The sequence below is a fragment of the Apodemus sylvaticus genome, chromosome 22 (genome assembly GCF_947179515.1).
Source record: "Apodemus sylvaticus chromosome 22, mApoSyl1.1, whole genome shotgun sequence".
In the NCBI taxonomy this organism is placed as follows: Eukaryota; Metazoa; Chordata; class Mammalia; order Rodentia; family Muridae; genus Apodemus; species Apodemus sylvaticus.
The window spans coordinates 21,758,606-22,044,772 of NC_067493.1; the positions used below are offsets into that span (position 1 = coordinate 21,758,606).

General features: G+C 48.8%; 4 protein-coding genes and 1 non-coding gene across 18 annotated transcripts; 3 read left to right on the forward strand and 2 right to left on the reverse strand.

The window, feature by feature from the left end:
- Positions 1-5,883: 5,883 nt before the first annotated feature.
- Positions 5,884-57,953, forward strand: Kpna7 (karyopherin subunit alpha 7). Its single transcript, XM_052167612.1, has 10 exons — positions 5,884-5,952; positions 6,672-6,800; positions 16,565-16,647; positions 17,921-18,189; positions 22,111-22,193; positions 26,077-26,340; positions 29,543-29,776; positions 31,130-31,312; positions 34,786-34,929; positions 57,660-57,953. The coding sequence occupies exons 1-10, from the start codon at positions 5,884-5,886 to the stop codon at positions 57,951-57,953; spliced, it is 1,752 nt and encodes a 583-aa protein (XP_052023572.1).
- Positions 57,717-145,885, forward strand: Smurf1 (SMAD specific E3 ubiquitin protein ligase 1). Of its 2 annotated transcripts, none has more exons than XM_052167813.1 (18): positions 57,717-58,091; positions 119,810-119,848; positions 121,182-121,290; positions 122,934-123,067; positions 123,218-123,283; positions 124,790-124,865; positions 126,316-126,557; positions 129,627-129,711; positions 131,238-131,384; positions 132,941-133,139; positions 134,546-134,649; positions 136,079-136,193; positions 137,572-137,750; positions 138,727-138,864; positions 139,812-139,932; positions 140,560-140,761; positions 141,568-141,652; positions 142,861-145,885. In XM_052167813.1, the coding sequence occupies exons 1-18, from the start codon at positions 58,037-58,039 to the stop codon at positions 142,958-142,960; spliced, it is 2,196 nt and encodes a 731-aa protein (XP_052023773.1). In that variant the 5' UTR covers positions 57,717-58,036; the 3' UTR covers positions 142,961-145,885. The 2 variants fall into 2 exon arrangements, with proteins under 2 accessions (XP_052023773.1, XP_052023775.1); XM_052167815.1 differs by having other exon boundaries at positions 141,577-141,652.
- A 10,884-nt stretch (positions 145,886-156,769) lies between these two features.
- Trrap (transformation/transcription domain associated protein) lies at positions 156,770-255,144 on the reverse strand. Of its 13 annotated transcripts, none has more exons than XM_052168762.1 (73): positions 255,035-255,144; positions 252,037-252,197; positions 251,626-251,675; positions 246,362-246,472; positions 245,737-245,841; positions 243,750-243,833; positions 241,296-241,352; positions 241,003-241,128; positions 239,022-239,099; positions 238,762-238,850; positions 237,599-237,695; positions 236,070-236,208; positions 235,510-235,588; positions 234,143-234,377; positions 232,890-233,256; positions 232,708-232,802; positions 232,019-232,213; positions 231,054-231,245; positions 230,369-230,534; positions 229,576-229,832; positions 227,242-227,442; positions 226,011-226,162; positions 223,670-223,869; positions 221,162-221,379; positions 220,884-221,081; positions 219,921-220,181; positions 214,035-214,196; positions 212,691-212,787; positions 211,990-212,111; positions 211,604-211,774; positions 210,427-210,495; positions 207,678-207,731; positions 205,918-206,037; positions 204,548-204,667; positions 203,555-203,719; positions 203,262-203,443; positions 202,363-202,561; positions 201,893-202,021; positions 201,300-201,566; positions 200,070-200,276; positions 199,806-199,964; positions 199,579-199,707; positions 198,152-198,262; positions 196,526-196,672; positions 195,112-195,325; positions 194,465-194,590; positions 192,811-192,957; positions 191,754-191,956; positions 191,055-191,176; positions 190,331-190,544; positions 188,646-188,825; positions 186,096-186,242; positions 184,523-184,642; positions 183,859-184,146; positions 183,605-183,742; positions 182,657-182,769; positions 181,345-181,480; positions 180,188-180,379; positions 177,716-177,944; positions 176,662-176,927; positions 176,186-176,286; positions 174,487-174,688; positions 173,557-173,721; positions 172,644-172,737; positions 171,429-171,628; positions 170,459-170,720; positions 166,198-166,423; positions 165,100-165,317; positions 162,875-163,059; positions 162,386-162,463; positions 159,495-159,698; positions 159,214-159,408; positions 156,770-157,822 (listed from the first exon to the last, which is right to left on the reverse strand). In XM_052168762.1, the coding sequence occupies exons 2-73, from the start codon at positions 252,134-252,136 to the stop codon at positions 157,538-157,540; spliced, it is 11,712 nt and encodes a 3,903-aa protein (XP_052024722.1). In that variant the 5' UTR covers positions 252,137-252,197; positions 255,035-255,144; the 3' UTR covers positions 156,770-157,537. The 13 variants fall into 13 exon arrangements, with proteins under 13 accessions (XP_052024722.1, XP_052024723.1, XP_052024721.1 ...); XM_052168763.1 differs by having other exon boundaries at positions 177,749-177,944; positions 232,708-232,805; XM_052168761.1 differs by having other exon boundaries at positions 172,644-172,734; positions 232,708-232,805.
- Positions 251,758-251,964, reverse strand: LOC127673425 (small nucleolar RNA ZL1). Its single transcript, XR_007975161.1, has one exon. It is a non-coding gene; the product is annotated as a small nucleolar RNA ZL1 (small nucleolar RNA).
- A 7,242-nt stretch (positions 255,145-262,386) lies between the features above and the next one.
- Tmem130 (transmembrane protein 130) lies at positions 262,387-282,487 on the forward strand. Its single transcript, XM_052168611.1, has 8 exons — positions 262,387-262,546; positions 268,133-268,438; positions 271,234-271,393; positions 272,723-272,889; positions 274,478-274,562; positions 278,517-278,719; positions 280,473-280,585; positions 280,879-282,487. The coding sequence occupies exons 1-8, from the start codon at positions 262,456-262,458 to the stop codon at positions 281,026-281,028; spliced, it is 1,275 nt and encodes a 424-aa protein (XP_052024571.1). The 5' UTR covers positions 262,387-262,455; the 3' UTR covers positions 281,029-282,487.
- Positions 282,488-286,167: the final 3,680 nt, after the last annotated feature.

The window sequence follows — 286,167 nt, forward strand, 5'->3', positions numbered from 1 at the left end:
TCTCTCCTGAGGGCATTTAAGGCTGACGCCGGGGCTCTGTGTAAGCAGCTTTCTAGGTGAGTACAGGCTGAGGGTGCCTGACCCTGTGCGTGTTGGGGTAGGGGAGCTACCCCGAGGATGCGTAGGCTGCTGTGTCTTCTGGTTGAAGCTAGCTCTGGCTTATAACTGACTCTAAGAATGTCCTTACCGTAGCCAAATAGGAAGCCAGAACTGCTGGATATCTGTTTACTCTATCAGATGTAAACTATCATATGCAGACAAGTTTATTCACTTTAGAATAAAATAGGCTTTTTTGTGTTAGGCAGGTTTGCCCGACGACTCCGAGCTAATATGTTTAGGACATGCTGACGTTGGCTGGGGCTAACATCCAACAGGTTAGCTCATCTGGGGGCCGTTTTTCCCTTTTGAGGCCATGTCTCCCTAGGTAGGCCAGGCTAGCCTTACAGTCCCAATCTTTCTGCTTCAATTTCTAAAGTTCTGAGATTTGAGGCCTGGGCCACCAGGCCCGACTTCCAGTGCATTTCGTTGTACTTGTTGTAAGTAAAATTTTTCTTACTTTGAATTTTCTGGTGGCTTTATTTGAGTAGAGTCGTCCAGACAGCAGCCTAGAGCTCTGGTGTCCTGCATCTTACCTGTTCCCCGGGCTCCCAGCAAGATTACCTGTGGTCTTGTCAGCCTGACCAGTTCCTTCCCAAATAGTATTCCTTCGCCTCAGGAGGTTTGATCACCTAAGTAAAGGGCCCACTGCCTGTCCACTTGTGCTTTACTGGACAGCCATGGGCAGCTTTGCTGTGGTTTTTCTCAGTGATGAACTTGGTGCCCGGAACTCCTGGGGCATTGTGCCTGAACGGGAGAATCCACTTACGAGAGCCAGGAAACAGGGCGGAGCTCCGCGGTACATCTCCCAACGCTCCGATTGCCCTGTACTGCCTTTGATCCAGGTGACCTCAGAAAGTAGACTGGGATTCCTTAAGGAAAAGGTCACTGGCACCTTCACAGGGAATAAGCCTTGCTCCGTCCTATCCAGTTCGTGGTTTTAGTGTATATGCTACTATGTCAGTGGTGCAGAGGAAACTTCTGGCGTCAGGATTCCAGGTACAGCTAAAGAGGAAAACCATGGCACAGATCAATGTGTCTCCCCAAGATTTACTCTGTGTGTGTGTGTGTGTGTATGTGAGAGAGAGAGAGAGAGAGAGAGAGAGAGAGAGAGAGAGAGAATGAGTGTGTGTGAGAGAGTGTATGAATGTGTATGAGTGTCTGTGTGAGTGTATGAGTGTGTGTGAGTAGGTGTGAGTGTGTGCATGAGTCTTGGGAGTGGGAGTTTCTGTGTGAGAGTGTGTGTGAGAGTGGGAGTGTGTGTATGAGTGTGTGTATGAGTGTGTGTGTGAGAGAGTGTGAGTGAGTGAGTGTGTGTATATGTGTGTATGAGTGTGTGAGTGAGTGAGTGTGAGTGTGTGTGTATGAGTGTGTGTACGAGAGTGTGTATGAGAGAATGTGAGTGTGTGTGAGAGAGTATGAGAGTGTGAGTGTGTGTATGAGTGTGTGTATGAGTGTGTGTATGAGAGAGTGTGAGTGTGTGTATGAGTGTGTGTATGTGTGAGAGTATGAGTGTGAGAGTGTGTATGAGTGTGTGTGAGAGAGTGTGAGTATGTGTGTGAGAGTGTGTGAGAGTGTGTGTATGAGTGTGTGTGTGAGAGTGTGTGTGTGTGTGTGAATGTGTGAGAGAGGGAGTAAGTGTGTAAGAGTGTGTGTATGAGTGTGTGTGAGTGTGTGAGAGTGTGTGAGTGTAAGTGAGTGTGAGTGTAAGTGAGTGTGTGTGAGTGAGAGTGTGTGTGTGAGTGAGTGTGTGTGTGTGTGTGTGTGAGAGAGAGAGAGAGAGAGAGAGAGATGCGCACAGCAGATGATCTGCTGAAGTTGGTTCTCATCTTCTCCCTTGTGTGTCTTGGGGATCAAACTCAGGTGGTGAGCTTTGACTTGGTGACAACTGCCCTTCGCTCCCAGGGTTTTGTACAAGGGAGCTCTCATATAGCTTATTCTGTCCTAGAGCTTCCGAGTGTGAGGGTGACCTTGAACTCCTGGTTCTTCTGCTCTAGTGCTGGGATTTTAGATGTGTGCCACCGTGCCTGCTTTGAGATCTGCATCTTTTATGAAATAGCTTATGTTATTTTATATCCTGTAGTACGTGGGGGGGGGTGTGTGGGTGTGAGTGCTGGTACCTGCAGAGCTGAGAGCTGCACTTGTGTCTCCCGGCGCTGGTGTGGTAGGTTGTTGGGAGCCACCATGTGGGTATCGGTGTCCTGTCCTGGACACGATCAGGACAGCACACCCTCTTAACTGCTGAGCCATCTCCAAGTAATTATTACCTTTACTTGTGTGCATGTGAACGTGTGTGGAAGTCAGAGGACAGTTGCAGGCCTCAGTCGTCTCCTTCTGTCACATGGCTTCTGGTGAGTTAAGGCCTCTCCCCACTGGGCCACTCGCTGGCTCAGGGTCTGCTCTTAAGGGAGCATCGGGGCAGGGCTGGGAACCCACTGAGTATGGCTTTAAAGGTAAACCTGGGGTGTGTGGGAAGGTGAAGCTTTTCTTTTTCTCTTTAGGTGTGTGTGTGTGTGTGTGTGTGTGTCTTGCCTGCTTGAATGCTTATGCCTGGTACCTGAGGAAACTTTAAAAAAAAAAAAAGGAGTTATATTCCCTGAAGCTAGAGTTGCTATCATGTTGACGCTGGGGATCAAACCCAGGTCCTCTGCAAGTCTCCGAGCCTGTCTGCACTGCAGCCATTGCCTGCCTTTGGGGTTTCCACCTCTTGTGTCTTTTATGCTTTTTACAGGGACTCGGGAGCATCACAAATCCAGGACAAACTGCTCTTCTAATTTTGATCTTTAAATTATCAGCATTTGATACAGTGCTCTTTTGAAAAATTAATTTTAGTGTGCGTGCGCGTGCGCGCGCGTGTGTGTGTGTGTGTGTGTGTGTGTGTGTGTGTGTGTGTGTGAGGTGTGTGTGTGTGTGTGTGTGTGTGAGGTGTGTGGGTTGGAGGGGAAGTACACATGCCATAGTGGGGCTGCAGAGGTCAGAGGTCAGCTTTATGGCGTTGGTTCTCTGCTTTTACCTTGACCAGGTTCTTGGAACGGTGCTCAGGTCAGCGACTTTACATGGTATGCACCCTTAACCTGCTGAGGGGTCACACTGCCAATATTTAATTCTTTATGCAAAATAAACAAGACCATCAATCTCTCCAGTAGGCTAACTTGCTTCTGTCTTTCATGAATTATAGTGATCTAGGTACACAGTATTTTTGTCCTTTTTGTTTGTTTAAAACACATAGTCCCTGCATAGCAATGGCTGGCCTGAAGCTCTCTATAGATCAGTGGGTCTCAACCTCTGGATTGAGTTTGGGGGACACAAATGACCCTTTCACAGAGGTCGCCTAAGACTACAGAAAACACAGAGATTTATATTAACAATTCATAATGGAATGAAAAATATACTTATGTAGTAGCAATAAAAATAATTTTACAGATGGGGGTCAACACAGCATGAGGACCTTTATTAAAGGGTCACAGCATTAGGAAGGTTGAGAACCACTACTCTTTAGAGACCAAGCTGATCTCACATTGAAGGGATCTCTCTGTCTCTGCCTCTCAATTGCTGGGATTACAGGTGTGCATTGCTATGTCTGACTTAGAGAATTGCTTTAAAGTAAATTGCTTAGGCAAGTGTTTAGCAGTTATGCATCCCTTGGGTCTCTGAAGGCTGAGGCAGGAGGATTGCTACTAGCTGGAGGCCAGCCTACTATACAGTGTCTCAAAAAGGCTTAAAATAGGGGCTGGAGAGATGGTTCATCGGTTAAGAGCACTGACTGCTCTTCTGGAGGTCCCGAGTTCAATTCTCAGCAACCACATGGTGGCTTGCAACCATCTGTAATGAGATCTGACGCCCTCTTCTGGTGTGTCTGAAGCTAGCTACAGTGTATTCTTTTTTTTTTTTTTTTTTTTAAATTTGGTATTTTGAGACAGGGTTTCTCTGTGGAGTCCTGGCTGTCCTGAAACTCACTCTGTAGACCAGGCTGGCCTCGAACTCATAAATCTGCTTCTGCCTCCCAAGTGCTGGGACTACAGGCATGCACCACCATGCCCGGCTCATGTTTTTTAAAGATTTATTTATTATTTATTTTATACACATGGGTACACTGTAGATGTCTTCAGACACACCAGAAGAGGGCATCAGACCCCATTATGGATGGTTGTGAGCCACCATGTGGTTGCTGGGATTTGAACTCAGGACCTCTGGAAGAGCAGTCAGTGCTCTTAACCATTGAGGCATTTCTCCAGCCCCTACAGTGTATTCATAAACTAAAAGAAATAAATCTTTTTTTAAAAAGGCTTAAAATAAGTTTATGATTTGTTGCCAGCAATATTTGATTTAAATCATTCTTTTTTAGATGAGGAGAGGGAGATGGGGGGCTGGAGAGAGAGAGAGAGAGAGAGAGAGAGCCTATGTACACATAGAAGGTCAGAGGACCACATTCGGGTGGGATCTCTGTTTGCCCTTTGCGCCCTGTGGATGGAACTTGGGTCACTAGTCTTGCCCTCACCAAACAAGCACTTTAGCTACAGAATCACCTCGCTGCCCCAAGTTGTGTGTCTTGTACACCTATTTTATAAAACAATAGAGCGAAGGTCACAGGAAATTTCTTGGTGAGCCCAGCATGGTGGTGGTGAGCTGTGTGTTGGTGGTTCACACCTGTAATCCCAGCACTTGGGAGGTGAAAGAGAATGAGGAACTCAAGCTCACCTTAGCTGCGTTGAGACCCAAGACCAGCCCGGAGAGGAAGAGAATCCTATCTTAAAACCCACCGGTCAAACACAAACATAACAGAAGTCGTCCGTGAGGGCGGTCAAAAGTGGAAAGAGGTTTTGATGACCTGTGCTAGACCAGGTAGAAAAAATTGACTAAAGCTTAGCTGTGGCAGGACTGGAGGTGGTTCTGACCCAGTAAGTGTGGGGGTTGGGTAAAGGGCAGTTTCCTATTGGGTCCAACTGGCCCCCCTCCTGTGACATACAGATACCCTTGCACCCTGCCTATTAAGGACATCTGTGTTTTCTGCCCAGCTCACTTTGGCCATAAGTGGGTACACTGAAGCTGTGTGTTTGAATTTTGTATGAGACCTTCTCGCATAGTCTATGCTGGCCTTAAATTCCCTGGGTAGCCAAGAATAGTCTTGAAAAACTTTTTTTTAATTTTTTTGGATATATTTTATTTCCATGTGTAAGAATGCTTCACCTGCGTGCATGTGTGTACCAGGAGCATGCTTGGTGCCTAAGGAAACCAAAAGAGGGTTCTGGATTCCATGGAACTGGAGTTGTGGATGGTTGCGAACCACCACTTGGATGCTGGGAATTGAGGCTGGAGAGGCTTCCTCTATAGAAAAAACAAAAAAACAAACAAAAAAAACAAAACAGCGCTCTTAAGCTCGGAGCCATCTTTCCAGCCCCGAGCCCTGGAATTCTTGATCCTCCTGCCTCCGCCCTGAGTGCTGGGATTGCAGGCATGCGCGGCCACATTCGGCTTGTGTGGCAGTAGGAATGGAACAGGCTCTGTGTGCTAGGTAAGCTCAACTGACTGAGCTGCACCCCAGCGATGCTGCCCTCGAAGGGTTTTCTGTATTGAGTCCAGGACTGGTTCCCGCCGTTCCCACAGTGACCACAGCCTGTTGAGAGAGGACATGCCCTACAGGGATCGTGTGGGGATGCGCTGCCAACCCTGATTCTGTTCTCACCCTGTGGTGCCTGATGACTTTAACATGCTAACGTGAACAGTGGGCAAGGAAGATCTTTTTGGTGATTTTTCCTATCTACAGGTGGTGTCTTTTCTCCAGTCGACATGGCTACCTCCTCAAAGGCTCCCAAAGACAGGCTGAAGAAATTTAAGTACCAAGGCAAAGAAATGTCTGTGAGTATATACTGGGGGGCCATGGCTGAAGTGCTCATGGGTGGGGTGTAAGCTGGGTGTGGTGGCGCACAATTGTGATCTCAACACTACAGAAACAGAGATAGGAGGAGAAAAGGTTTGAGGCTAGCCTGGGCTACAGAATAGAAGGGAAAGCCCATTAGAAAGCAAAAACATAAACAAAATGAGCCATGGTCCGGGAGGCGGCTTGGCTCACAGATCAGATGGCCCGAGCTCTGTCCCAGGAAGCCACAGTGCGGCAGGAGAGACCTAACTCCTAAGAGTTGTCCTCTGACCTCCACACACATGCTGCACATACTCAGGATGCTGAGTACAATTAGACTTAGAAAACATGGGGCCTGGAGAGATGGCTCAGTAGTTAGGAGCTCTGCATGTATGCTCTTCGACAGGACCCAGGTTCAATTCCCAGCACTCACATGATGTCACAATGGTCTCTAACTCCAGTTTGAGGAGGTCTGGGAATCTGATACCATCTTCTGGTCTCTGTGTGAAACACACACGCACACGCACACGCACACACACACACACACACACACACACACGCACACAGAGAGAGAGAGAGAGAGAGAGAGAGAGAGAGAGAGAGATGCATGCAAGCAAAACATCCCTAAAAATTAAAAAATATACTAATAAATGGGGTAATGTCCTGAGTCTCCAGCAACCTGGCTCTAACAGCTCCAACCACTTGTTTTCCTTGTTAGTTGCAGCGACAACAGAGGATTGCTTCCAGCCTACAACTCCGGAAGTCCAGGAAAGACAAGCAGGCACTCAAGAGAAGAAATATCAATCTATCCTCCAGTGATGTGGCTTCTCAGGCACCAGTCAAAGAGGTGTGGAAGGGAAGTCCTGTGCTGGGTATAGCCTTAGGTAGTAGCTGCAGCATGAGAAGTCTTAACGTAGTCAGAGCTTCCTATTTAATTCAGTTTACAGAAAGAAAGAGTTGGGCTGAGAGTGTGACTTAGCAGTAGATCACTGGCTCTGAATCCCCCAGTAAGGGGCTGGGGGCATGGCTCAGTGGTAGAGCCCCTACCTAGAATCCCCCAGTGAGGGGCTTGGGGCGTGGCTCAGTGGTAGAGCCCCTGCCTAGAATCCCCCAGTGAGGGGCTGGGGGCATGGCTCAGTGGTAGAGCCCCTGCCTAGAATCCCCCAGTGAGGGGCTGGGGGCGTGGCTCAGTGGTCCAGTACCTGCCTAGAGCCCCCCCCCCAGTAATGTGTGTAGGTAGAGAGATCTGTACTCAAGTTCTTGTGTTTGCTTTGCAAGTGCTTTACTGCCTGAGCCTCAGCCCGAGGTTTCTCTCCTGTCATTTTTGATGGTATATTGCTAGAACTTACCTATTTTACCTGCATTATTTAACTCACTGGCCTCTGGTTTGTTTGTCTGTTTTTTTCTTTTTCTTCTTTCTGTTTCTTCTTTTCCCTCTTTGTTGCTTTATTTTATTTTTAGTTTACATTTTTTACTAATTACCTTATTTACTTCATAACCCGATTGCAGATTCCCTCCCTGCTCCCCTCACATTCTGTCACCCTCACCTCTCTCCTCTCTATAGCCCTCTCCTCTCTCCTCAGGGAAGGGGATGCCTTCCATGGATTTCAGCCCTCCTTGGCACATCAAGTTGCAGTACGATTGGGCACATCTCCCACTGAGGCCAGACAAGGCAGTCCCTGCTCCAGTTGTTAGGAGTCCCCCATGAGAACCAAGTTGTGTGTGTATTACAAACGCATAGGTGGCCTACATCCATCCTGTGCGTGCTCTTTGGTTGTTGGTTCCATTTCTGTGAGCCCCTATGGACCCAGGTTAGTTGATTCTGAAGGTTTTCTTGTGGTGCCCTTGACTCCTCTGTTTCCCTCAGTTCTTCCTCCCCCTCTTCCACAGGATTCCTCTGATACTGCCTAATGGTTGGCTGTGGGTCTCTGGTTCTGTTTCCATCCGCTGCTATGCTAGCTTCCTGTCTGCAAGCACAACAGAGTATCACTAATATTGTCGGGGAAGTGCTCTCTCGCATAGCCTGGGTCTCAAGTTGGTCTAGTCATTGGTTGGTGATTCATTTCTGCTTCATCTTTAAGCCTGCACATCTTGCAGGCAGGACAAATTGTGGGTTGAAGGTCTTGTGGGTCGGTTGGTGTTCCCATCCCTCCAACGGAAGTCTTGCATGGTTACAGGAAGTAGCCATTTCAGGTTCCATTTTCCCAATTGTTAGGAGTCTTAAGCTAGGTCACATAGATTCCTGACAGTTTCCATTGTCCTAGGTTTCTCGTTTGTCCCAGTGATGCTTCCCACCTACACCAATCCCAGGTCTCTCTCCCTACTGTTTCCCTTCTACAGTTCTCTCTCCCACCCTCATTCACTCCCTCCCCAGTGTCTATTTTATCCCTCCTTCTCAGTGAGATTCAAGCATCCTTCTTTGGCCCTTCCTTGTTACTTAGCTTCTTTGGATGTGTGGATTGTGGCATTGTTATCCTGTACTTTATGGTATATAAGTGATTTCATACCATGTATGTCTTTTGGGGTCTGGGTTAACTCACTCTGGATGATACTTTCTAGTTCTGTCCATTTGCCTGCAAATGTCATGATGTTTTTGTTGGTTTTTTTGTTGTTGTTGTTGGTGGTGGTGGTGGTTTTTTTGGATTTGGTTTTTTTGAGACAGGGTTTCTCTGTGTAGCCCTGGCTGTCCTGGAACTCACTCTGTAGACCAGGCTGGCCTCAAACTCAGAAATCTGCCTGCCTCTGCCTCCCAGAGTGCTGGGATTACAGGCGTGCGCCACCACCGCCACCCGCCACCCGGCTGATGTTTTTGTTTTTAATAGCTGAGTAGTATTCCATTGTGTAAATGAAGCATATTTTCTTTATCCACTTTTCAATTGAGGGACATCCAGGTTGTTTCCAGTTTCAGGCTATTGTAAATAAAGCTGCTGTTAACATAGTTAAGCAAATGTCCTTGTGGTATGGTGGAACGTCTTTTGGGTATGTTCCCAGGAGCGGTATAGCTGGGTCTTGAGGTAGAACTATTCCTAGTTTTCTGAGAAACCAACCAAATTGATTTCCAAATTTGTACTCCCAACAGTAATGGAGGAGTGTGCCCCTTGCTCTGTATCCTCACCAGCATGAGGTGAATTTTTGATCTTAGCCATTCTAATGGGTGTAAGATGCAATCTCAGAGTTGATTTGAGTTTCCCCAATGACTAAGGATGTTGAACATTTCTTTAACTGCTCCTCTGTCATTAGAGGTTCCTCTGTTGAGAATTCACTTTAGCTCTGTACCCCATTTTTAATTGGGTTATTTGGTTTGTTAGTTGTAATTTCTTGATTTCTTTATATTTTAGATATCAGCTGTGTCTTAGGGTTCTACTGCTTGAGCAGACACCATGACCAAGGCAAGGCAACTCTTGTAAGGACAACATTATTTATTTATTTGTTTGTTTGTTTGTTTATTTATTTATTTATTGGTTTTTTGGATTTGGTTTTTTTGAGACAGGGTTTCTCTGTATAGCCCTGGCTGTCCTGGAACTCACTTGGTAGACCAGGCTGGCCTCGAACTCAGAAATCCGCTTGCCTCTGCCTCCCAGAGTGCTGGGATTACAGGCGTGCGCCACCACCTCCCGGCCAAAGATTTTTATTTTATTTTATTTTATTTTATTTTATTTTATTTTATTTTTATGTATGTGAGTACAGTGTTGCTTTCAGAAATACCAGAAGAGGGCATCGGAGCCACCATATGGTTGCTGGAGTTTGAACTCAGGACCTCTGGAAGAACAGTCAGTGCTTTTAACCGCTGAGCCATCTCCCCAGCCCCCTAAGGACAACATTTAATTGGGGCTGGTTTACAGGCCCAGAGGTTCAGTCCAGTATCATCAAGGTGGGACCATGTCAGCATCCAGGTGGGCATGGTGCAGGTGGAGCTGAGAGTTCAACAACTTCATCTGAAGGCTGCTAGGACAAGACTGGCTTCTAGGTAGCTAGGGTGAGGGTCTTAGAGCCCTCGCCATAGTGACACAACTTCTCCAACAGGGCCACACTTTTTAAAAGGGCCACTCCCTGGGCCAAGCATATACAAACCATCACAAGCTGGACGTTGGATGTACAGTTGTTGAAGAGCTTTTCCCATTCTGTAGGTTGCTATTTTGTCCTATTGACAGTCTCCTTTGCCTAACAGAAACTTTTCAGTTTCATGAGGTCCCATTAATTGTCCCCCCCCCCCCCAGACAGGGTGTCTCTGTATAGCCCTGGCTGTCCTGGAACTCACTCTGTAGACCAGGCTGGCCTCAAACTCAGAAATCCGCCTGCCTCTGCCTCCCTAGTGCTGGGATTACAGGCATGCGCCACCACACCTGGCTGGTCCCATTAATTGTTGATCTTAATGTGTGAGCCATTGGTTTTCTGTTCAGGAAGTTGTCTCCTGTGCTAGTGCATTCAGGGATGTTCCCCAGTTTCTCTTCTATTAGATTTAGTGTTACTGGTTTTACATTGAGTTCTTTGATCCACTTGGACTTGAGTTTTGTGCAGGGTGATAAATATGGATCTATTTGCATTTTTCTACATGCAGACATGCAGTTAGACCAGCACTAGTGGTTGAAGATGCTTTCTTTTTTGTTCCATTGTATATAGTTTTGGCTTCTTTGTCAAAAATCAAGTGTCTGTAGGTATTTGTTTACTTCCGGATTTTCAATTCAATTCCATTGATCAATCTGTCTGCTTTATGCTAATATCATAGAATTTTTTATTACTCTTGCTCTGTAGAACAGATTAAAGTCAGGGAGCGTGATACCTCCAGAAGTTCTTTTATTGTTTTGGCTTTCCTGGGCTTTTTTTGTTGTTGTTGTTTTGTTTGGTTTTGTTTTTTCGTATGAAGTTGAGTATCATTCTTTCAAGGTCTGTCAAGAAATGTGTTGGTATTTTGATGGGAATTGTGGTGAATCTGTAGATTGTTTGGTAAGATTCCTATTTTCACTATCTTAATCCTACTGTTCCGCGATCATGGGAAATCTTTCTATCTTCTGATATCTTCCTCAGTTTCTTTCTTCAAAGACGTGAAGTTCTTATCGTACAGGTCTTTCACTTGCTTGGTTAGAGTTACACCAAGATATTTTATATTATTTGTGGCTATTGCAAAGGGTGTTGTTTCTCGATTTCTTTCTCAGCCTGTTCATCATTTTTATAATGTAAGGAGGGCTACTGATTTCTTTTTGAGTTAATTTTGTGTCCAGCCACTTTGCTGAAGGCATTTATCAGCTGTGAGAGTTCTCTGGGAGAATTCTGGGGGTCACTTATATATTCTATCATATCATCTGTGAATAACGACACCTTGACTTCTTCCTTTCCTATTTGTACCCCCTGAATCTCCTTTTTTTGTCCTATTGCTCTAGCTGAAAATTAACATACTATATTGAACAAATAGAGTAGGCAACCTTGTCCTTGATTTTAATGGAATTACTTTAAGTTTTTCTCCATTTAATTTGATGATGGCTATCACCTTCCAATATATTGCCTTTATTGTATTTAGGTATGGGCCTTGCATCCCCAATCTCTCCAGGACTTTTATCATGAGGGGATCTTGGATTTTGTCAAAGCCTTTTCAGCATCTATTGAGATGATCATGTGATTTTTTCTTTCCATTTGTTTATATGGTGGATTACATTATGAATTTTCATGAGTTGGGTCAACCCTGTGTCCTTGGGTAGAAGCCTATTTAATCAAGGCAGATGATGTTTTAGATGTGTTTTGGATTTGGTTTGGAAGTATTTTGTTGAGTATTTTTGCATCAATGTTTATAAGAAAAACTGGTCTGGAATTCTCTCTCTGTTATTGAGCCTTTGTGTGGTTTAGGTATCAGGGTGACTGTGGCAATATTCCTTCTGTTTCTATTTTGCGGAAGACTTTGAGGAATATTAGCACTAGCTCATCTTTGAATGTCTCATAGAATTCTGCACTAAAACTGTCTGGTCCTGAGTGGTTTTGTTGTTGTTGTTGTTGTTGTTGTTGTTGTGAGACTTTTAATGGGTTTTTCTATTTCCTCAGGGGTTGTAGGTCTATTTAAACTGTTTACCTGGTCTTGATTTTATTACAGTAAGTAATATCTTTGGAGAAAACTGTCACTTCATTTAGATTTTCCAATGTTGTGGAATACAAGGTTTGGAAGTAAGACCTAATGATTCTTTGAAGTTCTTCAGTGTTTGTTATATCTCTCTTTTAATTTCTGATTTTGTTAATTTGGATTCTGTCTCTCTGCCTTTTAGTTAGTTTGTCTAAGGGTTTGTCTATCTTGTTGATTTTCTGAAAGAACCAGCTCTTGGTTTGGTTGATACTTTGTATTGTTCTTTGTTTATAATTGATTGATTTCAGCCCTGAGGGATTTTTTTCTTCTATCTACTCCTCCTGGGTATGTTTGCTGCAGCTTCTTCTTCTTCTTCTCCTCCTCCTCCTCCTCCTCCTCCTCCTCCTCCTCCTCCTCCTCCTCCTCTTCCTCCTCCTCCTCCTCGTCCTCCTCCTCCTCCTTCTGTCTTCCTTCTGTCTTCCTTCTGTCTTCCTTCTGTCTTCCTTCTGTCTTCCTTCTGTCTTCCTTCTTTCTTCCTTCTACTTTCTTCTTCTTTTTCTTCTTCTTCTTTCTTCTTCTGCTCCTGCTCCTGCTTTTCTATGGCTTTCAGCTGCTATTAGTGCTATGAATTTTGCTGTTAGCACTGCTTCATTATGTCCCATAAATATGTTGTCTGTGCATTTAAATTTAATTCTAGAAAGTCTTTAATTAATTAATTAATTACTTCCCTAACTTAAGTGGTCATTGAGCCTAGAGTTGTTCAGTTTCCATGATCTTGTAGATTTTCTGTTGTTGACTTCCATCTTTAGTCCACGGTGATCTGATAAGATGCATGGGGAAACTTCAGTTTTCTTATATCTCTTGAGGCTTGCTTGTGAGCATATGGTTAATTTTGAAACTGTTCCCTGAGATTCTGAGAAGGTATGTTGTTCTGTAGGTATTTGCCAGGTCCATTTGAATCATAATGTTTGTTAGTTTCATTATTTCTCTACTTAGTTTCTGTCTTGATGACCAGCTGATGTGTTGAAATCTCCTGCTATTAACATTTGGGGTTTGGTGTGTGATTTAAGATTTAGTAATGTTTCTTTTATGAATGTGGGTACCCTGGCATTTGGGGCATAAATGTTCAGAATTGAGAGGTCATCTTGGTGGTTTTTTTCCCTTTGAGTGTGAAGTGTCTTTCCCCATCTCTTTTGATTAATTTTGATTTGAAATATAATTTGTTTGATATTAAAAAGGCTATAGAAGTCTGCTTCTTGGGTCTATTTGCTTAGCAAACCCTTTTTGTGCCCTTTTCTCTGAGGTCATATGTATCTTTGTTGCTGAGGTGTGTTCTGGTGTGCAGAAGAATGATGGATCCTGTTTTCCCATGCATTGTGTTAGCCTGTGTCTTTCCATTGGAGAATCAAGTCCATTGATGTTTAGAGATATTAATGTTCAATGATTGTTAATTCCTGATAATTTGATGTTGGTGATGATGTTAGAGTGTGTGTGTGTGTGTGTGTATGTGTGTGCACACGTGTGAGTACACATGCACACACATGCACACATATATGTGTATGCACAAGTGTGCTTCCCTTCCTTTGACTTTGTTGGTGTGAAGTTATTTATTATAATAATATATTTATTTATTTTGTTTTATCCGTGTGTTTTTCTTAGGTGTAGTTAACTTCTTTGTGTTGGAGTTTTCTTCTAGTGCCTTCTGTAGGGCTGCATTTGTAGATAGAAATTGTTTATTTGGTTTTGTCATGGAGTTTCTTCATCCATGGTGATTGAAAGTTTTGCTGGGTATAGTAATCTGAGCTGGTATCTGTGGTCTCTTAGAGACTCTAAGGCAGACATCTATCTGCCCAGACCCTCCTGGCTTTTAGAGTCTCTGTTGAAAAGTCTGGTGTAATTCTGATAAAGTCTGCCTTTGTATGTTATGTGGCCTCTTTCCCTTGCAGCTTTTAATATTATTTCTCTGTTCTGTACATTTAGTGGTTTGTTTATTATGTGGTGGGAGGATTTTCTTTTCTGGTCCAATCTATTTGGTTTTCTGTAAGCTTCTTGTATGTTTATAGGCATCTCTTTCTTTAGATTGGGGACTTTTATCCTATGATGTTTGTTAAAATATATCTGGGCCTTAGAGCTGGGAATCTTCTCCTACTATTCTTAGTAAGATTTGCTTTTTTTTAGTGTCCCAGATTTCTTGGATGTTTTATGTCAGCAACTTTTAACATTTTCTTCAATATATCGATTATTTGTATCTTCTGCACCTGTTCTCTTTCCAAGGTTTTCCATCTTCAGGAGTCCCTCAGTTTGTGTTTAATGCCTCTATTTCCATTTTCAGGTCTTGAAGTTTTATTCATTCCTTTTACCGGTTTGATTGTATTTTCCAATTTTTTTAAGGGATTTATTCATTTCCTCTTTAAAGGCCTTTATCATCTTCATAAGATTCGATTTAAGGTCATTTTCTTGGTTTCAGCTGTGTTAGGATATCCAGAGCTTGCTGTAGCAGGATACTTGACCTCTGGTGGTGTCATATTACCCTGACTTTCTTTCTTTCTTTCTTCCTTCCTTCCTTCCTTCCTTCCTTCCTTCCTTCCTTCCTTCCTTCCTTCCTTTCCTTCTTTCTTTCTTTCTTTTTTTTGGATTTGGTTTTTTTGAGACAGGGTTTCTCTATATAGCCCTGGCTGTCCTGGAACTCACTTTGTAGACCAGGCCAGCCTTGAACTCAGAAATCTGCCTGCCTCTGCCTCCCAAAGTTCTGGGATTATAGGCATGTGCCCGGCAATGATTGCTTTCTCACACAGGCCTATAGCCATCTGGTTGTCCTTGGTGCAGGCAGGCCACTGGGAATGCAGGCGGAGTTGTGGGCCAGAAATAGAGTGCAGGAGACTATGCTGTTTGCTGCTGCTGTGTATGCTTAGGGAGACACCGTGGGGTCTGGAGCAGAGTACTACCTGGTTATCCCAGATGTTGGCAGGCCTGGTTGTCCCAGATGGTGGCAGCTCTAGTTGTCCCTGATGCCAGCAGGCCTCTGGGAATGAAGACAGAGGTGGATATCCTTGCTACTAGCAGGCCTCCAGGGAATGCAAGAAGAGTTGTAGCCAGCAAGGGTGTGCAGGTAACAGGGTGGAGTTCACCGCTGCTGGGGGTGCCCAAGGGGACCCAGGCTTCGTTTTATTTATTTAAGCACAGGGCCTGTCTCCTCAACCACCTCTCTGACTTAGTGGCCTGAGGTCTTCTCTCTCTAGGTCTGCCTGGCTTTCACGGGCTTGTCACTGGCTGCCCCCTCTGTTCTCTCAGCCTGCTGTTTGTTCACAGTTTCCTTTCTCCTGGTGCTTTGCTCCTGGTCGGTCTCTCTTCCGCTTTGTGGATGACGGAGGTTTTAGACATCCTATGTGCCTTTCCTTCTAAGACCCCCGATTCTGCCTGTGTGTCTTCCCGGCTTCCCTCCTATCTCTTTCTCTTCCCCCTTGCTTCCCTCCCTTCCCCTTGTCTCCTCCCTTTCTCTTCTCCTCCATCTGTCTTTCCTTTCCTCCCCTCCCCCCTTTTCACTTTTTCTTTTTTTTCCCCTCTTTTCCTACTTTGCCCCTCCCCATTTCTGTCTTCTGGAAACTGAACCCCGGGCCCTGTGTATCCTGGGCAAGCACTTGATCATGGTGTTATACACCAGCCCTACCCTGGTATCTTCTTACGACAACTGATACAAAGACACTAAGTGGGGCTGGAGAGACCACTCAGCAGTTAAGAGCACTGGCTGCTCCTTCAGAGGACCCAGGTTCAATTTCACCTCCTGACGTGGTAATTCATAACCATCTGTAACTCCAGACCCAAGGAGGATTCATAAGTCCCTTTCTGGTTTTCAAGGCACACAGTACCCTGATATACATGCAGGAAACCACCACTAATAAAATGTTAACAAAGCAGGTGCTAGGCACAGAAGTGACAAGCATTTGCTCGTTTTACAAAAGACCCAAATTCGGTTCTCAGTACTGTGTCAGGCAGCTCCATCAGTAATAACAGCTTCGGGGAGCTCGGAACATCTAGTCTTGGTGTGCACCTGCTATCACGCATGTATACACGCACCATAGACACACATTTAAAAGTAAGAAAAATGATTTGTTTTTAGATTTTTGTTTTGCTTTGTTTTTAAAGAAAGGTACTCAGGGCACCAGGATCACCCTACTCCAAGCATGGAGAGTATCATACTTGAACTTATGGCCGGCAAATATCCCTTAGTATAGAGGCCTTATTATAGATCAACTTAGTATAGAGGTGGGTGCATCACGGGCATCTGTTCACGTCGGGTGAATGGCTAAGCTAAGTAATGTTTATCCATGCCTTAAGTTTGCTTATTACGATTGTAAGCTGTTTGTGGTGTTTATTTACTGTGGGTAAGTGGGTAGCCATGTCCAGTGTCAGGACCATTGGCAAGGGTCAGTCTCTTCACTGCGGGTATCAAACCCAGGTCGTCAGACTTGGCAGCAAGTGCCTTCGCCCTCCGAGTCACCTCCTTGGTCCTATCCTTTCTTCTGACAAAGGCTGAATGACTAACCTGAATGTGGTTTTCCTGGCAGGCCAACTTCACTCTGGACGACATCATCAAAGGGATGAATAGTTCAGATCCAATGCTGCATTTACTGGCCACCCAGTCCGCCAGGTACCACCGTGCAGACTCTGGTATTTATAGTGTTATAGCCAAAAGGGAGCTCCAGGAGCCTGTTGGAGTTCCTGGCATTGGCAAAATGCCCATACGGTGCAGAAAAGTCTGGTTCATACAAAAGCAGGAGGCAACTACCATGCTCCATTGTCCTTGAGGGCAACTTAAGAATGCAGTGTGCTGTCAGAGACGAATTGCTCTATTTGCATCAGCTTCTGCAGGGATTTCAGGCCATAGATAATACCTGAAGGGCAAAAAGTTGCTTTAGGACTACTGCAAAGACTTACAGAAGTAACAAAAGCTCTAGCTAACGCTCTTATCTGGTAGTTAAGAAGTGGGGGGTTTAGCATAGGGATAGAGCACCTGCCTAGTATCCCCCAGTGAGGGGCTGGGGTGTGGTTCAGTGGTAGAGCCCCTGCCTAGAATCCCCCAGTGAGGGGCTGGGGGAGGTGCTCAGTGGTAGAACCTCTGCCTAGAATCCCCCAGTGAGGGGCTGGGGGAGTTGCTCAGTGGTAGAGCACCTGCCTAGAATCCCCCAGTGAGTGGCTGGGGGAGTTGCTCAGTGGTAGAGCCCCTTCCTAGAATCCCCCAGTGAGGGGCTGGGGGCGTGGCTCAGTGGTAGAGCCCTTTCCTAGAATCCCTCAGTGAGGGGCTGGGGTGTGGCTCAGTGGTAGAGCACCTACCTAGAATCCCCCAGTGAGGGGCTGTGGGTGTGGCTCAGTGGTAGAACACCTGCCTAGAATCCCCCAGTGAGGGGCTATGGGTGTGGTTCAGTGGTAGAGCCCCTGCCTAGAGTCCCCCAGTGAGGGACTGGGGTATGGCTCAGTGGTAGAGCCTCTGCCTAGAATCCCCCAGTGAGGGGCTGTGGGTGTGGCTCAGTAGTAGAGCCCCTGCCTAGAGTCCCCCAGTGAGGGGCTGTGGGCGTGGCTCATCTAAGAGCACTTTCCCAGGGCTGGAGAGATGATGGCTCAGCAGTTAAGAGCATTGGCTGCTCTTCCAGAGGTCCAGAGTTCAATTCTCAGCAACCACATGGTGGTTCACAACCATCCATCTATAATGGGATCCGATGCCCTCTTCTGGTGTACCTGAAGACAGCTACAGTGTACTCATGTAAATAAATTAAATAAAATAAATTTAAAAGAAGAGCACCTGCCTGGCATATATGAGGCCCTGGGTTCAACTTGCAACATTAGAAAAAAGCAGATACGAATGCGGAGAGCATGTTTTCCCACACATTGTGACTCTCCTCTACTCTTTCTGTCTCACTGCACAGGAAAATGGTATCTCAGAAAAATAACCCTCCTCTAAATTTGATTATTGAGGCAGGGCTTATTCCCAACCTGGTGGCCTTCCTGAAGGTGACATCTCTCCCTGACCTGCAGTTGGAAGCAGCCTGGGCACTCACCAATATTGCCTCAGGGACTTCAGAGCAGACCCGAGCTGTTGTGGAAGGCCATGCCGTCCAGCCCCTGATTGAACTCCTCTGTTCCCCACACCTGACCGTGTCTGAGCAGGCGGTGTGGGCCCTGGGAAATATAGCTGGTAAGACGCCATGCTCTGTGTGCTAAGGCTTGGGTGCGTGGGTGGGAGGGCATGCAGTGTGCTGGGGGGGGGGGTACTTCTCTGTTACACTTGATTTCCCAGCACCCACATCAACCCCATTGTAAACACCTAGTGTTGGGGAGGGAGCTGCTTCACAGCCCAAAACCAGGGTCGGAGACTGAGAATGGCGGCTAGACCTTTAGCGGCGTATGCAAAAGCCGGAAGCTGCACCGGAGCATCAGATGCTCCTTCCAGGTCTTACAGCCACCGGCTTTAATGGCTTCCGGAATAAAGATAAGCCCTGATTATTTGGGAGGTGGAGGCTGGAGGAGCAGGAATTCAAGGTTATATTTGAGGCCAGCCTGGGGTCCCTGAGAACCCATAACAAGGTTTGGGGGTAAAATAATAGGACCAATTTTGATCCTTGGGCGGTATGGCATTGCACGCTTATAATCTCACCGTTTAGGGGACAGAGATGAGAGGGTCATCTTGAGTTCTAGGCCAGCCAAGGATGCATAGCATGCCCTTGTCTCAAAAAATGGAAAATGAGAGCACAGTAGTCTGGGTTAAGTAGCATGTGAGAGGCTTCAGGTTCCCCTTACAACATCTTATAAGCCAGGAGCAGGGGTACTGTCTAAAGACCCAGCACTGAGGAGGCAGGGGCAGGAGGATCAGAAGATCAAGGTCACTCTTTGCAGCGAATATGAAGCCAACCTGGGCTACATGAGGAGAACGTGACTGAAAATGAAACAAAAATAAGTTTGCGTCTATTATTTATTTTCTGCATGTGAATACGCTGTTCCTCTCTTCAGATACACACCAGAGGAGGGCATCAGAGCCCATTACAGATGGCTGTGAGCCACCTTGTGGTTGCTGGGAATCGAACTCAGGACCTCTGGAAGAACAGCAGTGCTCTTAACCGCTGAGCCATTTCTCTACCCCTTGTGTTTAACCTTAACTAATCCAGGATCCTAGAAGCCTGTGTCTCCTGGGGAAAATCAGAGAGAGAGGGAGGGAAGGAGGGAGAGGGAGAAGGAGAAGATATATAATAGTATAGTTGTAGATAGATGGAGAGATCGAGACAGAGACAGTTTTCTGAGATTGGAATGAGATGTTTTCTCTGAAAAGCCCAGTGCAGTCTGGGAGGTAAATGCTTTCCGCACCCCCGTGTGGCATGGGAAAATCTAAGGCAGAGATTTAGTGCTGAAGAGTTGGAAGCCCCAGATTCCAGGCTGAAATTAACTCAGTATTGGGGTGGGGCTCATTGAGCCCCTTGGGATTTGGACAGTTAAAGCTAACTGAGTGCTTGTAGTTTTCAAGTTCAGAGATGCCACAGTCCCCTGATCTCCAGGGACTTCAGGCCTGAGCTAGCCAAGAGAATACAGAAAAACCACGCAGATGTGCTTCTTTGTTTGTTTTTGAGACGAAGTATTTTTGTCTGTGTCGTCCTGGCTGTCCTGGAGCTTGCGCTGTAGATCAGCTAGTCTCAACCTCAAGAGTTCTGTCTGCCTCCGCCTCCCGAGTGCTAAGATTAAAGGCACTGCCATCACTGTACAGCAAAACAACCATTTTGTTTTGCATGTGTCAGGAGGCCTGCCTCTTTGACAGAGGTTGGAGTTTGTACTGTTTAGGTCAATAGGAAGCGAAGAAGAGCTAGGTGTGACTTAGGCGTTGTCTTGGTAGCTAATGGTGTAAACCAAGACTTCTCGAGTGTCATATTCGAGTATATACACATATATACACTGGGGTTGGAGTTATGTAGCTTGGCTGGTAGTGTGTTTGCTTGGCATGCAGGAGGCCTGGGGGGTTTGTCCCAGGACAATATAAACTTGGGCACCAGCGTGCACACCTCTGATCCCAGTACTTGGGAGTTAGAGGCAGAAGGCAGGAGGAGTTAGTTCAAGGACACCCTTGGTTACAGACTGAATTTGAGGCCAGCCTGACCTACGTAGCAAGTTCCAGGCCAGCTAGCACTACACGATGAAACTCTGTGCCTCAGAACAGTAAGGGGCTGGAGAGATGGTTTTGTAATCAAGAACAAAGGCTGCTCTAGCAAAAGATCTGAGGTGGGTTCCCAGCACCCACACGGTGGAGGTGGGGGTGGGGGTGGGGGGCTCACGCTCACCTGTAACTGGCATTCCAGGGATCTGATGCCCTCTTCTGGCCTCCTCGGATACCAGCCCCACATGTGATATATATGCCAGCCCCACATGTGATATATATGCCAGCCCCACATGTGATATATATGCATACATGCAAGCAAAACACACCCACAAAATAAAAGCAAATTTGGTACAGAGAAGGTTGGTTATATTAAGGATCAGTAAGATGACTTGGTGGGCAAAAGGCACTTGTCACCAAGCCTGATGACCTAGGCTCTAGCTCAGCCCACATAATGGGAAGAGAGAACTGACCCCCACAAGTGCACACTATGACACGTGTGCACACATGCATGAACTTACACATAGGCACACATAAATGTTTTATGACAAGCTGGTGTATTAAAGATTAGGTGAGGTTGAGGCAGGAGGGCCATGCGTAGGCTACAGAGTGAGTTTGAGGCCAGTGTCTCATATGTAGCAAGACCCTCTCTTACAAACAAACAGATGCTAGACACGCAGGTGCAGATCTTTACTCCCAGCACACTTGGGAGGCAAAGGCAAGTGGGACTCTGTGAGTTTGAGGTCAACATGGTCTACGTAATGAATTCTAGGACAACTGGGGCTACACAGTGAAACCATGTTTAAAAATAAAAAAATAAAAATGGACAGGCAGGGCAACATATAAGATGTATATGTGTGTGTGTGTGTGTGTGTGTACATATACATATATGTATACATACTCATATACACATATGTGTATGTATATATGTATACACACATATATACGTGTGTATATGTATGTATGTGTATATATATATATATGTATGTATGTAGCCATTGCTAATGGCCAATCCATCCCCCCCACCCCCGCCTCTGTGAACCCAGAGATTGTTCTGAGTTGCCTATGGAAGTGAATGACTCCTACCAACATTCTTTGGGGGAGATAAAGTGTTCTCTACCAAATTCCATCTTTGGGGAACCATGGTATGAACTGCAGTTAGTGTTTAGGATCAACTCACCACCTAGGCGAAGCTAGCTATCCTCTTCCTGTGCCAGTGACCTCTGCTCAGAACAGCTGCAACTGTGCAGTGCCCGCTTGTGGCATTGGCCATGTGCACCCACAGGCCACCTAGGAATACCAGGATCTAGTATATTCTAACTATGTGCCAGATGCCCCAAACTGAGTTTTAGTCTGTCATCCTTCGTATAAACTTTTAAAAAGTATATGTATTTATTTGAGGTGGGGTGGGGACTGTCCACATGCCATAGTTCACATGTCTCTGAAGAACAGCCTTCAGGAACTGGTTCTCCCTGCCATCATGTGGGTCCCAGGAATCAAACTCAGGTCATTGAGATTAGCTGCAAGTGCCTTTATCCACTAAGGTGTCTAACTGGGTCGTGCATGAACTTTTATCAAGTTTTCTTGCATGTATCTATGTGTCTTGTATTGGTATGTGAATACAGGTGTCCACTGAAGCCATAAAAGAAAGTCAGAACTCCCTAAGGTGGGATTATAGGCAATTGTGAGCTGACATGGGTGCTGGGAACCCAACTTAAATACATTACAAGAGCAGTATGTACCCTTAACCACTGAGCCATCTCTCTAGACCACTAACTTTAAAAGTTAGGCACCCAATTTGAGTTTCTCCTTGCCCAGTTTTTGAGGAGAGTGGACTGAGATGTAGCCCTGGCTGGCTTGTGACTCACTATGTGGATCGGGCTGGCCTTGAACTCATAGCGATGAACTTGCCTGCTTCCTGAATGCTGGCTCAACGGTGTGTGCCTGTGTCTTTGTTCTCATGTTCTCATCCATTCATAGGTGACTGTGCAGAATTCAGAGACAATGTCATTTCCAATAATGCCATTCCGCACCTGACCAACCTTATTTCAAAAGACATACCAGTGAGTGTATTTTATTTATTCATTTACTTATTGCATTTCATTTGCTTTATATGTGTGTGTGTGTGTGTGTGTGTATGTGTACGTACATGTGCACAGTAGTATTCCACCAAGAGATTGAACTCAGGTTGTCACAGTTAGGTTGTCACAGTTGGTAACAAGTGTCTTTGTTTTTTTAAGATTTATTTATTTTATGTATATGAGTATACTGTAGCTGTACAGATGGTTGTGAGCCATCATGTGGTTGCTAGGAATTGAACTCAGTCATCATATGGTTGCTGGGATTTGAACTCATGACTTCTGTTCCCTCTGGCCAAAGATTTATTTAATATTATATGTTAAGTACACTATAGCTGTCTTCAGACACACCAGAAGAGGGCGTCAGATCTCATTATGGATGGTTGTGAGCCACCATGTGGTTGCTGGGATTTGAACTCAGGACCTTTGGAAGAGCAGTCGGTGCTCTTAACCCCTGAGCCATCTCTGCAGTCCAACAAGTGTCTTTACCTGTTGAGCCATCTTGCTGCTCCTTTATTATTATTATTATTCCTCATCTTCCTCTTCCTCTTCTTCTTTCTCATCTTCCTCCTCTTCTTCTTCCTCCTCCTCCTCTTCCTCTTCCTCCTCTTCCTCCTCCTCTTCCTCCTCCTCTTCTTCCTCCTCCTCTTCCTCCTCCTCTTCTTCCTCTTCCTCCTCCTCTTCTTCCTCCTCCTCTTCTTCCTCTTCTTCCTCCTCCTCCTCTTCCTCCACCTCCTCTTCCTCCTCCTCCTCTTCTTCCTCCTCCTCCTCTTCTTCTTCCTCCTCCTCTTCCTCCTCCTTTTCTTCCTCTTCCCTTTTTACTTCCTCTTTATTTTCTTCCTCTTCTTCCTCTTCCTCTCTTCCTTTTCTTCTTCCTCTTCTTTTTCTCTTCTTCTCTTTCTCCTCCTCCTTTTCTTTGGCAGATTCTCATAAATTCATGTCAAGGCTTCAACTCACCACATGCTCCAGGATCACCTTGAACTTCTGATCTCCCTGCCGCTATCTCATCTTATCAGTGGTAGGACTGTAGGTGCACAGCACCACAACCATGCTCGTGTGGTAGTAGGGATGGGGCCTAGGGGTCTCTTCAAGCTAGGCAAGCACTGTCCCAACTAAGCCACTTGTCTAGCCCAAGAGAACACTTGAATACTCACAAAAGAACTGTGTGAGACAAGAGGCTAAGAGCTGTCATGAGGCGACTGGGAAAAGCATTGCCAACCCCTGACCTGCAGTGGGAAGATGGCCTGGGTCAGGCCCTTGAGCCTCCAGTGTTCCACATCAGGTAGGAAGCTCGCCATGGTGGTATTCACACATGATCCCAGCACTCAAGAAACTTCAGCAGAAGGTTGGCAACTTCGCGGTCAGCCTGCAGCTGCCTAGGGAATCGTGCCTCATCTACTCTGAAGAGCAGGTGGGGGGGGGTTGTGGCTAAAGAGTTGTCAAGGGAAGATGGGATGGGTGGGATCGGAGGTCACTGATCACAGGGATCCCTAGAGCACAATATTTGGGAGAGAAGGTGGAGAGGCCCACAGGCAGAGAATTTTTTTTAAAGAGAGGGGGTGTAGGTTCCTGTATAATCTGGTCCATCCTGGAACTCACTTTGTTGACCAGGCTGGCCTCAACTCCCAAGTGCTGAGATTAAAGATATGCGCCATCATCTCCTGGCCTGAAGAATGACCTTGAAAGATCAGAGCGATGGCTGAGCATGGGGTGTAGGCTGAGGCAGGAGGACTGTCAAGAGTTTGAGGCCTGGGATGCCAAAGTGGATCAGAGGGTGGAGGTGCTTGCCGACAAGCCCAAGGACCTGAGTTCAAACCTTAGAATTCACACGGCAGGAGAAGAGAGCAGCCAGGCGGTGGTGGCACACAGTTTAATCCCAGTACTTGGGAGGCAGAGGCAGGCGGATTTCTGAGTTCGAGGCCAGCCTGGTCTACAGAGTGAGTTCCAGGACAACCAGGGCTACACAGAGAAACCCTGTCTCGAAGAAAAAAAAAAAAAGAAAGAAAGAAGGAAAGAGGAGAAAGCAGACTCCGGCAGGACTCCATGGCACAAACACACTCGCATACATAAATATAACTTTTTTTAAAAAATGAAACTCCCTGAGCTGTATGGTAAAAAGCCTTTTCTCAAAAGAAATGGAACAAAAAAAGAAAGGAAGGAAGTAAAGAATGGAAGGAAGGAAAAAGCCAGGAAAGAAGTCAGGTGTGGCTAGACTTACTAGAGGAGGTCTGCAGTCTCTGCTACTTGGGAGGCTGAGGCAGGAGATCTCAAGTTAAGGCTTGTTTGGTCAATTAAGCAGCACCATGTCTCAAAACAAAAAATATAAAGGACTAGAGGTGAAACTAGACAGGTGGCTCAGGGGCCAACAGCACCTGCTGCTCTTCCGGAGGACCTGAATTCAGTCCCCAGCAGTCCCTCTAGGTGGCTCATGACAGTCTGTGACTCCAGCTCCAGGGAATCTGATGCCCTCTCCTAGCCCCCACAGGTAGTACATGGCATACATACACACATACATACATACATACACAAATAAAAATATTTTTTAAATAGAAGAGATGTAGGTCAGTGGTAGCATGCTTGATTAACATACATAAGACCCTGGGCTCAATTGTTATCTACCTATCTATATCTATCTATATCTATCTATCTATATCTATCTATCTATTTATCTACTCATATATCATATATGGTATATCAGATATATATATATATAGCAAGTATATATAGCAAATATATCTATAGCAAATATATATAATGTATACATACATATGTACACCTACATATATACATACATACACACAGTATATATATGTATGTGTGTGTGTATATATATATATATAGAGAGAGAGAGAGAAAGAGAAATATACATGAATGAATGATTATGTCAAACCAGTAGAGTTACAGATGGCAATAATTCCAAGTAATTCCTGAGGTTGTTTGTCAGTCTTCTTGCATCCCGGGCTAGCTTTGAACTCACGGTGCAGCCTGTCAGCCTCATACTTATGCTCTCTCAGTTTCCACCATGACCGAGATTATAGACCCGTGCATCTGCCTTCAGCTGCTTGATTGGTTTTTTTCATCGATGGGTTTATTGTACTCTGGTGCAAGTGCAAGGACCTTAAGTTCAAATCCCAAGAACCCCCATAGCGCCAGGTTCCGTAGTAGTCACCCATAACCACAGTGTTCAGATAGAGAAGTAGGAGGTGGATTCAGAATGCTGGACGCTTGCTGGCTCACAAGCCTGGTATACACACAAAGCCAGGAACTCAGAGACACTGTCTCTAGCAAAGTGGGCCTGGGAAATGAGGACTGACACCTCAAGGTGTCCTCATGACCACCACATGTGTGTCATGACACAGGCACAACATGTGTACTCGCACACACATGTGGTGTAACATTTTAAAACCACCAGACTAAGGAACTGGAGAGACAGCTCAGCAGGCAAAACACTTGCTCTCACGTAGGACCTGAGTTCCATCCCAGCACCCGAGTCAGGTGGATGGCAAATGCCTGTAACTTCAGCTCCAGGGACAAGGGATCTACTCCATCTCTTGCCCTCGATGAGCATGTGTACACACACACACACCCATACCCAAGCACAGACATGCGACTGTATACATAAATAAAAATAAAATCTTAATTAAGTCATCTTTCGAGTGGGAAAAGGCGTCTGAAGCATACGAAGCACACATCATATGACATTTACATATTTAAATATAAAGCTCGTTATATTTGTCCTTGACACATATCACTGCCTCGAAGGGTTCTTTTGATGCTCAACAGCTTTGGTCTGCACTGATCAATAAATAGTATGGATGGGAAGGGTTGGCCACCATTTACATTCTGTCACCTTTGCACCCGGTCACAGATCACGTTTCTTCGGAACATCACATGGACTTTGTCCAACTTGTGCCGAAACAAAGATCCGTACCCTTGTGAGGACGCCGTGAGACAGATGCTCCCTACCCTGTGTCAGCTCCTGCTACATCGTGATAATGAGGTCCTCTCAGATACCTGCTGGGCCCTGTCCTACCTGACTGAGGACGGCAAAGAGTACATCCATCACGTGGTGACCGCCGGCATCCTGCCCAGGCTTGCAGAGCTTATCACCAGCTCGGAACTCGATGTCTTGGTAAATGTCATCCTGTCCCACATGCCTTTGCGAGAGGCTTCGGGTTAGAGCGCATGTGTGCTGGAGCTGCTGCTCAGTTAGGAGTGTGCTTTCCTCGCTGTCACGAAGCCCTGCTTCCATCCCCGTACCATGTAAACTATGCACAGTGGATCATGCCTATAATCGCAGCACCAGGGAGATGGAGACAGGGAGATTATAATTCAAGGTCATGCTTGGCTGCAAAATGAATCGAAGGCTTTTCTGGACTATGTGACATCATGTCTCAGAAAACAAAACAGATCTACTGAATCAGCTTCTCATCTCTACCTCCCTCCCCCTCCCCTATCCCCCCACTCCCCTCATTCCCCCATCCCCCACTCCCCTATCCCCCGCTCCCCAGGTCTTCCTGCCAGCTCTAATCCTCCATTGGATTCCCAGTTTGTCTGCTGTAAGTCTCAGCTCTCTGAGACTCTAGCCAAGCCCCTAGATCTGCTTCCCTAGTGGGAGGTCCAGGCTTAGGTTTTCTCCATCTGATAGCCAGAAAGGCAGCCAGCTTAAGATCCTACCACCCAGGAACCTTTCTAGTGCTTTCCTACTGTTCTATGGATTTTAGTTTCAACTAGCTAGTTTATTTCCTTTCCCTCCTCCTCTTCCTCTGCCCTGTGCATGTATGTGATTGTCTGTGCCTTGTCTGTTTGCCTGACTGTCTCTCTGTGTCTATGTGGGTCTGTGTTTATATGAGAGACAGAGAGATCGAGAAGGACAGAGATGGAGACACAGAGAGAGATGAAGGAGACATGGAGAGAGATGGAGGAGACACACAGAGAGATGGAGGAGACACAGAGAGAGATGGAGGAGACACGGAGAGAGATGGAGGAGACACACAGAGAGATGGAGGAGACATGGAGAGAGATGGAGGAGACACGGAGAGAGATGGAGGAGACACAGAGAGAGATGGAGGAGACACAGAGAGACACTAGGGAGAGACAGTCAGACAAATACAGAAACAGAGACAGATTATGTGTGTGTGTGTGTGTGTGTGTGTGTGTGTGTGAGAGAGAGAGAGAGAGAGAGAGAGAGAGAGAGGAAAGAGAGAAAGAAAGAAACAGAGACAGAGAAACAAAGACAGAGAAATTAACACAGAGAAAGAGAGACAGACGCACAGAGACAGAGAAACAGATAGACAAACAGGGCTAGACAGACAAAGGCAGATAGACAGTGAGACAGTGAAACAGAGATGGATCCATGTTGACAGACAGACAGACAGACACACACACACACACACACACATACACTGATAGAGAAAGATAAAACAAAAAAAAAAAAACAGAGATCAGCAAGAGACAGAGAGGCTGTCACACACAGAGAGAGACAGACATATGCACAGACAGACATATACTCAGATAGACACAGAAGCACAGAGAGAGGAAGACACAAAAGCAGACACACAGACAAAATCACAGCCAAAGGCACACAGACAAGAGGTCACTGTATAGTCCTGGCTGACCTGGACTTTATATGTAGACTTGACATCAAACACACAGAGATCTACCATCTTCTACTTCTTGAGTATGGGAATAAAGGCATCCACCACTGTGCCTGGCATATATATATACTATATACCATATATCATATACTATATAGTAAAACATATATTAAAAAATAAAATAAGCCGGGCATGGTGGCACATGCCTGTAATCCCAGCACTTGGGAGGCAGAGACAGGCAGATTTCTGTGTTCGAGGCCAGCCTGATCTACAGAGTGAGTTCCAGGACAGCCAGGGCTACACAGAGAAACCCTGTCTCAAAAAACCAAAAAATAAATAAATAAAAAAAATAAAAATATATTAAATACATAAATTATATATTTATATGTTAATATATGTTTATTTATTGTATGTATGTACTTTATCTGCATATATACCTACATTCCAGAAGAGATCAACAGATCCCATTACAGATGGTTGTGAGCCACCATGTGGTTGCTGGGACTTGAACTCAGAACCTCTGAAAGAGAAGCCAGTGCTCTTAACTGTTAAGTTACCTCTCCAGTCCCTGGAATCAACTTTTAATAGAAGTGCTGAGGCCCAATTGGTATTATCCTGGACAAGGCTGCAGTGACACACCCACCTGTCACATTAGTAGGAAGTACTCAGTGTGATAATCTAGGAAAAGCTAGCGCTCTTGGTAACCTAAACTGGGGGCTGCCACTTCAGGACAAAGAAATCCAAATAAATCGACATTCAGATCTCCTGGGAGGCCGGTTCCTTTAAGTTCTATCACAGGCCCACCCTCGGGACCCACAGAGCTACTGTAAGGGGCTCTTAACATGTCAAGAGAAGCAGCCACTGGTGATCCTAGGCTCCAATTAAATATCTGGCAGAAGCCCGGAGCCAGCGTGAATATAAATAGAAAACAACTCCATAATCAGCTTCACATTTCCCCAGTTGGGGATTTATTGTGGTGGACATGTAGTGTACATGATCGTAGCAGAGGTTAACAAAGGATCGTAAGTTCAAGGCCAGGCTAAGGATGTTGCTCATTGATAAGAAAGCTCCCCTAGGATTTAGGAAGCCCCGTGTTCCATCCCCTGTACTGTGTAAACAACTCAGGTGGAGCACACCTGTTGTCTCTGCACTTGAGGACCAGGAAGTTCGAGGTTATCCTCAGCTACATAGACCAGTGTGCGTTGAGACCTTGTCTCAAAAACACTTTTTTGGGAGGATCAAAAGCTCAATGTCCTTGGCTATGTAGTGAATTCAAGACCAGCTTGGGCTCTATGAGAAGAAAATCCCCAAACCAAAACAGGACAGCAGAATGTTTTCTTGTTTTAGACAGTCTCATGTAGTCCAGGCTAGCCTTAAATTCATTATGTAGCCAAGAAGGATCTTCAGGACCACCTGCTACCACATCCCACCTACAGGGATTGCAGGTGCGGGGCACCTGGCATTCGAGGTTTATACATAGAATTTTACACACGGTAAACGCCACGTGCCTGGCCCCTAGTGTACTATCATTTTCAAATAAAAGGGTCCCTTGTCTCCCCTCCTTGGCCACGAACAGCCAGGAAGTAAGTACCCGAAACCCTAAAAGCAGCTATGGGTATGCCAACCAAATAAAACACTACAAACTTGCAGACCTCTCTCCACATGGCACTCAGTGTTATGACTCAACTACAGGGTGACAGATTTGCAATCCTTAGACACCTCTCTTTGTCCTTCTAGACCCCTTGTCTCCACACTCTGGGCAACATTGTGACTGGAACAGATGAACAGACCCAAATGGCCATTGATGCTGGTATGCTGAAGGTTTTGGGCCAGGTCCTGAAGCACCCAAAGTCCTCCATCCAGAGGCTCGCTGTCTGGACCCTGAGCAACGTGGCCGCTGGGCCCAGACACCACGTGGAGCAGATGATTTTGTGTAACTTGCTGCCTGCCTTGGTAGACCTACTAAGGAATGTAAGCAGCAGGGCCGGGAAAAGTCTGTAAAGTTTCTGTTGTACAAGGGTGAGGCCTTGAGTTCGATCCCCGGCCTCTACAGGAAACAAGGGAAGCAGGATAGTCAGGAGTGGAAGGCCAGCCTTGGCTACAAAGTGCGTGTAAAGCCAATCTGAGCTATATAAGACCCGGTCTAAGAAATAAAAAAGACAAACCTCAGATGGGAGTCAGGCAGCCGACTTTGTGGCTCCTCTCCAAGGCTGTATTCTGATCAAGAACTGAAGGCAGTGTGATAGGACACTAGACATACATTTCACATGTAATCTCAGGTCTTACCAGTTGATCAAGACCAGGTCTGCTAACACACACCTGGAATCTCAACACAGGAGGCTATTACAACAGGACATTGAGGGCCTGCCTAGGCTAACACTGAGTCCCAGGGTAGCCTGGGCTATAGAGTAAAACCCTATTTTTTTGTTGTTGTTGTTTTTGGTTTTTTTTCCGATTTGGTTTTTTTCAAGACAGGGTTTCTCTGTATAGCCCTGGCTGTCCTGGAACTCACTCTGTAGACCAGGCTGGCCTCGAACTCAGAAATCTGCCTGCCTCTGCCTCTCAGAGTGCTGGGATTACAGGCGTGTGCCACCACCGCCCGGCATAAAACCCTATTTTTAAGAATTATTTTATTTTATATATAGGAGTACACTGTAGCTGCCTTCAGAAGAGGGTGTCAATTCCCATTACAGATGGTTGTGAGCCACCATGTGATTGCTGGGATTTGAACTCAGGACCTCTGGAAGAGCAAGCAGTCAGTGCTCTTAACCGTTGAGCCATCTCTCCAGCCCCTAAAACCCTATTTTTAAAAGCCAAAACAGGAGGCAGAGGCAGGTGGATTTCTGAGTTCGAGGCTAGCCTGGTCTACAGAGTCAGTTTCAGGATAGCCAGGGCTATACAGAGAAACCCTGTCTCGGGGGAAAAAATCCAAATAAATAAATAAATAAATAAATAAATAAATAAAATAAAATAAAAGCCAAAACAAAAAAGACTGAGGAAGTCTGGCTTCCTCAGAGTACTTAGTTGCCACACACAAAGCCCTGGGACTGATTACCAGCACTACCTAGCCCAGGCACTGTGGTCGCATCCATAAGGTGTTTGGGGAGTCGAGGTGGGAGGGTCAGAAGTTCAAGGCCCTCCTCATCTCTATAGCAAGTTGGGGGCCAGCCTGTCTCGAAAAAAAAATATATGTATATATATATATATATATATATATATATATATATATATACACCCAACAGCATGCAAATCAGGTCAGCATCCCTCCCTCTGTGGTGGTCCTTGGGCTCTGGAAGGAAAGTGCGTGACCCTCTGTCTTTGCAGGCAGAATTAAAAGTCCAGAGGGAGGTGGTGTTCACCGTGGCTAACATGGAGACAGGGGCCTCTCAGGACCTGCTGAGCCTGCTTGCCCGCTCAGGGATCTTGGAGCCAATGCTGAGCCTGCTCACTGCCCTGGACACGGAACTAATCATGGTCATTCTTGACATCATTTCTTATCTCTTCCGGGTAAGCCGTTCCACCAGACAGTCTCCAACCTAAGACAGAGAGCGCACTCCCTCGCAACGGGGTGGGGTTGGGGGCGGGGCACTAGAGAGCCTGAGGGCTCAGTGAGGAAGGGCCAAGCTGACCACCTGTGTTCAGTCCCCAGGGTCCACGTGGCAGTGAGAGAGAACCGATTCCCACAAGTTGTCTGACATCCACACACGTGCCATGGTACATATGTGGATGCACACACATGGTGTGAGAGAGAAAATTCATGTTAAAAAAAAGTAACCCTGGCTGGAGAGATGGCTCAGTGGTTAAGAGCACCGACTGCTCTTCCAGAGGTCCTGAGTTCAAATCCCAGCAACCACATGGTGGCTCACAACCATCTGTAAAAGAGACCTGACGCCCTCCTCTGGTGTGTCTGAAGACAGCTACTACTAATAAATAAATCTTTAAACTGGAGCAAGCAGGGTTGACCAGAGCAAGCAGAGTTCTTGAATTCAAATTCCCAGCAACCACATGATGGCTCACAACCATCTGTACAGCTACAGTGTATTCATATATACATTAAATAAATATATAAATAAATTTTTAAGTCTTTATTTTAAAACATGTATTTATTATTATGTCTAAGTACACTGTAGCTGTCTTCAGATGCACCAGGAGAGGGCGTCAGATCTCTTTATGGATGGTTGGGAGCCACCATGTGGTTGTTGGGATTTGAACTCAGGACCTTTGGAGAAGTTGGTGCTCTTACCCACTAAGCCATCTCCCCAACCCTTAATAAATCTTTAAAATGTAAAAATAAAAAATTAAATAAATAATGTAACCCAAGTAGGTTGGGCTGGGGTGTAACACATGTGGCAGTAACTGTCCCCAGCATGTGTGTCGCTCTGGGTTCCATCCCCAGCCCCACATAATGAAGGAATGCAAAGACATGCCCATAATCCCAGAACTCAGGAGTTAGAAGGAGAAGGGTCAGGAATTCAAGGTCTTCCTCAGCCATATAGCAGGTGGCTAGCCTGGGTCACGTGAGACTCTGAATGAATGAATGAATGAGTGAATGAATGAATGAATCCTGAGGATTCTTGTGTCATTCTTCCTACACTTCCCTACATCCTGTGGGTAACACAAAGCACTCACGAATAGGACTCCACGACAGGTTGGGCAGTGAATACCTGTCATCCTAGCACCCAAGAGAAGAGACAGGAGGTCATGGGTTTGAAGGCAGCCTGGGCTAAGTAGTATGTCTGAGGCCAGCCTGGGCTACACAATCTATGAAGAAATTGTGCATTGGTGTGTCAACATTTTGTCACACAAGCGCCTTGGTGACAAGGGCTCAGAGCATACCTATTAGAATCCTTGTTCCAGGGAGCTTGTGTGAGAGTCACACAGGGGACATCAGAGGCGTTCCTTGTGAAGGAAGTCGGACTGAGGAGGCGCTGCTCACTCAGATGAGGAGTGGATGCTGTCCCCCAGGACTGCTCAGGGAAGGGAGCATCTCTGAGAGGAAGGAGGGAGCAAGTGTGGGAATGAGTCTGGAGGACACTTGCGTGCGGGGAGTGGGGGGAAACGGGGAACATTGTAGACAAAGGAATAACCAGGAGAGCGAGTGGTGGGGAGACGGAGAGGAGTGGAAGGCCTGAGGTCTGAGCAGGTGAGAGCAGCACTGAAGATGTGGACCCCTCACCTCGGGCTGAGAAACCCACAGAAGCTAAAAACTGAACAAGGGGAAGAGCTGAGTTGCTAGAGGTTTGTTTGTTTCAATTGTGTGGATATGTGCACATGAGTACAGGTACCAATAGAGGCCAGAAGCATCCGATTCCCCTGGACTGGAGGGGCAGGTGTGCATGTGGGAATCTACCTCAAGTCCTCCGTGGGAGTAGTTTGTGTTCTCTCTCTCTCTCCCTCTCCCTCTCCCTCTCCCTCTCTCTCTCTCTCTCTCTCTCTCTCTCTCTCTCTCTCTCTCTTTCTCTCTTTCTCTCTCTCCCTCCCCCACCTTCTCTAAGATTTATTTATTATATGTAAGTACACTGTAGTTGTCTTCAGACACCAGAAGAGGGCATCAGATCTCTTTCCAGATGGTTGTGAGCAACCATGTGGGTGCTGGGATTTGAACTCAGGACCTTTGGAAGAGCAGTCAGTGCTCTTACCCGCTGAGCCATCTCTCCAGGCACATTTTTGTTTTTGATGTTTTTGCTTTTGAGATTTGACACACGGCCTTCCTATATGACTTACATGGAACACATGTTAATCCTTGTGCTTCCTGAGACCTCTGACACGTTGAGATTGCAGTCATGCCCCGCCATGCCCACTTCTGCATCAGATTTATTTTAAAAGACTGATTTACTTGTATTTTATCCGAATAGGTATTTTGCCTGCATGTATGTCTGGACACCACATGAATGCAGGGCCACAGAGGCCAGAAAAGGTCATGGGATACTCTGGCACCGGAGTTAGAGATAGCTGTGGGCTACCTTGTGGGAGCTGGGAACTGAACCTGTGTCCTTTGGAAAAATAGTCAATGCCCTTAGCCACTGATACATTTCTCCAGCCCCACTGTATCAATCATTAAAGATCTAGTGAACCACCAGGGGATAAATTCATAGAAGAAAGACAGGCCGGGATTGGAAAGTACCATAAATCGTTCCTGAGTGGGTCTGTGCCTGGACAAGATAATGTCATCCCCCAAGGACAGACAGTAAGGTCAAAGGTGAAGAGAGAAATGTTATGCACGGATACCATGGATTCCTTTAATGACTGAGCTGGATGGACTTGTCAAACCAACACTTGGGGAGGTGGAGGTAGGAGGACCAGGGGAAGTCGCTGTGCTCAGCCATGCAGCTGAGCTCAAGGCTGGCCTGGGCTGCAGAAGACCCTGTCTTCGTAGTTCCTGGTGTCTGGGCTTTGATTCTTATTAAATCCTTTTTTGCTTTGAATTCTTTGGTGCTTTGGACAAATGCCTTTTTGTGTTTATTACATTAGTATTTTATGATGTTGGATACATTTTGAGTAAAAAAGTCAAAGTCTGTGTGAACAAGTAAACTCACTGGTGAATTGCTGAATGTGTTTGTGAGTGAACGAATTCATGGCCGATCACTGTGAATGAATGGATTGGCCGATGCATTCGTGGACGGATGAATTCCTGGGTGATTTTGTGAATGAGTGAATGAGTTCATGGGTGACTGTTGTGAATGAAAGGATTTGTGGGTGATTTCATGAATGAGTAAATGCAGGGGTGGATTTTGTGAATAAATGCAGGCAAGTATGATGGAGGAAATGAATTAGTGAACGGAGAGGAGGAAGATCTTGGCGTTTTCCATGGGTCTGCAGCCACTCTTCCTAGGTCAAGAGTGCCTCCAGCCAAAACAGCCCCCTTAAGGCTGGCCAGCTGAAGTGCGCGCGCACACACACACACACACACACACACACACTCTGCCGGAAGCACACTCTGGGTCTCACTGTGTCTTTGCGGGTTTCTCATCCATCCTCAGGAGATAGACGATCGACAGGAGAAGAAAAGACTGTGTTTTCAGATAGAAGTTGGCGGCTTTGAAAAAATTGAATCCTTACAGTTCCACCGCAACCCTTACATCAGCAAAAGTGCCCTGGACATCATTGAGAAGTATTTATGTGAGGTGAGTAAGGAGGGCCCCATGTTCTGGGGCTGGCTCTTGGTGGCCGTGGGCTGGCTCTTGGTGGCCGTGCTTCCGTTGCTATCCTGTGAACTTGGTTGTCAGACAGGCTGACTCTGTCCACGCCCTCCTGTGATTTTAGCTGGCTGCCTCCCTGGTCCCTGTTCTGCTGATGGCCTTTGAATATCAGGAAGCTTGTCTGGGAACTGGGGGGAGGGGTGGCTCAGATGATTCAGTGCTTGCTATGCAACTGTGAGGACCTGAGTCCTATGCTATGCAACTGTGAGCCCCTGTGAGAAACCCAGGCATGTCGAGTCATGTTGTACTCCCAGTTCTGGGTGAGTGTAGACATTCGATCTGTGGGGCTCAGTGATTAGCCAGTCCAGCTAAATAGATCCCAATCCAGGGAGAGATACTGCCTCCGAGAGTAAAATAAAACACGATGCAGAGGAGTTGGCAAGATGGATCAGTAGTGACTTAGTTAAGGTTTCTATTGCTGCGATGAAACCCAGTGACCAAAAAAAAAAGCAAGTTGGGGAGGAAAGGGTTAATTAGGCTTGCATTTCCACATCACTGTTTACTACTGAAGGAAGGCAGCACAGGAATTCAACCTTGGAAGGAACCTGGAGGCAGGAGCTGATGCAGAGGCCATGGAGGGGTGCTGCCTCCTGACTTGATCCTCGGGGCTTCCTCAGCCTCAGAGAACCCAGAACCTCCATCCTGGGACGGCACCGCCCACTGTGGGCTGGGCCCTCCCCCATCAATCATCAGTTAAGAACAAGTCAGACAGGATTGCTTTCCAGTCTTTCTTTCTTTCTTTCTTTCTTTCTTTCTTTCTTTCTTTCTTTCTTTCTTTCTTTCTTTCTTTCCTTCCTTCCTTCCTTCCTTCCTTCCTTCCTTCCTTCCTTCCTTCCTTCTCTCTCTCTCTCTCTCTCTCTCTCTCTCTCTCTCTCTCTCTCTTTCTTTCCTTTCTTTTTTCTTTTCTATTGTTTGCGTGCTTGCTTGCTTGTGAGTGCTCTGACTGCATGTACACCTGCAGGCCAGGAGAGGGCATCAGATCCCTGCATAGATGGTCATGAGCCACCATGTGGTTTCTGGGAATTGAACTCAGGACCTGTGGAAAACCAACAGCCAGCGCTCTTAGCTGCTGAGCCCCCTCACCAGCCCCTGGAGGCATTTTCTTAATTAAGGTTCCCTCCTCTCAAATGATCCTAGCCTGGGTCGGGTTGACATACGACTATCCTGCACATCTGTATGAAGGTACTTGCTGTCGAGGAAGAGGGCTCTGATCAATCCCGGGGACCCCCTGGTGGAGGAAGAGTGATGACTTCCTGCGGGTTGTCGTTGTCTCTAACTTCACTCACAGTGAGCACAGACACCCCTCATGTCTCAAAAGCACACACGTGTGGACAAGTGTACATACAACACACACACACACACGCACACACGCACACATACACACATACTGTTTAAACACGAACAGCTTCTGTGGAATGACAACTGAGGTTTTGTTTTGTTTTGATTTGGTTTTTTGCTTTTCAAGACAGGCTTTCTCTGTGTAGCCCTGGCTGTCCTGGAACTCACTCTGTAGACCAGGCTGGCCTCGAACTCAGAAATCCGCCTGCCTCTGCCTCCCAAGTGCTGTCCAGTGGTAGGATATAAATAACATAAAGTGTACCAGGTGACAACTTGGCTGGGGAGATGACAGAGGACTGTAACCCCAGCACTTAGGAAGTAAAACCTGAGGGTCAGGAGTTCAAGGACACCCTCAAGTGCACAGGGAATTCAAGGCATTGGAGACAGTGAAGTCATACTTCGTTGGTGAAGTGTTTGCCAGACGAGCATGAGGACCCAGGCTTGTAATCCAACATCTGTGGGGAAATCTGGGTATGGGGGCTGGAATCCCATTGCTTGGAAGGCAGAGACAGGGGCTTGATGACCGACCAGTCTATCCAAACTGGACAGCTCCAGATTTAGTGAGAGACCCTCCCCCCCTTCCCCCCACCCCGTCTCAAAAAACTAAGGAGGAGCGTGATTTGGGAAGACTCCAGAAGTCAGCCTCTGGCCCCTGCAAACATGAATGCGCATGACCCTGCGCACGCACGCACGCAGCACGCACGCAGGTGCACATACTGTGCATGCGCACAGATTTCATCTGCTTCCTCTTCCCTGAGGACCTGAGACCGAGCAAACTCAAAGCAACAGACAGGAGAGAACAGGGGCTGGGCGGAGCGGGAGATAGGCGTTAGTGTGAGTGAGGACAGAGTTTCAGTTTGGGAAGAAGAGAGAGATGGAAAGCGGTGATGCGGTCACAGAGGCTCACATGTTCCCAATAGAGTCTGCTTAAAAACCCACAAAATGGAACTGGTGAAATGGCTCAGGGTATAGAGATGCTTGCGGCTTAACCTAAGGATCTGAGTTCAATTCCCAGGACCCAATTAGTGCACACCTGTAATCCCAGCACTTGAGGCAGAGGCAAGTGGATTTCTGAGTTCGAGACCAGCCTGGTCTAGAGTGAGTTCCAGGACAGCCAGGGCTACACAGAGAAACCCTGTCTCAAAAAAACAAAAAAACAAAACAAAAAAAAAAACCAAAAAACAAACAAACAAACAAAAAAAACAAAACCAAAAAAAAAAGAGAGCCAACTGCCAAAAGTTGTCCTCTAACCCCTCCACACATTCCATGTGTACATGTGCGTGTCCTCTCTCTCTTACACACATACACACACAAACACCCATGCCTGTGCACAAATATAATATTTTTAATTGTTAGACTAAAGCTAAGCACAGTGGTGAGGTGCACCACTGTAATCCCAGCACGTGGGAGGCAGAGAGAGGTGGAGCTCTGTGAGTTCGAGGCCAGCCTGGTCTACAAAGGGAGTTCCAGGACAGCCAGGAACCCTGTCAAGATGGTCAGACATGGTGGTGTTCATCTGTAATCCCAGACTGAGGAAGGCTGGAAGTCAGAGGTTCGTTTGTATTTTACCACAAACATAGCTATCTTCAGAGCCCATTTTTAAAAATATTTATTCTATGTAAATACACTGTAGCTGTCTTCAGACACTTCAGAAGAGGGAGTCAGGTCTCATTATGGATGGTTGTAGGCCACCATGTGGTTGCTGGGATTTGAACTCAGGACCTCTGGAAGAGTAGTCGGTGCTCTTAACCACTGAGCCATCTCTCCAGTCCCAGAGCCCACTTTTAAAATAAATTAATCTATTTAATTTACATCCATACGGTAGCGGCTCCCCCTTCTCCTCCTCTTCCCACATTGGTGCTCCCCCTCCCATCACGTCCTCCATCCACTCCTCCTCCTGGTCTCTTTAGAAAAGGGGAAGCCTCCTGTGGAGATCGACCTGCCTTGGCACAGCAAGTTGCGGTAGGACCAGGCGCACGCGTCTTCTCCTATCAAGGCCAGACAAAGCAGCCCAGTAGGGGGAAAGGGATCTAGAGGCAGGCTGCAGAGTTGGAGCCGCCTCTGCTCCTACTGTCAGGAGTCACACATGGCAGCCAAGCTGCACAACTGTAACATGTGCAGGAGGCCTTCGTCAGTCCCATGCAGCCCCTGCTTGGCAGTTCAGTCTCTAGGGACATGTGCCACGCCCAGATTTTTCCATCTATAGAAATATTTCAGTCATACACTGCCTACTTTGTAAGCATGAGGACTTGGGTTCAGTCCCGGCACTCACATAAAAGCTCTTCTCCTCCCAGAGCTGTGAAAGGGATAGGAGTGTGTCTGCGCCTTGATGGCCGGCCAGCCTAGTGTAATGAGTGAGCCCGGGGCCAGTGAGAGAACCACTCCCGACCAAGGTGGGGGCTGGAGAGGTGGCTCAAGTTGTACTGCTCTTTCAGAAGACTCGAGTTCACCCCACAGCGTCCTCATTTGGGGGTCCACAGATGCCTGTAATTACTCCACATAGCTCCTTCCCATCCTAAGAAGTATTTGGATGATTTATGCCTCTGTGGGACCTCAAGGTTACTTGAAACAAGTTCTAGAATTCACTGGAACAAATTCTAGCCCAGCTGGGACATAAGAGTCAATGGGGCCGTGATGGCACACCGGTGACCTGGGGTTATAACCTGTGACCTGGGGCTATAACCTGTGACCTGGGGCTATAACCTGTGACCCTGGGGCTATAACCTGTGACTTGGGGCTATAACCTGTGACCTGGAGCTATAACCTGTGACCTGGGGCTATAACCTGTGACCTGGGGCTATAACCTTATCTGTTCTTCCTAGAAGGAAGACAACAGCTTGCTCAGGCTGGCGCTGAGTATGTGACTACGTGGAGAACTAAGACATTTCACACACTGTATTATATATGCATATGATATCACACATACATCCAGGAAGCACTGACTAAAGAAGCACAATCTTTCGTCTTTCTGAGACCAACTTCCTTGGCTTAATGCGATCATTTCCGGTTACGTCCGTCTTCCTGAGGACGGACAGGACTTTGTTCTGCTTTCTTGGCTGAACGACTCCCATTGTGTATGGAAAGCACAACTTAGCTTTTGTGAAGGGGGAGCTGAGATCAATACTGCTGTGCGGGGATCTCTATTCTGTTTTGAATCAGAGCACCTCTCTGCTCCCACCCCCACCCCCACCCCCACCCCCACCCCACCGTGTGGCATAGCTGGGTTGTGGGGTAGATCTGCGTTTAGGTTTTTGAGACATCTCCATGATCATTTCCGGAGTGAAGGACTTGCTCATTCCCACAGCAGAGGATAAGGTTTCCCTCTGTCCATGCTATCCCCAGCATTCCGCCTTCTTTGCTATTGCTTCTGTTGATGTATCTGAATAGATGCCATGTGGGTGCAGTTGCCCAAAAATGCCAGAAGAGGGCGCCAAATCGCCTGAAGTTGGAGTTAACACTTGGCTGTGAGCTGCCAAGTGTGGGTGCTAGGCACTGAAGCAGGGTCCTCTGAAGAGCACTGTACATCTAACCCACTGGGCATCTTTGAACCCCAAGTTTTCTTGAGAATTCCCATGTCTCTGTTCACCGGGGAGCCTGCCTGTCATTTTCTTTTTTGTTGTCGGTATAGCTGAATGGTTTTAGTGTCACGGTTAATGCTGGCCATTGTAAAAAACTGGGAATGTCTTCATTTTCTCTTTTATCGAATAATTTGATAAGCATTGGTACTCTTTCTCTAAAGGTCTTGTAGAATTCAGCAGCTAATGTATCTGCACCTGGGCTTTTATAGTTAGATTTCCTTTAACATAATACTTTTATCAATTATCTCGGGGTTTCACATCATGAACCCAAACCTTGCTCACTTCTCAGCCCTTCCATGATTGCCCCTCACCCTTGCGACCTCCCCGCCCCGCCCCCCCCCCCAAAAAGAAGAGGGTAGAAGGAAGTTCAATTTGTGTTGCCCACATACTCAAGGGAACATGGTCAAACTCCCAGTGGCTAGCCCCTTAAAGAAAATCGTGTCCTTTCTGACGTGCACCCTGGCCGGAAGCCATCCGTTGTGGAGAGTCACACTTCAACATTCTTCTGACAATTGTTAAGAGGTTTCTTCAACGGCTTTCTGTCTAGGCTGTGACTTTGGCTGAGGCGGGTAGGGGATAGGGGTTGTCACTGAAGCCTTCTCTGTCCCTCTTTGTCCACTGAGACTCTGCATACCACGGCAAAAGTAGCTTCCAGTCAGCCAGAGGCCCGATCAAACACGGACTTCCACGTGGCTTCTGCCGACAGCATGCGGACATCCACGTGGTCTCTGGTGGCAGTACAGACTTGGACATCAGCTGGGCCCTCTGCCTCAGCAAGAACCATGGACAGCATCCTAGCCCTCAGCAGCAACGCAGGCCAGTGATGTCAGCATGGCTTCGGGGGACAGCACAGACCAGACACAATGGCATGACCTTCAGTGGTAACACAGGCCACCGACGTTAATACAAGCGGCAGGACCGTGGACGCAAGCATATAGTCAAATATACATGGCAAGTGTTTTACCAGCTGAGGAATCTATCTGGCTAGGGACCATTTTATTTTTGTTTTTGTTGCCATTGCTAATCTTTTTTGTTAGTCTGTTTCTCTTGATTGGGGAATTGAGATTACTAATATACAGTTATTGAAAAGCATGTATTATTTTCTGTCATTACGTTGAGTTTTAGTGGTTGGTGTTTTCATGTTCTGAAACAGGGTCTCAGGTGGTCCTAGCTGGCCTCAAATTCCCTACGTAGGCAAGGAGGGCTTTGAACTGATCCTCTTGCCTCTGTCTTTCCCAGTGCTAAGATTCTGGGGTATACCACCATATCTAGCTCTAGTTCATACATTTGTAACAATAAATGCTTATGATTTTAGCTTTAAAAGTTTTTAAACTTATTTGTTGTGTATATGACTGTCTGCATGTGTGTAAATGCACCATGGGCATGCAGTACCCAGAGAGGCCGTAAGAGGGTGACAGATCCCCTGGAACTGGAGCTACAGATGGTCGTGAGGCACCACGTGGGTGATGGAAACTGAACCCAGGTCCTCTGCAAGAGCAGCCAGTGCCCTTAACCACTGAGCCATCTCTCTAGGCTCTGCCTCCCATTTTGAAGGAGGAGCTCAGGTATTACAGATACACATTGCTGTGTCCAGCTGTGTGCTGGATTTGGAGTTTTGAACTCAAGGCTTCTTACTGTGATCGCAAGTGGTCTGCCCACTGAGCCACGTTCCCAGTCCTTTAATTTTATTGCATCTGTCTGTCATCTGTCTGTCTGTCCATTTGTGATTGTGTGTAGGTGTGTGTGTCTTGTACAGTGTATGATGTGTATGTGTCTGTTTGGTATATGCACATGAGTGTCCAGCTATGTCCAACTCTGTGAGTGTGTCCATGAGGAGCTCAGAGCAGGACATCAGGTGTTACCCTTGCTGCCTTGAGACAAGAGTTCTCAGTGAGTCAGAACTTGTCATCTCAGCTAAGCTTCTGGACTCTTGGGACTGCCTGTCTTTGTACCACAATGCTAGGGTTTCAGGCATCAACAGCATAAAGACCTTTCCACGGGGATGTTGGGGATTTGAACTTGTGTCTCCATGTTTGTGAAGCAGGCACTCTTACCCACTTAAGCTGTCTCCCCAGCCCCTTCTCTGCAGTGTTTTTAAGTGAGTGGTGGAGCTTGTGTAGAAAACTAACACCTGTATATCCAAGAACCAATTCCGAAGCCTAGGATAATTTTAAAAATGGAGCTGGGCAGTGGTGGCACACACCTTTAACCCAGAATCTAGGAATGGCAGAGGCAGGCAGATCTCTGAATTTGATGCCAGCCTGGTCTACAGACTGAGTTTCAGGATGGCCAGAGCTACACAGAGAAGATTTTTAAACAAGCAAGAACAGAAGTCTGGGGGAGGGCCTTTCTGGTTTTCCTATTTGCTGTTACTGAGTCGCTGTGTTCTCTGCGCTGAGCTGATTTTCCACTTTCCATCCTTCTTTCTCCCAGAAGGCCTTTCTTTTCTGCAGCCACTTTATTTGAGACATTGGTTTATATGGATTTCTCTCTCATTAATCCAAAACCCTCTCTCCACAGTCGTGGAATCAGCTTCCTCCTTTGGAGGGGAGGCCCGTGTCCATTTTTAATTTGATGCGCTCAAGCACAAGGGTTCCACAGAACATCTGTTGGCTCTGCCTTCTCTGCTCATATTTGAAAGGTCCTAAGGGTGCTGGGGTGTGGCTAAGCAGTAGAGCACTTGACTAGATCCCCCTATCAGGGACTGGGGTCAGGATCCAACAGTAGACAACCTGCACAGCTCCTCCCCAGTAAGGGCCTGATTCCATCCAAAGTACTGTCTAAGAAAAAAAAAACTAGGGGCTGGAGAGATGGCTCAGCGGTTAAGAGCACTGAGTGTTCTTCCAGAGGTCCTGAGTTCAATTCCCAGCAACCACAACTATCTGTAATGGGATCTGGTATGTCCGAAGACAGCAACAGTGTACTCATATACATAAAATAAATCTAGAAGAAGAAGAAGAAGAAGAAGAAGAAGAAGAAGAAGAAGAAGAAGAAGAAGAAGAAGAAGAAGAAGAAGAAGAAGAATTAATAAAAAGCCTCCATGCCGATTGGAGATGTGGGAAGGACCACAGGATCCCGGGCCATTCAAGAAGATGTCCCAACTATACAAGCTGCAAATGTTGGCCTGGTGTATAGTTCAAGGGTAGAGGGTGCTTAGCAAACATGAGGAGGTGACCATTTTTTGTTGGTTTTTCAACACTGAGTTTCTCTGAGTTTCTGGCTGTCCTGGAACTCACTCTACAGACCAGGCTGGCCTCAAACTCTGAGATCGGCCTGCCTCTGCCTCCCAAGTGCTAGGATTAAAGGCATGTGCCATCACTGCCCGGGCAAGTTGTTTATTTTCAGGGAGATTTCCTTCATTTTCAGTGTCCAAACTGTGGAGATCACCAAGTCCAGGCATTATAGCTCACACTACTAGGATGTCCATGGGCCACACATTCAATATCATTCAGGATGGGTGTGGTGGTACCTCAGGACTTGGAAGCAAGGAGAAGACAATTGTGAATTCCAGGCCAGACTGGGCTACACAGTGTCTTGAGATAAAATAAAACAAAGCTGGCCAGTGGTAGCAGACACTTTTAATCCCAGCACTCGGAAGACAGAGGCAAGTGGATCTCTGTGAGTTCGAGGCCAGCCAGGTCTACATACTGGACAGCCAGAGACACAGAGAGAGATCCTGTTTTGAAAAAACAAGCAAGCAAGTAAACACAATCACCTTTCCTCACTACTGAAGTTGAGAGAGGGTAGATGGTTTGTAAATATCTTGACAATACTGGGAGGCAAACTCGGGCGGTTCTCTGAGTTTGGGGCAGGCCTGGTGTGCAAAGCAAGTTTCAGGAGAGCCAGAGACACACAGAAAAACCCGGTTTTGAAACCCCTCTCCCCCCAAACAAAACAACAGTACGTTGCTAGCCAGACATACCTTTAATCCCAGCACTTTAGGAAGTAGGCACAGTGAGGGCTAACCAATAAGACCTTCTCAAAAATAACAAAACCCATCTGTAAAAAACTGGCATGACTCTGAACACCTTTAATCCCAGCACACAAAGTGTGGAGACAGGAGGATCAGAAGTTCAGGTTTGGGCTGGGGATGTGGCTCAGTCAGCAGAGTACCTTGCTTAGCATGTCACCAAGGCCTGGATTCTATCGACTGCACTCTGTAAACCAGGAGTTGTGGTGCTATACAATCCCAGTCAAACAGTACAGGCAGGGGGACTGCAAGTTCTAAGTCATCCTTGGCTACAGAGTTGGGGGCCAGCCTGGGCTATGTGAGGACCGACCTGAAAACAAATGCTAGAGACCTTGCTAGGGTTGTTCCCTCTGCCCTAAGGGTCTAGCCCAGGGTTCAGCTCTCTTTTCCTTCTTCCATTCATTCTGTGCTTAGATTACAAGACAAAGAAGCATTTGTGGTCAAGAGTTGCAGATGCAAACTGGTTTAGCAGGGTCCTTTAAAAGGGAGTCATTCACCTTTCCTACTTGGTCTGGGTACCCGCGTTAGTCACCATCTGGCTGAGCGCCCCATGCAGTTGGACTCAACCCGCCTTGGTGACTGGCAGGCTAAGAAAGGCAGGAAGGGGGAGGAGCCTTCCAGTGTGGAAAGTGAACTGGGAAAACTCTGACCTGGCGCTTGCCCCCCAAACTTGTCACAGCACATAGAAGAAATGTCGTTCTCATGGTGTGCCATGGGTGATAACGGCTGGCTCTCTGTGGTGGTTCGTGACATTCCAGGTGCTCTAGGAGAAGCAACCTGACTTGAAGCCCTGCGTTTCTCCTCCAGCATCTCAAACCCAGCGGAATCCTGGTGTTCCTGTGTTCATGAGTTACTGGTCAGCTCTTCCTGTCATTCCATTTCGGCGTGTGATTCTCTTCTGTAGAGGAAGGGGCTCAAATGTTAAACTCAAAAGTATTTATTCTTGCGCTGGGCATGTCTGATCCAAGAACCTGGAGAGACTGAAGCAGGTGGATAACCCATTTGAAAACCAGGCAACTACATCATAAGAGTTATCTCAAACCAACTAAAAACTAGTAAAATTTACGAACAAAATAAATCAAGACATCAGAATCTGAACAGCAAGGTTGGTGGTCGCCATAATCCCCGCCCTTCAGGAGGTGGAAGCAGGAGGATGGGGTCAGGTTCAGCCACAGTCTTGGAGACAAAGTGAGTTTGAGGTACTGTCTCAAAAAAAGAAAAAAAAAGAAAGAAAGAAAACAGGTTAATCCTTAGTGTCATGTTACGGTAACAAAATCCTCAAAGCTGAATAACTTTATAAAGATAGAGGACTTACTTAGCCTACGAGTCTGAAGGTTCATGGACCCACACTTGGTGAAGGCCTTCTTGTTGGTGAAATCCCAATGTGACAGAGGGTGTCATATGACAAGAGACATGTGCGTTAGTCCCAGCTGCCCTACAGAGCCACCAGGATCCAACCAGGGGTGTTCCACCCAGGTGATCTCATCTTACCTGAGTCACTTTCTCCAAAGTCCCACCTCTAACAGTTTGGTGTAACTTTCCACTCTGAATACTTTACAGTGGGTAGTAAGCTTCAGCACAGGAAACCTTGGCAGACCCACACCGACCACAGCCACTACCTACCTTTCCTGCATCTTGTCATAACTGGTGCTGGGGAAGAAGCCCTGGATTTGATCCCCAGGACTTTGTGAACTTGGCATGGTGGTGCATGCTGTAATCCAAGCATCAATCCATGGGGATGATGGAACTGTGAGAATCAGGAGTTCAAGGCCATCCTCACCTACACAAGGAGTTCCAGGCTGCCTAGGGTAGAGGCTCTGGCTCAAAAAAAATTACAAAACCAGGGATGGAGGTGATGAATAAATACTTAAAGTACTGACCAGGCAAGCATGAGCCAAGCTCAGATCCTTTGAAATCCACATAAATGCCTGGAGAATGTGGTGGCCAATATAATCCCAAGCTTGGAAGGATGAGAAAGGAGATACTAGTGAGACCAGCTCCATCGATGAGCTCTGGGCTTGATTGGGAGACACTGCCTCAATGAATAAAGTAGAAACATTATTAAGAATGAGTCTAGGCATCAACATTGGACCTCCACATGAATGTATACATGCGCATATGTGCACACACGCACCTACATACATGCAAACATGCATATACATAACACATAAGAAATGGAAAGGAAAAACCCCAAACCATCCCACATGGAGCCAAATTCAAGGATCAGTAGTCATCAATTGTGTACTCAAGGCTTCAAGATAAGACACTGAAAGGCTGGGAATGGAGGTCAAGGGTGAAATGTCTGTCTGCATGTGTCATGCCCTGGTTGGACCTCCAAAACAAGCAAGGAAAGGAAATGACTTTTGGGAAGCAAAAAATGTCCAGTGGCTGGTAATCTCAGCTGGTTATGTGGAACCGGGTACATTCTGGGGGCTGGTTGGCCAGCCTAGTTGAAGAGGTCACAGGAGACCCTGTCTCATTGGTCAGTAGGTTTTAAAAGCCTAACCAAGAGGCTGGAGAGATGGAGAGGTGGCTCAGCAGTTAAGATAACTGACTGCTCTTCCAGAGGACCCGGGTTCAATTCCCAGCACCCACACGGCAGCCCACAACTGTAAGCCCAAGGTCTGAAGGCCCTCACACTGACATACATGCAGGCAAAACCCCAGCACACATAAAATAAAACAAATGAATTATTAAAAAATTATTTCAAAAGTAGGATATAATGAGATGTTCCTATAACCTCAGCTCAAGAAACCAAGGCAGGACTATTGTAGAATTATTTCTTTATTGGGGCGGGGGGCGGCTTACTATACCTCCTTTAGCTCCTAAATGTCTTCAGGGTGTTTCTGCCCCACTATAACCCATTTAGCTCCTGGGTAAGTGGCACAGAGATGCCAGGTTTTATTAACTAGCTGCTGGCACTATGCTGGGCAGATTATGGGCTAGTCTAATCCGAGTAGGCTGTTAATATCAGATAAATGCCCTGCTACTTGCCGGTTTGTCCTGCCTGGGCTGTCTCTGTGGTATCTGTCTGTCCTCAGAGCGGCCTTCCCTTGACCTCATGCTCATGGTCCATCCTGCCTACTGGTGACCTCTTTCTTCCTTCTCTTTCCCTCATGGTCTCTCTCACTCCATGGCCAGTCCCGCCTTCCTATCCTCTCTGCCCAGTCACAGGCTCCAGCCTTTTATTGACCAATCAGAGACCTTTGGGGAGCACATTCTTTACCGCACATTGGTCAATACAATGCCCAAGCCACACTGCATCCTGATCTTGGGGCACAGAACTCAGCATCTGAATACACAGTGCATAAGAGCAACCCCAACACAGGAGGATTCTTGAGAATTTGAGTCCAGCCTGAGCTACATAGTGAATTCTAGCCTAGCCTGGGCTATGGAGTGACAGACCCTGTCTCCAGAATAAAAGAAGGAAGAAGAGGAGAAAGAAGAGAAAGGAGGAAGGAGAAGTAGAAGAAGAAGCTAGAAGGACACTGGGGAACCTAAGGTTCTAGATGTGAAGCAACCCAAGAGAGTATGATATTGATCTTGATTCTAAAATGATGAACTTGGAGAACCAAGAGACAAACCGAGGAAGTTGATGATGACATCGATGACGGCTATATGAGCAAATGAACACCTTCCTGGTGTTGCTATAGCTCAGCTGACAATCAATGAGGCTGTGACCCCAGGGATGAGGAGCAGAGGGCGAGACCCGGTCTCAGTCAGTCAGGAAGGAACGGGGAATGGCAAAGTGGAAGCAGAGGGAGCAAGGAGTGAAAGCCTGCAAGAATGGAGGCAGGAGGATGGATGTCTTCATTGCCTGATGCATCATTTTTCACAGTGAGGACATGATAGTCTTAAACTGGTGAATCAAAACAGAAGAAAAGAGGGCTGGAGAGATGGCTCAGTGGTTAAGAGCACTGGCTGCTCGCAGCCATCTGCAATGGGATCTGACGCCCTCTTCTGATGTGTCTGAAGACAGCGACAGTGAACTCACATAAATAACATAAATAAATCTTTAAAAAATAAAAGGCATTAGAAAGGAGGGGCTGGAGAGACGACCCGAGGGTAAGGTGCTTGCTGCACAAGCAAGAGAACCTGAGTTTAAATCCCTGGTACCCGTGTAATAAGTGGGGCATAACATTGCATGTAGGTAGCCCCAGCACTGGAGAGTCCACACAGACAGGCCTGTGTCTGTAGTAGACCCACGACAGTGGGTTCCTGGGCTCAGCAAGTTCATGGAAATCCTTTAACGGAAGTCCTGTAAACATCCATGCCTGTGGACTCGTGGGTCAGGAGGTGTGTTCTGCTTGCTGCCCCTGAGATCACAGATGATTCCCTCAGACTCTGTCATCCAAACAGGGACAACAAGAGCACACTCAAGGCAGCACTCCATCTGGAAGTGGTGCCACACACCTGTCTTCCCAGCACTACAGAGGCGGAGACAGGATGAGCTAGAGCTCTAGTCTAGCCTGGGCTATCTAGTGAGCTTGAGGCCAGGTACATAACTAGTACCTGGTAGCTCAAGGGTATAGCCCTAAGCTAAAATGCATGATGCTGATCTTACTTGATAGCACTGCAAAGTCCCATTTAGCCCAGGCTAGCCTAAGCATTATTATTATAAAATTGAGGGTGGCCTTGAGTTCTGATTCTACCTTCCCAGTGCTAGGATTCCGGATATGAATCTCTGTGTCTGGCTTTCTGTTTCTCTGCTCATCTGTATGTAACATATGCATGTATGCACTTGCATGTATGTGGGTGCAGTGTCTTGTACGTGTGTGTGTGTGTGTGTGTGTGTGTGTGTGTAGGTCAGAGGTCAATGTCAGAATTGTCCGCTCTCACTGTCTACCTTTTTTTTTTGGGACAGAAACTCTGTGAACCTGGAGCTTAGTGATCCGGCTTCTCCCTGGCCATCCAGCCTTGGGGCCCTACAAGATGCTTGCCTGGAGTGCATAAAGCCCTTGGTCCTTTCCCCAGCACCACATATGCCAAGCTAAATAGCGCCCTACTAACCACACAGCATTCGCAGTTCTCCAGCTACCGCTTACTTTTTGGTCCATCTGTTGTGAACCCAGCAATGAGCTATTGATTCACATATGAGGGGCTGAGCCTTCACACTCTGCATCCGGAACTTCGCTGGAAAAGGAGGCCAAGGCAGGAGAATCGGTCCAGACCATTGATTCGGTGACTTTTCTAGTGTTCAGATAAACCTCATGACCAAGGCAACTTAAAGAGGAAAGAGTTGAGTCTGTTTGGCTTATGGTTCCAGAGGGGTGCATGCCCATCACGGTGGGCGGTGGCAGGCACAGTGGCTGTGGCGGTTTGATAATGCTTGCTCCGTGGGAATTGGCACTATTAGGAGGTGTGGCCTTGTTGAAGGAAGTGTGCTGCTGTGTAGGCGGGCTTTGAGGTTCCCTAATGCCCAAGCTCCGCCCAGTGCAGAAGGGACAGTCAGTCTCCTGGCTGTCTTTACATCAAGATGCAGAACTCTCTCGGTTCTTTCTCCAGCACCACGTCTGCCCAGATGTGGCCATGTTTCCTTCTATGATGATAATGGACTGGACCTCTGAACTGTAAGCCAGCCCCAGTGAAATGTTGTCCTGTATAAGAGTTGCCTTGGTCACGGTGTCTCTTCCCAGCAATGGAAACCCCAACTAAGACACTGGCTAAAATAGATGATGAAAGCTTCTACCATGAATCACATGCACAGAACAGAGAGCAAACTGGAAGAGGCTCAAGTCTTAAATTCTCTCATCCCACCCCCAAGCCCACACTTCCTTCAGCAAGGCCACACCTCGGAAACCTTCCAAACAGCACTACCAACTGGGATCCAAGCACTCAAATGCCTCAGATGGTGGGGGAACATCTTCTTCAAACCACCACAGCAGTTCTGGGCTTAAATAATGAGTTCCAAGACAACCTGGGCTATACAGATGAGACTCTCTCAACACACACACATACACACATTTACACACACACATTCACACACACATATACACATACACATTTACACACACATTCACATACACACACTCACACACACATTCACACACACATATATACATACACATTTACACAAACACACTCACACACACATTCACACATACACACACATATACACATACATTCACACTCACATACACACATTCACACGCACACACACACACACACACACACACTTCCAGACCATTCTGAGTTTCAAACGGAGCAAAACTGCTTCCTATTAGAAGAGGCAGAGACTGGGACTAAGTACCTTTAATGCCAGGACTCAGGGGGGTGGGTCTCTGTGAGTTTAAAGCCAGCCTGGTCTACATATGGAGTCAGCTGAGGCTACACAGTAAGACCCTATTAAAAAAAAAACAGAGGGAGGGCACCATGACCCTGGTCTTATGCTGTGGTTTAGGGCCTCTCAGACTCTGCCCCCAAACAGACTGCAGTGTCTAAGTGTCTACGATTTGATCTCTTTCCTCCTCTCCTCCTCCTCTTCCCTCCCTCCCTCCCTCTCTCTCCCTCTCTTTCATTTTTGTTTTTTCAAAACAGGATTTCTCTGTGTGGCCCTGGCTGTCCTGGAACTCACACTGAACTAAGGGTATGCGACGCCCCTTCCCCTCCCTCCCCCCCCCATGATGGTTAGATTCCTTGTAGACTCAGACAGGTGAGCAAACCTTTCAAAGCCAAGCGTGGCCAGAAGTCATGCTGGACCTCATCACCCACCACTCAGGAGGTGAAGGCAGGAGGACCAGAAGTTCAAGGCCATCCTGGGCTACTTAGAGAGTTTGAGGCTAGCCTGGGCTACATGAGCTCTATCTCTTGGAGCAGACTGAGGTGGTACATGCCTGTGAGTACGACCACCTAGGAGGCTGAGGTAGGTGGATGGTGAACTGGAGGCCAGTCTGGACTATAAAGCAAGACTCTGATCTGGAAAAGAAAAACAAAATAAAGTCATGTGCTGCCAGATCTGATCACCCGAGTTCAGCCTTCCATGGAGGAAGGAGAGGACCAGCCCTCACAAGTTGTCCTCTGACACACACGTCATAGGGTTTCCTATTGCCGTGAGGAAACACAGTAGCCAAAAGCGACTGGAGAAGGAAAGGGTTTGTGTCCTCTTAGAGCTTGTAGTCCATCAACTAAGAAAGTCAGGGCAGGAACTCAAGACAGGAACCCAGCGGCGGCGGCGGCAGGAAGGTCATGAAGCAGAAGTGTTGTTTTATAAAACAAAACCCCACTCATTTGGATTTGTGCTGAAAATCCGCTAGCTCAGAGAGGCAGAGAAAGCTCCCAGCTGATCTTCCCACTCCACCTACGTCCCAGAAGGAAAAGCCCCTCCTCCTCCTCCTCCTTCTCCTCCACCTTTCTCCACCACACTATCTTAAATACCCTTCAATTCAAAGATCCTCCTTTCTCTTTCCCAGGTTTTCTTTTTCTTTTAAGATTTATGTATTTATTATATATACAACGTTCTGCCTGCATGTTTGCCTACACACCAGAAGAGGCCGTCAGATCCCATTACAGATGGTTGCGAGCCACCATGTGCTTGCTGGGAATTGAACTCAGGACCTCTGGAAGAGCAGCCGGTGTTCTTAACCGCTGAGCCATCTCTCCAGCCCTCTTGGGCTTTCTCATGCTCACTCCCTGTCCGCTGCTTGCTTGCTCTGCCTCTTGACCCCTCCTCGACTTTATTTACCTCTCCTTTCGAGAAGGCTCTCAGGGTTAAAGGTGTGCGTCAGGGCTGAGCTACACCACAACGGGAAACAGGTCTTTCTGGTGCACAATCTCAGAGCTCGCAGTGGGATCAAATATCCGGCAACACGAGACTGTGGAGGAACGACGATGCTTATTGGCTTGTTCCTCACGACCTGTTCAGCCCGCCTTCCTATAGCCAGGACAACCAGGGGTGGCACCTAGGGAGCTGGGCCCTCCCACATCAGTCAATCAACATCTCACAGGCCAATCTGCTGACACAACCTAGGTTGTATCAAATTGCTATAAAACTAGCCAGTACAACATGCATGCAGTAACAATAAATGAAACATTTAAAAAATTTGAGACAGATTCTCTCTACGCAGCCCATGAAGACCCATGTTTGATCACTGGCATACATGTAAAAAGCTGGGCGCCACACGGCTGGAGAGATGGCTCGGTGGTTAAGAGTACACACTGCTCTTACCGAAGATTTGAGTTAGGTTCCTAGCACCCGAGTTGAGAGGCTCACAACTGCCTGTAACGCCAGCTCCAGAGGAATCTAACTTGTCTGACTTCTGCCAGCACATGTGCACACACACACACACACACACACACACACACGTAATTAAAAATAAAATGTGGTAAGGCATGCCTTTAGTCCCAGCACACGGGAGGCTGAAGCAGGCAGCTCTCTGAGTTCAAGGTCAGCCTGGCCTACAAAGTGAGTTCCTGGGCAGCCAAGGCTACACAGAGAGAGACCTTGTCTGGGTGAGGGAAATAAAAGGAAAACAAAACAAAATAAAACCAACCAACTAACCAACCAAATAGTGTTGTGGTTGTATGTCAAGTTGACAAGAGGTGGACTTGTAAAGGCTAATATTGGTAGTCAATTTGACTATCTGGAATCACTAAAACCCAATCAGCTGGGTACACCTGTGAGGGATTTTTCTATTTCAAGACAGAACCGGTTTGTCTGTGTAGCCCTGGGTATCCTGGAACTCACTTTGTAGTGAGCTCTTACAGAGATCTGCCTGCCTCTGCCTCCTGAGTGCTGGGATTAAGGTCTTTTGCTAACACCACTTGGCTCAGGAGGAATTTTCTTTTAAAAAGATTTATTTATTTATTATATGTAAGTGCACTGTTGCTGTGTTCAGACACTCCAGAAGAGGGCATCAGATTTCATTACGCATGACTATGAGCCACCATGTGGTTGCTGGGATTTGAACTCAGGACCTCTAGGAAGAGCAGTCAATGCTCTTACCCGCTGAGCCATCTCTCCAGCCCCAGGAATTTTCTTGATTGGATTATTTGAGGAGAGGAGGCCAACCCTAAAGCTAGCATTCAAGGCATGTGGTACCACAACCCAGCAGGTATGGTAAAACTCCCTGGGAAGCGGCGCCTTGCCCACACACTGGGGATTGCTGTGACCATTGGCCAACGGCCTATAGAATAAGGAAGAGGAACAAGGAAGCCACGTTACTAATAGCTGCATATAAAAACAATACAATTGCATTTCCTAAGATATAGTCGATGGGAAGAAAAAAAACACTGTGATTATATTTATCTTTCTGTGCATATACAAGTGTGGGTAGGCGAGTGCCCAGGCCTGTGTGTGGAGGTCAGAGGACAGCTTTAAGGAGGTGGTCTTTCCTTCCACCACGTGGGTCTTGAGGATTGAACTTAGGTCATCTTAGTGAACGTGGTGGCATCAAGCACTTTGACCTGTGTGACTATCTCATGGGGTCCCAAACTGAAACCTTAAAACCACGTTGGCGATGAAGAGCCATTCGCTTTGGGCGGTGCTTCTCCACCTTCCTAACGCTGCAACCCTTTAATGCAGTCCCTCACGCTGTGGTGACCCCCAGCCATAACGTTATTTTCCTTGCTACTTCATTACCGTGATTTTGTTACTGTTACGAATCGTCATGCAGATATCTGTGTTTCCCGAGGGTCTTAGGTGACCCCTGACTTAGGGAGATCTTAGGTTGGTTTGAGATTAGAGGGATAGAGAGAGGGCCAGAGTCAGTCCTCACACTTTGTCGCTGTGATGTGCACCAGGCCAAGAGGATGAAACTAGATCAGACATATCTACCTTTCAAATAGATCTCGCTCCCTAGGTGGAAAGAGCGGCGGTGATTAGATCGCATCCTGCCCTTGCACAAACTAGATGCTACTAAACCCCAAATTAACCTAATTTGTTTATATTCATGCCTTTAGGTAAGGAGGCGCAGGCCCCAGACCTACTAGGGACTGAGGACTCTGTCATGTTAGTCTGTACTTGTTTCTACTTTTGCACAATTGGGGTAGTTAAGATTAGAGTTTCAGATCTTAGCAGGAACATGGATTGGTGGGGCTAGGCAGTGCATTCCTGACATCCTGGAGGCAGGAGGATCAAAGTTTGAGGTCATCCTTGGCTACAGAGCAAATTCAGGGTCAGCCTGTGTTACTTGAGGCTGTCTCTAAGCAGACAACCACATTCAGTGAGAGCTCACGTATTGATGATGGTTAGTTTAAGGGGTAGTTTAGAAAGAGGTTCCAAAGGCCTCTTAGAAAGAGCAGGACAAATGAATGAAGGGTTGAGGGGATTAGCCCCACAGGAGTGGAGCTCACGAGCTCACAGACAGCTTATGGGAGCCAGTTGTCTTTCTACAGTGTGGGTCCCAGGGATCAAACTCGGATGTCAGGATCTTTTACCCACATGGATTCGCACACAGGATCTTTCGCCCAATGAGCCATCTTGCACCTTGTATTTTGGGGCAGGGCCTTTCATTGAACTGGACCTCCCTGACTGCATTAGACTGGCTGGGGAGCAGACCCCAGGGATCCTCCCTTCTGTCTGCTTCCTGGGTGCTGCTGTATCTGGCTCTCAGTCCTTGCGTGTTCTGTGGCAAGCACCTCACCAAGTGAGCCAGCTCCCAAACCTTATTTGTTTGTTTCCAATGGGGACTCATGTAGCCTAGGCTGACCTCGAACTGTCACCTCTGTTAACCAGATGAATAGCTGATAATGTGGTGGGAGTTTAGAATATAGATTTTAGAGCTACTTTGCTTAAGAAAGAAATGCCTAAGCTGGGTGGTGGTGGCACACGCCAGTAATCCCAGCACTCAGGGAGGCAGAGGCAGGCGGATTTCTGAGTTTGAGGCCAGCCTGGTCTACAGAGTGAGTTCCAGGACAGCCAGGGCTACACAGAGAAACCCTGTCTCGAAAACACCAAATCCCTCCCCCCCCACCCAAAAAAAGAAATGCCTAGCTGGGTGGTGGTGGCACACGCCTGTAATCCCAGCACTCTGGGAGGCAGAGGCAGGCAGATTTCTGAGTTCGAGGCCAGCCTGGTCTACAAAGTGAGTTCCAGGACAGCCAGGACTATACAGAGAAACCCTGTCTTGAAAAAAGCAAATCCAAAAAACCAAAAAAAGAAAAAAAGAAAAAGAAAGAAAGAAAGAAATGCCTAAGAAAGAAAATGCTTAAGAAAGAAAAGGAATTTAGAGTCATAGAAGACCTTGGTATGGGGATGAAAGTCATATTCAGTTTGGTAGTCAAAAGGTGGGAAAGGGGCTGAGGATGTGGCTCAGTGGAGAGAGGTCTGCCTGGCATGCAGGAACTCAAGGGTTCCATTCCCAGTAGGTGCACAAAATCATGCCTCATGATATATACTTGTATTTCACACACTCAAGAAGTGGAGGCAGGAGGATTAATAGTTTAAGGTCATCCTTAGCTACATACTGTGTCCTAGGCCAGTCCGGGCTATATGAGATCTTGTCCTAAAGACAAATGGGCTGGGGAGGGTCAATAAAGTGTTTGCCTTGCAAGGATGAGGCTCTGAGCTGGATTCCAGGCATCCATAGTCAACGCTGGGTGTGGTATCGCACATCTGTAATCCTGGTGTTGGGAGGGGGAGATAAGGATGGTTGGGGCTTGCTGGCCAGCCGCTTCAGGTGAGTCACTAAGTTTCAGGTTCAGTGAGAAATCGTCTCAGAATTGAGGTGGGGAGTGATTGTGAAAGACACCCGACAAAGTCTGACTGTATCTTCCAGATGTGTGAACACAGGAGCAGGCCGCGGCACACAGGGATGCACACCTGGCCAACAAAGTGTGGACTCGGCCTTGTCTTTGAAGCAGGGTATGGCAGTACACTGTTAGGACTCTCCAATTAGCAGCCGGCGGCGGCGGCAGCGTGGGCTCCCAGTTAATGGGCAGAGAAAATGACTTTCAGTAGCCTCCAAGGCGCACTTGTGACTCAGGGGTTGGGATAATCAGGCAAAGGAAGGTCCAGACTTCTAGGCAGGTAAGAAAACAAGGAGGTGGAGCCATCCAAGACTCCTGGGAGAGGAAGGCTGGGGAGCGGACCCAGGAGGAAGGCAAAGCCCCTGGGAGCTGAGGCAGGAGAGAGGAGGTATGGGAGAGAGGAGAGACTGAGACAGGAGGGACAGATACAGGGGGAGGGGTGCTAGAGTGGGTAAGGGCAGAGGGAAGAGGAAAGAGAAAGAAGGGAGGTATGGTTGAGGAGAGAGAGAGAGAGAGAGACAGACAGACAGACAGAGACAGAGAGAGCAAGGTTAACCTTAGTTTTGCTCACCAGTGTACAGCCCCTTTTTTCTTGAGGCAGAGTCTCTGGTTGGTATAGGGGTCCCCAGTTCATGGAGGCTCACTGGCCAGTAAGCCCCAGGGATCCGTCTGTCTTTGCCTCCCTGGGGGCTGGGATCACTCAAACTCACCAGCACACCTGGACCTTGGGGCGGGAGAGATGCTGAACAGTTAAGAGCACATGTTGCTCTTCCACAGGATCTAAGTTCAGTTCCCAGCACCCACATAGTGGTTCACAGCCACCTGTTCCAGATCCAGCACTTCTAATGCACACATACAGACACGCACACAAAACACTCATCTGTAGATAATAGAAATATCTAAAAGGCCTCACAAAACTTAGCATCTTCTGCTTGCACAACGAACATCCTACCAATGTTGCTACGTCACCAATCAAAACCTCTTAGATGGATTTATTCCAACCTAGGGGTCTCCCTCTCAGTGACAACTACTTAGAAATGGAAGCAGAGTTAGAGTCTGGATTAGTCGTTGCACATACATGATTCTAATCTTAGGATATTTTCCCTCCATTATTCAAAAGTCTGCGCTGCACAGGCTCATAAAACCAAACTGCTTAGGACAGGGACAGGTACAAGCCTGTAATCCCTGCACTCAGTAGGGGGAATCACAGTTTTGAGGTCAGCCTCAGTTACAGATGAGCTCCTGTCTCTAAAGAGGGTGGTCAAATGTTGTGGGTAGCCGGTTCTAAGGAAGCCACATAAAGCTACCACAAAAATTTGCCCATGAAATGAATTAAGTTCAGGTCAGATGTGAGTTTGGTAAATATACGCGGCCTTTTCAAGAACATTTTATTTCCTCTCTAGAATGCGTTACCATAGAGATTGGTTTGCTTGCTGGGCAAAGCAAGGCTTTTACTTTTTACCTGCCTGACACTCTGGGGGATTGGGGGTGGGTTCACCGGAAGGCAGGGAATCGCAAACCCGACTGCTTACTTTTCTGGGTTAGTTCAATTTCATGCAGGTCCCTAACCGCAAACCACCACCTCTCCATTTACATCCTTCATCTTGTTTAGCTGGTCCACATGCCGCACTTCCTGCGAGTCTAGCCACTTTGTCAATCGAATACACCAGTTGCACAGGGCACATCCGACTCTCGATCACTGCGGGAAGTCTTCCCTCGGAACCTGCAGGATCTAAACGCTATTTCCTCATGAACGATTTCGTGTGCTTATGCGCGTACGCGCGCACGGTTCATGGGGTTTCACGCAACAACACCCTGGCTTCCATCAGGAGCCTTGAAAAGTCCGACACTGAAGAAACAATTGGTTCCCCAAATCTCGCCGCAAAGGCAAATCAGCTGGTTCTGAGATTGTGACTAAGAACCAGCTCCGACTGCGCCGCTTGTGCGTGTGCGTGTGTGTGCTGGTGGTGGTGGTGGTAGTGGGGTGGTGGTGGTGTCTGTTTCAAGGCTCCCCGCCGGCTGCAGGAACCTTGCAGCTCCCCAGACCCCCTTGCGCGCGCCCAAGACAAGCGCGGTCGGCGTAGCGCCGTGCTCGGGAGCGCGCACGCACGCACGCACGCAAGCTCGAGGCCGCGCAGGGCCGGGCCGGCACGGCGGCGGGCGCGCGCGGCTCGGGAGGCGGCGGCGGAAGCAGCGAGGGCGGCGGGCGTCCGGCTGCGAGCGCGGCGGCTCCGGGCTGGGCCAGCCAGGGGCGGCTCCTGGCGGCGGCGCGACTGAGTGCTCGTTTCTACGGTTCCAGCCCGTGGTCTCCGTCCCAACGCCTGCGCCGCGCACTCGGCGTCCCGGCTCGGACCCCGGCGCCCAGCCCGTGGCCGTAACCTTGAGGCGGCGGCGGGGCCGGGCCGGGCCGGGCTGGGGGGCGGCGGCACTGGATCCGAGGCCGGCCGGCCGCTGGCGGGAGATGTCGAACCCCGGGACCCGTAGGAACGGCTCCAGCATCAAGATCCGTCTGACAGGTAGGCACGGCAGGGCCGCGGCCCTCGCGCCCCTAGGCGGTCCCAGGGACCCTGCGGACTCCCGCCCCGCCCCCCCTGCACCGGCCGTTGTCCCGGGACCGCTGCACCCCCTACGGCGTGCGCCCCTCGCTCGCGCTCCCAGCCCCGCCCCCCGGGTGCTCTGCAGGCACCGCCCCCGCCGCCCCGTCCCCTCCCTCTGCATCAGGCCCCGCCCCCAGACACATCAGGGCACGCCCCGCTGCGGCAGCTCCGCCCTCCCTCTGCATCAAGCCACGCCTCGCTGATCTGCAGACTCGCCCCCTTCCTTAACTAGGCTCAGCCCTCGACTCTTCTGCAGAGACCCCCCCTCCCCCTCACAGGCTCCACCCCTTGACTACTTTGTAGCTTTGGTGCCCCGCCCTATGGCGGCTCCTCCCTCTGCCTCATTCCTCGCCTCCTGCTCGCTCTGCAGGCCCAGGCAGCTGCCTTTTTCTGCATTAAACCTGGCTCGCTGTTCATCCCTCTATCATAGATTCCACCCCTCTGGCTGATACTCTTGGCCCCGCCTCTGGCTCCTCCCTCTTCAGGCTCTCTCCTACCCTCCAATCTCTGCCCACACCTACCATCAGTTGCATATGGGCCACGCCCCCTAGCTGCCTCCCTCTGCCCCTACCCTTACCCTTCTGGATCAGGTCCCGCCCCCTAGCTCCTCCTCTACAGGACCATCTCTCTGGCTCTCCTTTCTGCCCCACACCTACCCTCAGTTGCATAAAGGTACCGCCCCTCCCCTCGGGGCCCTCCACCGGCCCCCCTAGTGCTCGTCTCTCGACACCGCCCCCAGCACCCTCTAATCCACACCTACCTCCTCCCTGCTTTTCTCTAGGCCTGTACACAGCCACACACCTACTCTCAACTTGATGTAGATCCCGCCCCCTCGCGGCACCTCCACTGCTCTTTCCATCCCCACCTCACATTTTTATCATCCATCTCTTCTCCCTCACCATCCTACCTGCTGTCCCCCTCTAGTCCTACTCCTCACTACCCTCCCACCTGTCCCCTCCCTCTTTCCCTTGCGGCTTCTCATCACTTCCTCTCCTTCCTTTCTTCCTACCCTCTCCCATGACCTGTTGTCTGCCTTCTCCCTTCTCCCTCCGGGTACCTTCGAATCACCCCACCCCTACTCATCTGCTTTGCTTCTCTTTGCTCTCCTACCTCCTCACCCCCTCCTCCATCCCTCTAGCTGCTCGGCTCCCCTCTTGGCTCCGCCCCTCTACTGCCCTCCGCCCCTGGCCCTGCCTTTCAGTCCCGCCCACTTGCTTCTGTCTTACACCCTCCACCCTTCAGTTGCAAATTCCTCAGTCCTGTCTGGGACCAAGCGTCGGTCTTGTTCTCACTTCCCCCACCTCATCAATGGTCCAGACCTCTCCAGTCTAGTCCACTTCCGTCCTCCCTGAGGCCAGGCCACTTAGTACTCAGAGTCAGTCTTTGGTTCCTACCTCCTCTGCAGTGCCTTCACCCCCTTGCCACATCCTTGAGTTCCCACTCCCACACAGGCTGAGCTGTGTCAGCTGCTCTAGAGCAGGCTCCTTGCTCCCCTCAGTCTTCTGAGGAACGAGCGGGTTTCTGAGGTGCTCTGGAGTGCCACCTTCAAAGGTGGGCACAAAGCTTGTTCCCGGTCTGACAGCAGCAGGGTAGTTTGCATGCAGGCAAGAGACAACCCTGGGCTCCCTCTTCCTTTCTCTCCTCCTTTCCCTGCAGCGCTTCCCAGTTTGAGTCCATCCCCAAGGTTGCATGGCAGGGCTGGTGTCGGGCTTTCCAGTTCGGGGGAGGCCTTGCAGGGGGTAGGTTCCCTGGATGTTTCTGTTCCAAGGCAGTGTGGTGGGGACTAAGGCTTCTGCTTGTCCTTCCAGGCTGAGCCTCAGGGGAAGGCCCGTGATCATGGTGGAAATTCTTGGAAAGTTTGTTTTGTTTCAGAAAAGATTGATACCTTTTCTCTGAGGATGTCCAAGCAGATAGCAGTGTTTGAACTAGAACCCAGTCCCAGGTCATATGGGACATCTTTGCCTCTGGACAGAGGCTGGAGGAGACTTGCTCAGTGGATGCCTTCCAGTGTCTCTCTGTGTTAGTTAGGAAGTCAGGTTCTTTGACAGTCATCCTTGGGAACGTTGGCTCATTGTCACCAGGCTCTGATTTCAGTTATAATCTGGATTGGTTTTAGCCTTCCTGTTAAAGTGACTGACTTGGGGAGTTTCAGTAGAAATGAGATCTTAGTTGTGGGGTTTGTGGCAGGTTTCTATCTACAGATTCTCGTCAGCTGCTGAAGGCAGGCTTTCATGGGTTAAGTTTGGTTTTGCAGACTTGGAAAGCATCAGAGTTTTGGGTGGCTTTTGATGGGGAAGGACTAGGGATGGGAGTTATTACCTCATGGTGGGAGAACATCTGAGAGCGTGACCGTAGGATGGGGGTTGTTGGATGATGTGCTTATATGATGACAGTCATGAAAATCTTGGAAGCAGCCATTTTATTGAAGATGAGGTAGGCTTGCCTTCATCTGTCTGCTGTTACAGAAGTGAGGATGGTTGGGTAGCAGTCTCTTCAGAGATAAATACTGCTGTGGAGTCTCAGTATTTACTCATGAATTTGTATTTGGGGAAAGATGACTTTTTAAGAATGAGAACTAATGGAGCTGGGGAGATAGCTCAGTCAGGAATGCCTTTGCCCTGCAAGCATGAGATCTGAGTTGGAACCCAGCACCCACTTAAAGACTGGACATGGCTGGCTGGGAGCCTCACCTGACCAGTGAGCCCCAGGTCCTGGTAAGAGACCGCAGCTGAAGGAAAGCCAAGGTGATGGCTTCTGAGGTTGACCCCCTGGCTTGTGTGCACACGTAGACAGGTGTACTGCACACACACCAACCCGATTACATAGACAATAACAAAACAGGAGGGCTGTTTGTAACCTTGCTGTCAAGAACCACACAGCACAAAGACATTGAGTGGAACCCGTGTTGAGAACTTTGGGGTTTACAGTTGATGGCCTTTGGGGAGCAGAATCTGTCAGATCAGGGCACCCTGGTCAGGCTAGCAGGTGCATGATGTACAGCCAGGGCGCCCTGACTCTTAGTTTCCTCATTTGAATGAGGTTTCAGCCCCACCATAAGGATCTTTGCTCTACGCTCCATCAGCCTGATTACCTACTTCACGTTACTATTGGCCTGTGTGTATGCTTTCTGTTCTCAACCCTGAGACTCAGAAATTTGTGTTAAAGGGTAGCACTTTTGTTTAATGTGTGTCAAGCCTTAATTTGGTGCATTAGTGTTACATTTATGCTTTCTTTTTCTTCCCATGGTTCCCCTCCCCCCTTTTTAGTTGTTGAGTAATATGCCAAAGTGCTTTGGAAAGCTGCTCTGTACAGTAGGAAAGAATGTTTGAGTTTCTGATTTGAATTATATAATTTTAATGACTGTCTTTGTGGTATTTCATAGGAACTGTTTCATGAGGTTTAGAGTCAATATGTGCAAAATCTAGTAGTCTTGTTAGAGAGCAAAATATTGTAGATTTCTTATGAGTTCACTGGAGAGTGCAATCTTTTTGGAAATTTGATACCAAATTTGGAAATTTGAATATCAAATATCAAATTCAGCAGGAGTCGTGGTCCACAGATGAACCCTAGGTTCTGAGGTTCACGCTGCTCTTCAGAAAACTTAGATTTGTCTCTGCAACCCAGCACTTAGCTGAGGTTCTAAATGCCCCCTTTTGGGGGGGGAAATCTGTTTTTTTTCTTTTTAAATATTTTAAATATTTAACTTGTTCAGTTTTTCTTAAATATTTATTTTATTTATATGAGTACACTGTATCTGTTTTCAGACACACCAGAGGGATATCGGATTCCATTACAGATGGTTGTGAACCACCATGTGGTTGCTGGGAATTGAACTCAGGACCTCTAGAAGAGCAGTCAGTGCTCTTATCCACTGAGCCAAAATATCCTTTTTTTTTCCTTTTTAGATTTAGTTGTTTTATGTGTGAATATTTTGCCTGCATGTATGTGTGTGCATCGTATTCATACCTGGATAGTCAGACTAGGATAGCAGTTCCTCTGGGCCTGGAGTGTCGGGCTACTCTGTAGGTTCTGGGAATCCATCCTGGAGCCTTTGCCAAGAGTAACAATTGCCTGGAACCACTGAGCGTAACCATCTCCCCAGTCCTGCTTTTATACCTGGAGTTCAGTTGGACCTTCTTGTGTTTTCTTGCCTTTTGGAGCCAGGACTGTGTCCCATGAAGAGCAATTGTGATTGCAAGTAGAGGGAGGAAAGAGACCTGGCTTACAAGCTGGCGTGCTGTGCTTGCACTGAACCATCTGAAGGATGGGAACCAGAGTGAGTTAGTTGTAGTCGTGGTTGCTAGTCCTTTCAATTTAGCCAGTCACAAGCCAGGCATAGTGGGCCTAATTGATTCTAAGTAGTTCTTTGAAAGATTCAAAGTGGCTCTTAAGAAAGACTCCAGAGTGCTGACTGATTGTCAGTTTGCTCCAGCAGAGAACCTGAGACCAGCAGAACTTTAATTTGACCACTGTATTATGGTGAGAGATGATCTGGTAGCTTGAAAGACCATATGCCAGCGTCTAGCCACTCTCTCCTCGCTTCCGAGTACACTTCCTTAGGGCTCTCCTCAAACCCAGGGAGGCCCAGGGAAAGCTGCATGCAGGAAGCCGTTCATGTACTTTATTCCTGTCTGTACTTTTGAGTAGTTGTGAATCTACATCAAACTAGACGCTCCTCCTCCCTTGGGGTGTGTGCACACACGTTTACATGTGTGTGGAGGGCAGGAGCAGCAGCTGGTGTTTTCTTCAGTGTTCATTCTGTTTTTTAAGACTGGATCTCACTGAGCCCAGAGCTGGCTGACTCCACTAGACTTGCTGGCCAGCTCAGGAGCCCTGGTCTCTGCTCACCTGTCTCCTTCTGGGCCTAGCACTGGGCTAGCAGAGCCCTCACTTAAGTAGAATTTTTAAGTTCATATGTGTGTGCTCACTCGTGTGTATGTGTGAGAGACAGACCGACGTATCTCTGGGATGTTACGTCTCCCCATGTGAATTTCCCTGGTCTGCTCTCAGTGGGGCCCTGGAGGCTGTTACTTGTTGAGTATTTTCTTAAGGACTGGCAAGGGCCACCACTGTATGGCTTCAGCGTTAGCACAGATTGCTAGTTAACTGTCAGCTAACCAGACTGACTTGTGTCATAGACTTGTGACACTGGTTAAAAGTTAAAATAGCCAAATCATGGCCCAGTTCCCACCCCAACAAAACAATCTTATCTTTACAATGCTCTTGGTTTCCTGGCTTAGGATTCTTACTTGGGTAGGGTGTTTTTGTAATTTTAAAACAATGTTGGAAGTTAAAGTTTTGTTTTGCTGATTGGTAAACATGGAAAATAATATTCACACACAAACACTTGATTCATTTTCTGTGTATTCAGAAAGTTTGCTGGCACAATACTGTTGATGAATCCAAATGAGCAGCTCTGTGTGTGTGTGTGTGTGTGTGTGTGTGTGTGTTATGAGAGTGTTGTGTCCTGTTCTATCACTGTCCATTTTACGGTCCAATGCCTGTGGTCCTGTGGTCCTCCGGCCCCACCCTCCACAGTCCTGGGCTGCCGCTGCTTGTGTGGCCATGCCTAGCCTTTTTTGTCTGGATTCTCACGTGTGCACACTTGGTGTATTCCCCCCAGCCCCCAGCATCATCTCTGGTGGTGAGGCCGTGGACATATGATCAGGGACAGTTAGTTCAGTGGTGGATTGGTCATGATTGTTAGCTGGAGAAGGGTGTGGGAGAGTGGGATATGAGGTAGCTGTTACTTGTAAATTGAGGGTACGTTGTGTTTGCAGACAGGTTTCCTGTAGCCAAGGATGACCTTGAACTCTTGATGGGGAGCCCCATCTTCCACTGCTGGGATTTTACAAGGGTGGTGGATTTATGTTTTTTAAAAAAAATCTAAAAGATCAGCTAAAACTCAATTACAGGTAGTGCAGACTGTTAGTAAAGTAGCTGGTGGACAGCGCCTCTCTGGTAAACTGCAAGGTGAATGTGCAGGTGGGAAAGCCCCTGTGACCTGTGAGGCTTTGTTCGTGTGTGCGGTGCATTCAGAGTCAGCGAGGGAAGGGACAGGAATGGGGCACACGGGGACAAACCACAGGAGAGAGAAGAGTGTGGATCACAGACCCGGAAGCCACACTGCTGTTGCTCCTACAGCACCTTCTCTCTTCTCATTGTCCCCGCTTCTTCACCTAACTCCATCCTCCCCTCTCCACACAGCAACCTCACTTCTTCTTTGAGACAGGGTCTCACTGTGTAGCCCTGGCTGTCACAGAACTCACTCTTAGACCAGGTTGGCTTTGAACTCAGAGATCCCCTCCATGATCTGTCTCCCACGTGCTGGGGTTAAAGGTGTGGGTCATCATGCCTGGCCAAATGTACTTTACAGACTGCAGTAGCATCCCAGCGTGTGCCTATATTTTGGGATGTTTCCTCACAAAGCAGTATCCTGGAAACTGCGCAGAACAGGGCATTTGGAGCACCCGTCTTCTGCTTGGGAGAAACTTCTCTTTCTGACTGTTTATTCTGACGCTGGGCAGGTTCCCTCCGACCTTGCTCTGTCTCGCTACAACGTATTTCAGTGTTTGCTCCGGACTCAGCATCAGCTCGCTCACATAGCTCACACGCGATGTGAGAACCTAGGACGGATCTTTATTCTCCACTCTCCTCTTGTTTGTACCATTTACTTATCCAGGGACATCTCTGACTTATTTCTGTGAAATACTCTGTATTCCCGTCTGAGGCGCTAGGCGTGAAGTGTTAGCAGTATTTTTAAATCAGTGTCAGTGTATGCCTGTGCTGAACCTGAAGAGTTTGTTTTACATTTAGTGTGCGTGTGGGGGGCTGTGAGGTTGTGGGATTGGACACACACATGGAGATCAGAGGACACCTTGGGGAGTCAGTTCTCTCCTTGTACCTGTGGTCCCAGGGATTGAACTCATAGCCTTGGGCTTGACATAGGTGTCATTACCCACTGCACTGGCTTGCTGGCCAGGAGGTTTTGTTTATTTGAATTTTTGAGGAGCCTAAGAATATTTTAATATTGAGTCCATAAAAGCAGAGGAAGTGGCAGCTCCTGTGGATACCATTTTTACTTCTTAGATCTTTGGGATAAAAACTGAAGCTGCACTTGTTTCCACTTCTGCATCTGCAATGGTTTTGTCACAGGAAAACAAGATGGCACTTGCTGGTGACACTCTGCGTCAGGTCCAGGCAACCATTTCACAGTGTCTCATGGTTTTCAGGGAGCTGCAGACAGCACCACACTGGGGCCTAGCTTACACAGAGCTTTTTTCTATATGCACTTTTATTTCTAGGTTAAAAAATAGCATGTGATTTATTTTATTCCCTGGAAACACATTGTACCAGAGAGAAAACGGATGTTCTCTCGTCCTAAGTGAGGAGTGGCCTCCTGTGAGGATGCAGGATACAAGGAGATACACTTAACTGCAGTGCACGGCTCTAATCAGAGTACTTAGTGGTCATGTATAGAAAAGGGCTGTATTTAATCAGTGCAACTCCTCTTAGGTCTTAGAGAAAATAACTTTCATTTAGAAATGCATTGCATGGAAGTCACAGGACACTTGGGGTTGTCAGGTCGTTATTCCCACCATGTGTGCTCTGGTTTGAACTCAGGTTGTCAGCTTTGGAGACAAGCACCTTTACTGACTGAGTATCTTATAGCCAGTGCAATACTTAGAAACCGAAACAGTCTTCAGGATATTGTAGACGGCTTTTGTTCTCCCTGCAGTTGTGCAAGATTGGAAATTTAATGTAGATGCTTGTTATTTCTTTCTTTCTTTGGTTTTGTAATGAGTTTTGCTATTTAGTCTAGACTGGTCTTGAACTTAAAACCCTCTTGTTTCAACTACCTGAGTGCTTGGATTATAGGTGTGTGCCATCATGCTTGATTCTTATTGGATGTTTTAGGCATAACATGGCTTGAAGGTATTGATTTGTTTTTCCATTTATTTTGTGCTTGGAATCCAACCTAGAGCCTTGAGCATGCTAGACAAGTGCTTTACCACTGAGCCATGCCCCCCAGCCCCTTACTGGAGGATTCTAGGCAGGGGCTCTACCACTGAGCCAGGCCCCCAGCCCCTTCCTGGGGGATTCTAGGCAGGGGCTCTACCACTGAGCCACACCCCCAGACCCTCACTGGGGGATTCTAGGCAGGGGCTCTTCCACAAAGCCACTCTCCAACCCCTCACTGGTGGATTCTAGGCAGGGACTTTCCCACTGAGCCACGCCCCCAGCCCCTTACTGGAGCATTCTAGGCAAGCACTCTGCTATTAAGCTATATCCCTAGCCCTTAAAGAGTCTGATTCTCTTTTGCTCACAAAGTGAATCAAACCTCCTTCTGCATTCTTTATCTCATTACATTTCCCAGTTGCCCTCATCCTGATCATCCCTCATCCCTGATTTATCCCCGGGGCCTCTGTCTCTGGTGCTGATGTTTATCTGTGCTCTATCTTCTCCTTGCACCCCCATCCTGGTTGAAGTTGGATCATCTTTTGCTTGCACAGCTGCACTGTTCCCTGTCTAATATAGATGCTCTCCAGTCACTGAAACCATCAGCTACCGTGTAACTTACCTTCGCTGTGTCAAAGATGCTGGAGAACCACCGATTTCAGACCGGTTAAGCTACATAGTAAGACATTTTAAAACAAAACAAAGCTCAGGAAAAGGGGGTGTGGGGGAAGGCAGTTGTAAACATCCTTGCTTCCGCTGGTTTATAGAAGAGCTGGATGGAGACTGGCTGCTGACTCCGCCTGTTCTCCTGCCTCAGCCTTGGCCCTTGGTGCTCTGTCCCTCCTATAACAGGTCTGCTGAGGCTGGTCAGTGTCTGTGTCTGTGTCACTGTGAGGTGGAACTCTCCATAGGCTGATGACGTAGCCGTGGCCAGAAACAAGCTGAATCACATCCAGGGCAGCCACACAGGACAGGACGTCCCAGGAAGCCAGACTGAAGACTTTCACTTGAGACTTGATAGGGCCAAGCAGGCGCTGGATGCAGAAGGCTCCTGAGCTGGCTCTGCTTCTGTGTGTTGAGCTGGCCCTTCCTAAAGAAGAGAGCAGCTCTTGTGTGTTTACGTGTTGATGTAGGTACTTTATTTATTTAGAGCGTTTGGTTTAGTGTTTATGTATATCTGTGTGTGCATGTACATGTGAGTATGTGTGGAGGTCTTGACAGAGTTCCTCACAAACCCAGAGCTCACCATCAGTTAGCCAGCTTGCCCCGGGGTCCTGTCTCAGCCGCCCAAGCACCTGGATTTCAGGCAGCAGCTACTCCTGCCCACCTCTGTAGGTGGGTTCTCATGCTCGGGGGAAACCCTGTGCTGCTGTGTTTGAATCTGCGCGTGGCTGTGTAACAAGCGAGCATCTGCGGGCTCTCCAGCAAGGGCGAGTGCCTTCTCAAGAGCCCCCTGAGGAGCTGCTTGCACACATTTCCATCTCGTGACTGTGCATGCTGTTGGTGTGTAGTGGGTGAGAGCAGCTGCTCAGTGGCCCCTTTGCAGACCCCACAGGGGAAATTCCGTTCATTGTGAGCAGTGACGGAGGGAGAAACCTGGGTGTCTGTTGAGAAACACGGTTGTGTGTAATGTGGAGACCTGTCACTGTAAATCCTTGTCTTCAAGCACAGACATAATAGAAAATTACTTTGTGGTTGGATATATTAAACAAGAACAGGCAGCGGAAGGAAGCAGTGGGGTACTCCCTGCTGCAGTGGCCCCAGCTTGTGCTTTTCAGCTTCTGTCTCCTCAGCCTCTAGATTGTCACCATCTGGAGGAGCAGCCTGGCTTTGAACTCCATATTGACAGACTCGCACTGAGTCTTCTTGTCACCTGCTTCTTCAGGTCAGGGTCATGTTTATGAGATTTGTGCACATGCTGTGCTTGTGGATTACCCATCCACTTAGCTGCTCAGTACCTGTGATATCACTGTATCATAAGGGAGGGCAATTCTGTGTGCACACACGTGTACACATGTTCATGTGTGTGCGCGTGAGCGTGCTTGCATATCTGTGTGCTTGCATGTGTGTGCATAGGCCAGAGAACCATCTTGTGTTGTGTTGTGTTGTGTTGTGTTGTGTTGTGGTGTACTTTGAGCCAGGGTCTCTGGATCGTTCTGTGCCCTTCTTCACTCTCAGCTCCCGGCCTGCTCTGCTGCATGAGGGTCTGTCTCTTCCAGCAAAGATCCACTTCCTCCCTCTCTCCTAGTTCATCCTCACTGCTGTGGGAAGTGGCACACTTCCACCAGGATACTGCCTCCCTCTGCATCCCATAATACTCCTGTTGACATTGGTGGCTGCAGGGCCAAGTCTGGTTGGTTCTCAGTTAAATCCTCTGGCAGGGCTAGGGGCCACTCACCTTGCTTCCCTTCTCCAGCCAGGGCTTGCTTTTGTTCTGGTTTTCATTTATAAGGTACGAGTTTTTTCCAGTTATTTTTTCAAAAGCAGGGTACTTTCAGATTTAAGTAGCAGAAAACCTAGCTTAAATTGGCTCAATAGAGAGACTTTTGGTCTGTTCATTAAAACACCCTGAAGCAGTTGCAGCAGCTTGGGAGCGCCTGGCTCCTCTCCATTTCTTCTTGTGCTCTAAGGTGGCAGTCAGGGGCAAACATCTGACTCAGTTGGTGGCGTGCTTGCCTGCATGGCCAACTCTGTCCCCAGCACCATGTAAAGGAGGTGTGGTGGGCTTGCCTGTAATCCCAGCACTTGGGAGGTGGAGGCAGAAGTTTAAGGTTGTATTTGCTTACTTAAAGAACTTGAAATAAGCTTGGGCTGCATGATCCTGTTTCAAAACAAAAACCCTTCTCCTTGTGAGCCCTAAACAGAGAAAGGTGGATGCTGGGAATTGGTTTCTAGCTTTAGAGCCAACAAAGACTTAACAGTCAGCTTTGTGACGGCTGGGCCTTGGGGTCGAATGCTCTGAAGTAGTGTCTTTGTGATACTGGCTTTGTGTATGCTGGGTCTAAGGACAGCCAAGACACCATTTAGTGCTGGTTTGAAGAAGCAACAGGCTTCTTTGTACTGGTGTGAATGGAGCCAAAGATGTGTGTTTGTAGAAGTGCCAAAGAATCTTTGCTAGGGTTAGGAATGGTCTGTGTGAGTCTACCTCAGTGAGCTTTGTGTCATGACTATAACTTGTTTCTGGATTAAGCCAGGTGTGTTGGTACACGACTGTAATCCCAGATGTTGAGGCCATCATAGGTAACATAGGAGACCCCATCTGAAAGCAGCCTGTGCTTGTGTGGTGCTTTATTTGGAACTACCCAGGAATCAGGTGAAGACAGTGGGAATGCCTTTCGATGTCTCTTCAGAGACAGCTGGGCATTTCTGGGGAAGAACAACAGATCAGCACATGATCATTGTTCTAAGCTGAATTTAGCATGGGTTGAAAAAGGTAATTTAGATTTTATGCAAAAATATAGGTTTTTGGTTTTGTTTTGTTTTTGTTTTTGGGTAAATGATTGTAACCCTGCTTGATAACCTGAGTTCACTCAGGCCCACGTAGGAGAGAACTGACTTCTGTGAGTTGCTGTCAGTTCTCCACATAAATGCTGTGGCACTGGCACACACAAATGCTAGAATCGCTTGGTGTGATGGCACACACTTTTAATCCTGCAAAGGCAGATGGATCTCTGTGATTTCGAGGTCAGCCTGAAACTTTCTACATAGAGAGTTCCAGGACACTCAGAGACAGACGCATAGTGAGACAGTCTCAAAATAGCAACAAAACAAAATAAAAAAATGAAAGACCTAGAGTTACTGTCTTTCTTTTGATAGGGTGTCATTCTGTAGGTCTAGCCTTGAATTTGGGGCAGAGTTAATGTCTTCCTTTTGACAGGGTCTCATTCTATTGGTCTATCCTTGAATTTAGGGCAGCCTTGCTACCCAGCCTCTTAGGCGCTGAAAACCAGGAAGGCTGGCTTGTTCTTGGTGTGTGTGTGTGAGCATTTATTTACTGATGTGTGTGTGTGTGTATGTGTGTGTGTGTGCCTGTGCCTGTGCCACAGCATCTGTGTGGATATCACAGGGCAACTTTAGAAGTCAGTTCTCTCTTTCTACACTGGTCTGAGATTGAACTCAGGCGGGCATGGCCTGGTAGAACAATTTTGAGCCTTTAGAGCAGGCACAAAGGTTAATATGCCAGTATTCCCATAGTTAGACACATTCATCCCTCTTAATCTCTGGGTCATGTGACCTCTTTGGGTGCTAGATGACCTTTCCACAGAAGTTACCAAAAGGCCATTGGAAAACACAGATTTATATTACGATTCATAACACTAGCAAGATTATAGTATGAAGTAGCAACAAAAAAAATAATTTTATGAATGGTGGTCACCACCACTGTACAAAAGTTAGCAGCATTAGCTGAGAATCTCTGGTTTAGACAGACAGTCTCTCTCATCCTTACTGCCTTGGCCATGTCTGTCTGTCTGTCTAATCAATCAATCTATCTATCTTCTATCTATCTATCTATCTATCTATCTATCTATCTATCTATCTATCTATCTACAAGAGTCTTGCTATGTAACTCTGGCCTGGCACTCTGCCTCTCTCTAGGATCAAGGGCTTCCACCTTCATGCCCAGCAGCCTTGGCTACATTACAAACAAAACAAAAACAGAAACAGGAGATGTGCGTGAGGGATAATTAGAAGCATCTGAGAGTTTCGGGGTGAAGGAGACATCTGCTCAGGCTGCTGGTACCGAGACAATTCTCCATAGGTGTTGGGTGCCGTTCCTATTACCTGTTTTCAGGGAATCCAGTGTGACTTTGCCTGAGAGTCACACCACCACCTTGTGTGCCACTAAAAAAGAAACTCTAGTAATGACAATCCACCATTCATTGGAAGACATCAGGCATGCCAAGCTATGAGTTGGAGATAGATGGTGTGTGGCTCCTCTGACTTAAGTCCTGACAGTTGTCTGCATGTCACACACTAATGCCATCTGTCCTCAGTGTAAACACAGCACAGGGGAGTGAGCTTTCTTTTCTTTCTTTTCTTTTTTAGTACTAGGTTCAGTCTTGTGAGTTGCAGTATTAGAAATGAACATGTTGAATTTATCTTAGGTTTAGGTGAACGGGTCGGATGACACTCCAAATAGGCATGGGAACATCATTTGCCTTTCTTTAGTTTAGGGAAAAAAATATGTGTATGAGCCATGTTTTCAGAAATCTTGTAAGGATTGTTGATAGACCTGTTTGGAAGCTGAAGGCGGGGGAGGGGGTGGTGCTGCCCGTCACCTTTTTAATGATTCAGGGTTCTTGGCAGAAAACCTGCTCTGGAAAACACCTTAGCTACCTCCAAACAATTGCAGCTTTGGAGAACAATGTTGGTGTTTGAAAGCAATGTGTTGTAGTTGGGTTTCCACTGTGAATTAAATTAAGCATGGGCTGTCTGCTGCAGGGGCTGAGTGGGTCACAGGCCGCTCGGTGTGCTGGAGTTGCTATAGGACATATTAAATGGTAAATGTAGGCTGTCTCGGTGTGCTGGAGTTGCTATAGGACATATTAAATGGTAAATGTAGGCTGTCTCGGTGTGCTGGAGTTGCTATAGGACATATTAAATGGTAAATGTAGGCTGTCCTGGAACTCACTCTATAGACCAGGCTGGCCTCAAACTCAGAGATCCGCCTGCCTCTGCCTCCCGAGTGCTGGGATTAAAGGAGTGCGCCCTCAGTGCCTGGCTGGCACCGTTTCTGTTAAGAGCCTTGTGTGTTGAGTGAGTACTGTGGATGGTTCCCATGTAAAACTAGCTTTTTTTTAGTCAGTGTCTCATTGTGTAGTTCTGGCTGGCCTAGAATTTACAGAGTTCCACTTGTCTGCCAGAGCAATGGAATTAAAGGTGTGTCCACTATCTTAAAATCCATTTCTTAGTGTTGGTATCGAATAATTCACAGAAGTTGTTTGGGGGCCTGACCTACTCATTTCCTGAATTATTTGTGGCTTACTCCATGGGTTCCGAATTGCCAGATTCTCCTTTTAAAGACAACCACAGATTGGCACATACCTTGTTGGGTTACTTTGTCTTGAGTACATTTGGCATATAAAGTATTTGAATTCTTAAAATCTTTTTTTTTTTTAAGACAGAATATTACTATGTAGCCTAGGCTAGCCTTGAAGTCTTGATAATCCAGCCTCAGGGTCCTAAGTTTGGGGTTAACAGGAATGTGACACCATGCTCAGCCTCTACTGCAGTATTATTTGAAGGTGATGATTATAATTTTATAAAAGGTGATTCCAGCTCATGTGGTGGTTTATGTCAGTAGGTGGCCCTAGCACTTAAATGTGGACACAGAGGGATCAAGGCCATCTTCAACTTGAGGCCAGCCTGGGCAATATAAGACCTGTCCAAAACCAAAGCAAACCAACCAACCAACCACCAGCAGCAACAAACCCCAAACCAGTTTGTTTTATGTTTCAAAGCAACCTGTACTAGATGGGCCACCTTCGCAAATAAAGTGCCCAGTAGTGTTTACTTGCAGAATTTTGTATAGGGCTCACCATAGCAGTACCAAAAATAGACTTTAGAAAAGGAAGAGAAAACGACGCCTAATTTGAAATAAAAGGACAACTACTCTCTGTGGGGAGAGGTAAGCAGCTGGGACCCTTTCCTGGTCACCTGGGGGTCAATGTGCCTTAGACTGAAGCTTCCCAGCAGGTTTTTCAGGAAGCAGGTTTTTGCTGGTGCTGCCCCATGGGTTCAGCTCCAGCAGGACTGAGTCAGGGGTCAGTAGTTCTTACACTAGCCTAGCATAGGCTTCGCTTTACCTAGAAAAGAATATCTCATTAATTGGAAGTGCACGCCTCAGAGCCTGGGATTTCTTTTAGTGTTTTTAAATGGATAGCACCTGCCCATGATGAAGAAGGCTAGCCTGTGATGAAGGTGGCTACTGAGGGCCGCTTTGACTCACGCTCCCTGGCTTCAGTCCCCAGGGTCTTGCAGACAGGTGGCACATACCCGTCACACCAACCCTTGCCTTTGCAGGTAAGCCAGGCCAAGGGGTAAAGCACGCTTCCCTGCTTCAGGGTGAGCCTGGATGGCTCAGCCAGACCCAGGTGTCCTTTCCCATTTCCTGGTCATCTTGCTGCTCGTGACTAGCTTTTGAGGGGTGGGGGCTGAGATGTTACATGATCCTACTCTGCCATGAATACCCTGAAGCTGTATCACAGCTGACGCTCCCTCAGCCTAGGTCCCTTCTTGGTCATCTGGAGCCAAGGTCTGCTTTCCCATCCTCCCCTAGCCTGCTGGTCCTGGGCACTGTAAGGCGGTGTCAGCCAGGGAGACAGCCCTTGTTGTATTCGTTTCTGTCATCTCAGCCCCTCCCAGTTGATCCAGCCTGTTCCTTTTTGGCAGCTGTGAAATGCATGATACTTTGAATGAACCCAGTTCAGATGATCTGATAGTTTGTTAAAGAACAAAGACATCTAATTGAAGAGTAACAATTTTAAAGTCTTTTCCCCAAATCAATATACACCAGTGGATGCTTTGTAAAACAAACAAACAAACAAACCCCCAAAAGAAAAACCCTACCTACTTGTTAAAAAACATAAAGAAGAATCCTGAAGTTACAGATAGCTGTGAGCTGCCACGTGGGTGCTGAGGACTGAACCTGGGTCCTCTGGAAGAACAGCCAGTGCCCTTAACCACTGAGCCATCTCTTCAGACCCCTTGGACATAATTTTTATATTAGACTATGGAGTTGTCAAGTTATTTCTAAGGGAAAATAAGCGCGGAAGCCCTGTCTGCGGCTGGTTCCTTGCAAGCTAGACTCACGGCACAAAGGGAATTGGGAAGAGCTCCCGTGTGGTCCCAGTCCCGTCCCCATCCTCTGAGGTGAGAGATGCTGACCAAGCTGAGAGGCATTGAAAAGTGTTGGGTCAGAAGGGAGCTCTTGGTGGCCCTAGCTCTCTGGCTGCTCGGAAAGTGACTCTCAGTGGGCAGTGGAAGGACCCAGATGGGCAGAGGGATTGCATACAAAGTGGGAAGGGGTGGCAGCGTAGGATTGGAGCAGGAGCAGGAAGGGGATTGGAAAGAAGGGGTTCAATTTTTTTTTTTAACAAATGGAGTGGCTGAGAGGTATGTCCCAGCCCCGGGGGGGGGGGGGGAGGGGGGCTGGGTCCTAACCCTGGCCTGACTGCCAGCCAGCTAGCTATGGGGAGTGGTAGGAAGGGTGCAGAGTCCTCATTCTGGAGGCTGCTGTTGCTGTCGCTTGGACAGGAGCCTGGTGACAGAATGCTGTCTACTGTCTAAGGAGTCAAAAAATCATCCCTCCACAAAGTAGGACTTGTCATAGTCCTTTGCTTCTGCAAGTGCGGGCTGACTGTCTCTCAGTGGTTTACAGGGACTCTAGGTTGGCACCAAGGTAAAGCTAAATGACTTACAGTTTCTTCTAAAAGCTGTTTGTTGTGGCTGGAGAGGTGGTGCAGTGGTTAGTTAAGAGCACCACTGCTTTTGCCCATGTTGGGTAGTTCACAATCTAGTTAACACCAGTGCAGGGAGATCCAGCACCCTCTTCTGGTCTCCATGAGCACTGCGCTCACATGTGCATACCCACAGAGACAAATGCATAATAAGATAAGATATTTTTAAAGATTTATTTTATTGTTTTTAACAATGCATATGTATGTGGGCACATGCATATAAAGTGCTGGTGCCTGCAGAGGTCATATTTAGGTTTTCCCCAAGTCGGAGGTATAGGAAGTTGAGCTACTTCAAGCAGGTGTTGGGAGTCAAGGTCGGCTCCTCTAGGGGAGCAGTATGCACCACTGAGCCATCTCTCCTGTACTGAAATGAAGTCCTTTGAAAGACGCTTGTTTTAATAACAGTGCTAGGCTGTCAGGCAGGTAGCCAGCAGGTGAAATAATAGAGGCTGAGGTAGAGAAGGGAAACTGTTGCCAGTTCTATATTTGGTACAAAGTTAACTTCCTGATTTGGTTTGGGCCTTGTAGTTAGAGGAGGTTGAAAGGAGACTGAAGAGTTTCTACTCAAGTCCGTGACACTAAGCAGATAAAATGCAGAGCTGGGGCCGGGTGAGCACTGGGTATGTAAGCATGAAGACCAGGTTTGAGTCCCCAGCACCTGTGCAGACAGCACCGTCCTGGATGCTTTGTAATCACATGAGGATGGCGGGGGATGGCTGGCTGCCAGCCTGGCTTGGGGTTGGTGAGTGCCCTCAGAGGCCCGGGGAAGGCTTCGGAAGTGCAGTTGGCCCTGCCTTGAGTACTCTGCTGGCGCACTGTCACTTGCTTTCTTAAACCCTTCTCTTAAGTTCTAATTGAATCCGGACGGGCTCATTCAGTGGGTGGTAAGCTGGTATTTGTGTGGTGATTTTTCTCCCTCCCTTTTTGGCAGGAGGCCTGATCCACTTGCATTCAGATACTACAGGGAAGGCTGGTCAAGGCTAGAGTGTTTGCAGGCTTGAACGATTAATGTGGGAAGCACAGCCTCCAGGGGCTTCTCTCTGTTTCCCTTCCCTGGGGTCTATACTGCACCTAAGCTAGAGCTATGTCCATTTCACATCCAGTGCTTGGATTCTCCCCCAGCCCAAATATTCTAGAACAAGGCACTGTCAAGGGCTAGCTTTGATGCTTCAGGATTGGGACATAATTCTTTGTGGGTGTGCCTTCTTTTCTCTTGGTCCCTTTTATAAAAAAGATACAAGGTCAGAGGTAGTGTTTTGCTTAAAATGATATGTAATTGTGTCTCCAGGTGGGTATGTGCACTTGAACACAGGGCCCATGGAGGCCAGAAGAGGGCATTGGATTCCGGGAGCTGGAGTTACAGGCAGTTGTGAACCACTTGATATGGGTACTGGAAACTAAACTAAACTAGGGTCTTCTAGAATAGCAGGAAATGCTCTCAACCAATGAGGTATCTATCTCTCCAGCCCCTGATATATTCTAAGGGGGAACATGCCTGTTGGGTTTTTAATCCCTGGCACATAAACCAGGTTTGGTGATGCATGGCTGTGCTCAGGAGGTGCAGGGAGGAACACCAGAAATTGAGAGTTATCCCTGGCTACATAGAGAATTAGAGGCCAGCCTGGCTCAGATCCCATCTCTAAAGAAGAAAGGTAGATGTTAGGAAGAGGACACTGACTTTGGGCCGTGTAATAACAGTAGAGATCTGTCCATCATTAAAGCTTCTGTTGTTTTCTGAGCAGGAAGTGTGCTATTCACTCTCATTTAGTTTCCTCCTTCCCATTACCTTAGGAGGTAGCTTGGTTTCCTGTCCCCATTTTGGAGACATGCAGGGCAGTAGAGTCTGTGGCCCAGTTCTAACCCACACTCCTGGCCTTGGGCAAATTGGGAGGTTCGTCTTTTAGCTCAGACAATCCCTGCCTCATCCGAGTGTTGCAAAGGTGCAGTGAGGAAACTCAACCCTCATCAGATGCTCCGCTCCCAGCAGGGCCTGGCCTCGCTAATGATGTACTTGAGGTGTTTTTGTGAAAGCAGACTCAAGCAAAAGTGTTGCATGGAGCCTGTGGCTTCTTTACAAACCGGAACTGAGAAGAGATTGTGTCTGAATGTGTGTGTGTGTGTGTGTATTTATGTATTTATGTATTTATTTTAGGGTAACACATAGCCAGATGAACCTTGACCCTTGGCTCTCCTCCTCCTCCCCTGGTAGACGCTGGGTTAGAAGCATGTACCGCCATGCTTGGGCTGTGTTTTTGTGGTGCTGGGTATGGAAGGAACCTGGGTATCCACGCTAAACCTTTATAGTCAATCATTTGGCTTGGGAATTCTCTGACCTGCCCTGGAAGGGATCAGTCCAGTGGTGTGTGGACCGGGATGTGTGTGTCCCTTACTGGGTGAGAGGAGAAGAAGGAAGGAGAATATTTGTTCTCTCCACAATGTACTACTTTTACCAATGTAATAGTTATCTTTTGTTGCTATTTACAACATGACTGACTTAATAAAAATAGAGTAAGCTTTACCTTATTAGTTATTGCGTGGCTTTTTTGAAATGTTACTCAGTAATTACAGTTCCATTACAAAAGTTCAGGGCTGGGAAAAACCACATCCAGAGAGAGAAAGGTATGGTGGCACATGCCTGCAATTATAGTGCTTGTGGGGGGGAGCATGTGGGTCAGGGGTTCAAGGTTCTCTGCGGCTACATAACAAGTTCAAGGCCAGCCTGGGCTACACAAGAAGTTTCAGATTTCTCAGAGAGTGCTCTGAGGTTCAGCCATGCCCACTGTGCCGCGACTGTCCATTTTCCTTGTCACTGTCTCCTCTCTTGGGAGAACTTCATGTTATTTCCATTTAGTCTGCAATGCAGATTGTCTTGTTAGACAGAGCAGCCTGCACCTCTGCTTAGTCTGAACTTGAGAACAAGGGCCAGGGAGGGTCTGTGAGCCTGGTTACTGGATGCTAGAGCCAGTTTGAGTGGGAACCGACTGTCCAGGAGCCCCGAGAGAGGGGACATGGAATTATGACTCTAGGACCGGGGCTGCCTGTGTGGAGTGTACAGGTAATGCTACTAATGTTTCCAGAATTCTAAAGACTTAAGCCACTCCTGATGGCACACACCTCCAATTCTTGCACTTGGAAGGCTAAGGCAGGATTGTGAGTTTAATACCAGCCTAGCCACATAGCAAGATCCTGACCAAAAAAGAAAACAAACAAACCAACCCACCAAAGCAAACCAAACAACAACAAAAACCAAACCAAAAACCCCAATCAAATGAAAACTAAAAGCAGGCCGTTCTGGTACTTGTCTATCCCAGGGCCTTCGTCGCTAACAGCCTGGAGAGTGTCCCAGGTGGTACAGTGAGGGCAGCCACGCGGTGGCCCCAGGTGGGGGCCCTGTCTGCCAGCAGCCCAGGCATTTCCTGGGCTTTCTCTTCCCTGCAAGGTCTCTGCTGAGGTCTGTCCACAGACACAGCTATAGAAAAGGACACGTCTTTGGAGCAAGATAGACTAATACTTTTAAAAGAACATGGACTGTTTTTGTTTTAATTTGGTAACGGTATGACCCAGAATTAGCTTTTAACTTAGTATTCATGATCATTTTTTTTAATGCATGTATCTTAGCCAGGCGTGGTAGTACTAGCACACCTTTAGTCACAGCACTCAGTAGGCAGAGGCCAGTGGAGCTCTGTGAGTTTGAGGGCAGCCTGGTCTACTACATTGTTCTACCTGTTCAGCATGGCCTGTTCCAGGCCAGTCAGGGCTACATAGTGAGAACCTGTCTGAAAAAACAAAACAGACAAGCCAAAACATTTATCACAACAGGTTTGACCCTTATCATTTCCAAGTTTGTCCCATAAGTGGCCATCTCCCCCTCTCTCCTGACTCAGCTGTGGTCCCACTGACACCCCGCTCTTAGGAAAAGCCCTGTAAAGACTGTTGGCTTTAGCTCATTGTTCTTTGCTATAAGATTTATGTGTCTCTGGTCCCTGTGATCACTGGTTAGGAGTGGGTAGGGCAGGAGCCAGGGTTTGGCTGTGAGGCTCAGCTCTCCTTTCCTAAGCCTGCATTGCTTTGGGTTTGAAGTGGTGTCTCTTCTCACCACACTGCCATGTGTGTGTGTGTGTGTGTGTGTGTGTGTGTGTGTGTGTGTGCGCGCTCCAAGCAGCAAGGGTGGTGCAAGTCTTGAACCTAAATTTAGATTCCTTCAGCGACTTTGGAAGCTCAGGTTCACAGGCTTCCGTGCTGCTCTGCATCTCCCTCGGGAGCGGAGCGGGAGGGGACAGTGACGATGGGGCTGGAAGGTTGGCCTTTGTGAACCATGTCTTGGGGCCTCTGTAGGAGGAAAGCTGTAGATGGCTTGGAGGGTAAAGGGGCTTGCTGTCCATGCCTGATGAACTCACGTGGTGTCAGGAGAGAACTGACTGCATAGGTTGTCCTCTTAAGTCCATATGCATACTGTGGCACTGTGCGTATCCCTGTGTAAATACAACATGTGGGGAAAAAGATAGGAGGGGCTGAGCACTGGTCTAGCATGATACACACACACACACACACATACACACACACACACACACACACACACACACGCACACACGCACACATGCACGCACACACAGGCACACTCACTTGCACACGCACACATGCACACACACGCACACGCACAGGGAGAGAAGATGCGGTGGCAGTCTGCCTGCAAGCACTCCATGTGTGTGTGGGTTTATGGTTTTGTTCTTTTGGATTCACTGTCTTCTGTTGGATTGCGAGTCCTCCACCCTGACCCATCTGTTTGGTTTCGGTAGCTTCTCAGTGAGTTTTGACATAAGGGGTGAAAGTCCCTTTTCTTCTTCCTTGTTTTCTTTTTGTTGTGTTTTGTTTTTTCTAAGTTAGCCTCAGCTGTTTGGAATCCATATGGATTTTAGCAGGAGTGTACCATTTCTGTTTCCAAGAGGCAACTGGGGCCTAGGAAGAGGTTGTTTGAGTCTCTAGCCTGATCCAGGGTCTGTTGCCATTTCTCTGTTCCTGACTCACTGTTCATGAACATGGGCTGGCTTTCCGCCCTGCTGGCTTTCTAGTCTCTCACAGTAGTGCATTGCAGTTTTTAGAGTGCAGTGTGAGTCTTCTCGTTAGGTTTGTTCCTAAGTATTCTCTTGTGTTCCTGTAGATGTCCTGTCCTTAGTTTTGTTATGGATGGTCATTGCTAGGGTGTAGCAGTGCATTTGAATTTACTCTATTAATATTCTGCAGTTTCACGGAGCTCAGGCCCTGCTTGGCTCTGATTTTTGTGTTTGTGTATATATGTTTCTGTATATGAGCAGTGATGTGTATGGGTCCCTTATGGTTTTCTCTGTGTGACGTTGACATGCTTGTGTGAAGACAATGAATGCCTATTGTTTGACAAGAGCAGACAGTCTAGTCTTATTACTAGGAGAGAGGAGATAACCCAGGCCCTCCTCAGTGAGCGTGACATCAGCTCTGGGGTCCGGAGACACCCTTTATGTAAGTGAGGGCATCCCTTCAGGGGTGGGTTGTTGAGTGTTTCATCAGGAGAAGCTGTTGGAATTTGTCAAATGCCCTTTCTGTTTTACTTCCTGTTATCCCATAGTTTTACCCACACCCTTATTCTAACACTGTGCAGTGTTCCCCTTGCCTTCTATACACTGAACGACATTGTTCCTGGGATGAATCCCTGGGAGGCGGTGTCCAGCGCTTTCTGTGCGCTGCTGTCTTCCGCCGGCTAGTGTTGTCCAGGAGTGCCTGCATCTGTGCTCACAAGGACGCTGGCAGACGCTGGCAGACGCTGGCAGTGGCAGCTGTACTTGTCCTTCACTGCATGTCTGCTGTGTCTCAAGCACTTCAGTAATTTCTCTCTCTGGAGAATTCCTAATTTGCCTCGTCACTGTTTGTGTATGTGCCTTGGCACTCATGTGGAGTTCAGAGGACAGTCCTAGGTGTCAGACTTTGTCTTCTACCATGTTTGAGACAGGGTCTCATCACTACTGTGTCTGTGGACTGGCTGGTTGGCTGGCCAGAGATGTTCCAGACATTCTCCCATCCCCCGTAGGAAGTCTGGGGTTACAGAGGCGTGCTGCAGTGGCCGGCTTTCTAGGGATCTGAGCTCAGGTCCTCACGTCTGCACAAAGCACCACCTCCCCAGCCCTGCTCCTGGTATTTACCCTGGAATTAAATGCTCTGCTTATTTGCCACGTGCAGGCACTCCAGATCTCCTGCGGGCCAAGGAGAAAGTTAATGACGACACGAAAGTGCACGCTCCACACCCCCTCCTGCAGGCTGGGGAGCTGCCTGATGGTTTTAGATGGGCAGACATTCCAGATTCTTAATGATTTCAGTGTCTTAAAATGTATTGTAATTGTGTGGCCTAACTAGTCACACCTTGGGGAATGTCCTGTCCACTCTTAACAAGGATGTGGCCTCTTATTTCTGCGTATCTGGAGCTCTTAGATCTACTTGGATGATGATCTTGTGTGAGTCTTCTGGTTCCTTGTTGACATGTACGGGTTTTCTGTCCATTACTCCAATGAGTTGACGTCTCCAGTAGCCATTAGGAGGGCTGTGTGTTCTCCCATGGTTCTGTTAGTCTGTTCTGCAAGTGTCTGAGACTTTGTAGTTAGTGTACATGTGTCTGTAATTGTTCTGTCTTCTTGAAAATGGACCTGCTTGCCATTACATAAGAGTCTGGTTGTCCCCTGTGACTTTTTTTTTTTTTTTTTTTTGGCTTCAAGTATCTTTGAGCTGGCATTCAGACAGCCACCCCATTTGTTGGGGTCACATTTTGTGTAGCCAAGCTCTTTCTGTCATTTCGCCTTCAACCTGTTTGTATGTTTGGATTGAAGAGGAGTCTCTGGTAAACTAGACAGCATGTTGTAGATCAGTGTTGTAATCTGTCCTGGCAGTCTCTAAGAGTTTAACTTAATTGTGTCCATGTGATTGCCTTATTTTTGGAGGGAGGTTTTGCTGGAGAGATTTCTCAGTGCTTAAGAACACTCGCTCTTTGTGTAGAAGACCTAGGTTTTCTCCAGCACCCACATTAGAGGGCTCACAACTTCCGGTACCTCCAGTTCCAGGGCTTGAGATCCCCCCACCCCCACCCCAGCCCTCAGGGCCCGTGTGCACACGGTGAACATAAACCCATGGAGGCACACACACACACACACACACACACACACACAATTTAAGAAGTCCTGTACAGGAACTCAGCATGCACTTAGGCTGCTCTCTAAACTCCCATTTCTCACGTCTGCTGTGCTTGCTGGCAGCCGTCACAGGTGCGTGCGCGGTGGCCTTCAGTCTGCCTTCGGTTTCGTGTCTTATATTTTCTCATCATTCCATCCTCCACTGTTGTTTTAATTATGTTAAATAGATATTTTTCACTATGGCATTTTGGTTCACTTTTATTTATTTTATTATGCACTTTAAACTATTTTCTTAGTGTATATTTTATGGACCACAATTAAAATCTTAATTTATAACTGTCTAGTTTGACTTAATGCCAGTGTGGTTGGTGTAGTATGTGGGAAAGATACTCCCATTTTCCTTGTTACTGTCACAATGCATGTCCTTACATTATGTGCTCATCGCCATAGGTGAGTAGTTTGTTGTGACATCATATTTTAAACAAAAAGGTTACAGGCTAAAACTATAGTCCTGTGCTTTTGACCTAGCCTCTGTATTCTCCTTTATTTATTTTATTTTATTTTATTTTATTTTATTGAGACAGCATCTCACTATCTAGATTTGGCTGGCGCTGAACTCACAGAGACCTACCTGTCTGCCTCCTGTCTTTGCCCTAACAGTGGTGCCCTGTGTGGAATGTTCCATCCAGCTTCTGCCACTCTCACTCATTGTTTTCCTGGGGAGCGTCTTCATCCTTTCGTCTTCATCTTCCTCCTCCTCCTCCTCCTCCATTTTTTTCTTATTTTTATGACCACTTACAGTGCTGTGGATGGGCCAGAGTTTTCTCGCCCCATCCTTTGCTGTTGGAGCACTCAGTCTTCGGAGACGCCGGGTAGCACTTGCAGATGGTATTTCTGTGCATGCACTCCCAGAGCAAGACTGCACATGTGGGCGGGAGGGATGCTGGCCATTACCGGTTAAGGCTTGTGACCAAAGGCACACATACATGCTCTGAGAACTGCCCTAGGCGGCGGCATGTATGGTTGTGTGTTTACCCCAGGCTGCTTCTTTCTGCCTTTTGTTGACCTGGGTATCCCAGTCTGGCAGGCGAGAAATGGCACCTCCGTGGGGGCTTGGTGTGCATCTGTTGTGTGAGGCTGAGCATCCTAAGGAGCGGGGCCAGGCGGAGTCACTTTCTGTGTGCTGCTTGTTGTTATTGTCTCTCCCGGAGGAGGGAGAAGAGTGGGGCTGCTATTTTGCTTTGTTAGGTTTCTGGGTTAATTTGAAAAGAATGTGATAATGTTAAATGTTTCCTAACGCAGTTTACATTTTCCTGAATGTTCAGTTCTTCCTACATGAAGCTTAATTCCTACTGATGTTCCCTCTTATGCTTATAGCTGGGGATCTCAGCTTTTTATTACATGTTTCTTTACATGAGATCTTCCACCCATTCACCTTTGAACTGAGACCTGAGACTGTGTGCCCACCTTTCTTTCTTTCTTTCTTTCTTTCTTTCTTTCTTTCTTTCTTTCTTTCTTTCTTTCTTTCTTTCTTTCTTTCTTTCTTTCTTTCTTCCTTCCTTCCTTCCTTCCTTCCTTCCTTCCTTCCTTCCTTCCTTCCTTCCTTCCTTCCTTCCTTCCTTTCTTGTTTTGTTTTTTCGAAACAGGGTCTCTCTGTGTAGCCCTGGCTGTCCTGGAACTCACTGTGTAGATCAGGCTACCTTGAACTCAGAAATCCACCTGCCTCTGCCTCCCAAGCGCTGGGATCACAGGCGTGCGCCACCACCGCCCAGCTAGTGCCCATCTCTCTTACAGAATCCCTCGGGACAGTGCTTCTGCTGGTTCTTGGAGATATTGGAGGAGCTTGTGTCTTACATTTGATACTTCCTGGTGTCCTGTTGAGTGGCCTTAGGACCCTGTGACGGGTGTCAGCAGTGTAAGGGGTACTGGGGGCTCTGGGGCTGTCCTTGCCTGCTGTTAACTTTGATGGAAATATTTGTTTCCTGTGAAGCCTAGCCCTCGGTTTTAAGTTGAAATATGTATTTCTTGTCATGTTGGGAATTCTTTTCTGTCTTCTTTATCAGGTTTTTAAAGAATGTGAGATTTCCTCACATGCTATGTCGTGTCTGTGGTGATTCCAGCCATCCAGGGTGTTTGGTTGGAGGACAGCCTGGAGCTCAGCCTCCAGGGTGTCTCGGAGGAGTGTGGAAGGCTGGGTAAGAGTGAGGAAAGAAGGTGGAGGGAGACTGGCGCCACCATCTGCTGCTGCTGTGGCGAGACTGACAGAAACGGGGAAGCAGGAAGGCGCTGTCTCTCCTCTGTGCCAGCTAGACTTCATTGCTCTAACAGAGACCTGAAAAGAAGCCTACAAGATGGAGGGCTCATGGTTTACAGTTCTAGAAGGTTCTGGTCATCAGAGCAGGAGGGTGTGGGCAGGACGTAGAGGTGAACAGCACCAAGAAGAGGCCTGGGTAAGACCTAGCTAGCCCCTAAGACACATCTCCAGGGCCCCTATCCTCAACCCAGGTGTCTCCTTCCTTAGTACTCACCACCTCCCAACAGCCGCATTCCAATTTTGAATCCATTAGTGGCTTGGCCATTGCTCCCCTCGTGATGTGGAAAAGCCCTTGCCACACACACTGTTTGACTAATCTTCTGGGCACTTTTTATTAAAAAAAAAAAAAAGTTTACTAGCTAGGCGGTGGTGGCGCACGCCTTTAATCCCAGCACTTGGGAGGCAGAGACAGGCGGATTTCTGAATTCAAGGCCAGCCTGGTCTACAGAGTGAGTTCCAGGAAAGCCAGGGCTACACAAAGAAACCCTGTCTCGAAAAAACAAACCAAAAAAAAGTTTACTGTCTGGGTGGGTATATTCGCGGCATAGCAGCACACCTGTGGTCAGAAGACAACTCTTGGGCATTGTCCCTACCCTTGTCCCCACCCTGGCACCCTGTGGGATTCATTCAGGCCTGTGTCCAAGTCACCTGGACCGCCCTCCTAGGTACTTCTCAGTCCAGTTAACGTCCAGATTAACTGTCATATTTTGAATTTCCCTTTGCAGGAGCCAGCCAACTGGGTTCTGGTAGACACAGCAGAGTAGAGTGTAGCAGGGTGGGCGGGGAAGAGGGCAGGCAGGGCAGTGCCCTGTAAGTGTGGCAAGCAGGGCAGTGCCCCGTAAGTGTGGCAGGCAGGGCAGTGCCCCGTAAGTGTGGCAGGGCAGTGCCCTGTTACATTTGGCTTGCTCTGTTCTCTTGGGGTTGTTCATTGTTTTTTCTCAAACCTCTGAGTTTGGAAACATCTGTGGCAGTGAGTTTTAAGGATTCTTATACAAGCACAAGCTCTCTGGTTTTCATCCTTTGGGAGGCTTGTCACACGTTTTCTGGGACAGTTGTGTGTCCATGCAGTTAAGTTTGCTGGGGAAATGAGCAGAAACAGTTTTTAACAGCTTTGTGGTTTCTGCCCCAGGAGGCAGGAAAGCTCCTCAGTCCCTGACCAACCTAGGGGAGCCCAGCTTTCCTGCTTCCTGAACTTGCAATTGAAAGCCCACTGCTGCTGGGAACTGCTGGGGATTGACACTCACCTCTGTGTTCAAGGGAAGTTGTCCCCATTTATAGAGGATGTGAGACCGACCAGGGGCTTTCCATGAATAGCTCATGTGTTTGGGTCATGAAGAGCCAGAAAACCCAGCCAGGAGCCATTTCAAGTTCAGATCCTAGATTTCCACTGACAAACGTTAGTTTTCCTCAGACAATATAATGACCATTGTTACAGTGTGTGTGTGTGTGTGTGTGTGTGTGTGTGTGTGTGTGTGTGTCTGTGTGTGTGTCTGTGTAAGGCTGTCATGTCTAGTTAGGTGATCTCTCTCTTGGTCTGTAGCAGTGTGGGCCACTAGTCACTTTTGTTCAGTCTTGTTCCTTCTGGTGACACAGGGATATGCTATGATTAACCTGCTTAATGGGTTGGTAATTAAAGCACTGTTAGGGTTTCTCTTATCTTGCCACATTTATTTGTGGGTTGGCTAGTGTTTTGTCAACTTTGTATAAACTAGAGTGATCTGGGAAGAGGAGACTCCGTTAAGAAACTGACTCTATGAGATCGGCCTCTGGGCAAGCCTATGGGACACTTTCTTGGTTACTCACAGATGTGAGGGCCCAGTCCCATGATAGATGGGTGGATGGCCCTGGAGTATATAAGAAAGCAGGCCACGCAAGCCGTAGGGAACAAGCCGGTAAGTAGCATTGCTTCGTGGTCTCTGTGTCAGCTCCTGCCTCTGGGTTTCTGTTCCGACTTTCTCAGTGATGGACTATGAAGGGAGATGTTTAAATTGAAATTAACTCTTTCCCACCACGTTGCTTTTGGCTGTGGTGGTTATCACCACAGCGAAAAATCTAACTGAGACACTTGGTTCATCTTCAGTGCAGGAGCCTCGGGGATCAGTGCAGTGATGGGTAACAACTAGAAAGGCTTCTTAATGTTGACAACCTTGCAGTCATCTGAGCAAGGCCAGCTAGGAGGGAAGGCAGAAGGATCAAGAAGTCATTTATAGTCTCTGGTCCCCACCCCCACCTCACCTCATGGTTCAGCCCAGGTTAGCCTTGAGCTTCCTGTGTGCTGAGATTATAGGTGTGGACCTCTACACCAGGCAAGGCCTCCCTACCTCTTTAAATACAGGGTATTGTGTAGCTCAGGCTGGCTTCTAACTCTCTATAGAGTTGAGGATGCCCTTGGATGTGGTTCTCCTGTCTCTACTGCCTGCATGCTGGAATCACAGGCATGGTCCACTCTCCTGGTTTATATGGTACTGGAGAGGAACCCAGGGCTCTGTGGATGCTGGGCAAGCAGTCTGCCTTCTTTAAAATTCTTAAAGAGAGAGCAGGCCACTTGTCTGCCTGGAGCCTGTTTACCCCCATTGCCACTATAGTGGCAGCCAGAGTTTTTAGGCCATTTCCCTGTGGTTCTTGTGACCTTGTGTTCCCAGTGTTTACCAAATACTTCAAATACTTTCCCCAAATTTCACACAGTGCACATTCGGACCATAAAAGGACCCATTGAGATAAATGTTAAAGTCCCACAAATCACACAGTGTGCCTCAATGGTAGGTTTTTAAAATCAGGTTTGCAGAGGGCTTGGAGCAGTTTAATGATGGGCAGAACACTCCTAAATCTCTGATGCTCCCCTCGGGATGACATCTGGATAGAGAAGCGGAAGTGCCCCAGTGCCTCTGACTTTAATAGTCAATTGGCAACTACTTCATCCAATATTCCCTTTACAAAGGGAGATCCTTTGATTAGAAGTCTCTGCTTTCTAGAATATTATGCTGGTAAAGGTGTTCAGGGAAGTAGCAGATGACAATCCAGGAGGTAGAGATCACAAGGGTATGGAGTGGGGGCTGGGAGGCTGGCACATCAGGGAAAGAGGGGAGCAAAGGTTCCGAGCTGGGGAGCAGTTGGCATTTGTATGCTGAGGGAAAGGAGGTCATTTGGACTCAGCCTACACGGTCCTGTGAGAGGAGCCACAGTGGAAATAGGATGGTGTCTGTGGGAACCCAGCTGCGTGCTGAATGCCCATTTGCCATCTAGGTCCCATCTGTGAATAGGTGATTAGAGTTCAGATATCTGTGTTATAAGACAGACGTGAAGAACTGAATGCCTGGTGGTTATGGACACAACATAAAGCTCGATTGTTTGATTTCAGATTATTGGTAGCATGGACACTTGCCTGCAACCCCCCAGTGAGGGGCTGGAGCGTGGCTCAGTGGTAGAGCCCCTGCCTAGAATCCCCCAGTGAGGGGCTGGTGTGTGGCTCAGTGGTAGAGAGCCCCTGCCTAGAATCCCCCAGTGAGGGGCTGGTGTGTGGCTCAGTGGTAGAGAGCCCCTGCCTAGAATTCCTCAGTGAGGGTCTGGGGTGGCTCAGTGGTAGAGCCCCCCTGCCTAAGTATAGAGATTACATCTTCAGCACTGCAGAAATAAACAAACAAACAATAAACAAACGTAGACTCCTTAGCAGTGCTGTCTTGGGTAGATTCCTTGGTATCCTTAGTGCCTCTGTTCTTCAGTCTCCTCATGTTAATGTGGGGATAATAACAGTTACCTGTTTCAGTTAATTGCTAGAATTACGTGGTTCAGATAAAAGCATGTCCAACAATGGATGGCATATAGCAGAGGAATGTACAGGCTTTAGTGGTGTAGTGGTGGTTAATGCAGTGTGCATATTAGTTCCTGACTTTCATCCATATATGGGTGTAGTGTGCATTTGCTTTCTCTCTCTTTGGAGGACACTGGGCTTTCAGCGGCTTGTGCACTCTCTGCACTTGTGCCAGTGAAGTCATGGCCTCCAGGCTTGTCCCACGTGGAGAGTGGTGTAGAGCTGTACTTGGGGGAGGAATGTGGCCTTGCTTATCAAGGCAGGTATCCCTGGGCCAGAGCAGAATGTCAAGGTTGGCTTCCTAGATATGCATGTACATGTGTGTACACTTACATGCCAGTGTGCATGTGTGCGCACTTACATTTCAGTGCATGTGTGCACATTTACATGCCAGTGCATGTGTGCATACTTTTTACACACCTGTCCTGTGCCATAGGTTTTCAGTGAGTCAGCATTGAGTAGAAGGGGCTACTGGATTCCTCTCTCCACCCCCACCCCACCCCTCCCCGGAAACAGCAGGTTTTTTGTTTTGTTTTGTTTTTTATGTATCCCTGATTGTTCTAGATCTCACTCTGTGGACCAGGCTGGCTTAGAGATCCGTCTGTTTTTGCCCCCCCAAGTGCTGAGATTAAAGGTGTATGTCACCACTGCCCGACTGGAGCTACTGAATTCTCTCCTTGTCTACCTGTGAGGTGTTCTGGTTATAGGCAGCAATCTGGCTTTGGCTAACTTACACTGAAGAGACAGTATTGGAAGGCCTCTCGTAACCTCTAGAACAGTTGAAAGTTAGACACTAAAATCAGGAGTAAAAGACCCTGATAGGCTTGGGTGTCCAGGAAGCACAGTCGTGGGTCTGAGTAAGTAGCCTGGGCCGTGGCCATTGCCACTGTCACTGGAGTTTCCCCTGCAGAACATCGCCTCCTACTCTTGTTGTTGCCCTATGTCATGCTGTCAGACTAGTTCAGGAACAGTTGAAATGCCTCTCAGGAGAGATCTGAGTTGACGGTAGAATAGCTGTGGCTGGAGCGCCACGCAGGCAGCTGTCACCGCCTTCTAGAAGACTGTCTGGTGATGTGTGAACTACTGGTCATGTGCTCTAGTGAGTGGGAATGGTAGGTGATAGAACGACATTGTTATGTAAGAATGGTGTAGAGCAGTGACCCAGGGCTGTTTTCCAGTCATTTGGGGCCCAGTGGTGCTGCCAAGTGGACAGGGAAGGCTGTAACTGGAGGGTCAGATGCCTGTTGCTTCCCTTATTTGGACAGAGACAAAAAAGGAGCAGTCTCTAGGTGAACTCAAACTGATTCATCCTTTAGTAATGTAAAAAGAAAGTTTTAGAATATTTTCCTCAAGGTGAAAATGTCTTAGAGATATCCCATAGAGAATTTCCCTTTCTCCTTCCCATCCCCTTTTCTTGATACAGGATCCTTCTATGTAGTCCAGGTTAACCTCAAACACAGAAATCTGCCTGCTTCTGCCTCCCCTGAAGTGCTGGGATTCAAGATGTGTTTTCTTATTTTTAGGAAAAGTATTTTAAAATTTATATATGCATGTATGTGTACATACACATATGTACATGTGTGTGCCATGGCACGTGCTTCTGCCTCGGCCTATATGTGGAGGTCACAGGACAACATGCAAAGTCTGTTTTCTCCCCCATGTGGGTCCTGGGAATTGAACTCAGGTCTCCAGCCTTCTTAACAAGTGCCTTTACCACTTGAACTGTCTTGCCTGCTCTAGAAATTTCTTTTATATGTAACAAGAAATCTTGTGACCCAAGTGTGATGGCTCATACCTATAATCCCAGCACTTGGGAGGCAGAGGCTGGAGGAATCTTGTCTGTTTGAAGATAGCCTGGGCAACATAGTGAGACCCTGTTTCAAAGGAAAAACCTGAATCCCATCTCCAATTACACCCCACCCCCATTAACAGAGGGATTTCCTCTTTGAGCTTGCTTGTTTTACCAGAGGCTGCGAGAGCACTTACCATCAAGTTAGGCAGTGCCCTCGAACGGATAGAGAAGCACAGATGAGATTGTCCCTGCCTTAAATGGAAGGAATGTGCACAGCTTTGGAAAATGTCGTCTGTCACATCTTGGCATCCGTTTGTCTGTAGTGTCTGGTTATGAAAAGAATGTGGTTTCTATACATATATTTAAGGTACCCTGAGTCATGAGATGGACTTGGTGTCTGACATAATACTCCCTGTGAAGATTTCTGCCTTGTCATGTCCTAACACGAGGGCCATGCATTTACTGCAGTAATTCATGGCAAACACATCTAGCTGATACAATGGTGGCTCATTGTAAGTACTCTTCTGTGTCTTTATATCCTTTGAGAAATTATTGTATTGGAGTGAAATTAACATTTGGTTTCACAGGAATCTTAGGAAAGGGCCCACAAGCACACGTGGTAGATTGTTCTGTGACTGCTGTGAGCAGAGGAGACTAGAGCAAGAACCCTGTTCACTGGCTCTTCATTGTCTCAACGAAAATCTAAAATCACATGGATGCTCTGCAGCCGTGATCGGGGGGGCCAGCGCCCGCAGGGGCGCTTGCAACTGCCTGGAGTTCCAGCTTCTGGGGATTTAATGTTCTTGTATGGCTTCTTTGAGGTGTGTGTGTGTGTGTGTGTGTGTGTGTGTGTGTGTGTGTGTGTGTGTGTGTGTGAGAGAGAGAGAGAGAGAGAGAGAGAGAGAGAGAGAGAGAGAACCATATACCAACAATAAAGTTAATGATATGCAATTTTAAGATAATATTAATTGTGAGATACTCAAAGAGAAAAAATAGTAGAATTTAAATACTGGCAAAGCTTTTTTGTTTGTTTGTTTTGGATGTTTGAGATTGGGACTCACTGTGTAGCTTTGGCTGGTCTGGAATTTGCTATATAGACCAGGCAGGCTGACGTCTCCTGCTTCTGCCTCTGCCTCTGCCTCTGCCTCTGCCTCTGCCTCTGCCTCTGCCTCTGCATCTGCCTCTGCCTCAGTTGCCCAAGTGCTGGGATCAAAGACATGCACCACCATGCCAGCTGTATTGTATCTTGATATTTTTGAAAAAGCCACTTAGTTTTTCTCTTAAGCATGTGCTTTTTGTGTTTATGTGCACACACATGTTGCTGCTGAGTTCTGGTGCTTACAGAGACCAGAAGAGGTCATTAGATTTGGAGCTGGTGGTACAGACAGTTATGAGACACTTGATCAGGGTGCTGGGAATCAAGTTTGGATCCTCTGCAAAAGTACAGAGTGTGCTTAATATCTGAGCCATCTCTCCAGCCTCATCACCTTTTTTAAAAAATTCAAATATTCATTATAGTATCATAGTCAAGGTCTTTGAGCTTGTACATACATACATATATGACAGTTACAAAAACAGAAAATTTGAATTGAGTGTTTTTCATTTATTTTCTATTAGCATTGGCTTGAAATGTCAAAGTTACACCTATGAGATGGATTGCATATGTTTAATATGTGTATGCATTTTGTCTGGTTTGATGTGAGTCTTACAGTGTTTAAACCTGAGATCCAAACATGAGCGGGGACACTCTGCTTGTTAAGTGTTTGGACCTACATCCTGATTACACATGAGAAAGCTGGGCACGGCAGCATGCCTCTGTCTATGTGCTAAGGGGACTGGAGATGGGCAGATCTGGGGACTCCCTAGTCAGCTGACCAGCCCAGTCCAAAGGGCAAGCTCTAGGTTCAGTGAGTGATCCATCTCGAACAGTAAGGTAGAGAAATGGGTTCATGGAGACACCAGCACATAAGCATCTGATCACATGTATATGCGCGCGCACGCGCGCGCGCGCGCATGCGTGTACACACACACACACACACACACACACACACACCCCTAGGCTGACACATTCAAAAGCCTCAAGATGGTGTCAGTGTGCACAGTATGCAGGGTCTGTTTACATCTGGACATCTCTGGATCACTCTGGAAGGATGACCTGGCCTCTCTGGCTCTGTATGTTCTGTTGCTTCCCAGGGCAAAGATGTCTCAGTTCCTCCTCCCTGGAGCCGTGAACTCCTCCTTTCTAGTCTGTTCCTTCCAGCCTCAGCTTGACTGTTAGAGCATTTCCACTTCTGACTTCGAGGCTCTGACTTCTAACTATGGCTGTTCTAGCAGGGCTGGGCAGCTTACCCAGCCTGTCGCCGATCCCCAGGGAAGCTGCTGTGTGTGCCTGTGACTCGGCTTATATCTAGGAGCTGGGTTTTTTTGTGCTTCAGATAAAAGTCTCTCCAGGGGGCCATGATGAAGACTTGCTGATGGCTAATTTAGAAATGGGCTGAAATGTCTTTACTGGGGTCCTCTTGACTCTTGAGAGCTGGTGTGCATCGAAGAGAATTTGAGGGCTGCAGTGTGTGCCTTCAGATGCTCGTGGGAAGTTGGTCAGCGGTACTGGGAAGAGCTCCCAGTTGAGGGGCTGCCTTGAAGACCTTGCTGATTTTCATCCTCTGTAGGTCTTAGCCAAGGTGGTAACTTCCTTTTGCTTATTATGGGTGGGTAGCATACACAGACTTTTATGTTGGGGGCCTTCTTCTTACTCTCCAGCTTCTGTTTTGTGACACTCTCACAGAACCTGGATTTCAGTGAGTTAGTGATGCTGGCTGGCCACTGATTCCCTGGGATCTGCCTCTGTGTCCCCAGCACTAGGTGTGCTGGAGTTGTCCCCAGGTACAGGGGACCCCCGCTGCACAGTGTTCTTCAGGTGGAGCCACCTCCCCAGCTCCCTCTTGTACTTGTTGAAGACCAGTCCCAGGGATGGTGGACGCTGCCCTGTTTATCACTTATGAAGATCCCCAGTCACGGAGTCCCCATTGCTGCCTCAAGCCCCGTTTTCCTCTTCTCTTTTCTGCAATTCCACTTAAGCTCAATTTAGAGTTTCTTACCGTGTGAATTCAGTTTGATTTTCTGTTTCTTTTTTGGTTGTTAAAGAACAGGCGAGACAGAAGGCAGAGAGAAAAGTTACCCTGCAGCTAGCTCCAGGGCCAGCTGGCCGAAACATCATCATGTCAGAGTCTACACCTTATGCGTGGAAGCAGAGAATGGAGCTCCAAAAGTTGTCTTCGACCTCCACACGAGTCATCAAGGATTATTTAGACTGTGATGCTTAGCGTCCAAGGGTTGGAAGAGTTTCCTGTGTTCTCGTGTTGCTTCCTAGTTTAATTCTGTGGCCAGAGAACACACGCTGCAGGGTTTCAGTTCTGACAATTACACAGTTGGCATATCCAGCTGCTGTGTAGGTTTTCCTGTTTCTCTGGAAGTTCCGTCTTGTTTTGCTTTGTGTATTTTGAGGATTTAGGCACCAAAGTGGATAGAACTGAAATCTTTGAACTGATTGTTTGTCATTATTCAGTGTTTGTCTTTATCCCTCCTAATTTTCTTTGCCCTGGAGCTACTTGGTGTGTAGGAATGTAGCTGGCCTCGCCTTTCTATGATTATTGTTTACACAGTCCACCTTCCTCTTCCTCATTGAGCTGAGATCACCATGGTTATTCATATGCTGTGTACCAACCAGGGCTATTCTCTGGCCTGTGTGTAAAAAGGTCTCCTGCCTGCATGTATGTCTATGTACCGTGTGTTTGCAGTGCCCATGGAGGTCTGAAGAGTGTGTTGGATGTCCTGGAACTGGGGTTACAGAAGGTTGTGAGTCACCATGTCGTTGCTGAGAATCGAACCTGGGCCCTTTAGAAAGGCAGCTGTGTTCTTAAACCACTGAGCCATCTCTGCAGTCCCACCTTTTGAGTTTTCCGTAGTAAGACTCAGTGTCCTATGAGTAGATGCTATAGGAGTGCTGCTGCTGGCTGACCCAGCTCAGGGCTTGCGATGTAACCACCTCTGTGGTGCCTTCTCACTGTGAGCTGTCTTTAGAACCTCTGCAGTGCTTCTGTCCCTGTCTGTTTGCTGCTTAGTGCTTGCCTGACTGGCACCAGGTCAGTGCTCCTACACAGTTCAGGCCAGCCATTTGTATTTGAAAGCCATCCACTGTTTTGCAGAACTCTGATCCAAGGCAGGCTGCTGTCTGAACACTCTCCCCCCACCCCCGCCCCAGGTACTGTCATTTTGAGGGTTGATCCAGAGGGACCAAAACTTCACCAGGGGCCACTGCCTTAGTAGTAAGAGGACTAGAGCTCTCATCCTGAAGCTTCTTTTAAAAGCACCGGTTGGCAGGTTAATGCTGGGCTCAAGAATGGACCCTTGAATGTCTAGAACCTCCCGTCTCCACTTCCTGCGTGCTGGGATTACAGGCTGCACCACCATGCTTGGTCTGTGTGGTTCTGGGGAGCAGACTGCAGGCTGTGTGCCTGCTAGACGAGCACTCTACCAACTGAGCTAAGTACCCAGCCCTGCAAAGTGGAAATCCCGGCAGTCTTGAGTAGCCCTGGATGGTGGTGTTTGGGGCAGTGGTTGCCTCGTAAGTAAAGACCACCAACAGCAGCCGGTGCTCCACCTACAGCAGCCGGTGCTCCATGAGCCCTTAGCTTACCCTCCAGGCCCAGCCTAAGGATTGGATTCATGTTGAGGCCAAGTTAGAAAGAGCTTGGGTTTTCCTTGCTTAAGACATTCATTCATTCATTCATTCATTCATTCATTCATTCATTCATTCCCTTTCATTGCATAGGCTCAGAATCAAACCTAGGACTTGGTATGTGAGAGAGTCCAAACGCTGAGCTACATCACCTCCAGGCCATGCCTGAGACTTTCGCTGCATTCTCACTACTACGTGGGAGAGCTCGCAATTGAATCAAATTGATTCATGATATCCTGGTCACCTGTGCATGGTGCATCATGGGACCATCTAAGAGGATGTAGTGAGCCTGCTTTGCACTCCCCAGACTCTCTCCTTCCTCCTGTCCAACTCACTTGTTAAACTCTCCAGTGTCTGAATTCAGTAGGGAGTGGAAGCTGTAGTTTGAAATTATCTGTGGTATTACTTTAAAACTCAGCTGGTCTATACCACCTGAGGCTTCTGAGTTTGACTCTGAGTTTGAACACTGCATTTACCAGGAGCCTTTCCTTCCATGGTGAGTCTGGTTGGCAGAGCGTGCAAAGCCTGCTTCTGTCTTACAGAGAGAGGTACGTTAGTCAGGGTCTCAGTGATTTCCAACGCTCTGAGTTTGTAGCCCTGAGATATCTTAAGACCTACTGTCAGGCAGCAGTCAGTTTAAGAACAACTCATCCCAGCACTTGGGAGGCAGAGATAGGCAGATCTCTTGAGATCCAGGCCAGCCTTGTCTGCTGAGTGAGTTCCAGGACAGCCAGGACTACACAGGGAAACCCTGTCCCAGAAACAAACAGTTCATGTGACTGCCAACTTTAAGTTGCTTATAGTTGTGTTGGTTTTATGCATAAATTTCAGTTGAGCAATTCGTGATCAGTTACGGGGTTCTGTGTGTTTGAGATGAGACCTGATATAGCCCAGGTTGTGTAACAAAAATGATTTTTATCTTCTGACCCTTCTGTCTCCACTTCTTGAGTGATGGGATTCTAGGTGTACCTCACACCCAGCCTTATGTGATGGGGGGATAGAACCTGGGGCTCTGTGCCTGCAGGGCAGGCAGGCACTCTACCGAATGAGCCACATCTCCAGCTCCTAAAACTTTGTATTGTAGCAAATTTATTTATAATCGCTCCATTATTGAGATTTGGCTTCTTGTCTTCTTTTCTTATCTTATTCAACCCGGCCTAAGTAGTTTTCTCCCGTGTATAAACCAGGGAAGAAGCCTCTGCCGCTGGGGCATTGCTGCTCTTCCAGAGAAGCTCTCAGGTCCCAGTACCCGCGCGGGAGGGGGGGGCTCACCACCTCCTGGGATCCAGTACCCACTGGGGGGGCTCACCGCCTCCTGTGATACAGTACCCACTGTGGGGGGGCTCACCGCCTCCTGGGATCCAGTACCCATGGGGGGGCTCACCACCTCCTGGGATCCAGTACCCACTGGGGGGGCTCACCACCTCCTGGGATCCAGTACCCACTGGGGGGGCTCACCACCTCCTGGGATCCAGTACCCACTGGGGGGGCTCACCACCTCCTGTGATCCAGTACCCACTGGGGGGGCTCACCACCTCCTGTGATCCAGTACCCACTGGGGGGGCTCACCACCTCCTGGGATCCAGTACCCACTGGGGGGGCTCACCGCCTCCTGGGATCCAGTACCCACTGGGGGGGCTCACCACCTCCTGTGATCCAGTACCCACGTGGGGGAGGACTCACTGCCTCCTGGGATCCAGTACCCCCTGGGGGGAGGGCTCACAGCCTCCTAGGATCCAGCTGCTAGGGATTCCATGCCCTCTCTCTTTCTGACTCCACCATCCCCGGAGTCCATGTGTCCACATTCACACACAGACACAAATACTAGAAATAGTAAACATTAATCTTTAAAAACTACAGAAAAGTATTCAGCATATGTGTCTTAGAGTGGGGCCGGTTTTTTCTGGCCAGGCTTCGTTAGTGAACTCTCCATATGAGCAGAGTGTGAATGTGAACTGCACTTACCTTGGCACACAGTGACTTCTGTTTGGAAATCGTAGGCATGAAATGGCAGAATCTCGTAGAATCTGGGTGCCTTGCTTAGAAGGTTCCAGCACTCACAGTGATTATCTCCTTAGGGAGGCAGTGGCTTGTTGTGTTATGTTGACATCTTGGCGCTATTCTCCCAGGTAGGGATGCACGCATCACTATGGTGGAAACTGATTTGCATGTTCTCACTTGATTTCTGTAACTAAAGGTGGCACCACGGGGTGAGGGGCTCTGACGTGGGAGCCAGGCTGAAGGCAGCTTTTAATTAGATTGATTCGTAATTCACTCTGAGGGAACATTTCCTAAATATGTTTCAGAACACCAAAGCTGCTTATACATCCTGGAAGGAGTGGGTTGGTAGCAGTACGTTCTGAGTGTGCAGCTGAGTTCTCCTGCCATTCCCTGCAGGCTGACTGTGGATGCTCTGTCTACAGCCTCCTGACTATGTCCTGTATTGTGTCATGTGGGTGATGGATGTGTGGTCAGGGGAGGGAATGTCACCAGTGTCTTCTACATTACCTGATGGGAATAGAACCAGCTCTGACAGATGGTAGAAAGAGAGATGGGGCGGGGGTTGGTTCTCACTATTTGCACTCCTTAAGATCCATCCGCAGTACCTCTGAGGACATCGAGTTAGCGAGCGAGCGCCAAGTGCAAGCTCCTGGAGGAATGCAGAGCTTGGTCCTTGCCAGCCTCTCCCACCAGCTGCCTGACAGACAGCTTAGTTTATGTACGCTGCTCCTGGTTCCTGATTTGTGATGGTTGAGCTCTGGGCTAACTGCTCTGTCACCCAGGTCCAGACAAAACTTTGTGTCTGCTAGGCAAGCATCCACCAAGCCACACCCATAGCCCCCAAGCCTTTAACTGTTGCAGGGTGATATATGATCATTTCGCAATAGAAGACTTGGCTTCTTGTCTCAGTCTAGTTTGGCTGGTGTTTTTTGTTTTTTGTTTTTTTGTTTGTTTTTTGTTTCTTTGGTTGGTTTTTTTGTTTGTTTGTTTTTGTTTTTGTTTTTTGTCTTTTCTTCCCTATTGAAGTTGTGTGTCTGGGGCTGGAGGAGGAGCAGTGGTAGAGTGCTTACTGCCTCACAGAGGACCCACATGGCGACTCATAGCCATCCTTTTCTTTAAAACAGAAGTATATGTCAAGAGACTGGCATCCATGCTTAGAAACACACTACCCAGAACTTTATTATCACGTTTGGGGATTGTTTTAAACTCCAACAAAGCAAGAATCTGAAAAAAAAAAAAAAAAAAAAAAAAACTCCAGCACCAGGCCGACTGTGAAAGACAACTTGTTTATGGCAGGGAGGCTGGCGGAGTACTCATCTGACCGTAGCAGTGGGACGAACATGCACTCCCAGTGACTCTAGCTTTTTGCAGTTCTGAGTGCAGCGCTAGCATCCTTGTGGTGCAGGTGGGAAGGTTAAGGTGTGGAGAAGTTGAGCAGTTTCCTTCCTGGCGCCTGTCTGATAAAGAGCTGAAGTGTGAATTTTGAACTTGTGAGTTAGTGCTTCTAAAACCCTCGCCTATCTATTGGCCTGCTGTCGTGGAGAAAGATTCTGCATGGCCCTGAGCTTCTGTAGTTGACTTTGGGGTCTCCACACACACTTAGGGTAGAGGTGGACAGTGGAATTTGTGACATATGGCCAGCAATTAAGCTCAGTGACCCTTCCTGGGAGGCAAAAACAGAAACCCCTAACTTAGTCTGGAGTCCAAGCTGTGGAGGTGTTGCCTATAAAGGCAGTGGTGGTGTTGACTGGGGATAGTTGGGAAGGAACCTGGCAGAGCATGTTCTGTATTTGAAGTAGGTTATGACTTTGAACTTCCTTGGTTGGGCCACCTTCCTAGATGTCCCTACCTAAAGTTGTAAAGACCAGTCCTTGCTGGCCTGGGAGGCTCCTGACCTTGGCCTGTCCTTAGTCTGTGAGCCACTTAGCTCCTGTGGACAGCGGGGGTGGGGGAGTGGGGGTTGGGGGGATGGGGGGGGCAGCAGGGCGAGCTGCTGGGCTTTCGCTGTGGGCCCCTGCTGTGGGCTCAGCGTGTGTCAGTCAGTTCTGGCTCATTCCAGAGAGCTCCTTTCCTGGAGGGATCCTGAATATTGGCACGCTGGGGTTGGTGTGTGGAATAGAGTGGGGGTTATCCGATTTTCTGTGTAGTCCCAACTCTTTGGGTATGAGAGGCCTCAAAAAGATGCTCCTCTTCCTCTCTCCTCCCTCCCAGCATTCTCTGAAGGACGTTCTGAGCTCAGGCCAAGCAAATTTGTAGGGAGATCCCTGGGAGTTTTCTCTTATTCCCTACCCATTATCCTGCAGGTATTTCTTAGTAGATGCCAACATTTCTACTGAGAGCAGTGCCCCCTGAGCTGCCGGTGGGTGTGGCTCAACTGTATCGTATCTATAGGTGGTCCCAGTTTGGTGGATACATATTGTATGAGCTTCTCCAAATTGTATCTTTGAAATTGATGTAAAGAAATGAATAAGTGGGGCTGGAGAGATGGCTCAGTGGTTAAGAGCACTGACTGCTCTTCCAGAAGTTCTTGAGTTCAAATCCCGGGAACCTCATGGTAGCTTACAACCAACTGTAATGAGATCTGAAGCCCTCTTCTGGTGTTTCTGAAGACAGCTGCAGTGTACTTACATATAATAATAAATAAATCTTTAAAAAAAGAAAGAAATAAAGAAACAAATAAGTACCCTAAAACTGGTGCAGTATTTTGGGAATGTGTTTCTCTAAGGTTCTTGGGGTTTGTATACAAACTCCTGAAATGCCCAGATAGTGACTATTTTATACTTGGTAGCCTCTATTGCAGCTACTTGATTCTGGTGTTGTAGTCATAGATACCAAGCAAGCTCAGGGGTGTGGCTGGGTGCCAGCGGAACTTTACGTATAAAACCTGGCACAGTTTAGCAACAGGGAGAGATCAGAGCAGCCAGGCACTTTCCTGGCCTCTCTCAAAACAAGGAATTTTCTGTTGTTTTGTCTGTCCGTCTGCATGGCCATCCATAAGTACACACACAAGCAGATACATAAACCCTTAGTTTTTTTGTTTTAGGCAAGGTCTAACTCTGCAGCCCAGACTGGCGTGGATTCTGCCGTGGTCCTCTTGCATGCTGGGATTACAGCAGTGGCCCAGCACTCCTCACTCAATCTCTAGTTAATGGTTTCAGACTGTAGCTGACTCTGAAACCAGCCCTCGGATGTGGGGGATTACTCTTAGAATGGAGCAGGGTGTTTGTTTGGTGTCCTTTGTTGTCTCCCCTGCCCTGTCCCAGGTCCTGTGTGTTCCCCTTTCTTGGTCTCTCCCTTTCCCTCTTCCGTCCCTGTGGTGGCTGGGAGTTGATTGTCCGAGGTTGTCGGTTTATGTGGCAGGAAAGACAAGGGTACTCCCTCCAACAAGGTGCCTCCACCTCCCTCTGCTGCGGGGGGTGGGGGGTGGGGGGGTGAGGGGGCTGCATTTGGAGCTGTTCAGCCAGGATCAACCAGTGGTTACTCAGTTTTCAGTCAGAAGTCAGCTAAAGACTGTGTGCATGCAGTGATGAGATAAAAGATTTGTGTAGTTGGGTTTGCAGAAGAGCTCACCTTAGGTAACAGAGAAAAACTTTGAACTTTGACTGCTGGAGCAAACTGAGCTACCAAGTGTGTGTTCCTTCACTCCCTTGTGGACTGGTCCTGACAGGAAAGCTTTTAAAGACTTCAAACACACACACACACACACACACACACACACACACCAAAACAAAAAACCACCAATCAGTTGTATGTTCCCTTTTTTTAAAAAAATTAACTTATATTTATACATTTATTTGATATTCATATTGTGGTTGGGCATGCACTTGTGAAGGTCAGAGAATAGCTTTTGGAATGTTGGGTCTCACCTACCTGTGGGTTCTGAGGATCAGAGTCGGCATTAGGCGTGGTGGCAGCATCTTTTCACTGGGCCATCTTTGCTCTTGTTGCTTTATTATTTGGAGGGGTTGCTAGGGATTGAACTAGAAACTTTTTGTGTGCTGGGCAAGAGCTCTTCTTGGTGCCACACCAACTTCTCATCAGTTAGATTTTCAAGACTCTATAACCATCACCTACCTCACAACGTGCAAGAAATAGGCAGGCGCATCCTGGGATCCGCCCACCATGTCTGATTTTCCTCATACCACATCCTTTAAGCCTGTCCCAAATCCACCCACCCTTGCAAATAGCTAGTCTCACTTCCACAAAAACAAACCCCAAACCAAATCAGCTCTTAGTTTTGTCCTGAGACAGATCTCAGACTCATCAAGGCTTGAGCTCGTGGTTCTCCGTATCCCTTCTGAGTCTGGGACTGAGGTGGGCACCGACACACCCAGTTCATGTGGGCTTTATGCTCCGCCCCAGCCCCAGCCCCTGTTCTTCCAGTTCCTGTCTTCTGCTTGTAGCTCTCTTTGAAGGTTCTTCCCACTTGTCAGGGGGAAGTTGTTCATTACCTTAGATTGACCCCTGCCTGCTGCAGATTCTGCATCAAGGGAGTTAAAAATATCTTCTTGGAACTAATAAAGACATAGGAGCTTTACAGAGCCGTACAGGACAACTGACAGGATGGAGGCTTGAGGTAGCTTCAGGGACAAGGTCTGGACAGAGAGGAGGAGGGAGGAGCGTGTGGGAGGACTGTGCCAGCTCTGGAGCCTGGTATATATGCACACAGCAGTGTGTTTGCCTATGTGTCCATGACAGTGTGCTCACACAGTGTGTGTACGAGTGGGTGCATGAACCGGGCTTAGGGAAAGCTGTGGTGTTGGTGATCGTGGGAAGTACATGCTGAGTGCGGGGCGATTTGACTTGATTTACAGGATTGTTATTTTTTAATTTTACATTGTTTTGTGGGTGGCGCTAATCCTAGCTGTCTGGGATGTTGTATAATGGAGTACTTTATTCTCTTACCCAACAAATCATGATTTCATGTTGAAATGAATCAGAGCAAAGAGGTGCCAAGCGCCTGTTGTGGCGATCCCCACCAGAGAGTTGCCTGGGGCTGAGCAGTTGAGGCCAAGGAGGGCAGGCCGGCTGAAAGCTGCCACAGTGGTGAGCTGGGAGGACCCCGGGGAGGGCTTCTGTGTAGCCAGCCAAGGCCATCTGCAGTGCCCATCAGCACAGTGCTCTAAGACTGAAGGACTTGCCTCACAGTGACCATAAAGACAGGCCTCCTGTGCTCCAGGTTGGTCTGGAACCCTGCTCCTTCTGCACCCTGCTCCTGGATGCTGGGATGTAACCGTGCACCATGCCCGGTTCACATGCTGCTGGGGATGGGACCCGGGGCTTTGTTCATGCTGTGGCCCCAGCCCCATGTCTGAATTTTTACCTAAATAGAGTTGGACCATAAACTTCTGAGGACTGAGGTAAACTTCATATCTTGAAGTTTATTTCAGTAATTTTAGAGGAGTTTTTCCAATTTTGACATTTTAGTTGTTAATGTAGTTGTGTGTACATGCCTGGAGAAAGTGGAGTTGGAGTCATCGGCAGCAGTGAGCTGCCATCGTGGGAGCTGGGACCTGAGCCGAGGCCCTCTGCCGTCGCTGCACCCCCATTTCAGGGTTTTAATGAGAGCAGAGCCCTTTCCTGTTCTTCATGTGAAACACTGGCAGCCACTAATCTACTCATGTGTTCTTAGTTTTTGCCTGCTTGTTCAGGATATTTCCTATGAGGGAATTATGCAGTGTACATCCAAACTTCTGGCGTCTGCTGAGGTGAGCCTGTGATTTTGTATTCATTTGTCATGTTAGTGTCTCTTCCATACTTTTGTTTGGTTTTGGTGTATTTGTTTTATTTTTTGAGACAGGATCTTGAGCCTGGACTGCTGATCCTGCTGCCTACATCTTCCGAGTGCTGGGATTCCAGCTGTTCCCCACCCACCACACGTGGAGGGTCCCTTCCCTTTTTGCAGCTGAGCGAGCAATATTCTATGACAGACTTGCCACGTCTGATTTTTGTCCAATCACATGATGGGCACATGAATGGTTTCTGCTCCCTGATCCCCCCTCAGTTGTTGTATGATCCTAAACTGAGAAATTCAGGCTCGGGAGGTGACTGAGTTTGGAAGGTGTTCATGAAGACCCCAAGTTTGAATCCCCAGGATGAATGTAAAAAGCCAGGTGCAGCAGCACTGGCAACGCCAGTGGTGGGCATTGTTTCAGACTGTAGGTGGACGGCCCTGGGTCTCACACTTAGGATTCTTCTCTGACCCTCGGACATGCGCTTTCTGTGTATGCAGATGTGTGCGTGTAGAGGGAAATTGTGTTTAGAGGGGAATTGTAGTTGGCCCCAGAAGCCAGGAGTACCAGCGAGGGTCTTGTCCCTGTACTCTAAGGAAAGCAGTAAGGAAAGCCTTGGGAATTGCAGAGGGTTTCGCTAGTGTTGAAGAATTGGGTGTAGGTAGCAGGGCTGGTATGAACCTTGTCCAGGACTTGCATTGGTTTACTTAGTGGGCAGGCTATTTATCTGTCAGTCTGAAGTGTTACTTGATCAACATTCCATTTAATAATTGACAAAAGCAGTCAGCAGAGGCTTGCTCTATGCTTCCGGTGCTTAAGTATCCTGGCCAGCTACTTTAAATCTTGTTAGGACGTTCAACAGAAATGACTGTTTCTGAGTAGAAGCTAGCCAGGTGGCTCCTGCCCGGGACCCCAGGACTCAGGAGTGGAGGCAAGAGGGACACAAGGTCAAGGTCCTCTTAGCTACAGAAGAGTTTGTGGTCAGCCTGGGTCCATGAGACCTTGGGGATCAGAGGAAGCCCTGCATGGGTGGGTGCTGTTGACACGGGCATGAACACATCAAGGACCTTAGCCTCAGACCATGGAAAATGGCAGCCTTCCCTTCTGGTCCATGTGTGGCTGTTAAGAGTGAGCAGAAAATGCCCACCATAGTAGGTTCTGCTCCTGGGTGATTTCCTGTCTGATGGCTACTCCCCTGCAGAGATGGCTCCTGCTGAGATTAGCTAATACTGTTTCCTGTTGAGCTGTCTGTGTGGGCCCAGCCTCCTCCTTGTCCAGCACTCTGCACCAATCCAGCCTCTCTGTCCATTTTATGTATGCTGGGTGGCTGTCTTAGTCAGGGTTTCTATTCCTGCACAAACATCATGACCAAGAAGCAAGTTGGGGAGGAAAGGGTTTATTCAGTTTACACTTCCACATTGTTGTTCATCACAAAAGGAAGTCAGGACTAGAACTCAAGCAGGCCAGGAAGCAAGAGCTGATGCAGAGGCCATGGAGGGATGTTCCTTACTGGCTTGCTTCCCCTGGCTTGCTCAGCCTGCTCTCTTATAAAACCCAAGGATACCTGCCCAGAGATGGGACCACCCACAAGGGACCCTCCCCACTTGATCACTAATTGAGAAAATGCCCTACAGCTGGATCTCATGGAGGCACTTCCCCAACTGAAGCTCCTTTTTTTATGGTAACTCCAGCCTGTGTCAAGCTGACACACAGAGCCAGTGGCCTTCCAGGGTGCTGAGCCTTCTCTGCCAGAGAGCCTAGGCTACCCATCCCAGTTTTTCTGTGTGTCTGTCTGTCTTCCCTCACTGTCCTAGTCTGATCCTAGTTCCTGGAGCTGTGCTAAGGACCAAGCAAGACTTGGTCTCAGAAATTAAAAAGTTCCCAAGTAAATCTCTGTTGTTATAACAGCGTGTCTTTTGCCAGGCAGTGGTGGCGCATACCTTTAATCCCAGCAGAAGCAGAGGCAGGCAGATTTCTGAGATTGAGTCCAGCCTGGTCTAGAGTTCCAGGACAGCCAGGGCTACACAGAGAACTCCTGTCTTGAAGAACCAAAACCAAACCAAAGCCAAACAAAACAAAAACAAAAAACAGGGTGTCTTTCAGAGTGGCTTCACAGAGTTCTGCTGAAGTAAATGCACAGCACAATGTGTTGACTTAACCTCAGTACTCGGGAGGGTATTGGCTGTTCTGGGTTGGTAGCATTTTAATTGAGATATAAAATATTATATGCCACAATATATCACTTTTTGGTACACTAGTCAGTGGCTGTAGTCTGTCCTGAGACCAGCACAGTTAATTATAGTCTCCCTCACCCCAGGGGCCTTGCCTGTGCCTCCCCTCCCGCTGCCCAGCTCCCTCCCCAGCTGGCCCCTCGAGGTCTTGTTGTTTGAAGAAGTTCTTTTGCTTTTATTCTTTTTAGTTTTTGAGATGGGTGTGCACATGCACCACGGCCTGCCTGCCTGTGGTGGTTGGAGGAGAACGTGCAGATGTATGTGTGTCTGCCCTACCTCATGCAGTCCTCAGTCCTGAGCTCAGGACACCAGGCTGTGTGGTGGTCGTCTTCATGCCGAGCTGTCTGCCAACCCCTATCTTGCTTTGGTTTTTGATATAGGATAGCTGTAGCTCAGGCTGTCCTAAAACTCACTGTGCAGACTAGGCTGACTTTGAACCCAAGCCATAGAGATGTCCTGGGTTCTGGGATTAAAGGAGCATGTTTCCACCCCTGCCTAGCCTAACCTTTAGATCAGGACCTGGTCTCTCCGGCTTGATGGTTGGTACTACTGTAGCCTGCCTGCACCCCCTCCCTTTCTAAGTCAATGTGGATTGTTTGTGGGCTTTATCATTTGTTTACAGTCTTCGGGTTTGGTTTGCTTTGGTTGTTTGAGACAATGTCTTATTATTTAGCCCAGGCTGGCTTTAAACTCTCCTGTCTCGGCCTCCTGGGTGCTGGTATTGTAGGCAGGTACGACCCTCTCTCCCTGCCCTCCCCCTGCAGCCTTGACTGGTCCCCCCTCCCCTCCAAACTGTGTATAGGTATGTTTTTGTATTGTGTGTGTGTGTGTCCATCTGTCCGTCCGTCTGTCCGTCCGTCTGTCCGTCCGTCTGTCCGTCATTATGTGTGCACAGGCATGTAGAGGCCCCAGGCTGATGTCCAGATTGAACTTGTCTCTTTCTGCCTTACTCACCGAGGCCGGCAGGTCTGTGAGTCAAGCCCAGGGCTCACTTAGCCATGGCCAGTGAGTGTGCTCTGTGGCTCCCCGGCTTCCCCTTCAGAGGCAGGGATTACAGGCCGGCTGCCATGACTACCACACAGTTCCCTCAGTTCTGGATCCCACGGCCATGTGACAGACACTTTGATGGTTGAGCCACCTCCCAGGTCCCTTGCTGGTCTCTCACAAATGAAATTTGCCCCTGCAGTTTGAGTAGGATTTTGGTATTGTGTTCCGTGGCTCCCAGTCCCACATCGCCTTTCTTTTTTAATTCAAGAGCTGCTCTAAAACTTGAAAAAGTCTTGTGTTGTGCGGGCTGACGGCAGCCCATGAGCTAGTGTTTCCCTGGATGCTGTCCGTGACTGCCGTGGGAGAGGTTGGCAGGCCTTACTCCTGCTGCTGGGACCTCCTGCCTCAGTCAAGTCATGAGAGGCAGGAGGAGGTGGGGCGTGATGTAGAGATGTTGCTTGACACTATCTACCCTTTAGTCACCCTGGACTCTGTCCTGTGTCCCTCACCCTCCCTCCTGAGAGCTCTCCTTCCACGGATCCATGCTGGCCTGCTGGGAATGTTGCCCATGAGTGGACTGTGTGGAGGAACCTCTGTCCTGCTGCCTCTGTACGGCACGCTGGCAGCACGCCAGCCTGTCAGCCTCCGCCTCCTCAGCACTCAGTAGGAAGTGGGAACTTGGGATGCCAGCATGGCCACAACCTTACTGTGCTCTCTTGGTGCTGAGGTTGAATCAGGGTTGTGTGTGCGCATGTCCGTGTGTGGAACACATTATCAGCCTCTGTTTGCCTTTTTAAATGTTTAAAAAAAAAAAGGCAGTGCAGTTAGCAGAACAAGCCAATGGTCATCCTCGGGGCCCTTTGCAAACTACTTTGTGAATCAGTTTTTGAAAAGGTCTATCTCAGGACAGTCTTGGATGCCCTGTGATTTCTGCTGAATTGAGCCTCCTCTCTTTCAGTTGCTTTGTCCTCTTCTGATGTATTTATGCACCGACTTGGAGCAGTGCCATCGTCAGCCTTTTGAGCTGGCTGATGGCGAGGACCATAAATGGCGTATTAATAACCTGAGCAGAGGCTGCTTAGGGTGAGCTGGCACAGCACCGGTGGCTGCTGAGACGCTGACACCAGCTCCTGGCCTCCCCTCTCGTCTACAAAGTCACTGATAATTTGAAAAATAAGATTTTCCTCATGAATGTTTTTCACATAGTCATTTTGAAGGAAATTTGAAAATTATAGCCTGAAACCAAAGTAGGAAAACTATGCCATGTTGCTTGATGTTATCTTCAGCTTTGTACAGACAACTTCATGTAGCTCACGCTGTCCTTGAATTTGCTGTGTAGCTGAGGTTAGCCTTGGACTGCCGATACAGTCACTTCTGCTGGGATCTAAGTACGTGCCCTTGGGTCCAGATGTAGGGTTTTGCTTTTGTTTTTGAGACAAAGTCTTATTCTGAAGCCCTAGCTGCTTAGAACTCATTATGTAGACCAGGCTGGCCTACAGTCAGGAGGCAGAGGCTGCTGGGCACTGGGATTAAAGGTGAATACCACCGTGCACAGCAGAAAGCTGCTGTGTCTGTGTGGGTGCTTTTCTGCATGTGTGTGCTTCTGTGTGGGTGCCTCCGCACGTGTGTGTTTCTGTGTGGGTGCTTCCGCATGTGTGTGCTTCTATGTGGGTGCTTCCGCGCGTGTGTGCTTCTGTGTGGGTGCTTCCGCATGTGTGTGCTTCTGTGTGGGTGCTTCCGCACGTGTGTGCTTCTGTGTGGGTGCTTCCGCACGTGTGTGCTTCTGTGTGGGTGCTTCCGCATGTGTGTGCTTCTATGTGGGTGCTTCCGCGCGTGTGTGCTTCTGTGTGGGTCATCAGGTCATCAGGGTTAATGGCAGATGCCTTTACTCACTAAGCTATTTCACTGGCTCCCCTTTTACATTTTTAAAGAGATGATTTATTATTATTATTATTATTATTATTGTTATTATTATTATTATTATTATTGGGGGTTTTTTTTTGAGTTGGTTTTTTCGAGACAGAGTTTCTCTGTATGGCCCTGGCTGTCCTGGAACTCACTCTGTAGACCAGGCTGGCCTCGAACTCAGAAATCCGCCTTCCTCTGCCTCCCAAAGTGCTGGGATTATAGGCGTGCGCCACCACCCGGCTTCTTCTTCTTCTTATTATTATTATTATTTGGTTTTTTGGATTTGGTTTTTCGAGACAGGGTTTCTCTGTGTAGCCCTGGCTGTCCTGGAACTCACTCTGTAGACCAGGCTGGCCTCGAACTCAGAAATCCACCTGCCTCTGCCTCCCAGAGTACTGGGATTACAGGCGTGCGCCACCACCGCCGGGCTTATTTATTTATTTAATGTGTATAAGTATATATGAATACACTGTCTTCAGGCTCACCAGAAGAAGGCAGCAGATCCCATTGTGGATGGTTGTGAGCCACCATGTGGTTGTTAGGATTTGAACTCAGGTCCTCTGGAAGAGCAGCCAGCGCCTTTAACCACTGAGCCATCTCTCCCAGCACTCCCCTCCCACTCACCACCCTTTCTTGATGCAGTGTTTCTCATAGCCCAGGCTAGACTTAAAATCACACCACTAAGGATGACCTTGAACTTGTAATCCTCCAGGGTCATGCTGGACTCCATCAAGATCTACACAGTGCTAAGGATTCAGTCTGCTGCCCTGAATTCCATGGTGTCAGTGTGTATTATCACCACGCAGGAGCAATTTGTCCTCCGGAGCAGGGTCACATTATACAGCCTGTTCGGTTTTTATCCTTTCTTGTTTGTTGGGATGTTTGGTTTTTTTTTTTTTTTTTGATTTGGTTTTTTCGAGACAGGGTTTCTCTGTGTAACCATGGCTATCCTGGAACTCACTCTGTAGACCAGGCTGGCCTCAAACTCAGAAATCCGCTTGCCTTTGCCTCCCAGAGTGCTGGGATTACAGGCGTGCGCCACCACCGCCCGACTAACAGATTGACTTTTAAGGATCATTTTAGTGTTTCCAAGTTACTAGGAAAATAACCGAGCCCCTCCACATGTCTGGGAGCTTTCCCAGTTCCTAGGGAACCTGAACTCTCTCGGTTACTATTGGCTGGGGTCCTCAGGTCTCTCCAGTTTTGAAAAGTGCTCTTTTTCACTCCTTGGCTCCTCTCTGGGGACAGCCTCTCAACCTTTGTTTGGAGACCTGGGCAGTTTCTAGAACTAGCTGGATGTTTTGTGAACTTAACTCAGCTTCAGTTGTTGGATGTCTTTCTCACTTAGGGTCTGGAGGAGGCAGGCCCCTGGGACACCACTGTCAAGTGCCTGTCACAGGCTGCACTGGCAGTGGAACTTAGCAGCCTGGCCTGGGCTGTGCCCCTGGCTAAGGTTAGTTGTGCTGATTTGATCCCTCCCACTGTGAAGGCATTCTTCAGCCTCCTCAGTGTGGGGTGCCTCTGTACCCCGGGATGTCTTCTGTCCCGGTTACTGCCTCATGGCCTCAGTATAACATTGTCTCATGGACAATGATGCTCAGTTTTGGTTAAAGTGTAATTCATTGTGTAGGATGTTCCAGGCTGGTCCTTATGAACTGTTAATGACTCAGCCCTTTACCAGGATTCTACCAGTGTAGGGTGATGTCCCTTTAAAACATTGTTTTACATGTGTGAGTGTTTGGCCTCCACATACACCTACGCACCATGTGACCCACAGAGACCAGGAGAGGGTGTGGGAACGGAGTCCAGGTCCTCTGGACGGGCAGTGGGTGTGCATTCTAACGGCTGGGCCATCTTTTCAGCCCATTGATCACTCTTTTTGAGAGATTGTCTTGTGTTGTCAGGCTGGCCCTTATCTCCTGTGCCTCAGTGGACCTCCCAGCTCAGTGTCCCCAGTAGCTGGGGATGCAGACATTTTGGGTCCTGCCTGGCTCCTTTTGTATGCTTTGTGCAAGAAGCCGCAGCTCAGCCGCTCCCAGGCCTGCTCTCTCATTCGTTGACCTATGACCCTCTAATACTGTTCTACATGCATACTTCATATGTGCATTTCCAGCAACCACGTACCACAGGATGGAATTGATGGCCCATGATCAGCCAAAAGAAGTTGAAGGATCGTCTCCTCTGCCTGTGGCAGCAATGACTAGAGGCAGCAGTGACTTGAACATTTCAGTGTGACGCATGGCCCACTGTTGAGTGCAGCAGCAGACTTCAGTGACCTAGTGTGGCTTTCTCTCCTGCAGTAGATGAGTTAAAACACCGGTTCCCATGTATTTACTTATGAGGGAGGGGCGCTCACCCCACAGTGTGCTCCTGGGGGAGGGGCGCTCACCCCACAGTGTGCTCCTGGGGGAGGGGCGCTCACCTCACAGTGTACTCCTGGGGGAGGGGCGCTCACCCCACAGTGTGCTCCTGGGGGAGGGGCGCTCACCCCACAGTGTGCTCCTGGGGGAGGGGTGCTCACTTCATAGTGCACTTGTGGATCTTAGAGGACAACAGGCAGGAGCCGGATTTCTTCTTTCACCTTGTGGGTCCTGGGGTTGGAATTGAGGTCCTCTAGCTTGGTGGCTTTATCATCTGCTGAGCCACGGCCCCAAACAGATGAGTGTCACCCAGTAGTCTGCTCAGCCAGGTCCTTTTGAGTGGCGTTGATTTTGGAGCTGCTGTTTTCTGTCTGCTATGACTTGTTCTCCCTAGCTTATACTATGATGTGATTGGTGGCTAGCTAAATAATTATACAGTGTGTAAGATAGCCCTGAATACTATGAAGGAAAGACAGGTAGAGGGACTTGATCTAGAAGATGGTGGACTTTGGGGTTTCGGAGCACTTGTGTGCTTCTGTGACTTGTCAGCTTGCTCTCTCCAGAGCCCGGCCCTCTCCAGAGCCTGGCCTTCTCCAGATGCGGTTCTCAGCCTTCTACATGCAAATTTTTTAAAATATATTTATTTATTATCATACACTGTATTATTATACACTGTAGCTGTCTTCAGACACACCAGGAGAGGGCATCAGATCTCATTACAGATGGTTGTGAGCCACCATGTGGTTGCTGGGATTTGAACTCAGGACCTCCGGAAGAGCAGTCAGAGCTCTTAACTGCTGAGCCATTTCTCCAGCTCCGCAAATTTATTTTTTTTAAGATTTATTTATTTATTTTATGTATATGAATACACTGTAGCCAGGCAGTGATGGTGCACGCCTTTAATCCCAGCACTTGGGAGGCAGAGGCAGGAGAATTTCTGAGTTCGAGATCAGCCTGCTCTACAGAGTGAGTTCCAGGATAGCCAGGGCTATACAGAGAAACCCTGTCCTGTAAAACCCAAATCCAAAACACCAAAAAACAAACAAATAAACAAACAGAAAGTATACATTGTAGCTGTACAGATGGTTGTAAGTCTTCATGTGGGTTGCAGGGAACTCAGCTCAGGACCGCTGCTCACTCTGGCCCAAAGATTTATTTATTGTTATATCTAAGTACACTGTAGCTGTCTTCACTCATCTCATTACAGATGGTTGTGAGCCGCCATGTGATTGCTGGGATTTGAACTCAGAACCTTCAGAAGAGCAGTCAGTGCTCTTAACCCTTGAGCCGTCTCTGCAGCTTGAGAAGGAACACTGCGAATTTATTAATGTAGTCCTTGGGCTGGTGAGATGGGACAGCAGCCAAAAGAGAGAATTCTGACAGCAGTGTCTCTTGCTATTATTTACTATGGCTTCCCCCCCCCACACACCCCCACCCCCGTTTGTTTTTCTGCCTGGTCTGAGGCTGGAATTGGAGACTGATTTACTCAGCTTTTATCTGTGGAATCACAGCCTTCCCCGTTATTCTCTCAGCCACATCAAAAGAAAGCCATGGCTTAGGTGAATGCAGTCATCTGGAGCCAGGGCTGGTGGCGCATGCCTGTTGTCCTGGCACTCTGGAGGCTGGGGGCCAGCCCGGGCTAAATAGTGAGACGTGCTTAAAAAACAAAACTAAGCTAAACCAAGAGTGAGGTCAGGAGGTTTGGATTCAAGGGAAATTCTTCTTCTGATAACGGGACACTTTCAGGCGGTGGAATGAAGTTTCTCTTCTAGGGTGATGATGAGATCCATTTTGTCCATTGAGAGACAGCTGGGGTGTAAAGCTCTTTGCTCTTCCGGAAGATTTTGTTTTATACTACACAACCTTAGGAGGCCAGCACAGCCTGAGAAATCAGTTTTAAGCAGTTGTAAAAAGTGAAAAACAAAAAAAAACCCGAAAGTGATCTTAGTTCACTCTGCCTGAGAGGCAGGCCCTTGGGGTCTGGCGAGGACAAGCAGCCTTTGTTTTTCTTGGTGCCCGTGTCCTCAGAGCTCCCATCAGACGTTGGTGTGTGGTCCTCCGCCAGTAACGCTTTGGTTAAATGTGAAAATACGTTGCTGCTCAGAACACACAGCTCTTCCTCGCTGGCTTTAATAGTAAGCTGTTCAGGGGAGGGCCCCCTCCGCTCTTTCTCTCCCACCCAGGTCTCTCAGGGCCTAGGCTAGTTTCCAGCGCACTGCATAGACCTGACTTTGAACTTCTGACCCCTTGGCCTCCCCCTCCCAAGTGCTGTCAGTTCACGCATGCGCCATCACGCCTGGCTCACGTGATGCTGGGGTGGACCACGGGGCTGCCTGTGTGCCGGGCAAGCGCTCCAGCAGGTCATTCCCAGTAGCCTTAGTTTTCTGTGATCAGTTAAAGATGTAGAGTAGTAACCACGGGTAGAGGTGTTGCACGGACAGTGACTGCTTACCCTGTGAGCAGCTAACTCGTGCTGTCTGCTGCGACTGCTCCACCGAAGGGAAGTAGATTGTATTTTTAAATTCTCACATAACAGGATGTGCCAACAGCCCAGTGCATTCCATTGACAGATTTCATTGAGTGCTTCTGGCGAGGACACGGATGGGTCAGATGGTTGTCTGGGCGACAGTCTATTCCCTAGGGTGGTGTTGGAAGCATCCACTTTACAAACTGTTCCTAAGCTCCTGGTTGTAGAATTGCCCTGAGCTTCTTAGGAGATGGGGACACATCCTTGGCCCTATATGTGACATTTGAATTACTGACATTGGAAAGGAGAAATAAACAGTTACGTGAAGACAGCATTCAGTAGCTAGTTGGTCCTGAATACTTCTGGGTTATAGTATTTAGTTAAAACTTTGACTGATAAAATGCAAGCCTTTCTTTAATCCAAGGCAAGGCAATCTGTATTTTACCTATAAATGTTGTGTTTTTGTTGACCACAGTTGAGAAACACTTTGTTGAAACTCAGTGGGAGAGAGACAGAACCTGGCATAGTGTTTTAGTTATTTTTTTATTGCTATGACAAAATACCATGTCCAATGCAACTTATAAAAAGAAAGTGTTTCATTTAGGGCTCATGGTTTCAGGGCATTGGAGTCCATCTTGGTGGGAATATGGTAGCAGCAAGGGCATGTGTGGTGCTGGAGAAGGAGCTGCGAGCGTACACAGATCCTCAGACAAGGTGGGAGGAGCGAGCGAGTGAGCGCTAGCTGGAACCCCGAAGTGCACCCAGTGCACACCTCCTAGTCTTTCCCAAACAGTCCAACCAAAACCAACTGTAGAGCAAGCATTCAAATATATGTGCCTGTGGGGGCCATTCTTACATTCTCATTCAAACCACCAAGGATGGGAATTGTTCTATTGAGACAGGCTCTAAGTGAGACTGATTTCTTATCTTCCAAAACTGTGGCGTACAGCAAGGGATAGTTGAGAAGAAATGAAAGAGAAACAGGAGCCCTGCAAATTGTGCCCTGTGAGGCCAACTTCTTTTCCCAGAAAGGAGCTATCCTGTTTCAGGAGGGCTGATTCAGGGGATTAAAAAGCAACATTTAGGGGTTGGTGCAGATCCCTAGGGAGGGGCTGGGACATGGCTCAACTGTAGAGCCCCTGCCTGGAATCTCCCAGTAGCGAGGGGGGGGGTGTCCTGGCTCAGTGGTAGAGCCCTTGCCTAGAATCTCCCAGGGAGGGGCTGGGGGTGTGGCTCAGTGGTAGAGCCCCTGCCTGGAATCCCCCAGGGAGGGGCTGTGGATGCCGCTCAGTGGTAGAGCCACTGCTTAGAATCTCCCAGAGAAGCTGGGTGTGGTGGCGCACGCCTATAATCCCAGCACTTGGGAGGCAGAGGCAGGCGGATTTCTGAGTTTGAGGCCAGCCTGGTCTACAGAGTGAGTTCCAGGACAGCCAGGACTACAAAGAGAAACTCTGTCTTGTAAAACCAAAAAAAAAAAAAAAGAGAGAGAGAGAGAGAATCTCCTAGGGAGGGACTGGGGTGTGGCTCTGAGGTAGAAGGCTTGTTTGTGTTGTACAAGGCCTTGCAAGAAGTAAAATTTAGGAACCACATAGCTGGATTATGAATTTCTTAGAACTCAGCATTCTAACAAATAAATCCTTAGAGAACATCCCATAAGGTGTAAAAACAGCTCTTGAGACGCTCTTCAAAGTTCCATAGTCCTTGGGGTTTTAGTGCATCCTTTTTGCTGTGAACTTTCCTCTCCTTGTAATGGTTTGAAACTATAGAACGTTCTCTTTCTACTACTGGGAGCCTCTTGTCACTAACGGCACCTTAGGAAATGGCAGCTCACTCTGAAGAATGAGCTTTGTTGGATAGCAGGATGCAGGGCCACCGCGCTTTGACTCCAGTCTTGGGGAAATGGGCATGGGATCCAGGGGCAGCGCTGTGGCCGCTCTCGCAGATCTCGTCCATTCACTCAGCCAACCAAGAACGGTTGGCTTCTTCTCAACATTTATTGATCCCTAGTTGACGCTGGGCCTTGTGCTATGCTCAGAGTACAGTGTCTGCCCTCTCTCTGTCTGTTGGGTGGCTAGGTAGGCAGTGACAGATATACTAGGTTATTGCCTGGTTCATCTGTTAAGCAGCTGCCTCTAAAGTCTCTCTGTGTAGCAAGTATTATTCTGGGCCATGGGGACAGAGTGGTGAAGAAGGAAGTCCCAGCTTTCCGGTGCAAATGGATGTCTAGCCAGGGCCACAGGCTTCTGAGGAGAACAGTGGTACCTGGTGGTGACTAACTCCCATAAGTTCACCCTGTAGTAGGTGAATTTCCGGGTCCTGTGCCATTGGCTTCTGGTACAATGGTAGAAACCAGCACGCAGCCACTGAGTCAGACTGTTTAATCCATGGAGTTAGAAAAGGAACCCCGCCCTGGGCTCGTGCTGCCACATCCTAGGAGAACAAGTAGAAGTGCTTTATAAAACAACAACAGACTTGAAGTACATTTCTGTGTGTGTGTGTGTGTGTGTGTGTGTATGTATGTGTGAGAGGGGGGGTGAGAGGGAAAGAGAGAGTGAGAGTGTATGTGAGTCAGAGAACAACTTATGGGAGTTAGTCATCTTCCGTCGCATGGGCCAGGGTTTGAATTGAGGCTGTCAGGCCAGCTGGGCCATCTCCTAAGCCCAAACGTGGCATAGTGATTAAGTGACGCAGGTGTTCATAGGTGGCAGCAGTGGGTGGAGGGTGGGGACAGGCAAGGGCTGACACCTCAGGTCCCGCAGGGAACCCAGGCCATCCTGCTCCAGCAGCCTCACCTTGCAGGTTGTGGGGCAAAGTGCAGCCAGCACCTCACACTCCCATGGCCAGAGTCCACAGGCGTTCCTGTCCCTTTGTAACATGACGCAAGAAGAACACGGTGTTTTCCGTTTAGTGGAGTGCTCGTGTTTGTGTGGGGAGTTGCTGAGGGCCAGGGTGAAGAGCTTGGCAGGTGGCTCAGCGCTCGCTCAGTCAGCTCTGCCTGGGCTGCAGCTGACATCCTGCATAGATCCCGAGTTATCTACCTAGACAGGCGCTGCAGTGCGATGCTATATGCTGGTTGATTGGTTAACTTACTTTTTTCTTTTTCAGTAAAATTTGGGGTTTGTTGTTGTTGTTGTTGTTGTTGTTTTTTAAGAGTATTGTAGGGTGGTGGTATTGTTTTTTAAGAGTATTACAGGGTGGTGGTTTTGCACACCTATAATCCCAGTGCTCCAGAGCTGTTGCCCCTGTCTGTGAGTGCGTGCTATAGCGGGTGCCCAGCTAGACCATTCTAAGGACAGAATCCTCCTATTTCAGAGCAGCCCACCTCACTGGGGTGGCAAGGCCACCTACATGATGAGTGTTCAAGCCTGAGCTTCTTTTTTCTTCTTCCTTTTAGAGGCAGATGCCAGACCAGGGAGGCCTGTAACTCTTGATCCTCCTGCCTCCACACCAAGCCTCTGCCGCCATGCTCCTTCAATCATGAGCTTCTCAAAATGTGATTAGAAGAGAGTAGGTGACTGGTGACCAGGTCAGTTAGGGCGGGTATGTCAGTGTGGGTATTCACACAGCATGGCCGGGGTGTGAAGTTGACGCTCTCAGAGTTTTGTCATCTTAATTACAGAACGTTGTGAGATGGGAACATGACAAAGGTCAGAGCATGGCAAAGCTACTTAAGAGACTAGTTGGATGCTGTGTAGACTGTGCTCATTGGGGCTGGTGACAGTGCTCCTGAGGGGCGCCGTGGGAGTCCTGTCCGCAGCCCGATTCAGTTCTGGGGTATCCAGGATTAAAGAGTAAGGACTAGTGGGGAAGACTTGTGACATGAGGGATGGGACACCCCAGAACACAGAAGTGTGTTGTGCAGAGTGAGATCATACAGTGGGTCACTGAAACATGAAGTACTTGAGAAGGTGGGCCTGCGGCCAGGCGCACTCATGCACGCCTGAGGTCCCAGTACCTGGGGTGACGCTGGACGTGGCAGCTTCATGCCAGACTGCTTACATAGTTCCAGGCCACCCTGGGCTGCATGGTGACTGCATGAAAAGCTTGGTGCCATGGTACACACATGTAATCCCAGGCTGGGGTCATAGAAACGTGCTGGCAGATCTTGGGGCTGCTGCTACCTGGTTTAGCCAAAGTATTGAGCGGTAGATTCAATGAGAAACCCTGCCAAAGCCAGACAACAACAGCAAAACCTAGGGATCCAGTGAGATGGCTCGTTGGGACAGGTGCTTGCCTTGCAAGTCCAGATGCCATGAGTTCGATTCCCAGGTCTCACGGAAGGGTAAAGGAGAACTAATTGCACACACTTTCTGTGGCTTATACACCTGTGTGCAAACACGCACAAGACATACACATACTGACTCATAAATATTTAAAAATTAATAAGGGATTGAAGAAAACATCAACATCAGTCTCTGGCCTCTGCATGTGTCTTGCACATGTGTGTGTGTACCTACAGACATGTGCACACACACGCAGTACATACAGACATGAACACGCAGAGCAAAGACAGACTGAGGAGACACAGAAAAGGAAGGTGGTGAACTCAGATATCAAAGAGGAAGAAAGACACGTCAAAGGAATGCAATAGACAGGCAAACAGAGTAGCTGTAATTCCTGCACTTGGGAGGCTGAGGCAGGAGGATTGCTGTCTTGAGTTTGAACTCAGTATGAGCTATGTTGGATCCCCCAAACAAAACAAAATTTAAAGTTACAGCAACGGTTTCTGGGAACAGATAATAGAAAGCAGTGAACCGCCACCGGGTCTGAGCCTTTCTCCAGCCGGAATAAAGCTCTCAACTTGTGTTGTTGATGGTGTCACAAAGGGTGAGCAACAGTGGCATGTCTCAGGAAACCCAGGAAACCGTGGGAGGCAAGAGGGACTCGGTCAGGGCCACTTCCCAGGTGGTGCACGCCTGTGGGAGGAGAGAATACACAATGGTGGGAACTGGGGATAGGAATGGCATGGCGTCATGGAGGTGACCGCAGGAGACTGGAGTCCAGAGGCAACCCCCACCCCTGCTGTGTAATGGGTCCAAGGCTAGACCCAGTCTCCATGGGAACCCAAACAGCCCAATGGCAGCCCCTCGGCCCTGCACTGTGCCTCCCTGGAGAGGAAGCTGAGTTGTCTGTTCATTTCCTAACTTTTCTCTGCCTTTTACTTTTTTGCTTTTAAAAAAATACCAGTTCTCCTGTAGCCCATCCTGGCCTCTGTCTCTTTACAAGGCTAAGGATGACTGACCTTATGCACCCGATCCCCCTGCTTCTACTTCCTGGTGCTGCCTTTGCAGGCCTGGACTACCACACAGGGCTTACGAGGTGTGAGGATCAAGCCCAGGCGGCAAGCACTCTGCCAACCTGTCTGAGGAAATGTCCTTTCCCCATTGTGATGTCCCACGAGCCCCACGGGTAACTAGGGCATAAATGAGTTTGTTTAAAAACAAGTTGCAGAGCCAGGCGTAGTGGGGAAACCAGTTAACCCCAGGCTGGGGTGGGGGATGGGGCAGGAGGATCTCTGTGAGTTGGAGGCCAGTCTGGTCTCCATAGCGAGTTCCAGCTAGGCTGGAGTAACATAGTTGCCCTGTGGTAAAGGTGATGAGACCACTGTTTGTACAGTGGCGCTTTGCATTATAGGAAGAGTGAACTTCCGTTATCCCTCTCTCCTGGGGAGGCAGGAGGATCAAGAGAGGACAGAGATTGCAAATTGACAAACATTATTTTAGCAGAAGAAATTCTGTCTCTTTAAAGTAGACCTCAGTGGCCCTCAGTGACCCTGTACACAAACCAAGGCAAGGTCTTCTTCGCACTGACATTACTAAGACCATTTTATGATGTAACCAGATTCCACGGAAATGAGCTCTAAATGAAAAACATCAGTAGCTTTGTGAATATGAATGATGATTCTTATTTTTCAAAAATGAGATCAGAATTACTCCATTAAGAAGTGTCTGGATTCCAGTGCCTCAGAAAACTGGGGCCCAGCCTTGGCAAGTCATGTGGGGATAGAGGTCCCGGTGTGCTTGGTTCAGAGTTTGAAAGGGGAAGCCACTGGAGCAGATTTATTTATTGATAAAATCTAATGTAACCCAGGCTGGCCTTGAACTTACTGCGTAGCTGAGGATGACCTTCAACTCCTGACCCCCCCTGACTACACCTCCCGGGTGCTAGATTCTGGGTATGTAGTCTGCACCTGGTTTATGTAGTCTGGGATCAGACCCAGGGCTTTCCCCATGGGAGAGTTCGTGTTTGCACAGTTAACGCGGTATCAGCCTTCAGCCACCATCCAGCCTGTTGCTCCAGTCATCAGAAATGCTCAGAATCCGGCATGTTGTCAGAGCCAGGAGCAGGCGGGTTGTTGCCTCGGGTTCGGAACACACTTCTTTTGGAGCCATTAAACATGTGAAAACTGATTGTGGTGATCTGTTCATGTGCTGTTTAAGTGGGGGAATTGTGTCCTGTGTGGGTGACGTCCCTACGCCTGTTTCTTAGAGAAGCGCCCAGTGCAGCACAAGCACCATGTCTTTGACAGACAGCAAGGCTGGTGAAACGGCCCAGCAGGACAGGGCGCTGTCTCCTCTGTGTTCCCTCCCGCCCTGGGGCAGATGTGTGGCAAGATATATCATCTATTCACCTCTCATTTATCTGTGTATCCGTCTGTCTGTCTGTCTGAGACAGGCCCTGGCCATGGAGCTCAGGCTGACATGGAACTCATTAAGTAGCTCAGGCTGTCTTCCTGCCTCACCTCACGATGGCTATGAGTACAGGTTGAGTCCTTCACTCATCCGATAATGGTGGTGGTGGTGGTGGTGGTGGTGGTGGTGGTGGTGGTGGTGGTGGTGGTGGTGGTGGTAATACTGTCAGTTACATTCTTGCTGTCTGCCAGTACTGTTTACCTTCTTTAAAGTTGTATCATTCATTCATTCATTCATTCATTTATTCATTTATTTATGTGGAGGGGGTGCATGGGAGCTCACACAACAACAATTTACAGCAGTCTGTTCTCTCTATCTGTGGGTCCTGGGGATTGAACTCAGGTCATCAGGCTTGGTGGAAAGCCCCTTTACCTGCTGAGCCTTCTTGCCAGCCCTTTACAGCCACCTGCTCCCCTTCCGGGTCTCCTTTGTTGTTGTTTTGTTTTTCAAGACAGGGTTTCTCTGTGTAGCCCTGGCTGTCCTGGGACTCTGTAGACCAGGCTGGCCTTGAACTCAGAAATCCACCTGCCTCTGCCTCCCAAGTGCTGGGATGAGAGGTGTGGGCCACCATCGCCCGGCTCCTGTGCAGCATCTGAATATGCAGCCTTTTACTCTTCCCACAACGCTCTGCTAAAGCTCTGTATTTTCTACTACTCTTTCCTGTTTCCAGCCTCCAGTGTACCAACGTTTATACATGCATAGTGTTCTTTATCAGAATACCCAGAGTGCATTGTTCCCTTTGTTGTTAGCAGCTCTGTAAAGGTAAATGCACTGGCTCTTTTTCAAATGGTGTTTATGTAGCTTTAAAACATACTAGTAATTCCATCTCTATGTCTGTGCAGTTAATGTTTTAAGCTTAAATTACAGTGTTTAAATTTGTTGATTTCCTAATTTGAGGAAAGATACTTCTTAGATAGTTGCTAGGGATGTTTGTCTAACATGACACAACTTGAGAGATCACTGTGATTTTTTCCCCCTCCCATTACAAACGCTAAGAAGTTTGCTGTATCAATGTTAACTCCAGTGTCTGCTTGTTTTCAGTGTTGTGTGCCAAGAACCTTGCAAAGAAAGACTTCTTCAGTAAGTACACCCAGCTTTGTTTTATATAATACAGTTTATGTACTTCTGAAAATATATGCATGTGAGCACCTGTGCATGTGTGTGCATGCATGTGTGTGCATGTGTGTGTTTCTCATAGCATGCATGTGGAGGTCAGAGGACAACTTGCAGGAAGTCTCATCTTCCACCATATTGCTACCAGGGATTGAATTTAGATCTTGTTGGCCTCTGACATTTAATTTAAAAAACAAAACAGTGGGTGTGGTCTTGTAAGAGTCTAGGAGCCCAGAGCTTGACCAATGTCTCCTGGCTGCCCCCAGCACAGGTCTCCTCCCCCATCACAGCCATGCCCACATCCCCCGCTTCCTGATCTGGTAGCTAGTAGGACCCTGCTCTCTCTCAAATACAAACGAGGCATTTATGATGTAAGTGGCTTGGCTAAAATTGCCAATCCAGTTTTACAAAATAAATTCCATTTTAAAGCATCTGCAAGGGAGGGACTGTAAAGGGCTGAGGACTGCACCCCTGAGTGTGCCTCACCCTCTGTGAAGTCAGCGCCTACAGCCCTGAAACTCCCACGTCCCCATCCCCGTGGGCTTGCTGCCTAAGTAGCGTCATCTTCATCATCGTCGTCTACACTTCAGGATGAAGAGACTTAGGCGCAAAGGCTTTTTCCAAGTAGCCAGGAAACTCCACAGCAGTGGCCCGCAGCTCAGTCCCTCTCCAAAGCCCCGTCCTTGCTGCCTGTGTAACATCAAACCTGATGCGTTCACATGCGACGTGGAGACTGGCACTGTGATGCCACAGTTAGCACAGGCAGAAGATCAGTGACATTTCTGGGGACTGTGACTTTTGAGACGTGTACTTGATAGATCATGTTTCTACATTCAGTCGTCAGTCCCTTTAGTGATGATCAGAGTTGGGCTGGCTCAACAGACAGATTGCTTGGTGGTGGGGGAGGTGTCTAGTGTTTGTCTAGCTCAGGAAATCTGACACTTGTAAGCCTTTGCAGTACCTACACACATGTGCATGCATATATATACACATATTCTTAGTACCCACACACATGTGCGCGCACACACACACACACAAAAGTAACTTTTAAAATGTAAAACTCACCAGAGATGGACATTTGGATTTGAGCCTGTTTTCATGCTTTTCTGCTTATCCACGTATGAAGGTGCAGCACAAGGCTCAGACTCCCTTTGCTAATGGAGATAACCAAAGAGAGACAGTGAGGCGTGACATGTGCAAGCCTTATCCCAAGGGGGAATCTGCCACTCTGCTGTAAGATGCCACTGTGCCACCAGGTGGACTGTCACCACATCCGTGTATGTCTGCTCTCTCTCCCCAGGACTCCCCGACCCCTTTGCCAAGATTGTTGTGGACGGCTCTGGGCAGTGCCACTCAACCGACACTGTGAAAAACACCCTGGACCCAAAGTGGAACCAGCACTATGACCTGTGAGTCAAACCCCTCCCTGGGAGGCCCTGGGGCTACAGAAAAGAAAGAGTCAGGCTTGGAGGAGAGATTTAGAGAAAGAAAAAAGATGGTTGACTTTATTGGAAACCAAAGACTTGAAGCGATCGCATGTTGCTGACTCCCTAGTCAGCCTCCCCTGATGTCTTGGTGTTTGTTGGCCCTTAGCACAGTGGCACTGTGATCTTGGACATGTCAACTGCCTTGTCATGTTAGCAGAAAATCAACCAACCAAACAGGAGCCATTATGATTCCTGCCCCAGGGTACTACTTTTTTTTTTTAAGTGAAACCATGTTTACAACTAAAAAGCAACCCAGCATATGGTTTTGTATACTGATTCCAAATTTAGGGCCATGTTTCTATGTGGCTACATGTCCCTGCACAGCGATTATTAACATGAACTGCACTGGGTGCACAGGGGTGGTGGGTTTTTTAGTAGCACTTGCGTTTTGTTATTTTCGTCACATGGCTTGGACTGCCGTGCATCCTGATAGTTCTCTCTGTGGACGTGCTCTAGAATCTAGTAGGATCATTATCTTGGTCCTTGTACCTTTGTGCATTTTGGATGGACAGTGAAATTGTAAGCAGCCCCAGTGTTTTCTGTTAAGCCTGGGTCACTGTCTTCTAGAGTGTGAGAGCATAGTCAACCTCTTTACAAGATCTTATCATGTGCTGGGCCTGGTGCTATCAGCCTGGAGTGCTGGCACTTCTGGAGGCTGAGACAGGAGCATTGCAAGTCTCTGCCTAGTTTACAGAGCCAGTTCAATCTGGCTCTTATGTGGGGAGATGCAAACAGAGACAGACCAAGGTAATGACTACGGTCCACTTGCTGACTTGATGAGCACACTGGGCTCACTTGTAGGAGGGCGGTGAGGGCTGACTCAGGAGCGGCTGCAGTTCTGAAAGCCCACCCCAGCACCCGCGATGCCCTCTGGAAGCTGGGCCCTGTTGTCTGTGGAACTTTCTGGCAGCTCAGCAGTCCCTACCATACAACTCTGGGAGGGCTGGGAGGGAGAGATCTTGTGAATCTGGTAAGTTTCGGGACTTCCTGAGACTTGTGAGTTGCTTACTTCCTGTGTTTTTATGAGATTCCTTTAGAATTTCCTGAGTCTCAATTCTGGTGTAGAATATTTCAATTCCAAGGAAATTGCTTCAGAGCACCAACCTGGGCAACTTGAATTCCATCTCAGAATTAAAAAGTTTTTTGTTTTTGTTTGTATTTGTATGTTTTTTTTTTCTTTTTAGGGGGGTTGGGATGGATTGGGCATGTGGCTTAGGTATAGAACACCTGCCTATTGTTCGTCACTTCAGTACAACTCTTGCCAGTCAGGGGTCAGGGGTGTGGCTCAGAGGTAGAGGGCTTGCTTTGGCTCCTGTGAGACCCTTGGTTCGATCTCTAGTACAGTAAATAAATGAACAAAGGAAAAAGCAAATTTAAAAAGTGCTTATTGCAGCGTGGTTGCCTGCACTCACTGGTTGTGTATCTGGTTAGAGTCTTTTCCCCAGGCCTAGTGAGGTATGGCCAGCTCCGCCCTCAGCAGCCCGGGTTCTGAGGCAGCTAGGTGCATGCAGTTGAGGGCCTCATGGTTGAGAAGAGTACCTGAATGAGTGTGTGTGCTCTCACAGGTACGTTGGCAAAACTGACTCTATAACCATCAGTGTGTGGAACCACAAGAAGATCAACAAGAAGCAGGGGGCTGGCTTCCTGGGCTGCGTGCGGCTGCTCTCCAATGCCATCAGCAGATTGAAAGACACTGGCTGTAAGAACCCAATGCGCTCTGCCCTGCAGTGCACCGCACAGAGCTTAGGAGACACCCTTTCTTACGTTTATCTGAATGCCGAATACAGAATTCCTGCCTTCCTCCCTAGTTAACGTTCTTTGGGTTAAGTTTTGAATTGTTTGTTTGCAGACCAGCGTTTGGATCTATGCAAACTAAATCCCTCAGATACTGATGCAGTTCGTGGCCAAATAGTGGGTAAGAATTTTCTCATCTGCATAAAGGGACTTGGATGGAACCCACCGTCCTGCTCCCAATGCCAGCGACGGGGGACAGGCGTCCAGGGCAGACCACATCGGGCCATCTCTCCAGTACTAAACCTTTCCTCTTGTGTGGTTTTCATTCTTTTCTCTGGTTCCCTTCATCCTGTCATTGAAACTGAGTTACTGTGACTCCAGTCGAGATGGGAAGTTGTGGTTTATAAGTGTTGTGCTAATCAGCACAGGAATGGACAGTTGACCCTTGTCCTGACAGGGGTGAGGAGAGCTCAGGCCGCGTGGGCAGGAGCTGGAGTGTGGCTTTTCTGGGAAGCCCCCATCCTATGGCAAAGGCAAAGACCGTGTGTGACAAGCTCTGTGTACCGTGACTTACAGTCAGAGGACTCCATTGTGTGGAGAGAAAGGTTAATTGGTTGCTGCCTTGCCGGCAGGCATTCCAATGGAATGACCTCTCTGAGTCACTGTCCCCTTGCCCACCCTGTTCTTGGCAGTGCGTTAGGGGAAAGCACATGCTGGCTGTGTGGAGCATAGAGGCAGTGGAGCCGCAGCCAGGCTGAGTCACTCCTACTCCAGATGCCTCAGGTCCCAAGCCAGCAGTGAGCAGTGCCCCCGCCCAGAAGCAACGTGAGGATAAGTTCTCATGCACTGCGTCCCACTTGGAATTCCTTCTTTCCTTTGTGGAGGAATGTGTCGGGACAGAAAGCAAACAACTGAAAACCTAGGAGTAAAACGTTTTTCTTATCTGCACCAGTGAGGCTAGAACATAAATGTTTTCTTAGATTGAAGGTGTTCATTTGTACCTTCACTAAACATAAGCCAGGTCTTTTGTTGTTGTTGTTGTTTTTGTTGTTGGTTTTTTTTGTTTGTTTGTTTTGTTTTTCGAGACAGGGTTTCTCTGTGTAGCCCTGGAACTCACCCTATAGACCAAACTGGCCTAGAACTCAAAAATCCGCCTGCCTCTGTCTCCCAAGTGCTGGGATTAAAGGCATGTGCCACCACCACCTAGCAAGCTAAGTCTTCTTAAGATGGAATAAATTTTTTTTGTTTGTTTGTTTTTTTCAAGACAGGGTTTCTCTGTGTAGCCCTGGCTGTCCTGGAACTCACTCTGTAGACCAGGCTGGCCTCGAACTCAAAAATCCACCTGCCTCTGCCTCCCAAGTGCTGGGATTAAAGGCATGCTCCACCACTGCCCAGCAAGATGGAATAACTTAATGCAATGAAATATTGTGTTCTTCAGTTTTATGGGGATGGGCATGAGAAACTCCGTACTTTTTCTGCTCCCTGCTTTCAAGGACTGTTGAAATGGTTATGTGGTATGTGCAGCGGTTGGCCTGAGGTGCTTCACACTGTGGAAATACAGGGGAGGTGTAAGCTCACTTCCTTTTCATGGTACTGGACATAGGTTATGGCGTGTCCGTGGCTCACTGTGCTGCAGGGGTCTAGAGCAGCCCTGGGTGCTAACGCAGGCTCTTCTTTTGTGTTGCAGTCAGTTTACAGACCCGAGACAGAATAGGCGGCGGAGGGTCGGTGGTGGACTGCAGAGGGCTGCTGGAAAACGAAGGGTATGTATGCCTACCGTGGTGCTGCGTGATGCCGGCCGTGATGCCTACCGTAGTGCCTACCGTGGTGTCTACAGTAGTGTCTACTGTGGTGCCTACTGTGGTGTCTACAGTAGTGTCTACTGTGGTGCCTATCGTGGTGCCTACTGTGGTACCAACCATGTTTTCTTTCCCTGTGGAAAAGAAGCATCAAACCATATACTGCTGTGTGGACTAAAACTACTCCAAGCTACCACACTAGTTTATGAAGGAAGATATAATTAACCAAGGGATTATACCCCAGAGACGCAGGAACCAACATAGGGAAGCTCCTACCAACTAGAGGTGACAGTTTAGCTGTGTGTATGCCTGTAATATCAACATTCAGGAGACAGAGGCAGGAGGATCCTGAGTTTTGGGCCAGCCTGAGCTATAAAAAACAAAGAAAGAAGCCCAAGGACTGGCTGGTGCTGGTGCAGGTCAGCCTTGATGTCCTTCCCTAGGAGGCATCAGCCTGGCTCTCTAGCCAGGCTCTTTCATTGACTTGGGGCTCACCAGTTAGCCCAGGCTAGCCAACCAGGGAGCCTGTCTCCTTCTCCTCTGTGCAGATTATAAGCCCACACCACCACACTAGCTGGGACTTGAGTCAGGTCCTCCTTGTTTGCACGGGAAACACTTTCCCAGCTGAGCTGTCTCCCCAGACCCTGGACTTTGTCTTAATCACAATTTATAAGACAATTAGAGAAAATTGAACATTGACTGGTGTTTGATGATGATGGTGATTAATGTTATTTATTATTATTGTTGTTGTTGTTATTATGGTTCAGCAACAATAATGGAGAAGTCATTGGCTTTTTTTTTTTTTTTAAAGTCATTGGCTTTAAAAACAACAACAAAGTGGCCCATGGTAAAATATGTACAGGGCAGGATAGTCAATGCAGGGATGGGCTCGACACTAACCCCTTGGTGGGAGGAGTGGAGTGGAGGCAGCATGGTGACACCCCTGGGACTGCCTGCTGCTGTTCGGGAAAGGCCCGTTGTTCTGGTCCTTCATGTTGTGCATGTGTTGAAAAATTTCAGTATGAGGTTTAAGAAGTATCTGGTTGCAGGGGGCAGTGACTGACTCTTTAAGGCATATTATTTTTGAAACTTTTGTGAGCGGGGAAAGAGAGTTTAAAAGCACTTAAGAGACAACAAAGAAAGCAGAGTGTCAGGGACACCTTCTGCCCCACCTCTGTCAGGTGACTGCACCCCGGGGCTCTGCTAGAGCTCTGATTCGTGGTTGGCTCTGACCTGTTCCTCTCAGAGTCTCTCTTGTTCAACCATCTGAATGTCATGAAACCTTGCATTGGGAACACTGTCACTTGTTAGAGGGGTGTGGAACATTGTGTGTGGCCTTTGCGAGTGTGAGTCTCGTGTGAGTCTCATGACACCTCCATGATGTTTCCACGTCTGCATTGTCCTTCGCCTCCAGGACGGTGTATGAAGACTCAGGCCCTGGAAGGCCGCTCAGCTGCCTCATGGAGGAGCCTGCCCCATATACAGATGGCACTGGCGCAGCAGCAGGAGGCGGGAATTGCAGGTTTGTGGAGTCTCCAAGCCAAGATCAGAGACTCCTGGTACAGCGACTCCGAAATCCTGAGGTTCGAGGGTCCCTACAGACGCCCCAGAACCGACCACATGGTCACCAGTCACCAGAGCTGCCTGAAGGCTACGGTAAGTGTAAAGTTTGCTCCCAGTGGCCATGATAAACATTAGGACTAAAAGTAGTTTGGGGACAATAGCGTTTATTAGGCTTATAAATTACAGTGTGTCTCTGAGGGGAGTCAGGGTAGGAGCTGGAGGCAGGAACTGAAGCAGGGGCCGTGGAGGAGTGCCGCTCACTGCGTGCTCAGCCTGCTTGCCTGCTTGCTTTTTTGAGACAGGTCTCAGTCGGAAGCCCTGACTGGTTTGGAACTCACACTGTAGACCAGTCTGGCCTTGAACCCAGAGATCCATTTGCCTGTCTCCTAAGGACTGGGACTAAGGACAGACATGTGCTACTATGCCTGGCCTCACCCTGCTTTCTTAGAGCATTTGGGACCACCTGCCCAGTGGGCTGGGCCATCCCAAATTAGTAACTAATCAATAAAGTGTCTCACAGACTTGCCTACAGGCTAATCCGATGGAAGCACTTTCTCAATTAAGACTTCAGTTTTCCCAAATAACTCTAGCTTCAATCAAGTGACAGAAAACCAGTCAAGACAGTGAGGGATTTACCCTGTGTCCCATGTCCTGTGCACAGCTGCTAATGGCCTGGCTGTGCCTTCCATGGCTGTAGCATTGGATAACCCGGACCACAAATGGATGGGAAAGTTGTAATGAACTCTGGGCAGGCAGGCGCCCCTTCTCTCACATACCAGAGAGACAAGGCAGTGTGAGGGAAGCAGGTAGACTCAGTGTGGTCTGAGATTTGAGAACAGAAGGGATATCATGGGGATGGAGTGAGCAGAACCATGTGGCTCCAGTGGCGAGAAGGACCGAGGAGGGGCGTTGTTCACATCAGCAGATCACCCAGATCACCCAGCTAGGAGACCATGGCTGACAGTTGTGTCTGTGGCAGAAGAGCAGAGCCTTCTTTTCCAGGTTGGCCCAGTGAGGGAAGGCCCAGGAGCAGTGGGTTCTATCCAAACATGGGGACAGTATGGAGTTGAGGAAGCTAGCCACAGCCTTGTAATTCTTTTTTCTGTGATCATAGAGTTTTGAAAGAAGCAGGGACAGGATACACACCAGCGTCACACCACTGAGGATGCTGAGACAGGGACGGGGTGCACACCAGTGGTCACACCACTGAGGATGCTGAGACAGGGACGGGGTGCACACCAGCGGTCACACCACTGAGGATGCTGAGACAGGGACAGGATACACACCAGCGTCACACCACTGAGAATGCTGAGACAGGGACAGGGTGCACACCAGTGGTCACACCACTGAGGATGCTGAGACAGGGACAGGATACACACCAGCGGTCACACCACTGAGGATGCTGAGACAGGGACGGGGTGCACACCAGCGGTCACACCACTGAGGATGCTGAGACAGGGACAGGGTGCACACCAGTGGTCACACCACTGAGGATGCTGAGACAGGGACAGGATACACACCAGCGGTCACACCACTGAGGATGCTGAGACAGGGACGGGGTGCACACCAGCGGTCACACCACTGAGGATGCTGAGACAGGGACAGGGTGCACACCAGTGGTCACACCACTGAGAATGCTGAGACAGGGACAGGGTGCACACCAGCGTCACACCACTGAGGATGCTGAGACAGGGACGGGGTGCACACCAGCGGTCACACCACTGAGGATGCTGAGACAGGGACAGGGTGCACACCAGTGGTCACACCACTGAGGATACTGAGACAGGGACAGGGTGCACACCAGTGGTCACACCACTGAGGATGCTGAGACAGGGACAGGGTGCACACCAGCGGTCACACCACTGAGGATGCTGAGACAGGGACAGGGTGCACACCAGCGGTCACACCATTGAGGATGCTGAGACAGGGACGGGGTGCACACCAGCGGTCACACCACTGAGGATGCTGAGACAGGGACGGGGTGCACACCAGCGGTCACACCACTGAGGATGCTGAGACAGGGACGGGGTGCACACCAGCGGTCACACCACTGAGGATGCTGAGACAGGGACAGGATACACACCAGCGTCACACCACTGAGAATGCTGAGACAGGGACAGGGTGCACACCAGTGGTCACACCACTGAGGATGCTGAGACAGGGACGGGATACACACCAGCGGTCACACCACTGAGGATGCTGAGACAGGGACAGGGTGCACACCAGCGGTCACACCACTGAGGATGCTGAGACAGGGACAGGGTGCACACCAGCGGTCACACCACTGAGGATGCTGAGACAGGGACAGGATACACACCAGCGGTCACACCACTGAGGATGCTGAGACAGGGACGGGGTGCACACCAGCGGTCACACCACTGAGGATGCTGAGACAGGGACAGGGTGCACACCAGTGGTCACACCACTGAGAATGCTGAGACAGGGACAGGGTGCACACCAGCGTCACACCACTGAGGATGCTGAGACAGGGACGGGGTGCACACCAGCGGTCACACCACTGAGGATGCTGAGACAGGGACAGGGTGCACACCAGTGGTCACACCACTGAGGATACTGAGACAGGGACGGGGTGCACACCAGCGGTCACACCACTGAGGATGCTGAGACAGGGACAGGGTGCACACCAGCGGTCACACCACTGAGGATGCTGAGACAGGGACAGGATACACACCAGCGGTCACACCATTGAGGATGCTGAGACAGGGACGGGGTGCACACCAGCGGTCACACCACTGAGGATGCTGAGACAGGGACGGGGTGCACACCAGCGGTCACACCACTGAGGATGCTGAGACAGGGACAGGGTGCACACCAGTGGTCACACCACTGAGGATGCTGAGACAGGGACAGGGTGCACACCAGCGGTCACACCACTGAGGATGCTGAGACAGGGACAGGGTGCACACCAGTGGTCACACCACTGAGGATACTGAGACAGGGACAGGGTGCACACCAGCGGTCACACCACTGAGAATGCTGAGGCAGGAGAATCATGAGTTCAAGGCTAATTTGGCGCACATCACAAGACCTGTGTCAAATACCAACATAAATAAGTAAGCAAACAAACTAAAATAAAGCTTCAGAGTCTGAAGTAGGATTAGATAGAAAACTAAATATGCTCACAGCCCCTTTCTCCTGCAGAGCAAAGGACAACAGTGCAGGGACAAGTTTACTTTTTGCACACGCAGACTGGAGTCAGCACATGGCACGACCCCAGGATCCCCAGGTAGGTCTCACCAGCTTGAAGAGTGAGCCCCTCCCATGGAAGCCAGCAGTGCCCTGTGAGGGGAGATGGAGGCTGGGACATGCTGGGCAGGGATGGACGTGTGTGCGCATGCGTGTGTATGTGTGTACATGTGTGTGTGTGTGCGCGCGTGTGTGTGTATGTGTGCATGTGTGCATGAATGTGTGTTTGTGTGTGTGCGTGCGTGTGTGCGCTCGTGCGTGTGTGTGTCTGTGTGTGTGTGTGTGTGTGTGTGTGTGTGTGTGTTGCGGGAGTTGGTGGAGACAGGAAACATGGTGGCCCTCAGTAGCTGTTGGGATTGGTCACTTGGCCATGTACTGTGAACTCTGGACCTTTTTGTAAATGCATAGTTTTCCATGGTCAAAGTTAACAGAAAGATAAAGCCTCTGTCACCCTTTCTCTTTTCCACTTTACTGCCCCTCTTGCCTCAGTCCCTTGGGGACCATTCCGGGGGGAGATGAAGCTTTTCTATACGAATTCCTTCTCCAAGGCCATACATCCGAGCCCAGGTCAGAGAGACCCCACCCCACCCCTGCCAGAGTTAAGTTCGTTCGTTCTTTCTTTCTTTCTTTCTTTCTTTCTTTCTTTCTTTCTTTCTTTCTTTCTTTCTTTCTTTCTTTCTTTCTTTCTTTCTTTCTTCCTTCCTTCCTTCCTTCCTTCCTTCCTTCCTTCCTTCCTTCCTTCCTTTCTTTCTTTCTTTGTTATCTTTCTTTGCTGTCTTTCTCCCTCTCTCTCTCTTTCTCCTTCCTTCCTTTCTTTCTTTGCTGTTTTTCTTCCCTGCTCTCCTCTCACAGTAGCTAGCATCCCTGCCTCAGAGGCCCTGGGTAATGCTTTTCACTCGCTGTGCTCCCTCAGCCCCAGTGCAGCCTCCCACCTTTGCTGTTGAATTTACAGTTCAGGGTCTGTCATTTGCATGGGAATATTACCTGCAAATGAACGGGGAGCCTCTTGGTATGCGTTGTAGAAATAACAGGCATCTGCCTTAATCCCTAAAGTGTCTTAAGCAGCAAGACGTTCTGGTCCCTGCCGACTGGATTGCAGTTAAGTTATCAAGGGGCCAGAATGAAAACACGTGCTGAACACGGGGGTGCCATGGTGTGCTCTGTCCCCATAGGTCTGGAAAGTGTAGGCCTCAGGAGCTTTTCGGTAGAGAAATTTTTTGCTACAGCAAGAATCTGGTCAGTTTGATTTGTGCTTCCCAAGAGTGTCCTGATGGAAGCTAGCTGCTTCCTGCTAGTCTGTCCCTCTGTGTGTAAGGAAGGGTGTTCCTGGGGTAGCCCCCCTCCCTCACGGTGGACAGAGACTCTTAAGAGGTGTATGTGCTTTTGACCTGCCATGTGTGGCTGCTGTTTGTAGGCCGGAGGCTCGGACTTACGGAGTCAGCAGGAGCTGCAGTGTGAGGGGACACGGGCACCTTGCTAGGAACCCCTGTGGCTGCTGTCTGTGAGCTTGGTCCTGCTCCTTGGTTCTCAGTGGGATAAAGCTCTCTCTCTATTCCATTTCGCTAGAGACCTTAACAGTGTGAACTGTGATGAACTTGGGCCACTGCCTCCAGGCTGGGAAGTCAGAAGCACGGTGTCGGGAAGAATCTATTTTGTAGATCACAATAATAGGACAACCCAGTTTACAGATCCACGGCTTCACCACATCATGAAGTAAGACCTTAACACCCTTGCTGGTCTCTTTATAACTGGATGCTTCCTTACACCAGTATTGGTGCACACATGTGTGCATGTATGTGCATGTGTGTATGTGGGGGTGGTACCGGCACATTAGACAGTGACATGATGTGTACAGAGGCCATACATCAGTGTGAGTCCTTCCCCTATCACTCTCTACCCTAAATCTTGAGCAACGTGGCCTGGAACTCACTTCTCTGGCTAGCTAGCAAGTCCCCAGGTCTGCCTGACAGTCCTCAGCACCAGGGTGTTTACGTAGGTGCTGGTATGCGGGTCCTCATGCTCACACAGCAGGCACTTGACTAGCAATTTTCTTAATGTACCTACTGTTGTGTTTGCTCAGTAGTGAGCACAAGCAAATAAGGGAGATATTTGTTGAACAGTGACCTGGTTTAAACCCTGAGATTGGTGATCGTTACATATTGCTGGCGCCCTTGTCCTTCAAGCAGGGCTCTGAGGTGACAGCAGGAAGAGGTTCTCCAGAAAAGCCTGCACAGCTCACTCTGTAAGGGCCGCCTGCTGCTGCCGCTGTGCCAGGCATTTCTGCCTTGGAAGTGGGTGTGATCTTTTGTGCTACCCATGGTTAGTAGCGCACAGACAGCCTCACACATGCTCTGTGCAGCTCGCATAGATGGCAAGCCTTGAATAAAGCAAATGCCACATTGTTCCTCGTGGCCCACACCCTGTTACTAGTCTTCATTCTTAGTGAACAGGGCTTGAAAAGGAAGAGTGGATGCCACTGGATGTCACCGGGCATCCACAGGACATCCTCAGACAGACATGTGGCTGCTCTTCAGGCCTTTTCAGAGCTGTGTCAGTTGGTCCCAGTGACACATGTACATGTGTAACACAGTGACGGTTTCTGTTGTAATTTTTATAATAATATAGCAGATTGTACTAGGGTTCTGTAGAGGAACAAAAGTTATAGAGAATACACACACACACATACACGAATGATTTACAGGCTGTGGTCCACCTAGTCCAACAATGGCTGTCTATTTTGCCCATGAGGCTGTGGTGTGTCTCGGAATATACTCAGTATACTCTTGAATCCTGAAGAAGTGGGCTGTAATATCAGTGAAGGAAATCCACTTGCCAGAACGAGAGGAAGCAGGCAGAGAGAGAACAAGCTTCCTTCTTCCATGTCCTTTATGTAGGCTGCTAGCAATGCTGTGGCCGGGGTTAAGGATGCAGCTTCCCACTTTAAAAGATCTGCGTTCAAGTTTTTATCTTCCCACTTTATAAAGATCCAGCTTTGAAATGGGTCTTCCCACTTCAAATGACTTAATTAAAAAGTGAACAAGGCCTCAGCCATTTGTGTGTTAGTTCATTCGAGGTGTAGTCAAGTTGACAACCAGGAAGAGCCATCATGTAGATAAATGATATCTTTATTGTACCCCAGACCTGGGCCAGGCTGTTGTCATTGACCCGACAGCCCTGTTGTCAGCAGAGCCTGCTCCCTGCAGTGTATGTGCCGCAGGCCGCCTGCCGTTCTCAGGCCTGCCAGTGACGGCCATTTCTCCTCTTTGCAGTCACCAGTGCCAACTCAAGGAGCCCAGCCAGCCGCTGCAGTTGCCTAGCGAGGGCTCCGTGGAGGACGAGGAGCTTCCTGCCCAGAGATATGAGCGAGATTTAGTCCAGAAGCTTAAAGTTCTCAGGCACGAGCTCTCTCTCCAGCAGCCCCAGGCTGGTCACTGTCGCATAGAAGTTTCCAGAGAAGAAATATTTGAGGTAAAGAATTGTGTCTTGCTAAGCCATATGGCCCCGTGGGGACACACGCAGGGAGGGTGTGAGGGCAACTGTGTCTGCCTGCTTGGTGCACTCTGCCTTCTGCTCGGTATTCGAGGGCTCTGTTTCACTGACATTGCTGTTGTTTAGTTTTTATTATAGCCGGATGTAGTAGCACATACTTTTTATCCCAGCACTAGGGAGGTGGGGCAAGTGGATCTCTATGAGTTTAAGGCCAGCCTGGTCAATATAGTGAGTCCTAGGACAGCCAGGGATACACAGTGAGACCCTGTCTCAAAAATCTTTTTTTTTTATCATTGTGGATATTTATTATACAAATAGTATTACACAAGGACATTTCATCGTGTTGGCTCTGCCTCTCTCCCAGCCCCCACCCTGCGCATTCTCCCTCTTACAGTCCAGTGTGCTTCTAAACTTCACAGATATGTATATGATTTTATATGTCTATAAAACTTAGGAATTTTGGCTATGAGAAACAAACAGTTATTTGTCTTCTAAGACAGGCTTAATTCACTCACTATAGTTATCTCCAGTTGCTTAATCTAAGGATACCAAAGTTCCAGTGTCTGTCCACACCACATATTCTTTATCCACTCCCCAGCTGGTAGACACCTAGGTCGGCTCCAGAGCTTAGCTGTTGTGATTAAGCCTTGCTGACTTATCACAGAGTGCACTCAGTGCTCTGAGGCGTACCATGGCATGTCTAGATGGAGTTGTAGTTTGTTGAGAACCTCCAGACTGACTTCTGTGGTGGTGGCTGGACCACTTTGCACTCCCACTGTCTGTGTAAGGCTTCCCTCTGTCCACACTTTCCACAGGACTTACCGTTTTCTTAACAGGGGTGACATGGGCTCCGCCATGTAGTCTCTCTGTAGTGTATATGTGAGTCTTCTGAAATTAGTATAGCTAGCAAAGATTTTTCTCCCCTGAGGGATCAATTTTACTGTTTAGTGAGATGCAGGGTTTGTTAGGACCTAGGCTCAGGCTGAGTAGAATTGTGTTTCTGTCTCTGACAACAGTTTTCAGTGTTCAACCGTGGTTGTCTGTGCAGAAGCTGATGACTTAGGACTAGGACCCCAGCTGGCCCTGACCTGTGTAGATCATTTCTTGGCCTAGGTCCTCCTCATACCCACTCATTCCTTCAAAGTTTCTGCTGGGGCACTTCCTTCCCAGAGACACTGCATGGCTATTTGGTCCTAGTCTTGTCTCTGGGAAGAGGAAGGAAAGTGAGTCCCCCAGTGAGGGGCTGGGGTGTGGCTCAGTGGTAGAGGCCCTGCCTAGAATCCCCGAGGGCTTACTTGCAGCACTTGACTAGTATGTTACAGTACCTGGGTTCCAGGCACTGTAAAACAGTATTTTCTTTGTGAACCTGTGGTTTTGATGTGTAGGAGTCGTATCGTCAGATCATGAAGATGCGGCCAAAAGACCTGAAGAAGCGCCTGATGGTGAAGTTCCGGGGGGAGGAAGGTCTGGACTATGGCGGAGTGGCTCGGTGAGTTGCTAGTTTATCCTCTTCCCCACAAGTAGCAGGCTGCTGTCTGCTGCCCACTGCCTGAGTGCCAGCATCTCCATGGGCACTATGGCTTCTCCTGCTGACGCCGCCTGTTAGGGAATGTATGATGTCACTCTTAACTTGTCATAGTCAGGATTAAACTTTCACACTCCTTTACCTCATGTGTTTGAACACAGAACTCCCAGGGCCACTCCTGAACTTAACCAGGTGGCAGTGTGGGGGTGGGGCACACAGGATACAACAAGTATCCAGGGGATCTTACAAGAGGCAGTCATTGTGGTTGTAATAGTTAAATCCAAGAACAGTGGAGAGCCTCTTTGCTACCCAGTTCTTTCCACTTCAGAGACGAGGCTTTGTAATTGTTGGTATTGGTTCTAAGGCATCTGGTTTCATTCAGGTAGCCAAGTCCAGGCTGCTGCCTCTGACTTAGGGACCTGGGGGCGGGGTGGGGGATGGTGGGGGGAGGGGCAAGCGCAGCTCTGGGCTGTAGTTGGGACAGCGGGACAGCTAACCCTCTGCTCTCAGACTGGGCTCTTCAGTTCTCCATGTCTGACACTCGAGCTCCTCTGGAACTGTTCTTTTTAAAAACTTACTTCACTTTATGTGTGGGTGTTTTGACTGCATGTGTGTGTGCACGCACTGTGGGCATGCAGTGCATACAGATGCCAGAAGAGGGCAAGCACTTTCCAGACTGAGCCAACTCCTTAGCCCAGTCATCACTGTGCAACGTAAAGAAAACTTAGATGAATCTAAAAACATTACAGAGGTTTTAGAAATCTAGCACATTCACGCACACACAACCGCCCTTCACATGCACACACTCATGCACACTTAGAAAACCATTTAGAAAATGAAAGTGCTCTGTGCTTATGGTCTAAAGTAAGAAATCAACAGGAAATTAGAAGGGCATAGTTGCTTATAAATTCTGTTTCCCTTGAGATTGAAATGTTCACTTACTAAACTCTTATTATAGAATGCTTAGAAACTCCAACTGGCAGTGGTGGCTCACGCCTATAATCCCAGTACTTGGGAGGCAGAGGCAGGCATATCTCTGAGTTCAAGGCCAGTCTGGTTTATAGAGGCTATTCCATATTCCAGTACACACCCAGGACTACACAGAGAAACCCTAGATAGATAGATAGATAGATAGATAGATAGATAGATAGATAGATAGATAGAGAGCTGGCTGGTGGTTGGCAGTTAAGAGTACACCCTGCTCTCTCAAGGGACCTGACCTTGGTTCCCAGTACCCACAGGGCAGCTCACAACCTCCTGTAACTTCAGCTGCAGGGCATCTGCTGCCCTCTTCTGGCCTGGCCTGCTTGGGCACCACACTCACATACACCTTAAACAACAGCCTGAAAACAATACTGTTAGCACATGTGAGCTGTGTTGTTATCGTTCCCAGGGAGTGGCTGTATTTGTTGTGCCATGAAATGTTGAATCCGTATTATGGACTCTTCCAGTATTCCACGGACAATATTTACACACTGCAAATCAACCCAGATTCTTCTATCAACCCTGTGAGTATTGCAGTGAGGAGTTGAGAAATCCAGCGGCAGTTTCTAAGGCAAACCTGCTCTCCCCAGGTCTTGGTGACTTAGAGAAGATGCTGAGGAGAGCTCGGGGCAGGGGCGGGGAGTGCTGCCGGGCCAGAGCAGATTCCAGTCAGGTTTGGATCTGGGCTGCTCTGGGCCTGAGTACTTTACCCTTTGAGGGGCTCGGTGTGGTAGTAGACGGTGGTGTTTTTGAATGTCATCTTATGAGCTAGGTTACCAGGTCCATACTCTGATCAGAATTGGGAAAGTTCCACGATTGGCTGTCTTGGGCCACAGGTGGAGCACTCTGCATGTGATACGATTAAGGGACACATCGTGGAGGAAGTCTGTGGCCACAGCCACACACTTCCAGTGTCACAAGGCCACAGAGCTGAAATGAGGGACTATCTCTACTAGAGAATTCAAATGCAAATAAACCTGTGCTTAGGAAAATGGCTCAGCCACACAAGTGTAAAGTCAGACTGCAGGACCCACACAGAAAGCCAGATGTGGCTGGGCACGGTGGCACAGGCTTCAGTTCCAGCTCTCAAGAGGCAGAAGCAGGCGGATCTCTGTGAGGTAGATGCCAGCCGCAGTGAGATCAAGAATAGTCAGAGCTATGTAGAAAGATCCTGTCTTAAAACACCAAACAAACAACAACAAAAACCCAGACGCCAGGTGTGGTAGTGTGTGCACTGGGAAGGTGGGATTGGGCGATTCCTGGAGCTCACTGGCTGGCCAGCCTAACCTGTAAGATCCAGGTTCAGTGGGACATCCTAGCTCAGAAAACCAGGCAGCACCTGAGGGAATGAAAGGGACCTTCACATGCACCACCATGCGCACACACACACATACACACACACACACACACACACACACACACACACACAGACAGTGGGAATAAACCTTTGCTCAGCCTGAAAACTAAATCCTGACACATTTTCAGAAACATGTGCGCAGACAGTACTTAACACCAGATCCACTCCAGTTTAGGAAGAAGCACAGCCTTCTTAACTGTTGAGGTCTCCACATTTTTATTTTATACCAGGCCCTTGCAAGTTAACTAAGAGTTCTCGGGAAGAGACAGTGGGCCCACACGTGCAGAGTGTTAGGCTAGGGTGTGGTGGTGCCTAGCTGACACCCCAGTCTGAAGGCTGAGGCAGGATTGAGGAGGTAGCAGGCCCACTGTAGTTAGAAGCGAGTGAAGCTGGACCGCAGTGTCAGCCTTGTGCTGTCTGGCCAGGCTGGCGATGGCAGCTGAATACTTGTAGACTCACGGGAAGCCTGTGGGCAGAGGGTGTCCCTGCCTGCTGGTCACCTCTCATCTTCCTAATGTCTTGCCGTTCTCTGGCGCCCCCTGTAGGACCATCTGTCTTACTTCCACTTTGTGGGTCGCATCATGGGTCTGGCTGTGTTCCACGGACACTACATAAATGGGGGCTTCACAGTTCCGTTCTACAAGCAGCTCCTGGGGAAACCCATCCAGTTGTCCGACCTGGAGTCCGTGGACCCAGAACTGCACAAGAGCTTGGTGTGGATTCTGTAAGTGTCGCCGTCCTGCCCCACAGCCCCAGGGCTCATGATGCTGGTGGGTGTGCACATTCTTTTGGGGAAATAGATGTGAAACGAAAGAGAGTAATAGAATTGACTATAACAACATCAAACATTGGGTTACAATTAGAAATTAACAAAACAGATGTAATCATTTAATTGACCTGCATTCTTTTCACAAGCTGGTTTGGCTGGTTGTTAGGTTTGATAAACTGTTCTTGGTTTGTGTTGGGGACAGGTTACAAGAGTGCACTCCCGCTGTTTCCCAGGTGATCTGTAGATGGCAAGAGAACGCTTAAACATAAACAGAATTCATGTTTGGTGCCTTTGTTTTAGAGTTAACCGAATGCTTTGCAGAGTGGCAGGGACAGGGTGGATCTGAAGAAGACCCAGGCCCTGACAAGGCTGGGGTGCTGCTGTGTGGGGTTTGGCTCTGGGTGGGGGTTTCCCCTTGGCCTCACCTGCTCCACTGTTCAGGGCCATGTGGAGTAGGGGCTTTCCTGTGGAGAAATGCTTGTCAAGAACTGGGCAGAGGCTGGGCAGTGGTGGCACACACCTTTAATCCCAGCACTTGGGAGGCAGAGGCAGGCGGATTTCTGAGTTCGAGGCCAGCCTGGTCTACAGAGTGAGTCCCAGGACAGCCAGGGTTACACAGAGAAACACTATCTTGAAAAACTAAAAAAAAAAAAAAATAAGGCAGCTAAAGTGTCGGCCTCTGTGGGAATGGCGGCCTTTGAACGGCGGCCTGCAGAGGAGAGGGGAGGCCTTACTCTGCCCTGGCTTGTGTCCTTTTGACTCAGCTGCCTCTTCCCAGGCTCCTCCCAGATGCAGCTCCAGGTCCCATGGTATCACAGGGTGGCTGAGTGATGCCCCCACGAGTGGTGATCAGACAGTCAGGCGCAGAACTTATTCCCGCCCCCTAGGACTCTCTGGCATAGGCCTAACCAGCCTTCACCTGTGTCTGCAGAGAGAATGACATCACGCCAGTGCTGGATCATACCTTCTGCGTGGAGCACAATGCTTTTGGGCGGATTCTTCAGCATGAACTGAAACCCAATGGCAGAAATGTGCCCGTCACTGAGGAGAACAAGAAGGAATACGTCCGGTAATAATCAGGGCTGACTTCAGTGGTGACATGGGGCGAGCAGACGGTGCTGTCGGGGGCACCTGGTGTAGAGACTCCCATGTGACAGCCCAGCTCTTGTGCAGAGGTGGCTGCCAGCGTTCCCAAGGAGCCATCACAGCATCCCAATGCCAACCTGAGGGACAGTTATGCGTACTGGCACTCTGAACCGTGGGTGGGTCGTACGGCCACACGTGCCCTGTGGACCTATTTGAAATCCAGTGTTGGGAAGTCTCATCAAGGCCTCCTGCCTTTTAGTGGAAAACCAGAATGGCAGAGCTGGTTTGCTCTTAACTAGCTCTAAAGGCTGGGTGTAGCACGGTGGTGCTGCACACTGTGAGCCCAGCACTTGGGAGGCTGACACAGGAGTTCAGGTCGCTCTGGGTTACATAGAGAGCTACTTCCAGCCTGGGGTTCCCAGACCCTTCCCTGGATGAGGAGGGGAGAATGAGAGAGACAGATAAAGCCAGGTGGGATAGCGCAGACCTCCATGAAAACAAGTTCAAGACCAGCCTGGGGTACGTGGAACCTTGTCTCAGAAAGAATAGAAAGGGCTGGAGTGACGACTCGGTGGCTGAAGCGCTTGCTGCTCCTCCAGAAGACTAACACCCACATGGTGGTCATAACTGTCTAATATATATAGTATATTAGACATAAATTCTGGTTTGAACAAATCCAGTACCCACTTGTGCCCTCCACAGGCACCAGGCACACACGTTACATTACAACAATAATACCTAAGGATAAGAGCAGACTGCAGACTGAAGGCTACTGGGGAGGGTGGGCACGGGCTGGTGTCCCATCAGCAGGTTCTACGTTAACTTCATCCGTGCTGTCACAGCACTGTGACACTGTCACAGCCACTGTGAGGACACAGTGCCTTCAAGGTCTCTTCCCAGTTACCTGCAATGTGTGGCTTTCCATTTCAGGTTGTATGTGAACTGGAGGTTTATGAGAGGAATTGAAGCCCAGTTCTTAGCGCTTCAGAAGGGCTTTAACGAGCTCATTCCCCAACACTTACTGAAGCCCTTTGACCAGAAGGAACTAGAGGTAAGTGCCAGGCAAGCCTTGTGCAATGAGCAGAGGGTGCCTGGATGGCCTTGTCACAGGCTGAGAAGTGTCTGTCTCCTTGCCAGCAACTACTGATCTACTACTCTGCAGGCATAGTCCAGGTGTCCGTGCCCTTGCCCGGACTAGGCCGCCCTCAGCCCGCTCTCTCCTCTCCCCTCTCTGGCTATTCATAGACTAAGAACACACTGTCGTGGCCTCAGACAGTGACTCATTCATCCCTCGCCAGCTCTGCCTGGTGCCAAGTGGCCTAAGCCTTCCAGATTGTTCTCATAGCCGTCTGCCCGCTGAGAGACTGAGGGTTTGGAGTGGAGCCTCTCTGTGTGAGGCAGTGAGTCTTGAGCAAGCTTTTAAACAAGTGGCCAGCGTGCTCTGAGTCCTCTAATTCCACATGGCCTGTTGAGTTCTGTTAGCTATTCCCAGTCACTCTTCCCTGGTGCACAGCAAACTCCCACTCCAGGTTTGGGGTGTCAGTTGACTAGAGCCTATCTGCTGTTGGTTTGGGGGGTCGTCCTGTCAGTGCTTTTTGAGTGTCAGTCATCTTGGAGGAGGGGTGGGGGCAGTGTCTTGGGCATCTTAGGATAACACGCAGCCTGGTGCCCTCCCCAGCTGATAATAGGTGGGCTGGATAAGATAGACCTGAACGACTGGAAGTCCAACACTCGTCTGAAGCACTGTGTGGCAGACAGCAACATCGTCAGGTGGTTCTGGCAGGCGGTGGAGACCTTCGACGAGGAGAGGCGAGCCAGACTGCTGCAGTTTGTCACAGGATCCACAAGAGTTCCTCTGCAAGGCTTCAAGGCTCTGCAAGGTGACTGACGTGGAGTCAGGGCCACACCTGAAGTGGGATGTGGGCCATCCCACCAGAGAATGAGGGTGGTCAGTGTTCTCACAACAAATGCTTAGTGGGGTGCCTGGCAGGTGTAGGGTCATACTGGAGCCCCTATGGGTCCGTGTGTGCTTTTAAAATCCAGGCCCAAGGTGGGCGTCCTCGTACCCTTCTTAAACGGTCTAACCCCAGCTGTAGGGAGGTAGAGTCAAGTGGGAGGTGCCGGAGCTCAGTACTCGAGAGCTTGGGCTGCACTGGCCTCCTTATTTGGTAGTGATACAGGACTGAAGAGACTGCGGGAGTGATGGGGTCCCTCGCCCAGCACCCCAAACCTTCTCCCAGCACAGGCTGCTAGGAAGCCCTGCTAAGCCTGTGCCTGCTGCTCTTCCCAACACTGCGGGGGGGGGTGGGGGGGTGGGAGGGGCAGGGCATGCAGCCCCTCCCTCGTACATCCTGGCCAGCCGAGGAGGCGGACAGGAGTGGGTAACACACCTACAGTCGAGCAGATGCTGGCCTCTGTGGCTTCAGTGGGTGCCTAGGAAAAGTCACGAGCCTCCAGGAAGACCAGAGGACAGAGAAGTCCAGTGGCTGGTTGCTTCCTATCAAGTAAAGTGTGGGGACCAACTAGTCTGTGCCTCAGCTACCCCAAAAAGAGCTTCCTGGGCAGGCCATATGTAGAGGCTCTAACCTCCTGGGCTTCAAGCATATTATGCTGCCACAGGGCCTCCTGTCTGGGTACGTCCAGGCTTTGTCTCTGAAGTGCAGTAACTAGAATGTTGTCTTGCAAGGCTCTACAGGCGCGGCAGGGCCCCGACTGTTCACCATCCACCTGATAGACGCCAATACAGACAACCTCCCCAAGGCCCATACCTGGTAAGCCCTGCCTCTGTGGAGTCATGCAGCCTTTGTGTCGGTTTCAATATAACCTCAGCTCATACCTAGGGTCCAGTGAGACAGGACTTGAGTCAGCAGGTCCCACTGGGTCACTTCTTTGGGAATTCAATTTTGTTGTGATGTATAGCAGTTAAGGCTATGGTGCCACCACTTGGGACTGTAGCCTAAAGCCTGGCTCACGGATATCCTTTGGTTGAGTGCTGTGCGTGTGCGCATGTGCCTGGCGGAAGGGGCCAACTATTGTCTGTCTGATGTGCAGTTCCACATTTTCCTTCTCAGAACTTTATGGAAAGATTCTGTCTCAGGATCACTGCCCCCTTCAGGATCCTAGTTCCCAAGGTTGTTGGGATGCTACATGGTAGGACAGAAGGTTTAAATGCTGGCTGGGACCTGATGAAGAGGTTTGGGGTGAATGGTTTAAATATATCCCAACTGTTGTTCATATCTGCAAGATGGGCTAACACATCCATTCCCAGGACCATGCATGTCAGGCTGCAAGACTGCCTCAGCATGTGTTCCTACAGAAGAGGGCTGTAGTATTGAAGCACGCGCAGTGCTTATGTCCCTTCATGAAGCTTCTGTTCTAGAATGAGAGAGAGAGAGAGAGAGAGAGAGAGAGAGAGAGAGAGACAGTGAGACAGTGAGAAAGAGCGAGCAGCCTTCACCCAGTCTCTAATAGTGTTCCCGACTGCTCTGTGCCTGGGACTCACAGGCCACTCACTGCTTTTCTATTGGCTTTTAGTTTCTGTGAGAGAATAGCTGTGTCTCTTTTCACAAATTCTTGAAATGAGATTCCCCCGGAAGTCTTGAGTTCCCAGGAAGGTTGGTACACACCCATCTTTCTAGGATTTGGCGTCTCTTACTTTGGAGACCCAGCATGCTGTGGTAGGGGAAAGACTGACCTCAGTAGGAGAACTGAGGGTCACCAGCGCAGATTATAGGCAGGCCGGGGCTTCTTTCCAATATGGAGAAATCACACCCAGAGGCAGAGCAGCAAGCTGACATGCTGTTGGTGTAGATCTTGACATTTTGCTGTGGGTTGACTGGAAGAAACAAGGGCAAACAAGAAGCCATGTTGAAAGCTGGAGATGAGCCCCCCCCCAGGCTCCCCCCTCCACTGCACTTCCCATCGCTGTGTCTGAGGTCGTGTGCTCCGGCAGTGACTCTGCCTCCTTTGCCCTTTGCAGCTTTAATCGGATCGACATCCCGCCCTATGAGTCCTATGAGAAGCTCTATGAGAAGCTGCTGACAGCGGTGGAGGAGACCTGTGGCTTTGCCGTGGAGTGAAGAGCAGCCAGTGGCCGCAGTCTTGCTCACAACCACCAGACCCAAAGCATATGGCGTCTGCACGCCTCCCGCGTGGCGGGTTGAGGCCTGAGATTCCAGAAACCGAGGGAAAAGGCTCGTCTCCCTCCTCTGGAGAGGGCAGGCCAGGGGACTTTCACAGGTGGCTCCACCCATTTATTCTCCTTTATTATAGTTAGCCCGCCCTTCCATCGCCCATCCAATAAATCGCAGCCAGGTTTCGCCCTCAGCCTCCTTGGCATGGTGGGGAGGCTGTGGTGTCTCCGGGAGCATCAATCCATGGTTAGGAGCAAGCTGGGCCCCTGAGGGTCGGCGTGGTCTCTGTACTCGCCCTCCCGTCTGGTTATAGCCTCAAAGCCCCCTTTCAAGTTCAGCTCTTACTGAGCTCAAGTTCCAGAGCTGTCACAGGCCCGCAGCCTGTTCAGGTAGCAGGTGGATTTCTAAGCAGGAGATAGACAAATGCACAGCGTCTGCTTGCTGGGACTCCACCGTGGCGGGACACTCGAGGCAAGATGTGTGTGTTTTCCCCTTTGAGAGGTAAGGGACTGCAGCAGCCTTCACTGGAAGCCCGGGGACTTCTTTTCACAGTATCCTGGCTGAAAAGAAGGTTTTGCACTGGGGAAAACCTCTTTAAAGTACAGTTTATTGTTTTCTCTACCCAGTTTGAAATTACCATGTCACCGAGCTAAGCAAAGAATAACCAAAACCAGCCTCCTCAGACCCCAGGGCCCAGCTCTGCTCCTATGTCTGGGGATCCCAAGGCTCCTGGCTGTCTTGAAATGGACTTTTCTATGGGGATTGTGAAGAGCTAAACTAACAGAAGAGTTTTGTCACCACAGCCACTGGATGGAACAGCAGGCGAGGCCGCCGACCTGGGGTCCCCTGATTCAGCTCCGCAGGGTCGGTGCTGTGCACAAAGCAGAGTGTGATGGGGCCTGTGGCGGCAGGGCGGGGGCGTTACCTCCTTACATGGCCCTCTTCCCAGTGGCAGCAGCGATGCTAACAGCTCAGCTTGCTCGCCCAGTCTTCGTCTTCTGGTGAGCAAGGCCAAAGCCAGCCTCGCCAGCTCTACCACCACAGGGTCCACAGGCGTGGGCGCTTGCAGCAGAGCAGCTGGATTCAGGCAGCTGAGCTCTGGTGGGAGGCAGGCAGAGCAGCAGCCATTTGTGCTTTTGTTGTTTTTGTTTGTGGTGGGGGTGAGAACAGGGTAATTCATTAGCAAGACATTTCATTGGTACCGGGTTCAGGTTCAGCCAGGAATCCACGCTGTATGGGAGTGGCTGGGAGTGGCGGGAAGGCCTTGTGGGGCGTCCATCGGTTGTTTTCTATTGCTTACCCTCAGGCTGAGGACAGGGAAGCGGCTTCCCTTCTGTTCCTGCTGCTTCTGCCCAGTGTGGTCTGGAAGCAGTGCTGAGGTGATGGGGAGAGTGCATTCATAGCTCGCATGCACCCCTAACCCAAGAAAGAGCTTCGCCCAGCTTGGCCACTGGCACTACCGAGCGTGAGTCAGCCGCACTCCGGGTTGCCAGGTTTGGGGACAGAAAGGATGCTAGGTAGACCTCACCACACAAGGACCGAACCCGCCCCACCTCCCAGGCCACCCTGGGGCCTTACTAGTCTCTCAGTTCTGCCTTGCCCCAGTAGGGCTTGTGTACGTCATCTACCTTCATGCTCTGAGGTGTTCTAAAACCCAGCTCCCTCATGACTCGCGGATATAAAAGGCGCAAGGAAGCCTGTGCCCTAAGTCTCAGGCAGTCCAGAGGAGGCAGCCAGACCCCACGGAGCACACTTCCTGGAGACTGGAAACCCTGCCTGCTGCCCTCGCACACTGTCCCAGTCTGCAGGGATGAAGGAAACCAGGGTCCTGTGCTTTGGGGATGTGCTGCAGGAGTGTCGAGTCCCATTTCATGCCGCGGGAGTGATGGGCCGAGCCTCAGAAGTCCCATGTCAGAGGCCCTCTGAGGAAGATGCAGAGATTGGGCCCTCGGGCCGACTGGTTGGCACACATACCACCGCTAAGGCTTCTGACAGCCGCTGTGCCTGTGCTGCCTGTGGGTCCCCGCATTGCCAGTTCTGAGTGTCACAGCCTCCCCAGGTCTGTTCATGTGCAGCACTGTCCTCCGTCGGGAGCACTGCGCTCCTTGTCTGTCTACCATGTTAGGCCTCTGACACTACTCAAAGGACACTGCGTGGCCAGCCCACGGCACAGCTCCTGGTTGCCCTGCTTGGGTCTGGGTGAAGCCCTTTCGTGTAAGATCTCGATCGTCAGCCCTCCTGGTGGCCCCACATCACCCAGATGCTTCAGGAGCCCGGCTCTCCAGGCTCCCCTCACCAGCGGCCGGCAGCCACACTCAGGGATGCAGCGATCACCACTCCGCTCCGCAGTGCTTCAGAGAGGACGCGCCAGGCTGCAGCGTTGGGTGGCAGCAGGTCGCAGGCTCGTGCTTTCTGTTAGGAGAATCTGCCACAAGGTGTGATGCTGGCCCCTGTGCTGGCTCGGCCACACGGTCGGGTTCAGGTCAGGTGGACGCTGGACTGACCTTCTGCAGAGAACACGCCCCACCCTGCTGCAGCCTGGGGGCCACGTGGCAGCCTTCTGAAATGGTGTGGATTTTTAAACTGTGTTTATAACGTATTCTAATTTATTTTGTAAGGTCCTGTTTGAAGTGCTGCTGCTACCCCTAGTTGCTCTCCCAGTTTGTATTGCCCATTTCCCGTGACAGTTGTACACTAATGTTCTGTTTTATGTCAGAATCGAAAGTATTTAAAGAGATGCTAGGTCTATTTAATGCAGTTGTGGAACCAGCTGGAAAAAAACAAAAACAAAAACGTCGATTGTAGAGCAGGCTGGACCCAGGAGGGAGGGCAAGTTCATTTTGTTACATATGCAATAAACTCAAAACTTTACATTTTTTTATTTTATTTTATTATTCATTTATTTATTTATTTATTTGCGCGTCTGTTACTTTCATGTGGAAACAAGATTCTGGTGTATTTACTTTTATAAGCAATGAAGTCCAGCCTCCAACGAAACAAAGAGAAGCTAAAACTTTGGGGGAAAAAAACCAAATGAAAATAGCAGTGCTAAGCAGATAGGGTAACTCAGCCTGTCCCCAGCTCGGCCTGTGTCCCCAGCTCAGCCTGTCCCCAGATCGGCCTGTCCCCAGATCGGCCTGTGTCCCCAGCTCGGCCTGTGTCCCCAGCTCAGCCTGTCCCCAGATCGGCCTGTGTCCCCAGATCGGCCTGTCCCAGCCCGGCCTGTCCCCAGGTCGGCCTGTCCTCAGCTCAGCCTGCCCCAGCTCGGCCTGTGTCCCCAGCTCGGCCTGTGTCCCCAGCTCAGCCTGTCCCCAGATCGGCCTGTGTCCCCAGATCGGCCTGTCCCGAGATCGGCCTGTCCCAGCCCGGCCTGTCCCCAGGTCGGCCTGTCCTCAGCTCAGCCTGCCCCAGCTCGGCCTGTGTCCCCAGCTCAGCCTGTGCCCAGAACCTTGGGCTTATGGCGGCAGCACTGAGTCTTCCCCAGGGCTCTGTGGCCACGCCAGCTGCAGGGCCAGTCCTTTCACACGCTGCTCAGGTTGTTTAGTACACACCTCTGCTGGCCTCCGCGTCACAGTGCAGCTGTTGGGTCAACATGCCCCATGGTAACTCTTTGTGGACCCTTCCTACCGCAGAGGCTAGTACATGACACGTAACAGTGCATTGTGGGAAACTTGTCCCAAGTCAAAATTCCCACTTATTCACCTGCAACGCAGTGCCAGGTCTCCTCACGGTCCTCATGCAGGAAGTGCTGTGTGGATCATAGCTGCTTCAGAACACTAAACTCTGCCTCTTTCCGAGGGTCTTGGTCTCTTCCATCTCTGAGCAAACAACAGACTGGCTTGGGCTCTGCAGACTTCCCTCATGGTTGTCCCATCTGAGGAGTTCAAGGCCAGGTCCCAACCCCCACCATCGTGCCAGCAGGGCCTCCTGCTGACCTCCCACAGCAGCAGGGGGAGCAGCCCTGCAGTTGTCCGCGAAGGTTCTAGCTCATATCCAGTCACCACTGTCGGGGGCGCAGCGGGCGAGGCACAAAAACCACAGCCTCGGGCTCCTGCTTCATCAGAGCACCTGCTGTCACCACCTGCCATCTCTACACCTGTCCTCCCCTACCTGCCAGGGAGCGCTGAGGGCAGTGTCCCAGCCAGAGCGGCCTTGGGCCTGCAGTTCACAACTAGAGATGATCTGATCGCTGTGCCTGGAGAACCAGGTGACGGCAGTTGACTCTCATCTCCAAACTTAAAGCAAACCTGGCTGCAGGCCACACACCCGGGCTTTGCTGCCCCGGGGCCTAATGCAGGGACAGGGTGGGGATCTTGAGGAGAGACTTCCTCCACTCAGAATAGTTAGTTGCATGCACTTTTACTCTTACACGAGGCTGGGCCGGCTCCCAGCCACGGTGGGCCCCAGAGCTGCCTCCCTCGGGCCTCTCCTGGACTGGCTCTAGACTCCTGTAGTCCTACTCGGTGTCAGCAAGTGGGGTGATTAGACTTCACCCATCCAAGCAGCCCCACAGTGTAGCCTGAGGTGTCACAATGACATATAACAGGCTCCCTTCCCACTCCACCACTCTGTTCTACTCACTGGGCTCTTCTGCCATACAGCAAGGGACAGGTTGGGTGACCTGACCCCAGTCTGCCACCTCTGCCCACAACGACCTGTACTGCTCGGTAATGACGATGGTCTTACCTGCCCGGCCAGCTTGCTCCTGCACATCACTCTGGTCACATGGTCAAGTGTCGGGGGTGACAGCACTGGGGGCTTCAGCAGGCCCAGGCCCAGTTCCCTCAGATAGCTGTGGATGGGTCTGTTGTGGAGAGAAAAACTGACCCCAGCAAGCTCTTACAGAAAACAGTGGCACACAGATCACCCCAGCCTGAGGTAAATGAAGGCAAGGAAGGTCAGGAATTTCAAGGTTATCCTTAGGTTCATGTGGAATTTTGGGCTAGCCTGGGTTACATGACACTATCGCAAAAGAAAAGAAAACCAAGTGTTAGGCCAATGAGATAGCTGTGGGTAAAACGTGCTTTGCAGCACAGCCTGATGATGACTTCAATCCCCAGATCCCTCAGGAGAAGGAAAGAACAGAAAACAAGACTCCTGGAAACTGGCCTCTACATGCATGCACACACACATGCTACAGTAGTAATTTTTTAAAACGGCCCTGAGGCATTTACTACAGTGTCTAGTAAATATTCAGTGAGTGTTGACCTTTTAAGGAATCAGAGACCAAGAGGCTGCTCATAGATCTCCGGCTCTGAACCGGGAGACAGGCTCAGTGGGGAAACGTGTGAGCACATCTGAGGGCCCAAGTCCCAGGAGCCTACAGTGGAAGGAGAGAACGAACTCTCACAAAGTTCTCTGACCTCTGCACACATGCCTGTAAACACCAAGACACCAGGTGGTGCATGCCTTCAATCTCAGGAAGCAGAGGCAGGCAGATGTCTGAGTCTGAGGCCAGCCTGGACTATATACAGGGGTACTAGGCTACCCTGAGCTACATTGTGAGATAGTCTGAAAACAGAACAAAGCTACCTTGGGCTATTCAGCAAAACCCTGTCTGAAAAGTCCAATAAGACAGGGTGGCGGGTGGCGACTGAGCTAACGGCAGACAGGAGCCGCCCTAGGCGATGTCCTCAGACACATCCAGTGCCACCCAGGAGCTCAGTTCCTGACTTATAACCCTAGGGAAGGTGTAACAGCTTCAGATAACATTCTAAAGGCTCTGAACCCAGAGTCCAGTCTCGGGGAGGCAGCTGCTTTGAAAAGCAGAGGAGGAGGCCACAAGTGTGGACAAGTTTACTGCGCAGAAGGAGGCAGCAGCGGGCCTGGCAGTCGGCCACCAGATCAATCACGTTGAGTCCTGTCAAGTGCCCTGTCATGAGAGCTCAGCTGCACTGGGACCAGCCGAAACCCAGACAGCCTCGTGCAGGGCCAGGGAGGACAAAGGGGTCTCTGGAGAAGACATGGCCGGCCACGGGAACTTGCCCAGGAGGAAAGGGAGGTCTGAAGAGAACGGTATGGTTGAGTCAAACACTTAGGCTAAAGCTAGTCAGAGCACGGTGCCTCTTGCCTATGACTTCACTCCCTTGAGGCTTGCACAAGAGGAGTGAAGTCTGAAGGCAGCCTGGGCTACACAGTGAAGGCCAGGTCATCCTGGGCTACCTGTCAGCAAAGCAAAGTAAATATGTATCAAAGGACAAAGAAGGGTAGAGTTGTCAGTATCCAGTGTGTTTTTAAAAATTCTCAGTCTGGAGAGATGGCTCAGAGGGTCAGAGTTCACCTCTAACTCCATCTCCAGGGCCTCTGGGACACACACACACACACGCACACGCACACGCACAAGCACACACGCACACGCACACACACACACACACACACACGCACACACACGCACGCACGCACACACACACACACACACACACACACGCACACACGTTGAGCACGTGAAGATCTGACTCTAATCCCTAGAGCCCATGTGACAAGCCATGCTCATCATTACAGAATGGTGGGGAGGGGCTCCCCGAGGCTCGCTGGTCAGGTTCAGCCAAAGACCCTTCCCCAAGGACACGGTGCTCAACTGAAGAGGACACCTGACTTTGGACTCTGGCTTCCGCATGCACGAGCACACATGTGTATACACACAAGAAAGGGACTTCTGCTTCAACTGGGAGCAAACGTCCTGTGAGAAAAGTAGGCCGTCTGGAGAAAGGTCAAAGGTCATCCATGTACACTATGAACCAGATGGATGGGAGTTCACCTCTAACTCCATCTCCAGGGCATCTGGCCTCTGTGGCACTCTGACGGCTTCACAGCCATCCCCAAGGCTAGCCCCTTCCCCGAGACACATGTGTACACAGGTAAGGATGATATGTGTGGACTGCATAGTCTTGACATTCCAGAGGTCTGCAGGGAGTCCCCTGACACGCCATGTCCTAGAGGACACAGGGCCAGCCTGACATATCCTCCAGCCCTGCTTCATATCCTATAACCCGAGGCCATTGCTCCCGCAGGACTCTCTCCTCCAAGGGCCTCTGCTGGTGCAGAAAACCATGTCCTGGCCATGGAAATATCTATACCCAGGGTCTGAGCTCTGCCTGCTGTCCACACAGAGCCAACTGTCTGTCCGCCCACACATCTCCTTTATGAGATCCGGAATCCCAGACAGGCACTGTCCCTGCTGCATTAGAGGAGCTGTGACTCCCGTTTCTACTGCGTGGTTCAGACGGTGCCGTGGTTCAAGTGCAGACCTTGCTAAACAGCTGATGAGCAGTGTGAGCCTCCCACGCTAACTTGTTACCGTTGCATTCTCTTGATGTGCAGTGCTAACACTCGGTTTGGGGTAGGTACTCTCTAAGACAGTCTGTATAGGGAGGCGCTGGAGAGAGACGGCTCGGTGCCTACGAGCACGTGCCGCTCTTGCTCTATGCTCCATTTCCGGCACTCACAACTGCCTAGAAGTCCCATTCCAGGGGTCCAATGGCCCCTGATGGCCTAAGCAGGTCCCAAATGTGCATGGCATATACATGCATGCATGCATGCATACACACATACATACATACACGTATACATACATACATACATACAAGCAAAATAATCCATATATATACAGCAATGATTTCTTTTATGAGGGTGGTTCTTATACAGCTGAGGATGGCCTCAAATTTGCTGTTTGGTCAGGGCTGGTCTTAAACTTCTGGACCTGCCTCTGCCTTCCTACTGGATTACAAGCACACGCCATCACATATATTTGGGGGGGGGGCGGTTGAGGAGCAGGAGGGGGAACCCAGGGCTTCATGCATGCTAGGCAAGACTCTAACTACATCCTTAGCCCCTAATAATTGCTATCTTTAAATATACATTTATTTACTTTATGGGTCTGACTGTTTTGCCTGCAAGTATATATGCGCGCTGAGAAGTCATTGGATCCCCTGGAATTAGAAATAGGCGTGCACCATCACATGGGTGTTGGGAACCAAACCCAGGTCTTCTGCAACGCTGCAAGCGGTCTTTGCCTCTGAGCCACTTCCCCGCCACTAATAAAGTCCTTTAAAATTTTATCATTATTGTGTAAGTATGTGGAGTGTATGTGGGGCCAGAGGCCAACTTTTTGCAGTTGGTTCTCTCCTTCCACTGGAATTCTGGGAGTTCTTGTACAGCAAGAACCTTTACCCACCGAGCCGCCTCGCAGCTCCGTAATAATTTCTTATAGTCATCAGTTACACGGTTTCTGTCCTCCCTGGGCTTACTGGTGTGAGCGACCGCACTGCAGCGCAGACCATACGGTGGGGAATGCCTTGTCACCCTCTCTGACTCGGGCAGCGGCAAACACCGCGCTCTTGGCTCGCTGCTTTCTCTTAGCCTGGAAACAGCAATTTCCTGTTTCTCTTCTGAGCGGTTTTGATTCTTTTCTTCATCTACTTTAATGTTGGCCGCTAAGTTCTTATCCGAAGGCTCAAACGGAAACTGAGTAAGTTGCAGCGTTTGGGGCTCACTTTACAAACACACTTTACTTAAAAGGGAATTTTATGAGGTGATTTTTTTTTCCTTTCTTTCTTGCCTAGGAGGAGGGGAGGCCACAGCTGCCGTCCCGGTGTCTCGACCATCAGCTGGATCTACAGGTCCCCACAGCTCATCTCTGTGGGTCACGGCTGGACTCAGTCTGCTTTTACAGCCCTTGTACTTACTGAAGTAACATGCAGTTTGTCATTTAGAAACTTACACTTTGGGGCTGGAGTGACGGCTCAGGGCTTAAGAACGCTTGTTGTATTTGCAAAAGAGCAGGGTTCAGTTCCCAGCCCCCTCCTGGTGGCTGACAACCACATGTAACTCCAGTTCCAGGGGATCCGACTACGTCTCCTGACCTCTGCAGGCATTAGGCACACATGGTGAGCACATATACACACATTCAGGCAAAACACTCAGATGTGTGAAATAAATCGAATTACTTTTTTTTAAGTTTATACTTTTGCAAGTTGTAACGTCATGAAAAGAACAACATATTAAAAATAATACATTGGGGGCTAGAGAGATGGCTCAGCGGGTAAGAGCACCGACTGCTTTTTCGAAGGTCCTGAGTTCAAATCCCAGCACCCATATGGTGGCTAACATCATAAAGAGATCTTACGCCCTCTTCTGGTGTCTGAAGACAGCTACTGTGTAGTTACATATAATAAATAAATTTAAAAAAAAAGTCTATGCTTAGAAGATGCCTTAGTCAGTAAAGTGGCTGCCTTGTGAGTGTACAGACCTGAGTTCAATCCCTAGAGCCTACATAAAAATTCAGGCAACGGTAGAATGTGCTTCTAATGTCAACACTGAGGAGGCTGGGACAGGCAGATCTCTGGGGCTCACAGAGTCCAGGCAGCCTCGCCTACTTGGTGAATCTCAAGCCAATGAGAATGCCTGTGTTGAAGGTGGGTGGCGTTCCTAAGGATTATGCCCAACGCTGTCTTCTGGCCTACATGTGCACACGAACCCACATGTACGTTCCTGCTCCCAAACACACACATATATACAATAACCGTCTGGAGAATGACATCAGTAATATGGCGGACGGCAACATCTTTTTTTTTTTTTTTTTTAAAGATTTATTTATTTATTATATGTAAGTACACTGTAGCTGTTTTCAGACACGGGAAGAGGGCCTCAGATCTCTTTTCGGGTGGTTGTGAGCCACCATGTGGTTTCTGGGATTTGAACTCATGACCTTTGGAAGAGCAGTCGGTGCTCTTACCCACTGAGCCATCTCTCCAGCCCCGGACGGCAACATCTTAGACTTAAATGGTCTAGACAGGAACACAGATGGCCAACCAGAGCAGACTCCAATGCCTCCCCGTGTCTAACAACAGCCACAGACACACAACCTGGGAGAGCCTGCGCTCACAGTAGCAGGAGCGGGCTGATGGGATGGCTCAGCAGGTAAAGGTTCACGGCTAGAGTTAGATCTTGGGACCCACTTAGCAGAGAAGACCTTGATGGCCACAGTTATCATCTAACCACATACATGTGCATTTTTATAAAGAGTTACTTTTATTACAATATACATGTACGTCTGCGCGTGGGTATGTGCGTGTGAACACGTGCCCACAGAGGCCTGTGGGATCAGATCTCCCGGGGCTGGAGTTCTCAGTGGCCACTGAGGTGGTTGCTAGACCCCTCCATCAGCAGGCAATGACCTCTCCAGCCTAAGACACCTGTAACTCTATGCCACATGAAAACAAGTCATCTTTACAAATCTGTAAGATGCCGCTGGAGCGACGGCTGGGTGGTGGAGTGCTCTCCCACTCCTCTGGAGAACCGGAGTTCAGGTCCTGGCACCCACTGTGGTGGCTCATAGCCACCTGGGACTCTGTCTCCATGGATACCTGCACACCATGTACAGACGTGGTTAAAAGTAAAAGATAAATCTAAAACCAAAAGGTGTTTACCAACCAGACCCCCCCTCCCCAGAGTTCCCAGGGACTAGACCACCAACCAGAGAGTACACATGGAGGGACCCATGGCTCCAGCTGCATATGTAGCAAAGGATGGTCAGGCATCAGTAGGAGGAGAGGCCCTTGGTCCTGGGAAGGCTCGATGCCCCAGTGTAGGAGAATGCCAGGGCGGGGAGGTGGGAGGGGGTGGGTGGGAGGGGAAGGAGAAGCCCGGAGGGGGAGGAGGCATGGGGTGGGGGGTTCCGAAGGGGAAACCAGGAAAGGGGATAACATTTGAAATGTAAATACATAAAATAATCCAATAAATGAAAAAGAAAGGTGCTCAAAGTGTGTGTGTGTGTGTGTGTGTGTATATGTCTCTATGTGTGCATGCTACACATACAAGGAATAAAAAAAATCTAAAGGAAATCAGAAAAATTACATGAGTAAAAAAAAAAAAATCACCCTGGTATCATGGAAATCATAAAAGAGAACACATGGATATTCTAGAACGGACAACCATGACTGCTGGGAGCTGACTGACAGGCTCCGCTGTGGGCTTAAACCTGCAGAGAGCGGGACCGGGGGCTTCAAGGCAGTTCTATCTGAAATTATTAAGCGCGGGGTGGGGGAGGGGGGAGTCAAAATAAGAAGGACAAAATGAAGTAAGGAGAGTCCAAGGGAAGGACGGGCCGCGTCCGTGCACTAAGACATGCACTAGGGGGGCCCCTGAAGAACGAGGGAAGCCACGTCTCTCTCTCACTACCCTGTTTGAGGAGAGTCATGACCAACAAAAGTCAAAGATGAACCCAAAGAGCCCCACCCTAAGTCACTCCATCAGACTGTTGAGGGGCAAAGTCAAAGCAGGGATCCAGGGGCTGGAGAGACGGCTTCGCAGTTAAGAGGACCTGTGGCTCCAGCTGCAGGGGATCTGGCATCTGCTGCGTGCATGAAATGCACACACAGACACAGAGTAGGCATGACTACAGAAATAAAGACGAAAAAGGAGCAAGCACGCCTGTGAGTCTCCCCCAAGACTGGGGCATTCCATCCGGCCAGGGAAGCGCCTTTAAGCAGGAAGGCAAACAATTCACAGGAGTTTCAGGAAGCCCCTAAAACAGACCAGATTCATCAGGCCCCTCCCTGCCAGAGTAAACAATAGAAGCTCAGAGTCTCCCCACCACCCCCAGATACAGTGAAGCGGAGGGTCAAGGAAGACTCTCAGACAATCCAAACTGCAAAGGAGACTCTTGAGACCAGACCAGTAATTTCTCGATAAAGCGGGGCAAGGTGGATTTAAAGTGCAAAAGGTCCGCCAACCGAGAACACTCTGAAGGGGAAATTAAGACATTCCAAGATTAAAATACAGTGATGAAAACCCAAAGACAGGGACTTCATGGACACTGGTACTACCTTACCTTGCGAACGTTGGTTTGAGGCAGGACACTAGCAAAAACACAGCTCTCCAGCGAAGGCAAGTATGTGTTAAACAAAAGCCTGCACAATTTGGTGGATGGGCTTAGTAAGGGGCCACATTTTTCTACATGATTTGAAAGATAAATGCATGAAAACAGTAAGTCTACACTATGAGCAAACAACGCACAAAGATGTAATTTTTGAAAGGGGGCGGATGGTGTTTTTGTATGCGTTAGTGTGGCCGTCTGTGGCGGGCAGGAGAGGATGTCTGATCCTTTGGTTGTGTGCTCACTGCTGGTGCCTGGAACTCTGATCTTTGACCAGAGCAACAGGTGCTCTTAACCACAGAACCATCTCTCCAGCCCCTCAACGCTGTGATTTGACATTTACAAAATGAGATGGGGCAGTGCTGTTTGTAAAGCGTGAAGTTCTTGTATGGGATTAAACTTGCCAGAGATTCAAATCAGACTGCTCTAATTTTAGGACATTAAGAGTCAACAAATCTATAGAAAATGTTCATAAAACTTGTTATCAATAGAAACGAGGAAGGATTAAAAAATGTGTCACTATAAAACACAATCACTGAACCACACAGGGAAGGCAGCAATGGAAGAGACATGAAGAACCGGCTCCAGACATCCCTACCACACTGGGCTTAGAGACTCGACGCATGTCACCATAGCATCCTGGATCTCCTGTCGAGGGCCCTCATCTTTTCCAGTCTGGGTTCTCTCCTTCTTGTCCTGCCCCCGGCTGTAAGGTTGGCTGAGCCCGGAAGGGAGCCTTCGGCCTTCCCCACGAGTAGCACTGACTCTAGACTGGCTTGTCACGGTGACACTCACTGGCTGCTCTACTGTTCAACCTTGTGCAGCACAGTGGCCTCCATGGCACCATCGGCCATCAACTCCTGCTATTCCAGCATCGGAGACAGTTTCTCACAAAGGGAGCCCAGGAGCGTGGATGGCCGTGACGAACCCGCAGGAGCGTCAAGTCAGATGCAGACCACCCGGCTCCCCAGCCTCAGTCTGTAATGCAGGTTCTATTCAGTGGGATAGCATTCGGCTGGTTGAAATACAAATTCCACTTGGTCCAGGATTGGCTCTGCGACCTGGGTGGTTCCTCACTCTCTCTGAGCAGACAACTCCTTTTCTGTGAAGTATGGAGCCATCCATCTCCTTGATTGAGGTCCTACAGAGCTTAAGGACTGGGGATACACAAAGACTCCAATAAGGCTACCGGGCCCAACCGGCCACGAAGGAGCTTGTAGCCCTGTGTTGGGGTGTGGCTAGCTTCTCCTTAGGGAGGAGCTGGGAGGCTCCTGAGGTTTCTGAGACTTGGCATCTCACGCTGGGGCCAAAGGGACAAAGCAGGTGAGGCTCCAGGGCTGAGAGGGGCTTGTGCCCCAGGACGTGGCATGCAGCCGGAGCCCTGTAGAAAGCTGGCACCTGCCCAGGACACACTCCTTTAGCTCAGCCGGAGCCTCACATCCTGTGTCAGGCTGATGTCACAGCCATACGCTCGCTCACCACGGTCTCGGCTCCACCTGAACTCTGACTCATACTGCTTTCCCGGGATGGAGAGACAGACACAGCCAGCCGTGCCTCCCACAGGTCCACGTACAAGGGTAGTCAGTAGGATGAAGATAGACAGGCACGCGGACACGTCACGACTGCCGCTCCTGTCACCAAGGCTTTACACAGGCTAGTTTGCTTCTGACCCCGGGAGCCCCTGTGACCACGGGACACCGCATCTTCACAGGCCGCAAGCACCACCACCTCGAAGCCACACCCCGCGCTGTCTAGGAGGGATGGCAGATGCTGAATTGGAAGAGGGGCCACATGGAAACAGACGCTAACACGGGGACAGCAAATACTTTTATAAAATATTTATTCTAAAAAAAAAAAATCACACTGTACAAATTTAGCTATAACATTCTCAATGCTCAGATTTATAAAAATGTCAACATAACAGACTAAAGGGGACAAACTTTCACTGCTTTCGTTTTAAATTAGGAAGGAAAAACAAAATGATTTTGTCTTTTTTTTTTTTTCTGACACAATGATAGTAAATTTCTAAAAGATATCCAACAAGCCAGCAGTAAGAAGCGAAGGTTGGCCTGCGGCCTCCACAGCTCCATTTCTGCAGCTGAGTGGGAATCTGCAGGGCCAGGGCCGCTTTCCCCTGCGGGTGACTCGGGCTCACTGAGCCACAGCATCACACTTGTGAGATTTCCACACCAGTGATGGAGTGAAAATCTGTGCTCAGAGCAGCAAGCCTGCCCAGCTGTCCTGACTCTGTTCCTAACACTGTGGATTCCATAGACCCTGCTGACGGTCTGCGCACAGTACGCAGCTGCTCGGAGGTGTATTTCTGCAAGTTAGGGATGTAGGGGATATTCTCGATCTGCCCTTCACACTGAGACAGGAGTACCACAAGGAGCCCCAGTCTGGGGCTCCTCAAGTTAAAAGGCGCCTCAGATGCTGCTGAGTTTGGCTCTGCCATCGCCGATGGCCTGGCTGTCCGTGTGTGCAGGGGCCGTGTGTGCAGTCCTCCAGGACTCATCTCATGCTCTTCCACACACAAACTACTGGGAAGGTAACTGAATAAAGTGGACAACAAGGCAGAGAGGTCTCAACAGCCAGGGCTCAGAGGCTGAGAGGCACATTTCACATTCTGGGTGGGGTGGCAGCTGAGGTCACAGCCACGGATGCCAGGCAGGGTCCATGCGACACAAGTTGTCCAGGCTGTTGGCAGCAGCCACCAGGGTGTTCACCTTGCTCTCCCCACCATCAAACTGGGCCAGGTTGTGCAGGCGGGTCATGATGGCAGTGACGGCTTTCTGAACTAAGGACACCAGCTGCTGGCTGTCCATGTTTTCGGGCTGCCCAGCGGCCGACAGCGGAGAGGAAGTGTCCTCCTGGGTCTTTTTGTGCCAAGCAATGATCTCATCCCGGAGCACGGTTTTCAGAATGCCGTCCACCTGTGCAAAGGAGAGAGGAACATAGCTGTGTCTCACGGAGGGGTGGGGGGTGGAGTGGGGTGGAGGTGGTAGTGATGGGGGTGGGGTGGGGGGAAGGAGCCATCCAACACGAGCAGCCAGGGTCAGGCTGCCACCTAGGGATGGAACAAAGCACTGTTCTGGTATAGTGTCAGGGAAATCTGATGAGAACTCAGTGAATGTAGCCAGCGACAACCCCAGCCGTGGCGGGCTTCAGGGCTGCGCCCTCACTGTGCTCAGGGCAGAGGTGCTGAGGGCATCTGGGAAGGCAAGTGAGGGGAAGACAGATTCCGCCCAGCTTGGCGTGAACTACACGCACAGCCCGCCCTCTCTGAGGAAGGCTACTGCATCAGGGCCCACAGCTCCAACCACCCTAATAACCCCCGCTCTGTGGCAAACACGTCCTGGAACATTATTAGGGAATTAGGGATACTAGGCTGATCTAGTCTGGATTAGACTGGCTTTAGATATATGTACAATAAGACAAACTGTCTTCTGAATTAACAGCCAGGAGGAAAAAATGCCCTATTTACTATCTTATAGCTATGAACACAGGGCAGCCAACCAAAGCTTATAAAACTCAAGGCTGTCAATTAAAACAAAACCCCACCTACTTAACACCCTTAGGAACCAACTCTGCTCCTCTGGAAGCTCTGCACCTGCACTTTATCTTGAATACCCCTTTCTATTTGCCTGCTTGTCAATTATTTATTGATTGTTAAATGTTTTAGATTAATTTTATTTTATGCACATGAAAATTTTGGCCAACATTTCCTTGTACCACTTGTGCGCCCACTGCCCACATAAGTTAGAAGTGGGCATCAGGTTCCTCAGAACTGGAGTTACAGATGGAACTGAGCCAGGATCCTCCTCAAAAGCAACTACTGACAGACACTGACCGCTGAGCACCCACCTTTACTACTGACGCTGACCGCTGAGCACCCACCTTTACTACTGACGCTGACCGCTGGGCACGCACCTTTTTTTTAAAAACAAGAGCCTCGAACCCCTCATCTACAGCAGCAACCATTGGTGCTGCCAAGGCCTTGCGTGTCTGCAGGTGTCTGTGTCTACTTGGGTCTCACGCCAGCCTGTACAGGGCAGGCAGCAAACCAGAACAGACTTCAGCCTTTCATGCCAAAACGTCATGTGAGATGGGAACTGGAATTTGCTCTAGGGATCAAGGAGGACCCTAGATTCCTTCTGGCAAAGTGGCCTGCCTTACACTCAAATATCTTTAGTCACTGAACATTGCAAACCTACAGATACTCCATTTAACAACTCCCTCCCTGCTCACAGACCTCAGGCCCACCGAGACCGCAGGCAGAGTTGAGGAATCGTCCACCCTTCTCACAGGAGCTGCTGAGACCCACCTTGAAATTAGGCTGGGCAAAGCACCGTGCTACAGCAATCATGGAGGCAGTCAGTGGGCCCGAGACGCCAATGGTGGTCAGGAACTCAGATATGTTGGGCGTGAGGCGGAAAGGGACAGGACGGTTGGCGTCTAAGTCCCCAGTTGCATCATTTATGTCAAATCGGAAGTAAGCAACGTTCAGCTTGCCTGTGTCCTGTATTTCAGAGGGAGACATTGTTACGGCCCACGCTGGCAGGACATAGCAGTCAAAGCAAGATCTGGCTGCTAACGGCAAGTTACCTGAGCAATCTGAACCATCTCAGGGTTGAGTCTATTCAGGTGCAGGACAAACTCGGCAAAGCCGATGAGCGCCAACTGGATGGTGAACATCTTCCGGAAGGTCCAGTAGTCTGTGGCGTTGGGGAAAGTGTGCAGGGCCCACTCCTTCAGCATGCTGCGGGGGACCATGTTGCTCTGGACCTCTTTGAGAATGTCTCGGAGGACCTGGAACACATCACTGTGTGACTCTTTGCCCATGTTCCCCAGCAGACCGAGAGCTTGTGAACTGCAGCTGCCGTTTCCTTAGCGCCTCCCTGACCACCGCAGACCGCGCCCCTCAGGCCAGGGCGCCCCCTCCCCCCGCCCTGCCTGTGCACCTGAACAGGAACCACGGCTGTGCAGAACGCGCCTCTCAAATCAACACACTAAACTACTTTCCCTCTCGCTGCTCTGGACACAACAACCAGCTAATAAGGACAAAGGACAGCTGGCCACCAACATCCTCTTTCAATCACTGATAGAGGGAAGTGTCATAAACCCAGAAGCTAATCAAAAGGGAGAAAAGACATCTGCACGAACTCAGTTTTGTCTTGCAAGATACCAAATCTCAGAAACAGCTTTAGCCCAACTGGGAAAAGCCAAAACCAATTTTTCCAGGTCTCTGGAAATTGAAGGCTTCTAACAATGGTCAGACAGGTTCTTATCTAGAACAGCAGGCTGAGGCCTAGCAGGAGCAGCAAACCTGGTGGCAACATTATGTGTCTTTCTGCCACTCTTCTTCCTACATCCTCAGTGGCCAGGACTGCTAACCCGCATCCCTAGAGTTGCCCTGACCTGACCCATCTGTCAGCATCCTACAGAAATCCCACGGATAAGGCTGTGATGTTCACTCATCGATGACAGTGACTGTATTTACCACTGCAGGCATCAGAGACCACACTACCAGCTGCAGCCTTCAAGAGTCCGGCTGAAGACAAAAGCGGTGCAGGGCAAGGGGTAGGAGAGGCGGCAGCTCTGGCCGCTCTAGCACATTCCTGGAACCTAGAAGGTCGAGTGTTTGCATGTGATCCTGAGGCTCTGCCACAGTAGTAGTGAGGGGAAGGCAAAACTACAAACCACAGCATCACGCTGCTGGCATGCCCAGAGAGATAAGACACAGCAAACATCTAAGAAATCTGTCAAACCAAGAGCTGCAGGGGGTGGTTTAATGGTTGAGTGCCTGCTTACCATGAGGCCCTCTGTTCAATCCCCATTACTGTCAAAATGCATACACGCATGCATATGCGCGCGCGTGTGCGCGCGCGCGCGCACACACACACACACACACACACACGTTCAAATATCTATCAGACCATCTACTGACGAAGCTGATTTCAATGGCTACATGTGACAGAACAGACTTCACAGAGTGAGCCCAGGAAAGTCACTATGTCATACAAGAATGTCCAGAATTTACTATAAAAAGATAGACCAGGGGCTAGAGAGATGGCTCCACCAGCACGGTACTCTGGCGGAGGACGGGGGCTGGGTTTCCAGCACCCGCGTGCTGCTTGCAACTTATGTAATTCCAGTTCCAGGAGATCCACCCTCTTCTGACCTTCTTAGGCACCAGACATGCAGATGACGTACACACGTGCATTCAGGCAAAATACCCATATACATAAAAATGGATATTTTAAAAAGACAAATTGTCCAATTTAAAAACAGGCAGAGACCTTGAGCAGGTATCTTGCAAGGAAAAAAAGGTAAATAGCCAGTGACACAGAGGAGACTCTGTCACCACAAGTACAGTGACACAGCCAGGCCTAACAGCATGCCATGCCTTATAGGGTAGCCAGGGCTAAAAAAAAAAAAAAGGCAGACAATATGCACTGGGAAGGAGTTAGGGCACATACTGCAGGCACCCTGGAATAATGTTCACTAGACTTCAAAACATGGAGTCGCCGATCAACCCAGGAGTCCTGCATCCAGGTGTAAAGATGAATACACACTCAGAAGAAGTGAGCATGTATTCAAACAGACAAGGGTGACAATGTCCACAGGAGCTCTGGGTATGCAACCAAAGTGTAAATCAATCTCGCAGAAACCCATCAGCTGACAAACGGACACGCTAGTCTAGAGTCTAACGTGACACTGAAACAGGGGCGACACACTGGCTAACAGTCTGGATTAATGTCACGTAAGTGAGAATTCAGACACAAGTCCAATTCCATTCATGCCATGCCAAGACAGGCAAATTAGACCCATGGCCGCCTCGGGGGAACTGGAGAGACCCGGGGAGTGGTGGGTGACAGCCATACAACTGAAAATCAGCCACAGACGCTCAAAGCCTTCAAGGACGGCTTCCACTGCATGCGCGCTTTATCTCAATAAAAGTGTTACTAAAACCATGGAAATGGAGCAGAGCTAACACAGACCAAACCCATCAGGTGCAGAGGAGGCTGGAGTGTGGCCAGTGGTTCTCTTAAGGCAGCACTTATAAGCAGGACCAACACCAAGCCTCGGTTACTGGCAAAGCACATAGCTTTAGCTAATGGCTTCCTCTGTCAGACGGAATGATGGTCTCTCCCATGAACACTTCACATCTGCCCAAGGGGACACAGAATGACCGAGCCATGACCTGTGCTATAAAACACCAATTCTCAGAGGAGGCTGCCCAGAAGCCCAGGAGGAAACAGATTCACTCCCTCTGCCTGAAGAAGCAGGGCGCTGCCTCAGACCCTGCAGCCAGGACTACCTTACACTGTCCCTGCTGAGGAGGCGGAAGGAAGCCCTGTGGGCTCTAGCTTCCTAAATAAAGCCTAAAGTTGCAGGGCCCAGAAAAACTACAATGAGCCCCGGGCAATACAGGGCAGGTCATGGCTTCCACCCCGTGGCCTCTCCTGGTAATGCACAGAAGGACCCCGTGGCACCTGGGGAGGGGCCAAAACAGCTGCCTCTTGCCGCTCCACACAACCCTGGACAAAATCTTCCCAGCCAAGGGCAGGAATCTGCAAATAAGGAGAGGGCCCTCTGTCACCCTGGGAACACAGGCTGTCTGGGACTCCTGTGGCCCACTCAGTGCTCCTGCCCCAGGCAACCCAAACAGCTGGGCCCCAAGGTTTTAGTGTGTCATATATTGCATTTTAGAAACCCCACAGGGTCTGTGTTACCCAGTTACTGGCTGCCCAGTCAGCATGCTATCCTCTGGGCTTAAAGTCTAATTTCTGAGCCTTTCTGTAAGTGCAAGGCGGGGACAATGGACTGAGGTCAGGAAGCTCATCACAAGCCCTGCAGCAGATGGTCACCAGCCCCCTGACCTTGCCCATGCCATGAGAAGTGGGGTCCCTCGCGGAACATCCCACCGCAACCAAGCAGCACGGCCGGAGGCCCCGGGTGGTCGCTGGCCTCCTGCCTGGTACCTGGTGGCTGGCCTGGGTCCCGCGAGCCTGCACTGTGGCCAGCCTGTCATAGTAACGGGAGATGGGGTTGTCGTGCTCAATGCCTTTCTTGGCACAGCGCTGCTTGTAGATCTCCACGAGGGAAAGGGAGGAGGGGTTGTCTTCCACGAGGCGCATCTGCGGGGACACAGCCACAACGCGAGGAACTGAGGAGGAAGGGACAGTGAGAGAGTGAGTAGGGGTGAGAGCGAGCGGGCAGGTTAGCACTCCTCCCCTTCGCACCACCAGCCAGAGCACAGCTAACTATGTACCAGATAAAGCCGTGAGAGCCCCGGGCACATGCCCACCTACGGAGATGGCCTAACGCAGCACCCAGGGTTCGCGCCTCACTGGGTGCTACAACCATCCTTTAGCAGGGACTCACTCGCACTCGCTCCTTAGAGACCTTCCCGGGCTGGGCCCTGCCGGGCTCTAAGGCACCTGCTACATTTGTCTACCTGCAACTAGAAGGGCTGGCTCCATCTCTTTCTCTGCCAGCTTGAAATTCACTCACAAGAGAAGGCCAATGCTCCAGTCACATGGCCACCACAGCCACCATCGAGGTGTGGCTTCTCGAGCAGTGTGCATCTTGGGATTGCATTTGTCATGGCCAAACTCCTGAGCACTAGTTGGAAGTCACCCAGTAGGGAGCCACCTGTCACCTCCACGCCACAGCTGCTTGTGATGCCAGCTGTCAGTCCCTGACTGGCTGGCACTTCAGGCTCTTTACCCCCATGGGGCAGTTCTCCGGTTAAACGAGCTGAATGACAGAGATGCCATCTTAAGGAATAAAGAGCTTCTGCTGACGTCAGCTGGAGAGAGCCGACGGAGCCTGACAGGACCTGACGGGCAGTGCCAGCGGGGTCCATCACAGCTGCTCACGCTGCTAACAAGCAGAGTGATCTAAGGAGGCTCCAGCTGAACCGCAGCTGTTGGCTTCCATCCACCACAAAGTCCCATGATTCCAAGCTAACACGGTGACTCGTTACGGACCACCACCCAGTGGCGGGAAGTAGCTGGGACCATGGTACATGCACGTTACAGGGCACACAGTTTTTTGACACATGACAAATTTCTTCAGATTTCTTTTTGAAATCATTTTGGAATACACATCTAGGCATGATGGTGTATGTCTTTAGTCTCAGCACTAGGGACACAGAGGCAGGTGGAGCTCTTGAGTTTGAGGCCAGCCTGGCCTACATAGTGAGCTCAGGACAGCCAGGACTACACAGTGAACCCTCTCTCAAAAAGCCAAAAAATATGTAAAAAAAAAAAAAAAGAGAGAGAGAGAACACCTTCCAAAACCTACAGATTCATTTTTATTTTAAAGACACTCTCTCTCTCTCTCTCTCTCTCTCTCTCTCTCTCTCTCTCTCTCTCTCTCTCTCTCTCTGTGTGTGTGTTTTGCCTAAATGTATCTATGTGCACCATGAGACAGAGGAGTGTTACCAATGGCTGTGAGCGAGCATGTGCATGCTGGGAAACAAGCCCAGTCCTCTGGAAGAGCGGCCAGCACTTTTAAATGCTGAGCTCTCCAGAGCCTTATTTTTATAGTTAAGTGTGTGTATACATTGTATCCATGTGTCCAGGTGAGTGCTGTTGCCCACAGAGGCCACAAGAGGGAGTCCTGTCCTCTGGAACTGGAGTGACAGGTGGTAATGTGGGTCCTGCAAGAGCAGCATGTGGTCTCCTTTACTGACCACCTTCTCCAGCCCCTGAAGCTGCTGCTCTGGAGGTAGTAGAACTCCAGGGTCATGTGCCTCTCTCAAAAGGAGCCAGCCTAAGCCAGGCAGGGCGGCTGCCTTTTCACCCCAGCACTCGGGAGGCAGAGGCAGCACCATCTCTGAGCTTGAGGTCAGCCCTATGCTTGCATAGTGAGGTCCAGGCCAGAGAAAGTGTCTCAAGGTGGGGGGATGGTGGGGGGACTGATTACAGCTTTGCTGACAGAAGAATGCTTATATAGGACTGGAGCACAGGCAGTGCAGGAGGCTCCCAACTTGAGAGTCCTCAGTACTACCTGTAACCCTGCTTACTGTCCACCCACACAATGCTACAGCCCCCAAACAAGAAGACTATGCCGAGCTGATCACAGGGGCAAGAGCCTGAGTGTGAGCTCTTACCCCACAGTGAGTGACCAGTGGGGACAGGGCATGCGGCTGCTGCTCCTTACAGCTTCCCATCGGAGGGTGGCATGAAGGCTCCCGTACCTGTGAAGAACAGGTGCCTCTTGGTGGTCTCCTTCCTCTTCTCTAGGCACGGGTTCAGCAGGCGGAGCAGCTGCAGCACCCGCTCCTCCCTGCGGGACTCCGTGAGGCAGGCATCGTTCATGACGAGGTACGGGTAGATCTTGCCGTTGTGCCCTCGGATGTACAGCCTGCGGGCTGCCGTGTTGTGCTTCTGCACAATCTCCACTCGGGGCATAAAGCTACAGGAACGACAGGGAGGAAGGTGTGAGGCAGGCACTTTGCTGGGGAGAACAACCTTAAGAACTGGTGTAGACAGGCAGACAGACAGACAGACAGACAGACAGACAGACAGGTTCATCACACGGCATTCTACGTAGTGAATTACCCCACGACTGCCCTCTCTGGTCCCACTCATCTCATTTACTCCCTCTGGCCTTTTCCCAATTACATTTCTTCTTCATTCGCATACAGTGTACTAACGCAGTCAGAGTAGATTCCAGGGATCAAGCTTGGATCACCAGGCTGGGTGGCAGGCTCCTGTGCTCACTAAGCCATTTGCTGGCCCCTTTTCGGATGTTCTGCGGAGGGTCTTACTGGACCTGCCTGGCCTAATACTTGCTGTAGAACCCAGAGCAGCTCTAACTCAGAACCATCTTCCTGCCTTAGCATCCCAAGTCCAGGACTTACAGACGGGCGCCACCACACCTGAGTCTAGTTATGCTTTTAATACTGCACGTTAAGAGGTTAATAAACAAGTCAGGCAGTGGTGGCACACGTCTTTAATCCCAGCATTTGGGAGGCAGAGGCAGGCAGATTTCAGAGTTCGAGGCCAGCCTGGTCTACAGCGTGAGTTCCAGGACAGCCAGTGCTACACAGAGAAACCCTGTCTCAAAAATACCAAAGAGTTTAATAAACAGGTGGCACAGTTCAGCTTGTCAAGTTCGACAGTGATTCTCAAATAAACCTGGCCTTCTCTTCTCTTAGGACATGAATCCTACAGTCAGGTCAGGTCCCAGAAGAAACCAGCAACAGAGCTGTATACCTCACACCGAAGAACCACAGAGGCAGCGCCCGAGGCCAGCGCAAAGCCCTCTGCATTGGTAGGCCCTGCGCACTCACCGAGCAATCTTGATATAGTAATGTGTTGGCTTAGGCATCAAAAACTCGCCAGGGATCTCCACCTCAGCTGTCTGAGCTGAGAAGTTGCTCAAGAACCGACATTTTTCTTCTATGAGGAAGAATTTGGGAAGCTGCTTGGTCTTAGCCTCGAGGATTTTGATCCACTTTTTCAATTTAGAGATCAGATTGTGAAGCTTCATGGATCCGGGGACACTGAAGTCGAAATCTGCAGGTAAAATAAACACGGTTAAAGCAGGCTGCAGGGGCTGAGTCTAACACAGCCGGGCTGGCCACAGGGCCTGGCGAGCACACAGGAGGTCCTGGGCTCCTTCCAGGGACAGGGCTGAGGACAGGGTTAAGGGACAGTACACTCTGGCTGTCCCACTTAACAGCCCCCACATGAGCTTCACTGCAATGGGCGCAGTCTGTTTCTGGTTAGTTCACGTTTGCTCTTTCTTGTAATGACATCTATCTTGTTTGCTATTGGACTTTTTACATGATGACTGACATAAGCATACTCTATCGGTGAACTAGTTTATGACCGGTCACTGAGTTCCACATGAGGCTGGAGATGTAGCCCAGTGGTAATGTCTGCCTAGCTCACACAGGTCCTGGGTCCATTCCTCAGCACCACGTCATGTGCTGTCCGAGGCTCATCCCAGATGACGTGTGCACCAGGACTCCCGTCCGTTGCTCAGTCGGGCTGAATGACTCAATTCTCCTCTCCTCTACCTCCTGAAGAGAAGCTGTGTGCTTTCTGCTATGTGGATTAGCGGAGTATTCACACACACCTTGCTGCAAGGGAACGCTCAGCGCTGGCCCTTCTCTTTAGGCCTGCCAGTGGAGACAGGGTCATCACATACACACAGCTTCCAGAGTGTTCCGGGAACTTTCCTGTCCAGCTGCATGAGTGCAGAGAGGGTCTGTGATTGGACAGGAAAGAAGGGGGCGGAGCTAAGAGTTGCAGAGAGAGCAGGCCGGCACACGGCAGGGCATGAGAGACAGTTTGCGGCAGGAGTTGATGAACAATGGCTCTAGACATTTTTCTGTGTTTCATAAGGTTAGGAATATTGAGATAAGATGTTTATTTACATAAATCTAATCGACTAAGCATTGAGAGTCATGTTCTATCAGGTGATTTGGGTATTGAGAGCCGGCGGTGACTTGCGTGGAAGCAAGAGGATCTCTCGGGACCCTGCCAGGACAATAGTGTCCTAAGCGCCAGTGCTGACACCAGAGCGGACGGGGCCTGCCGGGTCAGGAGAGTGAACCGAACCACTCCACAGAGCCCATGTGGAGAGTTTGCAAGGTGATCTTTTTTAATATTTCCTGCAACACCTGAGAAGCAGCCTTGTGGCAAAAGCCCACAGTATTCTTGGTCAACTCTGGCTGTGAGCTGAAGAAAACTTGTGATTTTAACTTCTTTTTGAATTTTTGGTTTTGTAACTTATACACTGAGATCCAGTGTGGGTCAAGTGGAACTGTGTCACCAAACAGGAAAGTGGTAAGGTTGAGCAGATTAAGGAGCCATGGCAAATCTCACAATCGAGAATGGTTTCCGCCACCACATCCTACGAAAAAGACCATGGCAACTGGTCACGCAGCATGGGGCCCAGAGTTCTCCATGCTGGTGAGGTATCTAGAGGGGTCGCCCTAAGGGCTTACTTAGCCAATGAGCCTCCCTCTCCCGACATTCCCTTCTACAGAAGGTATTCGACCTCTGGTCCACTCTGAATAAGCTGCATACATCCATTTTCCACCAAACAGTCTGGACAAGCAAGGACTGTCCCTCTCATCAAGAACCTCCCCTGTGGGGGCAGCCTCCTTGGAGGCCTCTCTGAGCTCCAGACACTCACCCTTCACTAACCTGGATTCCCCAGCCTTAGGCTCAGCGCCCGCCCTCAGGGCCCGTTCCCAACTCCTGGACATCAGCATCAGCGTCTGGGTGCCCAGTAGTTTGGGAACCCCAGCCTTGGCCCCTGCCTGCACCGTTTCTCACCCAGGCTGGTGGCCCCATCCTAAGCTGCCTTCTGCCTCCGGAGTGGGTGTCAGCATTCCGGAAGCTACGGTAGCGAGGATGGGAAGCAGCCTAGGCCCCTGCGTTTTGTCTGCCTGAGCAGTGTCCACACACCCCAGCTGCAAGGCAGAACACGGACCCACACAACTGCTTCAGTCTATGTCAGAATCTCTTTCAGACTACATGTGATGGAAGACTCCGACATTTCGGATAAAGGCACTGAGGCTTCAGATAAAAGTGGAGCGATCCTCAGTGTCTACGTGATCTGTGACGGTAAAAGCCGCTCATCTCACAAGCTCTGTCTTCAACAGGGTGTGGCACTGCAGACCTCTTAGCTAGCAGGAGCTAACAGCTCCCTGGTAGAGTGCTAATTCTTTTTCTTATTATTTCTATCTATCTGTAGATGTGTGATGTCTCTGTGTGTGAATAGACCGCGCCAAGTGCGGGGCTACAGGCTCACATGCACATCCATGGATGCTACCTAAGCTAAGGCAGGCTGTGTTACCCTAAAGCACCTTATAGTTCACACCAGGAGCCCAAGTGTTCCCTGACCACCTGGAGAGGTGACAGGGTCATACCTGCTCGTCATGGTAGGCTGAAGTTGAAACCATAAAGCATCTTGCATAATTAACAGGTATCTACTATAGGCACACACACAATACAGGGTTTTAATTGTATCCTTTAAGAACAGTGAGGCTTGGGGACTGGAGAGATGGCTCAGCAGTTAAGAGCACTGACTGCTCTTCCGAAGGTCCTGAGTTCAAATCCCAGCAACCACATGGTGGCTCACAACCATCCTTAACAATATCTGACGCCCTCTTCTGGAGTGTCTGAAGATAGCTACAGTGTATTTACATATAATAAATAAATAAATGTTTAAAAAACAAAACAGTAAGGCTTTAAAAATTACTGTCGTTTTAGGGTCTCGGGGGTATGTACTAATTGAGTACTTAGCCAGCATGACAGAGACAGAAAGAGAGAAATGTACCACATGCCCCTATGGTTTCAGTGTATATACACACACACACACACACACACACACACACACACACAATCTCTGAATAAAGGATGTCTCAAAATGGAAAGCAAAATTGTTTCACTTGATTTTGAGAAACTGAGTCAAATCGTGTTCCTGTGCGTACAGAACACTCAGACAGTTAAGGAGATCAGTTTGGGGTAAGCTGTGATTAGGAGGCGCTGTGTCCCACAAACACACATGCGAGGCTTCCTCAGATGAGGCAGGAAGGGGCCTGTGGAGTACTTCACCTGGTCCACAGGCAAGTGATGGGGATGGAGACAGCCCCCACCATCCTGCCTCCGGAAGCTTGTACCCCACTTGTTGCTTTGAGGCCTGTACTTTAACCTTTTACAATTCTTCACTTCAACTTTAAACTTTCCCCAAAACCAAGCAAGGGAGGCAAGGGCTTGGGCTGAAAACCTTTCCTTTTCTGAGCCCGATCTCTGAAGGTCAAACTCTAGCCCTTCAGTGGAAAATAAGATAGGAAGTCAGATACTGACAGTCATGGCTTCCTTATGTTTGAGTACTGAGACAGGGTCTCACTATAACTTGATATGTAGATCAGGCTGTCCTGGAGCTTACAGAGATCTGCCTGCCTCTGCCTCCTGAGTGCTGGGATCCAAAGTGCATGCCACATCTGGCCTGAGGATATGTTTTAAGAAAGTCTAGCTGGAGAGATGGCTCAGCGGTTAAAAACACTGACTTCCAGAGGTCCTGAGTTCAATTCCCAGCAACCACATGGTGGCTCACAACCATCTGTAATAGGATCTGATGCCCTCTCCTGGTGTGTCTGAAGAAAACAATGTACTCACATACATAAAATAAATAAATCTTAAAAAAATATATTAAGCCGGGCGGTGGTTGCGCATGCGCATGTCTGTAATCCCAGCACTCTGGGAGGCAAAGGCAGGTGAATTTCTGAGTTCAAGGCCAGCCTGGTCTACAGAGTGAGTTCCAGGACAGCCAGGGTATACAGAGAAACCCTGTCTCGCAAAAAACCAAATCCAAAAACCAAAAAAAAAAAAAAAAAAAAAGATTTATGGGCTGGAGAGATGGCTCAGGTTTCCAGAGGTCCTGAGTTTAATTCCCAGAACCACATGGTGGCTCACAATCATCTGTAATGAGATCTTGGCGCCCCCTTCTGATGTGTAGGCAGAACACTGTACATAATAAATAAACCTTCTTAAAAAAGAAAGTCTATGCAGTGTGCGCCCTGTGAGACTCACCTGTGGTGAACTGGCCCTTCAGCTTCTGGAAGACAGGGTCCTGGGCTGTGGCTTGTGCCCTGCGGGCCAGGGACTCAGAGGCTGCGCTGGAGAACATGGTTGAGACGTTGGACACATTCTCCAGGCCTACCCCGAAAGTGCTCACCAGCTTCTTGACAAAATTAAGAGTGTGAGGAGTGATCTTGGCATCCGATACAGCACCGCTCTTTTCAAAGGCCACAGAGTAACATTTTGCCAGGCCCTGCTGGAGTTGCCTGAGCACCTAGCAGAAGAGACAAAGACCATCAGTCAAAGAGCAGCGAGGCAGCCCAGGCTGTGTAAGGCCTACTCACCACAGGCCGTTCTGCCTCTGCCTTTACCAACACTCGGCAGGTACCCAGTGCTACCCACAAACTCTCTCAGCCTCAAGGAACTGGCCCAGGGCCCTGCAGGACACACCACTGGCAGGAAAGGGAGTTGTAGTTTATCCCCAGCTCAAGTGACCACCCATAAGGAGATAGCAGAATGGAGACAAGGCTTAGAGTTGTAACCCACACACTGCCACAGCCACAGCCACAGCCACAGCTTGTCCCTTACACTGTAGCCACCAGCAGCCAGACAGAAAGTAACAGAAGCCATGGAAGTGTGTATGGTAGCAAAGAAGCTTAACTCCATTTCCTTCTCATATCACATGGAACACAGGCTGGCCTGCAGGATTAGACCACTATGGCTTCTGAGGTGCTGTGATGAAACTCAGGGCTTTGTGTATCGCTGGCAGACTCTACCTACTGAGCTACAACCTTAGCCCTTATGTTTTTCAATGACCTGAAGCTCTAGTGGCGCCCGGAGAACAACCAGTTACCTGGCTCACCGTTACACCAACTGTAAAGAACTGTGCTGACCAGACACCCCAGTCTGATGTGTACAGACACGTCTGGTACCATCCATTCTGTCCACGGGAGGCAGCGGCTGCAGAATCAGGGCCACCTACCTCTTCATGCCAGTTCTCTCTGAACCAGACCATCTGGTCGACGATGCCTTCCAGGGAAGACAGGAGGGTGGGGTGCAGCTCCCTCTGCATGTGCATGATTCGGCTGCAGCGCCACATGGGCGCTGTCGCTCTTATGGGCCCTGGATCTGATGCAGAATGGGACTGGTTACCCACTGAACTGGGCTGCTGCTGTCCAGAATCTGAGAGCAACACACACAACGCCAATGTCAGCGCGAGACCCAGCGATGCCACCTCAGCACATTACAGGACCCACTGGTCACAAGAATGCCGGTTCCTGCCAGGGAGGACAAGACCTTTCCTCCCCAGGGACAGGGTAAAGATGCCCTGGTTCTAAGAACAACCGTCCTGCTTGACTGAGGAACGGAGAGCAGAGTTAGTTCTGCCCTGAATACAGGAGATCCAGGGAGAAGCTAGTGTGCGCGCCGGCAGATTGCCTACCACCCAGGAGTGTGCAGGTGAGTGCCACGGCTCCTGAGCCCTGCACCATCTCCCAATACATTCCTTGCTACAAAGCTCAAAGAATCTAAAAAACTGGTCTAAATACTTTATCCAGGAAGGCCAACCCCCCTTGCAAAATGACATTTTTGAAAAACAGTCACTGCTACAGAACACTGCATGCCACCTTTCTGGTTTGAGATCACTATATTTAGTCAGGAACTTAATAATCTTAATTTCCAAATGACCAAGCCAGAGAGTTGACATGCACTGTGCCCCCGGCATCCCACTTGATCCTTCTCCCTGGCAGAGGCTCTGGTGCCACGTGAGAAAACTGACTGGCTACGAAGCACCATGCTCACCGAGTCCCCATACCATGGCGTCAGCCCTTTGCTCATTAAGTCTGGTCAAGGGAGACTCAAAGTCTGGTCTTTGTTCTTAGGATTGGCTAGAGACCAGACTGCTGATAGCTCAAGACTGCTCTCATCAGGTCCACAGCACACTGACATCCTGGTTGTTACACAAAAGAGAAAGACCTCACAGACTTCACTCTATCTCCACTAAGTTGTCCCCATGAACACCTATTCCCCTGCCTCAAACTCTATTCATCTGTTAGTCTTGGTCCTCTGTTCCTGACTGAGAAGACTGAGTACCTGCAGGAGGGGAGCTGTGGACAGGGGTGTGCCTGTCATGGTGGTGGACCTGGGGTACCCCCATGAGCCCTCTGAGACCCTGCCAGCCAGCCCAGCCACAACATACCACTCTTGTAGCGCTCCCTCTGCTCAATCTTCAGGGTCAGGTACAGAGTCCGGATGGGGAAGTAGACAGCCTGGGGATACACTCGTCCAACCTGCTGGGAGATGGCACGGAGTCAACTGCACCGTTCCACGGGATAGTTCTGCATGGTGGATAGTTTGTAGGCAGAGCAACTGTATGCAAGCATGAATGGGCTTTTGTTGTGCATTTGGGTTGAAGAGGCCAACACCAAGCAATTGATATAATATATAAAGTTGATGACTAGCAGAGGAAATAGCTTGTTTAAAACCCCACTGAACACGTGCATCTCATGAATTCTACCTGGCAACCAACCATTCAGGGCAGATACCATACTCCATTCTCTTCAGTAAATCTGAGGAAAGCAAGAAACACTGACCCTGGATCTTAACCGAAGAGGTTCCCTGTGTGCCCATTAGTCACGGGACTGTGCACCAGCCATGTCAGGTTATGAGTGACTCCGACTAAAGGCAAGTCCACAACAGCGGCTTCTAGGCCATGCAAACACACAAGTCACAGAAACACGTAGGCAAGGTGGCAGGCGCCAGCTCTACTTTTCTAGCTTGTGACCAAGAGGACACCCTGTCATTCAAACCTTTCCAGATGTGCCACAGAACACCTGCTTGTGTGTGCAGACGCTGCATGGACGATAACACAGGACAGCCTGAGACAGTAACCTGGCAGCTCAGCTCTAGGTCAAACTTGGGTCTCGCTCACGTGCTCTCAAGCAAAAACGGTCTTCTCCAGGAATCCCAGGACAATCCCATGAGGACAGAACCAACTAGAGAGGTCCTGCCTGGCCCGCTGGGCATAGCTGGTGGCTGCTCACTCGGGAGGAGCAGCGGTGCACCCTGTCTCCTCCTCCTCTTTGGAGGCCAGCAGCCCCGACACTGCCCACCTGGCTGATGAGGTTTAACAGCAGCTTGCCCTCTGAGCCCACCAGGCAGGTGAGCAGCTGCGGGATCCACGCCAGCCACTGGATGGGGGGCACGCCGATGCAGTACTTGTCCACAGCGTCTGCCAGCGTGTTTTTGTCATCATCGAAACTCAGAAGCCACAGCACCTAAGGCAGAGGACAAGTTTTAGTTATGTGAAATTCTGAGAGCCTCAAAGGAGGTCCCAACCTTAAATGAAGTGCTGTTATCGCCCATGAGGGAGAGTCAAAACAAAGCTAACGAGCAGCCGTTAAGCTGAAGAAAGGCTACAATCTGAACCTAGTCTTCCTTTAACCTAAAGGGCAGTCACTAGCCGATCCACCCTGGAGACCGGCACCAATTATACAGACGATGGGTAGGAAACCTGCTTGTTATGGTTTTACCCACACAGAACAGACTACATGCTGGTGCCAGCATCCTTCCCTGTCGGGAGCTGGGCCTCCGGAAGCCTGTGACCATCAAGTGAATGAGCGTGGCACTGCCACCGACGGCAGGGTTGGCACTGGCTTAGTGAGCACGGACGCTAGTGTACACCCCCGACTCATGCTCAGCCAGGGATCTGGAGCCCCCAGCAGAGTTTATTCAGATGTCTGCTGCAAACACTGACTCTGGCTGTGCTGAGCCTCTGCAGAGAGCACGGAAGTGGGTTGGATTTCAGTCCCCTCTGGCCTAGAAGGCTTGCTCAGGGTGTGACCCCAGAGCACAAGACACTTGAAAGGAAAGGCTGAGGCCCCAGGATGTCCAGGCCTCTGCTTCCTGAGCTTTAGCTGTGAAGAAGGTCACTGTAGGGATGGGAAGGGTGCAAGGGCAGAAAACAGGCTTCGGAGCTGGAGCTCAAGCCAGGCCCCAGGCCACCCGCAGCTCCATGACGAAGCGCAGTCGCCCAGGCTCACCTTGGCCAAGTACTTCCTGGACTTGCTCTCATTCTGATGCCGGCAAGCGTGCAGGTAGCAGGTGATGGCAGACACACCTAGGTGCAGCTGCCGCTCCTTCACGAAGATGCTCTCCAGGTAGTCCCCCCACATGGCCCAGGCCTTCACCAGCACATCGTGCATCTGCACGGCTGCTGAGAATGCTTTGTTGGCCTCTTCAGATCTGTGTGGAACCAAAACACACACGGCACATGCCACCACCCCGCTTCAGAGAGGATTTCAACTGGTGGTGGCATGTGCCTGGACTAGGGAGGCTGAGGCAAGCAGGGAGACTTCAAAGTCAAAGGTAGCCTAGAACACACAGCAAGCCACAGGTCAGCCTGAGCCACACTGTCAGGGCCTATTTCAAACCTTGTAACATCCAACTGACCAAACTGAACATCTGAGTTCTAGTTAACACATTCATGGAACCACCATGTGGCTTTTCCTATGCAGTCACTCTGATTCCTGGCACTGCCACATCCCTGGCCACCAATCTGCTTCCCATCTCTGGAGACTGACGTATTTGACATATTTCTTGTAAATAAGCTATACACCCTGCAATCTTCTCTATCAGACTGCGCCCAGTACAGTATTTCTGAGGCACTGAAGCACATGTTCTGCAGCTCCACGATTCCACTGTATATGCAGAGGTGTTCACTCAACACCGATGCTATTCCCACACTCTGCCTAGTGACAAGAGCTGCTATACACACCCTGGAACAAGTGCCTGATTGCTCAGGTCTTTTTAGACCAGTAATTCTCAACCTTCCTAATGCTACAACCTTGAATTCAGTTCCTCATGCTATGAGGGCTCTCAATGACAAAACTGTTTTCTCATTACTTCCTAACTGTAATTTTGCTTCTGTTATGAACTGTAATATAAATATCTGATACACAAACCCTGTGAAAGGGTTGTTTGACCCACCCCCCCAACCAAGGGGCAAGACCCACAGTGGTTGAGAACCACTGATTTAGACCAAGGAGCAAATCTCTGGGACCCAGAGCCACTCAGCCCTAATGTTTTCTGTGCTACTGCCACTTGGTCACACTGTCCGTGACAGTGATAGCAGATACCATCTTCCTACCACACTACTGATGTGTGAGAAAATCAAGAAAACCTAGGCCTATGTCCTTTATGAATATAAAGCCTCCATCCCCAATCAAAACTAGCAGCCAACTCCAGAAGCACAGGGAAGCCATGAACAACTAAGAGCTGTTTAACAAGACATGGGTGGGGCTCAATACAACTTCATGTTTCAAACTGGATCCTGGATGGATTTGGCCCAGTTGGGGATGACAGGCTTGTCAGGCTGGGGTGTGGCACTTATATCTGTCTAGGGGGTCCAATGGGATGACTGAGGCAAGGAACTTCAGTCTTGACTGGGTACTATAACAAGGCCAGCTAAAACAACAGAACGCACAAAAAGAGACACCTGTACTCCTCAGACAGGCTGAGGGACAGGTCTGTGGTCACATCGCTTGCTCTCCCCCAGCAGGTGTGCAGGGCTGCACGTGGCTCTGCTGCTAGCTCCCCTCTGCACAGGGCACCATGCTGAGCGCCTCACCAATCACCAGGAAACCATGTGTTTCTGGCTTGAAACCCTTGAGGAGCAGCTGTGGGACCTGTGCCGTCCGTCCGTCCGTTCCCACAGTACTTGTTCCCACCGTTTACACGTACTTGTTGATCTGAGCCAGGAACATGCCCTTCAGGGCGTAGAACTCAGCTGTCATCTCCTTTGTGAAGTATTTTAGGTTTGTAGACTCAATGACTTCAAGGCCCTGTTCAGAAATGAAGAGAAGACAAAGGCTCTTAAAGTTTCTCTGCAACTCATTTCTTTTTACAAAGCCCCTCTGTCTGAAAGCCATGCCCAGCCAGCTTCTCTCTCTTTCCCATGGTCCTCTGGGCGCAGGCACGGCCAGGATCAACCTTACCTCCTCTTTTATAATGGTTTTCTCTTCCTTAAACACTAGCTAGGAACATGGTAGGACAGCGGGTACAGATGAGCTAAGCACGTGGTAGGACAGCGAGCCCAGATGCAGGTGTTAGACTCAACAGTTTCCTTTCCTTGCTTAGGCTGTGTTTGGAACCGTCTCATCTTCCTTCCTGTCTGCCTGGCCCGCGAGCGCCGCCGCAGCGCCTGTCCAGAACCCTACCTGCATGCACTCGTTCTTGCCCATCACTCCTGCCAGCTGGAGGTAGCATTTCACTTGCTGTCGGATCTTCTGGAAGCAATCCACGATGGGAACGGTGGGGATGGTGTGGATACGGCTCAGGATATCCAGCGCCACATTAACCAGACCTTGCTTCCGGGCAATTTTCCCGTACTGGATGATGGCCGAGGCTGAGGCGTGAACTCCAAGCATGGCGTTGTTGGAACTTGGGTCATGGTGAGAGCTATTTTCATATGCAGTTACAATAGCTATAGAATAAAGGAATTAGCTGTCAGGCGCACCACATGCTTTCCCGAGCGTGCCACAATCAGGCTTAGAGAAAGAATGAAGACCACACGGAACATGGCTCATGAGAACAGGATACCCTTCCGTTGTCCCTGTATCCTGCATCTCAGACTACAACCAGGAATGTGGCTTACTTGGTGAAGACTTGTCTAACATTTCACAAAAACCCCGGGTTTGTTCCCTAACACAACAAAGATGGGGCACTGCAAAGCATGCCTCCAGCCCCAGTACTCAGGAGACTGAGGAGGAAGGATCACAAGTTCAGGGTTATCCTCAGCCCTCAGACATAAACAAGGCCAGCTTGGGATGTATGAGATCCTGTCTCCAAAAAGAAAAAAAAAAAAAAAGAAAGAAAGCAGGAAATGAGAAAGCAGAGTACATATTAAGTGTGTTGGTCACCGAATCACAACGATGTCCCTCAAGGGATGCTTAGTGGGTTTAGGGCAGGAAACCCAGGGACAGACACAATGCCACCAGCGACAGGTGTGTCCGAGGCGGGGGCTGTGAGAAGAGCGCCGTCACTCAGTGGTGCTGGCCTGCACTCGAGGTGCAGCAGGACCCCTGGCTAAGTAGATGATGTATCAAGTGGATGGGACACAGAGCACAAAACCTTCCCAGGTTCAACTCTGCCCTCGCCATTACCACCATTACCTCAAAATATGGGAAAAAACCAAACCAAACCAAACTAAACCAAACCAAAAAACAAAAACCAAACGACATGAGACCAGCAGAGCAGGGCGTCGGGAATTACATGATGAGTGCATGCCGGACCAGGTCGGTTTACCCTGGTAATGGTGCTGCCGCCACATGAAGACACTGCTCCAGTGGGACAAGTCGTCAGACACAATGGGCAGCCGGTTCCTCCAGGTCTTCACCACCGTCTTCATGTCGTGGAGGCTGTTGTTCCTGCCCAGGTTGGTCGGCTGCAGGCCTGCATTTATCTGGGCAGCTTCCTGAAGCTCGATGATCTGCTGGGCAGCCTAGGGGCAGAGCAGGAAAGAGTCCACAGCTGGGGCGGGGCGGGGCGGGGCGGGGCTGAGGCCTCTACAGGGAAGGGCACTGCCGCCACCCTAACAACCCAGGTTTGAGTCTGATCCCCAGAACTCAAAAGGTGGAAGGAGAGAACTGATTCTGCAAAGTTGTCCTCTGACCTCGTGAGTCTGGGCCAAGATGCACACACAAACACAAAACAGAACAGCCCAACGCAGTGAAAGGCTTCCAGAAAGCACTCTTATGGGTGTGGCCTGGGCTTTCACTAAGATCCCTTAGTTGGGGGCTGGCGAGACAGATCTGTGGTACAGGAGCTGACTCAAAGACCGCGGGCTTGAACTGACCTGAGACATGGTGAAAGGAGCTACCCTCTGACTTTCACGTACACGTAAGAACGTGACACTGCATGTGGTGCTGTGAGCACTTGCGAGGGAGGAAGAGGCAGGAAGAGCTTGAAGTATGAGTGTAAGGTCAACCTGGGTTCGAGGCCAACCAGGCTCCAGAGTGAGACCCTGTCTCAGGAAACAGACAAACAAACAAAACAAAGCAAAAACAAAAAAGCCCCAGCCGGGCCTGGGCACACACCGTTTATCCCAGCACTACAATCCCTGAGTCTGAGGAAAGCCAGCCTGGTCTACAGAGTGAGTTCCAGGAGAGTCAAGCTATGCAGAAAAACCCTGTCTTGGGGGGAACAAAAACCCAACAACAATAACAATAACAAAATTTCTTAGCTGTGTGGAAGCAATTATTGGTGTTGGGTCCCCTACAACTGCTATTGCACATGGTTGTGAGCCATCCTGTGAGTGCTGGGAACTGAACCTGGGCCCTGTGGAATAGTAGTCAGTCCTCTTAACCAATGCGCTCTCTCTCCAGCCCTAGTAATCATCTCTTTAAATGCTGTAAGACTTGGCCATACCCAGACTCCTAACACATAGCTGGATTATAAACCATGAGCACAGCAGTGAGACAGACTGCTTTTCATTCTCATTCCCAGACATTCAGACATCAGGATACGGTGACATGCTGCAGTATACACTCCATGTTTTGAATGTCTAACTGCACAGTAATTCCTATGTTTTTACAGTTAACTGTCACTCATGGCTGGTACTTTATCAAATAACTCAAAAGTGCAACCATTAACCATTTCCAGGCAAAGATAGTTTCTCAGTAGTCACAAGAGGGGGCTGCTATGAAGGCCCTGGATTCAATTTGTGTGCATGCATCGTGTGTGTGTCTTGTCTGTCTACATGTAAGGAATCAAAAGAAGTGAGAAATCCCTGGAAATCTATCAGTCACAGCAGCAGCGACCCTCTCCTACACTGCAAAGGAAAGTCTGCTCATAACTAAAAAATTGAGAATGTTTCAGTCACCTAAAATCAGACACTCACATGTGTGTAAAATGACACACATGGGTCATTTTAGGGGACTTTCAAAAAAAGCAGAGGTAAGAGGCACATAGAAAAGCACCAAAATGTCAACATGACACTGGTCACTAGAGTTCAGCTCCCTAAGTCCGTGTGGTTCTGAGAGGCTGCACTGCTATGCCCTGAATCCCTGCTCCCAGAACTCACTGGGATTCAGTCTCCTTAAAGCAACTACAGGGTTTTAAGAGATACTCAGGACTGGACCAGCAGCAGGAAGAACCCAGATTAAATACTAGTAGCTCTGTAAAAAACAAAAAGGACTTCTCCACAACACACACATTCTGTCTGATGTCCCGTCTAGAAGCCTGCCACAGATGCTGTCATGCGACCTTTATACCTCTAGGAAGTGAGCCCAAATAAACTGCCACAGATGGTTCACACTGTAGCCCACACAGTGCTGTATAAAACACAGTCATACACACCACAGCAAACCCTACATATTAGTTTAGTGCCAACAGTACTCATTCAAACTGCCAGAGACACTGCTGCTGATGCCCAGGGTGGACACCAGGACACAAGCAAGACGTGAGTCTTTCAAGGCTGGACAGGACCCCTCCCACATTGGTATGGTAAAATCAAAATCACTTGTGATAATGTTTCAGACCCTGAAATACAAAATGCAAAGTCACCCAGTTTGTCTCCTAATGCTCTGACGTAAGAGCATTATATGTACTTTCTAAGGATGACTTCCCCGGGGAAAGGCCGAGACCAGGGCAGAACTTCCCTTACCACTCTGCTCATCCCCGGCCCTCAGCTGCTCTGAGGCTGTAAGGACTCTAGGCGGAGCTGGGGGGAGGGGCAGTACCTACCTGCAGAAGAGGTGTATGCACATGAGACACCACGTGGGGCAGCCGGCGCCACTCACGGATGGCCAGGCTGCTGGCCATCTCCACCAGGCGCTCAATGAAGCTCAGCTGCTGCTCCTCGGGATGGCAGATGGCCAGGTACCCGCGGTACATGTTAACCTTCCAGGCCATCTCCTTCGGACAGCTGACCTCCACCTGGAGTGAGAGGTGACAGGCAAAGTGCTGACGGCTCCCTCCCTACTGTGGCCAATTATACAAAGCAGTGATATGAGAGCTGACTTTCAGCAGAGAGGCCAGGAGTTTACGCTGCTCCCACAGAGAAGAGAGACTGGACCCCTGTCACGGCACCATATGCTTAGACCCCTCAGGATCAAGTCATTTTACACAACTCACTCACACTGAACATCACACACGCCAGGAGCCTGTCCCACCAATGGCTTTTCAGATAACAGCAAACCAGGGTGGCCTGGGCTGCTCTGGGTCCAGTCTTTGGTGTTAGTCCTGATGATTCTTCCAACTAAATCTACCAACTACATCAATTTAATTCTTCCAAATCTCTTCATGGACTACTTTTGTCATCAGAGGTTAAGGTCTCTATACCTAAACTCATTTTCAGGTACAGCTGAATGACAGGCTAGAGATGGCTTGGGGCAGTGCTTCTCAATCTTCCTGATGCTGAGACCTTTACTATATAGCTCCTCATGCACCAACCCCAAACCTTCAAACTATTTTCCTTGCCACTTCTTAACTGTAATCGTGCTACTGTTATGAATTGTAATGAACATAGCTGTACTTTCCAATGGTCTTAGGTGACCCACCATTTGGGGAAAGGGTTGTTTGACTCCAAGAGGTCACAACTCATAGCCTGAGAACCACTGGCTTAGCAGGGCAGGAGCACTTGCTGCTCTTGCACAGAACCCAAGTTTTGTTTTAACATCTACAACAGACAGCTTGCCTGTACACACCTGTAACCAGCTCTAGGAGATCTAATGCCCTCTTCTGGCCTCTGCAGGCACTACACTACTGTATACATAATACATGTGTACAAGTACACACACACACACTCACACACCATGTTGTCACTGAGATGGTTCCTATATTTGAGTAAGTTTGTTTGTAGGTGAGCACTGTGTGTGTGTGTGTGTGTGTGTGTGTCTTACCTGCACCAGGGCCTCCTTCATGGCAGTCCAGTTGGACACCCTCCATGCACACTCCAGGACGAGGTAAGGATTTATGTGGCCTTTAGACTGGCCGAATTCAGTCAAGGCTTCCCACTGGTTCAGCTCCTTGGAGCACCTAGGAGACCGGGATTAGGAGCAAAAGCTCAATCAGGACAACACACTGACAGGCTGAGAGGCAAAGAAGGGTTCTAAGACAGCGTCACAGAAGAAGAGAGTACTGGAGGGCAGACTGCTGCGAGACAACAGGACTTCCTCCAGGAAGCAAGCCTGACTGCCCACCCACCACCCGCCCCGGGACCACAACACAGCAGAGCTCTAGGACCTGAAAGGAGGCAGGATTGATTCATTTCATCGACAGCACATTTAATTACATGACTCATTTAATGCATTTCTCAGATTTTGTAGCAACCAACCCTTTCAAAAACACTCAGGAGGAATCCACAGACAAGTTCCTCTGGCTCTTTAATCATTCATAATAAATTATTAAACCCCTGACTGGGTCTCACTATGCAGACCACACTGGTCTCAAACTCAAGATCTGCCTGTTTCTGTCCCTAGTGTGCTGGGATTAAAGGTATGTGCCACCACGCCCATAAACTTCACACAACTGAATCTGATAGCGGCCGGCAACTAAAGGGTTCTCGATATACAGCAAGCACCCACTAGCTTAGAATCAAGCGCACATGAACCCAAGACACTTCTGCCAGCACTTGCCACAGCCAGCTACACACTTCACACTAGCCTGTGTCCACTTTCAGGATGCCCCTGTGCCACGAGCTATTCGTGAGTGATGCCAGCAACACCTCAGCTCACTGTGTTATGAATGCAGTGCTTTACTGCCCGGACAGCTTTCTGGCCTAAGATAAAGAAGCCTCCTAATGAAACTCAAAGACCTCAGTGCTCCCTTGTTAGTATTCTTCCGCACACTCATGCCAAGTCAGTGTGCATCTCTGAACTGCATTGTGTTAGAATGCTTCATTTTAAAAACTGGTATTTGGCTAGATGATCTCGGCGCACAGAGGCAAACGGACTTCTGTGAGTTCAAGGCCAACCTGGTCAACAGAGCCATTTCTAGGACAGCCAAGGTTACACAGAGAAACCCTGTCTCGAAAAACCAAACCAAACCAAAAACTAACCAAACCAAACCCCTGGTGTTTGCGGGGCCAGTAAGATGTCTACATGGTAAGATGCGTGCCACCAAGCCTGAGACACACACAAATAAATAGATGTTATTTGAATATTTTAAAAAGTGTATCAAAAAGCCGCAGCAAGCCCTTTGGGGCCGACTCACCTAACCCAGTGGTCCTCCCAGAGCTGGTACTCAGGAAACATGGCGGGAGAGGCGTTACTGCGCTCGTGCTCCTTTTTAGCTTTGTCCATTGCCTTTTCATAGGATTCTTGGGCCTGAAGAGGTTAATGGTGTCATCAGACTACTGGGGAACAGTTTTCCTTGTATTCTCTCATCTGTCTGGGGCACGCTAGACACGAACCTAGGAACCAGTATTTCCTTCTCATCCAAGGCTACCTGACACCCATAGCTCACCTTGTAGAGAGAGCAGAGGAGAGCACAGCCCTCACAAAGGTGGAGGGCCACAGCACATGCAAACGTGCCCAGCTCTGGGCCCCAAAGTCCTCCGCGGGACCCAGAGTCACACTGTACTCAGTGCCTGTGTCCCACAGGAAACATGAGGCTGAAGACTGACATCCAAGCACTGACTGTATCTACGCAACTGTCTCCAAAAGAGCCAGGGCTGGCAGGTACGAGTGTCCATATCTGTCTCTCATGCTAGAAGACTGAGGTAAAGACGTCTCAGCAGGGAAAGGCTTCAGAGCCTGAGTTTGAGCCCTAAGCCCAGGTAAAGGTGGAAGGAGAGAAACGATTACATAAAGCTGCCCAGACCTCCATATGCGTGCCACGTCATACATGCTCATATATGTGCACACCCTACACACAAGATTTAAGTTTTAAACCATGTAAGGCAAGACTTGAAAGGATCTTCATGAGAAGATAACACTTTGTGGCTGGGGTACAGGAGGCTTACTGAGCCTGCTCGAGTTCTGGGTTTCAGTCAAGAACTTTAACAAATGATATCACTCAATGAGTCAGCAATCTCCCCAAGTGTAAACTCATTGAAACTTAAGCATGGTGCATCCCATGGTGTACCATCTCATGGGACATCACCTAGAAGTGAGAGCCACCAGCCATCACCCAGAGGGAGGCATCGCTACAGGCCATCACCTGCTCAAAGAAGCCGTGCTGCTCATAAGCAATGGCGGTGGCAGTCTCCGAGAACTTGCATCGCTTCTGCCACAGGCCAGCCCACATGTCCTCTTCTTGTAACAGAGAGTAAAGTTCAGCAAGGGAATCCAGTATCTCCTGAAAGAAATCACTGTTTCTGAGTGCTTGGGTCAATCACATACCTAATCAACAAGTCCCTGGAGCCGTGATTTAACGCTCTGGGAAGACTATTCAAAGCTGTTGAGGGCAGTCACCTGCTGAGGCGGAGTTATGCTCTCCTGCTCATAAAACTCAGTTGTCTGCTTTGGTTTGATGGGCAGACTCAGCCCCTTCTCAAAAGCCTGGTGCTCCAGCATCAACGTGGAACGGAACCAGAGGTTGTGAGTCTTTCCCAGGTACTTCAGCACACAGGGCCGCATGGGGATTGGTGGGACGCACTGAGACATGGCTTCCACAAAGCAGTTCAGTGCGCTGGGCTGACAGTCTCGCTGCACCTGATGACTGCCGCTGCACAGGAAGGGGCTGATCTCCCCCGCCAGAGCCTAGAACCAGAGACGGAGCTGTTTCAGGTCTTCATTCAAAACCTGGCAAGCTTGAACCCAGGACTGCTACTTCACACCTGCAATTCCACCCAGCACTTTGGAGGTCAAGGCAGGAGGATGGCAAATTTAAAGCCAGTCTGAGCTATGAGATGAGCTGTGGCCAATCTGGGGTATGTACTGAAGACCCTGTCTCAGACACAAGTAAGAAGACTGGCCTCTCTCTCCCCTCATCACCTGCAGCGCCATGATAATTGCTCCTTGGGTGAGAACCAGCAGTCTTATCATGCTCTGAAACTTAGAACTGTGTTCATTCTGGGTTATTTACCAAAGGCTAAAACTGCATTCTCCTAAAACAGGTTTTTAAGATTCAACTCACATGCTGCTGTCTGTCAGAGAGGATTTTCCACAGCCTCGGGAAAAGCTGGACCCAGGTCTTCTCGGCCAACGTTGTAGAAATGTGGCAGAGCTGAACAAAGGCACTGAGCAGCGCCCCAGTCTGTGGGCAGAGGAAGTGGAGCTCAAATAGCAGGCCATGCCGCCTGCACCCCCGACTCCAAGGACACCGAGTCCGCTGTGCAGTCAGCCCCACAACCCTCCTTTCTAGCAGCATGCAAGACGGTACAGGAGGATGCTGACTCCAGTCCCTCAGTACTCTACACTCACCAGGACAGCAGCAGCCACTCACATACAAGTTCAGAGCCTGACTTAACAGAAATCCAGCTTGGTTCCCAAGAAAATGTAATACAGAAATTACTGAGGAGTAATTGATTTTTCTTCTTCCTAGGCCCTGACACAAACAGCACTGTGTGATACTCCCCAAAAGTGACTGGGTGCATGTGGTGGTTTGAACAGGTTTGGCCTCCACAGGCTCATTCACGTGTTTGAATGCCTAGAACATGGGGAGTGGCACTATGAGGAGGCGTGGCCTTGGAGTAGGCATGGCCTCATTGGAGGGTGTTTAACTGTGGAGGCAAGCTTTGAGGTCTCACTGATATGTTGATTGCCTTCAAATCAAGGTGTAGACCTCGCACGACTTCTCCAGCACCAGGCCCGCCAGCATGCTGCCAAGCTTCCTGCTATGACGAGGATGGACTAAACTGCTAAAGCTATAAATATCAACTAAATGTTTACCTTTTAAAGAATTGCCTTGGTCATGGTGTCTCTTCACAGCCATAAATCCCAAACTAAGACAGTGCACAAAGCCTTAACTGATCAGAGTGTCCAAATGCAATAATGCCACACCCATGGTTATCAGTGTCTGTGGAAACCGCAGCTCCTACCTGAGGAGACTGCCAGCAGCATGCATGCGGGATGCATGCGGGATGCATGCGGGAGGAGACTGCCAGCAGCATGCATGCGGGAGGCTCTCCCGATAGAGCCAGCCTGTGCTTGTACTTTTCTACATACACCTCCTGATCTGAGGGCCTTGATCAATAACCCAGAGTTACTGTTCATCACTGCCATTACTAAGTGTTTTTTAGGGCTGGAGAGATGGCTCAGCAGTTAAGAGCACTGACTGCTCTTCCAGAGGTCCAGAGTGCAATTCCTAGAAACCATATGGTGGCTCACAACCATTGGTAGTGGGATCTAATACCCTCTTCTGGTGTGCCTTAAGATAGCAACAATGTACTCATATACATAAACTAAATAAATCTTAAAACAACAATAACAAAAAGACCAAAGTGTTTTTTACTGCTTCCACAGGACATTAAGTACTGGAGACACCAATTTGTCTATTTTCTTTACAGAGCCCTATACCTGCTTTCTTATTAAATGTTGGCTCCAGACTCTGCCAGAACCAGAGCCAGAAACTATAAGGTTTCAACTGGGGTGGGAAGGAAAACTGGTAGGAGGAGAACTAATACTGGTGTGGAAAGACCCAGTTTTGAAATTAAAAAAAAAAAAAAAATTGTGGGCAGAAGAATTTACTTCCAAATTTGTTCACAGACCTTCACTTCCCGGAGTGTGTCAAGAAATTTGTCATGTCTGTTGGTAAGCATGTGCAGCTGGTTTCCAATGTCCTTCTCAGAAAGCTCTTTGGTTTTGGGTGTGCTGGTCTGGTCACCAGGAGCCAGCTCAATATCAATCTCTACGTCCTGAACAAAACACAAAGAAATGCAGGTCACAGAGTTCATAAGAACCCAACTAACACAGTTCCTATGGCCCACTGGCTACTTTTCAAAGATTTTAATTATGTATACATGTGAATCTATGGGGAACGGGCACCTGCGTGACTGAGAGCCACTCACAGTTGCTGAGACTAGGCCGAGGCTGGGGCCTGAGCACGGAGGGTCCTCTTTGAGGACCAGGTCTCCACCTCTCCATTTCTAACACGTGCATAAGTTATTTTCTTAGTTTTCTAGAAGCTTTTCCCAGCGCATGGGTTGATCACCTCTATCTAACCATAAAGCCACCAAATGTAACAGGCTTCAAATGCTAAACTTCTTAGGCACCCACATGAAGCTCAAATTCGGGGGGTTTATTAGAGCATTCAGACTTTAAAATCTGTGGTCTCAGATCCAAAACAAATAAACAACAACAACAAAACAAAAAACCCTGAATTTTCAAAATGCAGAAATAACCAAAATGTGATATAAATATATGCATAAGCATTTTAGATGAAGACTACTGCTTTATTTACATACTCTTCAATTAAAATCCATAAACGAAAGCCAGCTCACCCAGCCCAGAACTGTTGCAGGGTATTTGATTATACTGTGAACCTCGGTATTGTGTTGTTTACCGGAAACCCTGCATCTGGTTGGGGTGTGGCTCAGCATCATCATCATCACACACCGTTAATGGCCCTGGCTGGACTCGACACGCCCTCATTAGAGACCTCTAATTCCCAACAATGAAGGTAAAGTTAGTCTATAGAAGGAAGCCCCAGGTTTGAAAGTGTTAGCTACTTGAGTGACAAAGTGACAAATCAGAGAAAGATCTGACAGAATACAATGCGCCCAACTCCCACAAGAACAGGGGAGATGGAAGCTACTTTAGACAGAGGGTGCAGAGTGAGAGGGAGGAGGCAGATATAGAGAGACAGGGTGCCGAGAGAACAAGCTAGACACAGGTGAAGACAGAATGAGCCAGAGAATGAGAAGGAGCCAGAGGATTAGACTAGATTGCCAGTTAGTTTGAGGAGAAGCAGCAATTCAGGAGAAGCTGACAGAAGCCAGATTGAATCAGTCAGCCTGGAGAGGAGTTTGAGTCAGAACAACTGAGTTAAATCAGCCAGCCAGAGCTCAGAAAGAACAAAATAGTGAGCTTATTCAGCAACAAGTCTCAGAGGCTGAAAACATTCTAGGTCTAGATGCGATTGATTGCAAGGAAGACAGAAGCTCCCAGGACCAGGCCTCAGTGAGCAAACAATGACTTCAGGCAAACAAACATTACTTTCGCGGAGCTTGCGTTTAGCTAGCATGCGGAATGTTTCATCTTGGCACTTCTGTCTGTACACCATGGTACTCTGGCTCCCATCTACCCCTCATGACCCTCCCTGCACCCAACTACATCTTTTTCTTAAACAACTGTGGAAGAATGATCATTTGTGTTTGAATTATAGGAAGCAAAATAAACTGCAAACTTCAGGAGCCAGAAGTGTATCATTTGTTCTGAGAAGCAGCATGGCCGCCAGCGGCCGTGCTCCGTCACATCAGTGCTGCTGAGTCACCGTATAGGACATGCCCGAGTTAGTGTTCCCTACTCTCAAGTTTCTAGAAGTCACAGCCAACAAGGAAATCAGGAAAGCCAACAATCCCTGAAGGCCAACAGGTCAACTGTACTACCCACTACGCTGCCCTGGCGGAGTCACTAAGGATGGCTACTGATGTCACTCAGAATATTACAGAAAGACATCACAGATGACCTGATTAACAACTTCTTCCTTAATTGTCCTAGGGATCAAGCCCAGAGACTCTACACCTGCTAGACAAGTGCTCTACCAACTAAGCTAGAGCCCCAGCACCCAACTCACCCACCCTTTTACAGCAAAGGAAGTGCTTTTCCAGTTGCTAAACGACTTCCCTCTAAAACCCACACCCACTCCAGGTTGCACTTCCCAAGCCAGCAGCCTAAGGAGTGCCAGCGAGCTCCGAGCTCTGAAGGCTGGGTGGGTGGGGTGGGGCGGGGCAGCCAAGGCTTTCCAGATGCTCTTCGGGCTCCACATTACCCATCCAGGCATGTGACTATACACAGGGCTCCCACAAGGCTGTGGGGGGCTCAACCCTGGGTTCCTGGATGATGGTTATCACTTCTAGTCCAAGTACAGCATCACAACAGAGGGGAAACCTCAAAATAAATTCCTCTGTTTTAAGCAGAATTGGCTCAGAATAATAACACCAAACGAGCATGCCAAATAAGATGCTTTCCGATTTTAATGGCAAGAAAGTCAAAACTAAGGGGCCACACTGAGCTGTGGGGCAGAAACAAGTCCCGATGACTTGGCTCTTGCCAACTCAAAACTAATGGCAACTTTGTCTGGGCAGCCAGAGCCTCACCTCTTCTTTAGACTCACTGTTCTCTCTTTCCCGAGGCTCCTGCTTGACGTGCGTGACCATGGCAAAGGCAGCTCGGTCGTGGCTGTCGGCCAGGTTGATGACATTGGTGATGGATGGGAGCATGGCTCCCTGGCAGCTGGTACCAACAGCTGTGCTCTTTTCGCATACGGCCAGGAGGAGCTGCAGAGACCATGGGGGAAAGATCAGGTTAACACCAACACCTGGTACTGGGAGGGTGTGAACACCCAGGCCTCCCCCCCCCCCCCCCCCCCCCCCCGACATCAGAGCCGCAGCTCACATAGACAACCCAGGTCCACACCTCAGGTCACAGAGCCCCACCCGCACTGCAGCCTCCTCTTCTCTGCCCCAGAGGCACTGTCCAGCAGACTCCCTCTATTCTCCTTTCCTCTCACGACCTGCAGCACAGCCCTGACCCAGCCCAGGAGCCTCCTAGGTCATCTTTAGACCCACCCTTTCATATATCTTTTTCTACACAGCTGGCCCCATTATTCCCCTCATTCCCTGAACCCCTCGAAGTCTCAGAGAAACAGTGTACACTTTTAGGGAGAGAGGACACGAAGTCTTCTGGTGTGACATCAGCCTTTAACTGCCTGTGACGTCTCCTTGTGTTCTCAGCACTCCCAGTCACCACGGGGCCCCTTGCTTCTGCTGCTCCCACACACAGAGGGGAAAAAAATTGATCCTTCCCAAAGGGAGCCACGCCAAGCTCAGCTGTCAGAGGGCCAGGACACAGTTCCCTTCCTCACATCAGAGAGAATGCCGCGGTTGTGTCCAAGGTGAAACCTCGTTTCATTCATAGGTCAGGAGCTATGACTCTCCCAAGCACCAGCACCCTGACAAGGCAGCACTGCCTGTTGTCTGAAACCCACAGTAACATTGGTCCTGGAGTTATGTCTGTCCCGTCATCCCCATCCTCACCCCTCCTCTACAGTCCTCTCACGGAGCCACCACACCCTCTGCAGGCTGGACTGGAGTGATCACACCACCCGCCTGCTACCCACCCCAGCACCCAAATCCTCACACTAAGGAACCCAAAACGACAGTGTTAGCAAGGTACAGGTCCAGCTCTTTCACAACTAATGAGATGACAGTAAGTGTCCATTCAACTTTCTAGGTAGATGGAATTTAAAGATGCTTCTATGTGAAGAAAAAGGAATCTTTGCCCAGTAAAGAGTTTCTTGCAGCTTTCTGAAAAGGGCTCTAATTAGCAAAGTAAGGACTTGCATATTTCCCTGTACATCATGGGTATTTCTACCCTTCCCTGAGTGAAGAACGCAGTCTTTTGCTGAGAGCAGCCCCCTTCAGCTCACTCACATGCGGGAATGCTGTGCCTGTCCTGTCCGAGGAACTGTCTGGGAAGGATTAAAGGGCGTGGCCTTGCTGGGAGGCGAGTCACTGGTAATGGGCTTTCAGGTTTCCACAGGCTTTGGCCACTCCCAGTGGTGCCCTACGCACTGGGGCACTGGGGTCTGAGCCGTGTGAGCTCAGCTGCTCCTCCTGCCATGCCCTGGCTGCACGGGAACCATAAGCCTAACTGAATGCTTTCCTCCATAGGCTGCCATGGCCATGGCTTTATCACAACAGCAAAGCCATCAATTCCCAGCTTATGGCTGCCTTCTGTGCCCCCAGGCTCTCCCAGGCACAGAGAGGAGCTTGTGCCCTACCTCAATGCACTGCTTGATCCAGAAATGGCTCCCCATGGCTTCCCAGTTCTGGGAACAGGTGACATACAGCAGGCGCTCATAGACACGCCGTTTCATAGAGTTGTCAAAAACCTCAAAAAACTTGGCCCTGATCAATGGCTGGGCACAACGCAGTCCAGAGAGAAAGGCAGGTTCAAGCTTGGCAGTCAGCTCACTGCCCGAGAGAGCCTCATCCCTGTAACGAGAGAAGGCAGGGGAAGAGCCAGGTGACCACCCGGTCAGTGTTCAAGCTGACCTGCACCAGCCCCCCTCCCCATCAACTCCGCTGGAACACCAAGGGTGTGCTTCTGCCACAAAGGCAAAAGCAGCATCTCTGCAAGCGTTTAGAAATGCGATCAAGGGTGCTAGAGAGATGGATCAATGGTTGGGACCAGTAGCTACACTTCCAGAGGACTTGGGTTTGATTCCAAATCCTGCACAACTCCAGTTCCAGTAGATCTGATGCTCTCTTCTAGCCTCCATGGATACTTCATGCATGCACACACATGGATACTTCGCGCGCGCGCGTACACACACACACACACACACACACACACACACTCTCTCTTAAAGACAAAGAAGTGCCATGAAGGTATGTTACCTTAACACAAAGTGAGTACTAAAAGTAGATGGGAGAGGAGGAAAGCCACACTTCACCCAGTAGGGACACCACTGACCGGAGGCAAAGTGACCAGTGCTCAATTACCTGTACACGTAGTTAACAAGGTCCAAAAACTGGGCATTTAGTTCCAGGTCTTCTGGGAAGCGTTTCTCTATGTAAGTCATCATTTTCACAAGCAGGATTGACTTCTCCCGGAGTGTAGGTGTCTACAAAATTGGTTTCCCCAGAGAAAGTGCCAATTACTTCTACTTGAAAAAAACATAAATCCAAAAGACTTTCACAGCCACTTGCCCTGTCTCACTCTCCATGCTCCTGTTACTTTACCAACAACATTATTATTTATTGCAATCAGGCCAGCTCATTTTTGAAGAGAAAAAAAAAAAATCAAAGATGGATCATGACTACTTTTGGGTATTCAAAGTCAAGACATGCCAACAACCTCCACCTGGCTGACTCACAGGAAACAAGTCAGAAGCTCCCAAGCACCCTCCCACATGACAGTCCCTTACTTGCAACAATACTTCACAGCTTACAGTTCTCGTCATTAAAGAATAAACTTACGAGACTCATGTAGCACTGTAACACAAGCAAGGCCACTGTGAGAAGTCTAGCAGGTGGCTCATCGGCATGGCTCACCAGCGCCCAGTAAGCATGGCCTCATCAAGCAAAGCTACGTGGGCATGATACGGCAATCTCTTGTTTCACGTTTCAGAAGGAAAAGTAAGGGGGTCTACTTCAGCGTATTCCTGGGTTCTAGACAGGGCAAGCTTCCTGCCAGCTCACCTGATTGGCTGCCATTGGGGAATTATTCTTAACCCATTCCTCCACGATCTTCACCACAGCTCGGAGGATCTTGGCGTCTGGGGACTTCTCAATGAGGGAGGTCAGGATGGTCTGGATGAAGTTCTTACGCATCTCCATGCTCATCACCGCCAGACGAGTCTTTACGAGATCCAGGCTCAGCATCACCAGCTCGCTTGTTCCAGCTGTGCAGAAGAACAAACACATCTGTCTGACCCTACAGTTGTAGTTAAAGGAGCTGTTGTCTGCAGAAAACATTCACAAATGCTTTCACCGGCAACTGGCATGCTTGGACTTGACGCCACCCCACGTCTTATGGCTGCACCACCTTGCACAGTGCCCTCTAGCAGCCCTAGCCACAAGAAAGGGGGAATGACAAGAGCTGTGGGACCTATGCAGGGCACCCAGCCTCTCCACAGCCCACCTGAAGTTACTTGGCACTTGGGTCCTGGGGAAACCCTCAACAGCCATGGGAAACACAACACCCTGCTACCACCCAATTCTCCTGTCAGTAGGAGCCTTGGCTCTGCTCTAGAACCTAACATAATTCTTCTGAAACAACAACTCTGATAACTCAGTGGTGAAGGTTCACATCATCGCTCCATTTTCAACTGCTTCTCATTCTTTTTTTTTTCTTCAAGCTCCTTATTTTTTTTTTAATATGTATTTATCTTATGTATATGAATACACTGTAGCTGTCTCCAGACACACCAGAAGAGGGCATCAGATCCCATTATAGATGGTTGTGAGCCACCATGTGATTACTGGGAATTGAACTCAGGTCCTCTGGAAGAACAGTCAATGCTCTTAACCACTGAGCCATCTCTCCAACCTGCTTCTCATTCTTACACTCACATTTTTAAACTAAATGTTTGGCCTGAGCAGTGTTTTGACTTTAAACCTCTGTCACAAGAGCAATTCAACAGAACTTCACATTAATCCATGTACAGGGCAATGTCCACCACAGAGCTCGCAGTGACAAGATGACCCACAAAGTCATCTTGTGGGTAGAGAAAGAACACCCGCCCTGGGCCGTCACCTGCGGTTGCTTCGGTGCTCCCAGATGCTGTCTGTGGACTTAGATGCTCTCGGACCATCTTCTGTAGGGAGCGCATGAACACAGAGATGAGCCTGTCGATGTAGCTTGGGTTGTTGCAGCAGGCCGACTTGAGGATCATAAGTGTTCCTGCAGTTCAGGAAGAGCAGTTATTTTATAAAGAAATAACAACTGTGCTGGAGAGACACTTCAGTCAGTGTGGTGCTTGCCTAGATAACCCTAAGACCCAAGCTTGATCCCCAAAAGTCAGATGGGAATCAAGACACACAGTGTCTAAGTGTCTGCCAAGAATTGATCTTTCACTAGGAATGTCTTCAACATCATCTTGACCCTGACAGAACATGAACTCTGCTCCTGGGTCGTATGACAGGCCATCAGAGGGCCTTTGCCGCGTGTGTGCCAGCATCTCAGGTGTGTACATGCAGGCTTGTTAAGCCTCTTTCTGTATAGCAGCCACGGCACAGTCAGCCTGATCAACTCAGGTAATTGATCCATGATGATGCGCTACCGTGTTCGCCTCCAATAGAGACAGAGCCGAGACCAGCAGGTTCCCTCGGCACCCTAGCCTGCTGTTCCCTACAGAGGAGGGGAGCCCAGGGAGGCCAGCTCTTCTCTGAGCACCTTGGAAAATGAACATACAGAGATGTTCCTTTACCGGATGATGGGAACCAAAACACCCAAGGCAATCAGCTGGTGCTAGAGCAGCCAGGTGTGAGCAGGGTGACATCCAAATTAAACCAAACACATCTGGATCCTGAATTGCAGTGAGCGAACAACCAGTTTTGGAAAGTAAGGGTTTTTTTTTGCGAAATTAATAATTAAAATTATACAGAATACAGGTTCAGACAGCAGCACTTTCATAACCAGGGTGATTTACCTATGTTCTTACATATAGAAAACAATACATAGGCACTGAGAGTTCAATGGTCTTCTTATTGAAGACCTGGTTTAGTTCCCAGAACCACTGAACAGCTGTCCTCTCCAACTCTAGGGGAATCCTGATGCCTCTGCTTATCACATGTACACATGCACACATGCACAATGAATCACACACTCAGCCCGGTGCTGGTGTGCGCACCCTTCATCCCAGTGCTCAGGAGTAGAGGCCAGCCTAGTCTTCAGAGCAAGTTCCGAGACAGCCAAGGCTACACAGAGAAACCCTATCTTGGAGAAAACAAAACAAAAGCCCACTTAAATAAAAAAGAAAACGATATACACCAACCTATTAGTGGCTATTACAAGAGGCTTATACGTAACTTTCATTTAGTTTAAAATGATTTCACAAGTTTTAAACAAGAATGTAATATGGGAGGAAAAAAATGTCAAGTCAATTCTAAGCCTAAATGTGAACTAGTGTGACAAGGGGCAAGCAGTGTCCCTTAACCTGGACTTAGGGTCCCTGGGGCTGCTGATCATCTAGCTGACTGATGAGTGTATATGGACCAGGGACAGCAATTCCCTTCAAGCCAAGTCTGCACTGGGGCTGAGCAAAAGACTCAAAAGTCTTTCTGGACAAGTGATTCAGAATACCAAACTCCAGGACAACAGCCCAGCAGCCTGAAGGCCCTGGCAGGCTTTCCCATGACAGCTGTCCAGTGAGCAGGAACCACTTCTGGGAAACCACACAGGTGCTCACCGAAGAGCTGGGAGGGGTTGGCGCTGGTGGCCTTCTCGTAGTTAGTGAGGCCTTCGTAGATGACCTTCCCCACGGCTGCATAGAGGCACTCCAGCTCCTCATACTTGGAGGCCACGCTTGAAGTGCCTGAAACACAGTAGACAGGGAGCTGGGTTAGCGCTCGGAGGCTGTGGAGTGTGCAGCAGTGCCTTCCCTTCCGCCACAGGACAGCTGCGCAGCATCTTTGGATTGGCTGATTGACACCATTAAGGGCAACACACATCTTGACAGCTCTAAGTACACTTACTCAGAACATGACCAATTTCAGATTGTTTGTTATGGTACTGTAACTTAACTTCCTCTAAATAACTTCCTAAAAGGAAAGTCATCCAGCAGATAAAGAAATGAATTACAGAACAGATGCAAAACAACATTTTCAAGTCAAATAACATTTTAAGAGAGACAGAGAGGCTGGTGATGGTGGGGCATCTTTAATCCCAGCACTCAGGCGCCAAGGGCAGGCAGATGTCTGAGAATTCAGCCTGAATTACAAATTGAAATCCTGTCTTAAAAACAAAACAAAGAAATAAGGTTAGGGGACTGCGGGCCACGTAACCAGGACTACAGGCTGGGCACTCTCAGGAGCAGTCCCTGGCCAGGCCACTTACTTGGCTCTGTGGGGAAAATGCTCATGAGGCGAGAGAGGAGGCTGTGCACGGCTCGCAGCACCTTGGTGTTCCCACATGTCATGCAGGCTGCGATGCCCCGCTGCAGGGGCTTGAAGCTACTGAGGATGGCCGGAGACTGCAGCACAGTCAGCAAGAAGCTCAGCACTTCCAATCCCGTGCAGATGTTCCCATAGTTCACCTGGTTAGGCTGCTCCTGGAAAGGAAAAACAGGCCACTCTCAGGTAAAAGCACAGACGCAAATCCAGAGTTCTGAAACCGATGCCAACAACTATTTGAAATTCAGTACAGCCGTCCGATCAGATGGCCACCATGCACCATATGACTTTCATAAGGTTGACCTAACCTCTTCAAAAGGACATTAAGACTTTAGTAACCAATCTTAAATATCACTTAAATCACTAAAATTTGGACAAAAATGGAAAGGTATTATAATGCAGAATGCCTTTCTTGGTCTACTTACTTAAAACACAAAAATCCATAACAAGAGAAACATTTTTCAATTTGCATCATTTAATTAGTGTGCCAGATAATGATATCATTAAAAATAAAAATGTCAATATGAAGCAGAGGCACAGCTTCTAGCAACTTCAGTTCCTGTGGTTTACACACATTATGTCTACACTGGAGTGAGGTCAGGTCCCAGCAGTGACGGATGGCTGCAATGGTGTACAGCTAGCCACCTGACAGGAGAACTAGTCACTTTTTCAAAAGGGCAATGAGGAAATGGGACAACCAGGCAAATAAAAAACATGAAGCCTTTGGAGCGTGCGCTCCTACCCCTCCCCCCTCCCAAGCCTTTTAAACCCTGACAATGGATTAATTCTTTGTGGTTTCAAACAACAGGTATCTATACTATGCTTTCTGAAAGCCAAGAGTAGACGCTTTCAAACTCCATTGACAACTAGACAGAGGGAACCTGGAATGGCAGTGACAAGAGACCAGGCTTTTGCTGTCACCAAAAACCCAAGGACAAAGGTTTTCAGGTAAACAACACACAGGAATAACCAGAATGGCACCAACTGCACGTCACCTAGCGCCCCAGTCTACTGCAGGGCTTAGCAACTAGCTCACTGAAAAGAATGCTCTACAAATCCTAACTCACTGTGAGGAATAATTCCATCAGTCAGTCACATCAGCTTATACAAGCCAGCTAGATCAAGGAAGGAAAGAAGTGCATTTGAACTATGAAGGACACAGACGACCTAGTCTAAGCTCTCTGGGCTGACTGAGAACTTGAAGTTCAAAGTCAACTTCAGCAAGCGAGAAGACGGGGTGGAAGGGGCCCAGAAGTGCGGAGCGGAGCTTGGGTTTGAGACTCAGGCTCAGAAGAGCTGCATGCTTCCATGCCCACACCAGAGCCAGGTGGTAGCGTCCCAACAGCCGGCACACCTACCACAGTCATCAGCAGCTTGTCAAACCACTGCAGTTTGAGCTCGGACTTGCACCACATATCTGGCCGTAGAGCAGTCTTGAGGAGATTCACACATCGGCGAGAGAGCACCTCCCCCGGCGACCCTGCCGTGTTGGTGTTGTCGTTTACCTACAGGAACACCAGTCAGGTAGTCACTGAATGCCAGCTTACAGGCCCAGAAGAACAGGCTGAGGCTTCCCAAACATCCCCGCACACTGCCTCCCACTGCTTGGCCTCCCAGGCACACATCTCCCCGTGCCCGGCCTTCCGTCTCCCTCTGGGTCTCTGCACCTATACTCTCCCCTGCAGCAGGTGTCTGTGGTAGCGGAGAGCAGGGCCTGCTTCCCAGAGAGGGAGCCTGCACAAAGACCCCCACGCTTTGCAAGGAAACAAGGGATCTTCTGATTTGGCAGCTCAGAGGATTCTTTGAAAGTCTTAGCAATCTTCAGTAATTCACAAAACATAATTATTTTGTTTGACAGCTTTAAGGACTGAAGAACCCACCCCAAATTGAAAAGAAAAATGAATTTTCCTGAGATTTATTTTATTCAGTGTGTCTGGACATGTTTATTGATCTATGTGCCTGGTGCCTGCAAAGGCTGGAAGAGGGGGTTGAATTCTCTAGAACTAGAGCCTCAGATGGTGTGTGCCACAACTCAGGAACTGAGAATCACCCCAGCCCATGGTGTGGACCGTGTTCTTGACTGTTGATCCAGCTCCACAGCATCCCCTCCAAATTTTTTTTTTCCAAGAAAAAATTTCATTTAAATGGGTTTTGGAAGACAAAAATGCCAGGTTTCAGAGGCAGATTCCCATCAACTCTGTGAGAACATGAATGTCACTCTGATGAGTAAGCCCAAGCTACAAGCGCTGTGACAAGTCAGTGTGAGCTGCAGAGATCCCTGCAGGCTGGCCAGCTCTATGCCACGCGTGCTACAGCACCCTAACCTGACACACAAGGAAAACAGGGAAGTAGACCGGAGCAGCTGGCGAGCCGAGGTGCCTTCCCTATACCATAATGTGCACATTATCAAGACAGGCTGTGCCACCGCTGAGGGCATGTGCTGCCAAGCCTGACAACCTGGGCACCCATGTGACCTAAGAGTCCTACAAGTTGTCCTGTGACTTTTTTTTTTTTAAAGATTTATTTATTATATGTAAGTACACTTCAGACACTCTAGAAGAGGGCGTCAGATCTTGTTACAGATGGTTGTGAGCCACCATGTGGTTGCTAGGATTTGAACTCAGGACCTTCGAAAGAGCAGTCAGTGCTCTTAACCACTGAGCCATCTCACCAGCCCATCCTGTGACCTCTATGTGACATATTAAATAGATGCCATTATTTCATTAACACCAAGAGGATAAACTAGAGGGCAGACATGCCTATCAATAAAAAGACACAGGCAGCCAAGTGTGGTGGCACACACCTGTAATTCCAGCACTCAGAAGGTTCAAGCAGGACTGGAAACTAAAGGCCAGCAAGTCGTATAGCAAGTTCCACACACATAAGTCAGGCGTAGTATTATAACCATCTGGCATAAGATCTGCTCTCAGGCTCAGTCAGACACCATGTTGCAAGGTCACTAGTTCTGCTATGCATTCTCATACCTGGCAAGCCACTCGAATGAGGAAGTTCACCACAGTGTCCGTGTGTTGCTTGTCAATGGGCTTGGCGAGAAGAGAGTCGGCTCCAGGCAGTGACTGGCTCCGCCCGAACACCTAGGAAAGGATCATCCTTTAAAGTGGCAAGGGAAGCCTCAGCAAGCATCTCCAATGGGGACTCACCCTGACCTGACAGCTGACAACTGCTGGCACTCCCAGGTTATGGGCATGAGGGACTGCAGGGGCAGGGGATCCCTGCCCTGTGAAACATACAGAGTTGGCAGGGGCACATGACCTAATATACAAACTAGCAGTGAGGAATGACTGGGAAGTGTCTGGGAAGAAGCCAGCACCACGGGAATGGACAGCTAAGAGGCTGATACGGAGGGGGCTCGGAGCTCTGCACGGCATGGAAGGCCTGGGTAGGGACAGCGAAAGGAGCTGTGTGTCCACCGCAGGGCTGTGGTAGGACAGCAAGGCAGTCTGACTTCCTGCTAACTTCAAATGATCAAAAGACCCATGAGGTAGTAGAAAAGCAGGAGAGGTCTGGCACAGCCCTCACCTCGATTCCTCTAGTTTAAGGTTGGAAAGAAAGGCTTTTGTCCTCTGCTCCATGAGAGGCATTACCAACAGTGACAAACACAGAGGCATCTGTAGGAAGGGGGACTGAGCAGCAGAAGCTAACTGCGGTACAGGAGATGGATGCCGAGGAGAAGCGGGGAAAGGCAGAGATGGTCTAGTTTTCCACTCAGAGGCCTGGCACTGTGGGAACATCTAAACAGACAGGCCAGCAAGAGTTGGACAAGAATCTTGAAGTGGTCAGCCCAGTCAGTGCCCACAAGCCCCGACTACAGCCAAGAGCAGAGGTCAAGGCTCCCGGGGCCGTCCTTCTAACCCAGGTGCAGAGTCCCCAGGAGGCTGTTCTGAAAAGATGGGCAAGCTGTCTTTTCAAAAACCAAGAAAGTGGAGACCCATTCCCACCCTTTGCATTTCTGTTTCTCATCTTTCTTTCTTTTGCTATGAATGGGGCCCAGGGCCTTCCACACGCTGGGCCAGTGCTCTGTCAGCCACGCCTCCAGCCCCTTCCCTCTGGGATTCTAGGATGCTCTACAGCTGAGCTGAGCCCAGCTTCTCCCAGCTAGACTCTAAGCAGTTACCCCATCCCGCGGTCTTATCCTCAGCCCCTTGCTAGCCGAGTCCAGGCTGCTGGGCTACATCCCAGCTTTCTCCTTTGGCTTTTTCTGTAAATAATTAACAGCCCCATGGTACTAAGGCAGTGAAGAGGAATGGCAGGAAATATGAAGACCTCCAGTGGGTGCCAGGCCCTAGAACTGTTCTCAGCTCCCAGCTGTCTCTGGAGCAGCTGGCTCAAGAATGCTCGAAATGCAGAGCCCCAGGAGAGCAGGAACACACAAGGAGACACAAGTCCTTACTGCGCTGATGGCTCCAGTGGCCGCCCTGAAGCGTTTCACCTCCTGCGCAGAGTCTACAGACAGGCCTCTCTTGATGGACACGGAGTTGACGCCCTCTCCACCAGAATTTGGGTCCATGTCAGAATCCGGCTTGAAAAACACACAGACACAGCAGATTGTACTGAGGGATTCCCAGGAGAGCTGTAAGGAGCTCAGTGAGAGAGGACAGCGAAGGCTGATCGTCCTACTTGCTGGTCCTTGATCCTCTGCAGTTCCCACTTGATGACAACCTCAGAGAGGTCCACGGCCAGCCTCCGCTGCTCAATGGTGACACTGGGGGTAAAGCCCAGCCTCTGCATGGCACTGACCATGTGCTGGACCAAGTGGTGCCGCACCGGGTAGTACACCTGCAGACACAGGGACCAACATCACATCAGCGTTCACTAAGAGGTGAGGGGGTCAAAGCTGGCCCCCGAGGCTGCAGCACACACGTCTGCTGTCGCTTCACACACCTTAAAGTGCTGCACTATGAGGTGAAGAATATGCACCAGCTGGGGGACCGTGTGTCCCTCTTCCACGATGATCTTCCTAGTCCAGTGTGTCAGCATCTGGTGGCCGTCCTCCATGCGGGCTGGCACCGCCGGGGTCAAAATGGCCATTGCTTGTCTCACAATTGCTCGGGCTTCCATTGCGTGAGCCTTGAGAAGACTGTGGAAAACCTAGAAAAAGAAACGCCAGCTTCAAGGGAATCTGATGTCCTCTTCTGTACCCTGTGTACATTGCACCACACATAGTATATATGTGCATGCATGTACATGCGAACACCCTCATCCCACACATGGATGCATGCGTGCGCGCGTGCTCTCTCTCTCTTATATATATATCTGAAGCTGTTTCACAAGAAGATCAGAATTAGGAACCTGAAAGATCCAATCTGGGTTTAACGCCTAGAACCCACATAAAGATAAAAGAATCAACTCTCTGGCCCCTGTGCTGTGGCATATGAGTGCCCCGACACCCTGACAGACATCTCCTTCCCTCTCTCCCCAACACACACACAACAACAGAGTGAAATAATCAATTCACAAGAACTAGAAAGGCAAATGCAATGAGTGGGGAAGGAGACCAAGGCCGTAACGGAGCACAGGGCAGAGCAACGCCTCGGGAGGAGTGATCCCACATGGAGTGCTCCCACATGGAGTTCTCCCATGTGCAGTGCTCCCACGTGGAGTGCCTGCACCGCCGAGCTTCTCATCTTTAACGCCCTCTTGGCTTCTCAGTGTTAAGCCCCACACTAGCAGGACCTGCCTTTCAGTGTGATAAGCGCACTAACAAGGACGCTGCCTCGGTTATCAACACTGGTGAGGCTCAGCACACCATCCTTCCATCTTGCAAATCCACAGCACTTTCTTCTCTCAAATTGAAATTCTTTCCCTGTCCAAAACTGGCTTCCACCACAGGGGGATCACTGCAAGTTCGGGAACAGCTTGGGCTGGAGTCAGAACCTAGCTCATGAGCTCCCTGACCATCCTCCTGAGTCCTGTCATCCTCAATCATTTCTCTACAATTCTGACTATTCATCAGGAGGACCCAACAGCAATTACTTCTTAAGATCTGTAAGCAGGAATGAGCTCTCACTTCTAGTGGCTTTGAGAGATGGAAAGGAGTGGATGAGGCTGTCAGACAGCAAGGAGTACCCCTGGATGACCAATGAGAACGGAGGAGGGACCCCTAGAAGGCACCTGTAGGACGATTTTCTTGTGGATGGCGAATTTGGCGATGATGTGCGCCAGCAGCAGGTGACCACTGTATTTGCAGGCAGGATCCACACAAGCCTTGGAGAGCAGACAGGGCCACGCGAAGGTCATCAGACGGCGCAGCTTGCTATTGCGGTTCTTGTTGTTGTCATGGATGTGGTGGGGGGCATGTTCCACCAGCAGTGTGGCATACTGCAGGAGGTAGATCCGCAGGGAGTCCAGCATGTCAGCTTGCTTCTCAGGGTCCAGGACCTGACAGCAAGGAGAAACCCACTTTGGATTTTTATTATAATCATATAAGTCTGTTCCTTAAAAATAACCCTTATGAATATTCTTTTGGGGATTGAGAAGATGACTCAGTGGATGAAGACACTTGCTGCCAAGGCTCATACTTTGGGTTCAAGTGTCATAAACTACACAGGAGAGAACTCCCTCAAGCAGAGACAGAGACACACACACACATATGGTGGGGAAGCCCCAAGGAAAATATTATTCTCACAAACCCCTACCACAAGCATACGCATTCACCCATCTAAAAGGGCTCGGACGCCACACAGAAGTGCTCCTGGGGACACCACCTTGGTTATAAACACGCTGGTGATGCTCTCTGGGTTGTCTCCTTCTGGATTAGGAGGTCCTAAGAGCTGCTCTCCTTCCCCCTTTTCAAAGCTGTACAAGAAAGCAGGATTCAAGATGTGCTGCAGAACCTGGGGAAAGATCACACATGAACAGAACAGAGCTGTGCAAAAATGAATGAACGAACGAATACTGCCTGGGGGCTTGGGGTAAGGCCTGCACCACCCAGGTAGGACCCGATCAAGAGAGCAACTGCTCATCGTAACTTCCAGCCACATGGCAACTGCCAGAGGCAGCTAGAAACATCAGGCAGAGAGAGTGCCAACCTCAGCCTGGCTTTCTCTCCCCCATTCTGACTGCTGGGCCTACTTCATAAGCATCTGGAGAGATGGGCTCATTAGGAATAGTGCCCAGGTTCCCTAGGAAATGGACCCAGCACCTGCTGTCACAACCTGGTACCAATGGGACTCACCTTTGCTTTCAGTTCATCTCCGAAGTTAGGGTCATTAAACTCTACGAAGCGGAAAAAGAGTGCCCGCTTTTGAGCGATGCTGTAATTTTTGGGGATCTCTTCTTCCATATACTCCTTCAAGAAGGTCATGTTGCACAGGAAGCGACCAGTGAAGGCTCGGAGCAGCTGGAACAGCAGTTCTATGTCGCCATAGTTCCTTCTGAAGAGCCAGGACAAGGAAGAGGTTAGCGTAAGGCCAATTCTCTAACTCCACGGAATCCAGGTTTGTGCCTTTCTCTTTTTCCATTTCTCACTGTGTCACGCATGTGCACAGCGTGACTCTGCATGTGTGGGGAGGTCCAGCACTGGATTCCTCAGACTGCTCTTCCACTCTGTTCACGGAGACAGCGTCTCTCAGTCACACCCAGAACTCACTGGTAAGGGACAGTCTTTGCTAACCAGCCTGCCCTGGGGAACGCCATCTTTGCCTTCAAAGGCTGGAAATACCAGCAGGTGACCACACTCACCTGCCATTTCTGTGTTCTGGGGACTCTAACTCAGGTCCTCACAGGTAAGAAGCACTGAATCACTTCCTCACTCACATTTTATTTGGTTTTGGGTTTTGGGGTTGTTTTTTTTTTTTTTCTTCTTCGAGACAGGGTTTCTCTGTGTAGCCCTGGTTGTCCTGGAACTAACTCTGTAGACCAGGATGACCTCGAACTCAGAAATCTACCTGTCTCTGCCTCCCAAGTGCTGGGATTACAGGCATGCGCCACCAACACCCGGCTCCTCACTCACATTTTAAAGACATCAGTTACCATCCACCTCCTGTACAAACATCCAAGGACCCGAAGACCGGGCACATCAGGGGCAGCAAGCCCACAATCTAGGGTTTGGACAGAGGAAGCGAATGCACCCACTTGCAATAGTTCAGCAGACAGAAGGCCAGAAGCTTGGGCTCCTTCCAGTTGGTGGCAGCCATGTTCTCTTTGCGGTGTCTTTCTTGGAAGGTCTCGCTTACCCACACTCGCCTCAACTGGCTCACCAGAGAGTGCTGATTGGCCAGCCAGGCATCATCGTTTTTCACGATGATGCTTATGATCTGTAAGAACAGAGGCAAGCATCAGGCCTGCAGCTCAGCCTGCACGAAGCACCAGGTCTGCAGCTCGGCCTGGACGAAGGGGCTTTAGGTTCACCGAGGATGTGCTGCTACCTTGATGGCCTGGAACTGGAGGTCCAGGCGCATGTTACTGGTACTGGGCGAGCCGGGGCGGACTGCTGTCTGAGCACCACCAGGCAGCAGCAGAGTGATGAACCTGTTGGGGTTTGCTGCCAACACATCCCTCAGAGGTCTGGCATCTTTGTGTTTTAAGAAACTCTGAAAGCAAAAGAATGAAGAAAGCTGTCTGGATCAGACCAAACTCACCAAGGTGGGAAGATACACTTCGTAAAGTTCCTGATAACAAAGGTAAACAAAATGAACAAAAATAAAAACATGCAACTCTCTGGACAAGCTGTTGCTGTTTGGGTATGATAAACTCAACTAGAATCCCAGCTCTCAGGAGGCTGGAGAGTAGCCTGTTCTGGGCCAGCCAGGGCTACAGAGAGCTCCCCCTCAAAAAGGTTAAAAAAATAAAGATGCTGGGCTGGAGAGATGGCTCAGCAGCTAGGTCCAGAGTTCAAATCCTAGCACCCACAAGGGTGGCACAGTCACACCAAAACTGTAGTCTCAAAGATCCAAGGCCCTCCTCTAGTGTGCAGACAAAATCCCTATATTCATAAGCTACAGAACTAAATCAAGACCAACATGTCCACTCAGTGGGTAAGGGTGCATGCGGCCAGCAAGCCTGACCCCTGGGACCCATGTAGAGGATGCAAAGCTATCTTCTGACCTCTGTATGTGCACTGTGGTGTGTGTACACCACACACATAAACAAGCATAGTACAAGAATATGTTTTCCAATGGTAATCTGTTTTTTGCTTGTAAATAATCCTAACTGCATTGATCTGTTAAAGCCACCAAAATTCTCCCAGCTAACTCCTCAAGTGTAGCTTTGCAGACATGCTCAAACAGCAATGTTCTTGACATGCAGACCTCTGAGGAGCAGGAGCCAGGGTACTGTGGGCAAGTGTGGGTTTGCTACGGGCTGAGCACCTGGGCTGACAGCACTTGGCAGGCACCAACCACAGCCACAGGGCTTCCTACCATGAACATTCGGCTCCACTGGGGGTCATTCAGTGTGGCTTCCATCATGAACAGCTCCACTGTCTGCGAGGGATGCCGCGTCAGGAACTTGATAAGTGGCTCTCTGAATGGACTGCCCGCCTACAAAACACAGGGCAGAGATGCAACCCAAACCATCCTTCCCAAAGGCCTTCCAACTGTCACCACGTAAGCATGGAACCGCCTCCAACTATACCATAAGCAAGTCTTAATACCAATATTCTCACACTGCAGATTCTCTCACGGAAAGCATCTTAAGAAAATAGAGCCAGGCCCAGCGGAACACTCCTGTTGTCCCACACTTGGGGTCATGCGCAGAGGATAGCTGCAGTGTAAGGCCAGCCTGAGATACCTAACAAGATCTGCACGTTGTTCCCTGACCGCCACGTAGCATATGCATGCCCACGCAACACACACTCAGGCGTGAAGAAAAGAATATGCTTTGCAATAATTTTGTTTCACTTTTTTGCTCAAGATGCTGAGAATAAGAGAGATGAGTGCTTAACATGACATTTTCTCCACGCCCCACCCCCAAGGCTCAGAGAAGACTGTGAAAGAAGGACAAGAAAAAAAAAAAGTCATAAAAGCCCATGGTCATCACAGAACAATACAGAAAGAAGGAGCACACAGGGAAGGACTGAAGGATTGGGGGCGGGAGGGGGGGTCGACAGGAGCACAGCGGGAGAAAGATAAGAAAGGGTACTAGGTGAAATTAATCATAACGTACCATACATACATGTATGATATCGTCATGGTACAAATTTAATTGATTCTTAAGAAACAACAATAATTAAACTAAAGAAAAAAACCTAAGTAGATAACACCAAAAGTAATTAGATAAAACACAGTTTTCAGCAACACAGCCATTGGTGTATTTGCCCATGCTCCAGGGGATATAGTCCCAAGTTCACACAGGAAGTTGTTAAGTTTAGGAAGGTGACCCTGGTCAAACTCAGCAGGTCACAAAATGCAACCAAAAAACCATGAAAACTGAAGGGGACAGGAAGGGTACACATGATCAGAATGTACTATATAGGTGTATAAAACTGTCGAGTGAACACATTTTTAAAATAAGAAAATAAAGCCAAGCGGTGGTGGCGCACGCCTGTAATCCCTGCACTCTGGGAGGCAGAGGCATGCAGATTTCTGAGTTGGAGGCCAGCCTGGTCTACAGTGTGAAATCCAAAAAAAACCAAAAATAAATAAATAAATAAACAAACAAACAAATAAATAAATAATAAATTTAAAAAACTAAAAAAAAAATATTTCAAGCAATAGATGGGAGACCAAATTAACCCTCAGTCTGGCTGTACCTTAAAGCAAGTCAGAGCTAGCCCTCGGCCCAGCCCTACCTCAATCAGCATGGCACGCTCTGTCTTCATCACAACCTCCAGCAAAGGCTTGACCAGCGTTTGAGGAGCAGCAGGGATCAGATGGAAAAGGTTTATAATTGCCGAGCAAATCTTCATTTCCTAATAAGGCAAGCCAGAAGCCATACACAGGTCAATTCGTTTTGTGAATGGGAGAGCAGTCACCACAGACCCTGCTACCGTCTAGCTACATTCACAAGGCTGGCCACCAAAGCAGAGTTGACATGGAAAAGCCACAACTTACCGGACTTACAGGACAGTCGTTTTGTCCTGAGGGAGCTCACTGCCCTAGCCCTTCAGTTCCTGCCTCTGGGGGACAGGGCTCAGTGTGCCTTGTGTGTTTTCTATGCCTTTGTTTTCAGGACCCTGAGTCTGTGTCATGTCAGTCACCTATGCTAGCCCCCCTCATGGAGGCAGGAGCCGTCAGTCACACCTGAGGTGACAGCGCTCTCACACTACGTGTGAACTTCTAAGACACCAAGTTCTCAGAGCACAGAACTTTTGTGTCCTCAAAACCCAGTCAGTCAAGGAAGTTCCTCAGCTCAAATACCAGTGTGAGCAACGACTGGGAACGGTGGGAACGATGCCTCAGCCAGGCTGCAGACAAAGCTGAGAGGCTGTGCTGGGTCCTACTGTGTGCACTGTGCCGCGTGTGGCCACTTGGCGCTGGGTGTTGTCTCTACACTATCCTCGCGTCAGTCTTTCTTCCACTGTTAAGGAGTCTCTCTCGCTGGCTGCTAGCAGGGAGGAGCCCAGAGGAGCCACCCTGCACTGTGTGTCAACTGTGTCTGTGGCTCCTGGGGGTAAAACGGGGATGAGAGACAGCGGCCAGCAGGAGCTCGACCCCAGGAGAAGATGGTGTGTGTACTGCTCAATATCACCTCACAACTTCACATTCAAGTTTTAAAAGAGAGCATATTCTCTCTGAAGTTACATCTTTAAAAAAAAATGGCAATTTACATTATACATTTGTTTTCAAAGCAAAAATACTGAAATGTTCTACTTTGCATTCTATAAGAGTGCCGGAAGATGTTATCATCCCCATTTTACAGAGTGAGAACTTGTCCAAAGACAGTGCTATCACTGTATCCATGTGAGAGTATTCATGAGAGTAAGTGTGTGTGTTTGTGTCTGTCTGTGTCTATGTGTGTGTGTCTGGCAGACAGGCTGTATCTAGTTTGAGGGAATTGTCAAGTCAGTGTGACAGACAATCACTCCCAACTCATAGCAGGCATGGCTATCCTGTGCGGCCTTTCTTCTTAGGAGGCTTCTGGAGGCTTGTGCTAGTCAGGAATGCTAGGGCAGGAGAGTCAGTTCAGTCTTAGCTAGCACTGAGAGACTGTAGCTCTAACACACAGAAAACACAAGAACTTAGGATCTGGCTTAAATGCCCTAGGAGGTAAGAACATGCTTGGCATCCGGACAGTTCACAGCAATGATACTACGACAGCTCCGCCACAGACAAGACAGTACAAGTCACCGCACTCAAGGGCACAAGGCACTCCGTCCACTACAGGATCACAACACAGCTAACAAGGTCACGGCAAAACCAGATGCGACAACAACCCCCGCCTGCAGCTGCACTGCGGTTCTCACCTCTACCCCTTCCATGGCAGGCTGAACCAAAACAAAAGTCACAGCATGAAAAACGGGCAACCAAACGGGAAGGAAGAAAGAAAAAGGAAAAATCAAGTGTTCTTCACATTGCAAGTCATAGCTGACTTAGATAAGGTTGCTCTCACCTCAAACTGACAGAATGGAGACAGGGAGCACCTCCCGCACTCTGAAAGGCTCTCCTGAGGATGGGGAGGAAAATCATCTTTTTCTATTGAAGTCATTGACAGAAACTTCCCACATACTCAAACACAGGCAGCGTTACAAGGGTTAACGAGACAGTACAGGCACGATAATCAGAAAGCACACAGTAGTTCAGACACTCTGCAGTAGAAAGCACGCCTTCCGCCCTTGTATGTCAACAGCCCTCGTACGGGGTCTAGTAGACTGAGTGTCTTTCCTGAGTCAGATGTTAAAAATCACAGTTTCAGATTCTTATGCACAGAGATAAATGGTAAGACTTGGTTGTATGTGAACACGTTTTAAAGACAACTTCTCCAAGTGAATAATTCAAGTGATCAAACAGTTTTTAAAGTCGGGACAACATTCTTTCCAAGCTGGTCAGGAGAGAATTAGATGGTGCAGCCTCATTCACTAGGCATGTGAGCCCCAGAACACTTGCCCATTAGTTCAACAACCCTACCCTAGTTAGCATTGAACTGTCAACCTGAGACAGCCTAGTGCCTCAATCGGGAACTGCCCACATCTGCCCTCTTGGAAGGGGCTTTGGTAGCAGGGCCTAGCCCACTGTGAGCGGCACCATTCCTAGTGTGTAAGATGCCTAGCTGAACATGCGGCTGGGAGTGAAGCAGCAAGCACTGTTCTTCCATGGTTTCCGCTTCAAGTCCCTGCCCTGACTTCTCTCAGTGATGGTCTATAGCCTATAAACTGAAATAAGCCCTTTCCTCTGCAACCTGCTTCTGGTTGGAGTATTTTATCACAGCAGCAACACTAGAGAATGCTCCCAGAGGTGGGTTATGCTGTAGAGTCAAGCACTCTCTATAAAATCAGCATCATGTACATGTGTGTGCGGGGACATGGAACCTTCCCAAAGCTCAATTTTCAGAGACATCAAAAGACAAAGGAGCTTTCAATCAACTCCTTAATATGGATTCAAATATGGAGTCTGACTGAAGAGCCCTGGGTGGAAGCGATAAAGGCCACGGCCGCCCGCGCTGCTGTGAAACCTGTGCCCGGCCTGAGCTTCAGACTCGGCCTGCTCTGCCGTCTGCTCACGTGGACGGTGGGGGGTGGGGGTGTGGGGGTGTGTGTGCTCACTGCACAAGATGTCCCACGCCCGAGGACATGTCTGCCCCATCTGCCTTCTCAGCCCACACCTCCAATTCACATTCTATAAATACTCACACTGTTGTTTGAATTTAACAGAAGCCATTCACTTACACACTTAGACTTCTGGCTTCTATCCTTAGTGCATTAGGCAGGCACATGCCAGGGAACATTGGGGAGGTCAGAAGACAACGTTCAAGGCCTTGGTCCTCTCCTTCCACCATGTGGGTCCCAGGGACTGAATTCAGGTTGTCAGGCTTAGTGACAAGAGCCTTCAAACAGCTAAACCATCTCTCGGGCCCTCTGACTTTTTGAGAATTCATTTAAATGTTTGTTCTAGAACTGACTGTGTGTTTAAAGGTGTCTATGTGGGCATCTAAGAGATGAGAGGGGAGCACAAGCTGAGGGCTGGCCGCCCCGCCCCACCCTGGGGTTCAGGCTCTTCCCATGACCTCACGTGATCTTTAATATACAAGTAAGAAACCTCCCAATGGGCCTTACAGTGAAGAGTTAAAACTTTGGCTGACATCTGATTAGCAGGCCCTTTAGAAGCAGCAGAAACAAGACACAGAAACAAAGCACCTTGAATATAGGGTGTCTAAAACAAATGATGCAGTAAGTATTAAAAAAAAAAAAAAAACAAAAGAACAAAAATGTCCAAGTTAGAACAAGGTAAAACATCCAACAAGGTAGTGAGGGGGACAAGAGCCAGGCCGGGCCGGGCGGGGTTCCTGAGTGGGGATACCACTATGAAACATCCCACCAGGTTATCAAAACTTATAGACAGTAGTGTAAGCATTAGCACGTACAATTTTAGAATCAAAACAGCAAAAAGCCTGCATGTTTTAAAGGGACAAGATGTGCTGAGGATCCCTAAGAAGACTTAGTTATATTAGTTTTGCCTAAAAACTGTAAATTTGCTGTGTGTGCTGGTTATTTATTTATTTATTTACTTTTAAGATTTCATTTACTTTATGTATGTGAGTACACTGTGGCTGTCTTCAGCCACACCAGAAGAGGGCATCGGATCCCGTTACAGATGGTTGTGAGCCACCGTGTGGATGCTGGGACTTGAACTCAGGACGCCTGGAAGAGCAGCCATCGCTCCAGACCTGGTCATTTAATCTTTAATCAACAACTGAGGTGCGAGTAGGCTTCCTAGAAAATACCCATGCTAGTGTTTATGGGATGCTTTAGTAAGTCCCCAAAACTTTCTTGGTTTTCCTGGGCAATCATAATTAGTTAGACACAGGAAGCAATTACCGACCAGGGTGAAGAAAAGCAATGAATGGAAAGGAAAGCTGTGGGACAGAGGGCGCCGCCATGTAAGGAACAGCACAGAGGACACTGCTGCTTTAAAAGACGAGGACAACGGAAGCACGCTGTACACTTCTGAAATGCTATCAACAGAAAAGTCAATTACAGTGAGCAGCGGGGGCTTGTAAGAAGCACAGAGAGGACTGCTCAGCCTTTGGAGCAATAAAGCACTCTGCACGGGAACCTCCGCTTCTGGCGTGCAGCACGGTTAACCGCCGACACCGGCTGTGCAGTGTGGGCGGGCACCCTCCCAAAACCAAGCCAGTCACTCACGTTTCCGTCACTCCTCTGGCCCCCTTTGTGGGTGATGACCACTACTTCCATCCACTTGCGCAGATGTTGCTGTTGAAAAGAGAGGGGGAAAAAAATCAATACATCCTCAGACACCATGTCACGAGAGATACTGCCCTGCAGCAGAAATCTGCAGTCATTTGATTCCCATGTACTTGATAGGACCAGAGTTCCCATCACGGTAAACCAGTCTAACTGTCTACCAAGAAATGAGTGACAGGTGTGGATCCTGCTTCAGCTGGAGACTTTGCCTGAGGTGCCTGCAAGACACCGCGGTTCCAGGCCCAGCATTTTCCTCGTTACCACCGCTGTTCTCTGGGTACTGGGGCAGACTTCGGTGGAAGCGGAGAGGTGACTAGAGACTCTGTCAGGGTCAGAAGCTCCTAGCCAGATGGGGAACCAGAGTGAAGCACGAGGTGCATGCTATGTACAAGAGACTATTTGTGAGACGTGGTGGGTGTGAGAAGCCTCAGAGTGAGGCGCTCTGAGAGCCTGGGATGCCTGAGAAGGGACTAGGAGGAGCAGGGCCCAGTGTACTCTAGAAAGAAGAGTGCCTGGGGCTCTGGCAGCTACCGTGGCAGGAGGGGATCCAGGGCAGCACTGACAAGGCACAGGTGATTCCTTCTGATCAGAGGCTGGGCAGATGACTCCATGTGGCACGCACTAATGAGGTACCAGGAAGCCCAGTGCCGTGCAGACGGCTCTGAGCAAACACGGGGGTGACGGTTGCTGAGAAGCAAACCACACACACAACAAGTGCTGCACTCCTTTGACAAACCAGTCACGTGTCCTTAGCACCTGGACAGACACATAGGCTGCCTTCAGAAAGGGGTGCCTGGGATGGGGGGAAACTCAGTACTTTTAGGCTGAGTTTAAATAAAACAAAAATTTTCTTTTTGTTTTATTTTTTTGAGGATCAGTGACAGGGTCACGGTAGCTCTCCGGCTGGCCTGGAACTCTATGTGTAAACCAGCCTGGCCTCAGGCTCATGGCAATCTACTTGTCTCTGTCAACCAAGTGGGGAGATTAAATAAAGGAGTGTACCAACATACATACCCACCCCACCTTTTGAGTGTGACAGTATGACTGTTGTTTCTGTCTACAAGCCATATCATTTTTCCAGTGCACTGTGGAGTACGTCTAAACCCACTGAGCTTACCATCATCTGGTCACAGAACTTATCATTGAAGGAGTTTGGGAAGAGGCGAGTGACGGAGGTCAGCCGGTTGACGACGTTCAAGGTCAGGCTCCGGTAGTCCCCCAGCATCATGAGCAAAGGTCGCATGTGCGTATGGATCTGATCTACTTCTATGGTGGCACCTTCCAAAAACTAGTGAAAAGGGTGGGTCACACAGAGAAGCAGGCGGCAGCCAGTGTAACAGAGTGAGACTCAACAAGCAACTCCGGGCTCAGTTTGCCCCTGGGAAAGGGGGCATTAACTTCAGATTCCCAGGCCGGAGCTAGGCCTTCCTGTGCCCCCCACTGCATGCACGCTGACCCTTGGCCTCGGGACCCCAGGTGCAGACGGGGGGTTCACGAGCTCACCTTCCTCATGCAGGCTTCCCCAGCCTCTTGCAGCTCACTGTTGGTGGAGTTGAGGGCTTTGAAGAGCGCAGCAATGATTTTCTCCCTGGACTGAGGTAGGTAATTGCAAGCAGCGAGAGCATCTTTGGAGAGAAAAGTACATACAATTTTTATTATTTACCTGAGAAACCCCGCAATACAGTTCTCTCTAAAGGATCCTACCAATCACAAATCACTAACCCTCCCTTCTGTTAACTGTGTCAAGGAAGACAAAAGAGCAGGGCTTGCTTGGTGGCACACACTTTTAACCTCAGCACTCAGAAGGCCAAGGTACTCAGATCTCTGAGTTCGAGGCCAGCCTGGTATACAGAGTGAGTTCCAGGACAGCCAGGGCTACACAGAGAAACTATTGTTTCAAAAAAGCCAAAAAAAGAAAAGAAAAAACAAAAAGAAAAAAGGCAGACTAGGTCTGGGAAGACAGGTCTTAAACCAGAAATCTGACTCGAATCATAGCAGCGTTCACTGCAGAGTAAAATCCCATTGCTAAAGACAAAGTACTCGAACCCTAACAGTGCTGGTACAACTCGACAAGGAACACAGCTTCTGATTCTATCTTTAAAAGACCATACAAAACTAGGCATTTAGTCTATGCTGAGGGCCCACTGCCTCCTCTGCATGACCATCTAAGCGCCACAGGCTGATTAACACTGGTACCCACTCACTTAATGCTGCGATCCGTAAGGGCACAAGCGACGGGAGGCTTTTGTAACAGGGCAGCTTGGTCAGAGCTGAATCCTCAGCTTCACACAAATTCAGCAGCTGGCAGAGAAAAAAAAACCACAACAACTTTTAGTTTATCCCACTTCTCCTGGGGGAACAGAAAGATTACAAACTATACACAACATCACTTTGTCACAAACACTGCAATAAAACTAATCCAGAAAATCAGCTCAAAGCCTAAAGAATTCCAAAGGTCAACTGAGTCCAGCTTCCTCACCCTAAGGAAACTCAGTTAAAGCCACTGGGGTGAGATATACCCAGCATCACACCCAACTCACTGTGACACTGGGTTTTCTGTCCCTCCCACACTACAGTGTGTTCTCCTCTTGTCTAGAGTTCCCCATGGGTGAATAGACTCATGTGGTACTTGTAACCATCAGTTTTAATTTTAGTCTTCGTGAGAACTGATTTTAACTATCAGCTTGGAAAGAGTCTCAGTGGGGCATAATCTAGAGCTGGTTGGCCTGTGGTGTGGCTGTGGGGACTGCTTGGTTAAGGTGACTACTGTGAAAAGTCCCCACCACTCCTGTGTGCCTGCACTTAAGTTCCTGAGCCACCCTCCTTGCAATGATAGACTACAACCTGGAACTGTGTGGAAAACCTCTTTTTCCCCTTGTGTTTTTCTTTGCCAGAGTTCTTTTTATCACCACAACAATTCAGGAAAGGATAAAGGGGAAGCTGGTGGCCACTGGGAAGCCCACCAGCTACAGATCCACACGGTGGCAGTGGCGGTGACACGCAGGCACAGGCATGTCTCGCTCCTAACACACTGTATGCTCTTCTATCAATACTTCCTCCTCCTCCTCCCTGCTCACGCCTTGGAAAACTAGACAGGCTTAAGCTTCACCATTTCTTTTAAAGATTTCTTTACTCTTCCTTTTCCATGTGCATGAGTTCTGCCTGAACGCACGCGTGTGTGCCACATGCCTGCTCGTGCCTGAGGAGACTGTAAAAGAGCTGTATTCCCCGAAGGTGAAATCACAGACAGTTGAGAGTTGCCATGTGGCACACACACACAACAGCAAGTGAATAAAATCCACTTGAAAGCAGTTGGAATGTGACCTGCAGATGATAATCCAGATGGAGGAGACCCTGTGCTGACAACTCTGGGTACCACATCTCCCAGGAGCAACACAGCTGCTACGGAGCCGTAGCAGGCTACAGCTGGTCGCTCTGTAGTCGCCAAGCCTGCTGGGAAAGCTCCCTGACCAAGCGCAGGCTAGGAGCTGTCAGCACCCACGCCTCACACACCCACACCCACACCCACACCCCCACACACAGCGCACCTCTGTGTAGAACACCTTGTGCTCCACCACATTGAGATCCATTGTGAAGAGCCGAGGCTGCAGCGTGGTGCAGAACGTGTTGCCCTCCATCAGGCCGATCTGCGCATTGGCAGGCTGGTGGCGCAGCAGGTGCTTCTTTGGTGGGACCATATCCTGAAGGACCTGGAAAAAAAGGAGGGAGGGGTATCACCTGTCAGATGTCCCTCAAAAAGCAAAGGCCTCGCTCTGTTGTGGACAGCCCAGGGCTTGTGTTTTGATGCTAATTCCACTCCTGGGAGGGGCTGCAGTCGAGATGTTAATCACACATACAGGAGCCCTGTGAACCTTCTCCCACCTTAACTTTTCAACTAAAGGCTAGAGCCAAGACTAGGCAGGAGGAAGGAGGAGCAGCAGCTGAGAGTTTGGGGAGGAGAAAAGAATGGGGGTGGGGGAAATCAATGGAGGATCAGTAGAGAGGAGGGAGAGATGCTCATGGCCTGAAGAAACCACGAGTTAATGGGATAACACAGATGGGAATAGAGTAGTATAATGGGAGATCCGCCCAACCTAGGCTTAGAGCTTGTATCGATGATGATTGACTTGAGATCTCTTTTACCGGGTAACTGGGTTGGAAAATTACAGCAACAAAATGTCTCCCAACTTATTACTTAGAACCTAACAAACCTGAGATTAAAAAGTTCACTGCCCCCCAAACCCCGAATAAGGCTTGGGCAGCAATATAGGCTGCAGCAGTGTGTAGATTGGAAACTGACTAGGTCTGAGAGGCCTCTCCCTGAGAATAAATAGGGAGCCAAAGGTACAAAGGGTTGCGGACCAGGTAATTCATTGATATAAGAGATACTGCATCTTGATACTTATGCAATGTGATAAGTATTGGCTTTATGTGATGATATTTTGAATGGTTTGACAGGGATGGATTTAGAGGAAAAAGTCACACTATCATTTACTGGTATTGCATTACGTATTCTCTTGATTTACCATGGCCTCTCAAAAGACAGGGCCCTAAACACACACACATACACACACACACACACACACACACACCAAACCAAACCAAACCAAACCACCTTGCCTTCCTAGGGATTGCAAATTGCCCCTGAAAAAATTCAAAGAGGGGATTCTATTAATTATCTAGGATATAAAATTAGTCTGCAAAGGGTTAGGCCACAAAAGGTGCAAATCAGAAGCCAATTAAGGACCCTTAATGATTTTTAGAAACTACTGGGAGATATCAACTGGCTGCGGACTGCGACTGGCTTGGCCAGTCAAGAGCTAAGCAATTTATTTTGAACCTTACAAGGTGATAAGGATTTAAATAAATAGTCCAAGGAAACTGTCAGCTGAGGCTGAGGAGTAGTTAACTTTGGTAGAAAGGAAATTGAAGGATACACATGTAGATCGATTCATCCAAAGATGGCCTGCATCTTAGTTATCTTACCTTCTACTCACTCCCCTACGGGAATTCTTATGCCGAGGGAAGTTCGAATGGATACTTTTAGCACATAAACAGAGTAAGAAATTAAAAACCTACATTGACAAAGTCTCTGAATTGATACTTTAAGGAAAAATGAGACGTCAACAATTAGTCGGAATGGATCGGCTGAAATTGCCTCACTATGCGCACTGGCGAAGAGCGTGCAGAACCGTCTTGGGAGAGATTAACAACAGGCACCCTAAAAGCCAGCGGCTTCAGTTCATAAAAAGAACTTACTGGATTCTCCCTCAGATAATAAAGAGAACTCCAGTATCTGGAGCCCCGACATTTTACACTGATGCCAGTAAACCAGGAAAGGCAGGATATATATCAGAAGATGTGAGTAAGGTGACCTAGAGTCCCGAAAAGTCAGTTCAAAATCTGAATTATATGCAATAATCATGGTGTTGCCAGATTTTCAAGAGTCTCTTAATATAGTAACTGTTTCTCAATATGCAGAAGGAGGTGCCTTACATATAGACTGCTGAACTTATGCAGGATGATTCCTAATTGACTTCATTATTTATTCAGCTACAACAAATAATCAGAAATAAGAGTTATCCACTATATATAGCACATGTAAGATGCCATACAGGTCTGCCAGACCCTCTGGCACAAGGTAATAATGAAATTGACCACCTACTGATAGGAAGTGTACTAGAGGCTTCAGAATTCCATAAGAAACACCATGTTAACAGCAAAGGTTTAAAGAAAGAATTCTCCATCACTTGGCAACAAGCCAAGGAAATTGTGAAGCAATGCCCCACTTGCTCATTATATAACCAGACTCCATTGCCTACAGGAACTAACTCTAAGGGTACCCAAAGAAATGACATTTAGCAAGTGGATATCTTCCATTTTACAGAGTTTCATTTGGCAAACTGAATTATGTGCACCATACTATAGACACATACTCAGGATTTCAATGGGCAACTGCATTACTGTCAGAAAAGGTTGATTTTGTAATTACACATTTGTTAGACGTTATGGCCATTATGGGAATACCAACACAAATTAAAACAGACAATGGGCTAGTGTATATCTCTAATAAAATGCAGTTTAAATATTACAATATAAAACATGTTAAGGCATACCACACAATCCTACAGGACAAGCAACGGTGGAGAGATCCACTCAGGCTCTATAAAGGAGACGCTTAAAGCAAAAAGGATCAATGAGAACCCACCCCTAAGGATAAATTACACTGTGCTTTATTAACCTTAAATTTCTTAAATGCCAATGAACAAAACACCACAGCTGCTGAAAGACACTGGATTGTGGAAAGAACTATTGAACTAAACCAGCCTGTTTACATTAAGGATAGTCTAACATCAGAATGGAGAATAGGAAATGTGTTACGCTGGGGAAGGGGCTATGTCTGTTTCCATAGAAAAAGAAAAGCTGTGGGTTCCTTCCAAGTTGATAAAAATAAACATGACAAAGACATGACACAAAGGGAGACCTCCTGAAGACCTTGGCGACAGAGAAGAAAAGGGAGACTAACACAATCAACAAAATAGGTGATGTATATGTGGTGATGTTTATGTCTCTGTATATGGAGACAGCTCTGGAACTGGCTGAGACTAAAATGTCTATACACAGCCATTAACACTTACTGGGTATTACATATCATCCTTTACAAGGACATGTATACAAAGTTACGTTGTAGTTTGACTAGGTGATCAAGCTACCCTGAGGAAAGGCAGTCAGTCATCTTTCTTTAATGATCTTCATTGACCAGTCTGTGCCCCCTGCATGCTCTGTGTGAATGTCTTTACCTGTTTACTTGTTGCTTTTAAGTTTTGTATACTACAGGGATGAAAGAAGAGAAAGACATCCCTGAAAAGATTCACACTCCGGGATGCTGAGATTCCGGGACCTACCATTCCAGCTTTGTGCTTGACTCTACTTCAACTACATCAGAGCTGATTCTTTTAAAGACTTGCTTCCAGAACTTTACTTGCCTCTCCAGCCTTTCAGAATGCCATGGTCAAGATGTCATCTGACCAATGAACTCTCTCAGCACATAGTGACTGGAAGGCACATAATGCCAGCCAGCTCTCTTCTGACAAGCCAATTTTCCTAATTCCCTTTGGGCCCCCAGATGGGAATTCTTTGCCCCAATTCAGCTGGAAGCAGACAGAAGACAATCATCGTCCCAGTTCCTCATGTGGGGTGGATGGGTCTGGTTATTGTAAGAATTACAGGTATGTTGTCATCTTAGGGATACTTTACAAATGTAGCTTTGGACAGGGAGGGAACTAAAGAACTTAAACTCAGGGATTTCTTCCTTTCCTTTCCTCTTCTCTATCCTTCCTTCTTAGGTAAAGGGGAAGGGGATGGAAAAGAAAAGGGGGATAGAATAACATCATAGAAATTATAGAAATAGGCAAATAGGGATAGGTTAGCAAATATACTCTTAAGCAAAACATTATATAGCCAGATCTTACATTGGTAGAAGTCTTTATAATTGATACAAAGCTGAACTTATAATCTCTCATATTTAATACAAGTTAAGGGCCAGATAGCAAACTCGTGGGTGTGAGTTAATTAAAAGGGTGATCCTGAGTTAGTTTGATTAGAAATGGCTGAGAGTAGTCAAGGCTTAACAATTCAGAAATGCTTTAGGGAGATATATGGTCTTCAGAGGTGTCAGAAGTCCACAGACTGTGATGCTCATTGACATTTCTTTATTAAACATCATTTGACTGGAGATCTGTCTGCTCCTGACAGCACCCCTTTCTTGAATTCAAAGAAGAATTTGAGCATCAATGGAGTTGCTTCAGTTGTGGCGAGACAGTCACCAGGCAAGAATTGTCTCGTTTCATCTACAGACAAATACTGTCCAAAAAATGACAGTATTTGTCTGTGTGTGGAATAGTCAACTGATAACCTCTGCCACTACAGAGTAATCAGCCCTTCAAAATTCTGCATTACCAAGGTCTGTCAGATGCTCCTGGGCCAGAAGGCTGAAGACTGATGCTCCAACTTTTTGATGTACAGGGCCGGTACAGGTGATGAGCAGTCTCTATAAATTAGCTAAGTTTTAAAAGCTATACTTTGTGATTCTCATACTTTCAGGTAATATTAGTCATTCTTAAATTTCTGACAGGGTTGAAGACTAGTAGTCTCATAGCTAGTCCAAGATGTTTAGCATTTAGAAAGATGATACAGGTTTGAGAGGATGGTTTTCAGATGGCTTACAATCTAAAGCCAGGACATGAGTCAGGTGTAGAATTATAAGTTTTTTAAGTTCGGATTGATGACAGAGGTACTACTTAATTGACAAAAATTGATGGGCTGGGTGTTAGGTCTATCCTCTACATTATAAATCACAAAATGGTAATAACTGCACTCAATTGATGTCTGAGATAAAAGAGTCTTTTAATTGGACAGAAAGTGGGAATTGTTGTGCCCTGGGCTTGTATTTTGATGCTAATTCCACTCCTGGGAGGGGCTGCAGACATATGTTAATCATATATGTACAAGTGCCTTGTGAACCTTTTCTCCACCTTAAACTTTTCAAATAAAGGCTAGAGCCAATGACTTGGCAGAGGAAGGAGGAGGAGCTGAGAGTTTGGGGGAGGAGAAAAGGATCAACAGGGAAGGGGGAGGAGCTATGGAGGAGGGAGAGAAGCTCATGGCCTGGAGAAACCAAGTTAGATGGGATAACACAGATGGGACTAGAGTAGTGTAGTGGGAGATCCGCCCAATCTAGGCTTAGAGCTTGTATCAATACTGAGTTGAGATTTCTTTTACCGGTTAATTGGGTTGGAAAATTACAGCAACACCCCTCATCTTTATATTCCATAGCAGCCAATGTGAAAACCATGACATAAAGTCATTACAGAGACCTAAACTATCATTAGGGGAGAACATATCACATGGTAGAAGTGTAGTAGAAGCCGGGCAGTGGTGGCGCACGCCTGTAATCCCAGCACTCTGGGAGGCAGAGGCAGGTCGATTTCTGAGTTCGAGGCCAGCCTGGTCTACAGTGAGATCTAGGACAGCCAGGGCTATACAGAGAAACCCTGTCTCGGAAAAAAACCAAATCCAAAAAAACCCAACCCCCCCTCAAAAAAAAAGAAGTGCAGTAGAGACTGGGTCAGATACACCTGCTCACGCTGCAGAGTGATCTCACAAAACAACACAAGACCCACGCGATGACACTCACCCAGGAAAGCAGGGTTCTTTCTACTCTTATCAATAGCTGTGGGCACACACTGCCATCTGCACATCAAAGGTTCCAAAGAATACATGCAGTAGCCCTCTGACAGAGGACCCAAGAACTGAGTGGCACTTGCCCCTCAGATGCGGAGCACACAGCCCAGCTCTGTCACAATCCTACGTGAACTGAGTGGCACCTGCCCCTCAGATGCGAAGCACACAGCCCAGCTCCGTCACAATCCTACCTCTTTATGTGGCTCCATAATTACTGTCACACTTTTTCCAGTGACCTGGGCCAAGACCTGCAGTGAATGCATGGCCTGCTTTCTCACAGTCGAGTTTGGGGAGGTGACTTCACGAACCAAATCGTGGGTCACATGGTGGAAAGATTTCTCCTGCGCCACCACGATCTCCTCAGCTCTCTCCTCATCCTTCAAGGGTGTTGCACATCTCATCAGGAGCTGCTCCAGGGTGGTCTTCGCCATGGCAACTGCCCCATTGGAAACCTAGGGGTGGAGGAAGGAATGCAAGATGATGCCACCCACGATTCCATAGATTTGGGAAGGGGGAGCTCATGGCCACCATGCCAGCTTCCAAGAGAAAGACCACACTACATAGCAGTATACAGCATCCACGGCACTTCAGGGTCCAAATTACCTCCTTGTGTGTACTTTGTTTGCCTTCATAAAGGTCATCTGGATATGACCTTGGCATTAACCCCACACATCCTAGCAAACCCATCAGACTCTACCAAGATGAGTTAGATGTGCACATGGGTTCATAAATAAGGGCATGCCTTGGGCTAGCAATATGGCTCAGAGAGTAAAGGAGCTTGCTGCCCATCCTGCACACCCAGTTTGATCCCCACATAGTGGAGAACTAACTCCCACAAGTTGTCCTCTGTGTCAAGTTCCCATCCAATAAAGCATGTAAACAAAAACAAGGAAACAAGAAAAACAATGCCCTGCCTGTGGGGCCCTCTGCAGTATCCTGAAACCAGAATTCCCTTCAGATCCACTCTGAACCAAGGTACCAGGGAGGAACCTGGAGATAACATACAGGAGTTAGGAGCTGTCCCTGTACTAAAGATGCTATTGGGAATCCAAGTACCAAGGTTCCGTGCAGGCAGTGTCTGAGACCACGAGCTCTGCAGCAGATCAGCTGTTTGCAAGCAGCACCACTCAATGTCCAAGCCACCCATGACCTACCTCTCCAGTCAGGTCCATCATAACAAAGAGCAGGGCTTTGAGGAACGTCTGCTGGTTCTGGAGAACCCACGTGAGTGGGAGCCGCTCCATGAGGAACTTAATGGACACCACGCCGCCCAGCTTGGCGTACCAGGCCTGCTCGTAACAGCAGGCACACAGGCGCTCCACAATGTACGAGAAGAGGGGCAGCTGGCAAGCCTGGAGAGAAGAGCCAGGAGTAAGTCGGTGCCGCCTTTCTGTCCAACACATGCGCCTGCAAACTGTCCAGACCTCCTTACCCTCTCTTTTGAGCCCAGGATGATGCTTGCCACATCGAATATCACGGCCAGGGCTACCTCCCCAATCTTGCACAGTTCCTTTTCTTCGTAAGCCATACAGATTGCTATCGCATCAATGAGGACCAAGGGGTCCATCCCTTTGGAGCCGTTCTCTTCACTGTGGAACATGGCTGTGCTGGGCTGGCTGCCCACCTGGTAGCACGGTAGCAGGAAAGGACCTGGAGGAGGAAGCAGGCCCACAGCAAAGCCAAGGCCATGCGCAGGAACACAAGGGACAGCTGATCAATATCAGTTTCATTTCCCCTGGGGTTAAGAACTCTGAAGCCATTCCTAATATTCTAATTAATCTGTACATGCATAGATTATATGTGACACGGTCCACATGCCTCTGCACATATAACGCGGTCAGAAGACAAACTGCAAGGGTTGGTCCTTTCTTGCCCTGTGTGGACTCTAAGGACTGGATTCAGATCCCCAGGCCTCCCTCACGCACCCTTTAACTAATTGAGTGTCTCCCTAGACCCACAACCAGCATCGCAAACTAATCTCTACTAACTGCAGTTGTCTGAAAACCAAGTAGTCCGATTCACATTAAGGCATTTTTTCTGAGTATTTCAAAAAACACATTGTATAATTTTCCAGTTACTTCAGTTAAAACTCCCAAAAGAGGCTGGGTGTTTATGTATAGCACATGGAGTGCAAACAGAGCCCTAGCATTTACAAGCCAGACTTTGACGCTATGCATCCCATGCCCAGACCTATCCAGGTAGAAGGAGAGTGAGAAGTTCAAAGCTGTACTTATCCAAAATCACGTGTCAGGTTCTTTTAAAATAAAGAGGCACTGACAGGCTAGATAGAGGTAAAAAGCACAGGTAACGTACAGGTAAAAGCACCAACCACACAAGCTTTATGACTTGAACTCAATCCCCAGGGCTCAATGGAAGACAGGACTGACCCTGGGAAGCTAACCTCTGACCTCTGCAAGCTCATGGTGGGCTAATATGCTTGCACTTACATACAAATAACCACGGCAATAATAAATGTTTAAAAACTCAGAGATGTGCTAGTACGCAATGAGAACAATTAAGTATCTCTTAAAATACCACTGAACCAGCTATGCCTGAGAATGATGGGTCTTAATGCACCCATTTCAGACAGCAACAAAAAACCACAAGAGACACACAGTCACACTCCTTGAAAGCAATGTCTTTTGGGTCCCCAGCCGTAGACCACACAGAGGCTACCAAATTTAACTTTAAAGTTACCACAAAGAAACACTAGGAAACAACTGGTATCCAGCTGTCTGAGCAGTTCTGAATAGCACAGTTCTGAACAGCATAATTCCAACTGTGCCGCGTTCCTCAGCGTCACTGCTGACCACAGGGACTGGGGTTCTGAGGTAAAACAGGCAGGGGAAATGTGGCTCAGGTGTGCTCTAAACTATGTGGCTTCTGGAAAGAGACATGGGATTCTGAGGGTATCCTCTTAGAAACTCCTTAGTGGTAGCTGTCAGGGTCACAGACATTTCTACTGTGTTTCATAAAAAGCAGGTTTGCGGGGAACAGCCAGGGGACAGGCCTGAGAACTGCAGAGGGTGTCAGGAGCTGGCTGCAGCAGAGTGGACAGCTTGGGCACCAGGCTAGCCTGGAAAACACTACTAGAGAAGGAATAGCAGAACACATCATGCTTTAATGTGAACTTCATGTACCTCGTGTGTGTGTGTGTGTGTGTGTGTCCATGGGCGCACCAGGATATATACACAGGAGCCTGCATGCCAGGGCCAGAGGACACTTGTAGAGTTGGTTGTGTCCTATCATTTGGGTCCCTGGGACACCTCCATCACCGAGCACCACTACCACCGAGCACCACTATCACCGAGCACCTCCATCACCGAGCACCTCCATCACCGAGCACCTCCATCACCAAGCACCTCCATCACCGAGCACCTCCATCACCGAGCACCTCCATCACCGAGCACCACCATCACCGAGCACCACAATCTCCGAGCACCTCCATCCCCGAGTACCACCATCACCGAGCATCTCCATCAACGAGCACCTCCATCAACGAGCACCTCCATCAACGAGCACCTCCATCAACGAGCACCTCCATCAACGAGCACCACTATCACCGAGCACCGCCATCACCGAGCACCGCCATCACCGAGCATCTCCATCACGGAGCACCTCCAACACCAAGCACCACCATCACCAAGCACCACAATCTCTGAGCACCTCCAACACTGAGCACCACAACACTGAGCACCTCCATATCTATAGCCCATCACTTTTTTTATAGCCAACAACAACTTTTTGTTGTTGTTGCTGTTTACAGTTTGCCCAATATACCCAGACCCACTTCCCACAGGACAGAACTTGGTAGTAACTTCCACAGTTCTCACCACTGAAATAACCACTTTACTGATGAAGGTCTTTAAAGAAAAAGCCTCCGCCTCTCCTAAATGACAACTTGTCCTGACTGGCTTTGCTCCCACAAGCCCAAACTCACCACACTGCTGGGCCACTGCTACCATGGTGTAGTGCCGGATCAAGCTGGCCACAAAGGGCAGGGCACTGGGTCGCAAGTCTTTGATGACTGCAGACATGAATGCCCCAGTCAGAGCCTGTTCAAAGGTCTTCCGGGCTGGAGTGTCCTGTGCTTTGTAGCGGTGCGAGATGATGACATTGGGAATGGTCTTTTCTGTAAAGCTGGAAGACAGAATTATGCCTGTCACCACACCCAGTGTCATGGGTCACAACAATTTCTCATGTAGAGTGAACTAAATTCATCTCTGCTCCATTTTCAGCAGCCTCTGGTACCAGATATGGACCTCATTTTTTCAACATTTATGTAAGGCCAGTGTTTCAAGAGATAACAAATTACATTCTCCCTGACACACACAGATCTGAGGTGAACTATGGATGGGTGGGGTCAGTGCATCGTTTTCTGTGTTACAAGTCGAGGTTGCTGGGGTGGCCAAGTGGTCAAGAACACAGGCTGCTCTTGGCAGACACTGGTTTTGTGTGAGTGTTTGCCTACATTATTTACACATACACACACACACACACACTCTGTATGCACGCTTGGTTCTAGAAGAGGGCAGTGGATCCCCTAGAACTGCGGTCATAAGAGACTGTGAGCCGCCACGTGGATTCCAGAAGCAGAGCCCAGGTCTGCATCGAGAGCAGCAAGTGCTCGTAACCAATGAGCCACATTTCAGCAAGAGATCTGAGTTCTCAGCAGCCACTTGTCAGCTTACAAACCACCCAAAACATCTAGTCCTGGGGAATCAATAGTCCGCTGAGGGCACCAGGCGTATTCGAGATGCACAGACATGCATACAGGCAAACACACGTACACAAAAAATAAAAATACCTTTTAAAAAAGACAAATAAAGGTTGTTTTCCCTGCTGCTACAAAGGCACGTGCCTTGGGCACAGCAGCTCTCCCAGTCAGCACTGTCGCATCTGAGGGCGCTGCCAGTGCAGGAGCGATGGACAGCCATGCTCTTCACAGGCCCTCGAGACTACCGTCATCCCGAGGCCCTGAGCATGAGATGTTCAAAGCTTCCAGAGCCTCAGACTCCAGGCCATCTTTGCAATGCTGGCACCCAACTGTGATGGGCCTGCATGGGCCAGACTAGGGGAGGCCCTTTGTGGTGATCAGAACAAGAATTGAAGGGAGGAAGAAGTTTCTGAAAAGCTGATCAAAAGTAGAAAGCCTGTGAAGTGGCTGCTTGCAGGGCGTGTTAAAGACCATAGCGAAGACTGCAGGGCAAATACCACCCAGGAGTGTAGCAAACAAACTTTACATTCTGGACTTTAAAAAAAATAAATGCGTGGCTGGAAGGATAGCTCAGTGGCTACAAATGTCTGTTGTACAAGACAGGAGGACAATTATATCTAATCTCTAGAGCCTACACACAAAGAAGCAGAGGGGGGCAATTACTGGGACTTGATGACCCCAAAGCCTAGACCCCAAAGTCCTCTGGCCTCCCTAAACAGAATCAGTCAAATGCACACACAAGCAGGGAAAAATATCTATCATTTTAAAAAATAAATTTTAAATTCTTGTGTGTGTGTGTGTGTTCAGGAATCGTGGCAAACACAACTTAATCTCAAGCACTGTGTAGGCAGAAACAAATGGTTACCTGTGGGTTTGAGGTGAACCTTGCCTACATAACAAGTTCCAGATCTGTCAGGAATACACAGAGAAACCCTGCCTCCAAAATAAAGCCAAATTGTAAGAACTCAACCAATGATGAAGAAGTAACGGCATAGGTCTGTCACAGGCTGAGACATGGCTCTGTGAGCCAGAGGCAGGAGGACTCAGAATTCAAGGAATACTCAGCTACATACTGAGTTTGGGACCCTGTCTCTAAACACAAAAAGAAAATTTAAAAACCCACCCTGAACATACAAACATGACCCTAGACTCCTTGACAGCATGACACACAATGAAACGGAACCGAGAGCAGTTCTTACTAGGGATGGCCATGTTCTCCCGCCCCCCTCCCTGTTCTCTAGAACAGTGGTTTCTCAACCTTCCTAATGTTGACTCTTTAATCCAGTTCCTCGTGTTGTGGTGATTCCCAACCGTAAAAATATTCTCACTGTTACTTCACAACTGTAATTTGAACCGTTATGAATCGTAACCTAAGTGTCTGTGTTTCCAATGGTCTTAAGCAGTCCCTGTGGAAGAATCACTTGCCAAGGGGGTCGTGACCCACAGATTGAGAACCCCTGCTCACCCTGACCATGAAAGGGCCCACTCCTAACAGACTCTTGTGCAGTGACTTAGGTTCCTAATTTAGGCTGCTGCAGTCCCAGAAAAGAGCCTAAGCACATACTTGGGGTGTGCCAGCAGCTGGTAGAGCGCGTGCTTGTTGTCCTCCAGGCTCATCATGGCCACCAGGAAGCACCTGATCACCTCCCACGCCTGCCTCCGGTAGTAGGGCTCTGTGTTGGCACTTTTCAGGCAGTCCAGGGCGGTCTCAATGGCCTAGGATAAGAAGCACAGTACATACAGTGTGCACTGGGAGGCAGGGCGCAGGTGCACACGCACACGCGCACGCACAGGTTTAGTGCTTGCTAGGGAAGCTGATGACAGCCTCAGTCTAACAGGCAGCCACAAGCAAGGGTTCTGAATTCTGAAAGCAGAGGCAGTGAAGACAGTAAGGAACTACACGGCTCCAGGTAAGACTGGGTGCACAGCAACTCTGGCTGAAAGGTCTGATTTTTGATTATGTGTCTATGTGTGTATGTGTCTATAGGTTATGCATATGTTGAGTGTAGGTGTCCACAGAGGGCAGAGGGTGACAGATTCCCTAGAGCTGGTGTTACAGGCAGCACCGTGGATGCTGGGAACTGAGGTAGCAGCCTCTGCAAAAGTAGCAAATGCTATGAGAGCTCGGCCAGCTCGCTAGCCCTGTAGTGGGAGACTACAGCAAGTCAGAGAACAGGGGAGGGTCCAGTGCGGCAGGCTGTCAACTCACACACCCATCAAGATCTGAAGCCCATGAGCCCCAGCTGTCCACACACTGGCTTCCCTTAGCCTGAAATCTGAAGGCTGGCTTTCTGATGCTTTCACTTCTCTCTGGAGAAGGCCATCTGCCAGCTCCGCCACACACCTGCATTCTCATAAGTGCACACAGAAAAACAGAGAGGGACACAGAGGTACAATACCAACTCGTTTCCACAGAGCCAGAAGAGGGAGAGCAACAGAGTTAGAATAAAAAAAAAAAAAAAACTGAAAGAAAGCTGGATCCTGGGACGGCAGGGATGAGAGACAATTATAGACCCACTTGAGTTCTCAATGGTCCTGGCAATAAGACCCAGGGAGATCACAACAGACAGGAGTTCAGGTGAGCTGGTCATCGGGAAGGACTCTGCTCTCACGAGTCCTAACCTCTGGATAACACCCTTCCACTGGCCTGCAAGCATTATACAAGCCACCTTCCCGACCAAGGAGACTGCCCCATAACTCCTCTTCTTCCCTCGAGTTGGCTCACATACATAGTTTAGACTGAAATCAATCTTCTTGGAGCAAAATAAGATCTCCCTGGTAGCACCCAACTTTACCTTTTCCATTGGAAGCTGGAGAGAAGCTTTGCAATCAGAGAACTCCACAGTAATGCTGGGGCCTTGTACTTCAGTCACAACATAGTGCAATTTCTGGGACTCCTTCAACATCTTCCTGTTGCTGCCGCCAAACTTCCCAAGCACGCGGTAGGCCACATGGGAGATGCTGTCTGCGGGGTTGCGAAGCGTGCGCCACAAAGCCTAAAAAACCAACGGGCTTTCACCTAAGGCCAGCCAGGCAGCAAGTTCACACAGCATTCGACCACAACTCCACTTTGTTAAATATAAGGACTTGTCCTCCTGCTTCTGTCCTGCAAACATGGTTCCCCCTGGCTGCCCTCTGCCAGCGAAGGCCTGTCTTTACCAAGCAAACAAACATATTTTGGAGCTCTTTTATATAAAAGATGGCACAGAATAAAAAGGAAGCATTAGGGCATCCATGGCGCTGCCCGACGCCAGCTCTAGGGGACTGTCACCCTCGGCCCTCTGAGGCCACCGACATTCAGCACGTATATCAGAGTGCTGGCTGCTCTTCCCGAGCACCTGGGTTTAGCTCCCAAAGCTTCCATGGTGGCTCACTGCTCGCCAAGGCCGTCCCGCTCTGGCCTCCTCAGGCACAGCACGCATGTGATGCGAAGGCATATGTGCAAGCACTCATTCACGAGAAGAAAGGAACACTTACAAATCAGTGAGCAGATAAAAGGCCTCAAGACTCAGGATGACGTGGAGTAAGGTGCGACCTTACTGCATGTTCTTCTACTTAGCAACATGGCTAATACATAATTCCATGTATTTTAAGTCTCCATGTATGGAAGGTAAGGGTGTGGTAGGGGTCCCTGAGAGCCAGGTTAAAGAAAAACAGGAAATAGGTGCAAGGGCAGAGCTATGTCCTTGAACCCAGACCTGACCACATCCTTCCTTGCTCAGTAAGCCTTCCCCAAAGGCCAGGGTGGCCTCCACGTGGATGGTTTAGTCTCTGCCAAAAGTGCTTACATGAGACCTTGTTACAGCCCCACAGTGACACACACACACACACACACACACACCCTGGGCCGCCATTAGAAGCCCATCCTAGAGTTTATCACCCAGGAAACAATGTTAGCACGCGCTCAGGGCTCGCTGTTCTGAAGCCTCAGCGCACAGTCTCTGTGACATGCAGCTCCTGAAGCATTCTGCAGGGTTGGCTGAGCACAGGGACGCCCTGCACGGCCAACATCCGTGCCACCTGCTGCACAACGCCACACTGCTGCCCGTGTCCCCTCATCTGAATTACCTACGTCCCAGAATCACTCTTGTCCTTGTTTTAAGTCCTAACTTCCATCACAGCACTCAATGTCAGAATACAGCAATATTCAAGCTTAACATGAAGTCTAGGTACATTTCCCCACACCAAACAAAATCCCAGTTTCTCTCATGTTTTTCCAGGTCATAACCCAACATCCTCTTATGCCTCAGGAAGGGGTCTTCTGCCAGGTTACAGCAGTACCAAGGCTCACTGTGGGTCAGGAGACACCATCAGTGCCTTTTATTTTGGGGGTTACTGGCCTCCAGAAACTAAAAAAAGACCTTTAACCTGTGTCTTTGAGGGTTGTAATGCTAACGCACACTGTGGCCCAGCACTACCTCAGCCCCGGCGCCCACACTGCCTCCACTTCCCCTGTGTGGCCCCCACACTCAGGTCAAGAGCAGCTCTGCCTTCAGAGACCTGACAATACAGCTCTCAGTGCAGGCTCTGCTGTCCTCCCACACTAAGTGGGGCCCACACATCTTCTCCCAGTGTACAGAGACTAAGGAATAATCCCAGGACGGAGAGGGAAGGCCTGTTAGCCTCCCCATGAAGGGCCGGCTGTGACCCTATGAGTGCACCCAGCCCCCAGTGATCACCAATCCCATCGTGATCACAGCCCAGACAAGGCACAGTGAGAAGTGGGAGACACCTAACACCTGACTTCTAATAACAAGAACCTAAGACTTCAAAAAGACCTTTGATTATCTGATCTTTTCCTCTTGGGGTGCACTGGGGCAGGCAAGGTGCCCATCTGCTTCCCTGAAGAGTTGCATCTTTTACTATAAAACCAAAAAAAAATCTCTGTGGGTACAGAAAGGTTCCTTCTGCGAGTCTATACAACTCCACACCATCTGCCGTCACACTCGCTTACTCCGATGAGCCGAAACGTTCTCCTAAACTGAGAAGCAACACTACCACAAAGTCACTACCACCCACTAGCTAAAGGCGGTTAGTACTTCCCAGGCAAACATGACTGCTTCTGCCTCTGACTTAGGGTAATGGGGAGCTGGTGCCCCCTGCTGGTGCGGAGGTGAAAGTGCACTTACCTGCATGAGCTCAGCTCGCACAGGCTGAATGTGGTCATAGAGGAAATCCGGCTGCAGGTTGTCCACACACAACTCCAAGGTCCTCAGGCCTTGGCTGACCAACGTCTGAGACCCATTGAGGGCAGACACCAAGGGATCCATCAGCATGGGCAGATAGGGCAGGAGAGAGCTCAGCCGTACTGGCACGGTGAGACACAGCTCTACAAAGAGGTCCTTCATGTGCTGCTTATGCAGGCCGCTCTGCAGCATGTTCAGTCCTGGAAATAAATGGGCGGAGGGCGAGTCACTCCCCAATGCACCAACGTATTCACGGTCCTTCCACGGTGACAAGGCAGGCTGGGGGGGCTCCTATGGTTGCACCCTACGCTTGTATAAACATCATGTTGTACTTTTTGGGATGTGTCTCAGTGCCAGATGCACAAAGCCAGGCAGAGAAGAGGAGCCAGAGCTGGCAGAGGGAGGAAATGTGCCTAAGCACATCTAAGACCAGGAGAAGGACTAGACAAGAGGGTGAGCTGGGGCAGGGGCCATCCACGGCTACAGGGGGAAATTCGCAGTACTTTACACTCCACACCTTTGCATGCAGGTAACACTGCAATAAACAGACAAGACCTTAACGTGGACAGTCCTATGTGGTTGGGTTACAGAAGCTAATACAGTTATTTTCTTACCTAGGTGTGTGTGTGGAGGGGGGGTTTCCCAGTACCCACCCACCTCCCACGAGATTAGCCAGGCAGGAAGGATGAGCCCAGCAGTCAGTCAGACAGATGGCCGCACGAGACCCTGCTCTTACCCTGGAGGAGATTTGGAAGGAGAGGCAGGAACTCCTGATACAGGAGGTCATGGCTGCCGCCTCCTATGGAGCGGAAGAGAGCTCGGAGCAGAAGGAAGTAGTTGTAAGGCTCCTTGGCAGTCTGCGCCAGTTCCATGGAGCTATTCACGATCTTGTGCAGGTGAGGCTGGGCAGAGGGAAGGCAGACAGACCAGTGAGCACCTGGGACACATACCTCACCCCTGCAATCAAGCAGCACGAAGCTGTTCTTTCCCCAAAGCGAACAAAAGAATGTAGTGGTCAGAGTGTAGAGTGGTCTCCACCACACGTCTATGAGAGATGTTCTTAATAGGTTCCCAAGTTACTATGCACTTACCTGAGGGTGGAATTTTCGTTTTTTAGGTTTTTGAGATAGGGACTCATGTAGCCCAGGCTGGCCTCAAATTTTCTAAGTAGTTGAGGCTCCCTTGATCTACAGCTTCCACCTACCAAGAGGTAGGCATACATGCCTGCATACTAGGCCTTATTTTGAATTTTCTACTGTCACCTGGCAGAGTAACATCTGAACTATTGTTGGCCTTGTGGCCTTATTTGTGGCACAGCAAATGTAAAGTACTATATAAAACACAGTCACTGTAATTTATGTTAAATACACGAGGTAACAGAAGCGGAGCCCCAGTGGCCCACAGAGCGAAGCGCACGTTACCTTCAGCATCTGCTCATTCTCAGCAGCAAACAGGGACACTGAGCCGAAGACGAGCTTGAACAGCTTGAGGTACAGGTTGGAGAGCTCCACATTGGAGCCCATTTCTGGCAACCGGTCGAGGAGGTATTCCACCAGGATCGTGGCAAACAGGGCAGAAGTGGTAGGATTTGCCAGGAAGGAGTTGGCAACAATCTGTCAAAACAAGAAATGGCATAAGGGGTTGGAGATGTCGCTCCAGGGTAGAGCACTTGCCTAGCAAACACAAGGCCACGGGGCCTCCCTCAGCATCGAGGGAGGGGGATGCTTTGAAAGAAATACCTGTGACAAAAATAGTCCTGTTCCCCAAAGCTGCTATAAGAGGCAAAGGAATGAGTTTCTCAAACAAAGCCCATCAGTCACAGCCATGCTGAGAAAGCCATCACCCTGTGCTTCAAACAAGCTGTGTGCATGTGCCTCCTACCGGATCACAGCGGCGTCTGACCTGCTGGCTCTGTCACCATCCAAACCTGACACCCTGCACTGAACACTCACTAGCCTCTACTCTTGAAAGGAAGTGACCAAGTGACCTGGGCCATCAGAGGGGTTGCAAACTCTCTCAAAAATTATTGCCCAATATCACCCTACACACACCTCCTGAAGACAGCACTATTTTTAAATCCTCAAAGTAGATGAGCAAACACAAAACATTCAATTCAGAACTATTAAAAAAAAAAGGTTAAAGTGAGTGTTAAAAGAATATAAAGGGGGTTCACAAGATGGCTCAACACGTAAAGGATTGACCCGAGTTCAATCCTTAAGCACGTGGAGGAGGAATGAACTCCTACAAATTGCCCTGCAATCCCAAACACTCTCTCTCTCTCTCTCTCACTCTCTCTCTCTCTCTCTCTCTCTCTCTCACACACACACACACACACACTCACTCACTCACTCACTCACACACACTTTAAATATGAAGAGTTTTCTACCTGAAGAGCGTAATTTTTTGAGATCCTTTCTACCATGTAAGGGACCGTCGTCTGGAAGATCTCCTTGAACGTCAGCGGGTTCATCATGGTGAAGACCCCGGCAAAGTGCTCCAGCACCTCCTTCTCCTCCTTCATCCTCACGGTCTGGCAGTTGGCTACTCGAATGTATGTTTGCCCGTTTCCTGCGATCTGGACCTAGGATGGGGTATCCCCCATGGCAGTTAGAAAGGAACACCTTCTATTGAACATGTAGTTCTTTCTAAAAATCACAAGTCCAATACTTAAATGAAGCACTGAATTCAATAAAGGATATCCTTCTTCTAAATTCTCTGTTCTTGCTTCAATTTTGGAAAAGAAAAACACTAGGTATTCACACCAGAGGGGGGAAAAAAAAGTTAAGTAACAGTGGAGGCCAGAGAGCCAGCTCAGGGGTAAAGGCACACCTCCATTTGAGAAGTAAGCCCCTTGCTGGGCAAACTGCTTCTGTCAGAACATTTCACCACAGGCTCAGGAACGGGAACTGGCACTAACAGGCGCAAAGCCTGGATCTGCTGTCAGCACCACAAGCCAGGCCTTGCCCACAGAACCGAGCTCCGCATTCAGGCTCCAGCCGTCCGTCTGTCCGCCCCAGCGCTCTGTGGGAAGGGCACCCGGCAGGCTCAACAGTACCACCTGCAGCTGCGGCGTACCTGGTAAATGTCCAAGGCCTGCAGTGCGTACTTCACAAGCTTGATGTAGATCTGAGTCTCTTTGGGTTGTAACTGCTTGTTAGGGATAAACTGAGCTTCTAGAAGAGACAGAATACATTAAAACCTGGCAAACACAAGAGCTAAGAGTGCTGTCAGTCTGAAGAGCATAAGAGGAGCATTACCACCAGGCGCTTTACACGACGTGATGCCCCACGTGATGGTCTTGACGCCGCAGACCAAGGTCTTCACTAGACTCCGGCAATCTGTGACCTGGAACGTCTGCTTATCCTCTTTGTCCTTTTCTCCTTGCTTCTCAAATGGGGGCCCAGGGGCGGGGGTTACTGGGGTGGCTGGGGCTGGGGCTGGAGGTGGAGGGGGAGCGGGGGCAGGAACAGGGGCTGGGGAGGGGGCTGGGCCAGGGGCAGCAGGGGCTGTGGGCACCCCAGGCAGTGCAGCTTCTGCAGCTCCCAGTTCAGACTGAGGCTTGCATTTCTTAAAAATGGCGGAGAGCTGGTACCGGGCAATAGTGTGGAACTTGAGGACAAAAACCTAACGGCAAAAGAAATCAGAGTCAAAAAAAGGAGACAAAAGTTAACAGTCAAACATCTAAACCACCAGAACCCTAAAGGCTGAGTCTGTAAAGGGCTTGCCTTGCAAGCAAGAAGAGCTGTGTGCAGGTCACAGAAACCATACAGAAAAGCAAGGTATGGAAGCATGTGTTTGTAATCCCTGCTCTGGGGAGGGGGGGGGACACAACACAGCAGGAATCCCAGGGCTGGCTAGGCAGCCAGCAGAGCCTAAGGGTGAACTACTGGCCAAGATCGTGTCTTAAAAATACAAAATATGTGAAGAGATGGCTCAGCTATAAAGAACTCTTATCTCTTCCAGATGACCCAAGCTCCATTCCCAGAGCCCACACGGGACGGCTCATACCTCCCTACAAATAGCTCTAGGGATATCTAAATTGCCTGGCACATATATGAACATATATGCACAACACACAATAAACATAATTAAAAATTAAATCCTTAAACAAAACATACGGTGGATGCCCTTTGTGGCCCCACACATGCACACAGAGTCAACTGCTGCTGGTTTCTGGCTTGTGAGTGGGATCCAGCTTTGACTCAGAGTGGCTCTCGAAGGCCATGGAAAAGCTTCCATCCCTCCCAGCGCACTCCACTGACAGAAGCCGCGCCTACTGCTGCCCAGCAGGGAGCCTCTCTAGTCAGCGCACGGAAGCATGTGCAGTCCAAGGTGCTGCTCTGACCTCAGGGCAGCCCTGCCAGGCAGACTAAAGAGAGACATGCAGAAGCTTCCAAGCGCAGCTGCCGCAGCAGGGCAATGCAGGGCTTGAACAACTCGGACAAAGCCACACTCTTGTCTGGTCACCCCGTGCACCTCCGTGTGACCCTGGCAGCCAGGCAGGCGGTACCTCCAGCATCCGCATCAGGACATCCCTGCCGTTGCCGCTCTCCTGCTCACTCTTGGAGCGGATGCAGTCCACCAGGTTCAGCAGGAGCTTGCAGGACATGGTCTGGATGCTGCTGGGCAGGGACTCGTCATCAATGTTCTTGGCAAAGAGCTGGACGGCGAGGGAAAGGTCGCTGAGGGGCAGGTGTTGGCGGACGTGATGCACAAGGTCGGCGAGCGTGCTGTAGGCGAGGGGCCTGCAGGAAGAGATGCCACGCGTGGATTCCCCATAGACACTTCAGTGGCCGCAGCACTGACGGGTAAGATCCCATATGGCCTTAGTCCCCATCCCAACCCTGTGCCTCCCCTAGCTGCTCAACTAAAAGGCCCACCCTTTCTAATCACACTTCACTCCTTACTGTCCACACTGAAAAGCTGACATTCATGCCTGTAATAAAAGGTCCTGTCCTAGTTGGCTTTTGTGTTGCTGTGATAAAGCTCTGACCGAAAGCAACTTGAGGGGGGGTTTACTTGGCTTACCATCTGGGGTCACAATCTATCACTGCAGGAACTCAGGGAAGGCATTTAAGTGGGAGCTTGAAGCAGCAGCACTGGGAGAGCCCTGCTGACCAGCTCACTCACACGCAGCTGGAGCTAGCTTCCTATACAGCCTGAGATCGCCCGCCTAGGGACAGCGCCACCCACAGTAGGCTGGGCTCTCCTGATGATTAGCAATCAAGAATATGCCCCACAGATGTGACCACAGGCCAGTCTGACAGTTCTGCTTTGCGCTTCCTTCCTGTCAGGTGACATTCTAGGTCAGCTATTGACAGTCAGTAGCTTCTTGGCAAAGATTGTTTCTTTTCAGGCAGCAGCTCTCAACTTGAGGGTCAGAGCCTCTGCTCTAGATTTTGTCAGGTCGACAGTAATAACTACCCAGAAAGATACAGAGCAGACACCGGCAGAAGCCAGCCAGAGCACAGATGACCACCAGCTTGTCTGCGCACTGAGTGGTGTTTGCTATTCAAGATTAACAATGCTCCAGGCATGACGGTGCAGCACTGGGGGGGGGGGGGGAAGTAGTGAGTCCACCTCACATTAGATAACAGGCTAATTAATGCAGGCTGACTGCTGACCACTGACCTCTACACTTTGTTGTGAGTGCATGAGCACACACATACCAAAAAAAAAAATTCCAAAATCGTTTTTAAAAAATTGTATTTTTATTAAGACAACCTAAGGACTTTCAAACTTGTTGCCATTCTAAATTCAATAAGCAGGGCCCAGCACACCTGCATTCATCAGAGCCCTACCAATGCTTAGTGCAGGTGATCCTGTCCCTAGCAATCACACCCAGCAGGCCTGCATCCATGTCTAACAATGTCATACCTGAGTGTCTCCCGAGCCGTGTACCCAGAGCCAATCAGGATGGACTCATCAAACAGCTTGTCCATGCAGGGGATGAACTCTAGGAAATATAAGAACGTTAAAACCTTCACAAGCCTTCCCCGGTGCTCAGGGGAAGACACGGTGGGGGTAATGTTCAGTGTTAGAGAACTGACCAAGATGGGCTAGAGAGATGGTGCAGAAGTACCAAAGACAGAAAAGAACTGACCTCTTAAGAACATGGATGACAAGTTCTGGAACAAGCCTGACACACAGTTCTAAAGCAGGCCTCTGGCCTCCTGGGGGCACCTGCACCTGTGTGCAGCCCCTCACCCCAGCACACGCATAGACAATAGATAAAAATAAATCTTTAAAGCCAGGTAATGGTGGCACACGCCTTTCATCCCAGCACTTGGGAGGCAGAGGCAGGCGGATTTCTGAGTTTGAGGCCAGCCTGGTCTACAGATGTGAGTTCCAGGATAGCCAGGGCTACACAGAGAAACCCTGTCTCAAAAACAAAAAACAAAAAACAAAAAAAAGAAAGAAAGCAAAGGCAGCCTTACGGTTTCTCAGCTCTGTGGTGAGGATGTGCTTGGCAGCGATGAGAAGCTCCTTCCTGAGGTGTGCAGTCTCCGCTGGGCAATTGGAAAGCAGCTGTAGCATGCCTTTCACCATCTGCTGAGAATACTTTGTCACCAGCTCCTGTCACAGCGAGAAAGACAACAGTCACTGTCTGAGGCAGCAGAGACACCAAAGTCCTTTCACAAAGTGTCAGACCTAGGCAAGCACCATCGGGAAGGTTTTAGTTGTTCTGTGTGTGCGTACGTGCATACGTGCAAACAGAGCCATGCAGTCAGAATAATTCTGAAAGGGAAGTATGACCACAGGGACAGATGGCTTCCCTTGTGGAGTAAGTGTTGATGAAACATCCTTACTGTCCTATTGCTTTAAAAATTTCAACAGCAAAAAAAAAAAAAATTTCAACAGTAAATTTGCACTATTTCCTTAATAGAGAGAAAAATAAATGCTAAAGCACCTGTTCCAAAAAAATATTCAGGGCTGGAGAGATGGCTCAGAGGGTAAGGAAACTGACTGTTCTTCCAGAGGTCCTGAGTTCAATTCCCTGCAACCACTTGGTGGCCACAACCATCTGTGATGGGATCTGATGCCCTCTTCTGGTGTGTCTGAAGACAGCTATACCATACTTACATATATTGAATAAATAATTCTTTAAAAACAAAAAATCAGTGCTAGGAAGACAGCTGGGTGGTTAGGGGTAATCACTGCTCTTCCCAAGGGAACCCCCTTCCCTGTCCTTCAGCACCATGACAGGTGGCTCAGCACCATGACAGGTGGCTCACAACCACCTCTAACTCCAGATCCAGAAGATCTAGTGCCATTTCTGGCTTCCACAGACAAGTACACATGGACATGCGTGCACATACACCTACACACCTTTTTAAAATAAGTAAATGCCAGGTGTTAATAGCTTACACTTTTAATTCCCACACTCAGGAGGCAGAGGGAGGCAGCATCCTGGTCTACCTAACAGGTTCCAGGCCAGCCAAGGCTATACAGTAAAAGCTTGTCTCAAAAGTAAATAAATAAGTAGATAAATAAATAAATCCATCCTCTACTTAGTCATCCCACTAATGTGAGCTGAGAGTGGATATTCTGCACAGCTCTAAACAGTCTCTTCCTGGCTGAAACACCAAGGCCCAAAATATTCCATTCCTCTGGTCATGATGGTGAATGCCCATGATCCAGCACCATGGAGACCGACAATCGTGGGCCAAAGGCCAGCCTGGACCACACAGTGAGAGTCTGCAGAAAACTAACCACATCAGTGACTTAAAGGACCTGCCTCAGAAAGAGAAGGGCAAAGAGCAATGGAGGAGGATTCCCTTCATCAACCCTGTTCTCCACACACACATGTACACACATGCCTTCACTTACACACACACACACACACACACACACACACACCACATACTCACAAACATACACCCAACTCAAAGCACACACACACACACACACACACACACACACACACACACACACACACGAAAGCAAAACAAGCCCAGGAACTTACCTGGTAAATTCTGATGATGTAGGCTAAAAACGACAGTGTTTTGATCTGAGCTGCAATGAAGTCAGCATACAGCTCCTTGTTGTAAAGCTTATGTTGCCTGGGCAGGAATTGAATGCACATCCAATATTAGTCCTTTAGGTGACTTGGGATTAAACACCTACAGTGACTTCTAAGCCTTAAAGTTCCCCCATTTCCATACAGAACAGAAGCACACAGCAACATAAATGCATTTACTTTATGGCGTTTCAAACCACATGAAAGGGGACTGGAGAGCGCTTGGTAAGAGCACTTGCTGTTACAGAGGACCTAGGTTCAGTTCCCAACATCAATGCTGGACAGGACACAACGTCCTAAAACTCCAGCTCCAGGGGAATCTGGTGCCCTCTTCTGGCCTCCATGTGCACATATCCACACATAGACATGCACACATACACATAATTTTTAAAGATGAAATAGGATCACAGAGCATAGAAATTCTAAAATGCCCAAACCGCAGCACAGCATTCCCTATGTGGACTCCCTATCACCACTGGCTTTCCTCAGAGCACCTGAGTGCTTTGATACAAACCCTGGAAATGGCTGGAGCGCCTCACTCCTCAGGCGCTCCTCAAGGACCTCATGGCCAGAGGGGCTGCATGTCAAGAGAGGGCATCCTTAAAGAACACTATTCGGTTTAAGACGAGAGTGGACCTAGCTGGCCTGTTCCTCCCAACACCTGGAGGTCAAGCACACGGCCCAAAACAACCAGCCAGGACAAGCAATGCCTGGTGACACTGGGGAACTTCAAGACGGGTGAAAACAATCTACTACAGCATCCTTTCAACTAAGGAGTTAAGGAGCATGGCATGGCTCAGCAGGTAGGTGCCGGCCAGCAAGACTGAGCACCTGAGTTCAGCCCCTGGGCCCCAGAAGCTGCAAGGAGATCACCACAGCCCCTGCTATGGCATGGGCATGCACACACACATCCACAGGTACAGAGAATGGATAAAACTTAACAGGAGCTAGAATGATCATAGCCACCATTACCAGGAGTCTGTAAGTCAAAATGCACATAACGTTGTAACACTCATAATCCTCACATCTCAAGAATGGGGGCAGTAAGCAATTACTATTTGGAGAAAGCACTGTGCCATCAGCTCCATCTCGGTCTGAGGAACGCTTACCTGGCCTGTGCGGATACCTGAATTGCGATGGTATTCATGATCAGGGGCACAAACTCGGCAACAACATTGTGAATGTTCAGTTTGTACAGCTGGAGGGAAACAGTGGAGTTTAGTGCTTTTATAGTCATCTACCACAGGATGGCCAGGCATACCACAGAGTCAGCAGGATGCAGAGCATGTGGGTTTGTGTACATCTTATTCGCTAAAGGAAATCAGCTGTGATTTTTCACATGAAGAAAGAAGACATGGTACGGACATACCTGGTACATTAGTACAACAATGATGGGGAGCTCGGCCAGGACTTTCAGCGAAAGTGATCCTCGTGGGATGATGGAATGCTGTGAGATGCACAAGAGGCAGCGTTTAGCTCTGTAGCACCGAAAGGTGCCCAGCCAACCCCGCCAAGCACCACAGTGAACAGAGCCGCTGACACCCCTTGTAAGCATCTGTGGAGGTTCAAACTAAGACAGAAGTGCTAAGCCGCAGACGGCAGACTCTTGGGGGAAACCCAAACATTGAAGTCACCCAAAAATTCTAGGGTCTGTAGGTATTTCTGTGAGGGTAGGAGCCTGGTTTGGAAACAGCCACATACCCTTGGCTGACCTCAAGCTTAAGAGTGGTCCTCCTGCCCATGCACCCCAAGTGCTGGACTTATGAGCATGCACCACCAGGCTCAGTTGTCTAGATCTACAAAGTCACACTGTGTAACCTAGGCTGGCCTTAATTCACTATTTAGCCAAGGCGAACTTGTAACTCACAGCAATCCTCCTGCCTCAGTCATGTACTACTGCATCTAGCTTTTTTTCCCCCCTTAGAGGCAGGGTCTCGTGTAGACCAGGCTGGCCTGAAACTCACTATGTAAACCAGGCTGGCCTCAAACAGATCTGCCTGCATCTCCTCCAGAGAGCTAGGAAGAAAGGTGTGTCCCACCCAGTCTGGCAACCCACCCATCTTTTTAAGCCACTATTTGACTTAAAAAGAAAAACTTTGGGGCTGGACAGATGGCTTGGTGGTTAAGAGCACTGACTGCTCTTCCAGAGGTCCTGAGTTCAATTCCCAGCAACCACATGGTAGCTCACAACCATCTATAATGGGATCTGATGCTCTCTTCTGATGTGTCTGAAGACAGCGACAGCGTACTCATACATAAATCTTTTTTTTAAAAAAAAAGAAAGAAAAAAAACTTCAGAATCCAATTTAGCCCATGGGTTTTATTTAAAAGTATTTATATGCAGAAAAAAATCTTACAGTAAATCTAGAAGAGCTGAATGAGCTAACTAAGGACTCTCAGACCATGAAAACGGGGTGGGGCAAACGCCCAGCGGTGGGCTCGAGGGCCCACACAGCAGTCAAGAAGGCAAAGGACGCCAGCTCTGCTTAAAGTCACACTGGCTCTCCTCAGCACAGGCTGAGGCCTGGTCTCAACAAGCACGATTGCTAAAATGCCTTTCTTTAGGCTGCAAACAGGGTCACATGTAGCCCAAGCTGGCATCCAACTTACTATGTAGCTAAGGCTAGCCTTAAACTGATCACACACCTCCCTGGTACAGCACTTGCAGCACTCAGGCAGGACCAGGCTTCTGTCTCCAGGTAACAGGGAGAAAAAGGAGAAACTCAAAGGGCCTAAGTTACCTCCCCTAGAGGCATGGGCAGCACCCAAGGCCTTGCTGCACGTGGGCAAGCATCCTTCCAGTAGACACACACCCCTAGCCCCAGACAAACATTCTTTTCTTACTTCAGACCCAAGAATGATTCACGAGGAAAGGTCACCAAATGTCCCCTACGTGACAGACAACACTTGCATTTACCGTTGCAAAGTCCAAGACACAGATTTCCAGATAAAAACAGGAAAAACAAGACCAGGGAGAAACTTTTACAGAGCCAGGGAACCAGAGTGGGGCTGGAGCACCATCTGCATGCTCTCTGACCCAGGGAGCTTCAGTTTCACCTCTGGTGGATCAAAGCCTCTCAGCCCCCATGCCTAGCCTGCTGCTTTTACTAGCAGGAGACCTCAGGTTTCCTCAGTGGGCTGGTCTTTACAGCCAGTACCATTTGTGCCTGAGGCTTCACTTGCAGCACTCAGGCAGGACCAGGCTTCTGTCTCCAGGTAACAGGGAGAAAAAGGAGAAACTCAAAGGGCCTAAGTTACCTCATTTTCCCCTCTGGCAAATGAGGTCACTGATGTGGGAGAGAAGAACAGAAAACTCGACAGAGCTGTGAGCAGGAGGAAGGAGCACCCACCGTCCGTGTCTCGCTGTCCTCCCGCTCGGGATTGACCTTCAGAGCAACTGTCGTGACCATACCAACCATCTCAGGGGGAGGCACTGTGTTCTCAGGGATCCCCTGGGGGTTCTCAAAGTAGCGGTTCTACAGAGAAAGAACACAGTAATGGCCAACAGTGCATCTTATGGTGTTCAGTATCCCCCCCATCCTAGAACCCACCTCCAGCACTTCCACTAAACTGCCCCAAATTCCCTTTAGGAAAGGTGATAAATAAATATAAGCAGTAAATTCAAAAGCAAACAGAAACATACCACTACTTTTGGAAGCTCCTTGTAAATCTGCTTCACAAAATCCAAAAAGTGATGAATCTAAAAAATAACAAAAAAAACAAAAACAAGAAAACCTCATTGTAAGAACACACTTACGGTGGCGGCTCAGTTGGTAAAGAATACGCTAGCCTGCAACCTCACTGACCCCTCCCCACACGTCAGAGCTGTCCTCTGACCTCCACACTCATACTCCACCCCTCCCCCACCCCGAATGTTTCTTAATAGATTATCATAAAGCAAGTTAGGCAATGGACATAAAAAAGGGAGGAGGGGGAAAAGAAGACAGACACTGGTAAAGAGAAGCTGCCAAAGGGTGAAGGCTGAGGAAGGGCCATTATATGCTCATCAGAAAAGAAACGGAGGCTGGCAAGACTGCTCAGCAGGACAGAGCACCGGCCGCTCTCACAGAGGAACCAGACAGATAGATTCCCAGCATCTGCGTCTCAGCTAGCTTACAGCTGCCTGCTCTAATTCCAGTTCTGGAAGGCCCAGCATCTTTATTTGACCTCGGATGACACCCTTAACACACACAGACAAGGCCCTTAAAATTACCTATTAAAAATACAATGAATAAATATAAAATGCTTGAGATGGTACAAGAGTAGAGATGCTTATACTACCAAGAGAATCAAACCAACAGGCCTCTCCTGATCAGCCTCCAACACCCATGTGAAGCCTGGGAACTGTACTTTCACTCAGTAGATGTTGCTGCAAATCTAGCACATTAAATAACCTGAACCACATACAGCAAATCATTGTCAATAGCCATTGAGAAAAAAATCTGAACCTGAGTGTAGTGGCTCACACCTTTAATCCCAGAATTCAAGAAACAAAGGCCAGCCATGTACGCAAAGCATGCTTTAGGACAACCAGGGCTACATAGAGAAACCCTGTCTCAAAAAACCAACCAGGAAGAAGGAAAGAAATAAAGAAATGGGGAATAAAGATAAACACTGAAAACTTTTATATGCCAAGAAATACAGTCATTAAAGAAAGCATTTCAAGACTGGGGAGGTGGCTGAGCAGCAGTTCCTGCTCTATCAGAGAATCAGTGTTCAGTTTCCGTACTCAGAATGGGTGGCTCACAAAACCACCTGGAACTCCCACTCCAAGGGATGGGACACCGTCCTCTATCCTCCGTGGACACCTGTGCATGTCAGTCAGGGCCCGGGCGGCTCCCAAAAGCTACAGTTCTCCAGCCTTGCTCAGCTACCAGGCTACAGAGCTGAGACCCAAACCTCGCTCTCCCTTCAGAATTCCCTTTAATCTTTACCCACAAGAAAACAGCTTGAACTCTGAGTCTATTCCATGAGTTTGAGCTGACCCACAACCCTGGTCATTACCACACACTAACTACTGAGAAAATGCAGGGAGATATTTGTGTACTCATCCAAACAGAAATAGCAAGAGCACTCTGATGAAGTGTGGTGGAGCAGGAACACGTTCAGAGTGCGCTAGGTACTTCACGACAATGCCCTCCTATAACTCTGCACGAGACAGGAGCATGGCAAAGTGGGGGACAAAATTTCTCAACTTGTCTTAGCCAGGGTTTCTATTCCTGCACCAACAACATGACCAAGAAGCAAGCTGGGAAGGAAAGGGTTTATTCAGCTTACACTTCCACACTGCTGTTCATCACCAAAGGAAGTCAGGACTGGAACTCAAGCAGGTGAGAGATGTTTCTTTTCTTTTATTTATTTATTTGTTTTTGTTTTTTTTTTTTTTTTTTTGGTTTTTGAGACAGGGTTTCTCTGTGTAGCCTTGGCTGTCCTGGAACTCACTTTGTAGACCAGGCTGGCCTCGAACTTAGAAATCCGCCTGCCTATGCCTCTCTAGTGCTGGGATTAAAGGCGTGCGCCACCATCACCGGCTGATCTCTTTTTTTGTTTTTGTTTTTGTTTTTTCCCCAAGACAGGGTTTCTCTGTATAGCCCTGGCTGTCCTCGAATTCGGAAATCCGCCTGCCTCTGCCTCCCAGAGTGCTGGGATTACAGGCGTGCGCCACCACCGCCCGGCTTGGAGGGATGTTTCTTACTGGCTTGCTTCCCCTGGCTTGCTCAGCTTGCTTTCTTACAGAACCCAGGACTACCAGCCCAGGGATGGCACCACCCACAATGGCCCACAGCTGGATCTCAGGGAGGCACTTCCCCACCTGAAGCTCCTTTCTGTGTGATAACTCCAGCCCGAGTCACGCTGACACACATCAGCCAGTACACCACTCAATCTCTACTGTCCCCCCAGTACTTGTTTAGCCAACTACGGTAAGAGCCAGCTGGACGGCCCTGAAGACAAAGGTGCTCGCCACCACGCCAGGCAATCTGAATTTGATTCCTGGAACCAAATGACAGGAGAGAAGCAAGCACCCCACATCCTCCTCCTCTACCATACACTTGCCATGTCACACGCACTAAACAAATGGATGTGGTCAACAACTCACCTCTTGTGTGATTGGTGGCCTGAACTGTTTGTGCAGCTCAATAATTATTCTTAGACAAATAAGAACATTTTCTTCATTTTCTGTCTGTAAACAACAAACAAAAAAAGTCAAGTTATATTTCTCAGGACAGTTTAACCTCAACGTTAAAGACACTGTTAATGGGCATGATGGCGCACTCGAGAGGCAAGGGAAAGCAGCTCTCGAGTCTGAGACTAACCTGATCTACGTGAGTTTCAGGCCAACCCAAAGTCCAGTGAGACCCCCATCTCAAAAAACAAAGCCAGTCTAGGCATTTTCTGCGAGTTTCTCTTCCACACACTCAATCACTCATCTGAATCAACCAGCTTACATTAGATTTGCTGAAAATCACAGTTCCAAAACCCAGCTGTCATGGACAGAAAGCCAACGTCTTTGTGGACCATTTGACAGCAGAATCCCAGCAACGTGTTACAGTAACTCTGAGATGGGGAATTAGCATATGACAGAGAGGGCAAGTCACATCACGCCACGAGTCACTGCCATGGCCCCCCTTTTGACATAGGGTCTCATGTGAGTTTTGGCCTGGACCTCACCTAACCTGGTTTATATGGCCCTAAGGATGGTACATACAGGTTTTCAGGCACACTAGGCGAACACTCTCCCAACTGAGCTAATCTCCAGCCCTGAATATTTACTGTTGTTTTTTTTTTATTCGATATATTTTTTATTTACATTTCAAATGATTTCCCCTTTTCTAGCCCCCCTGTTGTTTTGTTTTTAACAGGGTCTCATTAGAGCTTCGCCTGCCTCCACTCCCAAGTGTTGATATTAGAGAGGTACACCAACACAGCCTGAACTGATACTTTAATAGCTAAATGACATCCTACTTGAAACAAACAACAAAAACTGGTTCACTGCTTGGAGACACAGGTTGCCCATTCCTGATCCAAAAACCCAAACCTGAACTGTTCTAAAATCCTTTTGAGTATCTGACAAGACACCACTACTAGGAAAGTTTATGCCTGACTTCACGTAATGGCTCTAAGTAAAAACAAAAACAGTAAAAACATGGCATAAAATTACCTTCAAGCTATCTACAGAAGGTACCAATGATAAAACTCCATGTTCAGGCTGAAGTTGTAGCCCCAGGAAATCTTGTTATGTATATGCAGATATTCCAAAACTCAAAATAAAAATCCCCCACACTCTCATTTCCATGTTGTGAGATAAGGAGTTATCACCCCATGTTGCAAAAAGACCAAGAAAGAACAGCCAGCTACTCAGCAGCCGCTGTGGACTGGACAGGTGCTGAGTGTTAGCCAATGCTATACTCTGTGAGGAAGGACCAGCACATTCTACCCTCGCGGTCACAGGGCCTCAGAGACCTTATATAATGTGGCCAGTGTGGTCAGCCAGCACTGGCAGGGCTGAACTAGGAACCCAAGTCTATCCCTAACAAGCATCTCTTTCCAAGAGCCCAAGGCTCAATGGGACTATGAACATGTCAAGACAGGAAAAAGCAAAAAGATTAACAAACGCTTTCACCTAAATATCTAAGGCCTTGCTGGCACAGTAGCACATGCCTTTAATCGCATCACCTAGGAGTCAGATGTAGGCCAACCTGGCTTACTCAGCAAGCTCCAGACAGGTCAGTGTTACATAGTAAGACCAGGTGGTATCTTGGTATAAACTTTAAATTTTAAATCTCAGTACTCAGAAAGCATAGGCTGGTGGATCTCTGTGTCTGTAAGTTCAAGGTCTGTCTAGTCTACACAGAGAGTTCCAGGCCAGCCTGAGCTTCACTGTGAGACTGGGAGAAAAAATAGAGAAAAAGAAACAAAACAAAAATCTTCAATTAAGTAGTCTTTCTGAATTGAAAATTAAAGAAAAAGAGACACTAAGAAGAATTTCACTCATTTAATCAGAATCGTGACTACTGGCTTTTATTATAAGAAAAACATGATGAAATGTTTTACATACAGCTATTAAGAGAATTGTCAAAGATTACCTCTAAAAACCGAAACATCACAGACAGCACGTTCTTCGTGTGAGGACGAAGATGCTCGTTGGTTGGAATCCTGTGGAGTATCTCAAGTACCAGCTTCCGGAGTTGCTGCCAGAGAAACACAGCGTAAAAGTGAAACACCCCAAGGTCCAACCTCACTGTTTAACTGTTACAACCGAATACAAATTTAAAATTTTTTAAATGAATTGTTTCATGTATGTACAGGTACCCCAGGAGCTCTGGCCCTGTGAGAACAGTACAGAAGACTCCTAATCGCTGAGTCATCTCTTCAGCCAACCTAACCTTTTTTTGGATTTACCACCTGTGGGCACTCGTGCATCACGGAGCACGTGTAGAGAAGCTGGCGGACACCTCAGGCTCGGTGGCCGACACCTCTGCCTGCTGGGTCTTCTCCCCAGCCCTCCCTCTTTGGTGTGCATAGACACACATCCCTAGTTGGCAGACGCAAGCGCTCAGCCCACAGAGAAGATGGATGGCGGCCCCACAGATAAAACGTCCTTCACTCTCCGGTGCATCTTTCATTCTTTGGCTTTATATTGTTTTGATTCATAGTTGCTTCTGATCATTGGTGTGGATATTTTCTTCACCATTCCTGTTAACAGATTACCTGGGCTGGCTTCTCCTGAAGAAACTGGACTTCTCCATCTTGGAGAAATGTAAGAAATCGAGGGATGATGTGTTCCAGGAATGTAGAATACTGAGGAGATGACGTGACATTCTAGTTGGCAAATTAAAAAAAGGAAAGGCACAGTAAGTTGTATGCATATTTTCACTTTAAACTCACATAATAATCTCAAAACATAAGTGTCTTTTTGCTTTTGTTTTTAACTTGCACTTGTGTCTCATGAGTTTTTATGTGAACTGCATACATCCAAGTTTGCAGGGGGCCACAAGAGAACACAGGCTCCCTTGGAACCAGAGCTGCAAGCCAGCGTCAGCTGCACACAAAGCCAGGCCCTCTGCAAGAGCTGTCAACGCTCCTAACCACTGAGACGCCCCATTTCCAGAGCTGACAGCAATTGTCAATCCTTTCAGATGCTTCCAAAATAACATCACATTTGGTAGATTAAGAATTGAAATCTAGCCGGGCGGTGGTGGCTCACGCCTGTAATCCCAACACTCTGGGAGGCAGAGGCAGGCGGATTTCTAAATTCGAGGCCAGCCTGGTCTACAGAGTTCGTTCCAGGACAGCCAGGGCTACACAGAGAAACCCTGTCTCAAAAAAAAAAAAAAAAAAAAAAATCAAAAAAACAAAACAAAACAAAACAAACAAACAAACAAAAAAAAAGAATTAAAATCTAATAAAGAAAATTAAGTACTAAAATTTACTGTTAAAATTGGATATGGCAGAGGGTAACAGAGTTAAGTTCGCCTGCCTTTCTCTTCCTCTGGGACCTGGGTTTGGCTCCCAGCACTCATGGCAGGACACAGACAGATACACACACACACACACACACACACACACACACACACACGCACGCACGCACGCACGCGCACGCTCAACTCGGCATGCCAAGCTAGACACACAAGTTGATCGCTGAGCATCTGACTAGCAGGCCTGAGGTTCTGGGTTTGATTCCCAGCACCACCAGTACACAGTTGCTGAATTCCTCCCATGTTTACTACAGCACAATTTACTGTGCCCTTCCCCCAGTCTGGAGCAGGCTAAACAGACCTAAGTGTTTGCCACAGTTGGCCCTTAACACCCAGGTGGAGTCAACTCCTACAGGAGCAGACTGCCTGCCAGCTGGGCTTCCTTCACAACTCAATCCAGCTGAAACAGAGGATGGGGCAGTGGGCTCTCCCTAGATAAACGCAGTGCTGAACATTAAACGTTGAGCCTTGATCAGAAAGCTTTGTCTTGGCTTCATCCTTCTCTGCCCCTCCCATCCTTGTTCATTTCCAGCCCCACTGTCAGATAACCCAGTTCATCCACGGCTGCTGGACAGTTACAAAGAGCCAAGAAATAGGAGCAACAGAATTGTCCATCAAATAATGACTGGTCCAAGAAAATGTGGTATTTAAATACAGTGTAATATTATTCTCAACCATTAAAAAAGATCGTGACCCTATTCTGTTCCCCGGGAAAGCTGGGCAGCACACACATTAACATTAAGCTCAGCAACAGTTCTGAGGGTGCACTGTGGGGGGGGGGAGGTTAAGGGAGGAGGGGGGTGACTGTCAATAACCTCTGAAAGAACTAAGCCTTTAATCCCTGCACTTGGGCAGCAGAAGCAAATGGATTTCTATGAGTTTGAGGCCAACCTAGTCTATATAGTGAGTGCCAGAACAGTCAGGCATATATAGAAAAATCCTGTCTCAAAAAAAAAAAAAAAAAAAAGAAAGAAAGAAAAGAAAAGAAAAAAGAAAAAAGAAAAAAAGAAAAGAAAAAATTGCTATTGCTGCTGCTGCTGCTGCTGATGGTGGTGGTGGAGGTATTAATCAATGAGCTAGAAGGATTCTGACATTTTCTCCGTAAGCATCAGAGCGCCACTTGGCACATCTTCCTATACGTATGTCATTTTAAAATGCATTTAGGGTTGGCAAGGCTTAAGAGCTTTCCACCACACATGATAAGCCAAGCTCAGTTAGGAGAGAGAACTCTCCTGCAAATTATCCTCTGACCTCCACAAGCACACTCCAAGCACACACGTAAATGTAATTTAAACGAAAGAAAAAAAGCCGAGCAAATACATTTAAGCAAAGAAAAAGAACACCAATGCTCTAGAAAGTACTGAACATTCGAGGTTGACACCAAAACAGCACAGAGTACTACAGTGGATCATGTGTGTAACCTAGCAGAAGAACAAGGTAGAGACTAATCTTTGCTACAAAGTCAGACACTGGCTGGAAAAGGAAAAATCAAAAACAAACAAAACACGTACGTCTTCATTTAGAAGAAACATTCATACACATAAAATAAACTAAGCTCTTTAAAACACTAAATTATTAGGCAGGAACAGTGGTGCACTGCTTTCATCCCAGTCCCGGAGAGGCAGAGGCAAGCGAATCTCTTGAGTTTCAGTCCAGCCCCCTCTACATCCTGAGTTACAGACCAGCCAGGCTACAGAGTCTCAAAAACAACTAAGGCAGCCATTGTAAAAGCCAGTGCACACCTAATGATGGACCGCATTTGAGAAAGGTCCTGTAAAATCCTAAAGCAGCCAGAAAAAAGCCCTGTCTGTGCCCGCTGGTGTCACAGCTGCACAGCGCACAAGTCAGGTATAAAGCCCTCTGTCTCTGTGAGAGGCCAACGGGCCCATCGTACTCCTCAGATAAACTATTGCCCACTAGGGCAATGTTTAATTGCCATTGTGGGCAGTGTTTAAAACCCAAGAGCAAACAACCTCACTGAGGTTTTTGTACTAACTCCACCTTGCTTTTTAGCTCTTTTTAAAAAACAAAACAAAAAACCCCCACATACTAGATGAAAGATTCATCACTACACGTTTGGTGGGATGTAGAACTCAGGGCAGGGGAAGTCCTCCGCAATGCAGGGCCTGACATTTGCCAAGCAACAACTGTGGACAAGTGTGACTATGCCTGAGCCCAGCAGCCACGGGAGGGACGAGCCTCTCCTCAGCTACCCTATCCTTCAAGTCCGTCTGCAGTAAACATGGTGCAGGCCCACTCTTTGGAGTGTGGGTCTGCTGTTGGCCAGAGCACTGCAGCTTGCTTCTATCCCAGGCCTCATCGCCAAGTTCCTTCTTCTACAGCGTGGTGTAATAACCTGGCCGGCTTGAACTCTGGCCCCTGAGCCCCAGGGCTTCCCAAAGGCACTCTGCAAACCTTCCCGGAACCTAGGCTTGGGACAGCACTGAATCTGGACACAGCAAGAAAATTGCCTTTCAAGTCCCCCAGGGCACCCGCCTAAGCGGCAGGCTGCTGTACTTAAGGAGGTGGCTGTTTCCACCTTTGCACTCACTCCACACTGCCACCAGGAAAGGGATTTTCTGCTTAAATGGCTGCAGACTTTTTCAATTTTTAAGACAGAGTCTGATAATGTTGCCCTACAACTTTATGTGCTCTTGCACATAAACACACATGTACAAACTAAGTTTTTTAAGAGGCTACAGTGACTAACTGACCTATCTTATCTACGTTTGTGTGAACATATGCGATGATGTCCAAATAACAAAACTGCCAAATGACACAACTCTCAGAATTATCCCTGCCATTAAATACATGGCTGTTCAAAAAGCAAAACAAAGCAAAAGACTTGATGCGTGAGCAGATGGGGGATAGGCAGAGAAACGAGAAATCCAAGGAACACAATGGGAAACCTGGAACTAATAGTGACTTTGAAAACACACAAAAACGTAAACTGAAATTTTAAAAATAGTTTGAAAATTAATTGTATCCCTAAAGAGACGGATGGCTCAGTGGTTGAGAAAGCTTGCTGTTCCTGTAGGGAACCTGGGCTGACTTTCCTGTACCCACATGACTTCTCCTGAGTGCCTTCCCAGGACTGACGCCCTCCGCTGGCCTCCGCAGACACTGCATGCATGTGGTGCACAGCACAGACACACTCTGAGGCCTTCAGACACACACAGACAACGAAAATTCTTTATCTCTTTTTGTTCTGTTTTTTCAAAAATCAGTATTTCCCAGTTTAAAAACAAATCAAAGACCATTTGCAAACAGAGTCTGAGGGGATCTGTGGGATAACATAAAATCATAGAAACACGACAAGGTCAAGTTCAAGGTCACCAACATCTTCAGTACTAAAACCAGAAAGGACGGGCAAACCATTATGTCAGATGACCTAACACCTGAACATAGGGAATCACAAGGTAAACTTGAATGCATTCCAGTGAAAACATGTAAGAGAGCCCCCCTTTTAAAAACGAAAATGCTACAGCAGCCAAAACAAAGCTAACATTCCTAAACATTATTGAGCTTTTTAGACAGGAAGACGGGCAGAATTCTGTTCAGTTTCAAGCTCCATTCTGAGATACAATTAGTTGCACGGATGCTTTGGGGCATGGTGATCGGCTCAGAGGGTAACCAAGCCTGAGGAAGAACCCACACTGTGGAAGGCGGACTGTTCTGAGCTTTACATGTACCTCACGGCATGCATGTGCCCAAACACATGCACACACAAGGTAAGTAGAAAATACATTTAGAAAAAACACAGACTTCTTTCCAAACCCTTTCCCACTCTAGCCCAGGTGGTGTTGAATAACCACTGCCAATCCTCCTGCTGCAGCTTCCCTACTCTGGGATTACGTATGTCAGGACAGGAAGGACAGCCTTTATCAATGACCTCTGAGTCAGAAACAAAAAAGACTTGACAGGATAGAGATGGAAGTGAGCCTAATGACACCCAGAGCCTACGGAAAGGTGAAGGGGAAAGCGGAAAGCCAATACCTCATGTGCACCACAGCGCTTCTGTGCTCCCCTCTTCAAATGCATCAGCGCATAACAACGATACACAGAACTCATAGCAAGTCTGACAAAAGGGCTGGGAGGACGACTCAGCAGGTCAAGCTGCCCCCAAATCCACCTGACAACCTGAATTCAACACCCAGAAGCCACATAAAGGTAGGAGAGCGCCACTCCACAACGAGGGGCTCATTTCCATGTAAACACAGTAGAGCGCACACACGCACACCTGTACCTTGCACACATCTATACAGCAGTGATAATTTAAAACACCGACAGCAAAAGCAGGAGAAAAGGAAATTGCAGGTTGAAATGTCCAGAGCTCAGTCCCCAGGTCCACACGATGGAAGGAATGAACAGACTTCCTCAGACTGTCATGTGACAAGCACACAGCACCTGTGGCATGTGCTGGCACATACACAGACCTAAAATAAATGTGATTTTAACAAAAACAGAAGAGGAGGAAGAGGAGGAGGATGCTCATACCTCAAAGTTCTCGCTGACTTCCTGCATCATTTTCAACTTCGTTTCATCAGCTGTAAATAGCAAAACAGTCAGCTCACTGAAACTGCCTTAAAAAGGCTTCAAAAAAAAAATCACTGGATTTAAGAACGAAGAGAAGCAATCAGATCTTATCAGTTTGGCTGTCACAGCCCAGAAGATGGCACATGACTAGGTCCCTATCACCAGTCACACACATCCATCCTCCCAGACGCGCGTGTGCATGCACAGACGAGGACACACACACATACACACACAGGCAATCGCACTCACACTTGTGCCTCTTGGTGGCTCCAGCAGTATTGTTCATCATTGTGCTTCTCCACAAGGCAGACAGGGGGAGACCAAGGACAAACACTAAGGTTTACTATTCACCCCAAAAAAGGATGGACTCACGTGTGTTCACATCTGTGAGAGCTGCCACAAACTGAAGGTATTTCTTCATCAGAGTGGTTTGGTCGACCACCGTGGCCCCCTGGGTTGCAACGAACGCCATCTTTCTTCTGAGCTTGTTTCTTTCTCAAGCCTGCCCTGCCAAGTCCATGAGTTTAACCAGCCTGTGAAAAGAGACATTCCACTAGCAGCTTTCAAGGACATGAGTTTATAACCTGTGAAAGACTTTACCCAAGTACTTTCTAAAATTACATTCATTTTTTCACTGTGTTGGGGTAGACTCCTGTGCCGCAATAGATGTGTGGAGGTCAGAGGACTCACACAGAGGTCCAGGGAATGGAACTCAGGTCATCAGGGTTGGTGATCAGAACCTTAACCTGCTGAGCCACCACACTGCCTATCCCCTAAATGATCTTGTGGTAACCCAGATTATAGCACTGTTCTCTGTGGGTTGTTTCGGTTTGGACGTAGCGTTTCCACATAAAGCAAATCCACTGTGTCAACATCATTTTTCAACATGGAAGTTTTTCTTGCCCATTATATATCCTTCTTTCAACAAACAAGGAGAAGGCAAACACTGTGTCCATTGAGCTGTAGAGAATGGAGGGAGAGCTGGGGCTGGAGCTCAGTGGAGAGAGGGTTTGCTTAGCAAGTTTATGAAGCCCTGAGTTTGATTCCCAGCCCTGCATAAAGCAGAGGTCGTAACCCCAGCACTGGAGAAGTACAGGGTGGGAACCTGGGCTACACTATCTGCAAAGAGTCATGGAGGAGGAGGAGGGGGAGTCAGACAGTAAATATTTCAGTCTTTGTAGTTGTGTAATCTCTACCATAGAGACCCATGTCTCCAGTAGTCTGGAAGGAGTCACAAACATATAAATGAATGACAATCACTTATGTTCAAAAAGCCAATCAGGAGTTCTTCGGGATAAAGTTTGCATAATTTGCATCCATTAGGAAACACTATTCTTCTTCAACATGCATCTTCTTCAACATGCCCCTCCTACCCCAACCAGTTTAAGAAAATATAAAAGCAGCTAAGCATGGTGGCAAATGGTTTTAATCCCAGCATGCAGGAGACAAGAGGCCAGCCTGTGCTACATAGTGAGTTCTAGGCTACTTGGGGCTACCTGAGACCTTGTCTCAAAAGAAAATATATACACCACATCACGGTAGAGCCTTGTCCTGAGTTTTATCGCCAATATTGTATAAGTAATCAACTATTCTCTTAAGCATTATTTCAAAGACTGTGGATTTTATCTACAGTTGAGGCAATGATCACAAAGCATGCTTTTTATTCCTACGTTTACTTAATGGGGTGGAAGGTGTGTGCCACACTGCTCATGAGGAAGACGGGACAAAGTGTGGGAAGTCTGTTCCTTCCATCCACCCTGTGGGTCTCAGAGATTGAACTCGGGTCATCCTGCTTTGGCTGCAAGCACCTTTATCCAATGAATCATCTCACTGGCCCCAAAGCATACTTTAAAAGCACCACGGTGCCTTGGAAACTGGGATGTTGAGTCATAGCCCATAAGTGCTTGGGGCCAAACCTGGAGACCTGACTTGGTATGGGACCACAGGAGTGGAAGGGGAGAACAGAGTCCCACAAGTTGTCCTCTTAACTCCACATGCATGCCCAACACACATACGCAAGCAAACGAATGCTAAAAAAATATAAAATAAAATAAAAAATAAAAAGCTGAGCGTGCTGGTGCGTGCCTTTAACCCCAGCTCTCTGTGAATCTCTGTGAGTTCCAGACCAGCCGGGCCTACATAGTACCAGAGACCTTATTTGTAGGGAGAGAAGGAAAAAAAAAAAGCTAAGGAGGATCCTATCAGCCTTGCTACCGTGACTTGGCAAACTCTTGCTTTTCATATCAGAGTTCCTCCTTCAAACACTGGAGGTCCCCCATACTCATGGCCTAGTAACTAGACTCAGGGTCACAGCCTTCTTAAGAACAGAACAGAAGCTCTAATCCCGGCCAAACTTATCTAACTTTCCTGCTGTGGAGGTGGTGTTGTGCAGCTCAGGTAGGAGGAGCAGGCTGAGGTACGGAAAGCCTTGATTCTTGAGCCTCCAGCCCCGAGCCCTGACAGGCCTGTGTACCACCCATCATCACTCCAGGTTTAGGAGGTTCTGGGGAATCGAACCCAGGGTCTTTGGTGTGCTAGGACACTCTACCCTCTGAGTTATAGTCCAAACATCTGCGCAAATTAAAAGTGCCACTTCCAAGCTCCCACCCAATCCTCCCAAGGGCCTGGTTGGCCTAGCTTCTCCCTGGGTCAAGACCCTGAAAGCAAGAGACTACCCTATTCCGCCTGTGGATTCTGGAAGGAGGTTCCGAGCTTTTCGGGAGGATATGGGCTCAGGCCTGGATGCCCTCGAGTCCACGGAGTCCCCACCCAGGTAAGGAAAAGGCAAACGGCCCCACAGCCCTCCGTCCTCCCCCGTGGGTCCGCCCCGCCCACGACGCCGGCCTGGCTGGACACCGCGCCTCCGGGCCGCCAGAGGGCGCTGTAGCCGCCGCTACCTTCACTCTCAGCGTCTGGCCCAGAGAGCCAGGGGCCTGCGTGGAGGCCCGCAGATGCCAGGATGGCTTTGGTGGGGTGCCGCAGCCCCCGCGACTCCTCACTCAATCCCTTCCCGTCGCAAACGGCCTTCGAGTTCCCTCCTTTTGTCGCCGGTCCTTCCCGGGACTCTCAGCGACCGCCCCCCAGCAGGCCGCTGAGCTACGGCAAGCGCCGAGGGCCAATCTCCGCGGCCGCTAGTGCTTCGCGTCCCTCCATCCGCTCCAGCGCAGCCAGGCGCCGCGGAGGACTAAATGCTGCAGTGTGGCTGATCTAGCCTAGGAGGGTTCCTATGGGGCCCGGAAGGACCTCGGCCAAGCAGGGACAGCCCTCTCCACTTCTCCGTGAAGCCGTCGTGCTACACCGACTCTCTCCCACGCCTGAGACACACGCGCGTGCATCTCCCGGGGCCGTTCGCCCACTTCCCTGCGCTTACCGGGACCTGCCGACTAGCCCCCAGCATCCGGGCCCGAGTCCCCACGAACTCGCGCCGCCGACGCCGCTGCTGCTCCGCGCTCAGGCCCGCCCCGGCTTAAAGCCGCGGCGTCCGCCCACCGAGAACTAAGCTCGGGCGCACCGCCCCCAAGTGGGTGCGGCCTGGGCGGGCAGGGGCAGGGAGGGGCGGCCTGCTGCCCGGGTGGGCGTGCTATCCTTTTAAATCATCGCCTGGGTGACCTATCTGCTGAGCACCTAGGCCGGTGGGGCTGTAGGCTGCTGCAGCTTCAAGATTCGTCATCACATCCACCCCCAACCCCGTGTCCCTTTTCCTCGCAGGAACCAGACTGAAGGGTGATTGACACCCAAAATACCTCTCCAGTTGGTCCACAGTTAGACTGTGTGTGTGTGTGTGTGTGTGTGTGTGTGTGTCCTTCAGGGCTGGACTTCCTTCCCTGAGATTTTGTCTTTCCTCTTCCTGCAATGCTGGGTGTTGAACTTAGGGGCCCCACATCCAGTAGGCCGGCGCTCTGTTGCTGATCAGCCGCCTGAGTGACAAGTAGTTCCTGCAAACAGAAAGAGGCAAGGAAAGCTTTTGGGAAAGCAGAGGATAGACTGACAACCCAGTTGACTTAAAAGCAGGCTCGGGTGTTAGGCAGCTATGTCACCCTGAGACAACCACATTTGTCCCGCTTGTAGCTGATGCCCTCCCTCCAAGACAAAATTGGAAGGTAACAGACCTCAAGCCAAGCCAGAGCGATAAAGAAACATGGTGGGGAGTAGGGGGAAATGTATCCTGTGATACATCTGTGTGATCTGGGTAGGTAAGGACGAAGAGGGCTTTCTTTACAGGGGACAATTCTATCAGTTCCACACTACCGAGTGGGTTCTGTGACAACCACTAACAGCGAGGCAAGCTCGGTAACCATAGTTACCAGGTTGATGAACACTGTGTAAATGATGACCTAAACCCCACTACCTCCCGGCTCCTCGTATTTATATCCTGCTACTTCCTGTTCCTACTCTGAAACCTTGAACCACCAGGGTCTTAGTGTTCTGATCCTAAACTGATACATTTTCCACACTTGGTAATAAACTGATCTTGCTGTGCCTGCAAAATAACCTCGGAGGAAAGATGGGCAGATAGAAAACATACTCCTGTATTTGTTTATTGTTTCCACAAAAGAAGAACTAGCTGTAGCCGAAACCCTGGGAATGTGGGAAATTGCTTCTGATGACATTTCTCCCCTCCTTCCTGCAAGAAATAGTCTGTTTACAAATAAAGTTTATGCTGGGCCATCACAACCTCCAAAAGTAGCAGGTATGAAGTTTGAGAAGGACTTAAACCAGGGATCAAATCAGTACCCTGGGAGTTGTTTTGTATCGTTTAGAAGACAGAAAAAAGCAAGGTAGGACAGGTGAGATAGCTCAGTAGCTCGCTCAGCTCTCTGGGTTGTAGTCCAGAGCCACATCTAGCACACAGGAAGCCCTGAGTTTCCTTCTGAAGGTGCTCTTGCCTATAATCTCAATACTTGGCCGGTGACATGTTGCACGCAGTGACTTCACTCCAGGCATAACATGTTTATCCCATTACTGCCCTGGAGTGGAAACTAAGAAACCCATGTGAAGGAAGGAGAGAACTGACTCCACAAAGTCCTCTGACTTGCACAGGGGTGCCCGGGCACACTCACACATACGGGCATCATTTACACACATAGTAATAATAAAGAAATAAATTTTACAGAAGGAAAACATGTCCAGAATGGTGGTACACACTCTTAATCCTAGTTCTTGGGAGGATCTCTGTGAATTTGAAACCAACTTGATCTACCTTGTAAGGAAGAAAGAAAGGAAGGAAGGAAAGAAGGAAGAAAAGAAAGAAGCAAATCTATCTTTTGATAAATTTCAGTTTAATTGCACATCAGACACACCTGTGATTGGTTTTGGCTCTATCATTGGCAAAATCCTCCTCTTCCCTTCTGGTATAGTTTTATCAAGGTATTCACATTGTTAAGGGTTTACTTGTTTTTCTCCTGAATTCCAGGTTAAGGGGTCAACCTCATACCTATTAGACAAATCAGATTAAGTCTCTCTGCTTTAAATCCCATGAAAACACCAGTCATGGTGGCACACACCTTTAATCCCAGCCCTCAGGAGGCAGAAGCAGGTGGATCTCTGGGAGTTCAAAGCTGGCCTAGTCTACAAAGAGAATCCAGGACAGCCAGGATTCAAAGAGAGTCCAGGACAGCCAGGATTCTGTTACTCAGGGAAATCGTGTCTGGAGGGAGAGGGGAGGAATCCTTCAAAACCATTGCAGCTCATCCAAAGGGACTTCTGGCCCTACTTGCCCACCTTCCTGTGAAACCTGCCAGATCACCTTTCTGCTATTAGGGTCTTATTGTGCTTGACAACCACTAATACCGTCCCTGTCTCAGTTCTTTTGAAGTTCATCTGCCTGTTTCCGAATGTTCTCCCCTCAAGGACTCTTAAGTCTCCCCTTAAGTCTTACTTAACTGATGTATCACTGATTGCAGTGGTCCTTGAAGTACAAGAGAAATCCCTGGACTTCCTCCTCAATTTGGGCTTGCCTGCAATCTCTTTAGGTCAGTGAAGTGCTACAAGGCAGCTAGTTACTTCCCTCTGGGCACAGCATGTTTACCCCCAAAGCTAAACCTTGAAGTAGAAATTTACAGAGAGGCCCAGGAGCCTCTGCACTCACTCAGAAAGGAATAATGCTGTGATACCAATGTTTTTGTTTTTTTTTTTTTTAAATATATATGTTACTTTTAATTCTTTTAATTTTTTAACTTCACCTAGAATTTATTCTTTTTCATTAAGTTATTTATTTATTCACTTTACATCCCAATTACTGCCCACACCTCCCGGTTCTTCCCCCACCATCCAGGCTGTCTCCCTTGTCTGGCCTCAGTGGGAGAAGATACAGGTAGCCTTGCAGAGACTTGATATGTGAACTGGGGAATAGAATGGGGGCCTCCACCCTCTCAGAGGAGAAGAGGGGAGATGGGGGAATCTGTGGTAATGTTAATGGAACTATTTACACTCCCTAGTAGAAAAAGGACACAGAGGCTGCACACCCCCAGCGGCAAGTGATCTTGGGATATGTATTCTAGAATATATAGAAAAGGAAGGTTGACTGATGGGGTCTCCATGGTGTAGCTTCCACAAGGTCATCATCTATGAGTGTGGGACATTGCATCAATGCCGTGTTTGGGGAGTCACCCATACTCGTAAGTAACTCCTATCCTCGTTCTGTAAATAAATCCAATAAACTCATTGGTTCATCAATGGGACTTGAATGGAATTGTACCCAAGGACCCACATGGCAGCTTACAATTGTCTGTCACTCCAGTTCCAAGGGATCCCTGGTTCTGTCTTCTGTGGGCACCGGACACACAAGTGATACACAGAAATACGTGAGGGCAAAACAGCCGTGCGTATAAAAGTAAAATAGGGGCTGGAGAGGTGGCTCAGTGGTTAAGAGCACTGACTGCTCTTCCGAAGGTCCTGAGTTCAAATCCCAGCAACCACATGGTGGCTCACAACCATCATAACTAGATCTGACGCCCTCTTCTGGGGTGTCTGAAGACAGCTACAGTGTACTTACATATACTAAATAAATAAATCTTTTTAAAAAAAGTAACATAAACTGCAGAATGTTGCAAAGAGGCTGGCACAACTTAAAAAGGTAGGAGGGTCCAAAGTGCCGCCTGTGACAGGTGTTTCTTTGCTTGGCTCTGCACCACTCTGACGAATACCCAAGATAACCAAGATAACCAACGGAGAGGAGCGGACGGCCCAGTGCCTGACTGTTGCTGCTCTGGCGGAGGTCCTGAACTCATGCCCAGTATTCATGTTGAGTTGAGTGGTTTACAAAGGACTGTAACTCCGGCTCTAGAGGATGTGACACTTTCTTCTGGGTCCTTAAGGCACCTGCACTGATGTACACACACACACACACACACACACACACCAGATCCCACATAAGTACAGACACCCATGGAAGCCAGAAAAGGTCTTAGATCTCTTGGGGCTGGAGCTGCTCCTAGTTGTGAGCCACTCACTGTGGGTGCTGGTGACCAAACTCAGGTCCTGTAAAAAAGATCGTAACTGCTGAGCTGTCTCTCCAGCGCTACAGTTCCCACTTTCTGATTCAGAGGGTGTCTAGTGTCTGCCCCAGGCTGGTCTTCAGTTCTCAATCCTCCTGCCTCAGCGTCATCCGTGCTAGAATAACAGACACGACACCACACCCAGTCTGAGCCTGACATTTCGAAAATCACCAAAATACCCAATCCTCCCCTCTCCGCTTGGATTCTTGCTCCACAAACTTGCTTATGGATTGAAGCTGAGCTGTGAGGTTTTTATTTTCCTCTGTGTGATGAGCTTTCCACTATAATAAACCAATATCCCAGAAGCTTGTCCTCTCAAGGTTTCTGGTGGGTTTCCCCAGGGCGACTTGATGTCCTGGGATCTGACAGGTCTAGCTGTCCCAGGGCAGCATGGACATGCAGGCTTGGGGGCTGTTAAACAAACCCAGCATCCTAAATTCCATTTTGACCCCTCTGACTTACCACAGGATTTAGAGGCATACCACATGCCCGCTGGTCCTCACGTCCTTCTGTGACATTTCCATTAAAGGACAATGTGTGGTTGTGTCATTTGTAAGGAGAAGACTATATAGGAACCTCAGGAGTATCCCTGGATTTTTTAGGGACCTAGACTCAAGTTCGGGTTGAACAGGCATTTATGGATTCTACAAGAAGAAGAATGTCAATATCCACTAGTTTATGATGAAATACATTTGGAGATTTTGGTTTTGAGACAGAATTCCACCGTTTGGCCCTGATTGTCCTAGAACTCACCCTGTAGACCAAGCTAGATCTGCCTGCCTCTGTCTCCCCAGAGCAGTGCTGGGATTAAAGAGGTGTGTCACAACAACCAGTTGGTTAAAGAACACATGAACAACCAAATTATTCCGACTGTTAGATGCCACAGCAAGACACCGCAACCAGTAGGAGTCAGTTCTTTCCTTCTGCCATGTTGGTCCCAGAGATGGAATCTGGTGGTGGGGGCCTTTACCCCTTTACCCACTGTTCTGTCTTGCTGCCCTGAGTTGGAGATTTTGTTAAAGTTTTTTTCTTTTTTTTTTTTTTTTATGTACATTGGTGTTTTTATCTGTATGAGGGTGTCAGATCCCTGGAACTGGAGTTACAGACAGTTGTGAGCTGCCATGTGGGTGCTGGGAATTGCATCTGGGTCTTTTGGAAGAGTAGCCAATGCTCTTAACCACTGAGCCATCTTCCCAGCCCCTTGTTAAAGATATTTTAATATAGGCTTAATCCTATAGAGAAAGAGAGGTGGTTAGAAGAAAAAATTACATATCTGTGTGGGAGTATGTGCTTCCTAGCATGAGCTATCTACTATGCAGAAAATTTTAATTGGCCCAAACAGGCCACTGCTGAAATGAATGAGGTTCTATTAGCCAAATAATAAGGGAGAGTCTTACGAAGTAGGATCTAACCAAGTGTGTGTCTAGACTCCTTGGGGAGAGGAAGCAATTAACTGTCTTAGCTTTAGCCACATCTACCATTTGGGTGGCTCTCGTCTCAAAAGATCTATAATATTAGCTAGAGAAACAACTGCTTGTTTCCAAGGGACTCAATAGCCTCTCTGGCCTCTGTGGATGCCTGAACTCAGGTATGCAACTATATGGTGGCTCACAGCCATCTGTAATGGGATCAGTTGTCCTCTTCTGGTGTGTCTGAAGACAGAGAGAGTGTGCATAAGATAAACCTTGTTTGAAATATCTTAAATATTTATTAATGCTCATGTGCGTGATCATATATAAATATACACAATCTATATACAGATATGTGGGAACGCTTACTTCTCCCCTAAGATGAGAGAACTTCTTTCCCCTTCTTGAGTTGCCAAGATTGTCCCTGTCTCTCTATCTTGCCTCGGTAGGAATATGAACCCTGAGGCATCTGCCATCTGTGACCAAAAGGTATACAATTATACCACCTTTCTGGCACCAGCAGACAGAGTACCCTGCTTTCAAAAGGTCATAATAAACAAAAATAGGTGAGGGGGAGTCAACAAGATGGGTTGGCAGGCTTGCAGCCCAGCCTAAGGACCCGAGTTTGATCCCCTGGACCCAAGTGGTAGAGGGAGAGATACTCCTCCTGCAGGCCATCTTCTGACCTCCACACATGCACTATAGCATGCATTCAACTACACACACACACACACACACACACACACACACACACACACATGTACAGAGGTAGGTACATGGATAAATAAGCCTGAGCTATCTACTATGCAGAAAAATTGAATTAGCCCAAACAGGCCACTGCTAAAAGGAATGAGGTTCTATTAGCCATTACCTGTTTGTCTGTCTCTGGGTCCTCTGACCTTAGAAATCGTCATCTTTATCAGAGAGGCTGCCTGCCGGTGACCTTCAAGACCTATTTGTTGTTGAGGTTCCCTCATAGAAGGAGAAAAATAGGAAAAATCACTGGACTCTCTTTTGTTCTCTCAACTACTTCCTCCTGAACTTCTCAAATAGCTGTATGCAACTCTGCCCTAATCGTCCGGGCTTTGTGGGCCTGGGAAGTACTACAGTATAGTCTAGATTATACTATAGATTGTATAAGCTTTGAAGGGGGACTGACTCTATCTATGCAAGGAAAAACTGTGACTGAACCTTAGGAGGAGGGAGGTGCCTGGTCGATCTCCTAAGAAGAAAATTATACAATGGCTACAAAGTGAGTTCTGAGCCAGCCTTAGCTTTGCAGCAGAAAACCTGTCTCAAAGAGCAAAAAACAAAAGTAGTCAACAACGGCTAAGTCTGTGCATATATTCCCGAGGAAGTGTGGCTAGTTTGAATGGAGATGTTCTGTTAGTACAAAATGTATACCAAGTAGTGAACATTTAGGACAGCAAAAGGGCTTAAGGGCTAGGGAGAAGGCTTGGTTCAGATGACGAGAACCTATATAAAAGTCAGGTGGTATGGTGAGCATCTGAGGTGCCGGCTCTGGGAGGGAATGGAGGTAGGGGGTTCCTTGATCGTCGGTCTAACCAATTTGGTGAGCTAAAGGTTCAGTGAAGAGACCTGATCTCTGGGAAGATGGCTCTGGAAAGATGGCTGGAAAGATGGCTCTGGGACTAACAGAAGCATGATGCTGGGAGAGAGCATGCGCACCTCGTGAAGGAAGGATGGTCTCTGTGCTCCCTAGAGGGGAGGGACTCTCGGGGAGGGCTGTGTGGGCGGAGGTGGCTGCAGGCGGGGACAGGCGAGCGCTGCGTCTCTACGCACAATCAGACGGAGCTGCCACTGCGGAGCTCCAACCCAGCTCTCTGAGCATCCGCCCCGGCGCCCCTCGGTATAGACGCTGCGCCATGGCCAAGGCCACCGCCGTCTGGTCGGACCTGGTCCTCGTCTTCTGGTTCGCCTGCCTCCTGCCCTTGGGTCCGGCGAGGGTGGCCGCAGGTAAGTCTGGAGCTGCCCAGTATTGTCCAGACCCTAAGCTCCCGAGATGACTCGGTGCGTTCTGCCCCTCTGCCCAGAAGTCACCCAGGCACTTGGGGTGTCTCCCTGCATCCCCTCGATGCCTGCCTCCATCACTCAGCCCTGGGAACAATATCCAGTGAGACTGGTACTCACTGGGGGAGGACTATGGAGCATGGATGCATGCAGGGGGGGGAGGTTGAGAGAGGCCATCGCGCCTCAGTCATCTCGAGGGGGAACCGCCCCCTTGCCTGCATGGGGTAGTGCTTTTGCTATAAGATGTCACCTTTTTCTAGAGATTTCCACCGTGATTGCGTTGGCTAAGGGATGGCACGGGTACTAGTCCACAGAGCCAGTCTGCCATTTCCTCCCTGGGAATTTTTTTTTTTTTTTTTTAATGGGATCTTGAGCCGACAGGTTTTTCCAAGGCTCACCAGGGACCCATCTCTCCGTGATGAAAAGACCAACAGCAACCTTCCTACCCCATTTTAGGAATAACAAACGATCCAGATTCGAGAATTGTCTGTGACCGGTGGGTTGTGAGCAGCTGCAAAAAGGAAAAAAAAAGTCATTCTTTATAGCACATCCGCCCATTAAGAGTAGTGGTGGGGGGAGGGGAAGAGGACCTGGTATAGATTTGCTTGCGAGAACAGTAGAGCTATGAAGTAAATGAAAAAAATTTTAAAAATGCGATTTTAGAATGAATTGGAAGATTTTGTGGGAATTTTACATTTTTAAAATCACCTGCAGCCCCCTACCCGACCCCCAACTCCCCACCCCCCACCCCCTCTCCTGGAAATCCAACATGAAATTCATCTAGAAATGGACACCCTGGTCCATTAGGTTGTATGTGCCTAGAAGTTATGTGATTTAAATGACAAGAAATACACAATTGTTTATTTATTTATTTATTTATTCATTTATTTATTTATTTATATTTCAAGGCAGGATTTCTTTGTAGAGCCCTGGCTGACCTGGAACTCATCTAGAAATGGACACCCTGGTCCATTAGGTTTTATGTACCTAGACATTATGTGATTTAAATTATAAGAAATACATATTTGCTTGTTTATTTATTTATTTATTTATTTATTTATTTATTTTTCAAGACAGGATTTTTTTGTATAGCCCTGGCTATCCTGGAACTCACCTAGAAATGAACACCCTGGTCCATTAGGTTTTATATGCCTAGAAATTATGTGACTTAAATGATAAGAAATACACAGCCTTTTGTTTGTTATTTGTTTTTGTTTTCAGGCAGGGTTTGTCTGTGTAGCCCTGGCTGACCTGGAACTCACTCTGTAGACCATCCTGGCTTTGAACCCAGAGGTCCGCCTACCTCAAGCCCCCTGTCACTGGGATTAAGGCATGTGCCACCATGTCACCCTGTATTCATTATGAGACAAGGTCTTCATGAATTGCCCAGACAAACCTCTAACATGCATCCTCCAGTCACTTTTTTTTGTTTGTTTGTTTTGAGATGGGGTTTATGTAGCCCAGGCTGGCCTAGAACTCGATATGTAGCTAAGGATGGCTTTGAACTCCTTATCCTCCTCACCGTGCCGCCTTAATTCCAGCACTTAGGAGGCAGAGGCAGGTGGGTTTTTTGAGTTATTTAGACCACCACGGGTGCGTTTGGCAAATGTTTTGTGCCTGCCTACATGTGCTATGTGAAAAGGCTACAGTAATAATTTTCTAGAATGCTCCACATGTATCATAGAGAAACAATAGAGCCTGGAAAACATGTAGGGAAACTGAGGCCATGCTCTTGAGGCAGTCGTCTCTGTCTTTGGCACTTTAGTTCTAAGTCACTTGAGGGTATTTGGGCTGTCCCCAAGCCCTTACCTGGGTGGCTGTGCTCTGTATTCCTGGGCTGCGTGTTCATCTGGGCTCCCAAACAGGAGAGATGACCTCAGACAAGCCCAATAGCAGGGGATAATGTGGGGAGAAGGGTAGTGTCACCTTGAAAGGGATCCAGATCCACACACACACCCCTTTTTTTTAGCCAGGGTCTCATGTAACCTCAGAGGCTGTTCTCAAACTCATAGAGCTAATGATGACCTTGAACTTCTAACCCTCCAGTTTCCACCTCCAGCGTTGTGGGATTATAAACCCCAACTGGCATGGAATTCATTTACGTAGACCAAGCTAGCCTTGAACCCACAGAGATCTGTATATCTCTGTCTCTCAAGCGCATGAAAAGACCTTCCCCATCATGCCTGTGCAGCTTTAATTTTTAAATGCATTCTATTTGTGTGGATGCACATCTGGAATGCAGTGTTCACACGTGTGTGAATGCCTGTAAAAGCTGGAAGAAGGCATTGGATCCCCAGGGTCTGGAGTCACAGACAGGCACGAGCTGCCCATAGTAGTCGCCAGGAACTGAACCTAGGTCCTTTGAAAGAACAGCAAGGGCTCTTAACCACTGCGCCATCTCTCTAGCCCAGCCTGTGTTTTTTAAGACCATTGTGGTCTCCTCCAGGTGGGGCTGGTGGGAGTTCCAGTGAGCTAGGCAGCCATTTGCAACAACCTCGTCAGTGGGGCCCTCCTTCTTCTCCAGCCAGCAGTTCCATTTCCATGGCAACAGATCTGCGTCAGCCTGATCTCACTGCAGATGCAGGATGGCAATTAACATACGGCTTCGAGTCCCTGCCACCTTAGAGCCTCGCTCTGGTCCTTGCCCCTCCTCAACTCGAGTGGGAGGAAGGATGGTGGGGGGAGATTCGAGAACCCTCAAGAAAAGGAAGATGCTGCCTCCCAACAAAAGGGAGGGCTAATAACCCCCGGAGAAAGACAATAGCAGCCCGAGCCTTTTGTATTACGAGCTTGCCTGGGTGTTAGATGCTTTGACAAAGGCTTTTGCTGCTAAAGCTGCAACCGTGAATTTGAATTTGATTCTATATAGTAGATGAAAAAAACTGACTCCCCCCTTACATGCACACACATGTGCCCCTGAGTGTACACACACACACATACACACACACACATGCACACACACACACACACACACACACACACACACACACACACACACGGTAAATAAATAAGGGTAAAATACCTGACAAAAGCAGATTAAAGAAGGAAGAGTTTGTTTCAGCTTACAATTCAAAAGTACAGTCAATCGTATCAGGAGAAGGAAGGCCTGGCAACTGATATCACTGCATCTCTGTGAGTTCAAGACCAGCTCCAGCTTACATTGGTCGTTCCAGGACAGTCAGGACTACATAGTGAGAGATCTTGTCTCAAAACCAAAACTAAACCAAATCCCACCACATTGACAAATATGAACCCTCAACCCCATGACAATTTGGACGGCAGTAGTGGCTGTGCCTTTAGCATCTTGACTCACACAGCTTTATAGCTAGACAAATAAATTTGAAGGAAAGGAATTCATAATAGGAACATGGGGACAAGGAACAGAAAGTGCTGAAGACTTAAGTCCCCAGTGGGGATTAAGAATGCCCTTGTGAGGTAAATGGGGGCACATTTGCAGATGGACTCCTCTCCTGGTTTTACTGAAGACTCCAGCCAATCTCCCTCAGAGAGGGAGCATATCCTTCAGTTATGGGTAACCCCCGCACCTGTAGGGGTGGGGCACATAGAAGGGGTTCAGTCAGTAACCCCCTAGGGGAGCAGTCTTGTGAAGGAGGTGCCAGGCAGCCTGGCCTTATGCTACATCTTCCTCCCAGGAGTCACGTGGCTCAGCAGTATCAGCAAACACCTGCCATGCAGCTTGTGCGTGTGCGTGGAGGTGTCCAACGGTGCTCGTGCACATGTGTGTGCGTAGGCGAGAGGCTGACCCGGGATGTCTTCCTCAGAGTCTCTCCACTTCGGGCACTGCCTCATACTGACCAACGGTTGGGATTAAACACTTGGGGTTTGGCGAATGTGACCTTGAGACCTTCCTTGCTTTAAATTCAGTTTAAACAGTAGAGAGTGGAGCTTGCTGGTCCTGTCAGACTGACAGGTCGCCAAGCTCCGGAGAGCCTCCTGTCCCCGCCACACCCGGAGGTGCCTGGCTTCCTTGTTTTGCTTTAGTCTTGCTTTTCTGAGACAGGGTTTCTCTAGATAGCCCTGGTTATCCTGGTGTCCTGGAACTCACTCTGTAGACCAGGCTGGCCTTGCACTCAAGAGATCTGCCTGCCTTTGCCTCTGCCTCTGCCTGGGAGTGAAGGCATGTGCCACCACTGCAAGCCCTTGACTGTGCACAATAGAGAAGTGTCCTTTGTTCTCCGGGAATCAAAAGTACAGTGGGAGAGAAGGAGAAATCGTCATTCCGTGTGATGGTAGGTCGGTGACAGTCAGGAGAGCAGTGAGGGGTCAGGACACAGGAGAACTTCTGGAAGACTTACTGAGCATCAGGAGGTGGGAAAGCCATACATTTTATTGTTAGATTTGTTTACAGTAGAGTGTTTGCATACCCAGGGATCAAACTCAGGGAGTCAGGTTTGGCAGCGAGAGCCTCCAGAGTCAGCATATACAAACCGGAAGTCACAGAACCAAAGCATCCTGGGAAGTGGAAATTGTTTCACTCTTTTTAAGACAAGGGTCTCACTATGTAGCCCTGGCTAGCCTAGAACTCACTATGTAAACCAGGCTGGCCACAAACTCACAGAGATCCATCTGCCTCGGCCAGTCTTGGAATTAAAAGCGCTTACTACTGTGTCCCTCCTGGAACTGCAAGGTGTTAAAAGTGGCTGGCTTCCAGGTGGACGGTTCCCAGACGTGGATCTAGACCCCGCCCCCAGCAGATCGCCTGCTGGAAGCTGGTCTGGGCAACAAGAGGCGGGGCTTACATAGTCAGGGCCAGGATGGAGTAGGAATCCAGGTGGGTCCCCTTGAATTGGGATAGAGTGGAGATGTCAACGAGGCGTGTGTGCCCCGAAAAGAGAAAGCCAGAGGCCTGTGGCTGAAGCTGCAAACCCTGGCTTTTCTTATTTTCTTTCTTTCTTTCTTTCTTTCTTTCTTTCTTTCTTTCTTTCTTTCTTTCTTTCTTTCTTTCTTTCTTTCCTTCCTTCCTTCCTTCCTTTCTTCCTTCTTTCTTTCTCTTTCTCTTTCTTTTGTTATTTTATTAAAAAAACAACAATAACAACAACAACAACAACAACAACAACAAAACAAAAAACAGGCTAGCCTAAAATTCACTATGTAGCTGAGGGTGGCCTTGAACTACTGGACTTCCCATTTCTGCCTTCTGAGTGCTAGGATTATGGGTGTCTGTCACCCCAGTTTGTAGAATGAAAGGAATGGAACCCAGAGCTTCATTCGCTCCAGGCAAGCATTCAACCTGCTGCCGCCCTCTCTCCCTCCCCCCCCACCCCCGCTCCTGCCCCGCCCCCCAGCCTAAGCAAGCTCTCTTTATCTTGACAAGTGAAGAGAGAGAGCAAAGGGAGCCCTGAGCAAACAGAAATGCTCCCTGTGCCTGCCGAAGATTGACCAGTAACCCCACACCCTTGTTAAACACACGTGGCTGCAGTGACTGAGAATCAGAGTGCTTGACTGATGATTGAAAGATAGGCGAAGGATTCCCGCCACCTCCCTGAACCCTGGCCCGCATGTTTCCCCTAGGTCTCTATAATCTTAGTCTTACTACTGATGGTCCTGCTACCGTGGGCACTGAAGTGACCATCTCAGCCAGCCTGGTGGTCAAGGACAACGGCAGCCTGCCCCTGCCCGCAGACGCCCACCTCTACCGTTTCCACTGGATCCACACACCTCTGACGCTCACTGCCAAGACGGAGAAGAATCTCACCTCGACCATCCGAGTGGTGGGCAGCGTGTCTGGGGACTTCCCAGTCTCTGTCTGGGTCACTGATGTCGACTGCTGGATGTGCAAGCCGTTAGCCAGGAGTACTCTACTCCTCCCCATTAAAGGTGAGGAGCTCTGAGGGCCTTTCTTGTTCACCTGTTTGCTTTCAAGCTCTTTCTTGTGTGCAACCCAGGGAGGGCCTCAAACCCGTGGGGGGCTGGCAAATGCTTCCCGCTGAGCTATCATACCAGATCTGCCTTCAGATCATGCACATGTATGTATGTGTGGCATGTTCTTGTGTGTGTGCGCGCACTCGTGCACATATGCACGTCTTACCCATGTGCTTCTACACCAGAAGACAGCCTCTGGGGTTCTTCAGGCAGCACCGACTTACTTTTTCTTGACAGGACCACTCATTGGCTCGGAGTTCACTAATTAGACGAAGCTAACTGGCCAGTAAGGCCCAGCGCCGACCCGCAATTACAAATGTTATCCACCATCATAATCCAGCTTTTTTTTTTTTTAAATCTGAGTTCTTGGGATCAAATTCAGGCTCTCATGCTTCCAAAGCATGCACGTCACCCACTGAGCCATCTCCCCCCTTACCAAGCTCTTTGTGCAGAGAAAAATATCCAGTCTTGATAGGTGACGGTCATCAAATAGATGCAAGTTGCAAGCATAGATTTTTTTTTTTTGGTTGTTCATTAAGTTAAAAAGAATCAGAAAATAGGCTTGGCAAGATGGCTCAGCAGGTAAAGGTGCTTGCCTCGAAGTCTGACAGCCTGCGTTTGATCCCCAGGACCCAGGTGATGGAGAGGAACCAGTCCTGCAAGTTATCTTCTGACTTCAACACATGCATCATGACATGAGTGCACACAGACAGACACGCAGGTACACACAGACACATAACACACACAAAATAGATAGATAGATGTCATCAAAACGGTTTATTACACTTGATCTTAGCCACAAGGCTGAGAAGCGATAAAACGTTTTATTTAGAAAGAAGAAGGGCTGGAGAGTTGGCTCAGGGGTTAAGAGCCCTGGTTGTTCACTAAGACAACCCTGATTCAATTTCCAGCATCTACATGGCAGCTCACAACTGCCTGTAACTCTAGCCCGAGGTAATCTGACACTCTTTTCTGAACTCCTAAGGCAGCAAGCACAGGCAAAACACACACACGCACACACACACACACACATATGTATATGTAAATAAAATAAATAAAGGAACCAGGCCTGGAGAGATGGCTCGGTAGTTAAGGGGACTTGTGGCCCTTGCAGAGGACCAGAGTTCAGATCTAGCACTCACGGGAGGTTTACAGTGAAAATGAAGGAAATAAGCCTTCATTTAGGCAATGATTTTATGCACAAGATGCTGACAATAGCAAAAAAAAAAAAAAAAAAAAAAAAGAAGAAGAAGAAGAAGAGAGAGAAACACAACTCGTAGGGAACTAAAGACACTAGTTTGTGTCTTTTGTTTTTCAAAACAGGGTTTCCTTGTGTATCCTTGGCTGTCCTGAAATTCACTTTGTAGACCAGGCTGGTCTCGAACTCACAGAGATCCACCTGCCTCTGCCTCCCAAGTGCTGGGATCAAAGGTGTGGGCCACTTCACCCAGCAATCTATGTGCCTTCCCCCCCCCCCCCCCCGCCCCCCACCCCCCGTGTGGGAGGAAGTCTTTCTGTAGAGCCCAGGGTGGCTTTGAACTTAAGAAGATCTACCTGCCTCACCCCCCTTCAGTGCTAAGACTACAGGCATATCCTACAACACACAGCTAATTTTTAGAAGTATTTAAATCTCTCTTACTACATTTACTTTTATTTATTTATTTATTTAGCGAGGGTGTCTATGTCCATGGGTACCTGTGCCGTGGTGTCCATGTAGAGGTCAGAGGACAGCTTGCAGGAGTTGATTTTCTTTTTCTATCGTGTAGGACCTGGGGATTGAACTCATATCGTCAGCCTTGATGGTAGGTGCCTTTAGCTATTGAGATGGTAAGAGCCATCTCAATAGTCCCAGCTCACGGAATTGTCAATCATGACTCTCACAGTGAGTTTACAATGCCCTGAGCGAAAGCGCTCGTGCTCTTGCAAGATGGCATTAAGTAATGCACGCATAGAATTACGTAACTAATCCAACTAATCCGTACACTGTTAGTGTAAACGGATGCAGTTACCATGGAGCCCAGAAGAGGGCACCAGATACCTCCAAGCTACGCTCCGGAGTAACAAGTGCTCTTGAGCACTGAGCAGTCTCTCCAGCTCTACCTCTAACCTGTTTTGATTTTTTGGTGTTGGGGATGGACCTCAGAGCCCGAGTGTTAGGCAACTGCTTCACTCCTGAGCCACACCTCAGCTCCTCCTCGTTCAAAAGATCTCCTTACGCCTTTCAGTGTCTGATATAGCATACTAAGTCGTTGCTCTGTTGCTTAGAGTCCGGTAACAACAGCAAGAATAGTTTGCATGTGTTTAATTCTGAGGCAAATTTGTGTGTTTGTTTTGAGATGAGGTCCTTTGTTGCCCCCCCCCCCCCCGAGGCTGACCTCTAACTCACTGTGTAGCCAAGGATGGCCTTGAACTCTTAATCCTCCTGCCCCAGCCTCCCAGGTACTAGAATTACAAGTGTGGGCATCCTGTCCTGCTGAGCTCAGCCTGTGTGTATCCTGGTGGGTATCCCTGTGAAATGGAGGTGTGTGGGGGGGCGCAGGCTGGGCACTTAACACCTGCTGTGAGCCACTGCCAGATGGGGATGGCTGGGCATCTCAGTGGTGGGGGGATCCACGGGGTCTCCCCCCCTGCACGTGGTTCTGACGGCCGGAGGAGGCTGAGCCAGGGAGGGGCTGCTCTGCACCCACGGTGAACTCAGGCTCTTCCTGCCTCGTGCCTCTGGGAACTCACTCTCCCTTGGTCTTTCTCAGAGTCCCTTGTGGGAGACATAGTTGTTACCCAAAACACCTCCCTGTCTTGGCCGAATTCCTACATCACCAAGAAAAGTCTCAGACTGTCCTTCCTTCTCCATGACCCGAGCGACTTCTTCAAATCGGCTTCCTTCTTCTACCGATGGGACTTTGGAGACGGGTATGCATTTATTCTCTCTCTCTCTCTCTCTCTCTCTCTCTCTCTCTCTCTCTCCCTCCCTCCCTCCCCCTCTTCCTTCCCCTCCCTCCTCCTCTTCCTACCCCTCCCTCCCCCTCTTCCTCCCCTCTTCCTTTCTCTCTCTCTCTCTCTCTCTCTCTCTCTCTCTCTCTCTCTCTCTCTCTCCTCCCCTTCCCTCCCTCCCTTCCTTCCTCCTCTCTCTCCCCTGCCCCCTACCTCTCTGCAGGATCTCAGTATGTAACTTGAGCTGCCCTAGAACTCATTAAACAGATCAGGCCCCTCTGGAAGATTAGAGGTGTGGGCCGCAATGACCGGCTATTTACTCCTCTTAAAAAAATTCCTTCTTTCTGTCTCTGTCAGTGTGCATAGGTTAGAGGACAATTTCTCTTAGCACCTCGTGAACCCTTGGGGATCAATCAAACGCAGGTACCTTTATCCACTGAGTCATCTTATTAACCTTAAATTTGTAGTATTAATTGTCCCCCCCCACCCCGCCCCCCACTCCCCATTTTTCAGCATAGGGTTTCTGTGTAGCCCTGGCTATCCTGGAACTCGCTCTGTAGACCAGGCTGGTATCAAACTCAGAAATCCGCCTGCCTTTGCCTCCTGAATCCTGGGGTTAAAGGTGTGCACCACCATGGCTCAGCCTTGTATTTTTTTTCTTTCTTTTATTTTTCAAGGTTTGTTTTTACGCTTTTTAATCATGTGAATGTGTGTTCAGGTCTGTGTATGGATGTGTGCATATGAGTACCAGGTGTCCAGGGAGGCCAGAGGAGCCTGACAGATCCCCCAGGGTTGGAGTTGTAGGTGCTTGCCCCGCATGGGTTTTCAGCAACTGAACGAGGTCCTCTGTAGGAGCAGTATCTGATTTCAACCACTGCGAGATCTTTCCAACCCTCAGAAAGAATGGAAGTCTGGTCCGTGTGAGGGCACAGGCCTACAGGTGATTCCAGAGGTGGGGGCAGGAGGATCAGAACCCAGCCATCCCAGACTGCAGAGCAAGTCCAAGGCTACCCTGGGCTCATAAAACTCTCTCTCAAAAGACAAAAAAAAAAAAAAAAAAAAATCAAACAAACACAAACATAGAACACTAGAACCGACACATTCACATTTAAGCGCCACGAATCTTTGTTTTGATTTTTTGAGACAGAGCTTGTCTGTATAGCTCAGGCTGGTCTTGAACTTAGGATCCTTCTGCCTCAGCCTCCCAAGTCAGTACAGGTGCTTCCACGATGCCTTGTTGGATTCACTTCCCAACTGCCGAAAGGGGAAACAGTGATGTCTCTGTCCCTTCTCCGTGTCATCTCTTAGGACCTTGTTGATAACTGACAACTCTGTGGTGTATTACAACTATTCGAGCCCCGGAACCTTCACCGTGAAAGTCAGGGTGGTGGCGGAATGGGAAGAGATAAAGCCAGACACCACGAAGGGCACCATACAGAAGACCGGTGACTTCTCGGCATCGCTGAACCTGCGGGGTAGGTCTCCTGCCAGATTGGCTCTATCCCAGGAGTCCTGGACAGCATTCCTTCCAGATCCAGGTGACTCCAGGCTAGCATCCGGCTGCTCTTGAAGGGATCTCCTCAGAGCCATCTTCTCTGATGGCTGCTTCAGGGTGATGTGTTTATAAAAAGACAGAGAGGTAGAATCCGTTCTATGGGGTGTGGCGAGGTGTGGGGGAAAGGGATGACTCAGCGGGCCCATGACACGACTTCCCTTCCCCCTGCGGGACCCGCCACAGGACGGAGTACAGTATAGAATAGAGTTTATTCAGGGCATGGGGAGGGGAATTAAGAGGGTAGTCGAGGCAGAGAAAGGCAGAGAGAGGGAGAGGATAGAGAAGTAGAGGCTGGCAGGACCACGTGGGGTGAGGGGGGAAGGGAACGGGGGAGAGAGGAGGAGCTAGAGCGAGAGGTAAGAGAGAGGAGGGGCCAAGCAGCCCTTTTTATGGTGGGTCAGGCCTACCTGGCTGTTGCCAGGTAACTGTGGGGTGGAGCTTAGACAGAATGCTAACACAGAGTCCAAAAGGCCCCAAGCAGCTGCTCTCTGGCATCTGAGTTCAGGCAACCCCGCCCCCAGAGCCTGAGCTTGACCAGACCTCTGCCCCAGGGGAGCTGGTCCTTCGTGCTCCTGGTTCCCCAGTCAATACACCTCAGGTCAAAGCTGGCTATAGAGGGGGAAAGCCTCTCTCCAGCTACCTGGCTCTGGACAGTTTCCAGAGATTTCTTTGTATGTGTGTACGTACGGAGGTGACTGTATGCGAATGATGTGTCCGTGTGTCTGAGCCCACACTTCACATGTATGTATAGGTGGGTATGCACGCGTGTGCATTTGCCTGTGGGGGTCAGGGGGAAAACCTTGAGTTTTCAGATGCCAATCTACCTTTTAAAAATTAAGAATTGTTTTTGGGGCTGGAGAGATGGCTCAGCAGTTAAGAGCCCCGACTGTTCTTCCGAAGGTCCCGAGTTCAAATCCCAGCAACCACATGATGGCTCACAACCATCCCTAACAAGATCTGATGCCCTCTAGAGAGTCTGAAGACAGCTACAGTGTACTTATGTATAATAAATAAACAAATCTTAAAAAAACAAATACAAAATAAATAATTTTATAAAAAAAAAAAAGAATTGGCCTGGAACCCATAGAGATCCCCCTGCCTCAGTCTCCAAGTGCTAGGATAAAAGGACGGAGCCACTTGTCCTGGCTCAACAATATTGTTTTTTTTTTTTTTTTTTGAGTCAGGGTTTCTCTGTGTAGCCCTGGCTGTCCTGGAACTCACTCTGTAGACCAGGCTGGCCTCGAACTCAGAAATCCGTCTGCCTCCCAGAGTGCTGGGATTACAGGCGTGCGCCACCACCGCCCGGTGGCTGGTGCTTTTCTTGTGGTGTCGTCAGAGGCGTAGTGACAGTGGGTGAGAGAGCCGACTCTTACTTGTCTCTCCAGTTGCCTCCCCCTGCGCACCAGGAACAGAGGCAAGGACACAGAGGTGGCCATGCAGCCCAAGAGGCTGTGCACCTTGTGTCAGTCTTCGGCCACTTGATCTAATGAGTTTCTCCTTCCTTACAGAGTCGCTTCAAGGCATCCAGATTTTGGGGCCAACCCTCTTGCAGACATTCCAAAAGCTGACCATGAACCTGAACTTCTTCGGGAGGTGAGTGAATCCCCAGAGTGCTGTGTGGGTGTTCCGTGACCTCTCTACGCTACCACTGATGCCACAGACCCTGCTCTGTCCGTTAAAGAGCTTGGAGGGAAGATGGTGCTCTCCTGTCCATAGCTATGACCTGGGAGAGAACAGGATCTGCACTGTGTGTTTCCAGGTTCTTGGTCTCTTAGCCAAATAATTAAAAATAACAGGCCAGCATAGATTTCTAAAAGAAGTGAGATACTCAGAACTAAGCAACGGCACGGATTAGAGCACTGGTTCTCAACTTGTGGGTCGTGACCCCTCTGGGGATGGAATAACATGAGGCACTGTATTAAAGGGCTGTAGCATTAGGAAGGTTGAGAGCCTCTGGATTAGCCTGACACACTGTCAAGATGGCGTGTCAAGGGCCCCAGGTTACAGCCTGGTGTCTCTCTTCATGGAGTTTAAACGCAGGAGGGGCTGGTTATTTTTTTTTTTATTTTATTTTTTAATTTTTTTTAACAGAGCTGAGGACCAAACCCAGGGCCTTGTGCTTGCTAGTCAAGCACTCTACCACTGAGCTAAATCCCCAACCGGGGCTGGTTATTAATAAGCATAGTTTGGATGGTTCTCTACTTTGATAAGTTAGATCATATATTCGTTTTTCTTAGCACAATATATCCATTACCACAATGCATCTGATTTTTATCATATGCCCACCAAATTATATATATATATATATATATATTTAAACATTTTTTTATTTATTATCCTCTCAGAATATGTTTATCTGTAAAAACTGTTTTAGATTTATTTATTTTACATGTATGAGTGTCTTGCTTGCATGTATGCATGTGTCTATGCACCGTCTATGTGCCTGGTGCCCTGGGAGATCAGAAGAGGATATCCAGTCCCCTAGAACTGGGGTTACAGATGGGTCCTGGGGATGGAACCAGGGTCCTCTACAAGAGCGTCAAGTGCTCTTAACCACTGAGCCGTCGCTCCAGTCCACGCATGACCAATTGTGCATAGGCATAAGATGATAAAAGGGAATCCCCTTAAAAGTTTACCAGAGACCACAACCATGCAAACTGGTGCCAGGTCACACAGCATCACTTGAGGTATATGTGGATTCTCATCCCTGGGGGCAACCAGGCTTTGTGTGTGTGTGTGTGTGTGTGTGTGTGTACAATATCTAGCATTAGAATACATAGCAAAAGATCAACACCTCCGCACCAAGAATTGTTAGCCCAAAGAAACCCCTTCCTGCCTTAAGTCGCTGCCTCAGGCATCCGGTTACAGCTATGAAAACAATTTAACTAATACACATCAACAGCAGCCATTCCAGATGTAAGAAGAGTTGGCCTGGGATCCTAAGGAGACGCCAGGCTAGTGAGGCAGTGCGGATGTGGCTAATGGAGGTGGCCCTGCGTCTGCCCAAAGGTCGCATTACTAGGCAAGGGGGGAACCCGAACCCACGGAGACGCTGGGCGAGCATTGGGCTGGGCCTCGTGACCTCTTGCGGGGGTGGGGGGGTGGGGAAGGCGCAGTCTTTTTGGGGGAGGGGTCACTTTGGGAGCCAGCAGGACGGAGCTCGAAGGCTACAGGTTCGAAGTCTTGGACACTGCACGTGCAGCTGGGGTGTCGCAGAAGAGCTGTGAACAGAGGGGGGCGTGGTCAAAGGGAAGGGGACAGGGGAGCTCCGGCTATGTCCTTGGTTGGTGGAGGAAGGCTTGGGTCGGTGTGGCTGCTGTGGCTGGGGATGCTGCGCGGCCTTCTAGCGAGAGACTAGATGCCCAGCTCTTTAGGAGAAGACCTGCCGGTTGTTCCAGCATGGTGAGTCCAGATGAGAACTGGAGGCAGTCCACGGTTTTGAGAGTTTAGTGTAGAGAAGTAGAAAGAGAGAAAATAGAGAAGCCGGCCATGGCCACGTGGAGAGAGGGGGAAGGGAATGGGGAGAGGAAGGGAGCAAGGGGGCAGGAGACCAGAGAGAGAGAGAGGAGAGGGAGCAAGAGAGAGAGAGAGAGGAGGGGGGCAAGCACCTCCTTTTATGGTGGGTTGGGCCTACCCGGCTGTTGCCAGGCAACCGTGGGAATCCTGTCAGGGCTGCCCTCCTGGTCTTCCTTTCTGCAATATACAAAGCTGACAAGCAATAAATACATCGTCCTACTCCTGTGAAGTGGGACCGATGGTTTGGGTCATCTTATGAGTTACAGATGGATTGTCATTTTAGGGGATAATTACAAATGATTTTGGTCTTGGATAGGAAGGAAATTAAATAGAGAGGTTAGATTCAGGGATTTCTTTTCTCTTTTCTTTCCTTTTCTCTATCTTTCTTCTTTAGGTAAGGAAAGAGAGTTGAGACGATATAAAAATATTATAAGAAATTAGATAAATAAGACAAATAAGGGCAGATTAACCAAAAAATTTTATAGCCATAATCTTACATTGGTAAGGATCTTTATACCTTGATGTAAAATTAAGGTTATATTTTGTCACATTGGCATAGAATTCGCACAGAATTAAACCTGTATAATGATACAGGTTTAAGGCTTTCATTGGTATGAATCTTTCTACATTGATACAAAATTTGAGATTAATTTTGCTACAATATATATATGTTTCAACACTTATATAGACTCATTTAATAATAAAAGGTTTAGTCCTGGCCTTTTTAATAGCTGCTATTACAAACTGTTTAGGATAATTAAGTATTATCACAGAAATATGCATCCTGAGTTATACAGATAGTAAGTAGCTGGAGACAGGTAACATTTGCTTGTTCAGATATGTTATAGATAGATGGTCTTCAAAAACCTCAGAGATCCATAAAATATGGCATTTAAAATTATTTCATTATTAAAGGATCTTTTGACTGAGATAGGTCTGCTTCTGACAGAACCCCATTCCACTTAAATTGTAGTAAGAAAATTAGGACAAAGAAAATGCCCTAAATTCATCTGCAGACAATATGTTATCCAAAAAGGACAAATGGACTGCCAAGCTCTGCCAAGACAGGGTGAGCTAGTTCTTCATAATTAATGCTTCTCAAAAGGATCTGTCAGATATTCTGGACCAGAAGGTTGAAGACAGATGCTCCAGCGATATAGAGACAGTTTTGGAGACTGCCCAATGTCTCTGTCATTTCTGTAATTTTGGAAGTTGTGTTCCTGCATACTCAGCTAATATTTTTTCTTAGGTCTCCAACAGAGTTATAGTCTCACAATGAAGCTTAAGTTGTTTAGGACTTAGGATGTTTAGGTCTAAGAAGATATTTTTAAATTAATAATACAAATTGAGACAGAGATTGATTTAAATCCAGAACCCTGAACTTACCAAGATACGATAGAACATAAAATACCTTCTCCCGTGTTGTGAAATACAAACAAAAGTGGACTTTTTAAATGCGTAGCTTAGTGGTTTTTATAACTGTTCGTAATTGATCTTACTGAATGTTGTCTATTAAGAGAAAGAACCTTTTTATTTAGACCAAAAAAAGGGGGAAATTGTTGAGGTTTGGTCTTTTGCTACTTATTGTAAAGCTAAATACTGGCCCCCAAGGCCTGGTTACCCTCAGGGATCTGAATGACCTAAGGCAGCATAGAAACCCCCAATTGAGATTAATATTTACAATTACAATACCGCACAGCAGAAGGACAGATAGCTGGTCACAAGGCATCCACAGTCAGGAAGCAGAGAGTAATGGATGGCAGTGCTGTGCTCACTTAAGCTTTCTACTTAATCCAGGACTGTAACACACTGAATGGTGGTGCTCCCTACATCCAGAGTGGGTCTTCCCACCTTAATTAACCTAACCTAGAAACCCCGGCACAGACACGCTCTGAGGTTTGTTTCCCGGCAACTCTGAGTCCAACTAAAGCAATAGGCGGAAATGTCTGCCCTACTGGGTTTCACCGGGCTTAGTCTGAGCTCCAGCTCCTTACCATGCATTTCTGGAAATGTGTCCCTGTTCTTCCGTAGCCCCCCTCTGCACGTGTGCTGGGGTCTCAAGCCGCAGTGTCTCCCCCTGGAGGACAGAGAGTGCCACGCTGTGTTGGTGACCCGGACATCTTTTAACCTGACCCACGTCTTCCAGGACCCCGGAGACTACTGCTTCATTTTCCGTGCTGAGAATGCTATCAGCAAGGCTCACCAGTACCACAGGATTCAGGTGTGGCCCTCCAGTAAGTGACACCCTGCCTCTGCGAAGTCCTGTATAGGTATCAAAACTGCTGTCACCTCTGGTGACCAGCTGATCACTTGGTAGCTGATCCTACCAAGGTCATCAAGACCAACCCCATCCGCACTAAGGTCGTGAGTAGTTCTCCCGGGTAAAGGAACAATTCACATTTCAATGACCAAATGCTATAGCCACCACCATCGTCCACACCCCGCCAGCATCGTCACCACCAGACTCCAACAATCAACACTCCACCTCTCAGCACCAATTTCAAACTCCACCGTGATTATCCTAAACACCCTGCCCATCTTAGTACCAACAACACCCCCGCCCCCAAATACCATTAATGGGACTCTACCATCTCAGGCACTCTGTTAACTTAAGCACCAGCACCAGACACTACCAGGATTATCCTTAACACTTAGCCAATCTAGGCACCACTGGCAAACTGTACCGATGCCCTGACACTCTGCTGACTTTTACACCACCACCAAATTCCATTAATAGCACCACCAACACTTTTGGGGGTTGGTGGCTTGAGACAGGGTCTCACTGAGGAACCCTGGCTGTCCTGGAACTCACTCTGTAGACCAGGCTGGCCTCGAACTCACAGAGATCTGCCTGCCTCTGCCTCCTAAGAACTGTCTGGCCCACAAGCAATACTTGACCAACACTAATGCTACAGCCAAATTCCATCAATACCAGCCCTACTCTACTGACTTCATTACCTCTACTAAACGCTATTTACAATACTCTACCCACCGCAGTAACGCCACCAAACTCTGCCGACGTAATTGTTAACACTTTAGCAATGGTTCCGTTCCCACCACCTACGTGGCAGCTCACAGCTACCTGGGACTCCAGTTCCAGGGGTTCTGATGCTTTCTTCTGGATTCTGGGGGCACTGCATGCACATATTACACAGACATACATACAGGGAAAACAAGCGGACACAAGAAAAAATTTCAAAGGGGGAGAAGAGGAGGGATGTGGAGACTGGGGGATTCATTCCTAGGGCTCCCCGACAAGCCATTCTAGCCAAATTGGGGAGCTCTGAGTTCAGTCAGAAGCCCCGTCTAAAGAAACAGGTAGAAGTTAGGTGTGGTGAGGCATACCTACAATTTCTGTCTTTAGGAGGCAGAGGCAGGCAGAGCCTTGTGAGGTCAAAGCAGGTCTAGTTTATGCTGATGCTCCAGCCCAGCCCGGACTACCAAGTGGGAGGGACCCTGTCTTAAACGAACAACCCCCTCCCCCCCAAAAAAGGGCTGACAAGACGGCTCAGTGAGTAAAGGTACCTTCCTAATTAAGTCTGATGATCTGCGTTCTATCCCCAGGAGGGACATGGTGGGAAGGAGAGAATTAACTCTATAAACTTGTTCTCTGATCTGCATGCACACACACACACACACACACACACACACCCCAACACCAATAAGTAGATAAATAAATAATAAATAAATGCGTGCTTGTTTTTCAAGAGAGGCTATTCTGGAACTGGTTCTATAGACCAGGCTGGCCCTGAACTTACAGAGATCTGCCTGCCTCTGCCTCCTGAGTGCTGGGATTAAAGGCGCGCGCCACCATCGCCCGGCTATTGTGTGTTCCGTGACACACACGTGGAGGCCAGGGGACAATTCCAGTGAGCCAGTTACCTCTTTTTACTACTGGTTCGATCCTGGGATCGAACTCAGGTCCCGACGCTCGACGGAACCCCAGCTCCCCAGTCCTGTAACCTCCCCCTCCCCTTCCCCTCCCAGGCTTCCAGCCCTTTGTCTTTGCCTTCCCGTGCGCCACGCTCATCACCGTGTTGCTGGTTTTCCTCATGTACATGACTGTGCGGAGCGCTGCTACCCAGAAGGACATAACAGAGGTAGGTGCTCTACAGGATGGAGGCGAGACCTCTTAGCCTTGTCTAGGAGAGGGTATGATAGGCAGACCAGGGATGTCTGCAGCATGGGGTGGGGTGGGGGGGAAATCCTGCTAAATCCTAAGGTTTGAGATGATGCCCAGAGGAGACACAGATAGACTTTATTGCCGAGTTAACTGGTAACCTGCCTGACTCATCTCCCTTCCGCTGAACTCCCGAGCGGGGGTGGTGATGGACCCCTGGGGTTTTATTGACCATAGGCGACTGATTTTGACTTCTCTCCCATATCTGAAAAGAGCCCCGGCACCACTGGGCTCAAATGCTGCTGCCAGGTGTGCTGCGGGTCCCTCTTTCTGGACTCCCCGTCCGAGTACCTGGAGATCGTCCGCGAGAACCACGGGCTGCTCCCACCCGTCTACAAACCTGTGAAGACTTACAACGTGTGAACTCCCACCCCGTACCTCTCAGTATTCACCCGATCGCCCATCGGGAGCTTCGGGCGGGGTGGCCATTGCTACTGAGCAGGAGGGGGTTAGAGCGGTGTGACCGTTCGCCCAGACTGGTCACTGTTCCGCACAGTCCATCTGACAAAGTCACCCTTTCTTTGTGTCACCTCCCCGCTATCACCTCTTCATCCGTACAGTCTAGTCAGTGCTGTAAGCTGTTCCCAGTCACCCTCCTCACCCCACCCCTACCAAGCAGGATTCTGATCTTTGGTGTGTTGTGCTGTGTTAAGACTTCCCCGAGTGGGTCCGGCTGCCCCTTGCCCCTTGCTCACTGGGGATTCATGAGGTCCCGGCAACGCAGCTCTGCCCGAGCCAGAAGGAACCAGGAAGGAGGTCACAGATGGGTAAGGACGGCTAGTGAAAGAGAGCTAACACGCTGTGGGCATGCTCAGAGGGGTGTGCTCGCAGCAAGGAAGGGCACACGTGGGTGTGCGTGGAGCATCTCAGATGATTTGCTGTGCGCCTGGAAGGCTTGCTGCTGGGATGGATTTGAACTGGACCTCAAAGGTGACACCTGAGCCCGGCCCCACCCTCTGTCCTTTGTCTCTACAGTTCCATGACCAGGCCAGCCTCCTAGCTGGAAGCTGAGTGAGAACTGGGGGCAGAATGAACGCCCTGTGAGTGTAGAATAAGTCAGTGGACCAGCTTTTCGTGGAGACCTGTGAGATCAATGTCTTCTGAGAAAAAAATTGGAGCAAATAGAAGGGTTGAGCTAGTGAGGATTTGGGATAGCAGCCTTGTACTATACTGAGTCTTGGTGTCTGTGCTCTCTCTCCCTCTCTCTCTCTCTCTCTCTCTCTCTCTCTCTCTCTCTCCCCCCACACACCCCGTTCTCGCTCTGTGTATGTGCGTGATGTGATACCTTAGCCACTCAGTTACTTCCAAGGTAGCAGAAGGAAAAAGAAGGCAGAGGATACCTTGAAAGATGAGAAGGGGCCTGGTGTGGTGGTGCACACCTTTAATCCCAGCACCCAGAAGGCAGAGGCAGGTAGATAGCAGATCAGAGTTCAAGGTCGGCCTGGTCTACACAGTGAGTTCAGGACATCCGGAGCCACAGGGAGTTCCTGTCTCAAAAAAAGGAAGGAAGGAAGGAGGGAAGGAAGGAAGGAAGGAGGGAAGGAAGGAAGGAGGGAGGGAAGGAAGGAGGGAAGGAGGGAAGGAAGGAAGGAAGGAAGGAAGAAACCATGGTACTTAGGGGTGTGTGTCAGCTTCCAGGCTTACCCGGGTACCCAGCGTGCCAGGGTGGCCTGCACCTGGCGGATAAAGGAGGATCAAGTCTGTGAAGGTAGATCTCTTGTCGTTGTAACCGTTGGCCCTTGGACATCCTGCTGAAATAGTATTGTCTCTTGTACCGTTCATTCCCATGACATCCCGCCATCGTTCCTGAATAAAAGCTCTACCAAGCACTCTGTGTGGCAGGGTATCTTTTCCTCCGTGTGTAAATGGTGTCAATGAAGTTTTGTAAGTGCTTAGAGGCAGCAGGGCGGGGACAGAGTGACGCCCATCAGAGGTGGGGCCACCCAGGTGTGGGATACTGAGGCAGACCGTCCGTCTGTCCGTCCGTCCGTCCGTCGGAGAAGGGAAAGCGTAGCAGGGACACGAGGCGGCTGCTCAGTAGCTTGTCACCTTTTCTTTTTAAAATTTGGTTTGCGGCTTTGTGGAATTGGCCTGCATTTGGAGAGGGTCTCCCTCCCTTGTGGCGCGTGTTGGTAACTCCAGTGCCCAGGAAGCAGAGATAGGATCCTTGGGACTCACTCATTGGCCAGCTGTGCTAGCTGAACCAGCAATCTCTAGGCCAGTGAAAGGTAGTGTCTCAGAAAACACGAGGTAGGCTGTGCGGTGGTGACACATGCCATTAATCCTAGTACTGGGGAGGCAGAGGTAGGCAGATCTCTGAGTTCCAGGCCTGCATGGTCTCCACGGAGAGTTATAGGACAGCCAGAAAAACCCTGCCTCAAAAAACAAACGCCAAACCACCACCATCAACAACAAACCCCTAAAGGTTGAGAGTGAGCGAAGAGTGAGATCTGAGAGTAACCTTTAGTTTCCACACGCATGTACACATGTGTGCACACGTTTGCACAAGCACTCACACAAGTCAAACATGCACATGCACATCTATATAAAGAAACACTGTAATTTTAATAGACGTGCTTTCCTTTGCAATACTATTTTTTATGCTTTTGAAAAACAGCAGCTCTCTGAGCTATTACTTAGAGGCACCTGGGGACCGTAGGTGGTGGAGGACCCCAGCAGTTTTCTACTGCTGGACAGAAAAGGAAATGCCAGACTCCAAACGTGGTCTGCCTGCAGTTTGCAATGGCTCCAGCAGGTGGCGGTGTCCACTTGGTCATGTGTCTTATCTGGCATTTTTCTTTGCTGTGCCTCAGCCACCGCCAGGAGTGAACAGGGAGGGGCACAGACCCACCAATGCACCCCCACAGCTGCTGCACCCCCACAGCTGCTGTACCCTACTTCAGACTCAGTGAGAGACCCTGTTTCAAAAGAACAAGGCAGAAGGATCAGGACTCCTGGCATCTTCTGGCCTCCACACACACAGGAACACAGCCATCTATGCACAACACTAGAGGGTAGGACTCCAGGTCCCGGAAAAGCAAAAGGTGCAACCCAGACGGGGAGAGAGGGGGCGGCTCTGCTCATGCCTCTGTGGGGCAGCCTGGCCACGGTGGCTCTTCTGCCACCCACAAGGATCAGAAATATTCTGACTTCTGTCTTGTTCTTCTTATGAAAGCCCAAGTTTCCATCTTTATTCTGCATTTTCTGCTCTGGAAGATGCCCCTGGCAGAAAACCCATTGGAGCTGGGCGGTGATGGTGCACACTTTTAATCCCAGCACTTGGGAGGCAGAGGCAGGTGGATTTCTGAGTTCGAGGCCAGCCTGGTGTACAGAGTGAGTTCCAGGACAGCCAGGGCTACACAGAGAAACCCTGTCTCAAAAAACCAAATCCAAAAAAAAGAAAGAAAGAAAGAAAGAAAGAAAGAAAGAAAGCCCATTGGACGGTGTGGTTTCCTTTTTGCCTTAGTTAGTTAGGGTTTGCTTATTGCTGTGATGAAATACTGTGGACAAAAAGCAACTTGGGGTGGAAAGGGCTTATTTCCCTCACAGTTCATCATCAGAAGCGGTGAGGGCAGGAGCTCAAGCAGGGCAGGAACCTGGAGGCAGGAGCTCCTGCAGAGGCCATGGAGGGGTGCTGCTTACTGACCTGCTCCTCATGGCTTGCTCAGTCTGCTTTCTAATAAAACACAGGCCCGCCAGCCCAGGGGTGGCTCCACCCACAATGGGCTGGGCTCTCCATTATCAACCACCGATTAAGAAAATACCCTGTAGACACGTCTGCAGCCAGATCTTATGGGGGACTTTTTTCCAATGTGGCTCCCTCTTCTGAGTCTAGCTTGTGTCAAGTCGACACACTTTCCATAGAAATGACTCCCAATATTTCTGTCCAGCCCAGGCTACACCCTGAGCCCACGGTGAGCCTATCTATGTTTGGCTTGCTCTTTGACTCCTCACGTCTTCTGTGTCCAGAACAAGATTCCAGTCTACCCCAAACCTATCCTCTGAGCTGGAACTTTATACACATCCAAACATCTCATCCCCTGAATCCATGAAATTCCCATGCAATTCCAGAAATGGCCGCCAGGGGGTGCTATGAACCTTTGCAAGAAGTCACAGACGGCCAGACCGGCAGGGGATGAATTTCCTTCATAGATAGCCTGGGTTATCTGCAGCCACGCAGTTTCTCAGACTACCGATCAGTTCATTCCCTTCAGTCTCCAACAACTGCCCGCGAACCTTCGGTACTAGTCTAAATTCACAGGCTCCAACATTGAGTAAAAGGTTTCTTTGACTGAGTTTTGGAGACTCCAGACCAAGACTGGGTGTACGGTCTTGCTTTGGGTCTCTGGTGGGGTGCCAAAGAGCCACGGCGGGAAATGCACAGGAGGGTGGATGGCTTTATCATGCCTGGAAAGCAAAAGACAAGGACTGTGTCCTTGCTCCGATAACGCAAGGGCCGCCCACTGGCTTCCTCTCCCTATGACGTCATCACTTTCCCATGGCCTCCTTCGGGCTAAGGTTGGTTTTTGAACTCGTGTGTCTTGGGATAATTTGGTTGCTATTCCAACTGCGTTTGAGGTGGCACAATTGACTGTGCTTGCCAGGCATGCATGATCTGCAGCACCCCAAAAACCAGGCACAGTGGGCCACGCCTACCAACCGGGCACTCGGGACGTGGGGCCTGGAAGAGCAAGAATCCAAGGTCATTCTCAGTGACACAGTGAGTCTGATGCCAGCCTGGGATAGGTGACACTCAGAAAAGCAGATGAGAGCTGGGGGAGATGGCTCAGTGGTTATAGCACTTGCCTGGCACGGGTGAGGATGGAGTTGGTCGTCCTAGAGCCTACAGAAAGGCTGGGTGTCTGTGGCATCTGCCTGTGATTCCAGCCTCAGAAGTCTGAGACGGGATCTCCCGAGCAAGATGGCTAGCAAGGATGATTCTGGACATCGGCCGTAGTCCTCCACATGCGTAGGTGGCCAAACGTACGTAAAAAAATACATATATGAACACACTTGAAAATGGAAAAAAATTAAAAGCAAAAAACCCATAAATCTGGGTCTTGAGAGACACCCAGTTCCTAAGATGCAGCTCTGTACAAAACACATCATTTGGTGTTAGAGCCTGCCTCTCATCTGCTCTGGAAATGCTCCTGACTTCCACACTGAGGGCGCAGCCGTGAGCCAAGCCAGGGGGCCTCTGCTGGTTAATGGTCCGCCGTCAACTCATTTGGGGCGGGGAGGGATTGGCTGAATCAGACTGGCCTCTGGGCATAACTAGGACTGTCATAATTGTCAATCAATATGGGAAGACCCAGCCCACTGTGGAGGTTCCCCCACAGCCCTAAGGTAGATCTGGACTTAAAAAAAAAATTGCCGGGCGGTAGTGGCGCACGCCTTTAATCCCAGCACTTGGGAGGCAGAGGCAGGCAGATTTCTGAGTTCGAGGCTAGCCTGGTGTACAGAGTGAGTTCCAGGACAGCCAGGGCTACACAGAGAAACCCT

What these genes read in the sequence shown, in the direction of transcription:
- Kpna7 (XM_052167612.1), top strand. Translation starts at nt 5,884, where the DNA reads ATGGCTACCTCCTCAAAGGCTCCCAAAGACAGGCTGAAGAAATTTAAG. An exon ending in CTGGCCACCCAGTCCGCCAG is followed by an intron (nt 16,648 to 17,920) that starts GTACCACCGTGC and finishes CTCACTGCACAG; the next exon opens with GAAAATGGTATCTCAGAAAA. An exon ending in TTGAGAAGTATTTATGTGAG is followed by an intron (nt 34,930 to 57,659) that starts GTGAGTAAGGAG and finishes CGGTCGGCGTAG; the next exon opens with CGCCGTGCTCGGGAGCGCGC.
- Smurf1 (XM_052167813.1), top strand. Translation starts at nt 58,037, where the DNA reads ATGTCGAACCCCGGGACCCGTAGGAACGGCTCCAGCATCAAGATCCGT. An exon ending in CACGACCCCAGGATCCCCAG is followed by an intron (nt 129,712 to 131,237) that starts GTAGGTCTCACC and finishes CCATTTCGCTAG; the next exon opens with AGACCTTAACAGTGTGAACT. An exon ending in CGGCTTCACCACATCATGAA is followed by an intron (nt 131,385 to 132,940) that starts GTAAGACCTTAA and finishes TCCTCTTTGCAG; the next exon opens with TCACCAGTGCCAACTCAAGG.
- Trrap (XM_052168759.1), bottom strand. Translation starts at nt 252,136, where the DNA reads ATGGCGTTCGTTGCAACCCAGGGGGCCACGGTGGTCGACCAAACCACT. An exon ending in AGGAGCTTCCAAAAGTAGTG is followed by an intron (nt 241,129 to 241,295) that starts GTATGTTTCTGT and finishes CTTTCTCTGTAG; the next exon opens with AACCGCTACTTTGAGAACCC. An exon ending in CCACTGGAGCCATCAGCGCA is followed by an intron (nt 198,263 to 199,578) that starts GTAAGGACTTGT and finishes ATCCTTTCCTAG; the next exon opens with GTGTTCGGGCGGAGCCAGTC.
- Tmem130 (XM_052168611.1), top strand. Translation starts at nt 262,456, where the DNA reads ATGGCCAAGGCCACCGCCGTCTGGTCGGACCTGGTCCTCGTCTTCTGG. An exon ending in AACCTGAACTTCTTCGGGAG is followed by an intron (nt 274,563 to 278,516) that starts GTGAGTGAATCC and finishes GTTCTTCCGTAG; the next exon opens with CCCCCCTCTGCACGTGTGCT. An exon ending in CCCAGAAGGACATAACAGAG is followed by an intron (nt 280,586 to 280,878) that starts GTAGGTGCTCTA and finishes ATATCTGAAAAG; the next exon opens with AGCCCCGGCACCACTGGGCT.